Source organism: Schistocerca americana, chromosome 2 (assembly GCF_021461395.2).
Source record: "Schistocerca americana isolate TAMUIC-IGC-003095 chromosome 2, iqSchAmer2.1, whole genome shotgun sequence".
Lineage (NCBI taxonomy): Eukaryota > Metazoa > Arthropoda > Insecta > Orthoptera > Acrididae > Schistocerca > Schistocerca americana.
The window spans coordinates 556,518,252-556,736,557 of record NC_060120.1 but is presented as its reverse complement, the minus strand read 5'-3'; the positions used below and the strand labels follow the sequence as shown (position 1 = coordinate 556,736,557).

Here is a 218,306-nt window from a genome sequence, read left to right as displayed (position 1 = left end):
TATGGGGTCACTGATAACCATGCTGTTGAGTGCCCATAAACTCCTCCCTTCCGTATATATGTGGTATCATTTAACATATTCAAAACACTAGTTACACGGTGTTTCATTCTTTTGCAATTACGTGGTGTTTCGATCAATTTTTTTTTTCTGTGTCACATAAGTGATGCTGTAGTTCATTTTCTTTGAACATAATTAAAAATCTGGCATTCTGGTGGTAAGAGCATATTTACTGAATGTCAAGGATATTAACTGACTGAAAAATCAAACTTGACAATTTCAGACAATGTTAAGTCTAGGATGAAATAACAAGAATATTATGAAAAGGATATATTGCCACTCACCTCATGGAGGATGTGCTGAGATGCAATCAGGACAATGAAAATACTCTTAAACATTTGAACTTTTGGCCAAAAGGCCTTCTTTGTAAATAGAGCCAGAGACAGCAGCCATTTGTGTGTAAGTTGTGCTTGTGTGAATGTGTGTGTGCTTTCTATTTCTGAAGAAGGCCTTTTGACCAAAAACTTAAATGTTTAATAGTCTTTTCATTGTGCCTGTCTGCATCTCAGCACCTCCTCTATATGGTGAGTAGCAATCTACCCTTTTCATGAAACTGACAATTTGGCAGCTGCACGGTATTGTTTATTTGCCAATAATATACTTTTAGTGATGAAGTTGTAAGTAAGTAAGAATGTGTTATAATTAGTCAAAACTACCAGTGACTATTGTTGTAGTTTAATAACAGCATGCTGCCATGTCTTTCTTGTGTACAAGCAATGGAGCAGTGTTCATATATGGTCTCAGTGGGTAAATGTTAAGACTACAAATTTAGATGTCTTGAGTTCAATCCCCAATTGTTCTGTGGATTTTTGTGATTTGTTAATGTGAAAGAGTCAAGCTGCATTGTGATTTGGAGTTCACATTACTGTATGTCCCGTGTAAGTGACAGGGTGATCGAGTTCAAAAGTTGGATGAGGCGAGGGGATAAAATCTCCAATAGCACCATGCCTAGTAAAGCAGTGTAGAGTTAAAACCAATCTTTAGGTTGAGGACAGTTTTACCTTTATCACAATATCTTTTGCTTTTTGAAACAAATTATTAATCTTAGTCTTCTCTTCTTTTGTAAGTACATTAATTGTTTCACTAATCTGCCATCTCTGTGGCTAAATCAGTGCCATTTTGTTTCCGGGTGCTAAGCACTGATTCATTGAAACTTCCTGGTAGATTAAAGCTGTGTGCTGGACTGAGGCTCGAACTTGGGACCTTTGCTAGTTCTGCAAGGTTTGCAGGAGAGCTTCTGTGAAGTTTGGAAGATACTGGCAGAAGTAAAGCTGTGGGGAAGGAGTGTGAGTTGTGCTTGGGTAGGTCATATGGTAGACCACTTGCCTGCGAAAGGCAAAGGTCCCGAGTTCGAGTCTCGGTCCTGCATACAGCTTCAGTCTGCCAGGAAGTTTCATATCAGCACACACTACACTGCAGAGTGAAAATCTCATTCTGGCACTGGTTTTTTGATATTCCTATTTAGATAGTGATGAACAAATTTGCCTTTGGCCGAATACTAGTGATATTATGTTTTTTCACGGTACAGCGTCTCCCCTCAGTGCTTGGACAACATGTAGTGTATTTCATACCATCTGGTTTTAGTATTCAGAAAACATTGGAAGCAGAATTTTAATGAACAAATATTCCATGAAAAAGTTTATAGTATCATATTCCATGGCAGTTAGATTCTAATTTTTGATGCGAGTTGGTCAGAAGAAATAGCTTGAGCAAGGATAAATAGTGCTCAAGTGTACCTCTGTTCGTAAAGTCACTTGCACAGCTTTCTTTATCTGCCATTGTAGAATAGCCATTATCACAGAAGATTATACAAGTGTCTGGTAGAAAGTTACAGATAACCAAAATATTGTTGAGCTGCTTTGGCAATTATTGGGACATCTTTCTGTTTTGTGACCCACAAAATCTGTGAATGGGTTGAGCACAGCTTTCATTGTATAAACACAAGACAATACATACCTGCTTGGTTTGGGATACATTTGTAGTGTTATTTGCTAAGACTATATAATCCTTTGGTAGAATCTCCTCAATAACTTTGCCACATAAACCAATTGATGCTTTTTGTGTTATTAGTTTACGTAAACAGCTGTCAGATAATACTTTTAGTAGTGTTGGGTCAGCATGATTATCTTGGTGTTGTGACAGACATTGGTTACAGTGTAAAGCCCATCAAAAACCCTCATCAATATATAGCATCTCCTATCACTAACCCCTCAGCTAAATGTGGGGTAACCGATTCAAGTGTACAGCTGGTTTGTAACACACCACCAGTGATCTAGTTCTGACCTGTTCATCATTCTGTTCCTGGGAGGCAGCTCACGTTCACATCTCAGCAATGAGCAGCCTGTCAGCTCATGAGTAATGGAAAAGGAAGGCAAGGGGAGAGGAGGAGGAGTTGAAATAAGGCAGCTCAGGATGAGAAACCATCATCAGTGAGTCTGTTCATCAGCTGCTAATAGTTCTATGGAGATATATCGCTTTACAATGGATAATTAATGCCTTTCATGGCAAATTTATTTCCTAAAACAGTTGCATTGATAAGAAATGACAAGGAAATGAAACACATTTCTTTTAATTTATGAGGCAAAATAACACAGGACTGGAGCAACTGAATTACATTCTCCGCCAGGGTTACGATTACCTCTCGCCGTACCCTGAAATGAGAAATGTCCTGCTCACTATCCTCACCACCCCTCCCACTGAGGTATTCTGCCGTCCATCAAAGCTACACAATATACTCATCCATCCTTACACAACCCCTGCTCCAAGTCCCTTACCTCAAGTCTTGCACTGACACACAGTTTTAGTCTGCCAGGAAGTTTCATATTAGTGAGTGAAAATTCCATTCTATGCCATTTATTGACTGTCTAGATTTTGATAATACAAGGAGAAATCAAATAAATAAAAATAAATGGTTTACATTAATTTTTATCTTCACTTCCTTTTTTGTTTACTATCTCAGATAGTCGTCTGTGGTATCACAATTTTTAATCATGGGGGTCACAAATATTTGGCTGTATCTTCTGAACATGTTGCAGTTTCCTCAGTTGTAGTTGTGGTGGGACTCAAGAATGCAGCTTTTTTTCAGAATACATAGACGATTTCACATCTGTATTGATGTGAGAATGTGACACTGTTTCTTTGTCTTTTGCTTTCAAACATGACATCTGCCTGCAGGTCTCACGTGACTTTTACCATCTCCGGCAGTCCACATTTTCACCATACTTCTCAGCCAGGCTGGTAGCACTGCCCCCCCCCCCCCCCCCAACTCTGGTGAATTCTTCAAATTAAATCTACATGTGGGCTCAATTGCCAAAGCTTCATCTGTAAAATGCAAGACAGCCCATTGCAAAAACACTGAATGCACAAATATAAGATAACCCTGCATTTTTCGAATGATGAATTTGAGAAAAAACTCATCTATAATCCTTAATGTCTCACAAACTAATGCAAAGAAAAAAAGGACATGTCATCCAAAACTGTAATTTATAACACCAATAGTGGATGATTTTTCTGCTGAATAAAAGTATCAAGAAGCAGCAAATTTGTTGCATTTAATATTAAAGATGCACAATTATACTTTTTAACATTTGTTTTGAAATGTATGGAGTTAAACTGCTGTAATCTCAAATATTTGTTAATCTACACCATGAAAAAATACTAGAGAACTTTGGAGACATAACGTATTTAATATCTTCCTTCTTTACTGTAAATATTAATCAGTAATGGCAGAGAAATAATTTTATGCTATTATTATTGTGAACACTTTTGACAACAGCATACCGGCATTATCAGTGTGCAGAGAGGAGTTATCAAAAAGTTACTTAACAGAAGAAAATATAGTTTTCTTCAGTACAGAAAATAAAATTAAAACTTTAACAAGAAATGAAGTTTCATTATTAAATCAACTGCAACATGAAGTTTACAGATAACGGTAAATTTATCTAGCACTAATATCAAAGGTATCACAAACAGCAGCTCTTTAAAGTTTGCTTAAGTGAAGTTATTTCATAAAGCACTGCTTCTTATTTCGTCCATGAGAGAATGAGTCATTTGAGAGATTCCAACTATCCTCCAAAAGGTAAAATGTGTGTGTTAAGTGGAACAGCAACAGGTACTATTTTGACATCTGTAATAGAGCCAGCAAGATCCTTAGCGACGTTGAAAGCCTGGCACGATGTTGTTTGCAGACGTTCTGCTATTCCAGCCCAGGCAGCCAGCTGACAGAAACGGAAATCCTTAGCTGGCATAGGGTTTCTTGCTATTTGCAGATAGTTGTTGTTTGATCTACTAAACGGCAACCAGGTGCCTTTACCATCTGAAGTACCATTGACAGGGACTCTGTAAGGGAAAAAAGATATAACAGTGTTCAATATGTCAATAATATATAGAAGCAATGTATTCTTTGAGATCTCTTAGACAATTTTATTCTTAGTGTCAACCAATACTCCTCCTACCTACTCTCTCTCTCTCTCTCTCTCTCTCTCTCTCTCTCTCTCTCTCTCTCTCACACACACACACCACACACACACACACACACACACACACACACAAACAAATTGTAGCAACAGATGTATGTGAGCCACAGAGCTTTTAGGTATTGTATATATTTAAGTTTCAAGTACTTCATGAACGTGATTAGTCTAAAGCAATACAAAATGACATATTAGTAGTGGAGCAGTACTTTGATGTGAGAAAAAATTGGGTTATTCACAAACTCAGGATAATAGTCCTTTAGGCTGCCGCCATATGTGTGATTTTTCCAGCAAGATTTGAGCTGGAAAAGTTGTGACAGTAATGTTAGCTAGTGTGTCAGCCACACAGACAGGAAAAAGTGCCAGGCCTTGGCAGTCAGATGGCTATGTACATATTCCACAAAACCAACTTCTCAAGAACAGCAATGGACAGTATTTCCTTGGATAGTTTTATTCTTGTGATGGTTGAATTCAAATACAGCAGAGGTAATGAATCCACCCTGTACTAACAAGTAGGTGAGAAGTCGATAGGAAACTTTGTTCTTGTACATGAGGACCTGAAGAAATAACATGATATATTTTCTGACTGTTATTCAATATGGGGTAATTCATTCAGAAAACTGTTATCTTTAGTGAAAACTGACATTTCTAAAACTAGTACAGTTACCAGGCATTGTACTTTTTGGTTGTTCTGGTAACTCTGACAGATAGCAATTACTGTTTCAGACACACTGACGTGTGTATAGACATAAAATTTGCTACAACCAAATACCCTCGCTAACTGTCCTACTTATACTCCTCTTCCATTTGCAATTGTGGGTGATGCATTTGCCATATGTGCAAACCTCTTAAGACCTATTCCAGAAAAACCTTGACACCTCAGAAATATGCTTCTCAACTCCAATAGATAAGTGTTTTGTTGAATGCACATTTGCCATTTTAGCATGTGAATGGCAGATTTTGTACCTATCAATGGATGTGAATGTTGAATTTGCTGGCATTATAGTTACAACTTTTGTGTACTTACAGCTGTGTGAGGAGCGTTGACAATCACAACTTTGAGAACACATTGACATGTCTGTGACAAGTATGTGGAACTAGAGGCAACAAAGACACAAAATTTGTTAGAGATAACTTTGCAGTAGGGTTGCCAGGTTTTAAAACTAAAAATATGGGATATTTTGGAAATAATGGCCAAAATAGTCCCATCAAGCTTGCCCACATGAAAAAGAGAGAATCCTAGGATCATAAACTGGATATATTGATTGTTGACTTGGGAATGATAATCTTTGAATGATACGGAAATGTTACCATGAATAAATAATGAATCTTTATGAAACATGAGGAAAATTTTATCAAATATATAAACATGCAAAATGGATACAATATGAAAAAATCTGTAAAATACGGGAGACCTGTTGAAAATACTGCAATCCTACTTTGCAGACTTTTTCTGTTCTAGTCATGAATTGGAGCCTTGTCAAAATTTCTGTAAGGAATAAATCTTAATTGGTTGTCCTAACTTGAATAAGAACAACAACTTGATTGTAAATATATGTGAAGTAAAAAACAGAACTTAAGTTTTTCTTCCAGTTCTGTTTTCTCTCACTCTCCTCCAATAAGCACTATGATTACCATGACTCCATCTTAATGCTTTCGTTTTTATGGTCTGGGTACTTCATATTGTAAATTCATGGATTTTTTTCTGTACCTCCAAAATTAGCCATTAGCTGTCCCTGTAATCCATGTTGCACATCAATACTGAAACATTCTGGTTGGGAGCATATGACAAACTGATTGCCACATGAATATCTAATCGTTTAGCCACTGAGGCAGCTAGAATTCCTGCAGAGAAATAGGCTGTGGCTCATTCCTCTGTATGTGACCTTGAAGACAGGCCCCTCTGTGCAACAATGGTGGGAATTCCAGCACTCTGTGGCCACTCTCATTTAAACACACCAGTTCTGTTTATGCTGTATTTTTTCCATTTCCAATCCCACTGGATAAATCACACATGAGTGTAGCCTTGGTAAATATCATAGAAATGAAAATAAAAGTGTGAGCAGGGCAAGTAGGAAGCTAATAAGGATTTTTCCTTTTAATCTTTAATTAATGTGTTGTCCAAAAGGATACATGTCTCTAGCCATTTTGTTCTGGAAACTAAAACTGGGGAACTATAGGACAACTGGTAGCAGCATAAGGACAATATTTGTTGTCAACCCTGGGAGTGACAGCTGGAGCACTGTTGGTTGCTTTGGAAATAATAAACCGTAAGTACATTCTTAAGGAAGTAAATTTCTCTAGAGCCTGGGGACTGGGTGTTTGTGTTGTCCTCATTATTTCATTTCATTGCCAACAGGGTGGAAACACAGTTGCCTCGAAATATTTGTGTTAACTGCTGAACTACATCTCCAGCTAATCACCACCCAAACTGACAGACATGTTTGAACCTCGTCATTAACTCTGAAAGTGTTGACCAGGTAGTAATTTACTTGGGTCCTGTATAAGAAAAGATGGAGATAAAGTGAAATGTGAATAAGACCTCAGAATGCATTGTAAATTACAATCCACTTGCTAAAAATTATTGTACATGGAGTAACCATAGTTACTGATCAGAGCAAACCTTGCATGAAGAATCCTACTTACCTCATTCTTAATAGCTAATTACAGTTTCCATAGTGTTTCACAGCAATATCCAGCATTCAGAATTTTGACTTTGGGTAGAAAGTGGATGAACAGAGTTTCCTTTCCATCTCAGCATTTATAAATTTCTGTGTACCTCAGAGTACTTCAATTTAGTCTCTCCCTGAGATGCCAATGCATAGATATATGCTCAGTGTCTGGGATAAATCAAGAAAGCAACTTTTTATCAACTGTTACTATGGTCTGATTCTTGTCATGGGACTCATGTTGCGTAGTGTGTGACCAATGATTGGGATATTCATGAGTAATTGATGCTAAATTCTCTGTCACACCTGTTTTCTTACAAGGGAACCTCCCCATCACACCCCCCTCAGAATTAGTTATAAGTTGGTACAGTGGATAGGCCTTGAAAAACTGAACACAGATCAATCGAGAAAACAGGAAGAAGTTGTGTGGAACTATGAAAAAATAAGCAAAATATACAAACTGAGTAGTCCATGTGTAAGATAGGCAACATACAGGTGAGTGTAAACTCATGAGCGCCGTGGTCCCGTGGTTAGCGTGAGCAGCTGCGGAACGATAGGTCCTTAGTTCAAGTCTTCCCTCGGGAGAAAATTGTAATTTTTTTTTTTCAGACAATTATCAAAGTTCAGGCACTCACATATAATCAACTTCGCTCTCCAAAATTCCAGGACATGTTCAGATTTGCTTGGACATATGCAGGATTAGATGGTCTACACATGGAAAAATTTGAAAATGTTAAAAACATGTTTTGACAGAGCACAAACAAAACTGTGCGACTCTGAAACTGTTGCATTCATTTGTTGCAGTTTATGTGACAAACTCTTATGTTTTCACACTTTTTTTGGAGTGATTATCACATCAACAAGAATACCTAAATTGGGCAAGGTAGAAGAATCTTTTTACCCATTCACCAAGTGTACAAGTTAGGTGAGTCGAAAACATATTCCTGTCATGTGACGCACATGCCATCAACAGTGTCGTATAGAGTATATCAGACGTGTTTTCCTGTGGAGGAATCGGTTGGCCTATGACCTTGCAATCAAATGTTTTCGGTTTCCATTGGACAGGCACGTCCTTTCGGCTACTAATCACACGGTTTTGCGGTCCGGCCGCAAAACACAGACACTAAACTTATTACACTGAACAGAGACGTCAATGAACGAACGGACAGATCATAACTTTGCAAAAATAAAGAAAGTAAACTTTTCACTCTAGGGAAATTTGAACCAAGAACCTCTCGCTCCGCAGTTGCTCACGCTAACCACGGGACCACGGCGCTCCTGAACTCGAATTCTCCTAGATGATGCCTATCTTGCACATGGACTACTCAGTTTGTATATTTTGCTTAGTTTTTTCATAGTTCCATACAACTTCTTCCTGTTTTCTCGATTGATCTGTGTTCAGTTTTTCAAGGCCTATCCACTGTGCCAACTTATAACTAAATCTGAGGGGGGTGCGATGGGGAGGTTCCCTTGTTAGATCATCACTGTTGAAGTATAGCCATCCACTGCACTTTGGACATTTAGACAACTTTCAAAAAAATTCTTGGACTGACAATGAACCCTTTTCTTTGTCTATGAAATGGGCATCATACACTGCATAAGACTGAGGAGAAATTTTGATTGGGGCCACAGTGTGAGTATGCTGCAAAACTACAGACCCAATATTGCAGTTGTCAAATGAAGGAATCAAGGCTATCATTTTCAGCTATTACAATGATGATTCTGAAAGCAGCCAAGAAGTACCAACTGTTGCACATGATAAGCATTTTCTGAATATCTCACTATACATACACAGCCGTGTCCAATGTGACAATACAAACAGATGAGAAGCTGGAAAAATGTCAGCAATGTTCATTTATGATACGTTCCTTTTTATTTCCTGTCTCTTTAAATTTGTAATATTTCACTTGTGTTACTTTTTTATGCAACAAAATTATTTTTCCTCAGCACAGAAGCCACAATTAAACTTTTACTGTGTTTTCTGATACAGTCTGTGCTGGATATACACAAGCGAGGCCTTGAGCACCCAAGTGGAGTTCCTTGTAAGATACCCACCCATTGCCATTCTAAAACAGTTACAATGAAGTGGCACCAACAAAGTACTCCACCCATTCATTCCAAAAATTGTACGTTTGTGAGGTCAGTTACTGTAGACCAGCCTAATTGCAGTATTCTCAATACTGACTGAGTCAATCATGACCCACATTGTACAGAATCTACGAGAGGTAAGCCCCTGCCAAAACAACACAAACCTCACCACAAAAGCCAAATGATCAGAAACCCCTTAACCTTATATTCCTCCACCAGAATTTTTTAAAAATTTCCCAAAGTTCTCATTACAATACTGCATCATTTTCTCACTCAGCCACTAAAAGAGTACTATTTTACAGAGACATTTTTCGATTATCTCTACCTGGACAAAATGTTTGCAGTGAGTTTCAGTGTGCTCTTTCCCTTTTGTATTTATTTTTAAGCCCCACTAAATGTAACTAAAATGCACAATTTATACTATTTGAAATCTCTTGCCAGTAACACAGTGATCTATTTACATAAATCCTTTCAATATAATTGTCTTAAGTCTTGCTGAAAAGCTAAACATGTAACACAAAAATCTTACTTCCTTTACAAGGATATAGATGCCCACCAACTCTAAAAGTGTTGTTGTTACAATGAATCAAGTAGTCAAGTGCTTATTGTAATCATGTGTGTGTGTGTGTGTGTGTGTGTGTGTATGTGTGTGTGTGTGTGTGTGTGGGCACATGCGCATGCACCTAGTGCTCAATTGGTAGTGTGAATGCTGTTTTCTGTTAGATGTTTCAGTGCTTCTTGAGTAAAGTCATTATAGGTGAGCAGCTGGTTGTAAAGGCTGTTACTGGCACATAATTAGTGTCCAGCCCCTAGCAAATGAGATAGGAACTGAAATTGAGAGTATCAAAGCAAAAGCTGAAATGCTTAACTCCATTTTCAAATGTTCCTTTCGAAGGAAAACCCAGGCGAATTGCCCCAATTTAGTCCTCATTCCACTGAAAAGATGAATGAAGTAAGTATTAGTGTAAGTTGTTTTGAGAAACAGCTGAACTCTTTAAAACAGAACAAAGCTCCAGGGTCCAATGGAATACCTGTCAGATTCTATACTGAATTTGTGGCTGAGTTAGCACCCCTGCTGACTATAATCTATCATAGATCCCTTGAACAAAAAACCATACCCAGTTCTTGGAAAAAGGCACAGATCACACATGTCTACAAGAAGGATAGTAGAAGTGATACACAAAATCATCATCCAATATCCTTGACCTTGATTTTATGTAGAATCTTAGAACATATCCCAAGCTCAAACAAAATGAGGTATCTTGAACATAATGACCTCCTCAATGCCAACCAGCATGGATTCAGAAAACTACAGTCATGTGAAACCCAACTCGTACCTTTCTCACATGGCACACTGAAAGCTTTGGACCAAGGCAGTTAGGTAGCTGCAGTATTTCTTGATTTCTGAGAAGCATTTGACTCTGTACCATACCTATGCTTATTGTCAAAAGTATGACTGTATGAGGTATCAAGTGAAATTTGCAACTGGATTGAGGACTTCGTGGCAGGGAGGATGCAACATGTTGTTTTGGATGAAGAGTCACTGTCAGACGTAGAAGTAGCTTTAGGTGTGCCCCAGGGAAGTGTGTTGGGACCCTTGCTGTTCACATTGTATATTAATGACCTTGCAGACAATAGTAGATGACGCAGTTATTTTTAATGAAGCATTATCTGAAAGTAGCTGTATAAACATTCAGTCAGATCTCAGAAAAATGTCAGAGCAGTGCAAAAATTGGCAGCTTGCTTTAAATGTTCAGATAAGCAAAACTGTGCACTTCACAAAATGAAAAAATGTAGCATTCCATGATGACAATATCAATGAGTCACTGCTTGGAATGGCCAAATCATACAAATACCTGGGTGTAACACTTTGTATGGATATGAAATGAAATGATCACATAGGCTCAGTCATGGGTAAAACAGGACTTTGGTTCACTGGTAGAATATTGAGGAAGTGCAATCAGTCCACAAAGGAGATTGTTTACAAATCACTAATACGACTGATTCTAGAATATTGCTCAAGTGTGTAGTATCCATATTGCATAGGAGTAATGAAGGATATTGAACGTATACAGAGAAGGCTAGCATGAATGGTCACAGGTGTGTTCCATCCATGGGAGAGTGTTAGAGAGATACTGAAGGAACTGAACTGGAAGACTCTTTAAGACAGATGTAAACTATCCTGGAACTGGTTGTAAATGACAACTCTAGGAACATACTATAATATCCTGCATATCACTCACATAGAGATTGTGAGAATAAGATTAGAGTAATTACTGCACACACAGAGGCATTCAATCATTCTTCTTATGCCCTATACGTGAATGGAATGGGAGGAAACCCTAATAACTAGTGCAGTGGGATGTACCTTCTGCCATGCACGTCATGGTGGTTTGCAGTGTATGGATGTAGATGTAGATGCAGATGTAGGTGATTCAGTAATGGTGTTTGGAGAGAAATGAAGATAAAAACAGTGGTAAGTGATTTGTAATTTCATTTAGTACATGAAAAATTTAAATATTTCTTAAGCATATTGCTACAGTAGCTTCAGTCCCATTTCCCATGTAGATGTAGAGGTTACCTTTCCCTTATTTTAAATACTGCTCCATCAGGAATTTCTGTTGTTGTTATAATCTTCGGTCATGAAAAACCTATTTGATGTTTCAACAGTCCTTGGTGCCACAGTCTGTGGATTGTGTAGCAGAACTTGCGACGACATATCATTTCTCCAGCTTACATAACTGCTTAAATTTTTAGTCCTACTCTTTACTTCATTGTTTACTTAGTTTATTAATCAATAAATGTTTATAAAATTCAATATTACACATATCAATATTAATATTAATTGTTAATTATACTGCAGACAATGGAAAACCTAAGAGATGCTGGCCACTTAGTTTGTTAGCACTCCTAAGTTCACCTAAGTGACTTGTGCATTTCTAGATATGAAACTAACACCTACGTGCACTGTTGTATTGCCAATGGTCATGCTGCAGTGGATACCCTAGTTCCCGTCAGCACTCCGAAATGAAGCATTATTGAGCAGGGCCAGCACTTGGATGGGTGACCGTCTGAGTACGCTGTGGGCTGTTGATAATGTTCCCTTTGGTTTATGGCAAAGGGGACAGGAAGAGTGGTGGCAGTGTCCTGGATTAAATTCCGAACCTCTCTGCAGTGTCTCATAAAGAGAGGGCATGCAACAGTTGGTGGTGATCCGTCCGTTGGATGGGGTACTTAAGCTTGACAGCTCCCCTTGGTGATATTTGAGAGGAGTAGGCTACTTGGCAGCACTGCGTTTCGCCCTCTCCCTTCTCTCACTGTCATCCAACACACAGACGAGGCCACACTGCATATGCACATCCATTGCAGTCATGTACACTTAAGAGTAACATTTTGACAATGCGCGAAGCTCACACTTCATAAAGCAGAGGTGCCTACAGGTACAAAGGGTAGAAAACACCTTTCCAATTTAGGTGGCAGAACCTGCCTTGCAGGGTCTCCCAGTCGATCATACCATACGACTTTAATTTTACTGTTTCATTACTCTCAAACAGTAACATACAATTAATACCTGTAACTACTCTCACTGTTATTTACTATTTACACTTCTCTTATCTCTTGCACTTGTTTTCACTCCAGTTCCTTCTTCTTCTTCTTCTTCTTCTTCTTCTTCTTCTTCTTCGTATTCTTTATCTCAATAACCATTCTTCATTCAATCAGCTTGATCCAATATTTTCCAAATTATGCCTGTCTTGTATGGAGTGTAGCCATGTATGGAAGTGAAACATGGACGATAAATAGTTTGGACAAGAAGAGAACAGAAGCTTTCAAAATGTGGTGCTACAGAAGAATGCTGAAGATTAGATGGGTAGATCACGTAACTAATGAGGAGGTATTGAATAGAATTGGAGAGAAGAGAAATTTGTGGCACAACTTGACTAGAAGAAGGGATCAGTTGGTAGGAGGTGTTCTGAGGCATCAAGGGATCACCAATTTAGTATTGGAGGGCAGCGTGGAGGGTAAAAATCATAGAGGGAAACCAAGAGATGAATACACTAAGCAGATTCAGAAGGATGTAGGTTGCAGTAGGTACTGGGAGATGATGATGAAGCTTGCACAGGAGAGAGTAGCATGGAGAGCTGCATCAAACCAGTCCCTGGACTGAAGACCACAACAACAACCTGTCTTGTCCATAACACATACTGCAAGTCTCTGCTGTTCTGTTTGAGGTGGGTATCAAATTAGAGTTGTGATTTAAATATCTATTCTTCTTGTCTTTGGGTTTCAAAACTTCTTCCAACATATTGTCAATTTCTTGTGAGTTAGTAACAATACCAGAGAAGGAAAGTTGCTACTCACCATATAGCAGAGATGCTGAGTCGTGATAGGCACAACAAAAAGATCCACACAATTAAAGCTTTCAGTCATTAAGGCCTTTGTCAGCAGTAGACACACACACACACACACACACACACACACATATATATATATCTGCAGTCTCAGAGAGCTGAAACCACACTGCTAACAAGCAGCACCAGTGCATGATGGGAGTGGCGACTGGATGGGGGTAAGGAGGAGGCTGTGGCGGGGAGGGGGAGGGAAAGTATGGTGGGAGTGGCAGACAGTGAAGTGTTGCAGTTTAGACGGAGGGCAGGAGAGAAGGTGCAGAGGGGGGAGGGGGTAAGTAGTGGAAAGGAGATAAATAAAAGAAATTAAAAGATTGGGTGTGGCGGTGAAATGACTGCTCTGCAGTGCTGGAATGGGATCAGGGAGGAGGCTGGATGGGTCAGGACAGTGACTAACGAAGGTTGAGGCCAGGAGGGTTATGGGAACGTAGGATGTATTGCAGGGAAAGTTCCCACCTGTGCAATTCAGAAAAGCTGGTGTTGGTGGGAAGGATCCATATGGCACAGGCTGTGAAGCAGTCATTGACATGATGGATATCATGTTTACTGTTTTTGTGTGTGTGTGTGTGTGTGTGTGTGTGTGTGTGTGTGTGTGTGTGTGCGTGCGCGCGCACGCGTATGTGTATGAGTATGTGTATGTGTGTCTACTGCTGACAATAGCCTTAATGGCAGAAAGCTTTAATTGGTTGTGAATCTTTTTGTTGTGCCTATCGCGACTCAGCATCTCTGCCATATGGTGTGTAGCAACTTTCCTTCTCTGGTATTGTTACATTCCATCCTGGATTTTCCATTGTTTGATTCTTGTGAGTTAGTGTCATTCACCAGTGAGACCTGTATTGTGTGTTACTTCTTATTCAAAAAATACTAAATTGTACTTCATTTTTATTAATTTACTGTTACATATTTTTCTGAAAAATACTTTCAACAATTGGAGAACCCATTTTTGGGGACAATATCTTGAATCTTCTAACTGACCTGAACTTTTCAAATTAATTAATGTAGTGAGGGAATCAACTAAAAGGCAGTTATAGCAACAATAACTAAAGTGTAATAAGAAATGCAAATAAACATAGGTAAATACATGTAATGGAAGGAAACATTCCACGTGGGAAAAATTATATATAAAAACAAAGATGAGGTGACTTACCGAACAAAAGCGCTGGCAGGTCGATAGACACACAAACAAACACAAACATACACACAAAATTCAAGCTTTCGCAACAAACTGTTGCCTCATCAGGAAAGAGGGAAGGAGAGGGGAAGACGAAAGGAAGTGGGTTTTAAAGGAGAGGGTAAGGAGTCATTCCAATCCCGGGAGCGGAAAGACTTACCTTAGGGGGAAAAAAGGACAGGTATACACTCGCACACACGCACATATCCATCCACACATACAGACACAAGCAGACATATTTAAAGACAAAGAGTTTGGGCAGAGATGTCAGTCGAGGCAGAAGTGTAGAGGCAAAGAAGTTGTTGAAAGACAGGTGAGGTATGAGTGGCGGCAACTTGAAATTAGCGGAGATTGAGGCCTGGCGGATGACGAGAAGAGAGGATATACTGAAGGGCAAGTTCCCATCTCCGGAGTTCGGATAGGTTGGTGTTGGTGGGAAGTATCCAGATAACCCGGACGGTGTAACACTGTGCCAAGATGTGCTGGCCGTGCACCAAGGCATGTTTAGCCACAGGGTGATCCTCATTACCAACAAACACTGTCTGCCTGTGTCCATTCATGCGAATGGACAGTTTGTTGCTGGTCATTCCCACATAGAATGCGTCACAGTGTAGGCAGGTCAGTTGGTAAATCACGTGGGTGCTTTCACACGTGGCTCTGCCTTTGATCGTGTACACCTTCCGGGTTACAGGACTGGAGTAGGTGATGGTGGGAGGGTGCATGGGACAGGTTTTGCATCGGGGGCGGTTACAGGGATAGGAGCCAGAGGGTAGGGAAGGTGGTTTGGGGATTTCATAGGGATGAACTAACAGGTTACGAAGGTTAGGTGGACGGCGGAAAGACACTCTTGGCGGAGTGGGGAGGATTTCATGAAGGATGGATCTCATTTCAGGGCAGGATTTGAGGAAGTCGTATCCCTGCTGGAGAGCCACATTCAGAGTCTGGTCCAGTCCCGGAAAGTATCCTGTCACAAGTGGGGCACTTTTGTGGTTCTTCTGTGGGGGATTCTGGGTTTGAGGGGACGAGGAAGTGGCTCTGGTTATTTGCTTCTGTACCAGGTCGGGAGGGTAGTTGCGGGATGCGAAAGCTGTTTTCAGGTTGTTGGTGTAATGATTCAGGGATTCCGGACTGGAGCAGATTCGTTTGCCACGAAGACCTAGGCTGTAGGGAAGGGACCGTTTGATGTGGAATGGGTGGCAGCTGTCATAATGGAGGTACTGTTGCTTGTTGGTGGGTTTGATGTGGACGGACGTGTGAAGTTGGCCATTGGACAGGTGGAGGTCAACGTCAAGGAAAGTGGCATGGGATTTGGAGTAGGACCAGGTGAAACTGATGGAACCAAAGGAGTTGAGGTTGGAGAGGAAATTCTGGAGTTCTTCTTCACTGTGAGTCCAGATCATGAAGATGTCATCAATAAATCTGTACCAAACTTTGGGTTGGCAGACTTGGGTAACCAAGAAGGCTTCCTCTAAGCGACCCATGAATAGGTTGGCATACGAGGGGGCCATCCTGGTACCCATGGCTGTTCCCTTTAATTGTTGGTATGTCTGGCCTTCAAAAGTGAAGAAGTTGTGGGTCAGGATGAAGCTGGCTAAGGTGATGAGGAAAGAGGTTTTAGGTAGGGTGGCAGGCGATCGGCGTGAAAGGAAATGCTCCATCGCAGCGAGGCCCTGGACGTGCGGAATATTTGTGTATAAGGACGTGGCATCAATGGTTACAAGGATGGTTTCCGGGGGTAACAGATTGGGTAAGGATTCCAGGCGTTCAAGGAAGTGGTTGGTGTCCTTGATGAAGGATGGGAGACTGCATGTAATGGGTTGAAGGTGTTGATCTACGTAGGCAGAGATACGTTCTGTGGGGGCTTGGTAACCAGCTACAATGGGGCGGCCGGGATGATTGGGTTTGTGGATTTTAGGAAGAAGGTAGAAAGTAGGGGTGCGGGGTGTCGGTGGGGTCAGGAGATTGATGGAGTCAGGTGAAAGGTTTTGCAGGGGGCCTAAGGTTCTGAGGATTACTTGAAGCTCCGCCTGGACATCGGGAATGGGGTTACCTTGGCAAACTTTGTATGTGGTGTTGTCTGAAAGCTGACGCAGTCCCTCAGCCACATACTCCCGACGATCAAGTACCACGGTCGTGGAACCCTTGTCCGCCGGAAGAATGACGATGGATCGGTCAGCCTTCAGATCACGGATAGCCTGGGCTTCAGCAGTGGTGATGTTGGGTGTAGGATTAAGGTTTTTTAAGAAGGATTGAGATGCAAGGCTGGAAGTCAGAAATTCCTGGAAGGTTTGGAGAGGGTGATTTTGAGGAAGAGGAGGTGGGTCCCGCAGTGACGGAGGATGGAACTGTTCCAGGCAGGGTTCAATTTGGATGGTGTCTTGAGGAGTCGGATCATTAGGAGTAGGATTAGGATCATTTTTCTTCGTGGCAAAGTGATACTTCCAGCAGAGAGTACGAGTGTAGGACAGTAAATCTTTGACGAGGGCTGCTTGGTTGAATCTGGGAGTGGGGCTGAAGGTGAGGCCTTTGGATAGGACAGAGGTTTCGGATTGGGAGAGAGGTTTGGAGGAAAGGTTAACTACTGAATTAGGGTGTTGTGGTTCCAGATTGTGTTGATCGGAATTTTGAGGTTTTGGAGGGAGTGGAGCTGGAAGTGGGAGATTGAGTAGATGGGAGAGACTGGGTTTGTGTGCAATGAGAGGAGGTTGAGGTTTGCTCGAAAGGTTGTGAAGGGTGAGTGAGTTGCCTTTCCGGAGGTGGGAAACCAGGAGATTGGATAGTTTTTTGAGGTGGAGGGTGGCATGCTGTTCTAATTTACGGTTGGCCTGTAGGAGGATGCTCTGGACAGCCGGTGTGGATGTGGGAGAGGAAAGATTAAGGACTTTTATTAAGGATAGGAGTTGACGGGTGTGTTCATTGGCTGAGTTGATGTGTAGGTGAAGGATTAGGTGGGTGAGGGCAATGGATTGTTCAGTTTGGAACTGATATAGGGACTGATGGAAGGAAGGGTTGCAGCCAGAGATGGGAACTTTAAGTGTGAGGCATTTGGGGGTGATGCCAAATGTCAGACAAGCCTGAGAAAATAGAATATGGGAGTGTAATCTTCCTAGGGCGAAGGCATGTTTGCGGAGGGAATGTAAATAAAACTTAATGGGGTCATTGTGGGGGTGTTGTGAGGGTGACATGGTATTAGAAGGTGGAAAGTGTAACATGAGGTGAAATGAAAATGAAAATAAAAATATATGGGGAGAGATAAAGGTGAACCAGAAAGAAACAGGAGATCTGGAATGAAAACAGGCGAAAAGGTGTTGGTTACAGCTGGGCTATGTTGGACTTGGGTTGGTAGACAACGATGTGCATAAAGGTTAGGTGGTTGTGTTGCCGCCAAAACACGTTAAAGGACGCAGAAATTCGGGAAAATTTCGAAAAAACTGCGTGTAGTATATTAAAAGGAGTGGTATTGTGGTGGCAGATTATGAAAATGAGACTAACAATTGTCTGACGAAGAAATAATCGCGTTAAAACCTGTGGGAAGCGGCTAAAAATGATCAGTGGTGTGGGAAAAACGGAAATGGAAATAAAGCGAAAGTTATTAGAACTGGCCGAAATGGTTGTTTAAAAGGTGAAAGGAGCTGTTTGTGAACTAGAAACGGTGGATATTATAGCGGCGGTAGTGCTGAAAGCGGCAAAAAATTTTTTTGGTTATGGTTTGGAAGTGGGTTACGTATTATTGAGTATATATATAAGTATCACTTTGCCACGAAGAAAAATGATCCTAATCCTACTCCTAATGATCCGACTCCTCAAGACACCATCCAAATTGAACCCTGCCTGGAACAGTTCCGTACTCCGTCACAGCGGGACCCACCTCCTCTTCCTCAAAATCACCCTCTCCAAACCTTCCAGGAATTTCTGACTTCCAGCCTTGCATCTCAATCCTTCTTAAAAAACCTTAATCCTACACCCAACATCACCACTGCTGAAGCCCAGGCTATCCGTGATCTGAAGGCTGACCGATCCATCGTCATTCTTCCGGCGGACAAGGGTTCCACGACCGTGGTACTTGATCGTCGGGAGTATGTGGCTGAGGGACTGCGTCAGCTTTCAGACAACACCACATACAAAGTTTGCCAAGGTAACCCCATTCCCGATGTCCAGGCGGAGCTTCAAGGAATCCTCAGAACCTTAGGCCCCCTGCAAAACCTTTCACCTGACTCCATCAACCTCCTGACCCCAACGACACCCCGCACCCCTACCTTCTACCTTCTTCCTAAAATCCACAAACCCAATCATCCCGGCCGCCCCATTGTAGCTGGTTACCAAGCCCCCACAGAACGTATCTCTGCCTACGTAGATCAACACCTTCAACCCATTACATGCAGTCTCCCATCCTTCATCAAGGACACCAACCACTTCCTTGAACGCCTGGAATCCTTACCCAATCTGTTACCCCCGGAAACCATCCTTGTAACCATTGATGCCACGTCCTTATACACAAATATTCCGCACGTCCAGGGCCTCGCTGCGATGGAGTATTTCTTTTCACGCCGATCGCCTGCCACCCTACCTAAAACCTCTTTCCTCATCACCTTAGCCAGCTTCATCCTGACCCACAACTTCTTCACTTTTGAAGGCCAGACATACCAACAATTAAAGGGAACAGCCATGGGTACCAGGATGGACCCCTCGTACGCCAACCTATTCATGGGTCGCTTAGAGGAAGCCTTCTTGGTTACCCAAGTCTGCCAACCCAAAGTTTGGTACAGATTTATTGATGACATCTTCATGATCTGGACTCACAGTGAAGAAGAACTCCAGAATTTCCTCTCCAACCTCAACTCCTTTGGTTCCATCAGTTTCACCTGGTCCTACTCCAAATCCCATGCCACTTTCCTTGACGTTGACCTCCACCTGTCCAATGGCCAACTTCACACGTCCGTCCACATCAAACCCACCAACAAGCAACAGTACCTCCATTATGACAGCTGCCACCCATTCCACATCAAACGGTCCCTTCCCTACAGCCTAGGTCTTCGTGGCAAACGAATCTGCTCCAGTCCGGAATCCCTGAATCATTACACCAACAACCTGAAAACAGCTTTCGCATCCCGCAACTACCCTCCCGACCTGGTACAGAAGCAAATAACCAGAGCCACTTCCTCGTCCCCTCAAACCCAGAATCCCCCACAGAAGAACCACAAAAGTGCCCACTTGTGACAGGATACTTTCCGGGACTGGACCAGACTCTGAATGTGGCTCTCCAGCAGGGATACGACTTCCTCAAATCCTGCCCTGAAATGAGATCCATCCTTCATGAAATCCTCCCCACTCCGCCAAGAGTGTCTTTCCGCCGTCCACCTAACCTTCGTAACCTGTTAGTTCATCCCTATGAAATCCCCAAACCACCTTCCCTACCCTCTGGCTCCTATCCCTGTAACTGCCCCCGATGCAAAACCAGTCCCATGCACCCTCCCACCACCACCTACTCCAGTCCTGTAACCCGGAAGGTGTACACGATCAAAGGCAGAGCCACGTGTGAAAGCACCCACGTGATTTACCAACTGACCTGCCTACACTGTGACGCATTCTATGTGGGAATGACCAGCAACAAACTGTCCATTCGCATGAATGGACACAGGCAGACAGTGTTTGTTGGTAATGAGGATCACCCTGTGGCTAAACATGCCTTGGTGCACGGCCAGCACATCTTGGCACAGTGTTACACCGTCCGGGTTATCTGGATACTTCCCACCAACACCAACCTATCCGAACTCCGGAGATGGGAACTTGCCCTTCAGTATATCCTCTCTTCTCGTCATCCGCCAGGCCTCAATCTCCGCTAATTTCAAGTTGCCGCCACTCATACCTCACCTGTCTTTCAACAACTTCTTTGCCTCTACACTTCTGCCTCGACTGACATCTCTGCCCAAACTCTTTGTCTTTAAATATGTCTGCTTGTGTCTGTATGTGTGGATGGATATGTGCGTGTGTGCGAGTGTATACCTGTCCTTTTTTCCCCCTAAGGTAAGTCTTTCCGCTCCCGGGATTGGAATGACTCCTTACCCTCTCCTTTAAAACCCACTTCCTTTCGTCTTCCCCTCTCCTTCCCTCTTTCCTGATGAGGCAACAGTTTGTTGCGAAAGCTTGAATTTTGTGTGTATGTTTGTGTTTGTTTGTGTGTCTATCGACCTGCCAGCGCTTTTGTTCGGTAAGTCACCTCATCTTTGTTTTTATATATAATAGGTAAATACATGGTTATTCATAAATATCTCTGGGGTTTCAAAAGATGACTTTGTGAAACTTAAAGATGTACTGAAAAACTACATGTGTCACTGCATAGAATGTATATCCTAGTTTTGATTTGTAATACATGCCATGGTTTAGTTTCAGATTGTACCACTTGGGTACAGATGTGTTAGAACATATAGACAAATCATCTGTCACATCATGCAACCTAATGAGCAGATTTCTGAAGCGGCTTCTGCTGTTGTACATTCCCAGGTAGCAGTAGCATCAGCAACTTCAGTGAATTGCATGCACTATTCAGGTTAATCATGTCAAAAAAGGCACCCATATTTAGCACCTGTAATGCAAGTTAAAAATGTGGAGAGATTATCTCTCCAATGATATATGTCTCTTTTCTACATGTCTTCTAGTTTTCACACAGTTGTCTTCTAAAAGCCTGGAGGTACTTACAAATAGCCCTGTATTTTTGCTTAGCAAGAGTGACAGAACATTGTAGAGTATCTAAGCTGTCAACATATTCAGCTTTTGGGGATGAAGTCTTAGATTTAATTCCTCCAATGATAGGTAGCATATTGGGCAACAAGTTTCCTCCAGTGAATTCGATCTGTGCAATGGATGTTGTCTGATCTGCGAATGACATCCTTGTAATACAGTGATCTTGGCATATGTTTATGTTACATGGCTATCCAGAACCTAGTCTACCATTGTGAGAATCTACACCCGTCAGGTCAGTTTTTAGATATTGCAGTTCAAACTCTTGAAAGGACACAAATCCCCTCAAAATTTTTCAGTTGGCTGAGAGAAACAAGAGTGAGTTGTATTGGAATTATAAATTTGCCTTGCACTGCTGCACCAGACAAGCTTTTCGCAATTGTTATAATGTTTTTAAACTCAGCTATAGACATTACAGTTGTATCATTACTACATAACTGTGATGGTAGAATTCTTTAAAATCTTTATCAGGCCCTCTATTGCTTTACTGCAAATGCATACTTGTATGCATATTAAAATCAACCTTGTACTAGAGCATACTGCACGTTTATTACCACAAGAACACCTAGACACTCCATATACCTAAACTGTGTTTCTTTCCATCTGGCTAAAATTCTAGAGAATATCTTTTAAAATTTGGCTACAGAGAACTTTTGTTCATTTTTTGTAGTACCACTCTTGTGTGAAAGTCAAATTTTTGGGATTATTATAAAATAATGGCTGTTAGTACATTGCCAGGGCAGCCTAGTTGTCCTACAGATCTAAAGCAACAGCAAAAGAGAATTCACCACAATCCAGTTTGTCATGTGTGGCTTTTGTCAAAATGCTAAAAGATGTTATCCATTTATGACAGTTTCCTCCAACTCATAACATGTAAAAGGAGCATTCAATAAGTAATGCAACACTTTTTTTCTGAAACCTGATTGGTTTTACTCAGGATTCCAACATGTCATATTATTCCACACTTTTTGGGCTACAGAACCCTATTTTTCAACATATTCTCTGTTCAAAGTGATGGCCTTAGGGTACCTTACCAGGAGGGCCTGTATGCCTGCATAGTACCACTTTACTGGTCGACGTCAGAGCCAACAACTTGCTGCATCAATAACTTCCCCATCATCCACGTACTGCTTCCTGTAAGTGCATCCTTCACTGGGCCAAACAGATGAAAATCAAAAGGAGCAAGATCTAGACAGTAGGGTGGATGAGGAAGAACTGTCCATTGAAGTTTTGAGTTCATCTCAGGTGCGCAGACTTGCATGAGGCCTTGCATTGTTATGGAGAAGGAGAAATTCATTTGCATTTTTGTGGCAGTGAACATGCTGAAGTAATTTCTTCAGTTTCCTGAGGGTAGCACAATACACTTCAAAGTTGATCATTATGGCATGAAGGTAGGCATTAAACAGAATAACAACTTCAGAGTCCCAGAAGATCATCGCCATGACTTTACTTGCTGAGGGTGCAGCTTTGAACATTTTCTTCAAGGAGAGATGGTATCGTGTCGCTCCACAGATTCCCATTTTGTTTCTGGTTCGATGCTATGAACCCATGTTTCAGCGGCTGTGATGATGTCTGATGAAAATTTGTCATGATCGCTCTTGTAAGGCACAAGCAGTTCTGCTCAGATGGTCCTTCATTGCTCTTTATGCTTTATGGTCTTGTATTAGGCAGTGAAGAATCCAGTGGGCACACACCTTTGAGTACCTCAACTGGTGGACAAGTGTGTCAGCACTACCAACAGAAAGATCTAGTTGAGCAGCAAGATGTTTGACAGCAATCTGTTAAGCACCTCAAATGAGAGTGCCTGCATGTTCCAATACTGCAGGAGTCACAGCTGTGGGCAGTAGGCTGAGATTCAGGTTTGCACAACCTTGTTGCAATGATAGATACCTCACCCAATGGTTCACCAAGCTTTTGTTCACTGCCAGGTCTCTGTAGACATTCTGCAAGTGCCTAGAAATATTTTTGATGCTCTGGTTTTCTGCCAAAGGAAACTTGATGACACCTCTCTGCTTGGAATGCAGCTCCATTACAGTATTGAAGGCTATGTGTAGTGCTGCCATCTATTGGAACTTCATGAGACCTTAGGGACTGAAGCAGGAATATTCCATGATGTCCTGCAACAAATTCTGCATTTTTTCAAGTGAAATTGGGCGAGAAAAAAATGTGTTGTGTTACTTATTGAATGCCCCTTATAATTTTACATGTGTAGACAATGTCAAAATAGATGGAAATATGCATTCTGCTCTCTGAAACAATTATACAGTGTTCCACAATATTTGATTCTAAAATTACAATATGCCAAATCATGGTACAACCAAGAGTTTTTTTTCTATGCCACTTAGCATTACCTTTATGGCTAAGACAAAGTTAATCTCTTTATAGTCTTTTCCTGCTCTTGCAGTTGCTCCTGTTAGTTACTTAGTTAAACATGTTCCATAGATCATGAAGCTGCACATAAAAACTAGTTTCATTGTGTGACTATTCTTTTTTACAATGCAATGTAATTTCTTTTTCTAATTGAAAATAAAATGTATTCTTTTCCTCTCATAATATTCTGTCACATACGCGGTTGCTTCTTCTGCCTTTTGTGTTATAATATATTGCTGTTACTGACTAATAGTGATTGTTTGATGTCGTAATTGCCCATAAACTGATATGTCATTACCTGTCACAACAATTACTGTTCATTGCAGATTGTAGTCTGTCAAACCATGTGGTTTCTGACAGTTTTTATCACTTCAGTATCATCAGAGAAATGGCAGAAAATTAATCATTTGACTACTGATGATGTGAGTGAAATTAAAACTCTTACATATGTACGTGATAAATTACTGAAGAACAAACACACAAAAGGTCAAACACTTGTGTGATCTGCATCACTGGCATTTGACATTAGCTTTTAATTCTAGCATTTCTGACAGATAAACATCACTCCTTCCTTGTGTGCATAATTCATCCTATGTTTTACAATACTTACTATATTAATTAGACTGATTATTTTCTTGTGTATGTATCACTCTTAAATGAAATGTAAGATGATGTAACTTACCAAACGAAAGTGTTGGTATGTTGATAGACACACAAACAAACACACAAAATTCAAGCTTTCACAACCCATGGGTGCTTCATCAGGAAAGAGGGAAGGAGAGGGAAAGACGAAAGAATGTGGGTTTTAAGGGACAGGGTAAGGAGTCATTCCAATCCCGGGAGTGGAAAGACTTACCTTAGGGGGAAAAAAGGACAGGTATACACTCGCGCGCGCGCACACACACACACACACACACACACACACACACACACACACACACACACACACACACACATACACACACGATATGTAAGTGTGATATGTGTGTGTGCGAGTGTATACCTGTCCTTTTTTCCCCCTAAGGTAAGTCTTTCCGCTCCCAGGATCGGAATGACTCCTTACCCTCTCCCTTAAAACTCACATCATTTCGTCTTTCTCTTTCCTGATGAACCAACCGTGGGTTGCGAAAGCTTGAATTTTGTGTGTGTGTTTGTGTGTCTATCAACATACCAATGCTTTCGTTGGTAAATTACATCATCTTTGTTTTCAGATATATTTTTTCCCACGTGGAATGTTTCCCTCTACTATATTCATTAAATGAAATGTAATATATATTTATTGTAATGAATACAGTAATCAGTGTCCTTTTAATTTAGATGCAAGGTTTTAACCCATTCTTATTGAGTTTGCTAGATGTTTTGTATCAGTTTACCTTATTTTTGAAGTAGCCACATTTTACAACACAGCCCGTCCCATCTCGAATGTCATCCTCATATAGAAATAGTACCTGTAAACAGCACTGAAGCAATTCTATGCAATTCAAATTTTTAATGATAATGACTTACCCAGTTTTTGCAAACTCTGCTATGTATGATGTCATCAGGTCTTGCACTGCAAGGTCATCAGGATCCGTAAGTTTAAAACTAGTTCCAGGTATTTTATTTCCATCAAGTGGCAATGCATCAAACAAAAAGGGCAAATCATCTCCATGTCCAATACCTGTGAAGGTTTACTTTATCAACGCATACATCATTCAAAAATTTGGTTACATGAAAAGGAAATTTTATCCCTTGATTTAGAGTATACTGAATCTACATTACTGTCTACATGAGACCTATCATCAATTACTTACCTGAACTCTGTTCAGTGCTGCTGGAAAGATCAGAGCAGATGAAACTGCCACTCATGCACCTCGGCAAAGTTGCTGTGTTTGGTGACCTAATAGCAACAAACTTACTTGTTTATGCGTGCATCATGTACAGGGTATGATGTGATAGACAAGGAATGATGGCTAGAGACCCTTGGTGTCTCTAGATTCACTTTGTCAACTGTGTGACTAAGTGATGCTACAATTACCGACTGACTGACTTACATCCAACAAAACTCAAAAGACAAACTGGGTATTTCTGAAAAGGAGAACTTCTGTGATGAGACTGACATAGCCTCTTAGATCCACATGGAAGATGAGCTGCAGCTGACAATGGATCCTAAGGCCATTACACAGAACAAGCATGACCTGGAAGCATCAGTTTCTCATTTCTACATCCAAAATTAGGAATGAGACTGGATGAAGTTCCACACTGAGCTACAGTGTAACACATTCTTTGAGATCACTGTCAAGTATCTTAACAGTAACTTTATGGTAGAGATAAAGGCAAATTATTTGTATGGTTATAAGTCCATCGCCCCTTTTCTCAACAAGTACATTGTCCCAGCATCTGATAATATGGAGCTGCTGTGGCAGTAAAAGGAGGAGACACTGGTCAATTTGGTGGTGTCGAGACTTCACAAACAACTCAAAGCAGGTTCCTTGAGAAGATGCCTGCTATAATGTGCATGGCAAAACAAAGTGAAACACCAGTAGCTTCGGCCACCATTTTAGAAAGTTTCTCTTAGGTGAATACCAGAGATATCCCCAGTAATCCCTCAAAATAAATCCCCAGTTGGGAGATATAACCATCCCCCTCCCCATACCCGTACAGTTTTTCATAAAAGTTAAAGATGTAAACAGAATAACTATTACCTATAACCTGTAGCTCCAAAAGGCAATTAAGACAAGCTCTCAAACAATCTGCCTTCTCCCTAAGAAGAGGGAATGAAATGTATGGGGAGGACTGCATGACCATTTACAGGTCTGTAGTTGTTCCTATTCAAAAGTTTCTTTGTGGTATAGAAGGAATTGTTAAGAAAGTGTCTTCATTTTAAAATACTACTTCTATCTGTGAAGCATTTCATTTATGTAAGTAGACTGCCAAAGAGTATTACAGCTTTCAGTAGAGTTTGTACGGAATTTATCTACAAGTAATGCCAAAAAATTATCCCACTGCTTAGTATTGAGTGAAAGTATGCCAGCAACAAGTCTTCAGATTAATTCAGTGAAAGACATTTCTAAATACTAAGCAGGCAAGACTGAGCTTTTTTATTATTTTCTCCATATGCTGGTGCTACCTCAGTTTCGTATACTTAGAATATCACACACAAAGTTTCAATTAGTGTGTGTTCATTAATTTCATTTGTTTGAAATTGCATAATGTGGGTATTTGTAAGGTTAAGAGTTAAGCTTTTAGTTGTGAACATATACATGTACATGTACATCTATATCTATATCTATATCTACACACCTACATACATAGTCCGCAAGCCACCTTGGAGGAAGGTACCCTGTACCACTACTAATAATTTCCTTTCCTGTTCCATTGGCAAATAGAGTGAGGGAATATAACTGACTATATGCCTCCATATGAGCCCTAATTTCTCAAATATTGTATTTGTGGTCCTTACACAAAATGTATGTTGGCAGCAGTAGAGTCGTTTTGCAGTCAGCTTCAAATGTCTGTTCTCTAACTTTTCTCAGTGGTGTTCCTCAAAGAGAGTATTGCCTTTCCTCCAGGGATTCTCACTGGAGTTCCTGAAACATCTCGGTAACACTTGCGTGTTGTAAGAACCTACCGGTAACAAATCTAGCAGCCCACCTCTGAATTGCTCCAATGTCTTCCTTTAATCCGACCTTGTATGGATCACAAACACTCGGCCAGTACTCAAGAATAGGTGCACTAGTGTCCTATATGCAGTCTCCTTTACAGATGAACAGTTTTCCTAAATTCTTCCAATAAACTGAAGTTTACCATTCACCTTCTGCATCACAATCCTCACATGCAAGCTCCATTTCATATCACTTGGTAATGTTACTTCCAGATATTTAAATGATATGACAGTGTCAAGCAGACCACTACTAATGCAGTATCCGAACATTATGGGTTTGTTTTTCCTATTCACCCTTGTTAACTCACTTTTTTTTTTTACATTTAGAGTTAGCTGCCATTCATCACACTAACTAGAAATTTGGTCTTAAGTCATCTTGTATCCTCATACAGTCACTCAACTTTGATACCTTACCATACACCACAGCATCATCAGCAAATAACCACAGATTGCTGCCCACCCTGTTTGCCAGATCATTTATGTATATAGAAAATAACAGCAGTCCTATCATGCTTCCCTGGGGCTCTCCTGATGATACCCTTGTTTCTGATGAACACTTGCTTCCAACAACAATGTAATGGGTGTTATTACTTAAGATGTCTTTGAGCCACTCACTCATCTGGGAACCTATTCTACATGCTCATACCTTTGTTAACAGTCTGTGGTGGGGCACCATGTCAAATGCTCTCTGGAAATCTAGAAACATGAAATTTGTATGTTACCTTCTGTCCATAGTTCAAGTATATCACGTGAGAAAAGGGAGTTTCACATGAGTGATCTTTCTCAATCCATGCTGATTTGTGGACATAAGCTTCTCAGTCCCAAGAAAATTTATTACAGTCAAACTGAGCATATGTTCAAGAGTTCTACAGCAAACCGGTGATAGGGATATTGGTCTATAGTTTTGTGGGTCCATTTTTTTACCCTTCTTGTACACAAGTCACCTGCACATTTTTTCAGTCACTTGGGAATTCACAATAAATGCAAATTAAGTAAGCGACCAATGCCATGGAGCACTCTTTGTAAAACCAAATTGGGATTCCATCAGGACCTGGCAACTTATTTGTTTTCAACTCTGTCAGTTGTTTTGCTTTGCCAGGGATGCTTATTACTATGTCGTCCATATGGGAGTGTGTTTGACGTACAAATGATGGTATGTTTGCACAATTTTCCTACATGAATGATTTCTTAAATGCGAACTTCAACTCTTTTGCTTTCGTTTCCCTATCTTCAACTCCCACACCAGACTAGTCAATGAGCGACTGAATAGAAGCCTTAGACCCACTTATTGACTTTTTATAGGACTAGAATTTTCTTGGATTCTCAACTAGATCTTTTGCTAAGGCATAATAGTGGTAGTTATATGATCTTTTCACAGACACACAAATCCCTACTAACCTTTGCTTGTTGCCATTTGCGTGTTGTCTTTTGGACCAGAAGGGCAACACCCTTTGCTTTCTCAGCATTTTCTGAACTTTGTTTTTAAACCATGATGGGACATTTCCATCCTTAATCCACTTAAAAGACTCATAGTTCTCCAGTTTCTGTCGAAACTTTGCCCATAATTCCCCTACCTCCATTTTACTGGAACTATGTGATGTCAATTCACTGTCTGAGTGAGATGCTAACAACTTCTTATCTGCTCTTTCTAGCAGAAACACTCTCATAGCCTTTGTAACTTTCATAACCATAGTTGCGATAATGACATCATGATCACTATCCTCATCTCTATACTGACACTATTGATAAGGTCTGGTCTGTTTGTAGCTAAAAGGTCTAAGATATTTCCATTGTACATGGGCTGCCAAATTAGCTGCTCAAGACAGTTATCAGCAAATGTGTTCAAAAGTACTTTGCAAGACTGTCTGTCTGTACCCCATGCAATGAATCCGCAGACATCCCAAACTATACTTGGTAGGTTAAAGTCACTTCCAACTAGTACTGCATGATCTGGATATTTACGCACTACTGACCATGGAGTTTCTTTGCATTATTCTAGAACTATCACAACAGAATTGAGTAGGTGGTAAAAACATCCAACAATTAACTTGGTTTCACCTGGATCTGTTACTCACAACCAGATAACTTGACTGTCATGCTTGACTTTGACCTCAATAGAAACAATATGTCTGTCAACTGCAATGAACACTCCCTATGGCATCTAATATGTCTTTCCAAGATATGTTCCATGACTCGCTAAATATCTCAGAGCACTGTACCTTGGGTTTCAGTGAGATCTCAGTCCCAATAATTATCTGAGTGTACTGACTGGTGGGTGTTCATCACAACATCTCAAACTACCACCTACCCTAGGAAAACACCCATGTGCACTCCATAAGTACTCCGCTACCTGAGTACCTGCTCGTTTGTGTAGAACAGACCTGATCTATCAAGGGGAGTCCTACAAATCCCCACTCAATAATGCAGGTCCAAAAATCTGCAGCCAAGACTGTCAAAGAGTTGACAAAGCCTTCGGCTGAGATCCTCCACTCAGCTCTAAACCAAAGGAGCCCGATGAACCCTGGGAACAATGTTGCAGGTTGTGAGCTCTGCTTGGACACTGTGTGTGAGGCCAGCAGTCTTCTCCATCTCTGCTTGCCACTTGTATGAACCGAGGACAGCCTCAGAGCCAATGCAACAGATCTCATTGATGATGATGATGTGAGCCACAACTTGCAGATGACTGCACCCAGCATGCTCAATAGCTGCAGGCCAGACCTCCTCTACATCTTGGATGAGGCCCCTCAGCAGAAATACTAAGTGCACATTGGATTTCTTTCCAGCCTTGAATGTTGTCTTCCTGCAGGGCTCCATAATGCGCCTTATGTTGGAGCTCCTGATACCTAACAAAAGTATGCCCATGTGAGCCTGTTTGGACTCTGCTGAAGGAATAGCCACCTGTTGACTCAAAGGGCAAAAAGACGAGGCCAGATGGCCAGCCTCCACATCGCTCTCTGCTTCATGTGACGTGAACACATTACCACCCACCGCTCACTCTGCTGGGAGTGCAGATGCATCATGATGGGTACACTAGGAATTGCCTTGACAGCAGAGCCCATTGGCAAAGCAAGCAACACCTGTGGTGTCCCATGTGATACAGCAGTTCTCTGTCACCACTACACCCTGAGGCAGCAGCCTGAAGGTGGCTGACTGTAGCCAAAAGCTTCTTCAACTGTTCGTGAATTGTGGCTAGCTCCTCCCTTCTAGCTGAAAAAGCAAACTACAAGAACAGACAGAAACCTATACTTGCAACTGGTGCCTTAATGAGCTGTGCAGCTGACTGTTCAGAAGAAATGAAGACTGTATTACAAACTTCCTGAATTTACACTTAACAGTTGAAAATGCGAGATTAAACATATTAAAAAGAAAAGCACACATGGAATTTAAGAAATATGCAACTAATAAAATGCAGGAGAAGCTAAATATGTAACTTGACACTCTGTAGAAATGAGCGGGGTCAGGAGAGGTCCTGCTCCACAGTTTTCTGGGTTATGTCTAGTACAGATGTGTTTGTCCTCTTTGTGAATATACTTGTATTATCAGTAAACAATGAAAGTTTTGAAGAGCCCTCCAGTGTTCCTGGTAATCACTTATTTTGGTTGACAACAGGAGTGGGCAAAGCACTGAACCTTGCAGGAACCCATATTTAATATTTTCGCACTCTGAATTTAATTTGATCTGTTAATGTGACCTTCATTTTTCTGTAGTCAAGGTATGATTCGATGAAAGTAAGGGAGGATATCTGTAGTACTGTAATATTTTAATTTCACTATTAAAATTTTATGAACTACTTGATCAAAGGCTTTTGCAACTTCAGAAAATGACACCAGGATAATTCTTCTTGTTTATTTCTACCATAACTGAGTTTGTGAGCTCATACAATACTTTCTTTGTAGAGAATCCTTTATGGAACCCAAGCTGAGCGCAGGCATAGAAAGGTGTTGTCAATGAAATGATACAGTTTTCTATCATAAGGTACCCTCTCAAAACATTTATGAGAACAGTTCAAACAGGGAGATATTTCTATTATTAGAGGTCACTTACCTATGTCTATTTTTATAAGTAAGTGTTACAATTCCATAGTTATGTACTTCAAGAAATACATCTTGACCCATCGTGTGATTGCAAAAGCAACTCGAGAGAGGTGCTATCAAACTAGAAAAAGTTTTCAGTAGTTTGGATTAACTACTATCATAACCAAAACAACTCTCTTTCAGTGCTCAATGTTTTTCGTATTTTCCCTAGCACTTGAGTTGGCAAAAGTGAGGTCTGCTGATGGAGTATGTTTGGCATGTTGAAGTAAATGTAATAGATCTTCTTTCAGTGGTCCAGTTTTTCTCCCTGTGTTTTCAGCTACTGTTACAATGAATCTGTAGTTGTCCTGTACTGAGTGTTAATGCTTATTTCTTTCTTTCTAGAAGCAGTTATTGATTTACAAGAACTTTATCAGACAATTATAGTCTGATTATCGCCTTGAAAGCTGAAAACACATTGTTTAAATAAATTAATACTGTACAACTATTACAGTTTGTGTTTCTCATCAATATATATTAAGTTTTCTACAAAGTAGTGATGGAAGAACCTATTAAAATTTGAAAGAATTTAGTAAGTTTAGCAGTTAATAGTTTGAATCTAACATCATATGTTTTGTAACTATTGTCATCAGGATGCTGAACATCATTTGCTCTATCATGGGTATTAGTTTCAAGCCCAGTAATACTCCAGATTGTCTCTGCATCATTCTTGGAAATTAATTTTTTCTTCATAGTTCATACTTTTTGTTTCTTTTCTATTACAGAATGAAGAAAATTTTAATATTGCTTCTGGTGCACGTTTAAGTATTGGTTATAACTCACCCAATAAATAAAGCTCTCCCTTTCTAGCACAGCCTTAGTTGATTTTAGATGGCTTTCACTGTAATTTTCCCTGAACCATTGTGAATGAAAACTGGATTCATAGTACTGTCAGAACCTTTTAAGGAAATAATTAAATTTGTCATTGATTATGTGTTCTTGGTAAACTTCATCCAATTTTTCATTCTGTGAGCACTCTCTGAATAATGTGACTTACTGAGCATTTATAATTCTATGACAGTGTATGTTTCTTTTTCTAGGCAAAACCGATGAAGTTGGACATTTTATTGTTGCTATTTGACTGCCATGATAAGATAAACTAATTATTATGGGGTTCTCATATATTTTGAGGGAAACAGTTGCATTTAAAAATAAATTATCAGTCACAGTTTGCATAAGGCATCCTACTTTCATTGGATATGTTACTTCAGGGGAAAACTCCAAGCTGGACATCAGCAACTCTAAGTGCTCTCCATCAGAACAATAAAAATTGTAATTAATAGTGAAATCACCATCTCCCAGTTTTTTTTACAATGTCTTATTAACACCATCTACATTGACAGTAAAAAAAATCACAACACCAAGAAGGAACTGGGTGACATACCGTATTTACTCGAATCTAAGCCGCACTTGAATCTAAGCCGCACCTGAAAAATGAGACTCGAAATCAAGGAAAAAAATTTTCCCGATTCTAAGCCGCACCTGAAATTTGAGACTCGAAATTCAAGGGGAGATAGAAGTTTTAGGCCGCACCTCCAAATCGAAACTAAGTTGGTCCATTATGATACGAGACACAATTGAGGTCGAACGAATGCCGATACAGCTACAGTAGTTTGGTCCGAGTCGTAAGTTTAGCAGTTAAGCTTCACCAGGAAGCCATTGCTATGTGTCAGGCGCTCCGTCCGTATTTATACGGGTACCCTTCCTTTTTCACGTGCTTCGTCTGGTTTGAATTGATTGCTTATTTTTCTTTGATCTGATAAGTGCCGTTATGTGTTTACGTAACTCTAAGCTGAAAATGCATTACTGTACTGTGTCATGCATTGTTTGTCGCATTCTGATAATGGCTTACTCTTGTGCACGGTTACTTGCACTGCTGCTTTCTTTGATAATGATCAACAAGAACCAAATACTAGACTGCATATGATGGAAGATGTTCTGAACGAGAGTTTAACGAACATTTTTCTCCGTTTGAAAATCTTTGCAGACGCCTCTTTAGTACATTATATTCTGCACAGAAATTAGTCATCTTAGATTTAAAAATCTAGTCAATTGCCGTGCTTCATTTCTGACTGTATCACTATTAGGCATAAGAATAATACGAATATAAACATGACATGATTTGTGTATTCTTCCGCGTTTGCTGTGCTCTCGCTCTAGTTTCGTAGTTTATTAGGCAGACAGGATTTAAATGAGACAGCAGCAAACACGAAAGAATACATGGCAAAATGTTTATATTCGTATTATCCTTATGGTGAAGAGAATACTGCATGTGATTCACAATTCATAAAAGTTCCTAGTAGCAACCATCTCTTCTCATAGGTAGGAAAAAATTCAGGACGTAAAGTTTCCCATATTGACAAACACTCCAGTCTTGCCAGTCGGATTTTCGTAGTACATTGAAATGCTGCTAGAAGATGAACAATACGAAATTTCTATTTACTTCGTTGGATGATGTATGAAAGTGCAGTGGTCGAAACTCGGGGCGGAGAAAAAAGCTCGTTTTCCACTTTTTTTTTTAAATTTATTTACTGACGAAGAGGTTTTGGCGCCAGTATTTATCTTTGTACCTGCAAGACATGCCTGTTGTAGCGCTACATATATTCCATGGCAGAAGTTAGTTGTGGCGGCACCTACCAACATTTTTCAGAACTTCCGCTTACTTTGCACTCGATTCTAAGCCGCAGGCGGTTTTTTGGATTACAAAAACCGAAAAAAAAGTGCGGCTTAGATTCGAGTAAATGCGGTAAACAAAAGTTGGTAGGCATGTTTCTACACCTGATAGATCGTGTCTATTCCAATTGGAGGATGCTAAGTTCACCCAACCTGGATATGATGTGACGTCATTATGACGTTTATACGCTTTAGCCGATTAACACACCTATCGACTTTTACGAACGTTCGAGATTCTAAACTGTCGTCAGCTAGTGGCTTGTTTTGACGATTCTGAAAACAGCTCAGTGTGGTAGCGTATATGTATTTCGCCAAAATAAAAGAGCTGGATATTAATAGAAATATTCCTGACCGTGGCCTTGAAAACACCACGTAAAAAAGTGAAGTCGTCTTATGTCTCGAGCAGATTAGATTGTGTGATTGTTGTATTGAATGCTTACGCCGAAAATAATATTTATTTATTATCAACATTTTAGTATGGTTTCATACAATGTCAGTACATATTAGATTGTAGCAGCATACTATTGCTGACTTTTTTTTCTTAATTTATATAGCTGAAAGAGAACTCGTGCAAGTTTGTTAGCTAAGTAATTTATATGTCCATCCCACGATAGTCTTTTATTAACCATGATTCCAAGTAATTTTACACTCGGACAGGTGCCTTAGTGTCCATTAATGACTGATGTGTAGAATGATCGAATTTCGAACTTAAAAAGAAAAATATGAGGCATTGTTGAAGAAAAATCGTCGACCGGAGAAGATATACGAGGGGAAGTGGATTTCTCAATGTAATCTTAACCAAAGGTTAGTGTCTAGTACTGATTGACGTATGAAATGATTGAATGCAGTGTCAAAGCATTCCATGGTGGTAAGCTTTTCTCTCATTAGTCTCTCGAATGGTGAACACATAATTAGAGACGAGCAAACGAAAAACAACGCACAGGACACAAACACAGTACAATACACGATTTAAACGCAAAACACATTTAAACGAATGGCGCAGAGCACAGCGCTACCATGTCACAATCTCTCGAAAGTTCACAAAAGTCGAATAGTCGATATACGGTTTCTATCGTTTTCGATGTAGCGTGTATGCGTCATAATGACGTCACATCGTATCCAAGTCCGGTGAACTTCGCATCCTCCATTCCAATTTCGTGCCAGTAGTATGAGTGGCACTAGTAGTGCCACTTTAAGGATGCAAATAGGTTTGCTTTAAACACATGCTGTAACAGTAATGAGCATTAGTTACCTATGGGACTGGGCATCGTGAGTTGATGTTTGTGAAGAATGACTTTAAGATGACAAAGAAGCCATTATCAACACCACACTGAGTTGGAATCAGGTCACGTAATAGGGCTATGAGAAGCTGGATGTTCCTTCTGTGATATTGCAGAAAGACTTGGCACAAATTTAGCCATTGTACATGATTGTTGGCCGTGGTGATCACAAGAATGTACGGTCACAAGAAGATTGGGCTCTGGATGGCCACGTGGCACAACTGAGTGAGAAGATCATCGCATTTGGTGTATGGCCCTGGCTTATCATACTGCATCTGTAGCAGCAATATGAGCAGCAGTTGGCACCACAGTGACACAACAAACTGTTACAAATTGGTTACTTGAAGGACAGCTCCAAGCCAGATGGCTGATAGCTAGCATTCCACTGACCCAAAACCACCACCACTGAGCATTTATAATTCACAACTTCAGTGGTATCAAGTGGAAGTTCATTGACAGGCAGGGTGGACATCTGTTGTGTTTTCTGATGAAAGCTGATTCTGCCTTGGTGCCAGTGAGGCCATGTGTTGGTTGGGAGGAGGCCAGTTTAGGGCCTGCAACTACTGTCTGCATGCTAAACACACTGGACCTACACCTGGAGTTATGGTCTGGGATGCAATTTCATATGACAGCAGGAGCACTCTCATGACTATCCCATGCTTTTTGACTGCAAATCTGTATGTCAATCTGGCAATTTGACCTGTTGAGCTGCCATTCATCGACACAATTCCAGGCGATTTTTTCCAACAGGTTAACAGTTCTAATGGTAACAAAGGTACCATCATTTCACATTTGCAATGGCCTATCTCACACTTACATTAACCTGTCATCTTGCAATGTTAATCACTTAAATATGTTACCTAGTCAAATGTAGTCCTGAAATTTCATTACTTTAGATTAATTATTTTTTGGTGTTGTGATTTATTTATTTATTTACTCATCATCTGTGTTAGGAGTCCGTACATAGTTAGAATTGCCTCTTGTGTGTCTCCAAGTCTATTACTGAGGCATAGCACTCAAAGAATCATTCAGTGCAGTTCTTATTTAGATCTAGAATCTGGGACTTTATTCCAGTTGTGTGTACACAGCTACTCAACATTTCCTTGTATTACATGTACGGTAACGTATTACTGCAACTGTATATCTAGGTGTATCTGCTCAATTTATGTGACATATAATTGAAGTTCTTTACTGTGCAACATATAATTATGTTGAAATAACTTTTGAGGTTTCTAGTTCCTGTAGCATCATGACAAACTCTTATTTTTTTTATTTAATAGTTTTTGGAAATTTTGTTACAAAAGACTGAATGGACATTTGATTTTTACTTTTTATCCTTTGTGCTGTCGTAGCTGCAATATTTTGTTTTTCCATTAACTGTTGTAACTGTCTATAGTTATCTGGCAAAACTATCTTCTGGAAATATTCTACCAAACAAGGGATTCATATTCAGTTACTGTCATAAACTGTAGCTACCATCATCCTCACAACAGCCTTTCCTTGTTAACTTTCCCCAATACATCCGTCTCTTCCCTCTGAGGAGGGACCAGATGAGGTGGTGCAGTGGTTATCACACTGGACTCCCATTCAGGAGGACAACAGTTGAAACCCCTGTCCAGCCGCCCAGATTTCGGTTTTCTGTGATTTCCCTAAATTGCTTCAGGCAAATGCCGCGGTGGTTCCTTTGTAAGGGCATGGCCATTTTCCTTCCCCATCCCTGTCACAATCCAAGCTTGTTCTCCGTCTCTAATGACCTCGATGTTGGTGGAATGTTAAACCCAATTTTACTTCCTTCCTTCTCTGAGCAAGGATAATGTAATCACTTTCACTTTTATGCCTATTGACAGTAGTAATCATACCACCTCCTGAAGATAAGTACTGAAGAGCAATACTGTCTCATATTTATTAGATTTATTGGTAGAATTTTCCTTTTATACAATATTCCAATCTTTGTCTACCCTTCAATTGTTTCTTTTTACGGCTCCCTCAACTGCAATGGAAGCCCTGATGTCTTCACACATGTTCTGCTGTCCTGTCTCTTCTTTCCTCACTGATTCTGCAGAGAACCTCCTCATTTCTTATCTTATCAGTCAACAGAATATTCACAATCTTTCTGTACCACCACACTCAAACCTTTTGGTCCATTTACATATAATGCTGAGCTCTAGATGTACATACTAATAAATTTCTTTCTCATGTTATGGCCTACATTTGATACTAATTGATTTCTTTTGGTGAGGAATGTTCTCTCTACTGTGTTAGTCTTCTTTTAATCACCTTGCTTCATCTGCAGTGCATTATTTTGCTTCCAATGTACCAAAATTCATTAATTTCATCTACCATATGGTCCCAAATATTGATGTTTATCATTAACCTCATTTCTGCTGCTCCTCAATACTTTTGTTTTTATTTGGCTTATTCACAACCTATATCCTATGTTCAGTAGACTGTTTATTCCATTAAGTAGGTCCAGTACTTCTTCCCATTTTCACATAGGATAAGGTCATCACTGATATCTGTTCACTCTGAGCTTTATCCCACTTCTGGGACTTTCCTTTATTTCTGTCAATGCTTCTTATATATACCAGTTGAATACTGGAGGAGAAATAAAGCATCCTTGCCTTATGCCCTTTTATAATCTGAGCATTTGCAGCTTTATTGTTTCCTCTTGGTGTACATTACTCATCTTTCCGTATAGTATGTTCCTTTTTTTGTACAGATTTCAAATATCTTGCACCACTTTAACTTGTTACATGCTTTTTCTAGGTCAACAAACCCTTTTAAAGTGTCTCAGTTTTTCTTTAGTTTTGCTTCCAGTATCAAACATAACATCATAACTACCTCCTGGCATTGCTTTAATTTTTTAAATGGTGCTGTTGTGGTACTCCAAAGTTTACACTTTCTAACCAATGTGTGTCAAAGTCCTCATTTGTTTGCTTTCAGTATGTCTACTGATATTAGTTACTGCTAACTGAGGACTCCTCCGGCTTTGCATGTTTAGCACTAAGTATCTAAAACTGGATGACTGGTCTGACATTGAAGCAAGTTTGTTTATGGGTCACTGAGTAGAGATATGCATAAAATTCAGAGAACTGAATATCATCACTTGCATACGACTGAAATGATTTAAACAGTGCGTACCAGGAAACTTTGTAGTAATCATGAATGTTATCTGTTCCATATTTAATAGTCATTTGAAGTGATATCTTGTACATGTGTGTGTGTGTGTGTGTGTGTGTGTGTGTGTGTGTGTGTGTGTGTGAGAGAGAGAGAGAGAGAGAGAGCGAGAGACTGGATATGTCTTGTAAATTACAGACATAGCATATCATGTGTCAGAGGCTGTTATGTAAACACTGTTCAGCCTTTTACATCAGCATGACTCCAACTAAGTTATCAGTTAGGATGAATGGGCATAGACAGAGGATATATACCAGCAACACACAATATCCAGTTGCAGAGCATGTTCTACAATATGAAAGCTGTGATCTCAATACCTATTTCACCACATGTGCCACCTTGATTCTTCACCCAGACACCACTTTCTCAGAACTCCACAGGTGGAAACTAACACTACAACATGTCCTCAGTTCTTATTATCCACCTGGCCTTAATTTACGTTAATTTCTTTCATCTCGTCATTTTTTCACAGTAACTATTCCTTCCCTCACTCTGTTTTAGTTTTCTACCTCTTTCATTTTCTGACCTATCTGTTCTTTGCCGTCTCCCTCCCACCTCTGTTATGGACAATGCACTTAGCTTTCCAGTCTTATTAACTTGTGCATGGTGTTTTAGCATTAATCTCTGTCTTGCATATTACCCTGACTTCCACATTTAAGCTTTCAGATTTTCAAATCTCATCTGGTGCAGTCCCCAGCAATCAAGTCTTTCCTTCTCATCCAATGCGGTAAGTCTCCCGGGCCTGCAGTTCTGGGCGACTTTTCCAAAATCTATACCTTTTCATAAACCCCTGCAGTCCTTTTCCTTTACCCCACTTCCTCTCCCTTCAACCCTTCTGCTCGAGGAAGCAGCCACTGACTCCTAAAGCTTGCAAAAATGGAATCTTCTTTTATGTGTGTGTGTTTGCCTGCTGCCACTTAGTGAGTAGATCTTTTTATCTATCCAATTACATTATACTGTCAAAAACTGATTATACTTGTTGTTAATAACCATGCATTCTGATTTCCAACAGAACATCATTCAGAGAATTGCTGGATATATTTTGATGTTGGACAGGTTTATATGGGATATAATGAGATCCTTGTTATGTCTGCCATCAGTTTTCAACGGCAGACTATATAGGGAGCTTCTGTCCAATCACATGCATCTATTTGTTCATGTACAGCACCCTACAGGCAGCCTGTACCTTTTGTAAGGTGATGGATCACTCCATTCCTTCTGTATTGTGTCAGAATGATTTGAGGAACATTCCAGAGACAGAAATTGCCTGTGTTGCTTTTAATCAACCCTACTGAACACATATGGGACACCATTTGTTGAGATGTGTGCATCTTTGAACCTGCTCCAACCTGTTTCTATGATCAATGGATGGCAGTTGACTATTCATGGATTCCAGTGCCATTGGTGTCAGAATATATGCTACAATGAGTCTCCACTCAAATAAGGCCAACATACTACACTCCTGGAAATTGAAATAAGAACACCGTGAATTCATTGTCCCAGGAAGGGGAAACTTTATTGACACATTCCTGGGGTCAGATACATCACATGATCACACTGACAGAACCACAGGCACATAGACACAGGCAACAGAGCATGCACAATGTCGGCACTAGTACAGTGTATATCCACCTTTCGCAGCAATGCAGGCTGCTATTTTCCCATGGAGACGATCGTAGAGATGCTGGATGTAGTCCTATGGAACGGCTTGCCATGGCATTTCCACCTGGCACCTCAGTTGGACCAGCGTTCGTGCTGGACGTGCAGACCACGTGAGACGACGCTTCATCCAGTCCCAAACATGCTCAATGGGGGACAGATCCGGAGATCTTGCTGGCCAGGGTAGTTGACTTACACCTTCTAGAGCACGTTGGGTGGCACGGGATACATGCGGACGTGCATTGTCCTGTTGGAACAGCAAGTTCCCTTGCCGGTCTAGGAATGGTAGAACGATGGGTTCGATGACGGTTTGGATGTACCGTGCACTATTCAGTGTCCCCTCGACAATCACCAGTGGTGTACGGCCAGTGTAGGAGATCACTCCCCACACCATGATGCCGGGTGTTGGCCCTGTGTGTCTCGGTCGTATGCAGTCCTGATTGTGGCGCTCACCTGCACGGCGCCAAACACGCATACGACCATCATTGGCACCAAGGCAGAAGCGACTCTCATCGCTGAAGACGACACGTCTCCATTCGTCCCTCCATTCACTCCTGTCGCGACACCACTGGAGGCGGGCTACACGATGTTGGGGCGTGAGCGGAAGACGGCCTAACGGTGTGCGGGACCGTAGCCCAGCTTCATGGAGACGGTTGCGAATGGTCCTCGCTGATACCCCAGGAGCAACAGTGTCCCTAATTTGCTGGGAAGTGGCGGTGCGGTCCCCTACGGCACTGCGTAGGATCCTACGGTCTTGGCGTGCATCCGTGCGTCGCTGCGGTCCGGTCCCAGGTCGACGGGCACGTGCACCTTCCGCCGACCACTGGCGACAACATTGATGTACTGTGGAGACCTCACGCCCCACGTGTTGAGCAATTCGGCGGTACGTCCACCCGGCCTCCCGCATGCCCACTATACGCCCTCGCTCAAAGTCCGTCAACTGCACATACGGTTCACGTCCACGCTGTCGCGGCATGCTACCAGTGTTAAAGACTGCGATGGAGCTCCGTATGCCACGGCAAACTGGCTGACACTGACGGCGGCGGTGCACAAATGCTGCGCAGCTAGCGCCATTCGACGGCCAACACCGCGGTTCCTGGTGTGTTCGCTGTGCCGTGCTTGTGATCATTGCTTGTACAGCCCTCTCGCAGTGTCCGGAGCAAGTATGGTGGGTCTGACACACCGGTGTCAATGTGTTCTTTTTTCCATTTCCAGGAGTGTATTATGGAGGTGTCCCCAATTCAATAGGTCATAAGTGCAGAGATGCATTTTTATTGCATAATAAAGATATCACACAATCTTTGTGAATGGTATGCAAATTGTCACAGAAAGAGTTGAGGAAATACAAGAGTGTATACAAAAATGTTGCTGATTAATTTGATACAAAGTTTAAGTTGGAGAAACTTTTACCTAATTCCTCAGATTTGTTGATGATTCAATTATTCTCAAAATTAAAATTTTCTGGGATATGTTGAGGGCACAACATATTTTAATAGTTATACATAATGGATCAACTTAAGTGGGGTGCATATAGAAGAAGAATGCAGCATATGGACAATCACAAGAGATTGCACTACGTCCAACAAAGCATGGAAAAATGAGTCACTAAACACATTTAATAGTTGTACTGTGACATATGCACAGGTCAAAATGGTAAAATCAAAATTTCATTATCATTCTTGAAAGTGACCGAAAACAACTGGAGTTACATCAAGTAGTAATGAATTTATACTAACAGAGCAGTCATATATGTCCAATGACTCTGAATTTGGTACATATGAACTAAAAGAAATAAAGATATTGTACTAGAAGTAAATGTAATTCATAAATGTACCAATGTTTCTACAAGGAAATATGGAGATCTGAATACACTGATGATAGCAATAAAAATAATGTTATTAGGCCTAAAGAAAATATTTCTAAAAAAAAATTAAGATAAGGCAGTGCACAGAATGATCTTTTGCCTCAGTGCCATTTTCAATTCATATATGTTCTGTCTTGCTTACTGAGTGAGTAAACATTACAAAAGCTGAGCAGTCAACACACTTAAACATTTAAAAGTTTTTAAGCCACTACTATCATTAGAGTTAATAAAATCTGATCTTTTCATTCAAGTATTGTTGTTGCTGTTGTTGTTGTTGTTGTTGTGGTCTTCAGTCCAGCTCTCCATGCTACTCTATCCAGTGCAAGCTTGTTCATCTCCATGTAACTACTGCAACCTACATCCTTCTGAATCTGCTTATTGCATTCATCTCTTGAGCTCCCTCTACGATTTTTATCCTCCAAGCTTCTCTCCAGTACTAAATTGGTGATCCCTTGATGCCTCAGAATGTGTCCTATCAACCGATCCCTTCTTCTAGTCACGTTGTGTCACAAATTTCTTCTCTCCCCATTTCTATTCAGTACCTCATTAGTTTTGTGAACTATCCATCAAATCTTCAGCATTCTTCCATAGCACCACATTTCAAAAGCTTCTGTTCTCTTCTTGTCTGAAATATTTATCGTCCATGTTTAATTTCCATATATGGTTACACTGCATACAAATACTTTTAGAAAGAACTTCCTGACACTTAAATCTGTACTCGATGTTAACAAATTTCTCTTCTTCAGAAACACTTTCCGTGCCATAGCCAGTCTACATTTTATATCCTCTCTACTTGGACCATCATCAGTTTTTTTCGCTCCCCAAATAGCAAAACTTATCTACTACTTTAAGTGTCTCATTTCCTAATCTAATTCTCCCAGCATCACCTAATTTAATTCAATTACATTCCATTATCCTCGTTTTACTCTTTTTGATGTTCATCTTATATCCTCCTTTCAAGACACGGTGTCCATTCTGTTCAGCAGCTGTTCCAAGTCCTTTGCTGTCTAACAAAATTACAGTGTTATCAGCAAACCTCAAAGTTTTTGTTTCTTCTCCATGGATTTTAATTCCTACTCCAAATTTTTCTTTTGATTCCTTTACTGCTTGCTCAGTATACAGATTGAATAACATTGGGGATAGGCTACAATCCTGTCTCACTCCCTTTCAAGCCCCTCGACTCTAATAACTGCCATGTGGTTTCAGTACAAATTGTAAACAGTGTTTTGCTCCCTGTATTTTACCCTGACACTTCAGAATTTGAAAGAGAGTATTCCAGTCAACATTGTCAAAAGCTTTATCTAAGTCTGCAAATGCTAGAAAAATAGGTTTGCCTTTCCTTAATCTATCTTCTAAGGTAAGTCGTAGGGTGAGTACTGCCTTGCATGTTCCAACATTTCTAAGGAATCCAAACTGATCTTCCCCAAGGTCAGCTTCCACCAGTTTTTCCATTTGTCTGTAAAGGATTCGTGTTAGTATTTTGCAGCCGTGAGTTATTAAACTGATAGTTTGGTAATTATCACACCTGTCAACATCTGCTTTCTTTGCGATTGGAATTATTATATTCCTCTTGAAATCTGAGGGTATTTCGCCTGTCTCATACATCTTGCTCACCAGAGGGTAGAGTTTTGTCAGGGCTGGCTCTCCTGAGGCTATCAGTAGTTCTAATGGAATGTTGTCTACTCCCGGGCCCTTGTTTTGACTTAGCTCTTTAATTGGTCCGTCAACTTCTTCATGCAGTATCATACCTCCCATTTCATCTTCATCTACATCCTCTTCCATTTCCATAATATCACCCTCAAATACATTGCCTTGTATAGATCCTCTGTATACTCCTTCCACCTTTCTGCTTTCCCTTCTTTGCTTAGGACTTGTTTTCCATCCGAGCTCTTGATATTCATACAGGTGGTTCTCTTTTCTCCAAATGTCTCTTTAATTTTCCTGTAGGCAATATCTATCTTACCCCTAGTGATATATGCATCTACATCCTTGCATTTGTCCTCTAGTCATCCCTGGTTAGCCATTTTGCATTTCCTGTTCATCTCATTTTTTAGACATTTGTAGTCCTTTTTGCCTGCTTCATTTACTGCATTTTTATGTTTTCTCCTTTCATCAGTTAAATTCAATATCTCTTTTGTTACCCAAAAATTTCTACTAGCCCTTGCCTTTTTATGTACTTTATCCTCTACTGCCTTCACTATTTCATCTCTTAAGGCTACCTGTTCTTCTTCTGCTGTATTTCTTTCCCCTGTTCTTGTCAATCATTCCCTAATGCTCTCTCTGAAACTCTCTGCAACCTCTGGTTCTTTCAGTTTATCCAGGTTCCATCTCCTTAAATTACTACCATTTTGCAGTTTCTTCAGTTTTAATCTACAGTTCATAACCAGTAGATTGTGGTCAGAGTCCACAACTGCTTCTGGAAATGTCTTACAATTTAAAACCTGGTTCCTAAATCTCTGTATTACCATTATATAATCTATCTGAAACCTTCCAGTGTCTCCAGGACTATTCCACATATACAACCTTCTTTCATAATTCTTAAACCAAGTGTTGGCTATGATTAGGTTATGCTCTGTGCAAAATTCTACCAGGTGGCTTTCTCTTTCATTCCTTACCCCCGATCCACATTCACCTACTACTTTTCCTTCTCTTCCTTTTCCTACTATTGAATTACAGTCCCACATGACTATTAAATTTTTGTCTCTCTTAACTATCTGAATAATTTATTTTATGGCATCATACATTTCTTCAATCTCTTCATCACCTGCAGAGCTAGTTGGCAAATGAACTTGTACTACTGTGGTAGGCATGGGTTTCAAGTCTATCTTGGCTACAATAATGTATTCACTATGCTGTTCACAGTAGCTTAGCCATGTTCCTATTTTTTTTATTTGTTATTAAACCAACTCCTGCATTACCCCTATTTGATTTTGTATTTATAACCCTGTATTCACCTGACCAGAAGTCTTGTTCCTCCTGCCATCACACTTCCCTAATCCCACTATATCTAACTTTAACCCATCCATTTCCCTTTTTAAATTTTCTAACCTACCCGCCTGATTAAGAGATTTGACATTTCACCCTCCATCCATAAAACACCAGTTTTCTTTCACCTGATAACGATGTCCTCCGGAGTAGTACCTGTCCGGAGAGCAGAATGGGGGACTATTTTACCTCCAGAATATTTTACCCAAGAGGATGCCATCATCATTTAACCATACAGTAAAGCTGCATGCCCTCGGGAAAAATTACGGCTGTAGATTCCCCTTGCATTCAGCTGTTTTCAGTACCAGCACAGCAAGGCATTCAAGTATTATTTTACTGAAAAAGAGTTTGACATTGTTTGCATCGCTATCTTAACTTATGGCTCCTTCTCCAATTTGTACAACGTAAAGAGCTTTAAATTCTAGCAAGTAAAATAACTGTACATACCTTCATTGGGAGCTGGTGTCAGTGTCTGTTGGACTAATGGAAGACCAGTGAGGAACTCAGGTCCACCTTTCTGCTTCCCTTTGTGTTCAAAACTGTACAGGTAAGTAGGAAATTTATCTGACCACAATTGTGAAGTCTCAAAAGCTGGGAGACTAAATAGTGCATCCCCAGTTGCCTACAACATAATGTAATATACATAACATAAGAAATTCTGTGCATTAATCCAGTGTGTTATATTTTAAATAAAAGGAAGTAACCTTCAAATTGACATATCACAGAATGTGAAAACTGTGTAACAAGTGATGTAAATACAAAATACATAAAACACTATGTTTTTTATATTCAAAGGATAATTCTGTTACCAGCATTCTTTGATCTTTCAGCCAGTAGAAAACTGCCTGCAGAGGGCAGAGGTCATACTTTGACACTCAATTTGACCTATTGTATTCTTTCATTGCAATGGATTCTTGTATAGTGATTACCAATACATTATGATAACAAGAAACTTGCTTACTACCTTCAGATTCTCTGTTACATTGTAATATCAGAATATCAACATTTTGAAAAAATGGAATTGTCCTACAGTTTATACCTGTAATGATATTATACTCATCCTTCCCAGTTCTTTGTCTTTATAGTTTGTTTCAGTGTCTAATATATCATAATTATCTTTTAACATTGCTTTTTACCTTTTATCTCCTTTTTCATCTTCAGTTACCTTTTTACCTCTTTTAATATCGTTTATGAACATCTGTTCTCTTCTGTGAATACCCCTTACTGAGCCACCACCTTTAGTTTATTGCCTTGTCACTGTACTCGTTAGCACCATTCGATCTGTTTCCTTCCTCAATTTACATTTCTTTCAGTATCCAATGGATTTCAGTTACTGGTTAATTCAACTTCCATTATTTTTGTCTTCTTGTTCCACTCTTTCTATGGTAATGGACTGTTTAGCAAACCAGTCAGTGACTTTCAATCTTAAAGCAGTTTATTAACATCTTTGAAATTTTAATGACCATCATCTCAAGAGTTTTCATGTACAGTTTTTTCATTCATTCTACCTTTTTTTGTGCTCCTATAGATTGTGTCAGTGGAGCAATTGACTGTCTAGCTAACCAGTCAATAGATTTTATTATTACAACAGATTATTAACTGTCAAGATTTATTATTATTCCCTTGCATAATTCCTGCACCTGCTTGACATGTCAAAATTGTCAACTGTGGTATAAGATGCAAACTTATTTAAACACTCTTCACACAGAAATTAATAAGTAGTATGAATTTGAAATACTACACTCTATGAATACGTTTTTAATAGTTTAGACTTCAGTGATTATTTTGACAAATTTTTCAAAGAATACACCTTCAATCCGTTATTTTCATGTGGTGATGATATGAAAAATTTCAGCAATGGAGATTAGATTAGATTAGTTTTTCATTCCATAGATCCATGCTGAGGAGGTCCTCATGGATGTGGAACGTGTCAATATTTATTTATATATTTAAGCTGAAATAACAATACTAATAGGATCAATATATACAATACATCATTTGTTTCTATTAAAAAAATTCGTCAATGGAGTAGAAGGAGTTGGCCACTAGTAAGTCTTTCAGGCTCCTTTTAAACTGACCTTTATTTGTAACTAAATTTTTTATGTTTGCTGGCAGATTATTGAAGATGAGTGTTCCTGAGTAGTGGACCCCTTTTTGAACTAAAGTAAGTGCTTTTAAGTCCTTGTGCAGATCATTTTTGTTCCTGGTATTGTTTGTATGAACTGAGCTGTTTGTTGGAAAAAGAGATATATTATTTAGGACAAATTTCATTAAGGAATAAATATACTGAGCAGCAGTAGTTAGCATACCCAGTTCTTTGAAGAGGTTTCTACAGGACGTCTGTGAATTTACTCCACAAATAATACGTATTACACGCTTTTGGACTCTGAAAACTTTTGTTTCACTTGAAGAGTTACCCCAAAATATTATGCCATATAACATTATGGAATGAAAGTAGGCAAAGTATGCAAGCTTTTTCATTTTTATGTCACCTATGTCAGCTAACACTCGAATTGCAAATACAGATTTGTTAAGGCGTTTCTGCCGTTCTGTGGTTCTCCCAACTGAATTTATTATCAAGTTGTAATCCCTGGAATTTAAGACTGTCAACCTCTTCTATCTGCTGTTCTTCATACCTCATGCATATGCTGGGTGGAAACCTCTTACAGGTTCTGAATTGCATATAGTGAGTCTTTTCAAACCTTAATGCCAGTGAGTTGGCTTTAAACCATTTATTAATATCTATGAAAATATCATTAGCAGATCTTTCTAGAACTACACCCAACATACTATTACAATACTTGTGTCATCTGCAAACAAAACAAACTCTGCTTCTGGCAGTGTAACTGATGAGAGATCATTAATGTACACAAGAAAAAGCAATGGCTCTAAGATGGATCCTTGTGGGACACCACATGTAATTTCTTCCCATTCTGATGATGACTGATGACTTAATTTACTAGTCCCTTGTACTGACACCCTTTGTTTCCTGTTAGCGAGGTATGACTTGAACCATTTTGCAGCACTGTCTGTGATACCATAGAATTCTAATTTATTTAAAAGGATGTTGTGTTTCACACAGTCAAATGCCTTTGACAAATCACAGAAAATGCCTGCTGCTTGTAATTTGTTATTTAATGAATTAAGTACATTTTCACTGTAGGTGTAAATAGCCCTGATATCAGAACCCTTCAGAAATCCAAACTGTGTTCTTGATAATACGTTATTTGTGGTCAAGTGGTTGAGAAGCTGCCTGTACATTATTTTTTCTAAAATTTTTAAGAATGCTGGCAAAAGTGAAATTGGTCTGTAGTTTTATGGTATCTCTTTATCCCCTTTCCTGAATAGAGGCTTAACATCTGCATATTTTAGCCAGTCAGAAAATGTCCCAGTTATAATTGACTGGTTACACAAGTAACTTAGAATTGTACTAAACTCACTAGAACATGCCTTAATTAACTTTGTTGATATTTCATCGTAACCACTAGAATGCTTTGTTTTTAAAGATTTTATTATGGAAGTTATTTCTTTTGGTGAAGTGAGTGACATATTCATGTACCTGAAACTATTTGTAAAGGCTAGTTTCAGATATTCAAGAGCATTATTTACTGATCCTGACAATCCCATTCTATCAGTAACGGATATGTGCATACAGTGCACATATGCGTACTTAGATGCAAATAAATGTTCACCACACACCATGAAGCCCAAGTCAGAGGAAAACCTTCATGAGTGAAGAACAAGTCTGATTATACAAAAAGAAAGACTTTCTGATACATTGTACAAGCCACATCAAGGAACTACTAACATTACTATCACATTCTGATGACCTCAGAATATCTGATTATGTCTAATAAGAATGCCTTATTCTAAAACATTAAGACCCCCCCCCCCCCTGGAAATATAGCCCTGGTTCTCAAACTCAAAATATCTTAACAATGAAAATAATCAGTTATTGATAATACAATGTAAATGAACAGATAAAAAAGAAATCTACTCACCAAGTGGCAGCAGGGGAAAACGCGCGCACACACACACACACACACACACACACACACACACACACACACAGAAGGATTGAACTTTCAAAAGGTTTCAGAGCCAGTGGCTACTTCTTCTGGTGGAAGAGTTGAAGGGGAAGGAAGAGGGCTGAAGGGAAATGACTGTTGAGGTTTAGGGAAAGGGATACAGTTTAGAAAAGTCACTTAGCAGAGTCAGGGGAGACTTACCAGATGGGATGAGAAGGAAAGACCAATTGTTCAATCAATCAGTCTTTCCTTTTCATCCCGTCCGGCAAGTCTCCCCTGATCCAGGGTTCTGGGTGACTTTTCTAAACTGTATCCCTTTCCCTAAACCTCTCTAGTCCTTCACCCTCACCTCTCTTCCTTCCCCTTCAACTCTTCTGCCAGGAGGAGGAACCACTGGCTGTGAAAGCTTGTGAAAGTTCGCCTTGTGTGTGTGTGTGTGTATGTTTTTTTTTATCTGTCCATTTAGATTATATTATCAAAATATCTTAAGACAGTTTATATTCTAGGGTGAGCAGCTATGTAAAATACTAAGCTTCTGCATGTAAAAAGTGAAAGAAACTTTTCTTGTTTAGCTATGTGGTCTTATTATGTTGGGTTCTTTCACAAGAGTGAAACAGGCACATGTGCTTCAACATTTTAGAAGTTCAATTAAGTTACACAAAGGGCTGTTATGACAGTGCTTTAAAATAGTTTAATTTTTTATCAGAGTGCTGAGCTCCTTTGTGAACAATGAACAGGATTAAATTACATTAGATACACTGTTTCTTCCATAGACCCATAGTGAGCAGATTCTTGAGGATGTGGAACACCTTAGAGAAACAAAAATACATAATAGATATTTATAAATTAACTGATATACTACTGATGTGTAAAAAATTTATGTTTTTTTTTCATTTGCATATTATTAAAAAACTTACCAAAACATTTAAATGTGTATGTACTAAAGTACATGAGGTAATTCAAAGGCTATTGTAGCCAAGAATTGTCAAAAACAAAAACAGTTCACAAGTTGTATTCTTTCATTCATAATGTTGCATACATCTCATTCAGAAATACAGTCTCCAGAGATGTGGAACAAATTATACCATGCATTAACTAAAGGCAACACAATTGTAGATTCTTAATCTGTAAATTTCATTCACAGTGAATTTCTATCAGTATACTACTAAAAACCATTTCTGATTATATCAACTAATCCAGTAAATAGACTTAAAGACACTTCTTTGCAAAAAGCTGCTGCTTCCTTAATTATATTAAACAGCTGCTGTTGCTTACAAATTGGTAGCTTAATATTTACATATTACCACAGGTATTTTTCAAAGTAAATGGATACCCACACCTGTAAAAGCAGTGGGTTGTTTACAGTACACAACTACTTGCCATGCAACTTTACAATGAACACTGCTAACTGTCTCGTAACTAATAGGAATTTCCAGTCCTTGAATCTAAATAATCACATGAAAATGAGAAAAGAGTGGATAATGGGACATGTTTTGAGTTTTACTTGAATCTGGTTATGGTTTTCAATTTTCTGCTATATTATGTTAGATGGGACCTTACTGAACAAAAATGGCTCTGAGCACTATGGGACTTAACATCTGTGGTCATCAGTCCCCTAGAACTTAGAACTACGTAAACCTAACTAACCGAAGGACATCACACACAGCCATGCCCAAGGCAGGATTTGAACCTGCGACCGTAGCAGTCGCGCGGTTCCGGACTGAGCACCTAGAACCGCTAGACCACTGCGGCCGGCCCTTACTGAACAACTTAGCACAACAGTACATAGCTCCACTCTGAATCATAACCAAGGAGGCAAACAAAAATGTTTTTGTGTCTTGTATTGATTGTCAAATCAAGATTTAGCTAAAACTGATTTTTGTTATTACACAAAAAGAAAAGAAGGAACATTACGAAGTTAATATACTTCAAAGTGAGTGTAAGAATTCAAAGGTTTTTAAAGAGACCTCTGCATAATGTGTGATTAACTACTTTACAAAATATTCTTACAGTTCACATCTGCTGAATAAATGCTCTATTTAGTTTAGGTGCACTGTTCCAGAAGATAATTTCATAGGTCATCTTAGAGTGAAAAATGTTAAATAAGCCAACACCAGTCTTTAGGTCAACGCATTGAGAGTTATGTCTAAGAGCAAAATACACTGTTCTGAGCTTCTTGATTAGTTCATCTATTTGTTGATGCTATTTTAACTTGTTATCCAGCTGGACCCCACAGAATTTTACACATAGTGTTTCATTTAGTGCATTACTGTTAACATTTGTTCCTGTTGACAGCAACAGCAACAGCTTCATACTGTAAGGTTTTGTCAGATTATGACTCAAGCTGTTTGCTCAGTTTGGGCTCTTAATTAGTGTGTTTGTGTCATCAGCAAGCACTACAGTGTCTGAAACAGCTTTTAAAGCCACTGGACAATTATTTATGTATGCCAAGAACAACACAGTACCCCAGATGTTATGTGAACAATAAGCTTTTCCTGGTGCACACCATATATGAATAACTTGTGAGACAACAGCTGCGTGAACTCATCAAGCATAAATAAACATTTCTACAGACTGCCACCAGGTCATTTTGAAGGCATGACAAACAGTCCACCCTGCAATATGAACCTACGGTGAAGGGACCTGTATAACAAAGAACATATAAGAGGCCGAGCAGAAAGGCATGCTACACATAATCAACACCAGCACCACTGTCTACTAGAGATAACTACTGCCAAGATGTATCAATAATAGACAAAGGAGGGGTATTTACTTGGTGTCCATACTATTTCACTAAAGAAGCAAGAGGGTCCCATGCAGAATTCAAACAAAACATTCCACTCCAGTTTATAAGTCCAATTTCTAATTTAGTTTCTATAGATTCTCACCATGTTCTACAAGTTAGAAGTGGGGGCCAAAATCTTTGTGTTCATATGTTCCATTGACACCTAGTGTAAAGATAGTGTAGACACTGTTCTGCAACTGCCTGTTTGCTTGGCTGTTCTAAGGGTATGCAAGGCTTATACTCCACACAACTGTCTTCAGAAGTTCCCACGTTCTGACTGTCGGTGGCAAACAATAGTTTTGAGAGATTGGCCTTGTAAAGATCCAGATCATCTTTCACAGAATGTAAAAAAGCCCTCATGTTGTGGGGAAGCCAGAACACACACACCAAACACTCTGTTTTTGCAAGATATGACACTTTTTTTTAATGCTTCTTGCATAGGGCAGAAAATCTGTTACCTTAGGAGCCATTTCTCACTCTCCTTGTCCTCTGAACAGTGTGTTGGAAGTGCAACACACATCATAGATTTCTAACAAAACTGATTATACAGTATTTTGAAAAATGTGGTGTTTAGTGTGTGTTCCAATCTCCCTCCAAGGTAATGGCTCCTTTAGGCTCTGTGCAAGATGAGTTAAGCCTTCAGCACAGGTGTCTATAGGATCCTCTACAACTGCAGCTTGGTATATATCACTTTCATGTTTCACTTGTATACCGTACATATAAATTGACTTTTTGAATGTTTATGCATAAGCTGCTTTTGTACACAATAGGACCAATAAAAAATACAGTACAATTAGTCAGATCATGAGGACTGTTGAAGACCATTGTGGGAACATAAGAGTTCCAGAGACAATTACAACAGCTGGGCAAATATGTGAGTGCAGAACTCTGGCTTGATACTGACCATCATGTAGAAAGCAAGAACACAAAGATTTTGGCCTTCTCTTCTGACTGTTGTGGTAATATTGAAAGGGAATCTGTTGAAATTAAATTAGCACACGGACTTATGTTTGAATGTTGCATGGTATTCCTCTCTTTCTCCAGGGAAAGAGCCTAGCACAAAATGAGTACTGTCTCTCATCTTAGTCATTTACTATTAATAGATCTTGGTGGTAGTTAGCCCTTTTCTGATCCACTATTGAAGGCTAGCATGAGAAGAGCTGTTCAACATAGTAGACATTAATCTGAAGAGGCTGGGACTTAACTTCTTACATATTCAGATCACATTATTGCAATTAAACCAGAAAATTAAAGAAACTGACAGATAAATCTAGCATCCAAATTCCATCACTACAAGAAATGAGATGTAAAGACAAGTGCCACTTTGCTTCCACAAATTAGAGAGTTTACAGGGGCAAGTCAGGAATCTTGGAACTCAATGGACCACTGCAATTTTTAAACTGATTTCTAATCAAAACCAATAATATAAATTCAATATTGAACTTAACTTCACCTTCTGAAAGAATTCCATTCCTATCAGTCAAACCAGTGAACAAAGCTTAATCAACATCCATGCACCAACAAACAACTACAATAAACAGAGCCACATAAGTGGAGGAATTCTGGGAATTACTGGAAGAAATTACAGCCATTATTCTCCATCATTATATTAAAATTTTAATGGGAAACATCAACACGCAAATTAGCCAGGAAAAGAAATACAGAACAACTGCAGGTTTGAAACCTGCTCGCCAAAGGACTAGTTGAAAATGGAGGCAGGATAATCAACTTTGTGAAGCATTTGATCTGAAACTGATGTTAACACATTTTCTGGCATCCTAACAGGAAATAAACTTAGAAATCTCCAAATCATAATCCTGGAAAATTTCAAAAAGATCATACAACCATCTCAAAGAGAAATTAAAAAGAAATTTTGAATGTAAAAAGTAAACAGAAGGAGTAATTGATTCTACTCACCATCTGTCATTAAAAATAAAGTTAAATTCCAGCCAAACAGAACCAGAATGAGACTAAGAAGAAATCCATGAAATGATCCTGAATTTTTTAAACAAAATTCTAACATCTTCCATGCAAATATCCTCAGCCAAGAATCTTCCAGCTGGTCACAACTTAAAGATACTCTTCCCAAAGTATTTCCTCTCCCCCCACCTCCCACCCCCAAAGAAATGTAAACATGGGTAGTGGAACAATATTTGTGACAAGGTCATAGAGCAAAGAATTAAAATCTGAAAAGACTGGAATTCCCATAAAACAACCCAAAAGTGGCACGAATTCACCACAGTCAAGAAATAGATTTCAATATCACACAATCTGATAAAACCAGACTAGCAGGAACAGAACAAGAGTTTCAGAAAAAAACACAAAAGGTTTCTACAGCACTTTTAGAAAAAAAGTCAATATATCAGGCACCCAGTCTCTTGTTTTAGTGACCAGATGGGACTTAGGAAATCAATAATATAGAGAATTGTAAACTCCACGCAAACTACTGTAAATACCTTTTAAATTGTGAATCTCCCACAGTCAAATTCATATCTGAAAAAACTGAGCCAAACACAGAATCAGAAGTGTCAATGACAGAAGTTGAAAAAGCAATATGTGAACTTAAAAGGAATAATGCTCCAGGGAAGGATGGGATGGAAGCATAAATTTGGCAAACACATACAGAAAACATCACCCAGAAAATTCATGAAGCTCTTACAGTTATTTGGACGGAGGAAACAATCCCTAAAGATCCCTAAGGGCACACTGCCATAATCCACCCATTACACAAGAAAGGGGATAAAAATGATACAAATAACTACAGAGGGATTTCATCGCTGCCAGTTACTTACACAATTCTTTCAAAAATCATACTTAAAAAGCTTGAAAAATAAGCAAATTATTTAATTGACAAATATCAAAGTTTTAGGAAAGGTAAATCCTGTGTGGAACAAATTCTCAATCTCAAGACAGTCTTATAAATCCACAAAGGCAGATGAACTGTGTTCATCTTTGTAGACTTCAAAATAGCATCTGATTCAATGGACAGATGAACACAGCTTAATATATTATAGGAGTTTAAAGTGGATAGAAAGACTAGACAGTTGATTAAACAAACATTAACAGTCAGCAGTTCAAAAGTTAAATTCCAAGACGGTAAAGAAACAAGGGTCCGACAGGGAGATGGACTGTCCCACTTATCACTCACTCTTGTATCATAAAGTTAGTAGGACATGGGAAACAGAAGTAGAAGGAATAACCATCGGCAGAATGTGTGAAACTAAAATTCATTTACAATATTCAGCTTATACAGACATTCTATCATCTTTTAAAATGACAGAGAAGGGGCAGTTAATTTCCTTGAGAAACTCTATGAACTAACAGCTGAAAGTGAACTGAAAACTTGTGAAAGAAACAATACATGGCAGGTTCTCCTTGGTACCCAGAACAATTCATGTTCACATAATTTGGTGAAATATCTCAAGTGTCCAAATTTAAATACATAACAGAAATCATCAAACCCTCGGATTAAATCATGAAGCAAACAAAGAAATAATCATTAAATTACAAAAAGCTTGTAGACTCAAAGCTTATAGAACTACATGGAGTAGGTCAATAAGAAATGAATACCTTCTAATGCAAAATGAAAACATTGCATCATAGCAGTCCACCCTGAATTATTATAGGCACCAGAGACTGTAATCATTGGAGGTAGATCATCAACATAGACACAGAAAAAGAAGAAACAAAAACGGTGAAGAAAATTTTTGGTCTGGTTTTGTTGAGGAAATCTGGATGAGATTGAAGTCTAATGAGCTATATCAAAATTTGGAGAACATCTCAGGCACTGTTAGGAAAAGAAGACTGACATGTTATGGGCATATTCTCAGAAAAAATTACAGAGGCCAACCAAATGGATTCCCTACCTTGACCTCTCGATGAAAATTAAAAACAACTGGATACTTGAAATTGAAAAAGATCTTCAGGAAATAGGCATTATAAACAAAATTGCACAGGACAGAATTGCATTCAAAACTTTAATGGACAAGCATCAGTTAAAAGCTAAACCAAGTTTCACATATAAGAGAACATGTACAGAAGAACATAAGAAAAACTACAGTGAGAAGATTAATAGCTTTTGGGAGCAGAAGAAAGTAAGCACATGAGCTAAATAAGTTTAATCACACTCCACAACTGGGCATGATGTTAAAAATGATTATCCTACATTGGAGTAGAAGGAGTTGGTTAAAAAGTAAATCCTCTAGGCTTCTTTTAAACTGTACATCATAAATAACTAAAATTCTGTGGCTGCTGGAAAACTATTGAAAACATGTGTTTCTAGAAAATGAACACCTTTTATGGATCAAAGTGCTTGACTTAAAGTCATTATGAACATTGCTCTTGCTCTTGTTATTGATTCTGTGAACTTGAGCTGTTGGTTTGAAACAGAGAACTTATGATGAATTTTCTCAAGGTGTAAAAATATTGAGAATCAGCACTTAGTGCACTCAGTGTTCTGAACACATTTCTGCAAAAAGGTTTTGAATTTATGTTAAAAATAATACGTATTACACACTATTAAACCAGGTAAGCTTTATTCTACCTAGATGAATATGATACTGTAATGACCTGTTGTGACATTTTGTCCTCACAAATATAAAATGTTGCATAAACATTCCATGCAGTGGAAGTTTTAAGCTGTAGTGGTATAGTTGCTCTTTGATTTACATTTCTGTTTGTCATTCAATGTCCTACATTGAGCATGCATTCATGTCTGTACAACTCTCAGCTGTTATCAAGTATCTATGAGAACATATATCTATTTTTCTCCAGTACCCACATATTTGGTGGCCCTGACTGACAACAACATGTCCTCACAGTGGTAGAAAGGTTCGCCACATGGCCTGAGGCATTTCCAATGAAGGACATCATGCCAGACACTGTAGCATAAATATTTTTTCATGGCTGGATTGCCTGGTATGGAGTCCTGCTTAAAATTAGCACTGACCAGGGATGGCAATTTGAAGCCTACATCCTCAAAGCATTGGCCATATTATTAGGTACATATACACACCGACATACCACCCATCAAATGGTATAGTTGAGGATGTTCATCAGCAGTTGAAAGCAGCACTGAGATGTCTTGCAACACCAAGATGGACAGACACACTCCCTGTTGTGCTTTTAGGTCTATGAACGTCATTTAAAACTGATCTGAAGAGTACAGCAGTGGAACTGGTCTATGGACAAATGTTGTGCCTACCTGGAGAGTTTTTGCTCAGCATGGCAGATGACACAATCACCACCTCAGACTTTGCCACTTAATTAAGACAACATATACACCAGTTGAGACCAGCAACTCGTAGAAACCAATTGGAAAGACACTCATTCATTTTTGCAGAGCTAGACAAGTGCATGCATGTGTGTTACACAATGATGCAGTGCGTAAGCCATTCCAGCCCCCGTACCGTGGAGCGTATCCAATAGTCAGTACGGCCAGCAATACTTTCTGCATAATGATCAATGGTACACCCACCACAGTTGCACTGAATCAGATCAAGCCAGCATTTCTGGATGCAACAGACATTACAATGACAACGGAACACAAACCAGAGAAGACAGAAGAGTCAGCAACAAGAGGTTACCCCATGCCCCATGAGCACCACAGAGAGCCAGGTACTGTGACACCAAGACTGACATTGAGGATTCCTACCCTGCTCCCTGTTAGAACCATTGACTCATGTGATGCACCCTACAGTTTCAACAAAGTAGTAGTCATGAGGATTGGACAGCATGTGAAATTCAATCTGCAGTGTCATTAGCACTAAAGGAGGGAGTCATATAGTGACCTGTTCTCATGTTTTGTGCTCACAAATTTACAGTGGCCCATAAATGTTTCATACAGAGGCAGTTTTAAGCTGTAGTGATATAGTTGCTCTTTGATTTATATTTTTGTAGTTATTCCACGTTTGCAGATTAAAACTGTGTGCTGGACCGAGACTCGAACTAGGGGCCTTTGCCTTTTGCAGGCAAGTGCTCTACCAACTGAGCTACCCAAGCATGACCCATGCCCCGTCCTCACAGCTTTACTTCTGCCAGTACCTCGTCTCCTACTTTCCAAACTTCACAGAAGTTCTTCTGTGAACCTTGCAGAACTAGAACTCCTGAAAGAAAGGATATTGCAGAGACATGGCTTAGCCACAGCCGGGGGGATGTTTCCAGAATGAAATTTTCACTCTGTAGTGGAGTGTGCGCTGATGCGAAACTTACTGGTACATTAAAACTGTGTGCCGGACCGAGACTCGAACTCAGGACCTTTGCCTTTCGCGGGCAAGTGCTCTGCCAACTGAGCTACCCAAGTGCGACTCGTGCCCCATCCTCACAGCTTTACTTCCACCAGTATCTCATCTCCTAACATCTTCCTTGTTCTCAACTGCTTATAGTGAGGGTATCTTCTTTCTTTTTTCTTTTTTTTTTTTTTTTTTTTTTTTTTCCAAACTTAATACATAGTCCTCAGACAAATGTGAAGAATGTATTACTCGTTGAGTGAGATGACAAACCCTGGATGAAGTATTCTGTTGAATATCCAAATGCAGAGCTTCAAGAGTCACTCAACAGAGTGGGGTGACCACACATGGTCATGACTAATGTATGGTCATGCCACACATGGCATGGTCTATATCTAAATGTTTCCAGTAAGAGGTTACAAGCATGACTAATTTCCAGAACAGTCAGTGTAACCAGAGTGCTGTCTATCCAATCCCTGTGATTTCCAGTGCTTTCACTGGACTCCATGCACAAAAAATTCAAAACTCTAAGTAAAAAGAGATAATATGGAGCATTATTATGCATTAAAATTGAAAAATTGCACAGGAAAGTGATATTCAACTCCCTGGTGATATCTTTGGTGTGACGTCATAAGCGAGTGACTGCGTGTGAGATCGCTCTCTAAGTTTTCATATATTTTTAGGTTTCAGATACATATTTTAATGGTTTTTGTGGTAATATTTACTATATAAGTTACGTATTAGTGGTTTCTTCATTCACCTCTGCCTTTCTTGTGTTGTGACCTGATATTTGTGAGTGTTTCGTATCGAGCAACTTAACCTCTTGCCTGTGTTTACATTCCGCGCTGAGCAGTTGCAGCTGTAGCAGGGCATCGAAAGCTAAGTACTAATTAATTGTTTGTGTATAGTGGTTTATTTAGGAACTTTAGTAGTCTTCAACCGGTGTTCTTGGTGTTTTCTGGTGAAATAATTTCGGAAGAACCTTTTGGGAACTGTTTTCAGCTTCGTTACTGTGTCATTAGACGTTTGATTCTCTTTCTGTATTAGTCTTATGCTATATTCACATTTGTTGTTTATTAATATTGTTAATAATAGTAGTTACTTCCCTTGTAGAGTAAGTTTGTGATTATTGTAGTCAGGTTTTTAACATCTTCTTATTATAGTAGCGGAACTTAGAAAAAGTAAAATTTTACCATGAGTGAGAAGTGTGGGCTTTGCCGTAGGTTCATGAGTAGTGGATTGCGGTGTGAGACTTGTTCGAAGTATTTTCACTGTGGGGAATGCAGTGGGGAAGCCAGTGGGCATTCTGGTGAGATCCTCTCCTGGAACTGCAGGTTATGTAGCAAGAGTAAGTTGATAGAGGAGCAGGAGCGTAAGATCGGTGCCCTTCAGGTGCAGTTGAAAAACACACAGGAGGAGCTAGATAGGATGAGGAGGGAGAAGGGGGTTGGGGAATGGGAGCTGGCTGTTGGCAAGAGATCTGCTAGGAGAAGAAGATTTTCAGATAGTTTTACTATTGGTGTTTACAATAGATATGACCAACTGTCAGAGTCTAGTGGAGAGGAATCTCTAGTAGCTGTAGATGTAGGAAGTATGCAGCAGACCTCAGTAGTTACTGTGCCTAGAACAGTTGCAAAGTCGAAGAGGAAGAAGAAGGTTCTGCTGTTAGGTAGTTCTCATGGCAGAGGTGTAGGCCAGCAGTTGCAGGAATTGCTGGGGACTGAGTACCAGGTCACCAGCATTGTGAAGACTAATGCATGGTTGGCTCAGGTGACTGTTAACATAGGGGGGTTATGTAGGGATTTTACTAAAGAGGATCAGGTAGTGATTGTGGGTGGGGCTGGTAATAGTATTGATAGGGATGGGGAGTATAACATAGATGGTGACCTGGAAAAGATAGCCACTCAGACTGGCAACACGAATGTGCATTCCGTGGAACTGTTTCAGCGTCACGATCAGCCTCATCTTAATACAGCCGTCAGGCGTAATAACATGAGACTTGGGGGTGCGCTGATGACAGGAAGCATGGGTCACATTTCAGTGGTGTCGGTGGAGTCTTATCAGCAGGACGGGTTTCACTAGACATGGCCTGCACCTCAACAGGTATGGGAAGGGGAGGTTGGCAAAGCTTATAGGTGACAGCATAGGGGGGGGGGGGGATGGGATGACTCATGGGAAAATTCCTGCAGTAGTGGGTGTTAGAGCTGCACCTTTTTTAGATTGAAGTCAGCTGATAGGTATTCCTGCTTAAGGGAAGTCTCTATAACAAGAGAATCACTTTTGACAAAGCTTAGGTATCCGAGTAATGAGGGAATTAGTATATTTCATCAAAATATACAAGGTATTAGAGATAAAGTTAGTGAACTGCTTATAGGTGTTGACTCTGAAATTATTGGTATATCTGAACACTTCTTAAATAAGGAGATAATTCAGAGGCTTCCTTTACCAGGATACAGGTTGGCTGGCAGCTTTTCGAGGAGCTCTTTGCGGTGTGGGGGAGTAGCCATGTATGTGAAAATGGCATCCCATTTGAGTCAATTGATGTTTCAAAGTACTGCACTGAAAAGGTGTTTGAATGTTGTGCAGGTGTGGTTGAATTTAACGGAGCTAAACTTCTAACTGTTGTTATTTATAGATCCCCAGACTCCGATTTCACAACATTTTTGCTAAAGCTAGAGGAGGTTCTTGGTTCACTTTATAGGAAATACAAAAAGTTAGTTATATGTGGTGACTTCAATATTAATTGTATAAGTGATTGTGCAAGGAAGAGGATGCTGGTAGACCTCTTTAATTCATATAATCTTATGCAAACCGTATTCTTTCCAACGAGAGTGCAAGGGAACAGTAGAACAACCATAGACAACATTTTTGTTCATTCCTCATTACTAGAAGGGCATTCTGTTAGCAAAAAGGTGAATGGCCTTTCAGATCATGATGCACAAATTTTAACTTTAAAAGATTTTTGTGCTGCAACACGTGTTAAATATAGTCATCAGCTGTTCAGGAAAGCTGATCCAGTTGCTGTAGAGACCTTTGTAAACCTTATAAAGGAACAAGAGTGGCAAGATGTTTATAGCGCTGATACAGTAGACGATAAATATAACGCTTTTCTCAAGACTTTTCTCATGCTCTTTGAAAGTTGCTTTCCGTTAGAACGTTTAAAACAGGGTACTAGCACAAACAGGAAGTCTGGGTGGCTGACTAGAGGGATAAGAATATCTTGTAGAACAAAGTGGCAATTATATCAAAACGTTAGAAACAGTCAAAATCTAAATGCAGCAGCCCATTACAAACAGTATTGTAAGGTGCTTAAAAATGTTATTAGGAAGGCAAAAAGTATGTGGTATGCAGATAGAATAGCTAAGTCTCAGGATAAAATTAAAACCATATGGTCAGTCGTAAAGGAAGTTGCTGGTCTGCAGAGACTGGTCGAGGATATAGAATCAGTGCGTAGTGGGAATGTCCGTGTTACTGATAAGTCGCATATATGTACAGTATTTAATAATCAATTTCTGAATATAGCAGGTGAACTAAACAGAAACCTAGTCCCAACAGGGAATCATATAGCGCTCTTAGAAAAAAGTGTTCCGAGACTGTTACCTGAAATGCTCCTCCATGATACTGACAAGAGGGGGATTGAGTTAATAATTAAATCACTAAAGACCAAGAACTCTCATGGATATGATGGGGTATCTAGCAGAATACTGAAGTGTTGTTCTATGTATGTTAGCCCAGTTCTCAGCCATATCTGTAACTTTTCCTTTAGGAGTGGTCAGTTTCCTGACCGATTAAAGTACTCGGTAGTGAAGCCACTTTATAAAAAGGGAGACATTGATAATGTTGACAATTTTAGACCTATTTCTATGCCATCGGTGTTTGCTAAAGTTATCGAGAAGGTTGTATATACAAGGTTACTGGAGCATTTAAATTCACATAATTTGCTGTCAAATGTTCAGTTTGGTTTTAGAAGTGGTTTAACAACTGAAAATGCTATATTCTCTTTTCTCTGTGAGGTTTTGGATGGATTAAATAAAAGGTTGTGAACGCTAGGTGTTTTCTTTGATTTAACGAAGGCTTTTGACTGTGTTGACCACAAAATATTACTGCAGAAGTTGGACCATTATGGAGTAAGGGGAGTAGCTTACAATTGGTTCGCCTCTTACTTTAAGAACAGAAAGCAGAGGGTAATTCTCCGTAATATTGAGAGTGGTAGTGATGTTCAGTCCCAATGGGGCACTGTTAACTGGGGCGTTCCCCAAGAGTTGGTGCTGGGGCCACTGCTGTTTCTGATTTATATAAATGATATGCCTTTTAGTATTACAGGTGATTCAAAAATATTTCTGTTTGCTGATGACACCAACTTGATAGTGAGGGATCTTGTGTGTAATATTGAAACAGTAACAAATAATGTAGTTCATGAAATAAGTTCGTGGCTTGTGGAAAATAATTTGATGCTAAATTACAGTAAGACTCAGTTTTTACAGTTTCTAACTCACAATTCAACAAGAACCGATATTTTGATCAGACAGAATAGGCATATTATAAGCGAGACGGAACAGTTCAAGTTCCTAGGCGTTCGGATAGATGGTAAGCTGTAGTGGAAAGCCCTTGTCCAGGATCTTGTTCAGAATCTAAATGCTGCTTTATTTACCATTAGAACAGTATCTGAAATAAGTGACACTTCAACACGAAAAGTAGTCTACTTCGCATATTTTCATACGCTTATGTCGTATGGTATTATTTTTTGGGGTAATTCTTCTGATTCAAAAAGGGTATTTTTGGCTCAAAAACGGACTGTTCGAGCTATGTGTGGTGTAAGTTCGAGAACCTCTTGTCGACCCCTATTCAAAAATCTGGGAATTCTGACATTGCCCTCACAGTATATATTTTCTTTAATGTCATTTGTTGTTAGCAATATTAGCCTATTCCCAAGAGTTAGCAGCTTTCACACAGTTAATACTAGGCAGAAATCAAATCTGCATGTAGAATGCACTTCCTTGACTCTTGTGCAGAAAGGAGTGCAGTATTCTGCTGCATCCATTTTCAATAAGCTACCACAAGAACTCAAAAATCTTAGCAGTAGCCCAAACTCTCTTAAGTCTAAACTGAAGAGTTTCCTCATGGCTCGCTCCTTCTATTCTGTCGAGGAGCTCCTGGAAGAGCTAAAAAATTAAGCAAATTCCAGTGTTACATTGTTGATTTTCTTCATTTAAACTTACGAGTTGTCACCTGAATATGTTTTTTTATATTTCATTTTATCTGTTTCTAATATCGTGTTATAATTTCATGTATTGACTCGTTCCATGACCATGGAGACTTCTCCTTAATTTGGTCCCACGGAACAATAAATAAATAAATAAAAATAAAAATAAGTAATAGTGAAACAGATGATACTAAATTCAAATCAATGACTAGTCAAGGTAAATCATCTGTTAGAGGGATTTAAAAAAATCATTAGCTCACTAAAAGTAGTAATTTTTATGGAAATGATGTTATTTCAATCAAAGTATTACAACCATGCTGGGAGCTGTGAACAAAAGAACTGCTGAAACACCACTAATAACTGCCTGCTTGAGTTAATTTTGTAATCAGTTGATGAGTTAAGGTGTATTTTGTGACAGAATAGCACCTATTTATAAAAGTGGCGGTAGATCAATAATTGGTGGTCACTTGCTTGTCTCTCTCCTTCCCAGCTTCTCAAAAATTATTGAGATAATAGATTACAACAGAATACTAAACCATCTTTCAGAACAACCTTTCGACAACACGGTTTAGCTCCCATGAAGACTGAGAAAGTAATACATTATCTCACCAACTCAGTTCTGGTAAAATTAAACAAGAAAAATTACTCTGTTTGCATATTCTGTGCCCTTTGATCATGTAGGTCATAAAATTTTAATAAGGAAATTAGAATTTTGTAGTATTAAAGATATACTCCTTGCTTGGATGGAGTCATATCTTGACAACAGAAAAATGACAGTTGCATTATCAAATTCAGATTTGTGAAATATTAAAATTGGAGTCCTGACAGGTTTAGTACGTGGCGCACTCCTGTTGTCATTCTGTATCAGTGATTATCAGGAACACTGGAGGGCTCTTCAAAAACTATGTTGTTTGTTTACTGATGACACAAGTATATTGATAAAGGACCCCAAAAACCAACAGTTTAATCCTTAATCTTATTAACTCATGCACTTTCAAAGAAATAAAAACAACTTACATTATTGCAAATAATGGCCAGGGATGAGGTTTAAAGTGCAAAGTTCCTGAGCATCCAGTTAGATAATAAACTGAGATGGCACAATCACATGTATAAATAATAATTTTAAAAAAATAAAAAAAAAATTTAAAAAAAATAAAAACTTCAGTTCTGTCTACTTTGCTTTTAGAAGTGTGTCTCCTTGTATTGGCCTCCATAGGTGAACGTCTTGCAGAAGGTTCGAGGTGCTGGAGTTGGCGGTCATGTGTGCATGAGGTGGGCTTGCTTGTGTGTTTGAATGGTGTGTGTTTTTCTTTTGCTGATGAAGGCTGTGGCTGAAAGCTTTATGTAAGTGTCTTTTAATTGAGCCTGTCTGCAACTTAACATGCCTTCTTTATGGTAATTATGACACTATCTTTTCCATGTTGTTAACATCGAGGATAGAAGATGACAAGATAAAATTTCTAGTTGATGTACTGAATACAGCTTGCTCTAAATGTAAAGAAATGTAGGTTAATGAAAATGAGTAGGGAAAATGTTCAAACAAAGCTTAGAAGTTTGTTGCTTGACACAGTCACATAAATTAAATATGTAGATGTAATGTTGCAAAGTGATATGAAATAGAAGGAGCACCTAAGGACAGTAGTAGGGAAGGTGAATGGTTGACTTTGGTTTATTTGGAGAATTTAAGGAAAATGTCACTCATCTATAAAGGAGACAACATATTGAACAATACCGAGTACTGCTCAAGAGTTTGGTATCCCCATCAAGTTGGATTAAAAGAAGACATCAAAACGATTCAGAGGCAGGATGCTAGATTTGTTACCACTAAGTTCAATCAACAAGTGAGTATTATACAGATGCTTCATGAACTCAACTGGTAATGCCACAAGGGAAGACAACTATTTAGACAATTTAGTGATCCAGCATTTGAAGACGACTGCAGAGTATTTCTACTGATGCCAATGTACATTTTGTGTAAAGACTATGAAGATAAGAAAAGAGAGATTAGTCATGTACAGAAGCTCAGTTTGCGAGTGGAACAGGATAGAAAATTAATAGTAATGATACAAGGTACCATCAGCTATGCACCATGCAATGGCTTGCAGAGTATGTATGTGTAATGTAAATAGACAGATTTTTTTTTAAAAAAAAAGAAAGAAAGAAAAAAGACAAACAACTACCTACCAAGCGGAGGCAGGGGAACACACACACTTTCACAAGTTTTTGGAGCCAGTGGCTCCTTCTTCTGATGTAAGAGTGTATGGGGAAGGAAGAGGAGTGAAGGAGAAGAACTGGAGAGGTTTAGGGAAAGGGGTATAGTTTAGAAAAGTCACCCCAACCCAGGTCAGGGAAGACTTACCGGACAGGATGAGAAGGAAAGGAGAGTATGTATGTAGGTGTACATGTAGGTGCCAATGCTTTCTCTTAATATTGTGATACGGTGTAATCTTCTGGAACAATGCAGCTGAGATAAACAAAATCATTCATTTCTACTGATGTACACAATAAGGGACACAGGTTTTCTTTCACTTACATAACTGTAAATATAGACCTCAGTGGTATTTTTGGTTAATAATGAGAGACAAATTGTGGTGAGGAAAAGGTAAAAGAATTCATTAGCCACACCTATGATATATAAGAACATTTGGGCTCAGGGATGCAAATGCTACACAACTCTCATTTTTGTGATCCAAAATCGGAGGAAGGGCAGCATCAGTCGTAAATTTTTAATCTGTTTATTGCAGATCAATTTCTGCTACTGTGAAGCTATCTTCAGTACAGACTCACCATACAGATAATCACACATGGTACCCCTTGATGCTACACATAAGAAACAATGGATGTTTGTTATCGGTAACATCAAGTGGTACCACAAGCAAGTATACGTTCGATGAGTCACCGTGACTGAAATCAATGTGCAGTAAACAGATTAAAAATTTATGACTGATGCAGCCATTCCTCCAATCTTGGCTATCACTAATATGGCTGTGGAGCATACTGTTCTGGAGGGATACTAACCTGAAGTCTAATTTTTGTATTAAATACAACCTGGCTTTGAGACAGAAAAATCACTAGGTAAAGCTTCAACTTTTTAGTTGTGTGTTTTAGCTATTGTATTTGAATTACAGCCTACTTAGTATTAGTAGTAGTAGTAGCTTTATTTATCTGTAGACATCTCTTTGCAAGGATATAGGACATGTCAAAGTATTTACAAGTTTCGACCAATTAAAATAAGCTAATTCGTATACACATATATTTACAGACTTCTAGTTAGACATAATTATTAGACTTACTCCTGGTATACAATAGATTTTTTAAAAATAACTTATTAAATAATGTAATGCCACACCATTCACTCATATCTCACTATCAATCACTGCACACACACTATACACACATTGTTTCATAACAGTTCCCCCACTACTTCCCATTTGCTATCCTGAAAAACTGAGTCGGCATCCCTCCATAATAAGTGAGAAGTTGAGCTCAGAAAGAAGAAGAGGTGTTAGTACTGTGCTATGTATTGCTTGGGGATAAGTATTTCTAGAAAGGAAAAAAAAAATGAGGAAAAAAAGCAAAGTGAAGGTGTTATGTGGAATGTAGGATGTTTTATAATCATCATCATTATTATTATTATTTACTTGTACAAAACTTTTTTTATCAGACCTCTATTCTGTTTTATCTAAGTAATCCTTCAATGTATGAAATGTATTGCTTAACGGGTACTTTTTAGCTGCCTTTTTAAATAAGTGAATTTTTGAAATTTCTTTAATCTCTATTGGTAATTTATTGTACAGTTTTATTGTTTTATTCCTTGGTAGAAAATGCTGTTTTCTTTTCTTTTTTTTCTTTTGCGAATATAAGTTGAGTCTATCTCTTTTTGCATGGTCATGGACAGAGCTGTTTGTGTAGTAATTACCAATGTTATTTTTGATGTGTGTAACTGACTGGTAAATGTATTCACATGGAGCACTTAAAATCCCCAGTGTTTTGAACAGATCTTTACAATGAGCTCAACTAATATTTTTGGTTATTATTCTTACGGCTCTTTTCTGGAGTTTAAAAATTGTGCTCATATTTTGTGTGTTTGTTCCCCAAAAAAGAATGCCATAGCTAAGAACTGAGTGTACATATGAATAATATGTAACTAAAAGACACTGCATGTTACACACTGATGATAGGATTCTAAGGGTATAACATGCTGGTGACATTCTGTTTGCAAGTATTTTTGTGTGTTCAAACCACTTCAACTGAGAATCAATATTTATTCCTAGAAATTTTGCATTTGTTACACAGTCTATAGAGGTGCCATCTACATTTAATTTATCATTGTCATTTTTCCTGTTCAAACTGAAATTCCTGTCATTAGTTTTCTTTATATTCAATGTCACTTTATCGCTTATTGACCAATCATAAACTTCCTTGAGAGTTTTATTTTCTTTCTCGGCAAGGAGTTCTCTTGTTTTCTCAGTGACTATAGTATTGCTGTCATCAGCAAAGAGAATATTTTCACCGTGAGTAACACTAGTGGGAAAGTCATTGATGTATACCAGTAATAGTATTGGTCCTAATATGCTACGTTGTGGAACCCCTATATTAATGTATTTTGGTTCTGATAAGTGTTTTACTAAATGTTTAGATCTATTTAAAGTATGTGTTAACTCTGCTCTTTGTACCCTATCTGCTAGGTGTGATCCAAACCAGTCATTAACTACCCCTCTTATTCCTAATGCTTCTAATTTATTTAATAGAATCTTGTGGTTGACTGTATCAAATGCCTTAGAAAGATCAAAAAATATGCCTGTGACACACTCATCTTTATCAACAGCATCAAGTACAACTTTTGTGAATTCTACTATGGCTGACTCCGTATTTTTGCCACTTCTGAAACCAAACTGTAATTTGCTTAAAAGATTGTATTTATTCAGGTAATGCATTAATCCATTATCATAATTACTTCTATTATTTTTGAGAATGCTGACAGCAGGGAAATGGGCTGGTAATTTTCTATGTCTTCTGCATTACCTTTCTTAAGCAAAGGTATTTGCAAAAGTTGTAAGAAAAAGGCATGGAAATGGCATTATTAAGAGCAAATGAGACGTGTGATTTCCAGCTCAAAAAAGGACTCATATGAATGCTAGCAAAGCTTTCAATCTTGCTTATGGGCTTGTTAACAACTCAACACCTCTACTATTTGAGAAGCTCAGATTCTTCTTATCTAATGGGTACTACAGCCTTAACTTTTTAAACTTATTAAATGTGTGTGGCATTTTTCACCTAGACTGTATTTAAGAAGAAATTTAGGTAAATACAACCTAAGTGAAAAATGCTGCATTTACTTGAGCTCTGATAGTTGGGACTGAAAGTTAAAGTTAACTTACAATAATATAAAGTTGGTAATTCTTAAATAGCAAATATATGATTAAATATATTCACTAAATGCAAGTACTTGAAAGTTGATAACTCTTACAGTTGCAATTTAAGAACTGCTAACTTAATACTATTATGTAGTTAACTGTACCATTCAGTTCCAACAGTCAGCACACACACGTATTTATGCTGTGAGAGCCTCACTGGACCAATTCAGTTGACAAGTTACAATGCAACATATCATGTATGTATAATCATCATGTATAGAAATTAGTTTGTTTTATAAATTAGTTTCCAATTATTTTACTATCCCCCTTGTTCTTTTATTTTTATCAGATAATCTGATGAGTTGGTAATAAGCCAAAAAAAATGATGATACAATTATTATTATTATTATTATTATTATTATAGAAAAGACTCTAGCTCTTCAATTGTAATGACAGGGGAGAAATCCCAAAGGGAGCCCACAGGGTTCAATTTTGTGTCCACTCCTATTTCTTACATATGTAAATGAACTCCCACCTAACATTCAATATTCAGAATTGATATTTTCTGCAGATGATACCGACTTTATAATAAATCCCATTAGAAGGAAAGAAGCAGAAGAAATTGTAAATGATGTTTTCCAAAGACTTAATAAGTTGCTCTCAAACACTCTTTTCAGTTCTGTACAACAAATAGAGTCATGCCAACAACTGATGTAGCAGATGAGCAGGAATCAGTAAATAGGGTAGAATACTCAAAATTTTTGGGTGAAAATACTGATGAAAACTTGAACTGGAAGAACTATATTACTGAGATTATCAAACAATTAAGTTCAGCTGCTTTCTCTCTTCATGTAATTGCTAATTTTGCCAAAAAAAAAAAGATTTAACCTCCTGACATATTTAGCATATTTTCACTCAGTAACTTCATAAAATAATTTTCTGGGATAACTCACCAGTTAGAAAGAAAGTATTGATTGCATAAAAACGAGCAGTAAGAATAATATATAGTGTTAAATAATATATAGTGTTACCCAGGTATGTCATGTAGATACCTCTTCAAGGAGCTAGGCATTTCAACTGTGCCATCGCAATACATGTATTCCCTAACAGAATTCATTATAAATAATCCATCACAATTTGAGAGGAGCAGTGAAGTCAATATCTGCAACACTAGATGGGGAAAATGACCTTTATTACCTATTAGTAAAGCTGTCAGTAGCTCAGAAAGGAGTTCAGTATACAGCAACAAAAATCTTTGATCATTTGTCCAATACCTAATAGGTAGCAAAGCAGATTTTTAATCTAACTTAAAATCTGAATAACATAATTTTAAGTATTAGACAATGTCATTATGGATATAACATGCTTGAATTATTAAGTATTTTAAATATGACAACTCCTAGAGCCTGGGCTTGCATCCATATATATGCTTTCATTATCAACAACTTGAGGTAATAAAGACAATTCATTGGGTACTATAGTGGTCTGTATATGTATATATTGTTACAGAAGGTTGCATTCAGACATATTATTATACTCCCTGTTACGGAAGAAATTGTTCTCTCTAAATGTTCTTGACAATATGATTTTTGTTGTTGTTGATGTTTGTTTTATTTATCATAGTTGTTAATCTTTAAATATCTGTATATATTTACATCTTACCTCTATTAATTTGTTAATAATTTTTTCCGGATTTGTAAGAACACCAGAATTGAAATAAATTGAGGAAATTGATGTCAGCTGCTTTGTAGCATTGGTAACTGCAAACAATAATTGAATTAATGATAGAAATGAGAGTTATGTTCCATTCAGAAAAATGTTCTTTTGCATAATCAACACAACCCACCTGATGTTATGGAGGCTCCAAGGCCATCAACTATCTGGTTTGCGTAATTAGGAATTGTTGATAACTTTCCCAAAATATCATTCTGGTAATCACCTAGAAAATGCAAAATCATTAGCTGATTACCTATTTTTAAGATAATCACTTCAGTGCATTTCTGAAAGGCTCTTCAGAGTCAGGGTACACATTAACACAGATGATCATTCCTTACCACAAACACCTTTAGCTCTTATGGCAAATGATCATCATGACCACCCCTTACACTCTCCACTGAGAAACTGTCAGTCTTTCAAAGGAACAGTGCAACATATCACCAAAAACTTTGTTCAGCCTATGCTTCCATCAAGTAATTTCAAATTTGGTCGAAGGTCAATAATTCATACTTATTAATGACTGCAAGCTTCTAACATTCACCTTATACCAGAAGCCAGAGAAAAGATCAGCGCACCACTTGTGACAACTCAACTTCGTCTCACAAATTACAATGGATGTCCAACATAGCACAAGTGGATATAATGTGCCTCAAATTGGGAATACAGCAACGTAATTGTGTTTTGAAGTTCTTGCTCATGCCCAACATGTAAATGATGAACTAAAGTCATTTCTGATTACTGCATCTGGTCTATAAACCTAATGGACCAAAAGTTCATATACTGACTTAGAACTGTGCTGTGATGTTTCAGTGTTGAATGTGCACTTGTGTATATCATCTGGATTTTGACAGAAGGCCATCTCTTTTCTTCATAGCTTGTCACAATCCAAAGTAAAAGGCACCATACCCTTGGTAAAAGAAAATACTTGGTCTGACATAGAGTAAACAGTGTGCAGCCATTTCCTAAAAGAAAGTGTCAACAAGAAGGTCAAAATATTGGATGATTCTGCAATGATGACACAGCACAAATACCCAAAAACATTCAACATTAATAGCATCACGGTTGCTAATACCTGTCACTTTGGTGATATTTCCAAAAACATTGGGCTCATTTGTATACAGAGGATTTCAAAAATTTCTTTTCTGTTTGAGCTGTTGAACAAGTTACACAAAGCAGTTGTCTTGTAGCATGTTCAATATTATTTCACAAGACTGCTTGACCTTATCATCAGCAATCTACATGTAATTTTTTTCTGTCAAATATTGGGCAAATTAAAATCACACCCTATCACTACCATATGCTAAGAGCACTTCCATGCTGCTGGGTTTAAGTTATCTTCAAGTAACTCTAAGTTTAATGTGCCTGGTTGATAGCCATATCCAATTATAAACCTAAATACACTGACCTGGCTTCTTGTATCCCTATGAGTCCATAGTCAGATTCACTTTGGACCTCAACAGACCTAATGTTTCTGCATTTACTATAAACACTCAATCTCCTGGAGAGTCTTATCTATATTCCTATTATACATTCCATATATTGTCCATATCTTACTTTCAGGTTTACCCAACATATTACTTAAAAAGTCATTTTCTTTTATTTTGAAATAAACACTTCATTTTATTATTTAATTATTAGCTAATTTCAGCTAATTTCACATGACCAAAGTAAGTATGTGTACAACTACCACTGATCTGAAGTCCACATATAAAATGAAAAGAAGTTTGAACCTTATGTGTGTGTTGTCACTGTGCCATCATGCTTAACAAAACAGTAGGATTCCTTCCAGCTTTTATGTTTTCTCTTTGGCCCCAAAATTAATATTATTATTATTGCTTTAACTTTATTGTCTATTACATTACTTTGGTATCAGGAGTAGGATGAGCTATTTAGTTTGCTTAAAAACTGTGCTAATTAATAAGATTAGTAATTTAAGGCCCAAGATGCTGGAGTTGGTGGTCATGTATGCATGAGGTGTGCTTGCTTCTGTGTATTAATGTGTGTGTTTCTGTAGAGTAGATGAAAAAGCTATAGAAATAAATAAAGTATTCTTACAACCAATGGCACAAATATGTTAGGAACTCCTGCACTCATTTAATTCTTGAGTAAGTAACATCATTAGTTAAAACATTGTTACTGAAATAGAATACCATCTTTAGGCAAACTAACCAGTATAATGCAACTGAAATAATTACTGTCTCTGAAAGTCCGTGTTAGAATGAATCTCTATCCATTATTCAATTACTCATAAAGGTAAATACAGAATCTGCCAGAAACATGTATACACACTTTAAGTAACAAAAACTATGTTTATTTTACATTTAATAATTGAATACGCATGTTGTAAAACCTTCAGTTTAGCACATGGTTACTTTAAATGTTCAAAATGTTCACCATTGGCTATAGTATACATAACAGAATGACGAGTAGTTGCCGCAACTACGTCAGTCAATGTTACGGTGGAGATTGCTGCACATGTCACTGTAATCTCGTGGCGAAGTTCCTCCAGCATGCATGGCTCACATCGATAGATGTTATCTTTTACAGTTCCCCACAAGTAAAAGTCCATAGGTGTTAGATCTGGCGATCATGGAGGGAACTCAATGGGCTCTCTTCATCCAATCCAATGCCCCAGAAAATTGTCATTCAGGAAAGCTTGTATGGTTAGGTGGCAATGTGGTGGCATCCCATCCTCTTAGTAGGAGACCTCTTCATCAGCTCCATAAAGTACACAGATACCTGGCAAAATTGATGTGCATAACATTTCTAGGTACACTTCTCCAGTGATAGTAGCATCAAAGAAAATGGTCCTACTAAGCCCCTAGACGATAGTCCGCATCACACATGAACCCCTGGTAAACTTGACCACGTTAACCACACAAACATGTGGTTTTTCCAGTGCCCAGTACACACTGTTATGCCGATTCACAGTTCCATTAAGTTTAAATTGAGCCTCGTCACTTCATACTACCTTCATCACAAATTGTTCATCATCGGATACCATTTGCTGATACCATTCATAATCATGGAATGTAAACTTTCTACTTTGTAACTTTCAGACTTCTTCATACACTTGTACTGCTAACACCCACTTCATGTGCACATTGCGTAGCAGACTTCTGTGGAGAATTAATAAACATTTCCAACATGAGATCTGACAAAGCAGGACATGTAGCTGTACACTGTCTTTCTGATCTTCCTCAGTGAATATCAGAAATCATTCCATGCAATTCAAACTTGTCAGTGATGTGTTTAATTGTTAGGCAGGTTGGCGGTTCTGTTTCAAACTCCTGTCTCCACTGACGTTGCACTTCAATGGCATTATCAAACTTGAAAAACCACTTCACAATAAATTTTTACTAACATCTGTTGAGCCAAAGACCATACTATGACACACTCATAACTCATACTGAACAACAATATTGAAATCTTGATAGAGCCTGACAAAGAGTATATACATTTTTTCTGGCGGACTCTGTATTTAATTGTAAATTGTGAAAATCTGATAACATCAGACAACTTCAGCTTAATTATTGAAAACTTACATAAGAGTTATGTTGGAAGCTATTTAAGTCAGTCTGCATAGAGTTATGAAATGTGTAAGATCTAAGTCCACCAATATGGGGAAATTTACTGCAGGTGGTTCAGTATCAATTAAAAATTTAAGAATATAGTATGTTTTATCCAGAGTTCCTATCAGGGAGTTTAAGCAATAATTCAGTGCCTGTTTTTTAATGATTGGCTGTGAACTTGTAATTATTTTCATTGACAGTGTTAAACTTCAATAAAAGCTAGTGCAAACTGTGACAACAGGAATTAGGCTAATAACTATGTTATTTCCAGTAGTTAGTTGCTATGCAGATCAAGTATTCATGCTGATGTAACTGTTAGATTCAAAGCAAAGTGTTTTAAGAATTTCATACAGTGCCCATGTTAATTATATATTTGCCACACTTAACTTTAGTGACTAGTTTCTTCAGTGTTATGTTACTGCACTCAGACAATGTTATAGGAGAGGAATCGCGCATAGTATGTGGCTGTCTGTTTTACCTGTATTGTAATTAAAATAAATGAGACACAAACTGGCCATAAACAGTAGTTCATTCAGCATTAAATTGCAGTTAAAGTGTTTGAACTACAAATTTCTGGTGTGGGCTACATGATTAGTACCTCATCATCCCCACCACCTACTTTTCAGCCAGATTCACCAAGGCACTGCTACCAAGGACAACAGTGCAGGTAAGTATGGGTGGGCTACACATGAATAACACATTAAAATATGTTAGTGTAACTTCTGAAGTAGAAACACACATGGGATTATCACTACCATAAAATCAAATCCAGAGGAAAACAATGTGGCCTTCTCATAGTATGAGCAATTACCCACTACTTAGCAAAAGATTTTTTATTCCACAGTCAATGAAAGAAAAATGGGACAAGATAAATAAAAATGAATGCAATGTGGTCACATGTCAGTCTCCAATTACAACAGATTTTAACAATTCAGGAGTCATCAAAAGGAAAATAATGTAACATTAAAAACTTGCACCAAAACATTCAACACCTAGGCACCCAAAAACTAGAAGCAGAACTGGTCCTGACCGAAGCACCACAAGATGTATTAGTGAGCATGGGCTAAATGATGCAGAACTTTACAATCTAATAATAAAAGTCCATGATCTGATTAATTAATTCTGTGTATACAGGTCCCCTGGCGGTAATATTGCAACAGTTCACAAAAAAAACTAGCAAAATTATTGCTGAAGTTTAAAATGAAGGACCATGTAATATGTGGAGACTAATACATATATATTGGTAAAGAAACAAAACCAAAACAAGAACTAAAAGAAACATTATTACAGCATAATATGAAAATGGTAATAAAAGTATCCACAAGAGTGACTTATCAGAGTCAGACCATCATTGATAACATTGTCACTACTATTGAAAATAGTGAATGTGAAGCAAAAGATCTGTAAACAGCAATCTCATGAATTAATGTTCTGTATTTATGAAATTAGGAGCTTAAAAATCAAAATAAAGCAAGATGATAAAAGTTAAGATTATAAATCTGCAAAACATGGACTGGAACAATGTCAGCATAAAGCACAAATGAGAAGTATGATACTTTCCTTATCACAGTAATGCATTATTTTCTTTCAGTCTTCCCAAAATGACCTTGAAAAAAAAAGGTCACACTACGCAGTGGATTACCAGATCAACAAATCAATCATTGAACTCACGACAAGAGTGAAGGAGCTTGTACAAACAGAAAACAAGGCAATGTATAAACAGTATAAGAAGGAGTAGAGGCAATCAATAAAAGAAGCAAAAGCCAGTTCAATAAACAGAGCCATAGCAAATTCAAATCATAAAAATGAAACAGCATGGGATATACTAACATTGAAAAATGTAGTCAAAAGAGTGTAAATAACGGAAATTTTATTAAATCAATGAGAATCAAAAACAATATAGCTACAGATGGAACAAAAATTGCTAATACATGGAACAGCAATTTTACAGAAGTTGTACAAAATTAAAAGGGGGGAAGAAATCATCAGTGGTCAAAGCATTCTACAATACTAGGGTAACCATTCCACTGAACATTTCTGGAACCAGTAACAAAAATAGAACTCATAAAAATAATTTGGAAATTAAAATCCAATAAGTCTGCAGGAGGCGATGAAATATCAAATTGTCTAATAATGCAAGTCAATGTAGAAATAAATGAACCTGTTTTGAATATAGGAAACTGTTCATTCAGAGGAGGAGTATGTCCACAAAAATTAAAAAATTAAAAATAAAATACAAGAAAGATGTCAAAGATGACCCAAATAACTCCAGACCAGTGTCTTTAATCTCAAATTTCTCAAAAATGCTAGAGCTGCTCCTGTATAGTAGGATGATCACATTCCTAGAGAAACATAGGATTCCGATTCCAGCAAAACATGGTTTCCAAAAATGGAAATCTACAGAAACTTGTGTCTCAGACCTAACAGAAACTGTTATAGATGCATTACACAAACTAAATTCTGCGTCTGTTATGTTTATGTATTGTCTAAAGCTTCTGATACGATCATCCATATAGCACTAATTGAAAAACTTGAAAGCTATGGCATACGTGGACATGCAGAGAAAGGGATACAATCATATGTCATTAACAGAAAGCAGTACATCACAAAGAATCTAGATGCATATCTGAAATCAGGGATATTAAGTATGGTGTACCTCCATACTTGGTCCACTTCTGTTCAACCTATTTGTAAAAAATATAGAAGTCAGTGAGAAGGATAAAAAATAATGTATGCTGATGACATGATATTATTGAATTTAGAAGAAATTCTGGAAATACTGCAAAGAAATGCATTTGTGTCAACAAATAACGCAGTACAATGGCTTATACAGAATGACTTAATTGTAAATCTAAAAAAAGACAATGTTCATGGCATTCACGAATAGGGAAAAGGAGGATCACATAGATGTCTTCATGAATCAAACAAGACTGGAAGAAGTTACCTCAATAAAATGTTTGTGAATTATGGTTGACAATAAGCTCCAATGGATACAATGTATAGATAATATCTGTTGTAAATAAAGCACTGTAATATTTATTACAAAATAGCTAGCACATGATATTAACAACAACAAAAAATGGCTCTGAGCACTATGGGACTTAACTTCTGAGGTCATCAGTCCCCTAGAACGTAGAACTACCTAAAACTAACTAACCTAAGAATATCACACACATCCATGCCCAAGGCAGGATTCAAACCTGCGACCGTAGCGGTCGCGCGTTTCCAGGCTAGCGCCTAGAACTGCTTGGCCACCCCGGCCGGCTTAAGAAAAAACTTCTGTATACAGTGCACATTCTCTATATGCACCACACTTCTAATATGGAATTACTGTTCACGGAAACTCCAGCAATGATAAAATGAGTTGTTGCATTGGAGAAAAAGGCCATGTAGAATTGCCTTTGATAATCTAAAAGTATTCTCTTTTCCATCCATGTACATTTACAGAACAATAATTTTATTCATCAAAGGCAATACATTACTATAAAAAATGCAGATGTTCATTCATATAACAAGAAATGAAGGCCAGCTGAGAAGTATACCATACAGACTGACAGCTGCTGAAAAAGGTCCTCGATATTCAATCTTCCTATGAGTTTGCAGGACAGTATGAGTGATGTGACTTCTAGAAACTTCTGAAGGATAACATAATGGAAAAAGAATTTTGCAGAATAGAAGAGTGTATAGGTAAAGAATGAGGAATGCTATTATTACCTGGTCCATTTGTAGTGACCAGGACAAATATTTCACAAAATTAGCATCAAACAAAAAAATAAGAACAACAAATCTGTTTGAGCATGACAGGGGAAAACAGATGGCGCTAATGGTGGCCCGCTAGATGGGGCTACTATAGGTCAAATTGATAGAAATTGCATTTTTTTAAATAGGTATCACCACTTTTATTACATATTCATATAGTACATAAATAAATAGGAATGTTTGATTTGGAACATTTGTTTCGCATTTTGTTGGATGGCACTGTAATATTCTCACAAATGTAGCAATGCACCCAATAGAACTGTGTGCAATTCATTACTTAAATTAGGTATGATAATATGCTTGTCCAGTCATAATAATGACATGGAAGACATAAACTTGTTAAAATGGATGTTTAACAGTCACAGAAAAGGTAGATATGGCGTTTATTTATGACTATTGTGATCAAAATGCCCAACAAGCTTCTGCTGTGTATGTTGATCGTTATCCTGACAGACAGCAATTAAGTGTCCGGACCTTTCGTCAGATTGTCAATGTATTTAAAGGAACCAGAAGCATTCAGCCAAAGAAGAAGATGCAACCAAGAGCTGCAACAAATGGAGGCATCCAAATAAGTGTTTCAGCTGCAGTTGAGGCTAATCCGCACACCAGAAGCAGACAAATTGAGCGGGAATCAGGAATTTAAAAAATGTCAGCTTTGAGAATTCAACATCATCATACATTTCACCCTTACCTTATTTCTATGCACCAGGAATTGCATGGCATCGATTTTGAATTTTGTGTAAATTTTCGCCACTGGGCACAAAATAAATTACAAGATGATAACAGATTTTTTTCAAGAGTTCTGTTTAGTGATGAAGCGTCATTCACTAACAGAGGTAATGTAAACTGGCATAATATGCACTATTGGGCAACAGAAAATCCATGATGGCTGTGACAAGTGGGAACATCGGTGACCCTGGTGGGTTAATGTATGGTGTGGACTTATAGGAGGACATCTAATTGACCCTTATTTTATCAATGGCAATCTAAATGGAGCAATGTATGCCGATTTCTTAATTAATGTTTTATCGACTCTACTACAAGATGTTTCACTTCAATACAGAATGGCGACGCACTTTCAACATGACAGATGTCCAGCACATAGCACACGTGTAGTTGAAGCGGTATTAAACAGAATATTTAATGACAGGTGGATTGGTTGTAGAAGCACCATACCATGGCCTGCACATTCACCAGACCTTACATCTCTGGACTTCTTTCTTTGGGAAAAATTGAAAGATATTTGTTATCGTGATCTACTGACAATGCCTGAAAACATGCGTCAGTGCATTGTCAATGCATGTGTGACAATTACTGAAGGTGATTTACTTGCTGTTGAGAGGAATTTTGTTATGCGTGTTGCCAAATGCACTGAACTTGAAGGACATTATTCTGAGCATTTATGACATGAGGTTATTATGACTGCTCACACAGTAACAGCATGCATTCCCATAATTAATGATAATATTACAAAATTACATGTATCACATTGGAACAACAGGAAATAAAGTCCAAACATAACTACTTTTTGTGTTTGAATCTTAAAAAACCACATTGTTACCAACCGTTCATCTAAATGGGTGAGACATATTATTAGTGTTGGAATATTACAGCACCATCCATCACAAAGCGAAACAGACAATGGAAATTCCAGGATGGAATGTAACAATATTATGAGAAGGAAAGTTGCTACTCACCATATAGTGGAGATGCTGAGACACAGATATGCGCAACAAAAAGATGATTTTGAACAATGTGTAAATTTTTGGCACTGGACACAACATAAATTATGAGATGATAACAGATTTTTTAAGAGTTCTGTTTAGTGGTGCAGAGTCATTCAAAACAGAGATAACATAAACTGGCATAATATGCACTATAGGGCAATAGAAAATCCATGATGGCTGCGACAAGTGGAACATCATTTCACAATTAAAGCTTTCAGCCATTGGCCTTTGTCTATAATACACACACATGCACACACATACTCACTGTGTGGTTCCAGTTGCCTGAGACTGCAGTCATGTGTGTGAGTTGCATTTGCGTGAGTGCGTGTACATGTGTGTCTATTGTTGATGAAGGCCAATGGTCGAAAGCTTTAATTGTGGAAGTCTTTTTGTTGAGCCAATCTGCAACTTAGCATCTCCACTATATGGTGAATGGCAACTTCCTTTCTCATAATATTCTTACAAAGTGAAACAAATGTTCCAAATCGTACATTCATTTATGTACTATACGAACATGTAATAAAAATTTAAAAAATGCAGTTTCTATCAATTTGACCTATGGCAGCATCATCTAGTGGGCCATCCATATCACCATCTGTTTTCCTCCGTCATGCTTGAACGGATTTGTTCTTCTTATTTTTTTGTCTGATCCTAATTTCGTGAGATATTTTGCCCAGCCACAATCACTGGACCATCCTGTATACGTACTGTGATCAACTGAAAATATTACAGTATGGTGTATATTAATAACTTGGGGTATGTTGTTTTTTTATTGTAATATGTAGGCTTGATATTTTAAGACATTAGGTTAAACCGACCTGCCTTATATTACAACTACACACCCTGTAGACAAAGTAGTCAAATTGAACCAAATAAAAACCAGTCAGTCAATGTATGTCAATGAGCTTAGCTCCTAAATTTATTAATTTTCCCCACACTGATGTGGAAAATAACATGTTACAAGCATAACAGTTTTATTGTGATGTAACTTTTAATTAGCTAATTGGTAAATAGTGAAATAAAGAATTTATTAAAAAATAGGCTTTTTAAAGAAATCTACAGTGAATTTGAACCCATTCACAAAAAAATGTATATTCTGTACATGTTACCAGCAGATCAACACAACCACACAATGTAGTACTTCTTCCTCTGTGTACTGAAACAAGCAAAAGAGGTGTCACTTTACTAATTACCATGCCATGTAATAATTTGAGATACTGAAGTAAGTCTCAGAACAAAACAGTTAAGAATACATTCATGGGAAATTCAGAGACATATTGTGGCACAGGTTCATGAATCAGTGTGAAGAAGAATGGTTCAGAATGATTAACAAAAAACTGTGGTCAGTGAAGCAGACAGCCTGACTTCAGTGTTCCTCTGTATGATCACTGAGTTGAGAGACAGTAATTTTAATACATTTCAATGTAGGGCACTATGCTATGCTGTTCGTATTGTTCCCACACCAAGAGAAACCATCACTGTGCTCTTCTTATGATACAAATATTTCAGTATGTCACATCTTAACAGAATATGTTTTGTACAATATAATTACTATATAGCAGCTTTATCTATTGCTGAGACAAATGTGGTATGAGTTTCACAATTCTGTGCAATGTACCACTTACTATATAAAGTTGTGAGGTAAGTTTTATATATTCTCAGGTTGGCTGGTTGATACTAATTTTTCCAGGGATCAACCAAGCATTGTTCACTCTTTGATTAGTTTTGCTGCTATACTGTTACATTACCAATACTTGTATTTTAACAAAAGATTTTACAACATAAACTTTGTACCAGTTTTATGTGCTGTGTGCCTCCAGGCTATGTGGATGTATGGAAGTATGTAAGTGAGAATATCTCAGAGAGGATCAGATTTTATTTAGATATTTTACCTTTTATAATGTCAACTTAAATACTGCAAGTACATGTATATGAGGTATCTCAGTAAGATTACTAACAACATAGAGGTTGAGCATCAAATGCTGTCCCATTAGGCAAACTGATGCCTGAAGAGTGTTTGCAATACTAGCTGTATTTTAAGATCAGTTTCAGAATACATATTCCTTATTCAATGTAAAGCTATAAAAATGGCAAATGTTACATACCTAGTATAGCAGTTGATGTTTCATCTTTTGTGATTCCAGTCAGCAGTGGTATTTTTGGAAAATTTCCAGACTTGAGAATGTTAAGTGGTTCATCCTGAAGGAAACTGGGAATAAACCTGTTGTCATGTGCACCATCAACAACAGGAGCAGGCCCAAGTAATCCTTTTAAACCAGCAATAAGTCCCTTTGCTAAAAGTCTAGCATCCTAGGAAAAGTGAACATCAACAAGTTATAAATGCTGTGTATTTTATTGCAGTATCTGAAAACACTTTGCTGTTTACAGGAGAAACTCTCTCTCTCTCTCTCTCTAGGGGAATGATGGCATCTGCTGGTCAATTTTGGCCTCATCTCCAACAGCTGATGATAATTCACTGAATTTTCTGGTCATTGATTTCAGTCTGTTTTTATGTGGTATACAAGTATTGTTAACCTCTTCAGTCCCAAAGAAAATTTTTCTATTTTTTCAAATACTTTATTATAAGAGCATTGCATATGGGTATCATGAATGAGCATTGTAATGGTAATTTTTTGTTACTGTTCATCTGGGAAGAGATTTTCCTATGTCCAGCTGGATGGACAATGGGAAATTTTGATGATACATGGTCATCCAAGGAAAAAGACAAGTATAAGTTTTATATTATTTATTTATCATTAAGAAACATTACTTACAGAGTGTTACAAAATTATGACACAAGAAAAACAGTTTTGTCACAGATATTTCTGAAATTGTGGTAGTCAAAGAAACATTTTCTGTCACTAGTTATGCACAAATATTGCATTCTTAGCATATGAAATTGGTTTTAGCTTTGCAGACCTTGTTTTGGTATCTCATTCATTTATTTTTGTCTGTAATTGGGCAAAGAGGTAAATGTTTGCTCTCACTATTCCCAACATCTTTGTTTGGAATTTGATCTATTTTTGCACATTTTGTGGGAGCCATATCATAAAATTCAGATTCAGGGTCTGAAGAGTAAATGTCCTGCCTCACGGCAGTTGCAGCCAAACTCAGTGATTCACCAATTTAAATCTTGAAATCTAGTAAATCCATGATTGATTTCTTTCCAACACCCAGTGCCTGCTGATCCTTTTTGTACTGAGCCCACGAGTTCACAATTACCATGTCAATGAAATGGAAGTAGATTCTTACAGGCCACTTCTTTGTGTGTGTGGAGATTTGATAGTAGGAAATCATTCTGTCACCAAAATCCACACCTCCCATTGATTTGTTATAGTCACTGATACATTTGGTCTGAGGTACTTCAATGAACCCTTTCGCTTTTCTGTCCCATCTTTTCACTACATTAGTAGGAGAATCGCCAGAGAATGTAGATGCTACTGTTACAGAATGATTGTCGATCCATTTCAAAACAGAAATTTTTCCATCTTCTCTGACGGACTCGGTGAAGGAACCTCTCCCTCTCTTCATCAATTCCTTGTCTGCAGTGAGTTTTGATTGAGAGCAGATGGAATCAGCTGACTAAAATCGTTCCTACTGCATATATTTTTATTTCCATTAGTTATTGTAATAGTGTAATTTATATGAAATATCGGTCAAAATACACAACATGCTGACTGGGAACCCTACTCTCCACCAGGTTCTTCAGCACAGAACCCCCAGTCCAGAAGGCTAAATGCTTGCTCCTTGGTAAATGAAAAAGTCAAGTACCAGCCCACCAGAAGTTGTCTGCACAAAATTCTTCAGACCAACTGGATTCGGCTTGTTCTTGACATACTGCCTAAGAGATGTTTTGCCATGAAAAGGAATCATTTGTCCATCTCTCGAAAGGTGGCTAGAAACTGGCAGTGACAGACATTTTCTCCTAATACTGTCAAGGACTGGTTGCAGTTTCCATAGTTTATTTCTCTTGAGTTCATCTGGAACACTCAGATTATTTACAAAGTGCAAGTAGTTCCTCACTTTGAACACATGATTCCTTGGAATTGTAGTTACTGCAGGGACCCTCAGTCTACTGGGATAATACATTCTCAGTCTTGGTAGTTTCATACAACCTGTTATTATGTGTGCACCCATGAGTTTCTTAATTTCTGTAGCTGTTGCATTTAACAGAACCTGGTTATCCTGAAGTGCCTTTGTGTTTGTCTGCTCAGCAATGAGATGCCATGTAATTTCCAAAATACTGTTCAAAACATCTTAGTAGTTGGTGTCCATAGTTCCCTGTCATCCACTGACCACTCCTTCTCAGTACTATTGGCGGTTTGATCAATAATAGGTCCTTTTTTCCAAAACATTTGTCCCTTTTGATTTTCCAGCAGCCCCTTTTCTCTTTGCTTGGCTTTAGATTACTATCTTCCATTTCAGTCTGAAAGAAGAAATTATAAGTAAAAAACAGTTTTCAGGCAACTAATTGAAATGCAGTATGTTTTCCAATCTTCAGTACTTTTTGAGTAGGTATCTCAGAAGGAAACTGTTGTTATAAATGAAATTAATAATCGAAGATTTACCATGTCTTATGAACTGTAATTTTCGGCTTCAGGAACATACAAGTCTGTATTTGTAGTAATATCAAGGTCTCCCTCATCTGAGAAGTCCCCTACATCACTCAAATCACTGCACTCTTCTATTACTCATAGCAGTTCTCTTTTGATTTTAGCATCTGTGAGTCGTTCATTCATGCATGAAATAGGTGACAGGAAAAATAGTTGTGGATCTTTAAAGTTAATTGCTGTCTGGACTCCTCCAAGTTCATTATATGACATCTCTCCCATTACCTTCTCTGATGCGAGATTGAAAAGAACAGGTGATAGTCCATCACCCTGCCATAGCCCAGTTTTTATTTTGATGCTTCAGTCACCTTATTTCCAATTTTTACCTTTGCTGTAGTATACATCAGGCAGGCCTTCGTGAGGCTTACTAGTTTCTTGGCAAAACTGAACTCTTCCACATACCTCAGCATACTTTCCTGATAAATGCAATCATATGATTTTCTGAAGTCAACAAACAGCATGTGTAGTTCTTGGGCAAACTCTCACCTTTTTTCTGAAATCTGGCATAGGACACAGATTTGTTTGATAGTAGATCTCCTGTGATGAAATCTTCCTTGATATTCTCTTGTAATGTTGTCTGCCAGTGGTTGGATTCGATCTAGAAGACAGTTTGAGAAGATCTTATAACAAATATTGAGCAGAGCAATGCCATGGTAGTTTTCACATGCCATTCAGACATAGTTCTTGTGGATGGGACAGATAAGTGCATTCCTCCAGTCTTCTGGAATGTTTTCAGTGTCCCAAATGGTCTCTATTAATTTGTGTTCCTTGCGATAAGGTATTCACCACCTTCCTGGATTATTTCACCATGTATGCCATCTTCTCCTGGGCTTCTGTCCTTTTTATCTGCTTCCTCATCTCTTCTACAGTTGGCGGTAGGTATTCAGGTTCTGCTGTTTTTCATACTCATAGGCTTTTTATTTTGTTTTATTAATTTTTCTATTAATTTTGAGTCATCAGTCTTCTGATTGGATTGGTGTGGCCCGCCTTGAATTCCTCTCCCATACCAACCCCTTCATCTCAGAGTCACACTTGCAACCTACCTCCTCAATTATTTGCTGGATGTATTCCAATCTCTGTCATCCTCTACTGTTTTTATGCTCTACAGTTCCCTCTAGTGCCACAGAAGTTAGCCGCTGATGTCTTAACAGATGTCCTATCATCTTGTCCCTTCTTCTTGTCAGAGTTTTCCACATATTCATTTCCTCTCCAATTCTGCGCAAAACCTTCCCATTCCATATCTTATCTATTCATCTAATTTTCAACATTTGTCTGTAGCATCACATCTCAAATGCTTCAGTTTTCTTCTGCTACTGTTTTCCCACAGTCTATGTTTCATTACAATATAATGCTGTGCTCCAAACGCCCATTTTCAGAAATTTCTGCCTCAAATTAAGGCCTATGTTTGACACTAGTAGACTTCTCTTGGCCAGGAGTACCCTTTTAGCCAGTGCTAGTCTGCTTTTGATGCTCTCCTTGCTCTGTCCATTAGTGGTTGTTTTGCTGCCTAGGTAGCAGAATTCCTTAACTTCATCTACTTCATGACCATCAGTCCTGATGTTAAGTATCTTTCTATTCTCATTTCTTCTACTTTCATCTTTCTTTGATTTACTCTCAATCCATATTCTGCACTCATTAGACTGTTCACTCCATTCAGCAGATCATGTAATTGTGCTACACTTTCACTGAGGATAGCAATGTTATCAGCAAACTGTATCATCGATATCAATTCACCTTGAATTTTGATTCCACTCCTGAACCTTTCCTTTATTTCCATCATTGCTTCTTCAATTTATACGTTGAGCAGTATAGGCAAAAGACTATGTCCCTGTCTTACACCCTTTTTAATCTGAGCAGTTCTTTCTTGATCTTCCACTCGTATTGTAGCCTCCTGGCTGTTGTATGTGTTGTGTGTTACCCATGTTTCCCTATAGCTTACCCCTATTTTCCTCAGAATTTTGAACATCTTGCTCCATTTGACATTGTTGAATATTTTTTACAAGTTGACAAATCATATTGACTGTGTCTTGACTTTCCTTTAGCCTTGCTTTCATTATCAACCACAACATCAGAACTGCCTCTCTGGTGTCTTTCCCTTTCCTTAAGCCAAACTGATCATCTTCTAACACATCCTCAATTTTCTTTCCCATTCTTATGTATATTATTCTTATCTGCAACTCGGATGCATGAGCTGTTAAGCTGATTGTGCAATAACTCTCACACTTCTTGGATCTTTCTATCTTCAGAACTGTGTGGATGATGTTTTTCTGAAAGTCTCATGATGTATTGGCACTCTCATACATTCTACACACCATCATTGACAGTTGTTTTATTGCCAATTCCCCCAATGATTTTAGAAATTCCAATGGATCTTACACCCACTTAAGCTCTTTTAAATCCTGACTAATACTGGATTCTCTATTGACTTCCGTTTCTTCTTTTCTCATGTTATCAGCCAAGTCTTCCTCCTCATAGAGGCATTCAATGTATTCTTTCTACTACCTACCCACTCTCTCCTCTGCATATAGCAGCAGAGTTATCATTGCATTCTTAAAGTTATTACCTTGCTTTTAATTTCACTGAAAGTTGTTTTGAATTTCCTATACGCTGAGTCAGTCCTTCTAATAATCGTTTCTTTTTCAATTTCTTCCCATTTTTCATGCAGCCATTTAACTTCAGCTTCTCTGCACTTCCTATCCATTTCACTCCTAAGTGATTTGTGTCTCTGTGTTCTTGAATCTCTCTGAACAGTTTTGTAGTTCCTTCTTTTGTTGATCAGCTGAAGTATTTCTTCTCTTATCCATGGTTTGCTACCTGTTAATTTCCTTGAAAGTATATTTTTTTTCCAGCTTCTATGTTTGCCCTTTTTAGAGATGTTCATTCCTCTTCAACTGTACTGTCTACTGAGCTATTCCTTATTGCAGTATCTATAGCCTCAGAGAACTTCAAGCATATCTCTTCATTCCTTAGTACATCTGCATCCTACTTCTTTATGCTACGATTCTTTTTGACTAGTGCCTTAAACTTCAGCCTACTCTTCATCATAACTACATTGCGATCTGAGTCCATATCTACTCCTGGGTATGCCTTAGAATCCACTTTCTGTTTTCAGAATCTCTGTTTGACAACGATGCAGTCAACTGAAATCTTCCTGTATCTCCTGGCCTTATCCAAGTATACCTCCTCCTCTTGTGATTCTTGCTAAGAGTATTCACTATTACTAGCTGAAATTTGTTACAGAGCTCAATTAATCTTTCTCCTCTCTCATTCCTGGTACCAAGCCCATACTCGCCAGTAACCCTTTCTTCTACTCCTTCCCCTACAACACTTTCTAATCCCTCATGACTATTAGGTTTTTATCTCCCTATACATGCTGAATTACCCATTCATTATCCTCATATACCTTCTCTGTCTCTTCATCTCCTGCTAGCGATGTTGGCATGTATAACCGAACTATTGTTGTTGTTGTTGTTGTTGTTATTGTTGTTGGTTTGCTGTCAGTTCTGATGAGAACAACCCTATCACTGAACTATTCACAGTAACACACTCTCAGCCCTACCATCCTATTCATAATGAATTCTACTTACGTTACACTATTTTCTGCTGCTGTTGATATTACCCTGTACTCATCTGACTAAAAATCCTTGTCTTCTTTCCATTTCATTTCGCTCACCTCCATCATATCTAGATTGAGCCTTTGCATTTCCCTTTTTAGATTTTCTAGCTTCCCACCATGTTGCTGCTTCTGAAATTCCATGCTCTGACTTGTAGAATGTTATCCTTTCATTGGTTAGTCATTCTTTTTCTCATGGGTACCTCCCCCTTGACAGTCCCCTGCTGGAGATCTGAATAGGGAACTATTCTGGAATCTTTTGCCAATGGAGAGATCACCATGACACTTTTTCAATTAGTGGCCACATGTCCTGTGGATACACATTATGTGCCTTTAATGCAGTTTTTTTTTCCATTGCCTTCTGCATTCTCATGCCATTGATCATTGCTGATTCTTCTGCCTTTAGGGGCAAGAGAGTGCTCTGAACCTCTGCTTACTCCTGCACGCTCTTTGAGAAGGCTGTTGGCAGAATGAGGGTGACTTCTAATGCTGAATGTCTTTGGTCACCAATGCTGAGTCAAACCTGGTCCATGGGCATTTTGATTACTAAACAAAGATGCTACCACCTGATCACTATGCCTTTTTTTTTTTTTAAGTGCATAGTTTAACATCTCTGAACATTTAAATCAAGCTGCCAACCATTGTATCACTTTGAAATCTTATCAAGTTCTGACTGAATATTTACACAACTTTTTTTAGACTTTTATTTCATTGTAGATCACTGCACTCTTGTACAGAGGAAGGCATTACTGTTACTTAAGTAGGTATGTCATTAACTGTTTTTTGAATCCAGACATGTTTATAAGTTCTCTAATATAACAAGGCAGGTTATTCCATAGTCAAGTTCCTGCTACTGTAAAGGACTTTGAGAAGGTGACTGAGCGATGAAGTGGATCAGAGAGGATTTTATTATGATGGGAACACGTGTTTCTGTCATATTGTTCAGACATGAGCATTAAGGATGAGGAGAGATATGAGGGACAGTATACTTTTATAAGACAGTAAATGAGACAGAGTTATGGAAATCTCTGCATTTGTCTGCATGCAGCCAGGACAGTTGTGCATAAACTGGTCAAATGTGGTCAAAAAGACAAATGTCACAGATATATCAGATGTAAGCATTCATGACCAGTTCCAGACGTCGCGAATTTTCCTGAGAGAGAGCTTGTAGGACAATATCACTGTAGTCAATGATTGGGAGTATAAGCGTTTGTACTAATTTCTTTTTCAGATCGAAAGGGAAAAGTTTTTTATATTTTTGTAGGACATGAAGGGATGCTGATGCTTTTTTGTACGATGCAGTTACATGCTCTGTCCAATTTAGATTTTCATCTATTATTACTCCCAAACTCTTTGCTGAGGTAGAGAATTTGATATTTATTCCATTGAGGATTAGAGATGATACGGATTCCCGATGTTTTGGACTAATGAGCTTATAGTGACCAAGCTCATTAGCACCACTTGGGTTTTAGATGGGTTGAGTTTTAGTCCTATGTTCTGTGCCCATTTTGATAGTACATCGAGGTCAGTATTGAAATTTTCAATAGCTTTCTTAAGACTGATTGGTTTTGCACTTAGATACAACTGAATGCCATCAGCATACATGTGATATTTGCAGTAGTACAGAGAGAAGAGTATAGGACCTAATATTGAGCCCTGGGGAACACCTGAAACTATTTGCCACCATTGTGATTTTATATTCCCGGACAGGATGCGTTGCTGATGAGACGTCAAGTATGAGCAAAACCATTGCACTGCACTTGGTGAGAAATCTAGACCACCAAGTTTGGCAAGTAAGATGTTGAAGTTGACAGTATCAAATGCTTTGCTTATCAAATGCTTTGCAGAAATCTAAGAAGCAAATGATAGTCGCTTCTTGTCTATCCATGGTACGTTTCAGGTCATCTGTCACCTTTATCAATGGGGATGTTGTGCTTCGATGTTTACGGAAACCTGATTGTTATTTATCTGGTAGGTTGTTATCAGTTAGGTAGTTGATGAACTGGTCATGGACTACATATTCTAAGGCTTTTGATAGTGCAGGAAGAATGCAGATGGGGTGGTAGTCAATTTCATTTTTAGGCAGTAGCTTAATCCGAGTTTCCAGGCCTCGGGAAAACACTTATGTTTAAGGAATCATTGAAAATGTCTGTTATAGAGGTCAGCAGTGGATCAATAATAAGTTTTATCATCTGGATAGTTATCCCATCATGCTCAGTAGATGCTGATCTAATCCACATGATGACTTGCTTGATTGTATTGCAAGTGACGTGTTGTAGATGGAATTTTTCTTTGCTACAGTTGTTCATCCCCATGAAGTAATCAATGATTCTCTCTGTTTCCTTTTTTCTTTTTCCGGTTCAATTGTAGTTGTAGATAATGTGGAGAATCAGTTCAGTTCTTCAGCTGGGTCCATGGGATTTTCTGCAACTTTTATTTTGCCTAATCCGATACTAAGGAGATTTTTCCACAGGACAGCTGGTCTACATCTATTGTCAGTTAATATAGGGGCATGCGTGAGCTTAGGTTTCTCACTGTTTGACTGACTACGTTGCATTTCTGCTTGTATACAGTATGATTTTGAGGTTAGGGTGTATCTTGTATGCTTGATGTGCAGCATCTTTGAGATTCATGAGCTGTTTTAGTTCATCAGTCAGCCAAGTTGCAGGTTTCCTTTTTACTTTTCTGGTCTTTATTGGAGCATATTTGTCATATAATTGAGTAATTTGTTAGTGAAATCCTGAAGTTTTTCATTTATGTCCATGGGGGAATTGAGGTCACTCCCCAGACTATTTCTTGTGCCTCAGGCAAATTTATGCGTCTGAAGTCTTGGTACCTAGACAGTTTTTGTTTCTTTCTAGGACATTCTAGTGAATACATCATGAAAATAATGTCATGGGCAGACATGCCAAGTGCAGGTATTTGAGAGGTGCAGATTATTCTATTTGGAGATTTCGTTGTGAATGTATCTATGAAAGTGTGACTGGTAGTCATGTGGTGAGTAGGTGCCAGCTGAAGTAGTGTCATATTTGAGGAAGAAAGCATCCTATTAAATTTCCAACTGGAAGGACTATTGTGCAGGAAATTAATTAGATAGTTTTCAGAGAAGGTATTTATTAATGCTTCACAATATGTCTCATCACACCCACCACTAATAAAAATATAATTATGCCAACTGATTGTTGGATGATTACAGTCTCCTCTAATGATTACAGTATCATTAGGGAACTTATGTACAAGCAATCTGATGTTTACTCTAAAGTTTTCAGTTACATCAGGAGGAGAATCTTGTGATAAATAAAAGGGCCCAGCTATTTTTTTGCTCACTCTTGATACTGAGTCTTGCCCAAACAATCTCACCTACAGCTTCAACTTCTGTCTCAAGATTTAAGTTTCTTGTCTATTGCAACAAATACATCAGCTCCATTTCCTGTTTTGCTATCCTTTCAGTATACACCGAAATTTTCTCCAAACATCTCACTACTGTTAACTTCAGATTTTAACCAGCTTTTTATGCCTAATTTTATGTGAGGTTCAGTGTTTTTAGGCACATTTCAAACTGTGGTACTTTTTTCTGAATGCTTTGACAGTTAACCATGAGGATTTTGATACTCTCATCTGTCAGAGGCATTTTTTTCGATCTTACAATGATACATCTGGTTTTCGACAGCTAACATTATCTTGATTGGATGGAGAGTCACTGCATCTAAAACACCCTTGTGTGCAGCTCACACACAGTCTGCTATTTGGGTAGCTGCCTCTGATGTGAAGTGCACATCTGACTTATTTAGGGGGGCCCTACAACTCTCAACCCTATGGCACACGTCTAGGAAGTCACAGCCTGGCTCGTCACAGAAGCTTCAAAGTCTCTGGTTCAAGCCTTCCGCTCGACTAAGAACCAGTGGGCCATGACATGTTCTGGGAACAATGCCGCAGATTGTGAACTTCTTTGAAAATCTGTGAGAAGGCCTTTATTCTCAATCCTCTTCCCAGCCCTTGCTGCCATTTCCCCAAAGGGTAGCATTATTCACCATATGTTTGAGCTGCTGATAGTTAATAGACCTCTACCCTTTAGTGTCTACCTCTTCTTGACAAGGTGCAAAGCAGGTTTCCCCAAAACATGGGAAGTGAGTCCCACTGGCTCAGTTTCAGTTTCAGTGAAAGACATCACCCCGAATTTGTTTGTTAGAGGGATCATTTGTAATTATTTATGAAAGCCTTTACTGTTTATTTTGCTCTAACTCCTTTGTTAAACTCTCTTGATCACAGATTTCATAGGATTACTAAAAGATCTCAAAGAGGGTACACTAACCCATTCCATCATCAGCAACATTCGAGCATTAACACATGAGTTATCAAGACATCTAATAACCATACTCAGTCCATCACAGGAAAATGTCAGTACAGTATGAAGATTTGGTGTATTTGATCCAGCAGCTTCAAAACCACAAATTATGCCATCAAGGCTTCATGGGCTACTATGCAATGGTTTTTCTCTTTACTGGAGTTCCACTAGGAGATGCACAAGACAAGTCCTCATCAGAGAAAAGTTTGTGTCATTGCTAACAAATACCTTTCAGTTCACATTCATGTCAATCTCTTTGGTGTAATGGTAATTCCTTTGAGAAGATACATGGAGTGGCATTACAAATAACTGCCTGCATCCCCAATAGTCATTATAATATAATGATATGGTAATTTTATTAACACTTTTCCCAAAGAGTCTTAATAGCACATGACATTATCAAGTCCTACACTTGGCTTAAAATATACTAGTTATCTGATAGTCCTCAATGTACTGTCCCATTTCCATGACTACTTCCATTTTCCTTCAACCAAGAAGTTGGTGGGCTCACTCATACTTCCTTTTTGATGCTAGTCTCTTGATTATTTTTTCTCACCTGCCAGCTTGAATATCACTATCTGTAAATACTATCTACCAATTAGACCTTTTTGGTTTTCTTAAACTTTTCCCTCCTACTCTCAGGCTACTTCTGAATTTATTGTGTTTTGTGCATGCTTTTGTCCACAATCTACAACAAAATGAAGCTGTTGGATATTTCTAGACTGACTGAAACTATTTGATTTATAGTACCCCCTAAATACTCTTTCTGATTTGGATGACTTGAATGCAAGCCAATCATCTGACCTAGTTGACTTACTGCTATACACTGCAGTTCACAATTGTGACAAACCTTTCTGCACACCTGAGAATCCAGCCTTAAGTTTCAAGATTTGCTGTTGCTCTTCCATTAATATTTAACATAGTGGCAATGATGGTATTATAAAAAAATTACTGAAATCATTTTACATGCTATTTTTAACCCAACCAAGAATGAAAATGACAATGACATTCTTTATACTGATATCAGTTCTTGACAAATCTACAGCACTTTCCACTCTTTTCTATTTTGACTGTGACATTTTTTTCAATTATTCAGTTAAAGACATTTGTTAAGTGGAAGATAAAAGTTTTCTAAATTGCTTATTTTTGACAGTGATACTGCAGTAGGCTGGAGTGTTAGGGTGATCCACCACTATGATTTGGTTACTAAGCTATAATTGAACAACTAAAAGGTTCTGACAACTAAATTTTGAAGACACTACACACAAAGTACATGCTGCTTCGCTACCATGGGACAACCATCACTAACCTGCTACATACAATGAGTATCTGTGACACTATAATACAACCGAGCAAACAATTGCAACAACTTCCACTGCCCAGAGTCACCAAACTATGCACTGTGCTTCACTTATAGTGGCTGCTAATAGGCTAGCCACCTTGGCATGCAAGCCAAGCCTGGACCTGCCCTAGTGTTGTTGACTAAGAATCATCCTTTACAAAGAAGATTAGTTTTTCTTGCATTATGAATTAAAGTACACTGTGAAGCTGCACATTTATAAAATCAGCCAGCATTTTTGCCCATCTGAACAATAACAAACAACGTCTGTTATGACAAATTAGATTACTGTCAGCATGTAGAGGAGTGTTTAAGAATCCTCTTTTCGTGTTTCTCACAATTTGGAAACGTAGAAAATGTGAAATTTACATGATTTAGAAAGCTTAGATCTATCTATAAGTGTAGATATACAAGTTTCACAGCAGTACCTGAAGGTTTGAATCAGCCTTTATAAGTGATTCCACAGGAAGTTCTTGTAAACATCGTACCATTGCAAGCATGGGGGATACCGGGCAGCCATTTTTTGTAGCTAAATCTCTAGCTGTTCCCAGAGGATCATTATCAACTGCAAAAGCTGACAATGCTGTCCCACTTAGAGCTATGATACCACCCAGAAATCCTGCAAACAAAATCAAAAGATGTGTAAGTAAGAGGAAATACAAGAATTTATTTTCTCATAGTTTTTTATTCTCAGTACTAATTTCAGAACTTTCATGAGAGTCATTCTGAATGTTCTGGGAAAGTAATGCAAATTTCTACTTTACTGGAAAGTTACTTTCATGTCTCTTCTAATCATATACATAACTATTTAGTATGGAGACAAAATAATTTGTCCTAACTCACAAGGATACCATAGCCACTTTCTTTTACTTTTGGGAAAATAAAATAACCTCAAGGGAATTGATAAGGTTCCAGGGTGAATACTGAAGTCTCTTTTACTCTAACCTCTCAGATGGATCATCACAATGGAAAAAGTCTCCACTGTGGACTATTTTTGGTTACTTATTTTGATTCCCTACAAAAATTAGGAAAACTACTCCAACATGCTAATCTGTGGTTAGTCATGCCTTCTCCATATCCAAATGTGGCTGATATCCAATCTTTCTTCAATTTCAGTAACAAATAGGATAAGTACAGATTCATATGCATGGCTGCCACTTCCTCTATGCCTCAAGTTTTTGCCACAATATTTTTTCAGCCTTTAAGACACTGAGTATTGGGTCATAACATAATATAAATGGATAGAGACAGAATCTACTCACCAAGCAGCTGCAGGGGAACATGCACACACAAAAGAGTTAAACTTTTACAAACTTTCGGCTCCTTCTTCTGGCAGAAGAGTTGAAGCGGAAGGAAGAGGGGAGAAGGAAAAGGACTGGAGAGGTTTAGGGAAAGGGATACAGTTCAGAAACATCACCCAGAACCCTGAGTCAAGGGAGACTTACTAGACGGGATGAGAAGGAAAGACTGATTGTTGAGGACTGCACCAAGTAAGATCTGAAAACCTGAGAATTAAAGGTGGAAAACAGGGTAATGTTCAAGACAGAAATTACTACTAAAACATTGTGCACATGTTAATGAGAGTGAAAAGCTATGTGCATTTTATGTAACAGAGGTGGGAGTGGGAACAGTGAAAAATAGACAGGTCAGAAAATGAAAGATGTCATAAACTAAAATGCAGTGAAGAAGGGAGCAATTACTGTGAAGAAATGCTGAGACAGAAGGAATTAACATAAATTAATGCCAGTTGGGTGGCGAGAACCAAGAACATGTTGTAATGCTAGTTTCCACTTGCGGAGTTATGAGAAACTGGCATCTGCGGGAAGAAACCAAATGGTGTGTGTGGCGAAACAGTCACTGAGGTCATGACTGTCATGTTGTACAGCATGCTCTGCAACAGGATATTGTATGCTGCCTGTATACACCCTCTGCCATGCCCATTCATCCTGACTGATAACTGAGTGGCAGTCAAGCCAATGTAAAAGGCTGAATAGCATTTGCATATGCTGGAATTTGTGCTGTTAATTGTGTGATGACTAACTCCAAACACCAAGGTTTCTATTTTAGGCTGACTATCTTCTTCCTCCCCCCCCCCCCCCCCCCCCATGAACCAAGGACCTTGCCGTTGGTGGGGAGGCTTACGTGCCTCATCGATACAAATAGCCGTACCGTAGGTGCAACCACAACGGAGGGGTACCTGTTGAGAGGCCTGACAAACGTGTGGTTCCTGAAGAGGGGCAGTAGCCTTTTCAGTAGTTGCAGGGGCAACAGTCTGGATGATTGACTGACCTGGCCTTGTAACACTAACCAAAACGGCCTTTCTGTGCTGGTACTGCAAACGGCTGAAAACAAGGGGAAACTACAGCCGGAATTTTTCCCAAGGGCATACAGCTTTACTGTATGGTTAAATTATGATGTCGTCCTCTTGGGTAAAATATTCCGGAGGTAAAATAGTCCCCCATTTGGATCTCTGGCCGGGGACTACTCAAGAGGACGTCGTTATCAGGAGAAAGAAAACTGGCGTTCTACGGATCGGATTGTGGACTGTCAGATCCCTTAATCGGACAGGTAGGTTAGAAAATTTAAAAAGGGGAATGGATAGGTTCAAGTTAGATATAGTGGGAATTAGTGAAGTTCGGTGGGAGGAGGAACAAGACTTCTTCTCAGGTGAATACAGGGTTATAAATACAAAATCAAATAGGGCTAATGCAGGAGTAGGTATAATAATGAATAAAAAATAGGAGTGCAGGTAATCTACTACAAACAGCATAGTGAATGCATTATTGTGGTCAAGATAGATATGAATTCCACGCCTTCCACAGTAGTACAAGTTTATATGCCAAGAAGCTCTGCAGATGACGAAGAGATTGATGAAGTGTATGATGAGATAAAAGAAATTATTCAGATAGGAAAGGAAGATGAAAATTTAATAGTCATGGGTGACTGGAATTTAATAGTATGAAAAGGAAGAGAAGGAAACGTAGTAGGTGAATATGGAATGGGGGCAAGAAATGAAAGAGGAAGCCACCTGGTAGAATTTTGCACAGAGCATAACTTAATCATAGCTAACACTAGGTTCAAGAACCATAAAAGAAGGTTGTATACATGGAAGAGGCCTGGAGATACACAATGGTTTCAGATAGATTATATAATGGTAAGACAGAGATTTAGGAAGCAGGTTTTAAATTGTAAGACATTTCCAGGGACAATGTGGACTCTGACCACAATCTATTGGTTATGAACTGTAGATTAAAACTGAAGAAGGAACTGCAAAAAGATGGGAATTTAAGGAGATGGGATCTGGTTAAACTGACAGAACCAGAGTTTGTAGAGAGTTTCAGGGAGAGCATTAGGGAACAATTGACAAGAATGGGGGAAAGAAATAGAGTAGAAGAAGAATGAGTAGCTTTGAGAGACAAAACAGTGAAGGTAGCAGAGGATCAGGGAGGTAAAAAGACGAGGGCTAATAGAAATCCTTGGGTAACATAAGATATATTGAAATTAATTGATGAAAGGAGAAAATACAAAAATGCAGTAAATGAAGCAGGCAAAAAGGAATACAAACGTCTCAAAAATGAGATCGACAGGAAGTGTAAAACGGCTAAGCAGGGATGGCTAGAGGACAAATGTAACGATGTAAAGGCATATCTCACTATAGGTAAGATAGATACTGCCTACAGGAAAATTAAAGAGACTTTTGGAGAAAAGAGAACTACATGTATGAATAACAAGAGCTCAGATGGAAACCCAGTTCTAAGCAAAGAAGGGAAAGCAGAAAGGCGGAAGGAGTATATAGAGGGTCTATACAGGGGCAATGTTCTTGGCAACAATATTATGGAAATGGAAGAGGATGTAGATGAAGATGAAATGGGAGATATGATACTGCATGAAGAATTTGACAGAGCACAGAAAGACCTAAGCCAAAACAAGGCCCAGGGAGTAGACAACATTCAATTAGAACTACTGATAGCTTTGGGAGAGCCAGCCCTGACAAAACTCTGCCGTCTAGTGAGAAAGATATATGAGACAGGCAAAATGCCCTCAGTCTTCAAGAAGAATATAATAATTCCAATCGCAAAGAAAGCAAGTGTTGACAGATGTGAAAATTACCAAACTATCAGTTTAATAAGCCACAGCTGCAAAATACTAACACGAATTCTTTACAGACGAATGGAAAAACTGGTAGAAGCTGACCTTAGGAGAGATCAGTTTGGATTCTGTAAAAATGTTGGAACACGTGAGGCAATACTGACCCTACAACTTATCTTAGAAAATAGATTAAAGAAAGGCAAACCTACATTTCTACCATTTGTAGACTTAGAGAAAGCTTTTGACAATGTTGACTGGAATACTCTCTTTCAAATTCTGAAGGTGGCAGGGGTAAAATACAGGGAGCAAAAGGCTATTCTCAATTTCTACAGTAACCAGATAGCAGTTATAAGAGTCGAGGGGCATGAAAGGGAAGCAGTGGTTGCGAAGGGAGTGAGACAAGGTTGTAGCCTATCCCTGATGTTATTAAATCTGTATATTGAGCAAGCAGTAAAGGAAACAAAAGAAAAATTTGGAGTAGAATTAAAATCAATGGAGAAGAAATAAAAACTTTGAGGTTTGCCAATGTCATTGTAATTCTGTCACAGACAGCAAAGGACCTGGAAAAGCAGCTGAACAGAATGGACAGTGTCTTGAAAGGGGGATATAAGATGAACATCAACAAAAGCAAAATGAGGATGATCGAATGTAGTCGATTTAAATCAGGTGATGATGCAGGAATTAGATTAGGAAATGAGACGCCTAAAATAGTAAATGAGTTTTGCTATTTGGGGAGTAAAATAACTGATGATGGTTGAAGTAGAGAGGATATAAAATGTAGACTGGCAATGGCAAGGAAAGCGTTTGTGAAGCAGAGAAATTTGTTAACATTGAGTATAGATTTAAGTGTCAGGAAGTCTTTTCTGAAAGTATTTGTATGGAGTGTAGCCGTGTATGGAAGTGAAATGTGGACGATAAATAGTTTAGACAAGAAGAGAACAGAGGCTTTCAAAATGTGGTGCTTCAGAAGAATGCTGAAGATTAGATGGGTAGATCACATAACTAATGAGGAGGTATTGAATAGAATCAGGAAGAAGAGAAATTTGTGGCACGCCTAGACTGAAAGAAGGGATTGGTTGGAAGAACATGTTCTGAGGCATCTAGGGATCACCAATTTAGTATTGGAGGGCAGTGTGGAGGGTAAAAATCGTAGAGGAAGACCAAGAGATGAATACACTAAGAAGATTGAGAAGGATGTAGGTTGCAGTAAGTACTGGGAGATGAAGAAGCTTGCACAGGACAGAGTAGCATGTAGAGTTGCATCAAACCAGTCTTTGGACTGAAGATCACAACAGCAACAACATATTCTTCCTACAGAAGAGTTACTGATAGAATCTCAAAAGTATACTGAATATTCAAAACAATTTGTTTCATATCCAAGTCTGAAAACTAGTGAAAACCACGCCCAAAGGAAGAAAATTTTTCTTTCAAGCTGAAATTTCCACTCAGACCCACTTTGAAGCAATAAAAAAGTATCACCTATAAATGTTTCCTTTGAACTCCATGAAAACCAACTGAAACAAAACAGAGACCATTAAAACACTACAAATAGTCACTTATTGTTGATAATTTTTGCAATAAGACAGGCTGAATGCTGTTACTTTATGTCTTTTCTGTAAATACAACAAGAGACCAGAAATCAGTCATTCTAAAAAGCATTATGAATTTTAGTTGTGTAACAAAGGACAAAGTGGTCTGATGAACATGAAAGAATATAAATCAATAATAATTTTAAGAAATACAAATGACATCAATATACAACTGTCAGCATTGTTTCACATATTTTGTTCTGTAAATGCCATAATGAAGAAAAGTCTTGAGGGATATGTTATGAGCCAAACTACATATTAACTGGAAGAAAACTATATTAGTGGAAATGCAGTAACTATTAAAAAAACAAATGCTCTTCCAAATAGCAGACTACTAATCTACTGTTTTATCTACTACTTCACATTAATCATTTCTGTAACTCTACTCATTTCAAATACCACTATCAACTTTCTATATGCTGGACATATTGAAACCCGTGTATTCAGAATTTACATTCCCAAGTTCACTCATTCCTATAAATGGTAGAAAAGAGTGGCTAATAATACACAATCTATGTTAATCTGAATGGCTAGGGATTCTCAATTTCCAGCCAGGTATCTAATGGCAACCCATGAAAGACTGTTGTGTCAGAATATAGCACTTCTTTTGGAACCCCAGAGAGGGTCTATAATTTTTTTTTTATTTCTAGTATTACGTTTATGAATTTTGCAGATAGTTCCCTATTTCACTTAGAGATAGTCCCAAATTTCACTTAGATTATTAATCACAAATACCGTTAACTTAAATTATTAACTATAAATATCATAAGGGAGAAAATATATTGACACAGTGTGCCTGAAGAGACTTCTGCAAAATGTTTATAAACTTTATGTAATATTCTTACAGAAGACCTCCTTAAAATAAATACTTTTATGATAGCTGTATTGCCCCAGTGGGTGGTACCACAGGAGCAAGTCAAAGTATGTGAAATACACCAGCAATCCTGTCTGCTGGTCAATACAATGAGATATATTTCTATGTATGGTGCAGACAGAACTGAGCCTTCGGGGTAACTTCTCCATGTGCTGATGCCTAAGAGTTTACACACAGAATTCCATTTAGTATGTGCCCAATGATTTATCCTTCTGGTACTTGTAAGATATTTTTATGGATCTGGAATTGCATGAATATGAATTTTTCAAATATTAAGAGCTATGCTGTCTGCTGAAAATCAGTTGTCAGCTTGTTCCACTATACTCCTGGTTCTGCCTCATTTAGATGTGTTTGAGCCCTTTATAAAAAATACTTGTGCAATCAGCAAACATAACTGTATTTGAAAAGTCCTGAAATATCTTTCATACACTATTTCTGTAGGCTAAGTACAAGAGTGGGCCAAGTAGAGAACCTTGCAGGACAAAATATTTAAATTTTTTGCAGTCCAAATTTACCTTTCTTCCTGAGGTATCATTTGTTAATGTGACCCTCCCTTTTCTGTTGCTGTGGTATGATTCCATACATAGAATGGGGATGCCTTTAATCCCATAATGTTTTAGTTTATGTAGTAAAATTTTATAATCCACACAACTGAAGATCTTTGGAAGATTCCAGAAAATGCCAATACAGTAATTTTTCTTGTTTGCTTCTTCCAGTACTATGTTTATGAGATAATAATTTGCTTTCTTTGTAAATATTCCCTGACTGAAGTCAACCTGCACAGTCTTTAAAAAGTTATTGTAAGAAAAGGGATTCAATGTTTTATTATAATCTAACTTTTCAGAAGTGATATATACATGACACTGTCATTCAGCACCCATGGTCTAGGGGTAATGTCTTTGACTACTAATCAAAATGTCCTTGGTCCCGGGTTCAAATCTCCCACTGCCTAGTTCTTGAATAAAAATAATCAGCAATGGCAGTCGAAGACTTCCAGCACAAGAAGTCATCCTCATTTTGCCAATGGCCCTGTCAAAGATGGTGGAGGAGTGAACAGAGGTTCAGGGCACTCTCTTGGCCTTGGGGTGGGAAACTGCCCCTAAAAGATGGAAGAATCAGCAGTGATCAATAGCATGAGGATGCAGAAGGCAATGGAAACCAATGCCTTAAAGTTACATAATGTGTATCCACAGGACATGTGGCCCATAATTAAAAAAGCATCATCATGATCTCTCCATTAGCAAAAAATTTTGGAATAGTTCCCCATTCGGATTTCCAGAAGGGGCTGTCAAGGGGAAGCTGACCATGAGAATAAGACTGAATAACCAACAAACAAATAATGTTCTATGAGTTGGGGTGAGGAATGTCAGAAGCATGAACATAATAGGCTGACCTTAGGAAAGATAAAGGCACCACAGAGGTAGTTCTTACCCTGTTGTTGATAACAGAAGTAAGGCTGAAGAAAAATCAATACATATTCATAGGATTTATCGACCTGGAAAAAGCATTTTCATATGGTGCAAAATGTTTGAAATTCTGAGAAAACTAGGGTAAACAGAGGGGAAAGATGGGTAATATATAATGTGTACAAGAATCAGGATGGAACATTGAGGGTGAGTGACCAAGAATGAAGGGCTGAGATTAAAAAAGGGTGTAAGACAGGGATGTAGTCTTTTGCCCATACTGTTCCATCTATAAACTGAAGAAGCAATGATGCAAAAAAGATTCAGGAGTGGAATCAAAATTCAAGGTGAATGGATATCAATTACACAATTCACTGATGACATTGCTATCCTCAGTGAAATTGTAACACAATTACATGATCTGCTGAATGGAGTGAACAATCTAATGAGTACAGAATATGGATCAAGAGTAAATCAAAGAAAGACTAAAGTAATTAGAAGTAGCAGAAATGAGAACAGTAAACTTAACATCAGGATTGCTTGTCACAAAGTAGATGAAGTTAAAAATTCTACTATGTAGGCAACAAAATGGCCAATGACGGATGGAGCAAGGAGGACATCAAAAGAAGACTAGCACTGGCAAAAAGGGTATTCCTGGCCAAGAGGAGTCTACTGTATCAAACATACACCTTAATTTGAGGAAGAAATTTCTGAGAATGGATGTTCAGACCACAGCAATGTATAACAATGAAACATGCACTGTGGGAAAACTGGAACAGAAGAGAATCAAAGCATTTGAGATGTGGTGCTGCAGACAAATGCTGAAAATTAGGTGGACTGATAAGGTAAGGAATGAGGAGGTTCTGCACAGAATTGGAAAGGAAAGGAATATGTGGAAAACACTGACAAAAAGAAGGGACAGAAAGATATGATGTCTGTTAAGATATCAGGGAATAACTTCTGTAGAGTGTAAAAACTGTAGAAGAAGACAGAGATTGGAATACATCCTGCAAATAATTGAGGACATATGTTGCAAGTGCTACACTTACATGAAGATATTTGCACAGGAGAGGAATTCGTAGTGGGCCACATCAAACAAGTCAGAAGGCTGATGATAAAAAAAAATGGCTTTATCAAATCAGTCCAGGTTTCAGTACTTTGCTTCTTTTGTGTCAATGCTATGATAGCAATAAGATCTAATGATTTTTGTGATTTCTTTAACAGTTGGTTTGGCCAAACTAGTGTCTGCTAACGGAGTAAGAAATACCTATGTAAGTATATATAATTAATCTACTTTTGATGGCCCAATTTTAGTTCCTTGTTTTGATTTGGTGTTAGGAAAAATTCATTGAATTTGGTGGTCAGTGATTTGAATCTAAAAAATCTGTATGACAACCACTGCCATAAAGGGGATTAATATCAATTTTAACAAAAGAATTTTGAGCCTGGATTCTTTTGTTATGTGAGAATGTTTGAAACCTCGGCAGGAAATCAGGAAGGGCACCAATAAGAATTCATAGAAGTAACTTGGAAATTATTGCATGTGGTGACTGCACTGTTGATTTTATTTTGGATAGTAGTAATAGAGGGCATCAAGAGTTACTGATGACCAATTCTGGCTTGTTCTCCACAGTAACTTTTCTAACTAGGAGCACAAGGAAACACGTGGCTATAAAAGAAATATGATTTATTGGGTCACAGAGTGACAAAAACAAGAATGCACTCTAGGTAGATTCACAAAGTGATAACTATGATACAGTGAAGTTAGTTACATGTCTAAAGACTTTAACAACTGAGAACCCAGAAGCCCATGCATGTTCTTATAAAGATGCTGTCCCCATCATGTGCCACAGGTGCACTTCTGCGTGAGCATGGTAGACAAGGTGATGATGGTCGATGGCTGGCCTGCCCCCTGGTGGCCATCTTGAGTGTTGTGAGCATGCCATTTGAATTTTGGCATTCTCTACACTTCTTGTAGTGGTCCAACTTATGTCCACTCTGGGCAGCAGGTGTAGTGACCAGTGGCATACTAGTCCATGCTGCTTGAGTGAAGAAACATCCATGGCACCTGTGGCAGTGCCAGTGGCAGCAGCCAATGGTGCAATAAGTTTCTGATCTGCCTGGACTGGCACGTATGGGTGAAAGTGATGGAATAAAGGCAACACCACTGTTCGTAGACCCTGGGGTGACCAGTGGCTGAGACCAGCAACGGGGGGCAGAAGTCATCACTACACTGGGGTCTACGACAATAGGCATCAGCTTGGGCAGCAATGACAAAGGACTGAAGAGAAGAGGTTCTAGTGATAAAGACTTGGCTTCCATCCCTGTTCAGTGCAGGTGGAGGTGTCAGCACCTACCACAAGAAGCAAACCTGTCATTGGTACTGATGAAGCCCTACCTAGCAGGATAGGTGGGCACAACCTGACCAGCCTGACCTTTGGTGTGGCCAGGGCCAACAAAGAACAAGGTGTTGTGCCCACAACCTGAGGAGGGGGCCTAGGCCCTTCCAGGAAGGCACCTGGTTCTGGTTGCATGCCATTAGTCATACTTCAGTGTAAACCGTGAAGACATAGCAACTGTGCTGGCTGTGGATGATGGCTGGAATCCAGTGAGGGTGCTGTCCAAATGCCCTGGCCCAGAGGGACCAGTGGCTATTCTGAGCACAAACATCAACAAAACTGGCACCACTGGAGATCACTTGCCCAGCAGCAAGAGGTTGAGCAACGTCTGTAACTGACAGCAGGAGCTCAGCAGGAACCTTGGCCCCAAATGGCATGATTCTGTAAGAGCTTAAAAAAAATGTGAGAGCCTCTCAGTTCAGAAAAGGCGTTCTGCCTTATGGTTGAACTGCAGATGGAAAGGAGGCATCTGATGTAGTGAACGTCATTGATTATAAAAAAAAATCTTCGAAAGACTGTGCTACAAACTGAGGACCATTGTGTGAAACTAGGGTGCAAGGCAAGCCTTCTATGGAGAACGTCTTCTACAGGCCTTGCCAGTTGCATCTGCTGTCACAGACAGTCAATGAACGATGTAAGAAAAATGAGAAAAAATACAAATTGCCAATAACAAGAATTTGTCTAAAAAAGGACAAGCAAAATCAATTTGGACTCTTTCCCAAGTGTGTACAGGGGCTGGCCATTGTGAAAAAATTGCATGCGACTCTGCCTACTGACCTGAACACTTGTGGCAGTCCTTGACCAGGTGTTCCACCTCCTGATCAATTCCTGATCAAGACATATGGCAGCACATCAACAGATTTGTACAAGATATTCCCTAGTGACCTTGATGTAAGAAGCAAAGGACCTCCTGCTGCTGGGCCACTGGAACCACGACACAAGGAGTAAAACCATCTGAGAGGGAGAGGCAATGGTATAATGCATAAAATTTCCAAACGGGGTCTGATGCCCATTGTGTTAGATAATTGGGCCATCAATTTTCTATCATGCATATGACCTTCTGGAACACCAGATTCACCACCATAGAAAAGGCAACACAGGAACTGGTGATAGGGAAGCCATTCACCATGTGTCTTGTCTCCACATCCAGTTGAAAACAAAGCAGTTTCTCTTGGTTGAATGAGGGATTTGGGCCAGTGAGGAGCTAGGACACAGCATCTGCATTGGCGTGTTGCAACATGGGACAAAAAATGAATCTCATAATTGTACTGGGCAAGAACAGAGTCCAGGGCTGAAAATAATGAGTGACCTTGTGTGGTAAGGATGCTGATGGGCTAAACAGGGTAACTAAGGATGTTGTTGTTGTTGTGGTCTTCAGTCCTGAGACTGGTTTGATGCAGCTCTCCATACTACTCTATCCTGTGCAAGCTTCTTCATCTCCCAGTAACTACTGCAGCCTACATCCTTCTGAATCTGCTTAGTGTATATTCATCTCTTGGTCTCCCTCTACGATTTTCACCCAGTACTAAATTGGTGATCCCTTGATGCCTCAGAACATGTCCTACCAACTGATCCCTTCTTCTAGTCAAGTTGTGCCACAAACTCCTCTTCTCCCCAACTCTGTTCAATACGTCCTCATTAGTTATGTGATCTACCCATCTAATCTTCAACATTCTTCTGTAGCACCTCATTTAGAAAGCTTCTGTTCTCTTCTTGTCTAAACTATTTATCGTCCACATTTCACTTCCATACATGGCTACACTCCATACAAATACTTTCAGAAATGACTTCCTGACACTTAAATTAATACTCGATGTTAACAAGTTTCTCTTATTCAGAAACGCTTTCCTTGCCATTGACAGTCTACATTTTACATCCTCTCTACTTCGACCATCATTAGTTATTTTGCTCCCCAAATAGCAAAACTAATTTACTACTTTAAGTGTCTCATTTCCCAATCCAATTCCCTCAGCATCACCCGACTTAATTTGACTACATTCCATTATCCTCATTTTGCTTTTGTTGATGTTCACCTTATACCCTCCTTTCAAGATAGTGTCCATTCCAATCAACTGCTCTTGCAAGTCCTTTGCTGTCTCTGACAGAATTACAATGTCATCGGTGAACCTCAAAGTTTTTATTTCTTCTCCACGGATTTTAATGCCTACTCTGAACTTTTCTTTTCTTTCCTTTACAATATACAGATTGAATAGCATCGGGGAGAGGCTGCAACCCTGTCTCACTCCCTTCCCAACCACTGCTTCCCTTTCATGTCCCTCGACTCTTATAACTGCCATCTGCTTTCTGTACAAATTATAAATAGCCTTTCGCTCCCTGTATTTTACCCCCGCCACCTTCAGAATTTGAAAGAGAGTATTCCAGTCAACATTGTCAAAAGCTTTCTATAATTGTACAAATGCTAGAAATGTAGGTTTGCATTTCTTTAATCTATTTTCTAAATTAAGTCATAGGGTCAGTATTGCCTCACATGTCCCAACATTTCTACGGAATCCAAACTGATCTTCCCAGAGGTCGGCTTCTACCAGTTTTTCCATTCATCTGTAAAGAATCCATGTTAGTATTTTGCGGCTGTGACTTATTAAATTGATAGTTTGGAAATTTTCACATCTGTCAACACCTGCTTTCTTTGCCATTGGAATTATTATATTCTTCTTGCAGTCTGAGGGAATTTCTCCTGTCTCATCCATCTTGCTCACCAGATGGTAGGGTTTTGTCAGGATTGGCTCTCCCAAGGCTGTCACTAGTTCTAATGGAATGTTGTCTACTTCTGAGGCCTTATTCCAACTTAGGTCTTTCAGTGCTCTGTCAAACTCTTCACGCAGTATGATATCTCCCATTTCATCTTCATCTACCGCCTCTTCCATTTCCATAATATTGTCGTCAAGAACATTGCCCCTGTATAGACCCTCTATATACTCCTTCCGCCTTTCTGCTTTCCCTTCTTTGCTTAGAACTGGGTTTCCATCTGAGCTCTTGATATTCATGCAAGTGGTTCTCTTTTCTCCAAAGGTCTCTTTAATCTTACTCCTCATGAGATAAGCCTCTACATCCTTACATTTGTCCTCTAGCCATCCTTGCTTAGCCATTTTGCACTTCCTGTCGATCTCATTTTTGAGTCGTTTGTATTCCTTTTTGCCTGCTTCATTTACTGCATTTTTATATTTTCTCCTTTCATCAATTAAATTCAATATTTCTTCTGTTACCCAAGGATTTCTACTAGCCCTTGTCTTTTTACCTACTTGACCCTATGCCGTCTTCACTACTTCATCCCTCAGAGCTACCCATTCTTCTTGTACTGTATTTCTTTCCCCCATTCCTGTCAATTGTTCTCTTATTCTCTCCCTGAAACTCTGTACAATCTCGGGTTCTTTCTGTTTATCCAGGTCCCATCTCCTTAAATTCCCACCTGTTTGCAGTTTCTTCAGTTTCAATCTGCAGTTCATAACCAATAGATTGTGGTCAGTCCACATCTGCCCCTGGAAATGTCTTACAATTTAAAACCTGGTTCCTAAATCTCTGTCTTACCATTATATAATCTATCTGATACCTTCTAGTATCTCCAGGATTCTTCCATGTATACAACCTTCTTTTATGATTCTTGAACAAAGTGTTAGCTATGATTAAGTTATGCTCTGTGCAAAATTCTACCAGGTGGCTTCCTCTTTCATTTCTTAGGCCCAATCCATATTAACCTACTAGGTTTCCTTCTCTTCCTTTTCCTACTGTCGAATTCCAGTCACCCATGACTATTAAATTTTCATCTCCCTTCACTACCTGAATAATTTCTTTTATCTCATCATACATTTCATCATCTGCAGAGCTAGTTGGCATATAAACTTGTACTCCTGTAGTAGGCGTGGGCTTCATGTCTATCTTGGCCACAATAATGTGTTCACTATGCTGTTTGTAGTAGCTACTATTTTTATATTCATCATTAAACCTACTCCTGCATTACCCCTATTTGATTTTGTATTTATAACCCTGTATTCACCTGACCAGATGTCTTGTTCCTCCTGCCACCGAACTTCACTAATTCCCTCTATGTCTAACCTGAACCTGTCCATTTCCCTTTTTAAATTTTCTAACCTACCTGCCCGATTAATGGATCTGACAACGACGTCCTCTTGAGTAGTCCCCACCCGGAGACCCAAATGGGGGACTATTTTACCTCCGGAATATTTTACCCAAGAGGACGCCATCATCATTTAACCATACAGTAAAGCTGCATGCCCTTGGGTAAAATTCCGGCTGTAGTTTCCCCTTGCTTTCAGCTGTTCGCAGTACCAGCACAGAAAGGCTGTTTTGGTTAGTGTTACAAGGCCAGATCAATCAATCATCCAGACTGTTGCCCCTGCAACTACTGAAAAGGCTGCTGCCCCTTGTAATAGAACATATTAAAGGCTTTACTTTACCGAAGTATGTGATACCCGCCAAATTCAACCAGTTTAACGAGTATTTATGATTATAGAAAAGTTATTGTGTATGTTAACAATGATTGCACAACATGTCTCCATAAACAGTCAACCCATTAAATCATACTGAATAACTGACCCACACAAAAGTTAATATCACTTGATCACTGATACAGCAAATGTCATCATGTAAAAACACTAAGTTTATCTTAAATAATTAATATGAAGTACGAAAAATAGTAGCCAACTTAGGTATTTTGGATCTCCTTAAATAAAAATCACCCAGTGAAACCTATTTGTTCACTAGGAGTGTTTTCACTCAGTATTCACGTAATCAATCCTATTTTAGACGAAAACCAATGTAATTCTTAATAATTCATGTTACTTACTTATTTATGCAAATTAGAGAAGTCAATTGACAAACTTCTAAAAAACGGCCTTTTTGTAACAAAGAATTATTCTGTCAAGTCTACAAATCTGTCTGTCATTTTAATAACATGTTAAATTATGTCACTCGATGCAAATTAATAACTTTTCTGCACAAATTATGATAACAGATGTACATGTGACTTGTAAACTATATCTCTTTTTAGTAGTTCTTTGACAATGTTATAAATACAAGCAGCAAGAACGGTCGGGAGGCAGTCGGAATGTCACTCTGGTAAAGTGTGTTTGTGTGTTATTGTTTGAGGTGGATAAACAATGCAAAGATCATGTAATGGAAGTACTACTTTGTGTTGTCATGGTCTTTGGTAGACAGTGGAATTAAGATGGCCACCATAATAAATATTTGAAGGTTACATATTTGTTGGTTTCGCTCGTTCTTTATCATCAAAAGCACATAAAAAACACGGGACCTCATGTTTTTAACCCTAGACAACCAGATTTAGAGCCAGCATCAGCATCGAGACACAGCAGCGATCCAGCAAGCAGCAGCGATTACTACAACACATTTTAATGGCGCCTACCAAACATCAAGTACTAACAAGCTCCGTAAACGGGAGTGAAATAGTGCGATTACAGCAATTAGCTATATCAACGACTAGGCGACCATTACAAAAGTGGGGGCTCGTCCGGGATCTTTAAGTGCATCGATGATAATAGTGCAGCGATAAATTTCGTAAGTGCTTAGCACTTCAAAAAAAAAAAAAAAGGTTTATTTGTGCAGTGTGGCAACAGTGAAGATATGTCAAAGTGAAAAACAAAAAAACGTGTGTATGTGAGATTACGAAAAACTATCATCACACCGCTCGGAAGATTAACGTCTGGATTGTCAATGGAATTCATCAATCAAGATAAAACCGAATAGATGTGAAAAAAGCCAACAAGAACACCGATCACATTAGAGTATAGCTACATAAAGCAAGGTATTTTGTTGTTGTCATTAAAAAAAAAAAAAATTTTATAGTTAACATGTCTCTACCTGAGACCGTAGGAAATGTAAAAATTGAACCAGGGGATGGTGAACAATTAAACTTAACAGAGTGGCTAACAGGGTTTGCAACTCAAATAAGCTCGCAACTTAAACAATCAAGTGAACAAGTACGTTTGGATGTTAAACAATCAAGTGAACAAGTAAGTTTGAAACTTAAAGAAAACACAGATAGACTGGATAAGTTAAGTTTGGATTTTGATCTATTAACTACTCATCTCAATGAGAAGTGTGAGGAAATTAAAACTACCCTCAGTAAGGACACTAGCGAACAGCTGATACACTTCAGAAAAGAATTTCAAATTAAAGTTGAAAGTTTAAATGAAAATATACAAGCTAACACAGACAGTATTGCTGTCATCTACAACAGAGTAGATACTGAAGTTGAAAGATTAGATCAGAGAATAGACAAAACATCAGAAAACCTTAAACAAGAGTACAACCTGTATACCACTAATGTAGATACAAAAGTAGAAAAGATACACACTAAATATACACAATTGGAAGATGCATTGATGTCAAAACAAATGTTTTACAATCAAAATACAATGTATGGGCACATCCAAGTGAAATGCTTTCCTGGTGAAAATCTGCACCCTATTGACTTTATTCATCAATGTAAGGATATGTTTGTTGTAGGAATGACAGATAACATAAAAATTAAGTTAGTAAAACGGTTTCTAGAAGGGGTGGCCCTATCCTGGGCAAATGAGAATAATGATTCTTGGAATACTTTTGAAGAGTTTGAAGCTAAATTTATTTGCAAATTTTGGTCACAATCCATACAAGCCAGATTAAAGTCAGAATTTCTAAATGGACCAGTGTATAGAGGGAAAGTAGGGGGAATGCAAAAATTTTGCAGAGATCAATTGAAAAAACTTGCTCACTTGAATAACTCTTTTGATATTATGACACAAATTGATGTTTTAAAAAGAAGGTTACCAGAGAGACTGCAGTGGGAATTGGTCCATGGACCAGACGATTCAATGGAAGAGTTCCTGAAATTTGTAGATAGATTAGATAGGGCCTTGGAAAGAGAGAATAACCAAAGTTTTGGCTCTGGCAACAATCAGTATGGGGGGTGGAACAGGAATGTAAATAGAGATTATTATGGGAGGAGAGACTTTGAAAATTCTGGAAATAATGCTCCAAATAGGGGAGATAGGAGATATGAAAATGATTTCAGAAACAATACACAGGAGGGAGGATGGAGGAGAGATAACAGGAATGATAGAAATAGGTATTGGGGAAGAGAACAAGATAGAAGGGGGTTTGTTGAAACTAGTGAACAAAACGACAACTACAAACGGACAGACCGAGGGAACCAGCCGGGAAACGGTGGACAGTCCCACTAGATGTCCGTAGTTTTGGGGCTAGACAATATTATGATAGGACAACACATAACCGAAACTGGAAAAGGAGAGGATACAATGTAAAGAGTAAATACCATGAAAATACTGATGTTGTTAGAATGAATAAATTAGAATTTAATAAAAGGTTTTGGGATACTATGAGTAAAAGTGATACAGTTAATAAAAACAGTGTTCAAGCACAGGTAGTCAGTGAAAGTGCAGAAGTTGAAGGTATTGCAGAGTTCCTTAGTTGGGCTGAAAAGGATACTGGTGTTAATAACAAGTCAGACACACCACAAATAGAATCTATTTTGGGGGGTTTATTTGATAAGAAGGGGGATGCCGAAGTGTTTAATGGAGCCAAAGACTCGATTGCTGAGATTCAGATACATAGGGGGGAAACTGAAGATGGGGTTGTTGTGGAGGAGGAGGAAGAAGTAATAGAGGGACATTTAAATAATGATCCTAAATCAAGTGATGTTATTGATGAGAGTGTGGAGGAAGAAATAAAAGTATTTGTAGAATTGAAAAGTGGTGATGTAGTAAAGGTAAGTGATGTGACAAACATGGGTAATAATGAGGTTAATTTAAGTGAAATGCAGACTAGGGAATGTGTATCTGAGGACAAGCTATTGCCTATTGGGAACTATGAAACACTAATCAATGAGAATGGTAATAATAATAATATTAATAATAATAAAGAAAATATAAAGGGATGGAATGTAAATGTGTGTTTTCAAGAAAAAGGGGAAAAGTTTTTAGAAGTTTTGTGGAACAACTATGGAAACTGTATAAACAAAGATGCCTTTTGGAAAGAATTAGCAAAGGTAAGTGCAACCTTGTATCCTACATGGTGGACAAGAATCCGTAGTGGACTTTATAAAAAAGGGGGTGAAAACAGTAGGTTGTTAAGTGACAACACAGTGTTGAAAGGAATAGATGAAAACAAAGGTTTATGTTTAATTGTCAATGCTTTGCAAAAAGAGAGGGATGTGTCTTAAGTGTAGGAAAGAGACATTAGACTTAGGAACTAAAGAAATTGAAAATGATCTATTGTTTGAAAATACTGAAACAGACAATGATGTTGAGCTAGGTTGTCCATATGTTAAAGTAAACATTTACATTGGTCCATTTGAAATAAAAGAAAGCCCACATCCTAATGCATATAGACTTATCTTTCCCAGATCAAGAAGGTTATTTGGATTAAGAAACATCACTGAATTGAAACCATATAAACATGATTAAGCACATTTCCCTGTTTGAATACAGTTACTTACCCATTTTCCGTAAAGCATTTTATCAGCAAAGATTTTTACTGGGTGTGTCAAATAGCAACTACCACTCATCCTACAGACCCTGGAAAAGTTCCAGATCTCTGAGACAATGTTTTTATATTTTTATTGTCACTATTGAATATTAAATTTGGAGACATCTTCTTTACTTGCAAGGGGCAAGTTTAAACATGCACCCAAAGAGGTGACAAACATTTATTACTTTCTGTTTGTATTGTTGAATATGGGACATACTTGCACCAAATATAAAAGACAATGTAAAAATTGTTGTGCAAGACCCATCATTTTGTTACTATTTTCTTAGGCATAAGATTTGTGTACAATTTTCTACAGCTAATCAGATGTTCACCAAGTTTGATGTTTGTGTTATGTTGTGACCAATTTAAGTGTCCAATTTTAGTATTAATATGTTCTTGTACTATCTTGACTGTCTCAATGGGAGACAAGTTTTTTAAATATTTTCTTTTTTTAAAAATGCATATTATATTCATACATGTGACTTCTCTAGTGTTTGTGTTTATATATCATGTCCATACTTCTAATTATGTTTTTTGTTTTCATTTCCTTTATGTGGCTCAAAAAGAGCAGACAGTTGCAATATTTTCCTATGGACATCTGACCTGTCCATCTATGTAATATATTTATGTTCCTTCTATTATCTTGATTATTCTGTGACTCAATGAGAGCTGGCTTTGAAATAATTTACATATATTTTTTTTATATATCTTAAGATCGCATGTGATATATTTATGTCTGTTTTTGATCATTTTCCATGTGGCTCACTGGGAGCAAAGATTAAGTTTTTTTTTACTTTCATATATTACTAAATATTTTTATTATGCTGTCGTACTGAGAGCCATAACACAAAGTGCATTTGAAAGAACATAACTAAAATATTTGCAGGAAAAAGTCATTTTGAAACGGTGTAACGGTCATGGTATACATACACATTATGCATAGTAAAACAAAAAAAAAAATTATTAAAGTAGTACTTTTCCAAATTTTAAGCATTTGACACATTTGTCCTAGTCGGCTAATATCATTAACATTCTGTAAATGATATTACCCGAGGGGGGTATTGTAATAGAACATATTAAAGGCTTTACTTTACCGAAGTATGTGATACCCGCCAAATTCAACCAGTTTAACGAGTATTTATGATTATAGAAAAGTTATTGTGTATGTTAACAATGATTGCACAACATGTCTCCATAAACAGTCAACCCATTAAATCATACTGAATAACTGACCCACACAAAAGTTAATATCACTTGATCACTGATACAGCAAATGTCATCATGTAAAAACACTAAGTTTATCTTAAATAATTAATATGAAGTACGAAAAATAGTAGCCAACTTAGGTATTTTGGATCTCCTTAAATAAAAATCACCCAGTGAAACCTATTTGTTCACTAGGAGTGTTTTCACTCAGTATTCACGTAATCAATCCTATTTTAGACGAAAACCAATGTAATTCTTAATAATTCATGTTACTTACTTATTTATGCAAATTAGAGAAGTCAATTGACAAACTTCTAAAAAACGGCCTTTTTGTAACAAAGAATTATTCTGTCAAGTCTACAAATCTGTCTGTCATTTTAATAACATGTTAAATTATGTCACTCGATGCAAATTAATAACTTTTCTGCACAAATTATGATAACAGATGTACATGTGACTTGTAAACTATATCTCTTTTTAGTAGTTCTTTGACAATGTTATAAATACAAGCAGCAAGAACGGTCGGGAGGCAGTCGGAATGTCACTCTGGTAAAGTGTGTTTGTGTGTTATTGTTTGAGGTGGATAAACAATGCAAAGATCATGTAATGGAAGTACTACTTTGTGTTGTCATGGTCTTTGGTAGACAGTGGAATTAAGATGGCCACCATAATAAATATTTGAAGGTTACATATTTGTTGGTTTCGCTCGTTCTTTATCATCAAAAGCACATAAAAAACACGGGACCTCATGTTTTTAACCCTAGACAACCAGATTTAGAGCCAGCATCAGCATCGAGACACAGCAGCGATCCAGCAAGCAGCAGCGATTACTACAACACATTTTAATGGCGCCTACCAAACATCAAGTGCTAACAAGCTCCGTAAACGGGAGTGAAATAGTGCGATTACAGCAATTAGCTATATCAACGACTAGGCGACCATTACACCCTCCTCAGGAACCACATGTTTGTCTGGCCTCTCAACAGGTACCCCTCCATTGTGGTTGCACCTACGGTACAGCTATCTGTATCGTTGAGGCACCCAAGTCTCCTCACCAACGGCAAGGTCCATGGTTCATGGGGGGGACTAAGGATGTATAGTCAGTAATTAAATGATATTTTGCACCATACAAGAACACATGAAATTTTTAAGGTCATAGACAATAGCAAGAACTTTCTTCCTCCTGCCCACCCCCACCACTACCCATCCCACCCCCACACCCCAAATGTCATCCCCTATCTCAAGAATTATGTTGCTGAGTTCAACTGAATGTTTGTATGTTTTTGAAACAAAGTCAATAGGCTATTTAGAGCCATGTGAATGGCGTTGGGTCAGGACCATCCCCATCTCATACTGGGCTGTGTCCAGGGGAGGATTATATGCTTGCTAGGTTGATATGTTGCAAGACATGGTGTGAAATGAAGACTGTCCTTAAGCTGCACAAAAGCATGCTCACAAACTGCAGATCAAACAAAAGGAGCATGTTTTTGAAGCAACAGATCAAAGGGGTTAGCAATAGTAGCTGCTCTAAAAATAAACTTTTGATAGTATGCCACTTTGCCAAGGAATCCATGAAGTTCTTGCAGATTTTATGGATGGGGCAACATGTTATTCCCTGGGATGCACACCCTGCCAGAAAATTTCAAGTCCCAAATAAACAATGGAAGGCTGGAAAAAGTGAGACTTTGTGAAATTACATCTGAGGTCATATGTGATCCTCTGTGGCAGCATCTGTCATGCTGATATCGTCAAGATAGTCAATGAAATGAGGGACAACCATTATAATCCACCCTAAAAAAGTTGAAATATGGTATGTGCACTAGTGCCCTAAATATTAGTGTTATTTTTTGTTCGACTGGGCCCGCAGCATAGTAGACATCATAATATGACATTTTTGAAAAGACAGGTCCAGACTAACTGCAATAATTTTAATATTCTTTATTACAATAGGTATTTCATCTTTATTTCCATTCTCAAGTAACCAGCAAATACACTGGTGATGTTATCTACACATATGCTGATTGTCCATGTGAATAACTATACATTGGAATAGTTCACTGGCACTTATGTCTAGTTTGATTTTACATCCATATTGCATTGTCTAATTCATAGAGATGACATGACATGTAGTAACTATAAACGTATGGAATATGATTTTTAGTAATCAATCTAGCTTCTTTTTATTTCTAAAAAACCACAATTACACAGATGAGAAAATTGAAACTGCATTACAAATACTACACAGAATACTGAAAGGGCTCACTATGAACGTACTTGAAGAACTGGGTATATATGTAGACACACACATACTAAAGACTATCCAGATGAAATGCTAAATGAACACACAGACGTTAAACATAAAAATTATCCAGAAAACTTTATTGACACAATGGAACAACAGATACCCAGTCCAAAATATAATTTACAGCAAAATCCAATCAGTGAATATTTTGTTGCTTAGCTAACTCAATTTGGAAACATATAGCATCGGGGTAAATGAAGTGTCAAATAAATGTCAAATTGTACTTTATAGTAAAAAAACTATCAAATTAGTGATAAAAAGTATTCTATGCATTTATAATTACTACATGCAACCATTATACGTGTAGATAATTTCACCCTTGTTATTTTCAGGTTACAGCTGTCATAATAAAGAATATTAAATTATTACAGGTAGTGTGGACCCATCCTCACCAAGTATCAGCCATTGGTACTTATAATGGCCAAAAGGCTTATTAACCACAAACAACTGTTTTGATGTCTCTTTCAACAGTATCTGAAGGTAAGTTCCATCCAAGTCAATTTTCAAAAAGAAGTGATCCCCCCTCCAGCCAATTTCATGACCAACTCCTACAGACGAGGGAGAGGGGGGAGGGGGAAGTGTCTTATAGTGACCTGAAGTTGCCACAGGGCCAAATCTGACTGGATGGCTTCTTTACAGCAACTAGGGGCATAGCCCACTTACTTGAAGAATTATATTACCTTCCTTAAACATACCACAGTGAAATTCTTGCAAGTTTTGCATAAGTCACTGGAGATATCAAGGCTTATCTGTAGTTACATAACCATCTCCAGTTGCTAAGTGATGGTATAAATGCTAGCTTTCCTTCACATTATGTTGCTTGTCAGTAATTAGTGTCCTGCTTTTAAATTCCCCCTTAGTAGCAATAAGAAACCAGCAAAAGGTGTCAGCTGACATACGGTACCTATAAGGTTTTGGAGTACTGTTAATGTCATTCAGTGGCAAATGCACTAAATACTCAAGTTTTATGCTTGTATAAAAATTTAGACACTTTAATTTTTCTTTTCCTATGCCATTTTGCTTGCTTCAGCAAAAACAGCATGTTTGTCATGTAAAATAACCTGTTCTTGACATAACAATTTTGTATTCTGCTTACAGCCAGTGAAAACTATATGCCAATTACAGTCCCAAAAGCAATAATGTAGCATTCATAAAGTTGACATATTATGCTCATACACTCATGTTCTTTTCTGTTTCCTTCCAATGTGAACACTTGTTCACAGGTACAAGTGAAATGTAGTGAACATTGACAAACTCTCTGCAACTTCCCATGTACAAAGTGTCTCCAGGGCCCAAATGCGAGTTATTGTTATTATTTAAATTTTACAAAGAGTTCACCTGTTTTGTTCATCTTTCAGTTGATGCAACAAAAATTTTCTGGTTCATGTTGAAATAAGCTGAAATGTAGTCAGCAAAGCTGCTTTGCCAATCAAATAATATCACCAGATCACCTGACTCATGAGACTGAGGTCTCTCTGAGCTGCAACCAAAAAATATCTCTCTCTTCTGCCCCAACCCTTGCCTAGAGCAGAGACTAAATTTCTTAGTTCCTTCCCCTTTGAATCTTTCATTCTCCTGTGAGATGTGTTTGGGGTTGCTGAAATTATCTTCTCTTGTCCCCCTGGCATTCCTCATTGTGTAACCCCGTGAACAAATAAACAGTTCAGTTTCTTTTTCTAAGCATGAGTATGGTATATTAATGAAAAGCCTACACTTCCTTCCAATCCAGATAACACCTCTGAGGGGGTGTACAAACTGCCATCAGAATCAGGATGCATGAGACACACTGTTTTCGGCTTTGAGGTGCCGCATTCAAATTACTAAGCCATGAGTGGGGCCTTCTGGCTGTGAGTTGTGATGCAATGGATGAGTGCTTAGCACATTCAGTCTGGGCTGCTTGCCCCACTCTACCTGGAGCTGCTGCTGCTGCCATTGCCACTGCCACCGTGCAAGGCCAACTGATCTCGCCAATTGTCTCTGCCATTTTCATACAAGGCTACATCATGGATGCAATACCCAGCACTACCCTAATGCTGGGCACTGCTGTTATGTCACTGCCTGATGCTGCAACTCCATTTGCTGATCAACACATGTTAAGTCAGGATCTGCCGCTGAAGGCTTTTCATTTGATTTGATATGTTTACCTTAAACCAGTGCCTATGACCAGGTGACAGATACAGCTGGAGATGGATCCTGAAATGCAAATGAGCCTTGAGCAACTCTGGATGGAGAATGAAGAACTGCAAAAGCACCTTAAAGAAGCATTAGGTAAATATGATGCTGCAAAGTGGGATACTGTCCACAGTATTAGCCTCACTTCCCCATTTCTGAGGTTCCCATGGCTGGTTCCATCCTGGCCTGTAATTGATGTTGCAATGGATTTGCTGGTTCACACCTTCAGATGTAAACAATGTGAAAAGTCCACACTTTCATACAAAATGTAAAAGATGTAGGAAAACTGTCCATGTGGAGTAATGAAATGTTGGTAGGAGTCACCAACCTTAAGTTGCAAGGAGAGGCACAAGCTTATGTAAATTCCATGGAAATACTCAGAAATACTGAGGCATCTGACATCCTTTCAAAAGGGCTAGTGGAGACATGGAGGTAATCACAGCATTAGCTTTTATAAGGAGCAATCTATGCCAAAATAACAACTGGTCATGTCATACAAACATACTAGAAGAAAGTACTCAGTGAAGCAGAAACTCACTGTGTACATGTATTTTTCATGGGATTGAACCACAGCTAGGTGCTGAGGTAAAGTGTACTTCACTGATCATACTAAGGGAGGCCATATGACTCACTTTGCTATTCAGGAGTCTCATTGATCCTATTTTTCACTACAGTAAACTTGCTAGACACACATTCACTGCTGAAGTGCACTGCACTCATTGCAAATGCCCAGATCATAAGGCTCACGAGTGTTTGGGACCAGCATGCACCTGCTGTAGAAAGATCGGATGCATGAAGCAAACTGTTGATCTTTACAGCATCACTCGGCTAACCAAATACACTATGTGGTAAAAAGTATTCAGACACCTGGCCAAAAATTACTTACAAGTTTGTGGTGCCCTCCATTGGTAATGCTGTAATTCAATATAGTGATGGCCCACCCTTAGCCTTGATGACAGCTTCCACTCTCACAGGTGCAGGTGCTGGAAGGTTTCTTGGGGAACAGCAGCTCATTCTTCACAGAGTGCTGCACTGAGGAAAGGTATTGATGTTGGTCGGTGAGTCCTGGCATGAAGTCAGCCTTCCAAAACATCCTAAAGGTGTTCTACAGGAATCAGGTCAGGACTTCGTGTAGGCCAGTCCATGACAGGGATATTACTGTCGTTAACCACTCCGCCACAGGCCGTGCATTCTGAGCAGGTGCTCAGTCCTGTTGAAAGATGCAATTGCCATGCCTGAATTGCTCTTCAAGAGTGGAAAGCAAGAAAGTGCTTAAAACATCAGTGTAGGCCTGTGCTGTGATAGTGCCATGCAAAACAACATGGAAAAAAAAAAGCACACCATAACACCACTGCTTCCGAATTTTACTGTTGGCACTACTCATGCTGGCAGATGACGTTCACCGGGTATTCGCCATACCCACACCCAGCCATCAGATTACCACATTTGTACCACGATTTGTCACTCCACACATTTTTCCACTGTTCAGTCATCCAATGTTTACACTCCTTACACCAAGTGAGGCATTGTTTGGCATTTACCAGCATGATGTGTGGCTTATGAGCAGCGTCTCAACCATGAAATCCAAGTTTTCTCACCTCCCATCTAACTGTCATAGTACTTGCAGTGGATCCTGATGCAGTTTGGAATTCCTGTGTGATGGTCTGGATGGATTCTGCCTATTACACATTATGAACCTCTTCAACTCTCAGTGGTCGCTGTCAGTCAGCAAACAAGGTCTATATTTCCTGTTTCCACTTCACTGTTGCATCGGAAACAGTGGACTTAGGGATGTTTAGGAGTGTGGAAATCTCATGTACAGACGTATGACACAAGTGACACCCGATCACATGACCACGTTCGAAGCCCGTCAGGTCCACGGAGCACCCCATTTTGCTCTCTCATGATGTCTAATGACTACTGAGGTTGCTAATATGGAGTACTTGGCAGTAGATGGCAGCACAATGCACCTAATATGAAAAATGTACGTTTTTGGAAGTGTCTGGATACTTTTGATCACATATTGTACTTATGCACTGTTCGTGAATACAGTGCTGGACCAAACAATAACACACGTTAGTCATTGCAACACATTATGCTAAAATGGTGTGTATCATGCAGGAAAAAACTGTACGGCAGGTTACCAAGACATATAAAATCTCCCTCTGAACTACATTCCTTTAAAAGGTAGGCAGAACAATGCACCTAATATGGAAAACATATGTTTTTGGGGGTGTCCCGATATTTTTGATCACATAGTGTAGGTTGTAGAAGTGCAAAAAGGAATGCAAGTATGGGAAACACTTCGGGAGCAGTCCTGCCACTGTCCTTCACTCCCTTTCCATGAAGCAAAACCAGTAAGAGAGGTAGAACTCGCCAAGGTGGTAAACATAACTTTGGAAGGTAAAATCAATGGTAGAAATCTACCTTTTCATTGATGCAAGCACAAGTGCACAAGTAAGTGTTTAGTTAATCAAATCTTTTCACGGTTGAGAGTCAAAACTGCCACCTTGCATACTGAATGGACTGGGAACAAAAGTAATTTGTCCAACAGGTTCACAATATGTGGAACTGGAAATAGAGGGAAGGAGGCACCAGTTCATATGTGAAGTGGTTTAGAAGGATGGCGACAATTTTGATGCTGTATTAGACAGTGATTTCCTTTGCATTTTCAAGGAATAGTTAATTTCTGAACACAAGTCATCCAAACCAGGGGAAATTTACACCATTTTGACAGTGTTGCCCATGCCTCAAGACATGAGACAGGTAAGGAGAAGTGGAAGTGAGCAGTTTACTGAGTTCTTGGTTTGTTCCTGAACTGATGGGAAATCTTTTGTTACAACGAAGCCACTGTTTTTCATTGAAAGTACTGAAGATCGGTTAGTGGAGGTTGCTGCATTAGAGAAGATGAGAAATGGATCTTTGCTGATCAAAACATCACACATCAACCAATCAAGTGCACTTCAGGCCTGTATCAAGATAGGAGATGTACCAGTTACCATTTCTCCTCATAAGAAGCTCGATAGAATTCAAACTGCTATCTTCCATCGGGACATAATGCTACAAACTCATGAAGAGCTGTATACTAATCTGGCATGGCATGTGGAGTCCATTTTGTTCACTGCATACAGAGAGGACCCATGGATAATAGAGTGGGCACTGAAGCTTTTATCCTAGCCTCTGAGGGCAACATTTCATCTGAGAAGTCCAAAGTCATGGTTTATAGCTGTGATGTCAGGCTTTATTTTCCTCCTCTGATGAGATGTTTTAGGTGCCTAAGGTTCAGACACATGTCCTCCCACTGTTCTGATGAGGCTGTCTGTAGAGCATGTGGCTGGGCATCCCATGAGGGCAGTCCTTGTAACCAACTCCCTCAACATGACCGAACCTCCTCATTCACCTTAATGCTCAGTGTTTAAGAGGAAGAAGATGATTCAAGAATACAAAATTCTTGATTGCCTGTCTTATCAAGATACAAAGAAAAAGTCTGAAAGACTTCATCCAACTGCTATAGTCCCAAACTTTGAGACTGTTGTGTCACAGTCCATACCTCATATGATGAAAAGGTCTCACACAACACCCCATGGCCCTGGTCATATTTCAGGGCCTGCCCTACAGTTGAGGGAGGGATGTCAGCTCCCTTACCTGCTACATCTATAGCACCAGTGGTTCCCACACCATTGGTGAGGCCAGAGATGCCTAGTCATCCTCTGGTGTCATCAGGGATGTAGACACCTGTCAAGGTCCCTCCATCAAGGCAAGGCAAGGTCACAGGCTGCCGGCTGAAGAAAAATACGGTCCTCTTCACTCCCAGAAGATAAAATGGGGAAATTTTCACAGAAATCAAACGATCACAAGAATAATAAGGATAAGTAGAAAGATAAACTACTTTCTGAGGCTGTGGTGTTCTGCTCCCTGTCCCTGCAGAGAATAAGCCAGTGTACACTGATGACAGATCACAAAATCTGGTAGACTACAACCTGGTAGTGAAATAATCACACCCATCCTTTCCATTTGCCACTTTCTCAGAACTGACACCAACACTCCTTAAATGGAACTGTAATGGCTGCTATTGCCATCTGACTAAACTCCATCATTCAATGGTTGCTTACAACACAATTGGCATAGCACTTCAGGAAACATTGTATACAGCAACATGCCTCCCTGCTCTGAAAAACTATGAACTCTATTGTACCAATCACATTAATGTCAAGAGAGCATCCAATGGGGTCTGCACCCTCATACACTCTGATACTTCCCGTGAGCAGGTGCCTCTTACCACTGCACTAGAGGCCATGGCTGTTAGTGTCTACCTGTCAGTTCAGATGACAATGTGTAATGCTTATTCACCCCCAGATGGACCTTCCATCATCATGAGCTGTTAGAATTAATGGAACAGCTACCTCTTATTAGGGGACTTTAATGCCCATAATTCTCTGTGAGGCAACAACACTAAGTCTTGCATAGGCCGAGTACTAGAAGACCTCCTTTCAGAATTGGACATCTGCCTGCTCAACACTGGTGTTGCAACCCATTTCAGTGTGGACGATTGAATGTACTCATCAACTACTGATCTCACAGTCTGCAGCCTGAATATCTTATCCCCAATTCACAGGTACATCCATGACAATCCTTGTGACAGTGACCATTTTCCTATCATTCTCTGCCTTTCCACTCACAGACATCTGGAATATGCTCCACATTGGTCGCTTTGGAAAGCTGACTGGCAGGCTTTCTCCTCTACAGCTGCTTTTACAGCTAGTCATGAGATGAATATCGACAAAGTGGTACAGGATACTATTGGTACTAATATTCATGCTGCAGCAGCGACAATACCCTACTCCTTCAGCTAATCTCGATGGCAGCCAGTGCCATGGTGTCTGGAGATACAGCCACATCTATCAGGGAAAGCTGCAGGGTGCTTCAATGGCATAAGCACCATACCTCTATGGATAATTTAAAAGCATTCAAGAGATTCCAACCAAAAGCATGTTTTTTAATCAAGAAAAGGAAGCAGGAGTTTTGGGAGCAATATATATCATCTATGCAATAGCACACACCACCACATCAAGTATGGACTACACTCTGCAGCATTGCAGCCATTCACACCTACAGCAGTTCCTAGCATTCTGGTCAATGGTAACATCTGCATTCAACCCATGGTACTTCCTGAATGTTTTGCAGTACACTTTGCTGCAGTGTCCACTTGCAGTAATTACAATCCTCATTTCCTGGCCCATAAACATCTAACTGAGAGCTGCCCGCTACACTTCCATGTGCATAGCTATCATACAATGTCCCTTTTAGTGAATGGGAGCTTTGCAGCACTTCAACAGGGTGTCAAGATATGGTCCCTGGACCCAACAATATCCACAACCAAATGTTCAAAAATCTTCATGCCAACAGTGTGAAACATATCCTTATGCCTTTTAATCACATTTCACAAGAAGGAGAATTTCCCTCTGAGTAGCAAGGAGGTATTATTATTCCTGTCCTGAAATTGAAAAACAACCCACATATTTTAACTAACTACTGGCCAATCTCTCTGATGAATGGTCTGTGTAAGCTGTTTGAATGAATGGTCAACCACTGTCTTTGTTGGTGCCTTGAAGGCAGAAGGCATATATCACAATTTCAAAGTGACTTTCAGACTTTCCAGTTCACCACAGACCATCTGGTTCACCTGGAATCAGCAATGCACAATGCTTTCAAGCATTGCCAACATCTGATTGCTGTGTTCTTTGACCTACAGAAGGCATATGATATCACTTGGCGATATCAAATCCTATCTATACTGCTTGAGTGGGGTTTCCAGGTCAATTGACCCATTTTTACCCAGAATTTCCTATCTCTCCAACTTTTTTGGGTCCAGATAGGTTCAACTCTCAGCAACCAAGATGTACTGCAAACTGGAGTCCCTCACAGATCAGTTCTATGCATAACATTGTTCACTATCTTCATCACTGATATCATAAACGCCATGGCCCCACAGTCTCTCCATCACATTATGTGAATGTCTTTACCTGTATTATGCCTCTGCATCACTGTGCATCACTGAGCACCAACTTCAGGGGGCTATCTGGAGAGTCCATGACTGGACCCTGAATCACAGCCATCACTTTTCTCCTGCAAAGTCACGAGTTGTGCATTTTTTCCAACTATCGGTTGTGCACCCACACCCAGAAGTTTATCTTTGTGACCAGTTACTTGAAGTTGTTGAAGCTTTGCAGTTCTCAGGTATTTTAATTGACAACAAGCTAACTTGGCTGCTGCATATCCGCTGGCTCAAGGCAATTTGCATAAAGAGTTTTCTTTGTAACTCATCATGGGGTGTGGACTGCATAGTTCTGAGCTTTTACAAAGCACCAATTTTATCCCGTCTGGACTACTGATGTGTTGCCTATGGGCAGCAGCACTATCTGTACTGAGTTTGCTGGACCCTGTTCACTATAATGGCAAGCGATTGGCAATGGGGGCCTTTCATACAAACCCTGTTGACAGACTCCTGGCAGAAGTCATTGTCTCACAGCTGTAGGTTAGCTCACAGCAGCTTCTGGTAAATTATGCAGCCACAATCTGTCAGATGCCTACTCACCTATGTCAACTCTGCTCCTCAACCAACAATTCGTTTGTGCATCATCCAAAACTGGGTAGACCAGCTGGGATCTGATTTGATACTCTACTGAAGGACCTCCAACAGTCTCCTTTAGTCTCTATTCCTAGAGCTCCTTTTCAACAAACCACATGGTCTGTACCCTGTCCTGCAATACACATGGACCTCTTTAGTGGCCCCAAGAAGGATGCTGATCCTACTCTTCTCCAACACCTGTTTAATTCAATCCTCCATGAACATTGTATTCAGTATGCGTCTACATGGACAGAATGAAAGTTAATGACAGGATTGGTTACACTTTTGCATGCACAAGCAGACATAAGGAGCACTCTCTGGCGGGTGCCTGCAGTGTATACACTCCAGAGTTGGTTGTCATTTCTCAGGCTTTGCTTTACATCATATCACTGTCCATGACAGACATTCTGATCTGTAGCAACTCTGTGAGTTGCTTAAAAGGCATATCCCTATGCTATCCCAAAAATCTTTTGTTGGCAACATCCAGGATCAGCTCTGGAATTACGGTGATCTTCATCTGGACACAGAGCCACATCGACATTCCAGGCAATGAACTCGATGACCATCTAGCTAAAGATGCAAGTATAGTAGGTCAACTTGACATCAGAATACCAGGCACTGACTTACAATTGCAACTTTGATGCAATATCTTGGGGTTCATGGAACTGGAATGGCAGGCTACTATGACCCAAAACAAGCTGGGAGTGATCAAAGGGTCAACTAAGGTGTGTCTACATCTTTCCAGGCCTCTCAGAAAGATAACATTGTGTTGTGCCAATTGTGTAATGGCCACACAAAATTCACACATGAGTTACTTCTGCATCGGGAGGATCCTCCTCAGTGCAGCTGTAGAGGCATGTTCTTGCTGAGTGTGCCCTGCTGGTCAATCTGCGGCACACTCTCAGCTTACCTACCTCACTACCTCAGAAGCTTTGGGATGATGAGACAGCCACTACCAAAGTGTTGCATTTCCTGAGTGAGAGCAGATTTCACACTAAACTATAATACTCCTCCACTCTCCTTGCAGTGTGTGTATGTGGGAGGGTGGGTTGGGGAGAGCCTCTCCCTGTGGCAGGTAACCCCCATGTAACAGCAAGTTACTTTCTTCCCCCTCACCTTGTTGTGCCTTTAGATCCTCTAGTGTGAGCCGTTTCCTGGGTTATCTCCACTTTCTTGTAACTGTCGTGTTACAACCACTGTAATGCCCTTTTTTAGTCTTTGACTTGCTTGTATAGTTGGAGCAGCCAAAACCCCATTTTTTTTGCTTTCTATCTTTTTACATGTTTCTTTCATGATATAGAGGGACTGAACCCAGCATTTTAGTCCCTTTAAATACATAACCATCATCAAATTTATCATAAGTCTTAGGTTGGAGATAAAGTTGGTATTATCTATGTCAGTCTACTGTTTAGCTATGCTGATTATTCTGTCATGTTTTCACCTCAAGTCAAGCCCTGATAGCTAGATATTTTGCTTAAGTGTTGAATTTGTGCCATTCTTAGAAGGTTGCCTCTGTGTCTTATAGGTTTTTAAACATGTTAGTTTGATATCACTACTGCCTGTACAGAACTTCATCCCCACTGGTTTGTTGCCTGTCCCTTATGATCAACCAATTTAAGACACAAAGTCTGTATATGAGTCTACGATAATTTTATTTTGAGCACTTCTATTTTTCAGAGGTCTGTCTTGATCACATAGATTTCTTTACACTTTATGAGCGGTTTCGGCTTATTAAAATATTCTGATACAAATCATCATCGAGTTAAACATGTTTAACTTGATGATGATTTGTATCAGAATATTTTAATGATCAGAAGATGGCAATAAGCCGAAACTGGTCATAAAATGTAAAGAAATCTATGTGATCATGACAGAATTGTGAAAATTACAGTCCTTATGATTATGTTCAAAAAACAATGCCAAACACACAGCAGACACCTTTTGTCCGCTGCATGCCACTGAGTGTTCTAATGTGGTTGTACTTCAGTTCCACATGACTAGCAGGCCCTGCACTACCAATGTGTCACTACTTTTACATTTTTACGTTTTGTATCCCAAAATTTTCTTTTTCAAAAATAATGGAAACCATTATGAAAAACAGACTTATGGACTACTTAAATAAATACCAACTCTATGCAAAGAACACTTTGGTTTCAGGACTGGAAAGGGAACAGAAGCAGCTATAGAAAAATTTACAAGGGTAGTTCTAGAAGCCCTAGATAAAGGAGAACAAGTAACAGGCATTTTCCTAGATCTCAGCAAAGCATTTGATACAGTTGACCATGAAATACTACTAAGTAAACTTGAAGCACTAGGAATCAGGGGGGTTGTAATGGTTTAGATCTTATCTTGCAGACAGAGTGCAGAGGGTGGAGATATCTCAAATTTCAAGTAGCTCAAATTATTTAGTGAAACATCTTTCAGATGAAGAATATTTGGACATTGGAGTACCTCAAGGGAGTGTGTTAGGCCCAATACTATTTCTTATTTATATTAATGACTTCCCACAGTGGGTAATGCAAGAGAAACAGTGTTGTTTGCTGATGACAGCAATATAATAATTACAGACAGGACACCAGAAATGTTAAATGTAAAAGCTGAAAAGGCACTTATTGAAGTTCATAACTGGTCAAATAACAACAAAGTAAGACTTAATGTGAAGAAGACTAATAACATAAACTTCTATATAAAGAAAAAAACTGAATATAACAAAACTTAAAGTTCAAAATGAAACTATAGAGTGTGTAGCCAGCACAAAATTTTTGGGTATGTATGTTGATCAACAATTAAAATGGGAAGAACATATTAGGATGCTTTGGAAAAAAAATTAGCACAGCATGCCATGCCTTACGAATATTAGTCACTGTGTGCAATAGTTCATGCCAGAGAATGACATACGTTGCACACATACATTCTATAATAAGTTATGGCATAACATTCTGGGGTGCAAATGCCCAAAATGTGAAATATGTGTTCAAATTGCAAAAACGAGCTATCAGAATAATGAGCAAGAGTCATAAAAGAGCACACTGCAGTGACATATTTATTCTGACAATGCCAAGTGAATATATCTTGCAAACTACAGTTTTTATTCACAAAAATATTGAGCAATACTTAGCAAACAGCTGCATATATCATCACCAAACCAGAAACAGTAATTGCTTGTACCTAGACAGAACGAATAAAACTAAAACCCAAATCACTATGTTTTACCAAGGTGTCAAGATATACAATAAGTTACCAAAAGAAATCAAAAGCATAAAGGAACTCTGTAAATTTAAAGCATTCCTTAAAGAATATTTATTAAAAAATAGTTTTTATTCGATTAGAGAATTCATGCAGCATAAAATTGGCATAAATAAATAATCAGGTTAATCAATTATAAAGTGGACATTCTAGATTGTAATTTACCCATCCAAGTATTAAAGGAGTCTTGTGATATATTTCCTTTGATTGAAGCAGGTTCTTCTGCATTATGTAATTCAATGATAAATTGTGTGTGCAATATACATATATATATATTATGAATTTATTATATATAGCTTGTATTTCATTACCTTATATGACAAAATAATGTACATATGTATGTATAATGATGACATCCATACAAAGAAATTTGTTTACGGATGAATAAATAAATAAATAAAATAAAATAAAATAAAATTAACCAATATGCTCTTTTTAATTGTTTCTTCATTCTTTTACTTATTCCTCTATATTTTATTATCTGCCTCTGTTACTGAATGGTTTTGTCGTATGTTTGATTATTTCATTGTGTTGAGACTCTGTCGTTACACAGGTTTTACCAGTCTGCTATGGTGAAGTTATGTTCAAAGTTTATAGAATTTGAAAGCTTATGTTACAAAAGTGCTGATTACAAGCCATCATCAAAGAGAAGGTTGCTGCGATGTTTTGAAGGAATCTACAGAAATAAGATTCCACTCTCCACTGAACTCAACCACCTATTGTTCAACTGCCACTGGATTCGCACAACCCAGTACCACTCCACATGCTCTGTCTCCAGGTAGACACTGTGACACAATTCAGCATCTTTTGGGGATTCCATTTCTTCTTGAAAAACATTGAGGACATTTTGTCTAATACATAACAAATTCAACTTATCCCAGACTGATAGTTGAATTAATGGAACCTTTGTTACACAACATTAGAATTAGCTAGTTACACACAATCTGGGGTTTCACCTTGTGTACCAATTGGTATTCCACTCCCTACACATAGTGAGAAATGCTGCATAATAGCAGACTTATTTCTGTAGTGTAACACATACAGCCACTCCACCTGACCATGTGCTTTGGCCAAGTTCAAGTGCAAAAATTAATGACGATTTTTTCCTACTGCCATGAGCTGTAATTTTGTAATTTCACTTAGGACACTTTTCTTTAATTAAAACTGTTATTTTGTATTTATCTTATGAATTACTTACTTTCAAACAGTAATCTTTTATTATCATGATTATTTGTTCATATTGTTTTACGGTCATGGGCTATTTTTAAAATCTGGGTATTCAGTTTAACTGGACTTATTTCCTTACATTTGTAATTACATTAATTTGGATTCCCGTGTGGAGTTTGCTGGTCTCCCATCAGGTGCCTCCCCAGGTGGCGGATAGGGGAATGCTCACCAGATATGGTGGGTACCAGGGAAATAAAATACCCGGGGTGGACCAAAACTAGCAACTGCTGCCTTGTAGTATGATATTAGCTTATCAAAGGCTAAAGGAAGAAAACCTTGAGTAAAAATTACCTGGTCCTCCGGGTTGGGGGTTGTGCAGTGGGCCAGCTCCTCACTCACATAAAAATGCTAAAAAACCTAATAATATGCCTCGGAAAAATTGGAACTTTGGACGGCGAACTGGCGATGAGAAACAGAAAATTATGTTTGGATGCTGGAATGTGCAAGGTATTTCCACTAAAATAAATTTACTACCCGCAGAACTTGACATGTTCAACATGGATGTTGTGGTACTCTCTGAAACAAAGAAGAAAGGCCAAGGAGAAGAAGAACTGGATAATTATGTACATATCTGGAGTGGGGTATCAAAAGCAGTAAGAGCCAAAGCAGGAGTCTCCATTATGATAAAGAAATCATGGAAAGAAAGAATCACAAATTGGACATACATCAATCAACGTATTATAACTGTTGAAATGACATTATTTGCTAGGGAAGTTGTGATTATTGGCATATATGCACCCACGAACGACACAAAAGATAAGGAGAAAGATACATTTTGGGACACCCTCAGGGAGACTATTGAAAAAATCCCAAGAAGAAAGGAACTGATTATCATGGGAGATCTGAATTGAAGGCTAGGAATTAGAGAATCTTGTAGAATAGTAGGAAAACATGGAGAGGACGAATATAATGACAATGGGGAACGATTGATTGCAATTTGTGAACAATTTGATCTAAAAATTACCAACACATTTTTCAAACAGAAGGACATTCATAAATATACTTGGCAACAGAACACCAAAGAACTTCGTTCTATAATAGATTATATTATCATTAGGCAAACAAGTAGTTTCAAAGCAGTAGACATCAGATCTTATAGAGGAGCCCAGTGTGGATCAGACCACTATCTAGTTAAAATGAAGTCTTTCTGGCCATGGAAGAATGCAAGGAGTGATACAAGTAACATAAATAAAACAAACCAGACTGAGAAAGATGAAAATTTACCTTTTAATATTGACAGCCTACAAGACGAAAGTATCAGAACACTCTTTGCGGCCAGGATGGAAAGGAAACTGGTTGAATCATTTGAAGGAAGTACAGAGGAAATATATGACTATATAAAAGCTAATGTGAAAATCATAGCAACGGAGGTGTTGGATAAAAAAGATAGCAACCACAACCATGCAGCAGAGTGGTGGTCAGAGGAACTGGAGGTCCTCGTTAGAGAAAAACGAAATGCGTTCCTTCAGTGGTTGAATGATAAATCAGAAGAAACAAGATCAATATACAAGGAAAAGAAGAATGAAGTGATGAAAAAAATAAGGATGGCAAAAAATGAAGCATGGGAAAGAACATGTGCCAAGGTGAATAGCAAATTAGGATTTGGGAGAGCAAAAGAAGCATGGTCAGTATTGAAAGGGCTTCGACAGGATACAAAAAGCAAAACTAATCTCCAACTGATAACACAAAAGGAATGGGAAGAGTATTTCCAAAAATTATTAAATGAGGACAGAGAAGAATATCTAGAAGAAGGAACAGGGGAAGATAAAGGACATGAAGATGATAAGATCCAGATTTTAGGAAGTGAAGTACTTCAGGCATTTGAACAGGAAAGAATGGTAAATCACTGGGACCAGGCAATATCAATCTGGAGTGTCTGAAATATGGTGGTGACAAAATTGTGAAACTGATAACACAGCTCTTCAACAAAATGATACATGGAGATTCAATACCCAACGAGATGAAGCTAGGTTACATTAATACAATATTTAAGAAAGGGGATCGCAAAATTTGTTCAAACTATCGAGGAATTTGTGTTACAAACACATTAATGAGATTTTTTTGTGAAAGTAATTAAAAACAAACTGGAAAAAAATTTTAGAACCCAAGAAGAACAATGTGGATTCACAGCTGGGAGATCATGTGTAGACCATATTTTCACATTACGACAGATTTTGGAGAAACATAGGGAAAAATCAAAAAATATAGGATTAATTTTCATAGATCTAGAAAAAGCATATGATACTGTTCCAAGAAAATTACTTTGGAGAGCACTACATATGGCAAACATAAAACCTCCCTTGATTAAAATAATACAACAGATGTATAAAGATAACATTTGCCAAGTGAAAGTTGGTAATAAACTTTCACAGAAATTTAGAACAAGCAAAGGCCTTTTACAAGGCTGTCCCATGTCACCATCATTATTTAAAATATATATAGATATTAGCCTTAGAACATGGTCTCGTAAATGTAATAGTATGGGATTAGAAATAAGAAATGGAGTTTACGTACATCATTTATTATTTGCTGATGATCAAGTAGTTGTAGCACAAGATGGGGAGGATGCTAACTATATGTGCAATCAACTAGCAGTAGCATACAAAACTTGGGGTTTGAAGATTAATTACCAAAAAACAGAATACTTGACTAATGATTCAGATGAGCTATACATTGAAGGAAAGAAAATCAAAAAGATAAACACTTTCTGTTATTTAGGATCCATTTTAGAAATCGAGGGAAAATCAGGGTCAGAAACCAATAAAAGAATTAGTAGCGGACGGAGGGTCATTGGGATGCTTAACTCAGTCCTATGGAGCAGGAATGTAATGAGCAGAACTAAAAAACTAATATACAAATCCATATTAGAGAGTGTGGTTCTGTATGGAACGAAAACCTGGACAATTAACATGAAGCACATTAAAAAATTACAAGCTCTAGAGATGGACTTTTGGAGAAGATCGGCAAGAATCTCCAGGAAAGAAAAGATAAGGAACACCGAAGTAATAAGGAGAATGGAAATAAAAGAAAGAATATATGACATAATGGATAGGAAGAAATTACAGTGGTATGGGCATGTACGACGAATGGAGAAAACCAGAATACCAAAATTGATACTGGAGTGGGAACCGGAGGGGAGAAGAAGAAGAGGACGACCTATGACAACCTGGCTCCAAAATGTACAGCACATAATGAGGAGAATGGGCGCAAAGGAAGAGGACACACAAGATCAAAACACCTGGAGAAATATTTTGAGATTATAGTTTAAGAACGTTTATTGTTTGTATTGTAATTTCCAAGTAAATTATTATGTTGGAGATAAGCCTCTGTAATGAGGAAAAGCTCAAAATAATAAATAATAAATTAATTTGGATTGAAGAAATCACTCTTCAGGTGTTAGTTGTAAATGATTTATTAGTTGTTTATAAGATGCATCAATACAATGAGAAGGGTCATGTTTTGCAGTTGTCATTTTATTGTTTTATTAGTCAAACCTATTTAATTTCATGCATCATTCTGGTTTGAGCTTAAATTTAATCAAGTAGTTGACTTGTCTACACATTAATATATTTTCAATTTGTTTAACTTTTATTGGGTCAATTACATAGTTACAATGTTACTTATAGGATGATAATAAACTTGAAATAAATTTGATGTACACTGCTTCTATCTTCCCTGATTACAGTTAAAACAATTCTACTCCATGATAAGGATGATGGGCAGTGTGTGCTCATGTCAGTCTAAAACAGACTGACCACAGAATGAAATTTTCATTTTGCAGCAGAGTGCGTGCTGATATGAAAGTTCTTGGTAGACTAAAACTGTATGCCAGGTCAAGACTCAAACTTGGAACCTTTGCCTTGTAGAACTAGCAGCCCTTTCTTCCAAGACAACTAGTTCAGCAAGTTTCACAGGAGAGAATCTGTGAAGTCTGGGGGGTAGGAGATGAAGTGCTGGTGGAAGTACAGCTGTGAGGACAGATCATGAGTTGTGCTTGGATAGCTCAGTCAGCAAAGCACTTGCCCATGAAGGCAAGGGTTCTGAGTTTGCATCTCAGTCTGGCACACAGTTTTCATCCGCCACGAAGTTTCAGACCAACCACAGTCTGATGAGGAGGCCTCCTAATGTCACACAGTTCCTATTCTGTTAGAAACTAGATCAGATGCCTTGCCTCCTCTAATAACACTAGAAATCAAAAATTCACTTCCTTTATGAATAAAAATGTTAAATTAAAAAAACTGACCTGTAAAACATGTACTGATTATTTTTACATTCTATCCTAATCCTTGTTGAACAAGTCTTTCAGTTGCTTGCACTCAAATCTGTCTCTGAACCCACCTTCCGCTACCTTTGTAATGCCACCACCATCACAGTCCTTTCTCAACAAATGTAGTCACTGCATGGTGATGTAACAATTATACTCACATTCCAAGATTTGAATTGTTAAATGAATTTAAAATATTGCATTCTTAAATGAAAATCAAACATTGTTCACCCCTCCATTTCTGGCCCCATTGAGTGAGCAGAGCTCACCCTTGATGAACTCTTTCAGGGAGAGGGAAGGAGATGAACAAGGTGCCCCTCAGCCCCAAACATAAATAATTTTTATTATTTAAATTTCACAAATAATCCACTTATTTCAACAGTCACCTTTCAGCTAATGTGACAACAGTTGACTGATTCACACTGGAATAGGCTGAATTGTTGTCAGAAAAGCTGCCTTGCCAATCATATCACATTGCCAGATTACCTGAATGGTGAGACTGAGGTCTCTTGGAACCAAAAAATAGTTCTCTCTTCTGTTCTGAGCTGCCACCTACAGCAGATGCTAAACATCTTAGTTCCTTCACCTTTGAATCTTCCAGTCTCCTTCAGTCAGTCTGGGGCCACTGAAGTTTTCTTCCCTTGTTCATAGGCAATCCTTGCCATGTAACTCCCCCCTCCCCCTCCATGAGAAAATAAACCAATAAGGTTTCTTTTTCTAAACTGGAGTACTGTATATTAATTACAAGACCACAATGCTTTCTAATCCTCACCACATCTGTGAGGGGGTGTACACTCATTCAATTGCGTTCACTTTGATTTGCTTCACTGTAAGCATGCTTCAGACTCATGCCTAGGGTTCAGAACAGTATATTTTCATGTAAAAGGCACTAACAGGTTGTCAGAAGTCATTAGGCAGCGAACTGAAAATCCACAAATATTCCAAAAATAAAGCAAGTGAGTATCTTATTAGCCACTTTTTGTTTAGCTTATCAGAATATATACTCAGCTATGTGAACTACGGTTAACACAGGTAATCATATCAAACAGGTTTTAACTTTTTCACTATATAGTCTTTTTCTGTTTGTCTCGTTTTGTATGACTGCTCTTTTATAAATGATGGGTGTGAAGTAGTAGTGAGTAATGTGATGGGGAGAGAAGTGCTATTTTCAAAGTAGTTGCTTTCTGCCAAAATAAAAAAAATGTAATGTTGAAGTAACTTCATAGTTACTGAACTGAGCAGATTAGTACTCATTGCAGTTAGCTGGTATTATATTTTACACATGTGGTCTGCTATGGCTGCTTCTGCCTGTTGATGTATAACATATTCCTGAAATCTCTCCTTCATACTGGGATTTATGGAACACAATGAATTTGTGTTGATGGGCTTGTAATATTATGTCTAACATTCAATACAGAAAACTCATCTCGTTCCAGATTGTACAAATTTTTTACAAATCCTTAAACAACTTAAGAGCACACACACACACACACACACACACACACACACACACACACACACACACACACACACACACACAGGTACATGCACACACTTGTGTAGAGACATTTTGCTGACTGAGCACACAGTGCTGGGATAGCAGTTCAGCAGGTGGACTGGAGTGAGGGGTTGTGCCGGGTAGGATAGGTGGGTGGAGAAAGAAGCAGGAGAAAGGGTTGGGGAGGGGTAGCTGGTGGCTCAGAGGGAGGTAGCCACTGTGCAGGATAAGAAAGCATGATGGGGAGGAATGTGATACAAGGGCACCAGACCTGGTGACAATGACATGACTGGAGCAACTGAACTGTGTCCTATGCCATGGCTTTGACTATCTATTATCATGCCCAGAAATGAGAAATATCCTATCCATAATTCTTCCAACTCCTTCTAAAGAGGTAGTCCACTGCCCACTCAACCTACACACCATCCTGATCCATTGCTATGCCACTCACATTCCCAACTCCTTGCCACAGTCTGTGGAAAACCCAGTTACAAGACCAACCAATTCACATACCCAGCACATACTACTCCAGCCCTGTAAAAAGCTTATCTTATCCCATCAGAGGCAGAGTCACCTGTGAAAGCAGCCAGACCCACCAAGCACATACTACTCCAGTTCTGTCTCAGCCTTATCCTATCCCATCAGTGGCAGAGCCACCTGTGAAAGCACCTATGCTGAAATTTATGCATAGCGTTTTATGCAGGAATGACAAGAATGAATGGCTGCTGCCAAACTTTGGCCAACAACTGATCTGACCATCCAGTGGCAGAACACACTGCTGAAGAGCATTGAGGGACTCTCCAATTTTTTGGATGTATACGATGTATAATAAACAAAAGTTTCAAAACACCTTCAGTTGTTTAATTTTCATTTTGTTCTGTAACTGCAATTTGCATGTTTTGTGACAATGTATTAAATTTAAATAGTTTTACTCATGTTTATGTTTCAAAACTTACAAATCTTGGAAATGAGTGCTAGATTTTTATAAAGACTGCAGGTGCTTCAAGAAAATCAGGGAGATGATAAGTGGAATAAACTGATGTTACATTTACAATACCACATAACATTGATTATTAGATTTTATTTTACACACTTACTTCATCTAACATTATACAATTTGGTGAGTGTGAAGTGCTGATGTATTTCTTGTGTAGATATTATAGAAACTGGATGTAATGAGAAAAATATACAGGATAGGTAAGTATTTTGGTTCAGTAAATTATATTTAAATACGAGGTGCATTCAAGTTCTAAGGCCTCCGATTTTTTTTCTAATTAACTACTCACCCGAAATCAATGAAACTGGCGTTACTTCTTGACGTAATCACCCTGCAGACGTACACATTTTTCACAACGCTGACGCCATGATTCCATGGCAGTGGCGAAGGCTTCTTTAGGAGTCTGTTTTGACCACTGGAAAATCTCTGAGGCAATAGCAGCATGGCTGGTGAATGTGCGGCCACGGAGAGTGTCTTTCATATGGAGAGTGTCTTTCATTGTTGGAAAAAGCCAAAAGTCACTAGGAGCCAGGTCAGGTGAGTAGGGAGCATGAGGAATCACTTCAAAGTTGTTATCACGAAGAAACTGTTGCGTAACGTTAGCTCGATGTGCGGGTGCGTTGTCTTGGTGAAACAGCACACGCGCAGCCTTCCCGGACGTTTTTGTTGCAGTGCAGGAAGTAATTTGTTCTTCAAAACATTTTTGTAGGATGCACCTGTTACTGTAGTGCGCTTTGGAACACAATGGGTAAGGATTATGCCCTCGCTGTCCCAGAACATGGACAACATCATTTTTTCAGCACTGGCGGTTACCCGAAATTTTTTTGGTGGCGGTGAATCTGTGTGCTTCCATTGAGCTGACTGGCGCTTTGTTTCTGGATTGAAAAATGGCATCCACGTCTCATCCATTGTCACAACCGACGAAAAGAAAGTCCCATTCATGCTGTCGTTGCGCGTCAACATTGCTTGGCAACATGCCACACGGGCAGCCATGTGGTCGTCCGTCAGCATTCGTGGCACCCACCTGGATGACACTTTTCGCAATTTCAGGTCATCATGCAGGATTGTGTGCACAGAACCCACAGAAATGCCAACTTTGGAGGTGATCTGTTCAACAGTCATTCGGCGATCCCCCAAGACAATTCTCTCCACTTTCTCGATCATGTCATCAGACCGGCTTGTGCGAGCCCGAGGTTGTTTCGGTTTGTTGTCACACGATGTTCTGCTTTTATTAAACTGTCGCACCCACAAACGCACTTTCAACACATCCATAACTCCATCACCACATGTCTCCTTCAACTGTCGATGAATTTCAATTGGTTTCACACCACGAAAATTCAGAAAACGAATGATTGCACGCTGTTCAAGTAAGGAAAATGTCACCATTTTAAGTATTTAAAACAGTTCTCATTCTCGCCGCTGGTGGTAAAATTCCATCTGCCGTATGGTATTGCCATCTCTGGGACGTATTGACAATGAACGTGGCCTCATTTTAAAACAATGCGCATGTTTCTATCTCTTTCCAGTCTGGAGAAAAAAATTGGAGGCCTTAGAACTTGAATGCACCTCGTATATATGTGAATGAATGTGTGTGTATTTCTCTTTTTTTCTGACTAAGGCTGTGGGTGAAAGTTTAATGTGCAAGTGTCTTTTAATTGTGCCTGTCTGCAACTTAACATGTCATCATTATTCTAACTAGCAATCTATATTTTCCTTACGCTGATGGTATTCCATTCTGGAGTTTCCATTGTTTGATTTAATCTTGAAAGATATACAAATGAATCAGCAGTAGCCCTACAACAATAGTGTCCTTCTTGTATTTGTTAACTTCTATACAGCTTGAGTAGAACCAGATTTCCTCATATCTAAAACTGCTTTTCAACTTTAAATTTGTTATAAAATCTTTACTTTTTTCTATCAGTTGAACTCATTTTTTTAGTTAACGCTGGTGTATCTTCACTGGTGATTTCTTTTATACATCTGTCATCATGAAACCTATAAATTAGCTGTAATATATACATTCCGATCATTGAGGCTTTGACATAGGAAAGTATGTGAGTTACAAACAAAATAAAAATGTACTTTTTTGTAGGCCACACTCTCAGTCAGCAACACCCCCCCCCCCCTCCACCTACAAGCACATGCGCGTGCACACACACACACACACACACACACACGCACACACACAATGGTGCCCTCAAATGATTTAGTCATTAGATTAAGTGTACTGGATGTCGATAAATACTATTGCTTGCAACATTTCTTATTGTTGTTTAGGGAACCAACTCTTTGAGGCAAAGCTCCTGATGAAATGTCTTTCAGTTCACCTGCAAGTGTTAAAGCATAAAGGAACTGACAGCCATAAATTGTACAATGAATTTTGAAAATAAATGTCAGAAAATCAATGGCATTTTCTGTCTGAATTAACGTACCTTTTCCAGTCAACAGTTTTTCAGGAAACAAAGGAACTATGTCTACAATAATCAGAGAAAACCAAGCTAAACTGTCTTCCAGTACCATCTGCACATCTTGTATGGACATGCAGTGAGTGATATTCAAGCCAAAACTGACCTATTCAAATACATTTTGTAGCAGACAGTTGTCCAAGTTACTGAGCAAAGTTTTGTGTGTTTGTAGTACATGAGTTTGCTTCATATGAGTTTTATATGTTTTGCAACCAGTTTATACAACTGAGACTTCTTTTTCGACACACCCAAAACCTGTCCTTTGTTAGTTACATGCTTTCCCACATCAGTGCCTCAACTGCCTCTTCATACACTCCAAATGTTCCCTGCTTTACAGTCCTATGGATCTAAGGACACCATAGCTTTTCCTGTATGTGTCTCTTTAGCAGTATATTAAATTTCATATTTGCATCCACATTATTCTGTGGACTAATTTTTGTGCTTTCACTACATCTTCTAAATTTATTGTTTTTCTTTTTAAACTAAATATGAGATAGTATTTCTATAGTCAAACACTACCTGAAATCTAAAGATCAGCTGATGTGTCAAGACCGTGATTTCTGTGTAGCTGTAGCCACTGAAAATGTATACCTTATCTAAAATAAGGAGAATTTAAATAAAAAATTTACTGTAACTAGTGAAACACTCTGATCAGAACAATTACCTTGTGATATCTTGGACAGTGACAATAGTATTGCACTGCTAGCTCCAGTGCCTTGCCCACATGCTTTAATAAGATCTGGATTTCCTCCAAAGAATTTGATGTAATCACGAACCCAATCAAGAGCCAAAGACATATCAAAAAGTCCAACATTTCCTGGGAGTTCTTTAGATGCACCACTCAGAAAACCTGTGAAGTAGGTCTTGATTAATTTAATATGGCGTGACTAAATGTAATAATATAACTATTACTTTAATAATAATAATAATTCTAAGATGAAAATCAAATGGAACCTAGGTAAGCTGTCTGGCTTTTGCAGATCATTTTGCATTACTTTTGTAGAATATCACAGATGCAATGACCTAACCAAAACAGAGCAAGACTTTAAAAAATCTCATTCAAAGAACTCATGGCAAATTTAAACTGAGTGTACTCAATATACAGAAGTACAAGTAGATTAAATAGAAATGGTCAGACAAATAGGTACTTTTAGAATAACTAGAAAATGTATTAGAAAGATATGTAGTGGATGAATGAATCAGAAAAATTGAAAGTGCATATGGCTTAACTTAGAATGTCTACAATAAGAGATTCACAAAACTAAATTATTATAAAAAGTGATAAGATGAGAATGTGAGTGAGCATATAAATGCTCAACAGCATTTATTTGTTTATCCTATGGCTTTTCAACAAACCAAAGAAAAAAAATCATGTAATGTAGGTCATAACATACACAATACAAAATCTTATAAATAAACGTGTAGAGTATTTACGTAATCCATCAACTTTGGAGTTGCCAGCAGGAGGTCTTCTGGTTTACCATTATACGATCTTGTGGAGCATTCTTCTGTAATGTGTCTGATAATTTGTGGTTCTCTGCAATTGCAAAGTGGGGATGGTTGCATGCCCCATTTGTGTAAAAACATGCACATGTCCCATTTTGAGATCTAAATCTGTTTAGCATTGGCCATGTTTTGTTTGACAAGTCAACTGGTTTTCTGTTGGTACACAGCATAGTATTATTTTGTTGTCCAATCCATTCTCAATTCCACGCATTAATAATTTGAAATCAGTGACACTTCCTGCTATTGTTGGTGGTCATCTAGACGGGAGTCAGTTATAGCTTGCATCATCGATAACTTGATGTAGACAGGTTTTTACTATCCATGGCATTTTTGTGCATCTTGATGAGAGCATTTATGCATCATAGTTCGCAGTGTGGAATGCCGACTAGTATTGGCAGCCATTTTGTAGGTGTTTTGTTTTGATAACAAGAGCAATTATTCTCATGGTGCTATGTAGATGGACATGTATCTTCTCTGCCTACAGGCTGTTTAGCCAAACTGGTGCACAATATTTAACAGTTCAGAAGACCCACAGCAGAAGAGTGTAGGGCTCATATGGATGCTCCCCAGGTTGTACCATAGAGCTTTTGAATGATGTTGTTTATTGTTTTCAGTTTTTCAGCTGTTTCTATTGGATGTTCTCTGAAAGGCTCAGTTGTATTGTGGGTCACCCCAAGCACTTTTGTGTTTTATTGTGAGTAGGTGTAGCGTTTTTGAACTGTATGTTGAGTTTTCATCCAGTGAGTTTATTATTTATGTGGGAACATGAAACATACTTTTTTGTGTAGTTTTGTTGGAGCCTGCATTGGAAAAGAAGTTTTCCACTACATCTAGGTCGGCATTAAGATTTCTTCTGACTATTCAATTGAGGTACATATTGTAGCAAGCACCCATCATTGGAAACCAACTTCCTAGTTTGTATTTTTGATATATCTACAATGTAAAAGCTGAAGACAAGTGGAACAAGGATTGATCCCTGTGATAGGCTGTTTCTTTATAATTTTCTTGGGCAGCTGATCTTGGATCCCATGACTGCTTGGAACAGTCAATTAGATTAGATGAGCAACTGCTTTGCAAGGAATTATGTGAAGAAGGTTGTATATCATGCCTTCTCTACACACTGTATCACAGGCTATTGATAAGTCAATGAATGCAGCTGTAGTTTTAAGTTTTCTTTGAAATACTGCCTCGATGTAAGTGATGAGTGGCAGAACCTGATCTGTGCAGCTTTGTTTTCACTGGAAGCCTGCTTGTTCACTGAGATTGCTTCAGGTAATCTTGCACTGACTCTATTCTAGTTAATCTGTTCTAGTTGGTTGAAGGCCACAGATAGTAGGGCTATTGGTCAGTAGCTCTTATGGCACCAATTCATTTTCCAGATATTAACATATCAATTATAGCTGAATGTTTAAATTTTTGTTGTATATTGCCTGTCTGCATAATGTCTGTGAAGAAATAAGCCATGCATACTTTTGTGTATTTGCCACAGTTTATTAGGAATTTTAGGTTGATATTGTCAAATCAAGGAGCTTTACCTGGTTTAACATGTTTAAGTGCTGTTAGCATTGTTTGGTTACTGTGGTTTTGTCTTTAAGAACTCTGAGTTCTCTTTCAACCATGACTGAATGTGCTTTGTCTTTTGCTCTTCTGTTTAACAGTGATTTACATGGTAGATAGAATGGACACATAAGAAAGAAGAATTTTAAGAAAAATAACAGGTGCCATACAAACAAAGGATAAGAATTAGAAGTAAAATAGAAATACATCAGAATATCCAGAAAACATCAGCAGTGATGACAAAATAGATATTGATCCTAAATGTCATCTGAGGCTTTCCTGGCATATATGCTGCTTCCAAGGTTCTTGGAATCCATCAGCACCACCTGATGTTGACAGAATGGTTATTTGCTGAAACACTGTGGGCCTTTGATGATTATATGTGACAGTACACTGGAATCTTGGAAGCCGGTATTGATCCTACTTGGCAAATTTTACAGCATGAGTGGGGACAGATCAACTGAACTATTGTCTTAGGTATTTGACGTCAGCATTAGCCTGCAACAAAGAGCTCAAAAAACATTTGAACATAAAAGATATTCAAGAACACTGGCAGCACTAGGCTACAACTGAACATCGGCGACGAATCAGCTTTGCGAGGCCCCTTTCACTTTCCAGTCATAAAGAAAATGTTCAATTAAATGAGCTGAATTATACACTAATAATAATTATAGATATACAAATTTTATTGTTATAATATAATATGATTACTGCAATGACAAAAATTACATTAAACAAAAACCCATTAAAATAAATGAAACTTCTGGCTTTTTTCCTCACTAAATTTTTTTAAAGATTACTTCATAGTTAATACTAGCCACTATTTCCACTTCAATTGATAGTACTGACAACACAAATAGTATTTCTTGGCACATCATGCCTCTTTAGTATGTCTAAATCTATTTTAACTTTGAGAAACTTGTCTTGGCAGAAGCTGTACTGACAGGAACTGTGAGCATTATTCTGATTGTTATGTAAAGATTTGGTTGTACTTCTTCCAAATTATTTTCTAGTATGTGCTGGATAAGTTGTTTTGCATCTTTGATTGAGTCCTGTAGGTCGGGTTTTAAAAGCTGGAATTCCTCATAAAGTTCTAAAGGCTGTATGTTGCTATTTGCACTGTCTTGAAGTATATTGTACCTAAATCATTACAATGTCTAAGAATGTCATCCTTAGGTACCAATTTCAAATAATTCAGATCATAAATAAAGCCAAATTTTTCAAAATATTAATTGAGTGCTTTGAATCGACATTCAGCATTGGCTATTATAGTGTCTCTCATTTTGTTAAAGAAGCTAATTCTGTACTGCACTTCAGCAGATTGCATAAATTCATCAGTTTGTTGTTCATAACTGAATATTCATTTTTTCCATGCTATTCTTTTGTTTTTAAACTGAGACTGATTTTTGTAGCTGCACCTTTCTACAAACAATCGAGTTTCTGCCACACTTGTTTCAAATGCTGTGTTCTGGAATTCTGTAATCCAGTCATAAAATGATCATAAACCATCAATATTGACTTTCAAATTTCTTTGAACTGATTGCCAAAGTTTACTTATGTTGCTGACACACAGTAAAATCTCAACCGCATGTGTATTGCAACAATAAACTCAAGGTTAACATTTCCTTCAAGACTGCTTCACAGTTGCTAAGAGTTTCGGAATCATCAGTTCTATTTTTCAGGTCAACCACACTTTTGATGACATCATCAAATAGCAAAAATATTGCTTTTACAGCTCTGATTCTGCTTTCCCATTGTGTTACAGACAGAGGTTTTAATTTAGTTTTTGTAAGATCCCAACACTTACTTGATTTTGTAAAAAGCACAGAAACTTTACTGACGAAGCCGAAGACCATTTTAACTGTTGTAGAAGTGTTAGCGACATCCAGCAAAAGCAAATTCCAACAATGACATCACCATGGTGTGAACAAGCTTGTGGATTAATATTGAGTATTCTTGTTCTAACACCTTTAGTAATGCCAACCATACTGGCACCGTTATCATATCCCTGTCTCGACAGTTTTGGATGTCTAGGCCATTATTTTCTAGTTCCTTTAAAATGGCATCTCTTAAATACTCTCACGTTGTTTCTGCAATGGCAATAAACCAAACAAAATGTTCCTCTATCTCTCCAGTTGAGCAATTAAAAAATCTTAATATTATTGACATTTGTTCCACACAGCTCAAATCCCTGGTACAATCGAGCAAGAAGGTATAATATTTTGCTCATTTGACTCTGTTTATAATTTTGTTGTTAGTAATTTGGACATTAATGTAATTAATTAAATTTGTATGTTGTGGCTCAGATAATGCTGACAAAGTTGCTTTTCATTAATATGTTGCAAGTGCTCTTTTAGTGATCATATCTGGATAACAACTTAAATAGGTCTATAATATTTCCACTGTTTCCACTATAGTTATAATATTTCCACTGTTCCCACTATAGTTATGGTTAAGGGATTCTCAATACCCTCTAAATGCCATACTGTATGAAGCTAAGTATTTTATAATATTGACCAATATTTGAAACAAATTATACCAATACTTTTTTGATTCCCTAATCAGTCTCTCATTTTCCTTGTCTAATGCTTTTCCTTATTTGATTCCTTTACAGAATTCCATCCATCTTATCATGCACTCCATGTGTCCTTGACTTTGTACATGCCTTTGCAATATCCTACTCAGATCTTTCCAGTCACAACATCCTTCTTTTACCATCTGTGGTTGCAAATGTGAACAAAGTCGACATGGAAAGCAATAAAATTTGTCTTGAGATGTGGAGTAAGCTAAACATCTGTGATGTTGCTTTTTGCCACTACTCAATTTTCTAGTAAAATGAAATTAAGTAAAATGTCTTTTATTTCCATCTTTGGGGTATCTTTCATCAGGGTTCTCTAGGTTTTGTTGGGGACTGTTTTGAATTAAATCATGATGTTGTGAATCTGTTACTGGAAATAGCCACTTTCCTGGATCTAATTCTATAAATGAATCTCTTATATGAACAGTTTGTTCTTGATTGTCACTTTAAAAGTGTTTATTTGGCACACAATCTCAGATCATAGCAGTTTCACCCAACTCCTATGCTGTATCAGAAAAGGTAGCAGCTTCATTCGACCCTGAAGCTGGATCTTTTTCAGAAACTAAAGACACTTGGATAAGAGCTTCATCGGAGGCCCCTGGAGCAGCTACACCTGAAGTTTTTTTAAGAAATTCCATCATACTTGAACTCATAGCTTTTTGAAACTTCCTGGCAGATTAAAACTGTGTGCCCGACCGAGACTCGAACTCAGGACCTTTGCCTTTTGCAGGCAAGTGCTCTACCATCTGAGCTACCGAAGCACGACTCACGCCCGGTCCTCACAGCTTTACTTCTGCCCGTATCTCATCTCCTACCTTCCAAACTTTACAGAAGCTATCCTGCGAACCTTGCAGAACTAGCACTCCTGAAAGAAAGGATGGTAGAGCACTTGCGCGCGAAAGGCAAAGGTCCTGAGTTCGAGTCTCGGTCGGGCACACAGTTTTAATCTGTCAGAAAGTTTCATATCAGCGCACACTCTGCTGCAGAGTGAAAATCTCATTCTGGAAACATCCCCCAGGCTGTGGCTAAGCCATGTCTCTGCAGTATCCTTTCTTTCAGGAGTGCTAGTTCTGCAAGGTTCGCAGGAGAGCTTCTGTAAAAATGGAAGGTAGGAGACGAGATACTGGCAGAAGTAAAGCTGTGAGGGCCGGGCGTGAGTTGTGCTTCGGTAGCTCAGATGGTAGAGCACTTGCCCGTGAAAGGCAAAGGTCCCGAGTTCGAGTCTCGGTCGGGCACACAGTTTTAATCTGCCAGGAAGTTTCATATCAGTGCACACTCCGCTGCAGAGTGAAAATCTCATTCTGGAATCATAGCTTTTTCTTTTTGATGCACCAGATTCCCATTTTCTCCCTATGTCTCTGTCTATTGAGGGTCCTCCAGACACGCTGATCTGAAAAACATTTTGTGCTAAGTATGTTGATAGGTATAGTAGGGTACTTAAAGTACTCAATGTCATAATACAGAGCGAACAGACTGTGTGATTATCATACTTGGCAGAATATTTTTCTTTTCTTCTGTCATGTGTGATAGCAGCCAAATAAACACGCCAAGAAAAAATGGTTCAAATGGCTCTGAGCACTATGGGACTCAACTGCTGTGGTCATCAGTCCCCTAGAACTTAGAACTACTTAAACCTAACTAACCTAAGGACATTACAAACACCCATGCCCGAGGCAGGATTCGAACCTGCGACCGTAGCAGCAGCGCGGCTCCGGACTGGAGCGCCTAGAACCGCACGGCCACCGCGGCCGGCTCACGCCGAGAAATGTATTTGTATACTGACTTACCATACGGTGGGGTTCTTTTAGTACATATGGCTGAAATTGGTACAACAAAACCTTCAGAGATAAAAGACTTTCTCACTTGTACTAGTTCAATAACTTGAAAAAAGAGTGAAGTGTCACTTGATAGGACTGGTTTCAGAAAGCTGGCATTACTGGCCAAGACAGTGCTCCTGTCCGTTTTGTCTCTTCCACAGAGCACTGTTGCATTTGCTTATTGTTGGATCGAAGTGTCAATTTGGAAAAACAGTGCATACCAAGTGAGTTGTGAATGTGGTATAAAGAAAAGTAAGTGTATTTTCCATTTAACATGCATCTTTCTTTAATGGGGCGATCAGCTTCCTCTCTAAGTATATAGTTCAATAATTTATTTTACAAAATTCTTTTAATCTGTATGAACGACTTTACAACAAAAAAGTCTCCTTCGAGATCCATGTGTTTGTGCCATCTAGTGCACATGCGCTGATTCATGGCAGGTATATCCTGCATGAATTGTGTAATGTAATAGGCCTATCAGAACCAGTCTGCAGCTGCATAGGTGTACATCTTAGATGCATCTTGTAAAGGGGCTTAACTGTCATAATGTTGCCAGACAACCCTAGATAAATACTACTACAGTCATATGGAAATAGAGATGGACAACTAAGTAGCTAAAATTTTAACAGCTTCAACAACTTTTCTGCAAGGCCCCCACAAGCACAAGGCCGTCAGCAGTTGCCGGCACCGAATGCCGCCACTGTTCAAGAATCAGAAATAACAGAAACATTGTCTTTAGAAATAAACAAAACTTAGAAGGTAAAATGTATTTGGGAATAAAACCATCAGCTGTACAGCTTGAAGAAGGAAAAAGCAGCATAAAGAGAAGATGAATACTGGAATAACTAGAAAAAACAAAGAAAGAAGATGAAATGATGCTGGGCTGTGATGTTAGCTGAACAATACAAAATTAAAAACTTAAAAGTGACAATAGCATGGCAGTGGAACTCTGTGATGGAAATAACAAACAAAAAATAAAGAAAGGCAAACATTCACTGCAAAAGAAGGATGCATTGCACATAGGTATTCTTATTATATCAGAAACCTACAGCAACTTTCAAGCATTCACTCTTTTTCTGGTATAAGTGCATACTGTCTATCATTCACACACAGATTCAAGGCAGCACTGGCTGTTTACGAATAGGTGCACATGAACGTGGATGTGGCCATTAGAGAAAAAAACTGGGATATGAGATAGGGGGAAGGAGAGGACAGTGATATGCAGAACAAGAAGAGAGCTGGAAAAGATCGATAAGAGTGGTGATGAGAGAAATGGTTCTCAGTGGATGCTACAACACCTTAAATACCTTGTCTGTTTCAGATTTGTAGATGACATCTTCATGAACAGCACCCATGGTGAGGCAAGCACATGCATAACAGCTTTTGTAGTCTGATGTGCATGACATACTTGAAAGTTCTGATATACTTTTCAACACAGTTTCATTTGCAGAGATCAGTCAAGTTCTTTAAATATTATATTTACTCAATTAACATTTTTGCAATTCTCAAGCTTGAAAGCACTTATTATTGTCACATTACACAATACATATGTTCACTTGATAATATTATGATAAGTATAGACTGCTACTCACTCTACAGAGGATAGATTGAGTTGCGGACAGCCACAATGGAAAGATTGCTATACATTTAAGCATTCACACAAAATTCGTTTTCCAGAAGTAAAACACACAAGCGTAACTCACACATACACAAGTTGACTGTCTCCAGCTGCTGTGGCTGGACTGAGGACAGCAACTGTGCCTGGTGAAAGCAGCAATGCAGCATGAATGGTGGGGATAAGGAGGAGACATGGGGTGCGGAGGGGGAGGGACAGCGATATGGTGGGGAGGAGGGGGGGAAGGTGTGGTACAGGTAAGGGGATGTGTACATGGAGGATACGTACTAGTGAAGATGTAGAGCTCCTTTGTTCCTTTGCTGTAGACAAAGAGAAAGCTGGCACAGTAATACCAAGAAAAAACCTCAAAGATGTGACTCACCCAATGTTCCAAGACGATATTGTATAGTAACAACTACTACATTTTTATTCAATAGTGGTGTCACTCCATATTGAGATGCTGAGCCACGACGGTAACCACCACCATGAATCCAAAACAGCACTGGTAAACCACTACTTCCATCTGGAAGCTGGATAGAAAATGTTGATTGTTGATATACATGATTTGATTGGTGTCATTTATAGTTCATTCAGCAAAATACACAAATGATGACAACTGGACAGAGACTAGCTGCAAATGACCAATTAATGACTATATCAGCACTCACTGATGCTTAGCAGAGACTGATTAATAAAGACATAAAAGATACAAATTACTGGCAATATTCCTACAGCTTTAGAAGTGGAATTATTTTGATTGACTGTGGGTCAGATAACTTTAATTGGGTTTAACACTACTCTGTTATGGGTAGATTTATAGCAATGCAGATGTCTCCTGTGTTTTCAAAGTAAGTCCACCAATACTATTAAAAAAAATATTTCTGAAGTATTTCATTTACCAACATATTTTTCCATTGATGGTACACACACTTTTCATAAACAGAAATATTAGGGGTACTTCTACAACTTGAACACTCTCAAATTTCTTATGAGAACATTCCTAGATAATGATATTTTGTAAATTACAGATTTTTGAGAGATGGCAAAATCAAGTGCAAGTCATGCATTACACAACAAAGATTAGAAAACACCTCTCATGAAAGAATTTTAACATTACATGTAAATACTATATTAAGATTAAACAATGGAAACTCTAAATTGGAATTTCAACAATGTAGGAAAAGACAGAATGCTACTTGCTGTAAAGATGACACATTAAGTGACAAACAAGCATAATTAAAAGACACTTACACATAAGCTTTTGGCCACAACCTTCATCAGAATAAGAAAGAGAAACATACACACTATTCATTCACACAAGCAAGCACACCTCACACACACATGACTGCCAACTCCAGCACCTTGCACCAGAAAGCAACTTTCACGTGGAATAGAAGCAGCACTCTGGAGGGTGCGGGGAACAGGAGGGATAGCAGTGTAAGAGTGGAGGGGCGGGGGGGGGGGGGAGTGCTGTCTGGTGGAGTGTGCAGGGACTAGACTGCCAATAGGCACAGCTTCAGGAGGTTGTGGGGCAGGGAGGTGAGGAAAACAGAGTGAAAAAGCAGAAGAGCATAGAAAGATGGTTGGTTGGTTGATTTGGGGGAGGTGACCAAACAGCGAGGTCATAGGTTGCTTTGGATTAGGCAAGGATGGGGAAAGAAGTTGGCCATGCCCTTTCAAAAGAACCATCTTGGCATTTGCCTGAAGTGATTTAGGGAAACCATGGAAAACCTAAATCAGGATGGCCAGATGCGGATTTGAACTATTGTACTCCTGAATTCAAGTCCAGTGTGCTAACCACTATGCCACCAGACTCAGTTAAGGAAAGATGGGCAGGTGCGTTGGCAAATGGCTGCAAACAAAGAGGGCAGGAGATGAGAATTGGGAGTAGGTGATAGGACAAAGGGGGCAGAAACTGTTAGGATGGGGATAGTTCTTTAACAAGTTGAGGGTGAGATAATTAAGAGAGCTCTGTTTTCACCATCTCCCTTCCCCACAGCCTCCTGATGTTGCCCCGTTGGCAGTCTAGTCCCTGCCCACTCTGCCAGACAATGTCTCGTCACCTGTACACTGCTATCCCCTCCCATCCCCCCCCCCCCCCCCTCCAGACTGCTGCTTCCATTCTATGTGAAAGGAAAGCTGCATTCTGGTCCAAGCTGCCAGAGTTGGCAGCCATGTGTGTATGTGGTGTGCTTGCTTGTGTGAATGAATGGTATGTGTGTCTTTCTCTTGTTCTGACAAAGGGCCAAAAGCTTATGCATAAGTGTAAGTGTCTTTTAATTGTGCCTGTCTGCAACTTAATGTGTCATCCTTATGGTAAGTAGCAATCTATCTTTTTCTACACTGTCTATGTTAGGATTAGTCTTGAAAATGGGAGAAATAAAGTTGCTCTTTATTTAGTTTAGACATAAGGGCAAGTGGAATCATTTCAGCTTGCTGCATTTCACACTGCTTATAAATGACCATATATAATCCTATTCTGCTATCATATCATACATCACCCATCATTACCTCATTAGAAATTTCATACCATATGTACATCTACTGTATGAACAATCAGTAGTATTTCAATCAGCAATTGCTTTTTAAATCAGACTACTGAAATACTGAAGCCATTAGAGAGAAACTGTAAGCATCTTTGTAATATGGGAATATGAGGGAATCTTGCAGAATATAGTCTGTACTTTTCATATTATTACATTGGGATTCATTCTTTACCCATGTTATTTATACTATGTCAGTTCACATTTCTTAAAACCAGTACATTCTTACAATCCTTCTATGACACTACATTAAAATTCTCCACCATGTTCATTCCCATTTGCTTCACTTTCTGTGTCTTTTAAGGATGTATACTATAGTTTTCATGCTTGAGTTTTTGGTATTTGAAGAATGTTTACTAAAAAAGGAAGCCATTACCACTATCTGTCTTCCCACATATATCTTAAATAAGCCTTCTTATGTGACTTCACTCCATTAATGTTGTTGCTGTCATGAGTCTGAAGACTAGTTTGAAGTGACTCTCCATGCTAGTCTACCATGCCCAAGTCTTCTCATATCTGCATAACTACTGCATCTTACATCCATTTAAACCTGAGTACTGCAGTCAAGCAGGGTCTCCCTTTAAAACTTTAACACCAACGTGCTGTCCCCCATCATCAAATTAACTGTTCCATGGTGCCTAAGAATTAGTCCTATCAACCTAAACTTTGCCTTAATCATATTGTGCTGTGAAGTTCTTTCCCCTCCAGTTCAATTCAGTGTCTCTTTGTTACTCAATCAATCTACCCATTTCATCTCCACCATTCTTTTATAGCACCATATTTAAAAAGCTTTTCTTCTCTTGCCTGTATTTTTTATTGTCCATGTTTCACTTCTATATAAAGCTACAAAAAAAAAACTTTCAGAAAGTATGTGCTAATTTAAATTTATCTTGGCCTAACAACCCACCTCAGCTTTGCACAAGTAGTGCTAAGTATCAATGGCCAGATGACTTGTTGGTAAAGTGATCAAAGTGATACTTTTGTTGATGGACTTCTATGTACAGTCTTGATAAGAACTCAGTGAACAATATTAGACAGCATCACTTTCATATACATGTGACCAACCGAGCTAACATGAGGCTCAAACAGCTTTACACTATGCTCAACAGGCAAAGCACACTGAGTAGGAGGGTTTTGGGGTCCATGTATGCCACATGACTGTACAGGAAAACAAGACATTTGAACAATACTTTCAACCTCAACCTGGGAAACTATGATCACAACCATGGGTAGAAACATAACCATCTAGAAACACTACTAATTAGGGACAATTAACCACCTGTGGGAAGCACCAACAGACAAACACAGCAAATATTTGTGAGCCCCTGCTGCACAGCACAGCTAATTGGTATTGCCAGCTGTAAACTAGCTTACCATCCAGCAATGAAGGGAAGCCATACAGCGCACTAAAACACAAACAAACCCAACCAAATCCCTTGCACAGTGCGATCGATTTATGACCAATCGACCACTCATAATGATCCTGGCTTTTGTTGCAGGTACAAATGCTGCAGCTGGCTCAGGAGACTCATAGGTGCCTGGCCCAGCAGTACCCCTCTTCGATAGGACTGTCGCTCTTTATGACGGCCTAAACTATGACAATGGAACCATGCATTGCATGGCACTCGAAACTAATAACAGCCTCACCCTAGCATGATCTGTCGCAGATAGCAAGAAAACTGCTACTGCTGTTATTACCCAACCAGACTATCACAGAGGTTTCTTTCCTTGCCACTTTTTTCCCTCTGCCCTTAAACCATTACCCTTCATTTGCTTTTCATCCACTATCTATCTCCTTGAAGCAACTACATTAGTGGTTAATCCTACCCAGACATATGGATGACATCGTGGTCTCCCATCCCATGAAGCCCTCGATTAATAACTAACAAATACAGAGATGACAGTAGATCTTCTGAGATAGTCACCACATTGGTGCAGGTGTGAAGGGGCTCTTCACCCTTAAAAAACATATAACTTCAATGTTTTAAGCAGTGTACACCAGGAAAGTTCTCATAGGTACAAATTATTCATTCTGAATTTAACTGGAATTTGGAGTGACATCTCATACATCCAGCTGCAGCCCCAATTCAATGTGAGCTACAGCCACATACTAGCTGACTGAATTGAGTACCAGTAATGTGTGGTCCACCCAATTGCAATGGATTCAGCACAGGCTATGCTCACTTGCTGACCAGTTGACTCCAGCATCAGTCCAGCATGAACTATATTTTCTGTGTAACCTTTTCCTGCATTTCTCAACATAGCATCAATAGAAAATACCCTTTGTCACACAAAACTGGTAGGATGCAACATTGGTATGCAGCACTCTCTGCCATCCAACATTGGTATAAACCACCCTTTGCCACATTACATTGCACAGAAACATCCTCTGCTCACTACATTGGCAAAGCACCTTCTGCCATACGATACTGGTATGAAGCACATGTGACCTAGCAACATTGGTACGGAGGACCCTCTGCCATGCAACAGTGGTAAGTAGTACCCTCCACCACACAATAACAGCACAAAGAACTCTTTGTCACACCACTTTGGTAAGATGCACCCTCTGCCTCACAACATCAGTACACCCTCTGCCATGCAACACTGGTGCAAAGCACTCTCGACCACACAATATTGGTCTGGGGGAATCTCTGTCATGTAACTTTGGTAAGAAGCACCCTCCACCACACAACATCAGTATGAAGTGCCCTCTCCCATGTAACATTAGTATTGGGCAGCCCCTGTCATGCATCATTATGAAGCATCCTTTGCCCTGTACCAATGGTAAAAAGCACCTTCTCCTATGTGACATTGGTACAAAGCATCCTTCACCCTGTAACATTGGTAAAGAGCACCACAAGAACTACTGTGAGTCCTAGGAGTTCTGTCATTCACAGCTAAGTGGCAATGGCAGTGTTTTCACAGTGGTGGGAGACATAGTTTAGTCAATTTGCACAAAATATTTATAAATTATATACACACACCTTTCTCAGAAATTAGTCTATTTAGTAATGAAAACAGAATCAAAATCCTGAAAGTAGTTCCTGAGATTAATCCAAACATACAGACAGAATGCATCAGCATACTTCAGTTTATATATACACAGAATATAAGATACATGTATTTTCTTTCTGTTGCTAGTCTAATGCTACAACCTCTTTACTTCTGCTAACATTAGCTATTTTGCACCCCATACAGTGAAGCTTGTTTACTATTTTCATGGTCTCATCAAGTAATTTAATTCCCTTAGCATTCCCTGACTTACTTCACTACACTCTATTACTTTTGTTTTGCTTTTATTGGCCACGTTGTAAACTATTTTAAAGGCACTATCTATTCCACTCAAATAATTTTCCAAGTCCTTTATCATCACTTCAAAACTGTAAAGTCATCAGGAAACCTTAAAACTTTTATTTCTTCTCCTTGACCTTTGATTCATTTTCCAAATTTCTTGTTGCTTTCCTTTACTATATACATACTAATAGGCTACAAATTTGTCTCATTTGTTTCTCAATTACTGTCTCCATTTTTTGTCTTTTCACTGTTAGGAATACATTCTGCTTTAGATAATCTTTCTCTCCTCACATTTTACCCTTGATAACTTCAGAATTCCAATGACTGTATTCAAGTTCATATTGGGAAGAGCTGTTTCTAAATCTAAAAATGCTATAAATATGGATCTATCTTTCTAATATACATTGTAGGAACAGAATCACTTGCATGTTTCTATATTCCTCCAAACCCAAACCTAATCATCCCCCATGTTGGCTTCTACTAGCTATTTCATCCCTTTGTAGATAGTTTGTGTTAATGTTTTATACCCACACTTGGCACTAACTGCTTTGGTAGTGAGACGGTCAAATTCTTCTTGAAGTCTGGAAGTATTTTACCTCTCTCATTAATGTGTATACTAGGTTGATCAACTTTGTCATGGTTGCTTCTCCCAAGTCACCCTTTTGTGGTTGATGAGACACGTATGTCCCTCTAAAATAATACACAGTTTTGAGCACTGAGACATCTATGTCCCATGTCTCCCTAGTGTTCCCATCTAGTGAGATGCTTTTGAACTTGAAGAAAAATACTAGGGCCATGGAGGGAATAAGACATGTATGGACAACTTGAGCTTATAGAAGGCAGTTTTAGACCTCTTATTTGTCATTTATGTTTAAGTAAAATGAGGTTTAAGAATGAAAGGATTAATAATTCTGAATAAATGTTGTTTATTCTAGGTGCGTTGTTTTAGTTTGGTCTTTCAGTGCTTTATCAATTTTTTTCTTGCAGTTTTGCATCATCTGCTACTTCTCCTCTTTTCATACTATTATCATCATGTTTTTTTTCCTTTCCTTGCAATATATTCATTCCATCTCTCAGCCTTGTCTTCTTTCTTTAGTACTGGACTGTCATCTCAGCTCTTAATGTTCGTACAGTTGCTTCTCTTTTCTCCAAAGTTTTCTTAAATTTTTCTATAAGTAGCACATACCTTTCCTATAATCAACAATGCATTTACAGCTTTCCATTTCTCCTACAGCCAGTCCTGTTTTGCCACTTTGCACTTCCTGTCATTCTGATATTATTGGCATCTTGTAGCTATTCGAGAATTTTGGTGTAAATTCTAGAACCACTCGGCCTTCTACTATCTCAAACACACAATATTTTAGATGTGAGTGTGGGATGATAGAATCCTACTTAATGTGTATCACATGTTTGTATGTGCAGGTTTGAAATGCAGTCGCGAGAGGAAGGTAGATGCATCGGTCGAACAGCAATGACAAGTATTTGTCGGGCGATCCATGGAAGTTTTAGTGAAAGTGTATGGAAGAACCATGGAGCTTCTATGTTATTCTGTGCTAATTGTGTCAGTGACCATTGTTATAATAATGAGAACAGTTGAGAAGGTACTCTTGAGAAAAACTCTTATCTTAGCCTTGTTGAAGAGAAGACATGTATTATAGTTGGTGCACATTGACAGTGCAGAAAGATACGTATATAGCTTCCTTTCTGTGTTTACTTCGTAGATTCTTACTTACATTGCATGTGAGTTTCGTATAGGAGGTGTAATTTCGAGTTTTAGTTACTGTAATCGTAAATTCAGGCAGATTGTAAAGGCCTTTACAAATGTCTGCTTGTGTCTGTGTATGTGCGGATGGATATGTGTGTGTGTGTGTGTGTGTGTGTGTGTGTGTGTGTGCGAGTGTATACCTGTCCTTTTTTCCCCCTAAGGTAAGTCTTTCCGCTCCCGGGATTGGAATGACTCCTTACCCTCTCCCTTAAAACCCACGTCCTCTTCTCTTTCCCTCTTTCCCTCTTTCCTGATGAAACAACCTTGGGTTGTGAAAGCTGAAATTTGTGTGTGTGTTAGTGTGTTTTTTATTGTGTCTATCCACCAGCGCTTTCTTGTTTGGTAAGTCACAGCATCTTTGTTCTTTATGTATATTTTTCCCACGTGGAATGTTTCCCTCTATTATATAAAACAAAGATGCTGGTATGTTGATAGACACAATAAAAAACACACAAACACACACACAAATATTCAAGCTTTCGCAACCCAGGGTTGCTTCATCAGGAAAGAGGGAAGGAGAGGATAAGACAAAAGGATGTGGGTTTTAAGGGAGAGGGTAAGGAGTCATTCCAATCCCGGATCGGAAAGACTTACCTTAGGGGGAAAAAAGGACAGGTATACACTCCCACGCACACACATATCCATCTGCACATATACAGACACAGGTAGACATATGTAAATGCAAAGAATTCCCACGTGGAATGTTTCCCCTCTAGAAACTAAGATGATTCCACATTGTATATGTAAATAAGGACTATGATGGTTCTACATCTTTTTTTATTTGTGGTGTATATAAAGAAAGAATAATGGCAAAGTAGTCATGCACAAAGAAGAAGACAAAAGTATGTAAGTTGTGAGATAACTATAAAGAAGTAATGAGCAGGAGATAGACAAGAAAGAGACATGCGGAAAGAAAGAAAAAGAAAGCAGGAGTGGCATGAGTCATGCTGATCATTAGGAAATGTCATTTTAATAAATACTCTGATGAATTTTATGATAGTGGGGCTTGAATAGTATGAGGGTAATTCCAGGAGAAAGGTCTCCTATTTTTTTTATAAGTACATAGACCTGTTTATTTCCACAATGGTTTACATCAGTTTACAGCTTGAACATTTAGCTTTTTTTTTGACATAATCAACATTTCTGTCGATGCATTTTTGTAGACACTGTGGCATGTCATGCCAACTCACTGTCATGCTGTTCAGAAAGTTATGAACCTCTTCTTTCACCTCGTTGTCGGAGATGAATCGCTTTCCAGCCAAATGTTCTTTTAACTTAGGGAACAGGTGATAGTCAGTGGGCACCAAGTCATGACTATGGGGTGGGTGGGTGTTTATGTTCCACTGAAGCTATTGCAGGAGAGCAACAGTTTGCAGAGCAATGTGTACACCCCTGCTTGACATTCCTCTTCTCCGGTTCTGAATTGCCCGTTTGAGTTTTTTCAGAGTCTCACAGTACCGGTCAGCATTAATGGTGGTCCCAGTGGGCATAAAGTTGACCAACAACCCCCCTTTCCAGTCCCAAAAAAGGTTGTCATGACTTTACCAGCGGACTGTGTTTGTTTGAATTACTGTGGCTTTGGCGAAGAAGGATGCCGCCACTGGCATGATTGTTGCTTGGTCTCAGGTGTAAAGTAATATGCCCTGGTTTTGTCACCCATGACAATTGAGTCCAGAAAGTTGTCCTGTTCGACTGCAAGACAGTGAAGAAATGCACGGGAAGCATCAACTTGCCGCATGTGGTCCTCAGTCAGCATGCATGGCACTCATCTTGACCACATCTTCCGTTAGTTCAATGTTTCCATTAAAATTCTATGAGTGGTGCTTTGGGAAACCTCAGGAACCAACGTGTGGAGATCATCCAGGATGATCATCAGATCTTCACGCATGCTTTGCTCAACCTTAAACACTGTCTCCTCAGAAATTGATGGTCTCCTGCTCCTTTGTTTGTCATGAATTTCGGACTGACCAGCTGCAAACTCTCTACACCACTTACAAACATTTTTGACATCCATGCATGACTCACCGTACACTTCCATCAATTGGCGATGGATTTCAGTCAGTGCAGTGCCCTTTGCATTCAAAAACTGAATAACTGCATGAAATTCTCACTTGGCGGTATCATCCAATGGGAGCTCCATTCTCAACGGCTGCCAAGCCAAGACTAAGCGCCTCAGTGCAGCATGCACATGTTTACACACAATGCATGAAGCACTCTTCATATCAGTGTGACCAACTGTCACACAAACAGAGGGAGAAAAGTAATGAGACTTACACTACTGTGAGTGATCTGGCAACAGTGTGTAGTTCCCCTTGTGTAGACCATTATTCATCCTTTCCAGATGCTCAGTCCAAGTTTCAGCTCTGTACAGCCATCATATGATTTTTGAGAGTGCCATCAGTGAAGTTGTGTTTTTGTTGTGTGTTACGAAAATAGAAAGCAGAACTTAGAGCAATGTCACATCATCAAGTTTTGTGTTACACCTAGGGAATCCTTGAGTGTAATATCTGAAAAGTTGAAACTTGCCTATGGGGAACATTCCTTATCAAGAGCACAAGTTCTTCACTGGCACGGATCATTTTTGGAAGGCTGAGAACACAATGCAGATGAACCTTCCCTAGGGAGAAATTCAACTTCAAAAGCTGACAAAAACATTGAACGTGTGCCTGCTCTTGTGATACTGATCCTCCAGGACAAAATGTCAATCACTTATTTTATAAAGAAGTCCTTGAAAGGCACAGGAAAAGGGTGAATTGGGTGTGACCAGACAGTGCAGACAACTGGATGTTGCATCACGAAATCACCCCAGGTCACACAGCCAATTCCATCACAGAATTTTTTACCTCAAAAGGCATTCCTGTTGTTCCATGGCCTCCCCCCCCCCCCTCCCCCCTCCCCAACTCCCCCTATTCACCTGATCTGAATTCTTGTGACTTTTTTCTTTTATTGAAATTGAAGAATGTCTTATAAGACCATCATTTTTGGACTCTAGAGAACATTGAAAAGAATATGACTGACATGTAAAAACACCCTACCAGTTGAAGTCTTTCAGCACTGCTATGAAGACTGGTAACAATGATTCCACTGGTGTATTGCTGTTGAGAGGAACTACTTTGAAGGGGACAATATTGTTGGTTTTCCAGAAAAAAAGCAAAAAACAGAAAAAAACATGAGAGATATGTTAATGGAAATTTAGTCCATGAGGTTGTGGGGATGCATGGATGTGTTGGCAGGCAAGTTCCTATTTGCAAAGTTTAGGGGTAATAGTATCAGTGGCAGAATCCAAAGAGTCCACATGTTGTTCAGGTTGTAGAGCCTATTAAGCAACTGAGTGTCAGGTGCCCCCCAAAACAGACATCTCTTATCCCATTCATGAACTCAGTCAGTTTGGTGGTGGCCATTTGTGTAACTCACAGCTGTTCAGTTGTCACGTTAGCTGATAAATAGCATGTGTTGTTTCATAACTTGTTCTGCCTTTTATGTTGTAGCATTTACCAGCAGTGGGGCTGGAGTAGGTGGTAGTGGGTGGGTATATGAAACAGGTTTTACAGTGAGGACCATTGCACTGGTAGTTACCTTGAGACAGGGATAATGGTTCCTTTGCCCTCCTAATCTATGTAACATTCTAGTTAAACCTAATGCCAGTCCCAAACCATTGTCTTTATCAACTAAATTCAGGTCCACTGTACAGCATTTTATATAGGTACAATTGCCACTAAACTGGCTGAGATCGTGATTAGGCATAAAGGAACTGTCTGCCTTGAGGATGCCTGTTCCCAGTTGCTTAACATGGCATACAACACATCACTGACAATTCTGTTTAAGAACAAGAAACAAGGGTGGATTAGGCACATTGGTTTGCATGATTCACATGCTTGATACATCAGCTGTATTGTTCTTCAACATGCAACTGAATCTGATAATATTTGGTAACTGAAGTAATTATGTGCATTGACAAAATCTTTCTGGGCTACAGCCAAGTTATGACGTCATGTTGTCACAATATTTCAATGAATTACACACTTGTCATCTTCAGGAAAAGTCCTGGTGTCATGTCCAGTTTGTTCCTTTATAGCTCCTGTATTGCAACTGCTCTGCCAAGAACCCAATGGGTGGATCAGTTGTATGTCATTGGAAGAGATGTTGGATGTTGTGCCCAGTGGTGCTGGTGGTGGTGGTGAGGCAGGGGTGGGGGGTGGGGGCTGGGGGGGTGGCGCTAGCAGTGTGGGAAAGGGGGGAGGGGGGGGGGGCGGTCCCAGCATCCTAGCATCGGGTTCTCATGCTACATGTCTATTTCGCCTGCTTTTTCTGTCACTTTCACATCACAGTGATTCTGACGTATGACAGTTTTGTTAACACCAATGTGGAGCTGAGTTGGAAACCACTGTGCCAGTTGACAAGATTGTCAAGTACTTTTATTTACACTGCCTGTTTGATGAACAAATCCCTGAACCCACTGGCACAGTACAGCATCATTGTCTGTTCAAAAACATACATACTTCCTTCATCGGGCTCTGTCACTGCAGACTTGTCAATTTTGCCGAGATGAATGCTCCTCAAATGTTCTGAACAGTGCTATGAGATGCATCACTTTGTCTGGCTGATGCACTACATGCCAGTCTTGCAATAGATGCTGCAGATACCATGTGCCCACAGCCATAGTTGGTCTTTGACTGACCCAAACATGTTCCTGAGTTTAACAGTTGGGTGAAAAATTGTTTTTATGTTATGCTTCTCCATTATCCTGGCAATACTTGCTGTGGGCAGCCCTGTGTACAGAAGGAACATCAGGTGCTTGATTTCTTCTTCTGGACTGTGTGAGCGCAGAAGAGTTTCCCTGACTAATTTACTGAGAATTTGTATGGTTTTCTGCCATATGTGTAATCCCACGATACTGTTGTGAAATTTTATAACATAATGCCTCTCAAATATTATGATGCACAACTGCTTGAAATAGTCTACTAACTTAACGTTCCTGAGTTTTATATTTGGTTCCAAATAATTTGTTCAGACCAGCTCTCTGCTGTTATTGAAATTTCCTTCATGAATTCCTTTCACTGGTATAACAGGAAAAATCTATGACTATCAATGAATGGCTAGCTTAGCAGTCTGTCTCTTTTGACTTTAGTAATTTAATTTGCCTTTTTCATTTCCAGCATAATTACAGTCCCCCATTTATTTTGTTTATTAGAATGAGTGGGTTACACTACTGACTAACTGATCACTCTGCAAACCCCCCAAAATCCTTTCTCCATCTTGTTTGTTTTCACCTAAATTTCCTTAGATTTATCTTTCATCTTCAGACTTAATCGAAAGACTTCTCATAATTTTCTTGTCACCTTTTGCTCTGAGTTCTCTTGTTATTTCATCTGTCACTTTCATCTGAGATCCGCACTTCTGCTTCCATTCTAGCTGTCCCAATTTCTCTCATTAGCTCCAGTCAGGTAATCCACTGTGATTATGTGACTGTTTTTCTCTGTACTTCTTTGTTTAAAAGTTTCCTCCTGCAGTCGAGTTATCTCTTTTAATTCTTACAGTCCTATTTCCACAATATATAGCTCCTTTATTTTCTCTTAAGCAGTCTAATCCTAGTACACAAGCAACACTCAAACCTGGCTTGGCTTCATAGTATTATTCTTCTACCTTAATGTCCAACCAACTTGACATCACACCAGCTTAGTTCATATTCCCATAGCTCTTGCCTCTTACCACTGCTTCACACTACATTTTCTCTCTTATATGCTTCATTGTAAACAACCACTCAACAATCCACTTGCATGACACTAGACATAAGAATGCTATACACCACCAATCAAAAAATCTGTCAATGATGCACAGAAGTGCCATGTATGCTGGTGCAAATATTTTTTACTTTGTTTCCACTGAGTTTGAAAATCCAAGGAATAGTGAATCCATTTTCCAAACTAACCTACAACAGTTCCTGAATTTCTCTAGAATTACTCATTGTGCTTAGTTGAGGAATTTCTAAATGTGAGATTGCCTAGGAAAACGTAGCTAAATAGTTTCATGATTGACAAATGTTGCTGCAAGTGTTTCATGTACATTAGGCTACTTTGATTCACTCATTGTATTGTGTGAATGTGTATTTTTATTGTTTTTATGTTGCTGAACTGATTACCCAGTAGTACAATAACAACTGTGACAGGCAAACTGTTGTGTGTGTGTCACCACTGAAGTCATTTATTGTTTTATTTGTAATATTATAGTATCCATTGTAAATCTGTTGAATGGTAAAGTGTAATTGAACATACATGTAAATATATGTAATATAATCTTGACACTTTCCACATTCAGGGCAAACTCATCACTTTATGGATCCATGAAACATGCATGAAACAAATAAAAAACAAACTAAAACCCCACTCATGTAGAACCTGGGAGCCTGACCATTCACTTCAAATAGCTTGTTATACAACTTCATGGAAATTGCAAAAACCTTGCTTTTGGACTCACACACAGATCTTAGCTTTTAATGTATTTACTTTTTCGTCTGACTCTTGTACTATTGATGTCATTTTCATTATTTGTGATTCTGTCCCATTTCTAACTGTCCTGTTCTTAGTGTCTCCTTGTTGGATTAGTTCTTTTTGATTCATCTTCATTGCTTCTGTTCTAGAATAGGCTGCATCTAGAACTTCTTCTAACTTCCTAGTTCCTCCTCAATCTGCTGTGTTCTCCATAACAGCACTTATTTGTTCCTGCCTCAATTCCAACATCATTTAAATTCCAATTCCCATAGTCTGTCATACTGGAACATTCCAGTTTGCTATCCATCTACACAATTAATGATGTAGTTGACCATTCCCACCTCACGATCCTGGCTAACCTGTTCTACAATCATTATGTCCTTTTTCATAATGAAGATTTTTTCCATAGTACCCTTCTCCAGCTACCATAAGACATTTTTCAGCAATCCTTCATTAGCCATCTCACCCATTCTCCATCCATTCAGTTTATCTGATTCCAAGTTTTTCAGAAGATTTTACAAAGTGTCTTGTATGTTACCTACAAACTCATTCTGTATTTCCCATGAGACTTCGTGCAAGTGTGGGTAATAATATCTGTTCACTGTTGTTTGAAAAGCTGGTAACAGTGGTAGCTATCAGTTTCATTATGTACCTGCACCCTACAACCCTTTGGCTTCACCATCCAAGAGTCTGACATAAATTGATATTTTTTTCTTTTTTGTAATCTGTCCTTTTATTCAGTAATATTCCATAATGACCACAATGGAATGCAGATTACCTTTCAGTTCAAATGATGTTTTAATCAAAACATCTGTCGACTGGCCAACATGTATCCAACCTTTGTATTGGTTACAGAATCAGTTTTCTCTTGAACTTGTTTCTGCAGTCGCTATGTGCTTTGGCAGAACTGTTCCACTGACTGTATGAATAAATGAAGCTGTTTTCGCTAATTCATCAGTAACTCATTTCATTATATTTTTTAAATCAACAGCTCTTTCCATACCCTGAACTATTTCAGTTCATTAGACAATATATCCACAATGTCTCCAAAAGAGACAACTCCTTATTAATGTTCAGAAAATCATGCAGCTTTTTCCACTAGTATGTTCTCCTAAAGGTTTGCCTGTTTTAATTCAGGTGGGTTCTTGGTATGTCAAAGTTTCTGTAAACAGAACACAGTTTCATTATCACCTCACATGTTTTAAGGAACCAGTAATCACTGTCAGGCCCATCTGTAAGTGTAAGAATGATACTTTTTTAAAACTGCATTCTTGTATTTTCACAGTGGAAATACAGTCTAAAAGTAGTTTATGCCCTTTTTCCAGTAATTATTCACTGATTTGTAGTAGATCTTTTGGTATAACTCATTATTTGAGATATGATTGTTGGCTGTGTATTAATAATTAATACACCCATTCTACCAGGAGCTAAAAGAGAAGAGTTTCATGAATTCATCTTCATTTTTCAAGCAAACAGGGAAATAAAGGCCAACACAGATATAGTCCTGGTTGTCCAGGCAAGTCATGTACAAACAGTTTATACAATTACACCAGTATCTGAGTTTCAAACTGCTTCCACAGGCAAAAATTCATCAAAACTAGGGAATGTTGTAGCAGATGTGTACTGAAGATGTTCTTTTACAACAATGCACATACTGGCGATTCAAGTCATTTAAGAAGAACTTGAAACTGGGGTTGCATAGGAGCTTCAGCATGCTGTGGAGCACTCCTACACCTATTTAATCCCATAATTAGTGATAATGAAACCTTCTTTGATCTTATGACATGGAAAATAAGCACAATGCACTGTCTAGAAACAACATGACTTGACAATGCCAAAAAATTCAAGACCTTTTTTTTTATTTGGTCACTACACATCACTACAGAATGCTTTATCAACATGATCCTATGCAAAGCATAGTACTTACTCACATCTATATATGTCCCTTTGAAACTCCTGACTGAACAAATGTGAAAAGTATACAATTATCTGCTGATTGTTCTCACTTTAGCAGCGGTATTCTCTCAATGCTCATTTTCTTGTGAGCAATAATAGCTCTAGGGCGAATACATTAAATCACATGGGGTCACTCTGAAGAGTTACAGACTCTTCTTTTTGTATATGCTTTTCTAGGAACTTATTCTTTCCAATTCTCCAGTACAATGGCTTAATAACTTAATTTTTTACAGTAGACACAATTCTGTTTGAGCACAAATACTATTTTAAATTTAACAAGATATGGTACATACTTTTGGTGTGAAGACATTCAGGAATAGACAATCTTCACTTCCAACAATGCCACCTGTTCCTCTAGGATCTGGTTGAGGGCACGGAGGAGGTGGCTTTGTGGCACTGTATGTACCAGAAAGAAAAGCTCTTCGAGGTCTCTGCAAAAAGAACATGTATTGAAAAGTTATTTACCGGGGAGAAAAGTTTAACTTATTTCTTTCACTTTCAAAAATTAGACAGTTATAAACAACAGCACTAAGAGACTATTCAGCATTCATATTTCTCAGCAGAAATAATAACACAACAGGGACAGTCATGCTGTGTCTTAAAATATCTATGAATTTATGTATAAGTAATATTTTATTCAGAGGCCTATGCCTGGTTAACATTTAGAACAATGTACATAAGTGAGCCATGCTGCAAGGCCGATACTTAGCACCTGGTTTGTAGGTCTGTGGTGCTGCAATGTGACACTCTCTTTGGTTTGATTGGACAGAGCAGGCTAGGGTACCAGGCAGGGAGAGATTTCTGATGGTTTCCAGTGAAAGAGGTTGTTGGCAGTCTGTTTAGGCTAAGAGGCACTCAGTATGAATGGATCATGCTGTTTGAGGAAGGAGAACAAGCATAAACATGCAAAGGAGGATGTTCCTGCACCAGGGGCATGCCACAACCAGAGGACATGCAGCCTGTGGCAACTTCTGGTTTTTAGAGCTTGCTGTTGGTGCTGGTTTATACAAAGGGATGCTGCTCCTGGACCTATTAAGACTGGGTGAGCACCATAATTATCCTCATGCAGTGATGATCTTCATTATATTTGGACAGTGGAATGAGTAGCAGAGTTTTTGGAATATTTTTTGGCATCTTCCCCATTTGCCCTGTTGTGGTGCACCAATTTCTTTCTTATTTCAACACGTAACCATGTTGTTTATTTAGCGAGCCTCGGGCATGTTCATGTCAATCTATGTTGCAATGCTCAGCCTCCCATTTATGTGTAACTTGTTTTTGCTTTCAAGTTCTATTGCCAAGCAGTTCTGTTTTACTGTGTTCACTCATCAAAACTTTACTATTGTTTATGTGTGTGTTTATTTTTCTTATCCACAGAATCTTGAAACTGTTTGTTGGGACATTTGGGTAGGACTTAAATGAATCTTGAAAGAGCATCTGAATCTGTTGCCTGCATTGTAAGTTTAAATGTTTCTGTTTTATATTCTTTCTAACAAAATAGTGATTCCCTTGTTAAAATCACTTTAATTCATAATAATTATCTGGTGCTCAGATGGCATTCACAATAACAATAATTATGTGGACCAACAAATTTAAAAATGTTCTAAACAAACAATGCTCGCTACCTCACTCCCATGGTCCTGCCATTCCTAATGCAAGTCAAGCACACACAGTGGTACAATGCACCATTTGGTAGCAAGAACGAAGTTTTGTTGTTTACTTCCTGGGATTTCCAGTCAACTGAGCACTGTTTGTTTCTGTATTTATTTGTTTATGTTTTTATTAATTTTGCCCTTGCTTCAGAGACTAACAACTGCTGATGTTTGCAGGTTTTCTCTGACTGACATGGAATTGCACCAAGTGACCGGGTTGGATATATTGCACTAGGAACAGCTCAGATAGACGCTCAATATTCATGTCCAGTCTGAAGATGGTAATGTACCAGACTTATGTTCATGGCTTCGTGGTGTCCTTGGGCTTCTAGTGCAAATTATTATGGCGCATATTGGTCAGGTAAGTGCCACACTGGAATAATATTTGGCCTTGCTCAGTGATCTAGGCAAGAATATAGGTTTTTTTAGAAAGCATTCCCCTTTTCAGTCACAAATTTATAGGCTTCAGGTGCAGATTACTCACTTAACTAATTGCACTGAAGATTTAAGTTTGGTAACAACTGATCCTTCTTTAAAGGGCAGGGTTAGTGGTTATACATTGGGATAATGGCCTTCCGATGGAAAACCAGGGACCAAGGTCTATCGGGCACCCAAATAGGTCATGATTCTGGTCATTTTGCCAAGCTTCTGAATCCTCTTTGCAGCATGATACAAGGAACAGATTATTTAGCAACTGACACTGTTCCTTGTTTAGTAAAGTTTTTGTTGTTTCCAGCCAATCTGGAAAGGCAGATCAGTGCTTTTAATATTTCTTGGGAGATAGCTTTACAGGTTATATCCCCTTCATTAAGCAACTTGATTAGCACTGTCTTAGCTAAACATCGCAGCATATGAGAGTTGCATAGCCACATTTTAAGAGAATGTCTTTCCAAAAGAGTTCAGAGTGATTTAATTAATCAGCATGTTTTTCATTTCCATCACAATGGGGAACTTCAGACTAACTATGAAAGTGAAGCGTGCACCACTGCAGAGATACAGCTAGCCAGTGTTATTGTACATTGGTGTTTCTCAAGTGGGTACAAGGCACAGCTCTGATGAGCAGGTAGCATGTGTAGCTCATGCTAAACTTAACACCTTGGGTAAACACAAGAGGGTGCAAGGGCTTTGCTTTCATTGCAGTGAACCCAGGCATTTTGTTCGGAATTGTTGTCTTCCCCAAGAGAAGCCATCATACATCTGACACCAGGATACAGGTAGGCACTCAGTTTCTCATACCTGTCCATGAACTTTTAACGAGGTGTCAGTTGTTGAAGGTCATTCTTTACCTTTGGCTAGCACTTGCCGCAACCATGAGCCAGTGTGCACCTTCCTCAACTCTGGTAGTACTTTGTCCTTGTTGGACTAGTGGTGGTATTCCATGTATCAGCATATTTCTAAACTACCTAAGGTACAAACAACCATAGGAAACTGTAGGGCAGTTAAAAGTCAGCAGTTGGATTCAGTAAGCACACTAAATGTGTACTGCTGTAATGGGCAATTTTCCTGGCCTGTTAGGGTCATTGTAGTGAAGCGTTAGGGTGTGATTTTATGGGAAAAATTGGGTTAATGTTGTATTATGCTCAGGGCATCTTTTATTTCAGCTTTTGAACCTCTTTAAAAAAATTTTCTGCAAACATACCCATCATCTAGGTGTTTGTCCTATGGTTTCTGAATCTAGTGAGTTCGAGTGGAGTCAGTTATCTAATGAAGAGGCATAACAGATGTTGCAACTACTTTATGATTTCCCTCACTGTTAACCAACAGCTTAGGTATGACTAATAAAACAGAGTACTAAATTGAATTATCAGTTCGAGAGCCCATTAGGCAGTCTCCCTGCAGACTTTCACTGGAACAACTGAACTGCATCCTCCAACAGGGCTTTGATTAGCTATCATCATGCCCTGAAATGAAGGACATTCTACGCAAGATATTTCCTCTCCTAAAGTGGTGCTCCATTGCCCACCCAACCTCCACAACATCCCAGCCCACTGCTAGGCCACTCCAAACCCCAACCCCTTGCCACAAGGATCATATTCCAACCACCCAGCACTTTCTATTCCAGTACTGTCACAGTTTAACCTACTCCATCATGGGATGGGCCACCTGTGAAAGCAGCCCTGTCATTTATCAGCTCTGGTGCAATCATTAAACAACTTTTACATTGGTATGACAGCCAACCAGCTGTCCACCAGGACGAACGGCAACTGCCAAACTGTGACCAAGAGAAAAGTAGACCATCCTGTGACGCAACATACAGTTGAACACAATACATTTGATTTCAATGGCTGCTTCGCTACCTGAGCGTCCACCACCAGCTTTTCTGAACTGTGCAGGTTGGAGTTATGGTTACAACACATTTTCTCTGCTCCTGTAATTATCCTGGCCTCAACCTATGGTAACATACCATCCCCACACCCTCCACTCAATAGTTTCCACCCATTTTGTCCCCTTTCTCATCTCCCACCCTGTTTATTTGCAGTCCTCTGCCAGTGCATCCACCCTTATTTCCCCACCACTCTCTTTTTTCTCTGCCTCCCTGCCCCACAACCTCTTGAAGCTGCCTATTGAAATTCTACTTCATGAACAGTCCACTAGACAGTGTTCCTCTCTCTCCTAACCCACGCACCATCCCGTCTCCTTCCCCGCCCCCTCTAGATTACTGTTTACATCCCATGAGATGTTGCATTGTGGCCTGAGATGCTGGAGTTGGCAGTTGTGTGTGCGTGAGGTGTCCTTGATTTTGTGTGTGTTGTGTGTGTGTGTGTGTGTGTGTGTGTGTGTGTGTGTGTGTGTGTGTGTGAATGTGTCTCTCTTTTCCTGATGAAGGCTGTGGCGGAAAACTGTATGTAAGTGTCTTTTAACTGTGCCTGTCTCCTACTTGACATGTCTTCTTTATGGTAAGTAGCAATCTGTCTTTTCCTACATTGCTGATATTCCTACCTGTAGTTTCCTTTGTTTGATTCAATCTTATTGTTCCTCCTGTGTTCTTGTACTCATTGTATATTACCCATCTTTTCCTATAGCTCAATCCTATTTCTCTCATAATTTCGACCATCTACATCTACATCTACATCTACATCCATACTCTGCAAGCCACCTGATGGTGTGTGGCAGAGGGTACTTTGAGTACCTCTATCGGTTCTCCCTTCTATTCCAGTCTCATATTGTTCATGGAAGGAAAGATTGTCGGTATGCCTCTGTGTGGGCTCTAATCTCTCTGATTTTATTCTCGTGATCTCTTCATGAGATATATGTAGGAGGGAGCAATATACTGCTTGACTCCTCGGTGAAGGTATGTTCTCGAAACTTCAACAAAAGCCTGTATCGAGCTACTGAGCATCTCTCTTACAGAGTCTTCCACTGAAGTTTATCTATCATCTCCATAACGCTTTCGCGATTACTAAATGATCCTGCTCTCCATTGGATATTCGCTATCTCTTCTATCAACCCTATCTGGTACGGATCCCACATCAGTGAGCAGTATTCAAACAGTGTGCGAACAAGTGTACTATAACCTACTTCCTTTGTTTTCAGACTACATTTCCTTAGGATTCTTCCAATGAATCTCAGTTTGACATCTGCTTTACCGACAATCAATTTTACATGGTCATTCCATTTTAAATCACTCCTAATGCCTGCTCCCAGATAATTTATGGAATTAACTGCTTCCAGTTGCTGACTTGCTATATTGTAGCTAAATGATAAAGGTTCTTTCTATGTATTCGCAGTATATTACACTTGTCTACATTGAGATATAATTGCCATTCCCTGCACCATGCATCAATTTGTTGCAGATCCTCCTGCATTTCAGTACAATTTTCCATTGTTATAACCTCTCGATATACTACAGCATCATCCACAAAAAGCCTCAGTGAATTTCCGATGTTATCCACAAGGTCATTTATGTATATTGTGAACAGCAACGGTCCTACGACACTCCCCTGTGGCACACCTGAAATCACTCTTACTTCAGAAGACTTCTCTCCACTGAGAATGACATGCTGCATTCTGTTATCGAGGAACTCTTCAATCTAATCACACAATTGGTCTGATAGTCCATATGCTCTTACTGTGTTCATTTAATGACTGTGGGGAACTGTATCAAATGTCTTGTGGAAGTCAAGAAACACGGCATCTACCTGGGAACCTGTATCTATGGCCCTCTGAGTCTCATGGACGAGTAGCACGAGCTGGGTTTCACACAATCGTCTTTTTTGGAACCCATGCTGATTCCTACAGAGTAGATTTCTAGTCTCCAGAAAAGTCATTATACCCAAACACAATACGTGCTCCAAAACTCTACAACTGATCGACATTAGAGATATAGGTCTATAGTTCTGCACATCTGTTCGACATCCCTTCTTGAAAATGGGGATGACCTGTGCCCTTTTCCAATCCTTTGAAACGCTATGCTCTTCTAGAGACCTACAGTACGCTGCTGCAAGAAGGGGGGGGGGGGGGGGGCAAGTTCCTTTGCGTACTCTGTGTAAAATCAAACTGGTATCCCATCAGGTCCAGCGGCCTTCCCTCTTTTGAGTGATTTTAATTGTTCCATCAATTTACATTGTTGAGCATTATAGGTCAACGAAACCTATGAACATGTCTTGATTTTTCTTCAGTCTTGGTTCTAATATTAAGTGCAGTACGAGACCTGCCTCTCTGGTGTCTTTACCTTTTCTGAAACCAAACTGATCGTCATCTAACAGATCCTTAATTTTCTTTTCCATTCATCTGTTTATTATTCTTGTCAGCAGTTTGAATGCATGAGCTGTTAAGCTGATTCGGTGATAGTTTTTGAGCTTACTTGTCCTTGCTATCTTCAGAATTGTGTGGATGTACCTTCTGCCTTATTTGATTTCAAATCTTGCAAAGTTCTTTTAAATTCTGACACTGGTTCCAATCCCCTATGCCATCCATATTGCCTCCAATTCCTTCTTCTACAACACCATCAACAAGTCCTCCTATGCATATAGTCCTTCAATGTACTCTTTCCACCTATCCAGTCTCTCTTCTGTGTTTAACAGTGAAATTACCATTGCACTCTTAATATGACCACCCCTACTTTTAATTTTGCCAAAAGTTGTTTCTACTTTTCTATAAGCTGAGTCAGTCCTTCTGATGATCATTTCATTTTGGATTTATTCACATCTCTCCGGCAGCTATTTCATCTTGGCTGCATTGCTGTATTACGTTCTTTCCCTCAACATTCTTGTACCTCTTTCTCCATCGATCAGTTGAAATACTTCATCTGTTGCCCAAGGTTTCTCCGCATTTACCTATGTCTCTCTGTGATTGCCCTTTTTAAAGATGTTCACACGTCTCCTCTTGAACAACTTACTCTGGTTTTCCTTATCGCAGTATCAACATATTTAGTGAATTCAAACATGTCTCATTGTTCCTCAGTGCTTTAATATTCCACTTCGTTCCTCATTCATTCTTTTGAACGATACTCTTAAACTTCAGTCATCATTGGTAGTCAGTCATCATTACTAAATTGTAATATAAATCTATATCTGCTCCTGGATACACCTTACAATCCAATATCTGATTTTGGAATTTCTGTCTGACCATGATGTAATCCAGTTGGAACTCCCCATGTTTCTGGATCTTTTCACACTATACCTCCTCGTCTTGTGATTCTTGAACAGAGTATTCGCTATTACCATCTGAAATTTATTGCAGAATGCAATTAGTCTTTCTCTTCTCTCATCTCTGCTACCAAGGCCATACTCTCCCATAATCCTTTCTTCTGTTCCTTCCCCTATAACCACATTCCAATGCTCCATGACTACTAGATTTTCATCTCTCATTACATACTGTATTACCCATTCAGTATCCTCATATAATAACTCTATCTCTTCATCTGGTGCTTGCAACATTGGCATGTATACCTAAGCTATCATTATTGACAATGGTTTGTTGTTGACTCTTATGAGAATGGCCCTATCTCTGAACTGTTCACAGTATGTGGCTCACTCTCTGCCCTACTTTCATATTCAAAATGAATCCTACCCCTGTTATACGACTGAGCCTTTGCATTTCTCTTTTCAGATTTTCTAACTTTCCTACTATGTTCAAACCTTTTACATTCCATGCTCCAACTTGTAGCACGTTATCTCATTGGTGGTATTCTACCTTTTTCTCATGGTAACCTTCCCCATGGAGATCTGGGTGGGAGATTAATCTGGAATCCTTTGCCATTGGGGAGATGATCATGACACTTTTTCAATTACAGGTCACATGTACTGTGGATACACATTGTGTGTCTTTAATGCAGAGGCTTTTGCACCCTCATGCCTTTGATCATTGCTGATTCTTCCACTTTTTAAGGGCAGTTTCCCACCCTAAGGGCAAGAGAGTCCCTGAACCTCTGTCTGCTCCTCTGCCCTATTTGAGAAGACTGTTGGAAGAACAAGGGTGACTTCTCACGCTGGAAGTCTTCGATCACCATTGCTGATGACTTTTTATTCAAAATTTAAGCAGTGGCTGTTTTCTAACCCGGGCCCAAGACGTTCTAACTCGTAGTCAAATACACTATCCCCAGACCGTGGACTCCCCCACTGTCTAGCCTTGTCTTCCTGGTGCCTACAGGAATATACATGTAATTGATCCAATTATCTATCTATTAGTGTAGCAACACAGAGCTTTTCAAGCACCTCTGGCCATAATCCTACTGCTTGCCATAACAAGTCAGTACAGCATTTTGGCACCACACTTGTATCATTACACTGTAAAGTTTCGAAGGTAGAGACGAGATATTGGCAGAAGTAAAGCTGTGAGGATGGGGCGTGAGTCGTGCTTGGGTAGCTCAGTTGGTAGAGCACTTGCCCGTGAAAGGCAAAGTTCCCGAGTTTGAGTCTCGGTCTGGCACACAGTTTTAATCTGCCAGGAAGTTTCACTGACACAACCATTTGGTCAACCACCAACAGTACTGCTTAAACCCAGGACACTTAAGTGGCATTGCAGGAAGCAGAGTCTTTGACATCTGGGGTGTTTGCTTATCAATAAGCCCACCCTCACGGTTATAAATAGAGGTAATCCAGCCAGGACAGGACACTGAATCGGCGACAGTTGTACAGTAGGATACCACCCATAGCCCTTCACCATTCACCAACCACCATCTGGAGCAGATATCTATGTTCGCCATCCTATGGAACTACTTACTTGGGGGTCAAGCAGCAGCACTGAAGGGCTGAGGGTCGAACTGAGACCCTCCAAGTCGCTGATCCACTGGGCACAGCCAACACCAGATACTGCCAACCAGGCTTAGAGGCCAGGGTTTGCAACCTAGATATATATGTCTTGTGATTCACTATGGCTGTGTAGGTCTCCTATTGCCTTGGTACCAGTGCAGCAGCCAGATTGCTGTGCCAGCACCTGATGCAGTCTAGAATGTTTGCCACGCAACATCACCTCACTATCGGGTGCACTGGTTGTAGCGACCACAGACATCTTCATGACTATGCACCATACAGTAAGCACCAGGGGTGCATAGTCCACCCCTGACCTGGTGGGTATAGGCATGAGTTTTCCATAGTAAACTGTTATAAATAAATAAATGAAACAACTGTCTCTAAGCTGAATGTGACTGGAACTTTCTCACCTACCCATTAGGGAACCTATTAGAATTAAGAGTTTTCACAGACAGATGGAGTTATGAGGTTTTCATTGCCTACCTTCTCTCTGTTGTATCTTTCCTCTCTGAAGTGTGTGATATTTTACATTTATTTCTTTTGGGATTTTGGTCATGATAGACAGCCAACATTATGACATTGGGTGAGAAGCTATCAGCTCTAGACCGATTTAGTACTTACTTGATCAGATCACTCAAATGCTAGCGGATAATGTAGAGCTATATAGCAACCACGGAGGTTACACAAGAAGAGAAGGGAACAGGCCCCTCCTAGTGTGTCTCTATCAGTCCTAGATGCTAGCACAGTGAATCCTTTTTTGGGTAAATCAGGAGAGGATATTTTTACTTTTGTGGATAACCTACTCATGGCCACAAAGTTGGGGGACAGATTTATGATCAGTTGTTGAGTATGATTTAATCAGGGACACGAGGGCATATGTGACGTACTGTGAGAAACTGCAGAGTGCCTGTTCCAGGATTTGCAGGAAGGGCTATTGGAATACTGTAGGAGGAAGTACATCTCTAACTATTACAGAGAACTACTCAGTACTACAATGCAGAGACAAGGAGAGTCCTTGGAGACTGAATTAGGAAGTTAAACATCAATAGTTGCGAAATGACAGATAATGATGACACCAATGAAGACGTTCTCCAAGAGGCAGAGCAGATGGCATTAGATGTATTCCTGTTTTATTTGCCAGCTGAAATTTCCCGTAACGTCATAGGTGGCAATTGCAACAGCTTTGGCGGAAAAGGTGTGGTAACCACGCCTGGGGAAAGGACGGTTGTTTTTAAATACTGAAGTCACATGTTATTAGTGTGGTTGGCCTGGTCATATTCAGCACAGTTTTAGGAATCCTCAGTGTGGGAGGTGAAAGAGGACTGGACTGTCAGAGTGGGAATGTGAGTGTATGTTTCCACAGGCACAAGGAAGATGGCCACAGGACAGTGCTCACACTCCAATGTTAAACAACAGGGAATGTTGCGGTCACTGAGCAGCGTTCCCTGTAAATGTGAGCACAAGAGACCTGTGTGCAGGATCAGTGGCAGATTACTGTACGTGTTTTGGTGCAGTACTGTCCTTTTCTTCCCTATCTGGTTTCTCCAGTTGTGCACTATAGTAATTAAAGGATATTTACTGAGGTATATTCTTGAACATTCGACTTATTTTATTTATACCTGTCATTATACCTGTATTTTCCAATAAATATGTTGTATACAGTATATTGTACACAATATTATTTTATTGATTCGTTTTACAACTTGCAAATGACTGGTAGATCATTTACATTTTTATAACAAATTGGATCTAAACAATAAATAGTTAGAAAGCTGAAGGTATATTATATAGTTGCAATTTATTTCTACAGTTAAAAGTTTGATTTACATGTTTCCATGCATGGGTATCAAGAGACTGAAGCAAAACAGTTTTGCAGCAGGTACAATCTCACAGATTTTTTAAAGGTATGTAGTTCTGAGGGAGATTTTATACGTCTTGGTACCCTGACGTACAGTTTTTTCCTACATGATACACACTATTTTAGTGTAATGTGTTGCAATGACTAACATGTATGTTATTGTTTGGTCCAGCACTTTATTCATGAACAGTGCATAACTACAATATGTGATCAAAAGTATCCATACACCCCCAACAACATACGTTTTTCATATTAGGTGCATTGCGCTGCCACCTACTGCCAGGTACTCCATATCAGCGACCTCAGTAGTCATTAGACACCGTGAGAGAGCAGAATGGGGTGCCCCACAGAATTCACGGACTTTGAACGTGGTCAGGTGATTGGGTGCCACTTGTGTCATATGTCTGTACACAAGATTTCCACATTCTTAAACATCCCTAGATCCACTGTTTCCAATGCGATAGTGAAGTGGAAACTTGAAGGGACACTCCCAGCACAAAAGCGTACAGGCCGACCTCATCTGTTGACTGATAGAGACCGCCAACAGTTGAAGAGGGTTGTAATGTGTAATAGGCAGACATCTATCCAGACCAACACACAGGAATCTCAAACTGCATCAGGATCCACTGCAAGTACTATGACAGTTAGGTGGGAGGTGAGAAAACTTGGATTTCATTGTCGAGTGGCTGCTCATAAGCCACACATCAAGCCAGTAAATGCCAAACAACGCCTCGTTTGGTGTAAGGAGTGTAAACGTTGGACAATTGAACAGTGGAAAAATGTAGTGTGGAGTGACGAATCATGGTACACAGTGTGGTGATCCGATGGCAGGGTGGGCATATGGCGAATGCCTGTTGAACGTCATCTGCCAATGTGTGTAGTGCCAACAGTAAAATTCAGAGGTGGTGGTGTTATGATGTGGTTGTGTTTTTCGTGAGGAGGCTTGCACATCTTGTTGTTTTGTGTGGCACTATAGCAATGACTCTGAATCACTAATGTTTAATGGGTAGTCGTTTATATATATGAAAGAAAAGAAATGATCCTAAAATTGAGCCCCCTGAATCATCATGTCTTAGTACACATGGTTCCCAAAGGGGAACCTGGAGTTCATTCTCTTCCACATACTTTATTTCTGTTACCTCAGCGCGATATACCAAACATGATTTAATAGAATCATTTGGCAGGCCTCTTACACCATATTCCTCGAGATTTGTCAGGAGCACAGAATGATAAATTACATCGAATGTGTTTGTTAGGGCTAAGAATAACCCAGAGATTTTTGTCAAGTTGAAAGCTACTGTTTCAGTTGAGTGCTGTGATCTGAAGCCATGTTGACATCCGGAAACACTGTTATTGTTTTGTTCAGCGATCTCTTTCTTTTTTTATTTGATCTACCTCCGTGATTATACAAGGGTAATTGAATAAGTGTCTTTACTTTTATCGTAACTGGCTTTAGATTGGCAGTACAGTTTAGTGTACTCACAGCCAACAGATGGCACAACTCCCTTGACTTTGGTAGATTTCAGGATTGTTACATAAGTTGGTTTCGTGTTCTTGCGAAGCCAATATGGCTGTGCCACTCTCCACTTGCACACTTGCACCAATCGGGAAAAACGTTCTGTAACCTCTTTTTTTTTTTTTTTTTTTTTTTTTTTTTTTTTTTTTTTTTTTTTTTTTTTTTTTTTTTTTTTAAAAATGCCCCTCCATGGCCAAGAGGTGCTGCGGGCTACCAATGAAATGTACAAGTGACACGAAGTAAGAACAGAATTCAAATACAGTGTTTGTATACGAATGACCACACTACTAAAGTACAGATAGAAATGTTACTTCTAGACGTTTAGGGGATTGTGGCCTACATGAGTCATAGTGGGCGACAGAGTAGAAGAATGCAGAGGGTGGTCGACAGTAGGACCCAAACCAGGAGTATGTCCTTGAGGGTGACGGTACTTCTGGGACATCAGACATTGGCTGGTGTTGGAGGTGAATGACTCAGTGATGACAGCTGCCTGTGAGACAACGCTGCTTAGGCTTCTGAGGTGTCGGTGGATGTTGGAGGCAGTGGCTCGACGTCAATAGCTGCCGATGGGACGAAGATATTTCCAGGACGTAGGCACTGGCAGATGTCGGAGGCGATGGCTCAATGACAGCAGCCGCCGATGGGATGATGTTTGGTGAGGAGTGGCACCTGGGAGTGCGACAGGTGCTCATGACGAGGGTGACGAATCCAATCAGTGGGCTATTAGTGAATGTAACGCTTGGAGTGTGTACTAGTTCCAGTGTGGTCTGGTGGCAGCCTAAATACTCTCCAGTGGAGTGATACCAGTGTGACGCTGAATGGGCGTGTGATGTTGCATAATACAGGGTGATTCAAAAAGAATACCACAACTTTAAAAATGTGTATTTAATGAAAGAAACATAATATAACCTTCTGTTATACATCATTACAAAGAGTATTTAAAATGGTTTTTTTTCACTCAAAAACAAGTTCAGAGATGTTCAATATGGCCCCCTCCAGACACTCGAGCAATATCAACCCGATACTCCAACTCGTTCCACACTCTCTGTAGCATATCAGGCGTAACAGTTTGGATAGCTGCTGTTATTTCTCGTTTCAAATCATCAATGGTGGCTGGGAGAGGTGGCCGAAACACCATATCCATAACATACCTCCATAAGAAAAAATCGCAGGGGGTAAGATCAGGGCTTCTTGGAGGCCAGTGATGAAGTGCTCTGTCACGGGCTGCCTGGCGGCCGATCCATCGCCTCGGGTAGTTGACGTTCAGGTTTCATAACTAACCTTTTTCGTAGGACTCTCCATACAGTTGATTGTGGAATTTGCAGCTCTCTGCTAGCTCTGTGAGTTGATTTTCCTGGGCTGCGAACAAATGCTTGCTGGATGCGTGCTACATTTTCATCACTCGTTCTCGGCCGTCCAGAACTTTTCCCTTTGCACAAACACCCATTCTCTGTAAACTGTTTATACCAACGTTTAATACACCATCTATCAGGAGGTTTAACACCATACTTCATTCGAAATGCACGCTGAACAACTGCCGTCGATTCACTTCTGCCGTACTCAATAACACAAAAAGCTTTCTGTTGAGCGGTCGCCATCTTAGCATCAACTGACGCTGACGCCTAGTCAACAGCGCCTCAAGCGAACAAATGTACAACTAAATGAAACTTTATAGCTCCCTTAATTCGCCGACAGATAATGCTTAGCTCTGCCTTTTGTCGTTGCAGAGTTTTAAATTCCTAAAGTTGTGGTATTCTTTTTGAATCACCCTGTATAATGATGTCAAGACTACAGTGCTCTCTATTGTGAGGTTGGCGCCTCCTGTGGCTACTGTATGGAGCTACAACGCAAACAGCCTGAGCTGTATGAGGCTGGGCTTAAAAACAGCTCAGTGAGTTATGGTATGTTGACGTGAGTTGCATATGCACGTCCACCAGCAGAGGCATCATCCTACAATACAGGCCTGGTATGCGGAGCAGTTTAGTCCCAGGTGGATACTATAGTCTGAAGGTGTACCAGGGATGAAGCCCACAGGAGTCTTTTACCACATATATGGGAGGGGGTAATGTTTAAGCAGTGTTTGCCAATGGATTGAATAATTCAAAATCAGCCAAACAAGCATGAACTAGGAGAAAAGAGCAGGATGTCCAGTCGCATCCATAGTGATGCAGAAGTGTAAGAACTACAGTTCAGTCTCAAAGGGTGCATCTCAAACAGAGGACTAGACTAGAATTAGGAAACACTGGTATTATAGTTGTAAACTGTCGTTGCTGTGTTTAGAAAGAACTGGAACTCCAAGTGTTCATAGAGAGCACTGAAGCAGAAATCGTTACAGGCACTGAAAGCTGACTAAAACTAGTGATAAGATCAGTCAGAGTTTTTACCAAGGACCTAACGATGTTCAGAAAGGAGAGATCAAATTGTTGGTAGTGGCGTGTTTGTTGCTATTAGAAGCAGTTTATGTTCTAGTTAAACTGAAGTAAAAAATGGCTCTGAGCACTATGGGACTCAACTGCTGAGGTCATTAGTCCCCTAGAACTTAGAACTAGTTAAACCTAACTAACCTAAGGACATCACAAACATCCATGCCCGAGGCAGGATTCGAACCTGCGACCGTAGCGGTCTTGCGGTTCCAGACTGCAGCGCCTTTAACCGCACGGCCACTTCGGCCGGCCTAAACTGAAGTAGATAGTATGCCATACGTTCGGTTCTCCCCGGATTTGTCCTAGTTTTGAGGGTGTCTTGGGGCATCCTATGGGGAGGAGGAGAGAGGATGTGAGGTGTTACAACTGGCCAGGTTAAACCCAAACCTTTTTCATATCTGGAGAAATTCGACTGATTGGAGATAAATAGATTGTAATACATGCTAGTTAAAATACACTATATAAGGACTAATACGTGGGTAGCTCGGTTCGTTAATATATAAAAAAGCAGCGGCAAGCACATTTAGACGCTCTCATATACACAATATTTTCATATTGAAAACAATTTTATATTCATTACTACAAATAAAATCGACATTTGAACGTGAATGTCTCTATACCGTCCTTTCATTAATCCCTGTTACAGTCAAGTGTGATTTATATCATGGCTGCTTATCAGTGACAACTGGCCAACTTCTTGTCGACAGGCTGTATGTGTCCGAAAAAAATTATTCACTTTGACCCAAATGCCTGGGGTTTGCGAAGTCTTTGTTCGGAGTCGGCAATATCAGTGACGGCAGGCCAAGTGTGGGTACAGGTTATACTCGACGACTGGAATTAGTTAATAATTGGTACCTTTTAACAACCCCCAGACTAAGATAATATAGTTGCTGAAGGGTGCCAGGAATATTTAAGTCTAATTTCGAATAGGTACCCGAATCTTACAGTTGTAGTTGGAGGAGCTCCAATCTACTTTCGAAATGTTGATGAAAATACGATATTCTTAACATTGCTGGTAGGCATAAAACATTGCCCGAAATTGTACTAAACGTATTATTTTGAGTAGTTAATTCAGGAGTTCATATGAAGTGTAAATGGTTGCGATAACATATTTAACGTTTTGGCAACAAACAATCCTGAGCAAATGGAAAGCTTCATAACAGATACAAGGATTAGTGACCACTAAATCTTGGTACCAAGACTGAATACCGTAACACCCAAATCCATCAAAAAGAAATGCAGAATCTATCTGTTTAAAAAAAAAAGGTAAAGATTCGCTTAATGGCTACCTAAGAAACAGTCTCCATTCCTGCCAAACTTTTGTAACCGTAGATCAGATGTAGCTTACATTCAAAGAAATTATATTGACGGCAACGGAAAGAATCATACCAAGCAAATTAACAAAAGACGTACCTAGCACATCCCCCATGGTATAAAAATAGGTCAGGACACTGTGACAGAAGCAACGAAAACAGCATGCCAGATTAAAAGAACACAAAATCTCCAATATTAGGAATGTTTTACAGAAGTTCGAAACTTAGTGCGGGCTTCAATGCAAGATGGTTTTAAAAGTTTCCACAATGAAACTCTGTCTCCAAATGTGGAAGATATGTAAAGAGATTCTGGTCGTATTTAAAGTACACCAATGGCAAGATACGTTCAAGCACCTTCTCCGCGTTAGCGATGGTAATGTTACCGATGGCAACGCTGCTAAAGCTAGTTACACAAAATGGGTTTTCTAAATTCCTTCACCAAGAAAAGATGCAGAAAATTTTCCAAAATTCAAATCGAGAACAGCTGCCAACTCGAGCAACTTAGAAGTCCATATCCTCGGTGTAGTCAAGTGATTTAAGTCACTAACAAAGGCTAGTCTCCTGCCCCAGGTTGTGTAAAAAAAAAAATGGCAACACCAAAATATTTTAATGTAGAGTAATGAAATTTCGGGAATACATTTGCCTAGGTAACATATTTAAGTGATTAACATTGCAAAACCGCAAGTTAATGCAAGAGCGAGATAAGCCACTGCAAATGTTAAATGTTGGTACGTCAAAAATCGGTGTAACCGACAGAATGTTGTATGCAAGCATGCAAACGTGCATGCATTATTTGTACAAGTGGAGGATGTCGGTTTGTGGGATGGAGTTCCACGCCTGCTGAAGTTGGTTGGTCACTACAGGGACGGTTAATGCTGTTTACGGATGACGCTGGCGTTGTCGTCCGATGATCTCTCATACGTGCTCGGTTGGAGACTGATCTGGTGATCGAGCAGGCCAAGGCACCATGTCGTCACTCTGTACAGCATGATGGGTTACAACGGCGGTAAATGGGCGACCGTTATCTTGTTAGAAAACACCACCTGCAATGCTGCTCATTAATGGCGATGCTCTGGATTTCCACGAAAGGAAACTCAATGAAAGCTCTCTGCTTCGAACGAACCTCCGCTACACACGCCGTTTTGAGGTCTAAGTACAGCGCCGCCACCTATGGAACTTCATGCAACTATAGGGGCAGAAGCGGGAATATTCCACAATATCCCACAACAAATCCCACATTTTTTTCAACCGAAATCGGCCGAGAAAAAGAAATACGTTGCATTACTTATTGAACGTCCCTCGTACACTACTGGCCATTAAAACTGCTACACCACCAAGCTGACGTGCTACAGACGCGAAATTTAACCGACAGGAAGAAGTTGCTGTGATATGCAAATGATTAGCTTTTCAGAGCATTCACACTAGGTTGGCGCCGGTGGCGACACCTTCAACGTGCTGACATGAGGAGAGTTTCCAACCGATTTCTCATACACAAACAGCAGTTGACCGGCGTTGCCTGGTGAAACGTTGTTCTGATGCCTCGTGTAAGGAGGAGAAATGCGTACCATCACGTTTCCAACTTTGATAAAGGTCGGATTGTAGCCTATCGCGATTGCGGTTTATCGTATCGCGACATTGCTGCTCGCGTTGTTCGAGATCCAATGACTGTTAGCAGAATATGGAATCGGTGGGTTCAGGAGGGTAATACGGAACGCCGTGCTGGATCCCAACGGCCTCGTATCACCAGCAGTCGAGATGACTGGCATCTTATCCGCATGGCTGTAACGGATCGCGAAGTCACGTCTCGATCCCTGAGTCAACAGATGGGGACGTTTGCAAGACAACAACCATCTGCACGAACAGTTCGACGACGTTTGCAGCTGCATGGACTATCAGCTCGGAGACTATGACTGCTGTTACCCTTGACGCTGCATCACAGACAGGAGCGCCTACGATGGTGTACTCAACGACGAACCTGGGTGCACGAATCCCAAAACGTCATTTTTTCGAATGATCCAGGTCCTGTTTACAGCATCATGATGGTCGCATCCGTGTTTGGCGGTATCGCGGTGAATGCACACTGGAAGCGTGTATTCGTCATCGCCATACTGACGTATCACCCGGCGTGATGGTATGGGGTGCCATTGGTTACACGTCTCGGTCACCTCTTGTTCGCATTGACGGCACTTTGAAAAGTGGACGTTACATTTCAGATGTGTTACGACCAGTGGCACTACCCTTCATTCGATCCTTGCGGAACCCTAAATTTCAGCAGGATAATGCACGATCGCATGTTGCAGGTCCTGTTCGGGTCTTTCTGGATACAGGAAATATTCTACTGCTGCCCTGGCCAGCACATTCTCCAGATCTCTCACCAACTGACACGTCTGGTCAATGGTGGCGGAGCAACTGGCTCGTCACAATACGCCAGTTACTACTCTTGATGAACTGTAGTATCGTGTTGAAGCTGAAGCTGCTACCTGTACACACCATCCAAGGTCTGTTTGACTCAATGCCCAGGCGTATCAAGGCCGTTATTACGGCCAGAGGTGGTTGTTCTGGGTACTGATTTCACAGGATCTATGCACCCAAATTGCGTGAAAATGTAATTACATGTCAGTTCTACTATAATATATTTGTCCAATGAATATCCGTTTATCATCTGCATTTCTTCTTGGTGTAGCAATTTTAATGGCCAGTAGTGTATACAAACGATTTGGGAGACAATTTGAACAGCCATCTTAGATTGTTTGCACATGATGTACTTTCCACCTAGCAAAGTTTTCAGAACACCAGTATGAATTACGAAATGATTTAGGTAAGATGTCTGTATGGTGCCAAAAGTGAGCAATAGTAAATGCGAGGTCCTCCACGAACATACTAAAAAGAATCCGTTAAATTTTGGTTACTTGATAAATAATTCAAATTTAAATTTTTATATTCAATCTAAACATCTAGGGATTACAATTAATAACAATTAAATCGGAACGTTCACATTGGAAGCGTCGTGAGGAGGGCGAATCAAATAATGCGTTTTATTGACAGATCACTTAGAAGATGCAACAAATCTTCTAAAGAGATCACCTACACTAAAGTTGTTCGTCCTCTTCTGGGATCCTTATGAGACAGGATTGAGGGAGAACATCAACAAAATTCAAAGAAGAGTAGCTCGCTATGTATTATGCTGAAACAGGAGGTGGAGTAATAGGCGAGTTGGAGTGGCAATCATTACAACAAAGACGTTTTTTGTTGCGGCGAGATATTTTCAGGAAATTTCAGTCATCACTTTCTGGTCAGAAAGCTAAAATATTTAGTTGAACCCCACCAGGTAGGTAGGAACGACCATCTTAATAAAATAAGAGAATTTGGAGCTATTACAGAAAGATTTAGGCGTTCATTTTTCCGACTAGCTACTCAAAAGTGGATCAGTTGACCAGTAGTATGAAAGTGGTTCTGTGAGCCCTCTGCCAAGCACTTGGATGTGAATTGCAGAGTGGTGATGTAGATTTTGAATAACTGATGAGTGACTGTTAAGGAAATGGCAAACCACATGCGCATTAGTCATAGTTTCGCATTTGACATCTTCCACAAAAGGCTCAAATTTCGTAATCTGTGCAAAATATATCCCAAAGCAACTCCAAGAACCCAACAAGTGCAGTCGTATGGCAATCTGTCTGCAGCTCGTGGACCATAATGTTAATGTAGGTGAAATGATTCTAAAATGAATCATCACTGCAGGTGAAACATGGGTTAATCACTTTGAACCGAAGATCAAATACAGTAGCATGGAATAGAAACCCCCATGATCTCCAGCGAAAAAGAAATTCAAGAGTCAGCTCTCTGCAGGATAGGGGGTCCCCACAGTAGTTAAGTTCACACAAGGGCCAATTTTGGATCATTCCCGGAAAACAAGTCAACAGCAAACAGTCGATGTTACAGTTATATGCTTTGCTGAAGCCAGCAATTTGAGACAAACTATGAAGTCTTTTGTCAAACTCCGTTACTTTTTTTTGCAAGATAAAGCACGTCCACATGTTGCAGCCCACACTGTCTAGACATTTCAGAATATGTATTTGGAGTTGTTCGAGCACGCTGGACACAGTTCTGACCTCGTCCCGTCGGATTTCGATCTATTTGGTCGACTTAAAAATGGTTTAAGAGGCCGTCGATTCACTTCTGGTGACACGAAGGAGATAGCGCATACGTGGCTTGCCGCTCAACGGAAAGGTTCTGTGCGTACTGGAAAGCTTGAGCAACGATGCACCAGTTGCTTAAATAGAAGAGTGGCCGTGTTTAAAAACGATGTCGCTGGAAATTTTGTGCTAAATTAGAAAACTGTTATGTAGAGTCTTTTTGTCTTGTTCTCGTAACACCTACATTGTCGGCATACTCCCTGCAGGTGACCTGACTGCACCGACGTGTTTTATGTAGAATATTGTTTAAATTTTAACAATAAAGTTATGTAGAGATAATAAGTAGCAGAGGCAGGCTTATCTTCCTGAACCATCATCGTACGTCTCAAACATATTTTGGTATGTTGATGTTAGTCTGGTAAAAGGTAAAGCTGTCACGAGCCCTAATGGTTTGAACACCAGTTATTGAAAGTGGTATGTCATTGCCTTCCTCCGACCTTTGAACTGACATAACCTTTCCAGACAGCTATGGGGGGACGTACAGTTTAACGTGGACTCTAAAGTACGGTCCAACACGCTAGCAAACATTTCCAGAGGTGAAAGACTTAATAAATGACAGATAAATTCATAACACTAACCAGTGATCGAATTCGAAACCTTCCGATCCACAGTCTGCACTGTACCATTTTCGTTTGTTTTTGCTTTTATTTTTTATATAAGTTATATATGACAGATAAATATCGAATGAATGATTTGGGATCGAACCTGAGACCTTTATATCTGTAGTCTGATACTGCACCATTTTCATTGTCTTTCTATATAAATGTTTTATTAAAACGTAGCGGGTAATATATCTCTTCAACGTAACATAACGACCACGACTCCTCATCGAAAAACTCAAATAAACGAGACTTGTTTTTAGAACACAACCACGTTACCGCTTCTGAAAGAAACAGAACTCTTCTCCTGAAGCAAATAACGGGGTGTAAACGATCACTGTTCACTTACAACGTATACTACTGTGGTGTAGGGGAAGTGATGATTAACAATTTGACACAAGACAGTTGTGATCTACCACGCCAGGAACCAATCTTAAATTGGCATACAAAAGCCGCTGAAACTATAGCGCAAGTGCACCGCACGAGATTTCGGCTGCAATCTGTCCTTACTACAAGATAACAATGCTTGTGAGGGATAAGTTCAGATCGAATTGAAAAAGTGATGAGTTTTTGCATAGCTTGTTCAAAAGTCTCTTCCTTTGATTATCCTCACTGGGAAGGTTAACTTACAAACGTTAACGACAGCCAGTAGAATAGGAAAGGGAGAAAATATTAAATACTTGTATCTCGCGAGCAGCGTTTGCGCTGTAGTTTCAGTGGCTTTTGTAGACCAATTTGAGGTTGTTTCCTATCTCGATAGACCACGAGTTTGTCTTGACTTCCCCTAAACCACCGCGTAACCAAGTCGCTTTTGTGAAACAAACAAGTCTCGTCTTCAAAAACAAACAAGACTCAACCTCTGAAACGAACATACTCATTTTATGAAGCTAACGAAATTTGCCCTCTAACACTAATCATCTTGTCCTCTATGAGAGGCAGTCAAGTAAAAACCCGTCACTGTGGGGCCACGGAATGGCTTCATTGAAAAGTAATCACCACACGCATTAAGACATTTATCCCACTAGGAGACGAGACGGTCAATTCCTGTTTCGTAGAACGAGGTCGGCCGCTGACGGATCCCTAATAGCACCCACTCTTGCACTTCCTCGTCCGACTCAAACCGACGACTACGCATATTCCAGGTCGCCAAAGATGTGGAAAACACACGGTGAAAGATCCGGCCTGAACGGAGGACGTTGCAGTGTTTCACAGCCATCTTACTGAAGTGTAGCCCTTGTCCGATTGCCACAGTGGGGCGGGTGTTATCGTGCACAGAATGATTCCGTCCAAGAGCATTCCTCGGCGTTTGGACTTCATGAGGTGTCGCAATTTCTGCAGATTGTCTTCACAGTGCTGCACACTGATTCTGGTTCCGCGATAGCGGAGTGACCCTGCGGCCAGCGGAGGAGGTCACCAAGACCTTAACGAAATTTGTGTGAACAACTTTGGATTTCTTTCGCGAAGTAGGTGTGGAATGTTTCCACTGTTGGCTTTGCATTAACTCAGGCTGTCGGAATGCTGTCGGACGGAATCATCCTACAGCACGATAACGCCCGCCCCCACACTACCAATAGGAAGAAGGCTACGCTTTGGTTGGGAAACAATGCAACATTCTAGGCATAGCCCCGATCTTTCACCGTTTGATTTTCACATCTGTGGTGACCTGGAGAAAGACATGCGTGAACTTAGGTTTGAGTTGGACGAGAAAGTGCAGGAGTGGATGCGTCAGCGGGCGACTGCATTGTATAAAACAGCAATTGATCGCCTCGTTTCCCAGTGAGGTCAATGTATTAAGCACGTTCCAGTTACTTTTGGATGGAACCACTCCATGGTCCTGTTGTGGTAGGTGTTCGGCGTTCAATTTACTTCCCCTTGTACAACATACGAGAATCATATTCGCACCTGCGAATACTGCTGAACTTTGGCTGCACTGTGCATTGATGACAATGAAAATTTGTGCACGGTCCAGGACTCGAAACCGGAACTTCTGCTTGACGCGAGCGGCCGTCTTGACCATCTCGACCACCCGAGCACGCTCCCCAGACAGACCCAAACTTCCATAGGTCACCCCTCTCGTCTACCTCCTACACTCGCACAAATACTGTGAGTTCGATGCCAGAAAAAACGTACGATTAAAGTCGAAGCGCAGATATTAGATATGAAATACTATACTGGAATGTCTGTATTATTCTGATTTAATTTTAAAAGTCCTTCAGGCATGCACGCATGCAGACAAAGTTTAGCAATACTGGCAAAAGCGAATACGATTCTCGTATTTCATATGGCTGTCGATCGCTGCAGGGCCTACTCCTTCCGACATTCACGCATGCTTGAAAGACATTGAAAAGTACGTTAGAACAGCACGGGTACTGTAATATCGTATAGCGTTATAAAACAGGCAAGGATGCTCTTCTACAACAAACAGGGCTCCCCACAAATTTCCAAAAAATTGTAGACTAAGTGAAACTTCTCTTCGAAAACAGCGAGGCTCGTCTGTTAACCACAAAGCCAGCGAGGCAGCGAAGCAGATCAAAAGGTCGCTGCTCACCTGAAGCCTCAACCTGCCGACGGGGGGCTCGGCGAAGCGGATGCCCCTGAAGGCGTAGTAGGGGCCCTCGCGCACCCCCCGCAGCGTGGCCTGCTCGTCGCCGCGGTAGATGACGACCGCCGGGTCGTCGGCGGGCGGCTGCCTGGCGGGGTCTCCGCCGACGATCCTCTTGCGCCGCACCAGCTGCTCCCCCGCCCCCGGCTGAGCAGCCGCGGCACGCAGCACCGCCCACGCCGCCAGCACCAGCACCGGGGCTGCGCTGCTCCTCCTCCACATGGCGCGCGTCTTCTGGCGAGGCGCGCCCGGCCGAAGGCTGCCTCGGCCAGCCTTCTTATCTGCAGGAAGCACGAGCTGCGCACTCTCATCTTCTCGCTGCAAATGTTAAGCCGCGTCCACACGCGCATCTACAGTGACGCCAAACTCAACAGGACACTACTGGCCATCAAAATTGCTACACCAAGAAGAAATGCAGATGATAAACGGGTATTCATTGGACAAATATATTATACTAGAACTGAAATGTGATTACATTTTCACGCAGTTTGGGTGCATAGATCCTGAGAAATCAATACCCAGAACAACCACCTCTGGCCGTAATAACGGCCTTGATACGCCTGGGCATTGAATCAAACAGAGCTTCGATGGCGCGTACAGGTACAGCTGCCCATGCAGCTTCAACATGATACCACAGTTCATCAAGAGTAGTGACTGGCGTATTGTGACGAGTCAGTTGCTCAGCCACCACTGACCAGACGTTTTCAACTGGTGAGAGATCTGGAGAATGTGCTGGCCAGGGCAGCAGTAGAACATTTTCTGTATCCAGAAAGGCCAGTACAGGACCTGCAACATGCGGTCGTTCATTATCCTGCTGATATGTAGGGTTTCGCAGGGATCGAATGAAGGGTCGTAACACATCTGAAATGTAACTCCACTGTTCAAAGTGCCGTCAGTGCGAACAAGAGGTGACCGAGACGTGTAACCAATGGCACCCCATACCATCACGCCGGGTGATACGCCAGTATGGCGATGACGAATACACGCTTCCAATGTGCGTTCACCGCAATGTCGCCAAACACGGATGCGACCCTCATGATGCTGTAAACAGAACCTGGATCCATCCGAAAAATGACGTTTTGCCATTCGTGCACCAGGTTCGTCGTTGAGTACACCATCGTAGGCGCTCCTGTCTGTGATGCAGCGTCCAGGGTAACCGCAGCCGTAGTCTCAGAGCTGATAGTCCATGCTGCTCCAAACGTCGTCGAACTGTTCGTGCAGATGGTTGTTGTCTTGCAAACGTCCCCATCTGTTGACTCAGGGATCGAGACGTGGCTTCGCGATCCGTTACAGCCATGCGGATAAGATGCCTGTCATCTCGACTGCTAGTGATACGAGGCCGTTGGGATCCAGCACGGCGTTCCGTATTACCCTCCTGAACCCACCGATTCCATATTCTGCTAACAGTCATTGGATCTCGAACAACGCGAGCAGCAATGTCGCGATATGATAAACCACAATCGCGATAGGCTACAATCCGACCTTTATCAAAGACGGAAATGTGATGGTTCGTATTTCTCCTCCTTACACGAGGCATCAGAACAACATTTCACCAGGCAACGCCGGTCAACTGCTGTTTGTGTATGAGAAATCGGTTGGAAACTCTCCTCATGTCAGCACGTTGTAGGTGTCGCCACCGGCGTCAACCTTGTGTGAATGCTCTGAAAAGCTAATCATTTGCATATCACACCAACCTCTTCCTGTCGGTTAAATTTCTCGTCTGTAGGACGTCATCTTCGTGGTGTAGCAATTTTATTGGCCAGTAGTGGAAATGCGATTGGATTTACTAAGTACCTAGACGTTTCAATAATTAATGCAACATACCTTTTTCTCGGCTTGCTTCGTTTAAAACAAAGCGGAATTTGTTGTGGGCCATAGTGGAATATTCCCCCTTTAGCCACTGTAGTTTCACGAAGTTGCGACGCGGTACATAGCCTTCGAAATGTTGCGTTCCAAGTAGAGTGCTTCCTCTAAGTTTCTTTTGGTGGGAAACCGGAGGGTCACAAATATTCATAGGTGCTTGCAAAATGTTTACGGAGACCTGGCAGTGAACAAACGCACGGTGAGTTGGCGGCCGAGGCGTCTGTCATCATCGCAACAAGGTCGTCCAAACCTGTTCGATCCCCCGTGCCACATGCAACTGTGACTCCTGTGATGTAGGAACGTGAGGACACTGTCATTCGAGTTGAACGACGCGTCACAATCAAGTACTTCGTTTCTCAACTGGACGTCTCTGTTGTTAGTGCTGACACACTCTTCCACCAGTTGGGGTTCGCAAAGGTGTGTACCTGCTGGGTTCCTCACCTTCTCGTAGAAGATCATAAAGAGCAACAACTGTGCTGAATTGCTTGCACTTTACGGAGCCGATTGTGACTTTTTTGTCGAATATCGTCGCAGCCGATGAAAAGCGGATTCTTCTCTTCGAACAGAAACAAAATGGCGGTCAGTGGAGTGGCGCCACACTACCTCTCCTCCGAAGAAAAAGTTCAAAACCGTGCCATCAGCAGGTAAAATCATGGCGACGGTCATTAGGACTGTGAAGCGGTTATTCTGTTTGATGTCCTCCCTCATGGCGCCACCATCTCCTCTGAAGTGTAGTGTGCTACCCTCACGAAATTTAAGAAACGACTTCAGCGTGTTCGTCGTCACAAAAATGCAAACGAACTTCTCCTTCTCCATGACAAGGCGAGGCCTCACACAAGTCTGCGCTCCCAGTCCGGATCTCGCACCTTCCGACTTCCATCTATTTGGCACGATGGAGGATGCACTCCATGGGAAGTAGTACGTGGATGTCGCGGAGGTTGGGAGGTTACTGAGGCAGCAGGACGTTGGCTCCGGCGTCGACCTGTAAAGTGGTAGCATGCAGTCATACAGGCCCTCCCAATAAGGTGGCGCAAGACCGTCGCATTGACCAGAGATTATGTTGGAAAAAAGGGTTTTGTAGTCAGAAGAGTGTGGAATAATAAGGTGTATTGCATAGTGAATAAAATCAACCTGGTTTCGAAAGTTGCATTAATCATTCAACATCTCTTGTACTTACGCCGCAAACCACCGTATAGTGCAGGCCGGAGGTTAGGAAAGAGTGTTGTACCAAGAGGATAGCGTACCTAACAACACACGACGTTTTTTGGTTGGTATTTCAGCGTAGTGACTAGCTTACAGTCACATGAAGGAATGCACACCAGAGACTGCTGTAAGCAGTTTCCGCCATTTTCTACAGGTTTTGCCGTTGTTAGGCATGAGATAATGTTTCGTGCAGCTTTGTTTCGTGTTCTACACATTTAAGGGGCTCCGGACATTTTGAAATCTCGAAATTTTCAATTTTTGTGTTTTTCATTTATCACATTGATCATAATAGACGGCAATTCCCCTTTCCAATTATTTACATAACATATACACTATTGCACTAAGCAGATTCAGAAGGATGTAGGTTGCAGTAAGTACTGGGAGATGAAGAAGCTTGCACAGGATAGAGTGGCATGGAGAGCTGCATCAAACCAGTCTCAGGACTGAAGATCACAACAACAACAACAATACACTATTGCCTTCTTTCTAGTTTATTCGTTCATTGAAACAGTTCTTAGACTGAAATTTGATTTCGGAATCCTTCGCCTCCGACGGAAATTGTTTACCAAATAGGGATTCAAAAGTTTTCAAAGCAGTTGAGGAAGAGAAGCCATATGGAGAGAATGTAACTATCACTAAGCAATAGTGCATAGGTCATGTACAAAAGTGAATGGGTTCGAGGCTGCGACGACTGAAAATTGCACATCAGGGGCAGAAATAGGAAGATGGCAAAGGATTAGGTAAGAACAGACTCACAGAATCTGTAATAGATAACATTCGAAATTACTTTCACATGGCCATCAGGCATAATTTTACTGGTGTAGGAGATAATCTGTATGGGCAGACGATAAACCCACTCATGGCCTATGCCCTCCAGAAAGTGATTCATGGTACAAATACAATAGGCGAGAAGTTCTTGAAACAAACTTTCAGAGATTTGTCAGATGTAAGTCTATTGAAGAAATGTCTTCATGGCCGCACACCAGATCCTAACGAGTCCATCAACAGCATAATCTCGACCATTATTCCGAAGACAGTGTATATGGCAATTAGTACACTGAATTTTTATGTCTTTGATGCAGTGACAACAACCAATGAAGGAAATGTCACAAGGTGTGAAGCCCTGAAAATATTACTACAAAGTGTTGGTTTTCCACAGTGAGGCAACTGTTAAATTTAGGTAAAGAAAGGCTTATGGCATCAGAGCGAGCAGTTAGAAGCCTTGAAAAAATGTCAAGACACCGGAGACAAGCAGTAAAATGGATATTGCAAGATGAGATGGAAGAGGATGCAGACAACACATTAAATAGAGCCGAGATGCACTGCAACTTTAATGACTGTCTCCCGTAAGTTGCATTTTTAAGAATGAGGTATGCTTTTTCTCAGCTTCCACTTGCCAGAATTTGTTCAAAACCGCAAGATAGACTCATTGGAGTATTGTGTATATTTTAACACAGATGTTTTCTTATTCTGTAAAGCTCAAAGAAGTTAGAGCCTTACGCACATAGGAAAGTGCAGACGGTTTTTTTTTATTTTTAGTTAACTTTTTACAAAAATAATGATTATCTTAAAACTAATCAGTTCTTTTATAAATGCCTCTGTTCAAGTGACCAGAAATGTGTAACTAACAGGTTACTTTTTTTTTCAAATTTTTATTCCCAGTTGTTTCTGAGAAAAGGTACCTTTATAACAGCTGCCAACATGAGCAGCTTAGACGTAGATATCGTTGGAGTAGTGAATCAGCTTAAATCACCTAAAAAAAACCAAGTCATCTGGTCCAGACTGTATACCAATTAGGTTTCTTTTAGAGTATGCTGATCCAGTAGCTCCATACTTAACAATCATATACAACAGTTCGCTCGGTCGGCCGATGTGGCTGAGCGGTTCTAGGCGCTTCAGTCTGGAACCGCGCGACCGCTACGGCCGCAGGTTCGAATCCTGCCTCGGGTATGGATGTGTGTGATGTCCTTAGGTCAGTTAGGTTTAAGCAGTTCTAAGTTCTACGGGAATGATGACCTCAATAGTCACATAGTGCTCAGAGACATTTGAACCATTTGAACAGTTCGCTCGACAAAAGATCCGTACCCAAAGACTGGAAAGTTGCACAGCTCATACCAGTATTCAGGAAGGTAGCAGAACTAATCCACTAAATTACAGGCCCATATCATTATTACGTCGATATGCAGCAGGATTTTAGAACATACATTGTGTTCGATCATTATGAATTACCTCGAAGAGAATGGTCTATTGACACACAGTCAATACGGTTTAGAAAACATCTTTCTTGTGAAACACAACTGGGGTTTTTACACGCACGAAGTGTTATGTGCTATTGGCAGGGGATTTCAAATTGATTCCGTAATTCTGGATTTCTGGAAGGCTTTTGACACGACACCACACAAGCGGCTTGTAGAGAAATTGCGTGCTTATGGAATATCGTCTCAGTTATGCGACTGAATTCGTGATTTCCTGCCAGAGAGGTCACAGTTCGTAGTAACTGACGGAAAGTCATCGAGCAAAACAGAAGTGATTTCTGCCGTTCCCAAGATAGTGTTATAGGCCCTTTTCTGTTCCTTATCTATACAGGGTGTTACAAAAAGGTACGGCCAAACTTTCAGGAAACATTCCTCACACACAAAGAAAGAAAATATGTTATGTGGACATGTGTCCGGAAACGCTTACTTTCCATGTTAGAGCTCATTTTATTACTTCTCTTCAAATCACATTAATCATGGAATGGAAACACACAGCAACAGAACGCACCAGCGTGACTTCAAACACTTTGTTACAGGAAATGTTCAAAACGTCCTCCGTTAGCGAGGATACATGCATCCACCCTCCGTCGCATGGAATCCCTGATGCGCTGATGCAGCCCTGGAGAATGGCGTATTTTATCACAGCCGCCCACAATACGAGCAAGAAGAGTCTCTACATTTGGTACCGGGGTTGCGTAGACAAGAGCTTTCAAACGCCCCCATAAATGAAAGTCAAGAGGGTTGATATCAGGAGAGCGTGAAGGCCATGGAATTGGTCCGCCTCTACCAATCCATCAGTCACCGAATCTCTTGTTGAGAAGCGTACGAACACTTCGACTGAAATGTGCAGGAGCTCCATCGTGCATGAACCACATGTTGTGTCGTTCTTGTAAAGGCACATGTTCTAGCAGCACAGGTAGAGTATCCCGTATGAAATCATGATAACGTGCTCCATTGAGAGTAGGTGGAAGAAACTAAAATGAGCTCTAACATGGAAATTAAGCGTTTCCGGACACATGTCCACATAACATCTTTTCTTTATTTGTGTGTGAGGAATGTTTCCTGAAAGTTTGGCCGTACCTTTTTGTAACACCCTGTATAAACGATGTGGGAGACAATGTGAACAGCCGTCTTAGGTTGTTTGCATATGACGCTGTCGTTTATCGACTAGTAAACTCATCAGAAGATCAAAACAAGTTCCAAAACGATTTATAAAATATATCTGAACGATGCTAAAATTGGCAATTGACCCTAAATAATAAAAAGTGTGAGGCTATCCAAGTGAGTGCTAAAAGGAATCCGTTAACCTTTAGTTACACGACAAATCAGCCCAATTTAAAGGCCATAAATTCAACTAAATACCTAGGAACAATTTAAATTGGAAATCACGCACAGAAAACATTGTGGGGTAAGGTAAACCAAAGACTGTGTTTTATTGGCAAACACTTAGAAAATGTAACAGATCTACTAAAGAGACTGCCTACACTACGCATGTCCGTCCTCTTTTGGGGTACTGCTGCGCGGCCTGGGATCCTTACCAGATAGGATTAGCGGAGTACATCGAGATAGTTCAAAGAAGAGCAGCACATTTTGTATTATCGCGAAATAGGGGAGAGAGTGTCACAGACATGATACAGGATTTGGGATGGACACCATTAATACAAAGGCGTTTTTTGTTGCGGCGGAATCTTATCGCGAAATTTCAGTCACCAACTTTCTCCTCCGAAAGCAAAAATATTTTGTTGACGCCGACCTACACAGGGAGAAACGATCATCATAATAAAATACGCGAATTCAGAGATCGTACGGAAGATATAGGTGTTCGATTTTTCCTATGTATGTGAATAAATATTACATTATGTGAGATAGAGATTTTCCAACCGGCCCAGAGCTCCTTGAGTGTTGTGTAATAAACACAAAGGTCTGAATAACTACCTTTCGCGGCGCGGACCGCTGCCAGACGCGCAGGACGAGAGATGCTGAAGCTACCGACAGGGTTGTGGAGCCATGCCGACTCCAGCGCCGTGGCCAGCTGCACCAGGTTTCTCGGTTGAGGATCCATGTCGCAAACAGACCGGTCTAAGTTATTCCTAAGATTTTCGATTGTGTTTAAATCCGGAGAGTTTGGTGGCCTAGGGAGTACAGTAAACTCAGCGTGGTGCTCTTCCAACCACGCGCACCCACTGCCAGCTGTGTGACATGTTGCGTTATCCTGCTAGTAGACGCCATCGTAAGGAGGAAAAACAGACTACGTGTAGGGCTGGGCTTGGTCCCCAAGGATAGATGCATACTTGTGCCTTCGATAATGACGAGCTCACCCAGGGAATGCCACGAAAGCATTTCCTGGCCATAACGCACGCAGGGTGTTTGTCTCCAGACGTTCATGCCGTACACGCCAAAGGCCACCTATCTGTTGGAGCATAAAACGTGATTCATCCGAAAAGGGCATCTGTCGCCTCTCAGTGGACTGTCAGTTGTGGTACTGACGTGCAAATTCCAGTCTTCACCGCCAAAGAACGTAGGAGAATGAACCATGCGCCTGCTGCGGAAGCCCACACTTAGCAATGTTTGCTGAATGGTCGTTGAGGAGACACTGTTGATAGTCCCTTGATTCACCTGGGCGGCCAGTTGCTCAACAGATGCGGGTCTATTCGCCCGTACTAGGCACTGCTAGCCCAGGCAATCTGGCTGTGAGTGGTTACTGCACTTCGACGTTCGAGTGTAGGCGGTGGTCACATTAATAAGAATGGACTATGTTTTAAAGCTATTTGGAAAATATTGTTAATTCTTCAGGTACAGAATTTCTTGGTGATTAAAACGCTATGTCGCATTGACTCAAAAGCTCCTGTACCCGGGGATAAGGGCCAGTGGACGCTTCCCCCCAACCCTCCCACCCCTTCCTTAGCTCTCAGCGGAAAGGAAGAAATGTTGACCAGCCAGGCGTTTCTCTTTCAAGAAAATTATTTAAAAAACGATGTTACGCAAGTTTTTCGCAGGATCAGATACTTCGTACCCCCTCCCCCAGGTTTGGCTCCCCACCTACAAACTATTGTATGAGCACCATCGCACTGACGGACTGTTTTATTGGTTCTTGTATAATACGTTACGAATCAAACACACGCGACACTGCTGTAATATTCTCCAACATTTATCATTTTACAAACCGATTTCTGGCTATTGCACTGTCATCATATACAAAGATAAATACAGTATGTGTGGCTGTGAAATTTTGTAGGATCAAAGATTTTAAACTAGTACACTGAAATAATTCCTATCCTGTCCCCGTTGATATAAATCAACGCCCGTCAGCAGTTGAATGTATTAATATATAATTCTAATTTCGTTCTAGACGTCTGCAGCTCATCAGTGGTATCTACTCATTCGGACATGTCCGAAAGAACAGACGCCATATCCATATAAGTAAATTCCTATCCTTTTTAGTTCGAAACCAAACATTAAACTTGTCATCTTTAGAAATAAACTGAGATACTGTTAATTGAGTAGTTTAAAATCTTCGATCCCACAAAATTTCATAGCCACACATACTGTATTTATGTTTCTTCATGATGATGGCGTATAAGCCGAAAACTTGTTTGTGAAATATTAAATATTTTAGGACGTTGCACCAGTGTCGTATGTATTTCATCCATAATAAAATGTTATAAATTTTTGAACATATGATACTCTCAAATGAACTGAATTTCTTTAATATATTAACAATCCTACCTGCCCTGAAAAAGATTTCTGAAAATACTTTTGCATAATTTGATTTCACTTACTGATTATTGGTGTGTAATGAAGTAACGATGTAACAGACTATTACATATTGACGGGATTTTTTAGGACTGCAACACTTTTAAATTTCAACAGAATATTTGTTACTTGGTACATCACCATGTACCTTAATTTTATAGAGTAATTTCTGTAATTCCAGAAAAAGAATGCAGCACATATAACGTAAATACCGCAGAATAAGACCGAGCGAAGTGGCGCAGTGGTTAGACACTGGACTCGCATTCGGGAGGGCGACGGTTCAATCCCGCGTCCGGCCATCCTGATTTAGGTTTTCCGTGATTTCCCTAAATCGCTCCAGGCAAATGCTGGGATGGTTCCTTTCAAAGGGCACGGCCGACTTCCTTCCCCATCCTTCCCTAATCCGATGAGACCGATGACCTCGCTGTCTGGTCTCCTTCCCCAAACAACCCAACCCAACCCGTAGAATAAGAAAATACATTACACTTCTTTTACCTCTTTGGCTACAGGGGAAGTCTTTAAAGCGTACCGCGGCAGGTCAGACATTCTCCACTCACCTGTATCACTAGTGCTCATTCCGTTTCCTGTTCCCCTCGCAAATGGAGCGGGGGAAAAACGAATATTTTCTAATAAATAGTTTGAAGGTACTCACAAACTAGATACAACGCAGCGACAGTTATGAAGTCTTCAGAGTAGATGATTAATGATTCAGCTATAAAAGTGCATTGTAAATAATAGTACCTAGCATTATAACCGTTTCCAAATACATCCGTTCATGGCTGTTATAGTCTTCACGCCTTCTAACTTCACGCCATCTAACTTCCCTCTCATTCAGCTCTTCTACTGTCTTGGAGAGCTTCACAGTAGTTTACCGAGCGAGGTGGCGCTGTGGTGAGCTCACTGGAATCGCATTCGGGAGGGCGACGTTTCAAACCAGCTTACGGCCATCCTGATTTAGGTTTCCCGTGATTTCCCTACATCACTTCAGGCAAATACCGGAATGGTTCCTTTGAAAGGACACGGCCGACTTCCTTCCCATCCTTCCCTAATCCGATGGGACTGATGACCTCGCTGTTTGGTCCCTTCACCCAAATCAACGAACCAACTCACAGCAGCTGGGACCATTGCTCAGTTTCTTTTCTTCGAACACCAGTAGCTGATCTCTGATCTTCCGTTAGGCAGAATACGCTGTCATGTTTCGTGACAGTAGTTCAAAACACAGTTCTGACAATTCTTCAAGGGTATCATACGTTAGAGCTAAATCGAGATTGAAATCAGCTTTACTGATGGACTTCAATAGACCTTCGTACATATCTCTGTTAGTTGACTCCATGATTAGATTATCTTTTGCATCTGTGAAGTCAACCACCAAGGCCTTGAAGTTCGATGGTACTCATCTGCTGTCCAACATTCTGTCTTTTTCAGAATTTCAATTTCAAGTAGCTCCGCATGCTAGTTTAGCTGTCGGGCGTTATTCGATGGCTGGTGGTACGCTGAATATAGCTTGTCTAAGAAAGACCTGAAGTTTTGGGGTGGGAAGTCTCTCTTTATTACATCACCCACTGACAATTCACGTCTATAGTGAGTACAACGCCAAAACAAAATCTGCATAAAATGCTGTTTCATTAATGTAACAATTCCTTTTTCTTCTCATCATCACTGCTGCTTCATCTGTTGCGATTCAAATGAGGTTTTCCATCAGGAAATCAATAAAAATTCCCATAGATTTCAAATAAGTGGAAAGTGTGTTACAAATACTTTCAGCAGTGACATTATGCGGCTCTGCTATAACAATTAATGTATTTGTGGGTTCTCTCATGTCAGGGAGTTTGGATGGTAAGTAAATCATTAACAATGATAATTGGCTAGCTGTTGTGCTCTCATCAGTAATTAATGACAATTTTGATCTTGTCTCAATAAATGTTTTCATCAGTGTGTTTTTCTTTTGTTGTGCGATGCGACTAATAATATCAGTACATCCTTAAAATGCAGCCATATTAACTCTTATTAAGTTTTTGCAGGTCAATTTCTGTCGCAAAATCATTGAAAGGTTGACTCTTTTTCGCGGCTTTTAAAGCAAAGCGAAATACAGGGTGTCCCAAAATAATGTATACACTCTTTGAAACTGAACATCTGTTTAATGAAAGGGGGTTAAAAATACAATTTTAATGGTGTTAGGTGCCTCATTGTCCGTCTGAAGGTGGTAAATGTTCAAACTGGTGTCCGTCCATCAAAATACACCGTCGACAACGACTTACGACTGAGCGACATGCCAACTTTATTGTTTTCAACTGAATAGCATCACAGGCTTCCTCAATTTTATCTCAATGGTCATCCAGTGTGTGTGGTCTCGCAGCGTCAACTGTGTTCTTGAGAACACCCCACAGAAAAAAGTCTAGAGGAGTTAAATATGGAGATTGGGCGGGATACTCCACACACCCTCTTCGTCCTATCCATCTGGCAGGGAATGTACGATTGAGAAATGGGCTCACATTCAGGTGAAAGTGAGATGGCGCCCCACCCTGTTGAAAGTAATAATCTTCATTTCCAAACACAATGCTAAGACCAGGAGTTATCATTTCCAACATTTCCAAGTGCGAGTCGCCCGTGATAGCGTTGTCAAAGAAGTGGGGCCGATTAACCCTCTAGAAGACAGACCATACCAGATGAAACGTCCCCTTTGAAAAATTATGAATGACTGTGCTGGTAAACTACTACGTTATTTGATTTTCAAACAGCTGAGCAAAACTGAACGTACTCAGACAGTTCTCTCTTTACTTATTTTGATCATCACTAAACTGACACAAAAGATTTTTATCACAACGCCATCTGACTCAATAATCCCTACAAAAGAATGGCCCTGACTAACAATAACCTATACCTTTCATTAATCACTTACCTCACAAAAATCTTCGTTACTCGAAATACTGCAATATAGCGAGCGCCAATGCTACCAGCTAAATAAAAGATTCTAACTACGGAAGGCATTAACTGCTGATAGGCATAGTTAGCAAATGAAAGATTTTGATAGAGAACAAATAATGTATTTAGGTTAATAATGTTCAAAAGTCATTATATATATATATATATATATATATATTCATGACATCCAGTCTTATAAATTTCCTTTTTCTGACGGACACACGTCCATATCGTCCGCTCTCGAAACTCTGGCATCTCTGTCCCCACATCCACCACTGCTGGCGGCTCACCTCGAACTGCCCAACGCTACGCGCTGTTCACATCCAACTGCCCAACATTACACTAGTGAATATTCCAGCAATGAGTCCAACCAGCCACAGACTGCACACAGCGCAGTCAGCGATTTCCATACACAGCACTATGTGGTATTACCAAAATAAAAGCCTAAACAGCCTACTTACACACACTGTTACTCCTGGTAGGTTAACGTGCCTTTGCTCGGTTACGTATGGATTGTCCCTGGCCCAGCACATGCAATTATGGTGGTTAATTGTTCCATCAAGTTTAAACGTCGCTTCACCTGACCAAAGAATTCGATCTTGGAAACGTTGCTCTTCTCCACATCTGTTAATAAACCACTCACAAAATTCGCTTCGCCTATCAGGATCATCTTCGTTAAGAGCATGGAGAAGTCTTGGAATTTAAGGCTTAAAGTTCTGAGACAGCAAAATTCTATGAACACTGATTCAGCAGGCCCCAGTCTCAGGAGAGCATTGCTTCATCCCAGTCTCAGGAAAGAATTACCTCACAGATTTCTTTGGGGATCAAGTGTTTGTCTGAATTACTGCATCAACACTCTCACTGTCTGTTGAACTTCTCTTTCGTTAAAGGCGCTGTAGTCTGGAACCGCAAGACCGCTACGGTCGCAGGTTCGAATCCTGCCTCGGGCATGGATGTTTGTGATGTCCTTAGGTTAGTTAGGTTTAACTAGTTCTAAGTTCTAGGGGACTAATGACCTCAGCAGTTGAGTCCCATAGTGCTCAGAGCCATTTGAACCATTCTCTTTCGTCCGCTGTGTCCCTTCTTCATATCGTGCACCGTTCCTTCGACTTCAAACTTATACCTGATCCTTGTAATTGTTACTCTTGTCGGTGGTGGTGTTCCAAATTCAACTCTCCAACGTCGGCGTACCGCACTCACATTCTCTGTTTTCCAGTAACACTTTAGCACCCATTTCTGTTGTTCAAACGATAACGCCATGTTTGCTGACAACCCCGAAACAAAAGAATGCATTGTAATGTTTTTCACCGCTTTTAAATTATTACCCATAAAAACTGTATTTCTGTGTACTTTAATTAAAGAGATATTCTGATTCAAAGAGTGTATACACTATTTTTGGGCACCCTGTATATTTGCTGTCGCCTCCTGTCCATTTTGAAACGCACTATTGTAAGCATTTTGCAGTCTTCTCTTTAGCACAAATTGGTATTTGGGCAGCACTTTTTTATGTTTAAATTTTTTTTCCACAAAGAAACTCTTTCTTCTTTTCTTGAATCGCCTAAAGATGACACAAATCGGATAGCCCAAAGCTGTGCAATTTTCTTGCTTTGTTTATTTATTTCTGCTCGCATATTTCCTACTTCTTTGCAAATTTTGCAACTAGGTGTTTTTTTTTTTTTTTTTTTTTTTTTTTTTTTTTTTTGTTTGAAACTCTTAACCTGTCATTCTCGTCATTAAATGCTATTCCATGATCGAAAGCCCAACGTTCTGGAGAATCATTTGACTTGCCGTACACACGCGCGTTCATTTTATTTTCACACATGAATTCGGTGTTCAGGTTTACATTTTTACTTTTATCATCCACGGACAATGTCGAAATTCTTGAGTTTTCATCGCTCGAGAATTATTGGCAATTTTTAGTTTTTTAGATGCGCGCGAACAAGTAAAATAGTTCGTTATTTTGCTGCTCATCTCACCTTAACCTCCAAGCTAACATGCAACGAAAGGGTGGACAAAGAGAAGGGAACACTAAATCACTCCCGTGAGTCGGCTCACAGAATAAGAAAGCAGACGCACTAACTTGCTGCCAGCGATTCAGCTGTCGAAAGCGGTTGCCTGCTGCTTCGAAACATTCGAAACGAATAAATGCATCGCTTTTCCCGCCACAGACAGCACTGCCATCGTCCATACTGCGATTATTAACACAAAAAATGAAATAAGCGCAATTTACGTCAGTGAAGAAGTCGTTGACAAACTTTCAAGTTCTACAGCTTCGTAAAGAAGATTAAGTTGCGGACAGAAACGTTTACGGGTACGCATTCCCAGCGCACCCCCGGAAAAAGAGCAATTGATGAAATACGCTTTCCTAGATTTCTCCCAGTTAACCGAAGTCGAACATTCGCCTTCCCTGTTACCGACATTCCGTGCTAGTTCCGATTCCTATCACTTTGCAATTTTAGCCCAGATATTTAATCGATTTAATCGATCGTGACTGTGTCAAGTAGCACACCACTAATACTGTATTCGAATATTACAGGATTGTTTTTCCTTTCTTATCTGCATTAACTTAAATGGGAAGTCACACCGAACATAAATTCTGTCTAAGTCATTCTATATCCTACTACAGTCATTCAACGACGAGACTTTCCTGTGACACTACAGCGTCATCAGCTAACAGTCGCAGTTGCAGTTTCTTCACCCTATCTATAGATCATTTGCATATATTAAGAATAGGAGCAGTCCTGTCACACTTCCCTCAGAAAATCCCGACGATACCCTCGTCTCCGATGAATACTCACCAACCAGAACAACCTACTGAGTTTTATTACTTAAAAAGTTTTCGAGCCACTCTCATATCTGGGCGGTTCATCCCGCATCCGGCCATCCTGATTTAGGTTTTCCGTGATTTCCCTAAATCGCTCAAGGTTAATGCCGGGATGGTTCCTTTGAAAGGGCACGGCCAACTTCCTTCCCCGTTCTTCCCTAATCCGATGAGAGCGATGACCTCGCTGTCTGGTCTTCTCCCCGAAACAACCCAACCCAACATATCTGACAATCTATTCCGCATGGCAGGAGTTCGTTAACAGTCTATAGTAGAGCACTGTGACAAACACTTCGAGGAAATCTTGTAGTATAGAATTTACCTGTTGCTCTTCATCCATAGTTCGCAGGATATCATGATAGAAAAGGACAAGCTGAGTCTCAGGTGAGCGATACATGAAACCAAGCGTCTACCGCAAGTCGCTGCAGGGAGAAAGCGTCGTTCAACAGGCTCACACAAGTATAGGCCTCTATCATAGTCGTCAGTATACTGTAGAATTTTAGAACACTTTTTATGCTCGCGTCTTGAGGCTTTCCTACAGGCCGAAAATTTTCTTTTTAGGAAACAACATGGACTCCGCAAATAACGATCAAGTGAAACACAGCTCTCTCTCTTTGTCCTCGGGACCCAGAAGGCAGCAGATGCCGTAGTAGTCCAGGTTGATGTATCGCTCGACTTCCGTAGGACACTCGATACAATTCCGCACAGCCACCCAGTGAATAAAATATGGGCGTACGAAATGTCAGAGCAGCTTAGTGAGTGGGTTGATGAGTTCTTAGCAAACAACACATTACATCACTATTAATGGAGCGAAATCTTGTGACATAAAAATAACTTCGAGTGAACTCCAACGGAGTGTTATAGGACCATTAGTATTCGGAGCGGGTAGTTAATATTCTGAACTGTAACCCACGTACCGTTTCCTTGCTACAACCATTTTAAAACATGTTGGTAACACGACGACTTTCACAAGTAATATATTAGGCGTGATCCAGAACGTTACTTGTTTTACAGTTCCACTAATTAATAACCAAAGAAACAAAAAAAAGCTCGTGACGGGTTCTCTTCAACGAGATGCAGTACGGCCCTTCCAATCCGGGAGTGCGGCATTTCCTTCGAGCACCACAGACGCCTACAGACGCTGAAGGTACCCCTTTCTCGAAGCCGTTGCGTAACTGTGCCGAAAACGATATGCGATGGAATCAGACGTTGTGGATAACGATCTTGATAAATGCGACGAGCAGCTCTTCCGTTACCGTGAGCTTCCTCATACAGAAGGAACATGTCTGTGTATTCTGCAAACGCGTACTCAGCCACGTTGCTCTAATATTCACAGACACGCGAATGAGTCACGAACCGGAGCAGAGAGGTAGAACAGACCTCAAATGACATTACCCGATCCGACGTAAGCAACACCCCTCCCCCCCCCCCCCCCCAACCATGAACCATGACTACCTTGTTACGTACCTATCGAGCAAACACGTTATCAAACGTCTGCAGCACGGAAACACGTTTCCGGACTTGGGTTCCAGTCCTAAATATGGTCTACTCAATCACCTCTACAACTCATAGAAGGAGTTTGAAAGGGGAATTTTAGAGCACACTGTATACATAGGGTATCTACATGAAATCTCCCTGATTTCAAATCCAGCTGAAAAAACGTGAGACACAGATACTCGCAATTTGCTGCGTTATATAAAGCAGAGCAAAATTTTTTTATAGGTTTTTTTTCCAAACGATTCATCTTATTTTGTTTCAGATGCTAAAAGAGTACCAGAAATGACTGCACCTCAGAAGAGAGCTCAATGGATGGTAATGTATGCGGAAGCGAAATCACCCATTGCCGTCTAAAGAAATTGCTTACGTGAATTTCAAAGGGAGCCGCCAGACGTTAAGACGATTAAGGATTGTTTGGCAAGTTCCTAGCTACTGTTGTTGTTGTGGTCCTCAGTCCTTAGACTGGCTTGATGCAGCTCTCCATGCTACTCTATCCTGTGCAAGCCTCTTCATCTCCCAGTACCTACTGCAGCCTACATCCTTCTGAATCTGCTTCGTATATTCATCTCTTGGTCTCCCTCTACGACTTTTACCCTCCATTCTGCACTCCAGTACTAAATTGGTGATCCCTTGATGCCTCAGAACATGTCCTACCAACCGATCCCTTCTTCTAGTCAAGTTGTGCCACAAACTCCTCTTCTCCCCAGTTCTACTCAATACCTCCTCATTAGTTATGTGATCTACCCATCTAATTTTCAGCATTCTTCTGTGGCACCACATTTCGAAAGCTTCTATTCTCTTCTTGTCTAAACTATTTATCGTCCATGTTTCACTTCCATACATGGCTACACTTCATACAAATACTTTCAGAAACGACTTCCTGACACTTAAATCAATACTCGATGTTAACAAACTTCTCTTCTTCAGAAACGCTTTCGTTGCCATTGCCAGTCTACATTTTATATCCTCTGTTCTTCGACCATCATCAGTTATTTTGCTCCCCAAATAGCAAAACTCCTTTACTACTTTAAGTGTCTCATTTCCTAAAGTAATTCCCACAGCATCACCAGACTTAAATCGACTACATTCCATTATCCTCGTTTTGCTTTTGTTGATGTTCATCTTATACCCTCCTTTCAAGACACTGTCAATTCCGTTCAACTGCTCTTCCAAGTCCTTTGCTGTCTCTGACAGAATTACAATGTCATCGCCGAACCTCAAAGTTTTTATTTCTTCTCCATGGATTTTAATACCTACTCCGAACTTTTCTTTTGTTTCCTTTACTGCTTGCTCAATATACAGATTGAATAGCATCGGGGCCGGCCGGGGTGGCCGAGCGGTTCTAGGCGCTACAGTCTGGAACCACATGACCGCTACGGTCGCAGGTTCGAATCCTGCCTTGGGCATGGATGTGTGTGGTGTCCTTAGGTTAGTTAGGTTGAAGTAGTTCTAAGTTCTAGGGGACTGATGGCCTCAGAAGTTTAGTCCCATAGTGCTCAGGGCCATTTGACCCATTTTTGAACAGCATCGGGGAGAGGCTACAACCCTGTCTCACCCCCTTCCCAACCACTGCTTCCCTTTCATGTCCCTCGACTCTTATAACTGCCATTTGGTTTCTGTACAAATTGTAAATAGCCTTTCGCTCCCTGTATTTTACCCCTGCCACCTTCAGAATTTGAAAGAGAGTTTTCCAGTCAACATTGTCAAAAGCTTTCTCTAAGTCTACAAATGCTAGAAACGTAGGTTTGTCTTTCCTTGATCTTTCTTCTAAGATAAGTCGTAAGGTCAGTATTGCCTCACGTGTTTCAACATTTCTACGGAATCCAAACTGATCTTTCCCGAGGTCGGCTTCTATCAGTTTTTCCATTCGTCTGTAAAGAATTCGCGTTAGTATTTTGCAGCTGTGGCTTATTAAACTGATAGTTCGGTAATTTTCTCATCCGTCAACACCTGCTTTCTTTGGGGTTGGGATTATTATATTCTTCTTGAAGTCTGAGAGAATTTCGCCTGTCTCATACATCTTGCTCACCAGATGGTAGAGTTTTGTCAGGACTGGCTCTCCCAAGGCTGTCAGTAGTTTTAATGGAATGTTGTCTACTCCCGGGGCCTTGTTTCGACTTAGGTCTTTCAGTGCTCTTTCAAACTCTTCACGCAGTATCATATCTCCCACTTCATCTTCATCTACCTCCTCTTCCATTTCCATAATATTGTCCTCAAGAACATCGCCCCTGTATAGACCATCTATATACTCCGTCCACCTTTCTGCTTTCCCTTCTTTGCTTAGAACTGCGTTTCCATCTGAGCTCTTGATATTCATGCAAGTGGTTCTCTTTTCTCCAAAGGTCTCTTTAATTTTCCTGTAGGCAGTATCTATCTTACCCCTCTTGAGATAAGCCTCTACATCCTTACATTTGTCCTCTAGCCATTCCTGGCCACTGTAAGTGTAAAAAAGACAGTCAGCTTCTGGCAGAAAACGCACACCTATGAAATAACAGAGCAGATCGGAGAGACCTTCCAAAGGAACTAATCAAAGTCAGTTTGCCGAGAAGCGCGAGAGATGAACACATCTCGCTGAACAATTCACAAGGTGCTAAGTAAGCGACTTGGCACGCATGCTTACGAAGTTCGAATTGTGAAAGCACTGAAGCGAAACGACTTGCAGTTTCTCTACGAATTTGCTATTGAGATAATGGATCGGATCCAGCAAAACCCCAACCATCTAGGAAAATCGGCACAGCATTCGTGTATGGAGTTCGTTTCAGCACAGCACACGACTCTCTCTTGTGACACAGTCGTTTCTGGTAACTATTAGGTTGGTGCATAAGTTCATAGCGTTTTTGCATAAGTTTAATAAACACTACAGATACACAGAACAGAGACTTTAATCATCAACAACATATTCTCCTTCGCTGTTGACAATGGTCTGCCAACGCTGGGGTAACTTTTCGTTTTCGCGACTGAGGAAATCACGAGGTTTTGAGTCGAAGAACTCGGTGAACAATGTTTGGAGACCACTGGAAAGGAAGTTCCTCGAAGCATGTTAGAGAGAGAAAGGAAAAGGTGAAAATCTGAGGGTGCAATATCATGTGAATAAATAAGGTGAGTGCGGAATGTTTCACAACCCAACACCTGCACACCGTTTTTTGCCAGTCTAGCAGAATGCGGGCGGGCGCTATCGCGAAATAACACCACACCATCGCTGTTCCACCAGGGTCTTTGTACAGGCAGTTGCTGCTTTTTTTGGACTTAGCCATTCCTTTCTCTTCCTTGTAACAGCATAAAGACACTATTTCTCGTCACCATTAATGATACAAGATAGGAATGGTCAATGTTTTTCAAGAGCCAATTGATGAAGAGAAGCAGAGGTGCACATATGGTCACCTGCTGATTGTTGTGAATTTGGCTTAGAGCATGCAGTACGCATACATCCGATTGCAGCACCTTCCCCATTGCATGCAAATGTCGCACGATGGTGGAATGATCGCAGTCCATCAGTTTGCCAGTTCTCGATTACACTGACGTGGATCATTGTCGATTAATGCGTTAAAATGATCTCCATCAAGCCCCGAAGGCCTTTCTGAACATGAAGAGTCATTAATATCAAAAAGATCCTCCTCAAAAAGAGAAAACCATTTTCTTGCTGTCCTCCGTTCAGTGTCATTATACTCATAGGGGCCACAAACGATTCTGGCTGCTTTTGCTGCTCTCACTCCTCTACTGAACTCAAACAGAAGAATGTGTAGGAAATGTTTCGACTTCATTTGGTACTCCATTTTCTAGCGTTCACAGCTTCATTCACTATCTCCAAATGACAAAATGACAATATGTAAACTCAAATAGCAACGGCAAATTACAAATAAAAAATGACAGTTGATAAATGAAACCATAGCAACAGGAACACCAACATGCAAAACGTAAACGCTGCGAAATTACGCGCCAACCTTACATATAGCGCCCGAAACAGGACCAAAGAAATCGTTTAGAGAAAAAATGCATAGAACTTTTTGAGTTGCTTTACATGAAGCCTTAGAACGGAAATATCTGTGTGTCTTTTTAATTGCATTTGGAGTTCAGGGAGGTTTAATGTGGGCACCCTGTATGTAAATAACCCAGTGGATAACAGTAGAAGCTTCATGAGGTTATTGGCATATGGTACTATTGTACTCAAAGCAGTCACTATTCTAGAAAATTGTAGAGAAAAGCATGAAGAGATCGACTCTTCGTGCAATAACAGGCACCTATCCTCAACGTAAACAAGTGTAAAATGTTACGCATAAATGTGCAGAATAACCAGTTATGGTTTACCAAACAATCACTGAAGCCGTCGTATCCATTGAATATCTGGGAATTTGCATACAGTGCGATTTAAAGTGGAACGACCACATAACACAAATCGCAGGAAAGGCAGATACCAATCTGACATTAACTGGAAGAATCTACAACGTCGTTTATATGGGATTTGAGTAAAGAAGGAAGTACGAAAAATCTTCCAGCTTAACAGTGTCCAATGTCGGACTGACTCAATAGCGATCGTCTTTTCAGATCACATAAAAAAGGCCGCTACGACAGTGAGAATTGAGCTTTCCACAATAACTACTCTTGAATCTCTCTCTCTCTCTCTCTCTCTCTCTCTCTCTCTCTCTCTCTCTCTTGACGTCATCAAAAATGAGAACACGATATACTTATTTTAGAATTAACTGGCTTGGCTGAAAATTTTTGTGATTATAAATTTTCAAAATTATAGGCGCGTCAGAGTCTATTAACTCTTATAGGCAGGACTTATTTAAATGAAATAGAACTATGCAATAAATATAAATTTTAATTATCTCAATGAGATGGCCAAAATGGCTACTGTGCAAATCGCGACCAAGCCGGCTACATAGTTCTTCTCATAAAAACTTACCGTCTGATCCACTAGATATGCTAAAAAAAAGCAATAAACATTTAGTTAGCATGTGTGGTAGAGAAATAAAGAGATGCAAAACATCTGTATTCTAAAATAGTCCGTATTTTTTAAAAACACTTAGACACTTCGTCCCAAAATTACAAGCAGTTAGAGACAAGTGAAGTAACATATTGACAGGGACTTCTTTTTACTCATGGAAACAAAAAAATAATCATCTTCATAAAGAGACTACATGAAACTGGTACACAGCGGATTCGCAAATTCCTGTTACAAACTTTTAGACTTGTAGAGGGGAATAACTACACAACATTTTGAATAGAAACCCATGACCGGAAGTCCTGAAACGCCATGCAGCAACGCTACAGAGCGTCGAATTCATAGCCCCTGCGCCTGTAAATATATATACAGAGTGCACATAAAGTCCGGGAACACTTTCAATTATTTATTGCACAAGAACTAAACATCGTACAGATGTCATACATATTGCATTTTCAAGAGAAACTCTGAAAGTTTTTTTTACAAACATTCGATATGCGAACCATGAGTGAACCGGCAGACATCACTATGGCAATCGAATTCATGCCATATCCGTCCCAGCATGGCATCGTCGACTGGAGCACTCTCTTCCCGTATTCTCTCCCAGAGCTCTATTACATCACGTAGTAGAGGTGGTACCCACACCAGATCTGTAATGTGTCCCTACAGAAAAAAGTCACATGGAGTGAGATCTGGTGATCGGGGAGGCCACTTCATGAAACAGCTGTTCCCTTCTGTAGCACGGCCCATCCATCGATGCGGCAGCTCCGTGTTCAGGTGCCCACGAACTTCATGATGAAAATGGGGTGGAGCCCCATCCTGCTGAAAGATGAATGGAGAGTTCAATTGCATTTGAGGCATCAGCCATTGATGCAACATGTCCAAGTAGGAATGTCCAGTGACAGTGCTCTCGGCGAAGAATGGCCTGTACAGTTTTCGGCGTGACAAGGCACAGAAAACATTTACCTTTGGGGTATCATGCTCAAATTCAATGCGTTTGTGTGGATGCTTTGTACCCCAGATTCGACAATTATGCCTGTTCACTTTCCCGTTAGTATGAAAAGTGTCTTCGTCACTAAAAATTAAGTGATCAACAACGCCATCCCCATCCTTATTCAACTGCTGCAACTGCAAACAAAACTCAAAATGCTTCTTTGTCGTCGTCATTGAGCATCTGCATGAGCTTTGAATGGGTTCATAGACAGATTCTGTAGCAGGACTTTCCACACTGTCATTGAAGCTATTTCGAGTTCACGGGATGCACGACGCTCCGATTTCTTTGGACTCCTTACGAATGTCTCTCGTACGCGCTCCACATTCAGTTCCCTCACACTGGGACGTCCGCTTCTCTTGGTCGGGCACAAGCAACCCGTCATAACGAATTTGTTGTGCCAGTGGTAAATGGCCTTCCTTTTTGGTGGCTTCTTGCCGTACTTGGTTCTAAACATCCGTTAAACAGCTGTAGCACACTTGTTTTTTTGTCAAACTCCAACACACAGAAAGCTCGCTCCGCACCCGAAGTCGCCATGTTTGTGACTAGCGCTGATCATCGACAAGCTACCAAACTATACTGTTCCGGTATACATGAAGAAAAACTTTCAGGGCTTCTCCTCAAAATGACGTACGTATGATATCTCTACAATTTTTGATTCTTGTGCAATAAGTAACTGAAAATGTTCCCAGGCTTTATGTACACCCTGTACAGTATAAATACAGGGTGATCCCCCGCTGATTTATAAACTTTCTAGGATGATGGCGGTGGATATATGTATAAGTTTAAGGTAAGGGTCCCTGGTTCGGCAACGCACGAATGGAAAGTTAAAAGCGAAAACCTTTCTGGTACCTCTAATAGGGGAAGACACATGCCGCTACTGTTATTACTAAGAATGTAGAGTATGCAACTTTCAGAGGTGGTAGTATGGACCAAAAGAAGAAACAATGTCTAGTAAACATGGTCTCTAAAATGCATACCTTACGAGCGATGAGCATTTGTTCAATAGAGGAGATGTGTTTCACAGTAGCGAAGATGAACAAGTGATCATAGCTCCTCAGGTATGCCTTTTAGAGAACATGTTTACAAGACGTTTCTTTCTTGTTTGGTCCATACTACCAGCTCTGAAAGTTTCATACCCTTCATTCTTAGCAACAACAGTAGCTACCACCCGAACGATTTTAGCTTGTAACTCTTCGCTCACACGTTTTCGAACCAGGGAACCTTATCTCATACTGATACATCCTAGAAAGTTTATAACATCATCAGGGGATCACCTTTTATATACATACATTTACAGGCGCAGGGGCTACGATTTCGACGCTTTGTAGTATCCTTGGACGACGTTTCCGGACTTCCGGTCATGAGTTTCTATTCAAAATATTATATACCCATTCCTCTCTACAAGTCCTAGAACTTTGTAATGGATGACTGCAAATGAGGGGAAAAAGGTCCTGTGAAAATGCGTCCGGAAATGGCCAATGTGCGTGCAACGACAAGAATTCCCGGAACACAGTAAAGAGTTGCATCGCATCCACGTCACAACATATGTTCAGAGTGGCCTCCATGGAATTGCAGGTGATAGGGACAGTAGTGGTTGTCATGCAGGATATACATAATCGTGCTTCGGCTTACATCATGTTGGCGGGCCACTTGTCTGGAGCTTGCACTAGGGTTCGTCTCAGTATCATATAGCACCCAGCCCTCCGAATCTAATGTGCGCACAGTTCGCCGCCTCTGTGTACGATTGTCTGTCTGAAAGGATCCTTGACCACAGCACGCCCAAAAAGGCCTTGAAATGTTGTCTGATGTGGTTGGTGTCTGTGAGGGTGCATGTTTTGGTATAGCCGTGCTGCCTTTCGAACGTTTCCTCCCTGGCTGTACACAAACACCACATCTGCTTGAAATTTTCTTCCTGGCAGATTAAAACTGTGTGCCCAACTGAGACTCGAACTCGGGACCTTTGCCTTTCGCGGGCAAGTGCTCTACCATCTGAGCGACCGAAGCACGACTCACGCCCGGTACTCACAGCTTTACTTCTGCCAGTATCTCGTCTCCTACCTTCCAAACTTTACAGAAGCTCTCCTGCGAACCTTGCAGAACTAGCACTCCTGAAAGAAAGGATACTGCGGAGACATGGCTTAGCCACAGCCTGGGGGATGTTTCCAGAATGAGATTTTCACTCTGCAGCGGTGTGTGCGCTGATTTGAAACTTCACCAACGACGAGTTATACAGCTCAAGATAAAAAAAAAAACCTGGCGACCTTTCAAATCCCCCGGAAGTGTAAGCACCTACGTAGGAGATACCTTACGAAAAGCAACCAGTCGACAGATACTTGAATATTGGTGGTCAGTCTGGGACCTGTACCAGAAATAATTAATAGAGAAGAACCAAAGAAGAAAGCGTCATGGAGATGCTCATCCAGTTCCGGTGGCAGACATTACAAGAAGGGCATTGTGTATAATGCAGTGATTTGTCGCGAAAATTCCATGGGCGTATTTTCCTAGAAGAAACAACCGAAGTATTGCTTTCTCCTACGTATATCACGCGAAAAGATATGAAGGTAAAATAGTAAATCGAGCTCACATGGATTTTTACCAACAATTCTTCTACCCGCGCGCCACTCGGGACTTCAAAAAGAAAGGGGGAATTGACAGCGATACACAAAATACCCTTCACCACGCACCACAAGGCGGTAAGCGTAGTATATGCAATGTGATCAGAAACAGTCTGCGAAGCCTGTAAGAGTGTTGCAAGAGGTGGGGGGGGGGGGGGGGGGGCTGTGCTGAGAAATAATTGTTAAGAAAAAAGTTCGATATGTTGCGCCATTTCCGAGACATGTAACATTCAAGTTAGCCAATAAGGTCGTTGCGCGCGCAAATTCAAGCACTTGCTCGCACTAAAATGCGATAATGCACAGACATACTGTATAAGGGTCCGTGAGTTACCACTTGTTGAAATGTTCATGACCAGTTTAAATGTGCCATTTTTTTAGGACGTGATGAATCTAAGCTAGGCGAACCAAAGGCACTTTCGTTCAGTTTGAGGAAACCAAGTGAAGAAAACATTTGGCGGCAACGCCTCTGGCAGTCTGCTTGAATTTGCACGATTTGATTGGCTCATTTCAATGCTAAATAACTCGAAAACAGCGCGGTTTATAGAATTTTTGTCTTGACAATTATTTCTCAGCACAGTCTCCCCTGCAACATCCACACAAGCTTTTCAGACTGCTTCCGACCACTCTGCATTTTTAGCTATGTAGACGGAGGTGTAGACATTGTTGCGGTACTGCAGTTGCATGTGTGGATACCCAGTTTCAGTAACATCACTGCAACGGTGTCACTTCATGACATGCCTCTAAAAGTTGAAGTCGGCTGTACTTAGTGACGAAACTAGCCATCCGCGTCCCCCTTCACCGCCCCCTCACCATTCCTATTTTCGTGGAATAATTTTGTCCTGTGATTCGTTCGATTTCAGGACGTTTCATTGTCTTACTGAAAATGTGTCGAAAGGTAGTCAGCAGGTATAATTATGAAGTTTCTGGAACTATAAAAGAACGTCGTTGCTTATGGAAGCCAAAAGAAACCTGACGAATAAATATCGTGTGTGGACTGTGCGGTGTCACCGCCAGACACCACACTTGCTAGGTGGTAGCCTTTAAATCGGCCGGGGTCCGTTAGTGTACGTCGGACCCGCGTGTCGCCACTATCAGTGATTGCAGACCGAGCGCCGCCACATGGCAGGTCTAGTCTAGAGAGACTCACTAGCACTCGCCCCAGTTGTACAGCCGACTTTTCTAGCGATGGATCACTGACTACTTACGCTCTCATTTGCAGAGACTACAGTTTAGCGTAGCCTTCAGCTATGTCATTTGCTACGACCTAGCAAGGCGCCATATTCTGTAATTAGAATGAATTCTGAACAGACAATATTGTGAATCATGTACCGTCAAGAGCGACGTTTATCATTAATGGATTAAAGTTAAGTATCAAACTAATTACGTCCGCTTTCTGAATTCTAATTCCTTGTCGTGTTCCAGACCTCACGTCAGTATAGTCCTTCCCTCCTCACGCCAGCCTGCGTGAGCTAAAACGCGTGCATTTCGGCCTCCTCTAGTAACACCGTGTTGGCTCATCAGTCACTAGCAAAAATATGTCCACTTACACACCTAACACCCTGAGTAAATGATGTATTCGATAGGTCGCTCCATGAGGCTGCTCGTGATGGTGCTGTCGTCTGCAGAAAGATTGAAACGCCATAGGACTGCAGCGAAATGCAGGAAGACCTACAGAAGATCGGTGATTGGTGCAGGGGCTGAAGCTTGACCCTTATCGTAAATAACTGTAACGATTGTGCTTACATAGGTGGAGGGACCCACTACTCTGTGATCAAACCATTGGCGACAGTTCAATGGAACAAATAATTACCGTTCGTAATGACTAAACATACGGAGCAACGTAAAGTATAAGTGGCTGCCAAATGAAAACGAGACAGGTGGAAAAAATAAGTAAACTGCTTATTATTTCAAAAATAGTAGCCATAACTGTTACCACTAATACATTTACTCAACAATGAAACAAGACGACCAATGCCTTCATCGAAAACCTTTTGCGGTTGCCCACGGAAACACAATTGCATCCAGGTGTGAACCTCTTCCTGCGAAACAAATCGAAGGCCACGAATGTCTTTCCTCAGAGCTCCAAAAACACGGAAACCGCATAGGGAGAGATCGGGGCTGAATGGGGGATGTGTAAGGGCTGCAGAGCGAAACTGCCAACAAAATGACAGCCCACGTGTTGCCAGGGTTGTTTCCAGTACGCTGCAGAAGTTTCGCTGGGAAGTCCTTACACATCCTCCACACAGTCCCTTTTTCTGCCCTTGCAATTTCCATATTTTTCGAGCCATGAATGTCTTTCTTTAGGGCTCCAAAAATATCGGAATTGCCTGGGGAGAGGTTGGATCTGTACGGAGGTTGTATAAAGGCTTCTCAGCAAAATTTCTTCTGCATACTCTACACAAACTGTTCACATGTTGCAAAGGTTGCTTAGATTACAATGCACAAGTTTTGCTGGGAAGCCCTTACACGTCTTTCACAGTCCCTATGTCTCCCCGTGCTGTTTCCAAATTTTTGGAATCTTGAAGAAAGACATTCGTGGCCTTCGGCTTATTTCGGACGAAGTGGTGAACGCCTGGCTACAATCACGGTTCCGTGGGCAACCCCAAATATTTTCCATGAAGGAACTTGAAATGGTTGAAATGGCTCTGAGCACTGTGGGACTTAACATCTGAGGTCATCAGTCCCCTAGAACTTATAACTACGTAAACCTAACTAACCTAAGGGCGTACACACATCCATGCCCGATGCAGGATTCGAACCTGCGACCGTAGCGGTCGCGCGGTTCCAGACTGAAGCGCCTAGAACAGCTCAGCCACACCGCCCGGCCATGAAGGAACTGACAGTGTTACACACTGGGACAAATGTATTAACTGTTACGGCGGTTACTTTTGAAATATTAAACAGTTTACTGTCTTTTTTTCCGTCTGGGTTGTTTTCATATGACTTCCCCTTGTAGGATGACCACATAAAACAAATGGTAGGAAAAGCAAATGCCAGGCTGAGGTTCGTTGGCGTAGTATTAAGGAAAGTCATTCATCCATGAAAGAAATAGCCTGCGAAACACTTTTGCCACCATTTTTTAGTACTGTCTTCAGTGTGAGACACTTTCCACCTTGGATTACTAGAATACTTAAGGAAAATCCAGCGAAGAGCAACTCTTCCGTGACGGGAATATTTAGTCTGCGTGATAGCGTGAAGTTGACGCTTAACGACCTCTAGTGGCAGACGGTACAAAAGAGCTGTCGAGCATCACGGAGCGATTTATTATTGAAATTCCGAGAGAGGGAGTTCCAGGGAAGAGAAATTAGAACTCCTACGGAGGTTTACCTACAACCATTCTTCCTATGCGCCACCAGTCTCGTTTTCATCTGACTCCCCCTTATACTAGAATATTAGAACTAAATCCTGTACAGACAAAAATCGCTAATATGTACGTCCTTTTCAGCCCCAGCACATTCCACATGGGTCCACAGCTAGCAGCACATAACGCACATGACCAAAAGTTTTCCTTAGAATCATCTTAAAATGTCCTTCAGCGAAACATATATCAAGCTGCATGTTCTTTCGATGAGGAAACTCCCAGGAGAAGCTCCAGTTGAGATATTCCAGAGGACACAGTGTTTTCATCTTCAGTGCTTGAATCTATGGCATTTTTCGGAAAACTTAGACTCTTCTTCTAATAATTTCCGGGTACGCCGGGAAAATTTCAGAAGTCACAACTTAGACTCTTTTTTACGAGTTCCTTCCCCTTTCTTGAAGTCACAACTGCTAGTCCACATCACCGACCACTGCTGGTTCCGTGTGCTTGCTGTTCAACTTCCTTGCCTTTTTTAGCTTTCACCAGTTGAGCTTTATACGGCGTAGATGTGAGGACCACACAACTGCAGGCCTTTCTTCCTCGTAGAGGTCCTATTTTTGATTTCTGGACTGGGACTGATGCCAGAGAGGCCTGTCTTAGAAGATGTGGAACGCTGGTGATCCTCAAGTGTAGCTGATGACAGAGGAGTACCTAGACCAGCCGAAGATGTTTATGACTAATTTGGATTAAACTCTGGAATAACTTGTGGTTCGTCCACATCACATTTTTCTGTTTTCTGAAAAGCTACAATTTCCTGCTATCTGTTCCCCTATTCCAGCTTCGTCGAAAAAGGAATATCGTTTCTTATTTGTCTCTTCATCGTATTCGGCACCTGAGAATAGCTGCTTGTTCAGGTGTTGTATGCCTGTTACTTCAAACCCGAACTGTTTCGCATATAATATAGGTTTTGTCAAAGAGTAAGAGGTTTTTATGTGATTCTTTTTTCCTCGTTGACAGGTTTTCGTGTTTTATTTATCAAATACAAATAGTGTCAAACATAAATAGCTGGCAGGAAGAGAATCCCTTACAACTGAAAGTAGTTGCTGTTATGAGGTAGTTCGCTTGTACATAGCAGCTATACAACCTCGTCACTGGGTCAAATATTGTTAGGCAGCATCTAAACAAAAACATATGGCAATACAGATTAGCAACAATTTATACAATAATTTATTAAAAGAAATATTATACTACTCAGTTTTAGTACGAAGCTGATGCACGGCAAGGCTTAATATTCGCTTTCACTCATCTAGTCTTGAATCTCGTGAACCATCGTTTATAGAATGTCCAGCTTAGCTCTTCATGGCATTGATTATAGACGATCTTGAAGCAGTCTTTAGGGGCCGATATTGGCTGCTGTCTGGAGCCGTGTATCCACTTAGAGTTTGTGCACGGATGTCACTTGGGAACTATTTGAGTGACTTATAGCGAAGTTTTACAACTGAAAATGATACAATCAATTATACAACATTAAACAGTCTTTTGACACGCATGTTGAACGAAATTATTGTAACCACAGTATCACTATGTACTGTACTTAATACGTACTGTATTTTTGTGCCGGCCGAGGTGGCCGAGCGGTTCGCAGTCTGCCTTCGGCAGGGCAACAGAGCGGACGCGTCCGTGTTGACTGCGTGCAGAGCGCGAGCTCGCCTTGTTTACATTCTGACGCCCGTTACTTAAGTACCGGCTTACCGTGTACGATCCACGGCGAACCATTACCGTAAATCTACACTCCGATTTGCTTTCTGCAACGATTATGCCCGACCCAAAACACTCGCGATGGAGCATTTTCTGCGAGAGGAAGTGAAGATCCCGGCGACCGATATTATCGGCATACATTTGTCAATCGTGAGCAGCACGGTCTATGTTAAAATCATTAACGACGAGGCTTGCGAACGCATCCTACGTGAGACCAAACAGGGACTCCGCTTCTGTCATGCTGATGGCAATGTGGGGGAGGTAACCGTCGACCACGCAGGCTTAGGTATGCGAACGATACGCGTTTTCGAATTGCCATTCGAACTTCCTGCAGAAGAAGTCGTCGCGGCACTATGCCCATACGGCACAGTCCATGGCCACACTGCGGAGAAGTGGACACAGCTTCGGACGTATCCTGTCCTAAACGGGGTCCGACAGGTCACCATTGATCTCCGAAGCCACGTCCCGTCCTACTTACAGATCGACGGATGCCGGGCAATAATTATATACGACGGTCAGCCTCGGACCTGTTCCGGGTGAGGCAAAGAAGGCCACCTTAGATCCGAATGCCTACAACGGCGTATTACGCAACTTTCAGCTGCCGAAGAACCATCCACGTCACAACCTACAGTGCTACCGGTGACCTACGCCGCTGCTCTAGCTTCTCCTACCGCTTTGCAACGTCGCCCGGTCACCACCAACGACGCCACCAACGAGCCCGACCAGACACCGACGGAGAGCGCCTCGGACGGCCCGCCGCCTCAGCCGGCCATCGACGCCGCTCCGACGATGCCGACGCAACCAGACGCTGACCCTGACCTCGGCAACACGATGGAGATCGACTCGCTCATCGTTCCTACAGCGGCCTTTCTGCCAGAGCGACACGACTCCCTTCCGTCGTCGGACACGGAGTGTCGCACAAGAAAACAACGTTCTCCGAAACGTCGCAAGCGAAGACGTCGCACAGTTTCCGGCCAAGAGGAGACGTTACAAGTCGAGGAGGACGCAACCGTCGACCAACACGAGGCCTCAGAACCCGCTACTGCTGACGAAGACTTTATGAGCGCGGAGACATCTACCGGTGTGCCTGCGCCCCGTGCTGATGCTGAACTAAATCATGAACATATCACAGACGACACTACACCACGCACCATTACAACATCTTCTGCAGACAAAATGGAAGATACACCAGTGCTCGCTTCCACGGCTTGACACGAGGAGGAGGTCGAGGAGCAGGACCCGCTACGTGACCCTGCGCCGTCCGGGCCGCACCACTAATCATACTCTCCCCAGAATCCCCTGCGGACCAGCGGGATAACGTTCCGCTGCAACGCCCACGCCCTTGCACGGACAGCGGAGTGGACCAGCCTCCAGCAGTCCGACACCAGGCCTACCAAATAGCAACCATCAACACCAACAACATCCGTTC

The 218,306-nt window shown here is 39.8% G+C and overlaps 1 protein-coding gene across 1 annotated transcript; it reads right to left on the bottom strand.

Annotated features, from left to right (window-relative positions):
* Nucleotides 1-2,894: 2,894 nt before the first annotated feature.
* LOC124594821 (pyrethroid hydrolase Ces2a) lies at nucleotides 2,895-187,181 on the bottom strand. The gene is made up of 11 exons (XM_047133265.1): nucleotides 186,903-187,181; nucleotides 163,904-164,041; nucleotides 147,947-148,094; nucleotides 139,156-139,341; nucleotides 94,035-94,225; nucleotides 81,805-82,009; nucleotides 70,772-70,864; nucleotides 70,588-70,685; nucleotides 45,773-45,947; nucleotides 25,478-25,631; nucleotides 2,895-4,395 (listed from the first exon to the last, which is right to left on the bottom strand). The coding sequence occupies exons 1-11, from the start codon at nucleotides 187,176-187,178 to the stop codon at nucleotides 4,122-4,124; spliced, it is 1,938 nt and encodes a 645-aa protein (XP_046989221.1). The 5' UTR covers nucleotides 187,179-187,181; the 3' UTR covers nucleotides 2,895-4,121.
* Nucleotides 187,182-218,306: the final 31,125 nt, after the last annotated feature.

Excerpts from the sequence above, each read along its gene's own strand:
- LOC124594821 (XM_047133265.1), bottom strand. The coding sequence starts at position 187,178 with ATGTGGAGGAGGAGCAGCGCAGCCCCGGTGCTGGTGCTGGCGGCGTGG. Across the intron at positions 164,042-186,902 it reads TCGGCAGGTTGAGGCTTCAG|AGACCTCGAAGAGCTTTTCT; the intron begins GTGAGCAGCGAC and ends TTCTTTTTGCAG. Across the intron at positions 25,632-45,772 it reads GACACCAGCTCCCAATGAAG|GTATTGGACATGGAGATGAT; the intron begins GTATGTACAGTT and ends AAACCTTCACAG.